The 288,358-nt window shown below is 42.5% G+C and overlaps 2 protein-coding genes and 2 pseudogenes across 3 annotated transcripts in view; 2 read left to right on the plus strand and 2 right to left on the minus strand.

The window, feature by feature from the left end:
- Positions 1–2,325: 2,325 nt before the first annotated feature.
- On the minus strand, positions 2,326–140,907 carry PITPNC1 (phosphatidylinositol transfer protein cytoplasmic 1). The gene is made up of 9 exons (XM_068977498.1): positions 140,806–140,907; positions 132,837–132,985; positions 114,982–115,070; positions 113,854–113,861; positions 88,292–88,363; positions 45,666–45,761; positions 19,331–19,486; positions 16,017–16,080; positions 2,326–3,288 (listed from the first exon to the last, which is right to left on the minus strand). The coding sequence occupies exons 1-9, from the start codon at positions 140,905–140,907 to the stop codon at positions 2,972–2,974; spliced, it is 1,053 nt and encodes a 350-aa protein (XP_068833599.1). The 3' UTR covers positions 2,326–2,971.
- A 67,029-nt stretch (positions 140,908–207,936) lies between these two features.
- On the minus strand, positions 207,937–254,238 carry LOC138083673 (RNA-binding protein 4B pseudogene; annotated as a pseudogene).
- On the plus strand, positions 235,942–236,059 carry LOC138084813 (5S ribosomal RNA; annotated as a pseudogene).
- Positions 254,239–271,763: 17,525 nt separating the features above from the next.
- PSMD12 (proteasome 26S subunit, non-ATPase 12) overlaps positions 271,764–288,358 on the plus strand; it is a 22,008-nt gene continuing 5,413 nt past the window's right edge. Inside the window, exons 1-8 of one of the 2 annotated variants that reach the window (XM_068976389.1) lie at positions 271,764–271,916; positions 279,892–279,951; positions 280,039–280,167; positions 281,477–281,584; positions 283,267–283,371; positions 286,270–286,419; positions 286,503–286,637; positions 287,658–287,770. In XM_068976389.1, the coding sequence (XP_068832490.1) occupies positions 271,809–271,916; positions 279,892–279,951; positions 280,039–280,167; positions 281,477–281,584; positions 283,267–283,371; positions 286,270–286,419; positions 286,503–286,637; positions 287,658–287,770 (908 nt within the window). In that variant the 5' untranslated portion in view covers positions 271,764–271,808. The remainder of the gene's footprint in view (positions 271,917–279,891; positions 279,952–280,038; positions 280,168–281,476; positions 281,585–283,266; positions 283,372–286,269; positions 286,420–286,502; positions 286,638–287,657; positions 287,771–288,358) is intronic. The other variant, XM_068976390.1, reaches the window with a different exon arrangement.

Consider the following 288,358-nt stretch of genomic DNA (forward strand, 5'->3'; position numbering starts at 1 on the left):
TGAAAGGTCTTCAGAGCTGACTTCTGACAAAGTTTATGCAGTAAAAACACTGAGGCCTTCTTGTCCTGGAAAAGCACAGCTAAAGCAATGATCTGTTCGACAGGCAATGAAAAGCACAGGGACATTTTGTAATTTGAAGTCCATCCAAAGTAATGAAATTTATGTTCATTTTGATGGTCTCCACTATCATGAGAGACAAAGATGGGGTGAACATAAATGCTATTCTGTGGAATTATTTTAATTTGGCTACCAGAGACTTAAAACTATGGTGTTGGATTTACCATATTATATTTATATATATACAGGTATAATACAATTTTGGTGAACAAAGTTGAAGGTTTCCACATTGCAGACAGAGGCACTGAGTTAAGATTCTATTTTTTCCCCAAAACATGCTTAATTAATTCAAGTTTCTGTTTTTTTTTTTCTTCTAAGTTTCCATCATGCAGCCATTTAATTTCTATCCTTATAGGAATTAGTAATGTTCTATATACACATTCACTGCAGGCTTGTACCCCACAAAAAACAAATCCATGTATGAAGACTGTGAAATGACACTTGAAAATCAAGATAGGTAAAATATTGAAGCCATTTATGCCTTGTGATGACTGGATTAAATATTCAAAGCAGCTAAAAGAATATTTGCACCCCTCCCCCCTTTGAAAATGTACATGAACCACGTGTAGACAGAAAATCTGAACATACTCTAAGACCACACATATTTGTTGGCTAAGAATCACACTATCAGTGGTAGTTTTGCAAGTAATGTCTGTGGTATTGTACTGGCTATAAGAGAAAGAAAATTCACAGTAGGAAACCAGGAATTAGCTTTCTAGAGCATATAGAATTGTTGACCTTGATAGAGGAAGCTACTTTACAAAAATGGAAAATGAGCAATGGCCATCGACAGAAAAACTAGGTGTCAGATGTGTTAACAACGTGCTCAAAACAAATCCATTCCATGCGAATATCATGATCCCACCCTATCTGATTTCAGCTTGCAAATGTTAAGCAGATACATATACTATGCAAGTGTCTTCTGAAAGGAGAATTTTGCTTCCTAAAGCCAGACATTCTTGTTGAGTACTACTGTGTTGAAAGGGAGCCATTGAGAAGTCCAAGAGGTCTGGATAAATGATCGAGTTTTCCCACAAGCAAAAATCATGCTACCATACCATGCAAAGAGGGCGTCTTACTGCGGTACTATCATTCTTAGGGAAGAGATGCACTGTTGATTTAAGCTATTTGCAATGGGTTTCCTTTGAGCTCTGGGTTTATTTATATATTTATTAAGCTAAATGTCAACCTACAGGTTAAGAAATGATCTTGACAACCTGACATATGACTTAGAACACTTGGTGCTGGGCTCCTGGGGCCAGCACTTGCACCGTGGGAGAGTTTGTCAACTTGAAGGACACTACGCAGAGTGCTGGGCACGAGAGAGAGAAGCAGGCAGGGTCCACTGGCTGAGAGCCCATGTAAGAGGAAGAGGACACGCTCCTTGGCCTCTGTGGTCTCCTTTGGAATCTGTGTTTGGGGAAAGTCCCTTTCCTGAGGTTGGAGGTTATGGTCAGGAAGGCTAGCTGGGGCCTTGGAGTTGCCCAATTACCTTGTTCTCTTCCTCCGTTGGAGGACAAATGCTAGATTCTGTTTACTCCTCCTTCTGTGTTTAAAGGCAGTGAGGTGCAAAGGTGGCAGATTTTTCTCTTTAGATCAAAAGAGAGCTCGATTTCTGCCACTTTGGTGAATGATCTCATCTCCCGTCAACCTGGAGTCTAATCCTGCATTACTAAGACCCTCAGAAAAGAAAGCTGGCCAGAGGGGCATCTTTTATAATTTCTTTTTACTCTATAAATAAGAGTTAGCCGTTCTGCTCACTTTCTCCTCCCACTTGATGGTGTTGATGCAACTTTTGCGATATTCCTGATATTTGGATTTCAAGTCAGGAACAAGAGAATGACAATCTTTTCTAAGGTCCAGTGATGGGCAATGTATTCCAGGGAGGTCCAGATATTATTAAGAGTATCCCTGTCCCATTAAAGGGATGGAGACAGTCTGACAGTGTTGAAGTCCAGGCAGCTTACTTTACCCTGAACTTCTCTGAGTGAGCAGAGTCAATGAATTCTACTCAATTAACTGCAAATTCTGAGAATCTTAACAAATGACGTAAGGCTCGTTGATACCTGTAGGGAAAAAAAAAAGACATTTGCCTCACCTGGGTCTCTTGGTTCCTAAACCAAACCATTCAATATCAGTCTGTTACGGTCATATGTATTCATGTAATTCTTAAAGATTTCTGAGGCCACAAGGGCACAAAGGGGAAGTTATTAAAAGACAGACAGAAGTGGCATTTTTATTAAATTCTGCGAAAGGTATCAATAAGTTATTGTTAATTGCACTTGGAGCCTCTACAGGTTGATAATTAAAATTTCCAAAAAATTTAAAGAGTTAATTAGGCCCCAAATCCTGAGTCAGACTAACCAAAATAGGAATCTTAGTAACTCCTGGTATTCAAGTATTGGTAAGGAGCAGTTCAAAATTTAACAATTAGGTGTGTTATGCCTGAGAAAATTTTTGAGAATTCCACGTTTGATGGGAGGAAACTAACTTCATTATTTTACTATACCTTGTAACACAGTGGTGTAAAGTTTTCATTTATTTACTCTTGAAGTCCACGCCAACCTCATCAAATGCCCCATAAACAAGGCTTCCTCCCTGGTGACCAGCTGCGGCCACCGAAGACCTCTTCTGCCCTTCGCGAGTCTCGCATTTTACATCTAACGTGACACTGCGTCGCAGACTCAGGGAGTCATATTCTGTGTGAAATTACTTAACCACATGCACACTCAAGAGATCAAAGGGACATGTCTGAGTGACAAAGCAGTCTTTTTCTAGATCAGAAGATCCTTAAAAACAAACAAACAAGACCCCAAACCGAAAATATAAAACCCCATGAAATATTCATATGAAGTTACTCTGATTTGGGCCGACATGGCTTATCTGAAGAGTGGATGCCAGGTAAATTCAGGGTGGCTTTTTTCTCAGGGTCTGGAAGTGTGAGAGTTTCTGGGGCAGACTTTTTCCGGGGTCGATCTTTGGGAACCGACAGGAATTCTGGTGCATCAGTGGAGAGAGGAGTGGATGGAGCGCTCGAAGGGGCACTGCGGACTGAAGAAGGCAGCAGGGGGGTGCTGGAGATAGAAATGGCAGGGGGGAAAACGCCAATTTTCTTGTTGGTGGCTTCCTGAGTGGCTCGTTCAAACTCTCGGACTTCATCCATTGTCATGTCTTAAAGGCAAAAAATAGAAAGAAAAAAAAAGTGAGCAAGTATTCGGAAGAGACAGAAATGGATTCATCTCTCTGTTTAAAGGAGCTATTAGAATCTTATGAGTAAGGGGTCTCTCCAGATTATGAGCCCAAATTAGCATTGAAATGCTAAACCCTGAATTTTTTCTTTTTACTGAGGCTGACCTCTGAAAAATTATTCTTTTATGACTATCCATCCAAGATTTTCCAAAGCACTTTCAATGAGTACTTTAAGTATTCCGAAGAAGAGTTTATCAGGCGAGCACAGAACCACACCAACTTGTGTGTGTCTGTACATCCGCGTGCTGTGGATAAGGTGTGGTATATGGAGCTATTATTAGACCTGGCCATCTTTTCTACAAAAGCAAGGTAATTAAAGCAATCAGTGGCCCCAAATGATACATATTAACAACTACTTTAGATCATGAAAAGACAAGTTTACCTTTACAGGGTAAATAGGCAGATTATCAGAATTTCTCAACATGTTATCCTCTTGTTCAATAAATATACTTTTTTCATTCTAGGAGTTACTTGTTTCCTAACTATGTATCCATCCTGAGATCTTTTCAGATGAAAAAACAAGTAAGATGGGACACCAACAACAAACTTTGCTAATTATCCCCAAACCAAGGTAACAAAACAATTTCTCAAGGAAACATAAAAAGAAAAAGAGCAGAGAAGAAAAAGAGAGGATCACAAAATCAGTGCGAATTTCATTTAAAAGAAAAAAAGAACATTCTTTGGCACCCAAGAAATAAATTCAGTGACGCCTTATTTAACGGGCATTGTCAGATGATACAGACTTGCCAAATGTCTGAAATGTTCTTATGTGAGAAAGTTAAAAAAAATTCTTTTAAAGGCAAAGCCTTCCCTAATGTAAATACATTAAATAATGTATTATGCACACTTACTACCAATTAGACATAATATATGGGAAGAATATCACTGTGCTCCAATACAGTGGTGACTCATTTCTTAGGACTGATTTGCTTTATAGAGTGTGGTTTTTCTTCTCTCATTCTCAGGAACTCTATTATTACTCTCAGTCTGGCTGTCCCTGGTATCCTTTGGCAATTTTGTTACTGGTAACTGGGAAAATAGGTAAGTGGTCTAATTAAAGACGCTCTGAGTGAAGGCCGACAAGCTTGTCCTGGTGTAGAAGGTGAAACCTGCTGGCCATGGACTTCTTTACCTGTTTTATCTTCCCAGAGACCCCTGTTTTCACTTGGGTCCTTTCCCGTGGACTTAGGTGGTGAGCCTTCGTTGGATGACACTACATAAACCAGTATGAAACATACAGACACTTTGGGAATATTAACTATGGAGTGAATATTCATAACATAATATTTGTCATTAAGATATATGATCTATAGTCGTATCATAGCATACAAGCAAACCAGAAATATGTTAAAAAAAAATCCTTAGGAGTATTTCTTGGGAACAATTATTAAAATCTTCTGGAAGGGAGACGTTTTTACAAAGGAAATAAAAAATTATGCCCATGTTGATAGAATATAAAATTCAGAATACAGCAAGAACTGTATCTGTAAAGTTACCACTTAGAACACTAAGGCTATTAGATAAGCTAAGAAATAAGATTAAGTTCTTTAAAGACAGGTATTTCAAAATAAAATTGAGACTCAGAAAAGTTTCAGTGAATTTCAGCAAAGTTTATCTTTGAAAAATCAGGTTTTCTTTACAAGTGGCTGAATGGTGCGCTACTCCATACATCCAGCAGGGGGCAGAAATTACCCAAAGTACAGAATTTTGATTCTACACTCCCGTTCAGTCTCTTAGTTCTCTTCCTTGAAACGTGTTGAAACAGCTCAGTTGAAAAGGAGACTGTTATTTCCTTATTGCTGGGGCCATGGATGTTCATTTTGCCCAGTTTCAATACAGTTTGTCTCTGCTCAGGAAGTAGATCCAAATTTATTGAGCACCCATGTAATTTTTGTGATCAACAGCAGTCTCTTGATTTCAACTTTTTCATTATGATAGAGAAGAAAAATACAGAAAAATCAATGACCCTTCCCAATTTGATGGAATTTCAAAGAATAAGGCACGTGTGGTATGCATTTAAAGATCACCACATCGTGTAACTTCTGAGGAGATGGGCATTTCTGACACTGAAGTTACGGGAAGGGCTCTGAGTTGCAGCCAGATGCACGGGCTTTCCCACGGGGAGACCCATTCCAGGTGTCACCGTCTAAATGGCAAACTGACTTTCCAACAGTAATAATCAGAGTAAAATGGAAAGAAAACCAAACTAAGGGTCTTAAGCTGTAAGCTATAAGAACTTAGACTGAGGGAAGCGCTGTGTAGTGTCCCTCGCTACGTGGCATCTTCCCCCCTCCTCTGGTTTCCCTTGTCTTGTCATGCGTATATAGGGGAGCAGCTTTCAGACAGCAGCTGAGAGGGGACAGGTATCAACATTCCTAAAGAAAAGGTAACCGAGAGTGATGGAAATTTAAGGATGGTTTCCTGATGAGCACTTCTAACTTTAGAACGGGGAGAGAGAAAGTTCCTATAGGAACTGGCCAGCGCCTCCAGAGGAATACTTCAGTTAAGTCTGATCCAAATAGCTTCCGCAAATCCAATCACTGCATGCAAGAAGGGTTAGGGCCATTTCAACCTCAAGGGCTGCCACATGCACCCAGTAGCAGCACATAATGCCTCACAGGGCACATTCCCAAGACATGCTCTCAGTTCACTCGACTTTTCCAAGGTGCAACCAGAGGTCTTCACAAAGCATTCACAACAAGAGCCATCTCTCAACTTCCTAAAACTACACTGTCGATTTCTTACATAGCTAATATGCATTATTCTGGGGCTGACAGACATGCAGGCTCAAGCTGGCACCCAAAGAGACCACAGCTCTGGCCAAAGATACATGAAAATGACCTGGTGATTACATTTTCTTTGTTATCTGTAATTCTTCCTCATAAGCACGGATGACTTACAGAACTATATTTAAGATGCTGGCACGTAGGCAGCACACTGTCGGCTCTCAGTCACCAACGTGCCATTAAATAACCTTAGGCTCTCCGAGGCTTAAGTCCCAGCTAGACCTAGCTCACCCCACCTTCACTGCTCAGCCAGTGTGTATGCATGGACAGAAGCCCCATCTGGACAGGAACCTAAGTAAAAAGGAACCAAGGGTAAGACAGCCATAAAGAGCCATGGAAAGCATTTCAAAGCAAATGCAGAGAAACTGAAAATACCAGATGAGCCAATAGCCCTCCCTGAAACGAATGACTGAACGTTAACTATGTCTTTAAAAGTTACTGGCGCTGATGTTCTAGCTTTCGTGTGACATCCGGTTCTACCCCTCTGTTCTTCTGTGGTGCAGGCCACAAAATGTTTCCATTCTCTATGCTCTTGGTTTTATGACCAAGACAACGTAACCTCCGAGTCAAGCGGCTTTAAAGAATAGAAATGTCTGGAAGCAAGAGTTAATACCGTCCAGTTAAGACCCAGCTCAGGTTCTTCACCGACAGCCTCTGGGCTATGACGTTTTTTTTGTGGAAGTTTGAGAACTGATGCGTTTGAAGTCATTTCAAAGATGGGTTTATGGGTACGTTTGGTAAAGAGTGGGCAACATGTTTTAAAAATTCTACATACACTTGTTTGGGCCTGGCTCTCTATGTCATCCACAGTGGAGGAATGCTGATTGCAAACTTTTATGTTGGTTTGTTCATGCATGTTTTTCTCGTATTCCCGAACATCATCCATTGTCATATCTGAAAGAAGGTCAAGACGTTGGCAACTTCCGTTATTAAAGGCGAACTTTCAATGGGGGAGACTTTAGGGGACGACGGCAGCTTAGCAGAAGCCAAAGAGAGGAGTGAAAAAGCGGGGAACTCACTAACTTTATGAAGAGTTAATCATAAAGTTAGCTAAACCAGCCAAAGGCAGAGTGAATACAAGGGAGTTAAGTCAAAACAGTCTTAGAGCTGAGAAGAATGGAGATTATTTAGGGGTGATTCTTGTACAGTGAGTTAGGCGGGTAGGAAGTATTAGCTCGTGGACAGGGCTATAGCTTGAGATCTCCTAAAAGCATGGTTAGAAGATCCCTGTAAGGGACACGGTCAGGTTTGTGTGGTGTAATACTTACCTTTCATATACCTTTCAAAGTAGATTTGGAGATTCTTTACAGCAATGCATTCAACAGAAAGGACACTTTCATTGCTATTGTATGAGACATGGCATTGAGGGCAGAGAAATGATGCCCACTGCTCCTGGTGAGATTTGGGGGCAATGCTCACACAGAGGTGTATTTTTGCACAGAACACATGGTGTCAGAGAGTGCAGGGCGACCCTGAACGTCAAGTCCAGCCTAACAGCATGAAGAGGGCTGCTGCTACTTCCACCCACACAGTTCTAGAAATGAAATGGCAAAGGACATTACGATTTTTTGGCCTGATTCTACAGATTTTTCAGGATTTCAGAATAATAATTTCTTAAATCCTGTGGTTCTAAACAGGGGGACGGTTCTGTGACACTTGTGGTTGTCACGACAGAGGTGGAGGTGCTACTGGCACGTGGCCGGGAGGTGCCAGGGCTGTGATAGCACAGGCCTCCTCCCTCCCCAACAAAGAATTATCTGGCCCAGAATGTCCGTGGTGCCGAGGTTGAGAAAACTTGTCTAAATCCAAGGGATAAAAAACTTCAAATAAGAACCTGTTATCTTTGATATGTGCAATGCATACAAATAATAATTAGTCTCACTTTAAATGTTTCTGTTGCTTTATCCTGCACTCCCCACTCCACTCCTTGGATATTTTACAACAATTCATTAGCAGTTTCCCCAGATGGGGATTCCTCTGCCACTCTCCTGGCAGAATTTAACTTCATGCCTCTTTACAATGAATGGTACATGCTCAACAACTGGTTAATCAAGCTACCACCTTGATCACTAATTAGCTTGGTGGGGATTTAGAGCGAGTATTTACAGTTGGAATTTTTCCATTAGTATTTTCTGCATCATGTGGTCTGGTGTCTTTTTATATGAGTCCTTGTGTGTCACGTGAGAGTCTCTTCAATTCCAAAGGGCAGACTTGTGAGAAGTTTATGAATTAATTCAGTGTGGTCTGGGGCCAAGATGGAGGGCAGCTGTAAATCCAGACCTGGGTGATATTATTTAGCTGGTGACACCCCGACACCCTGAAACCGTTAATCAAAAATGCCATCCATAAGCAATGTAGGTATCAAGAATGCTAAGCAACAGTCTGGCCAAGCGAAGAGCATGCTTTTCTTTTAGAAAATCAAGGTAACTGCAAAGCAGTAAAGAGATGCTGCTTTGTGAATAGAACAAAGGCATCTTTGTTAACAATAATAACATCCTTTCAATACAACCACTTTAATTTCAATGGCCGGTTATCAAAAGTTCTTAAACACAAATATACCTGGAATGAATACTGAGGTCATTTAAAGTTAAAAGTTTAAAATTAAAGAAATTTCTTTATACATACGTTCATCAGACATGTTATTTCCCCCCTAACTGGCATGCTAGTAATTTTAAAAACAAAAACAAAGGAGGCTTCATTTCTTTGTTCTAGTGAATCTCAACGGAAATCATTCTTTATCTTTAATTAGCTCAATGTTAACAGAGGGGCTTAAACTGTGTGACTAGGGGCTTTCAAAGAGTTTTATGGATGTGAAGAAAGATTTAATAATGAAGATACTCATTATTAGCTTGTTCATAATAGTGAAAAATTGAAAACAACTCTGGGGCCTGATAGTATTATGCAGCAATTAAAAATGATGCATAAGAATATTGAACACTATAAAGAAATGGCTTTGGTATATTGTTAAATAAAATATTGGAGGTAAAAGAAATCATTTTTGCCAGAAAAAAACAAAAGGATACACTTCTAAATGTTAACAGTGATTGTTTTGAGGAGTTGAAATTTTAATTTTCTCCTTTTGGTTATCTATCTTTTCTAAATTTTCTACATCAAATCTGAATTATTTCTGTAAGAAAGAAAGAGAATGTTATTTCAAAATCAATTATTTGGGGTCATTAGAAGATGGATACCATCAATTTGCGCTTGTATAAGAAGATACACTTTAGAAAAGAGTTATTTGCCGATTTTAGAATCATGATCCCCTCCTTTTTAAAATGAAGAGTTAAGAAACAGTTGCAGAAAACTTCATCTTAAAGAAAAAAAAAATCTCTCAATTAGACCACATAATAATGAACATTTCTAGGGAGTTCCCTGGTGATCTAGTGGTTAGGATTCAGTGTTTTCACTGCCGTGAACAGACAAAAAACAGAAAAAAGAATGAGCCTTCTAGCACAGGGAGTTCTGTAAAAGATAACGATAATTTGGTCCCAGCCAATGCTGAAGGAAAATATGTTTGTCTAAATCGTGAACTCTCCTCTCATACCATACACGCTTGTGGAAATGATGTCAGTATTCCTCAGTAATTTATGGAAAGCCTAATCAAGTGAAAATGTTCTTATTCAGATTATCTGATAGAATGCACTACATCTTGCTTCAGCAAAGTGTATTACCTTGAAATCTATAAATGAGTCAATTTTTCAGTAAATTCAATTACATATGCCCAATGATGGATTACACTTTTGGAGTCGATTCATCTTCATTACTAATTGATTTTCAATGATCAGAGCGACTTCTCACAGTTTAGGTTCAGATCTCTTTGTCCCCAGCGAAACCGTGCTTATGTATGTCAGATAAACTCTTAAAGGAATCCTAGGTCAATTATTTTGCAAATAACTGAATTTAATTATCCCTTAATTTACAGATCTGAAAGGCCATAATGTACTTTTTTCAAGTAGAGTTTCTTAAATGAAGTCTTCTTAAACAAGTAACACTGGCCTAATGGCCTGATTTAAGAGACTACTGGAACTAGCACCAGAGTCCTTCTGGTAAGGAAGCTGTATCCCAGTATCTTTGACACTCGGCCATTAGAGGGTGACTGATCATCTGGCGGCATAAATATTCTCTTCGTTGCAAGATTTCCTGCCTTTGTCCTCTGGCAGGATCGTTTCTGTCCTTCTTCTTCTCACCCTCTTTCAGGTGAGAGAGTAAGCAGACCGCAGTCTTCTATTCCAGCACGTGAAAGTCGCACTAAACGGGCCTGGGTAGAACCCTCACCTCTACCACCAGCCCAGCTTTATTAAAGAAGCTCTGGACTCAGGATTTGTTAAGAAGCCCCTTCAATTTCTTAAACCAGGAACTAAGCAAAATATACCTCTGTATGAATCTTGGTCTGCTTCAACTATTTTCTGCTTTGTTATAAAATGTGGATTTCAATTATTATTTACTTACTGAATCACACAACTAATGTGTGAATTATGGTCCACAGAAATAATTCAAAGAGTACTGGATTATACAGAAAAAGAGTTTGATTTCTTTTAACTTCCCGTATCAATCCGATTCCTTCTGGAGGTAACCACTGACAGGTTTTTTTCCTATGAATTTGCATGTATTACACATGCACATTACACACGCACACACAGTCTCATTTATTTTCACATTGATGGAATCATACTACAGTATACTCTATGATACAAGTTGCTCTGGCTTACTTTTTCCACTAATGGAAAGTGAACATATCTCCATACCAGTGCACACAGAACTACCTTATTCTTTTTAACACACAATATTTGTCATATGAGTGGTATCATAATTTGCTTGACCATATTTCTGTTGAAGGACATTTACATGGAGACTGGATTTTAGCTCTTTTAAGCAACACTACCCTGAATAGCTTTGTATAATGGGAATCTAGAGGTGGGATTACTGGGCCACAGATTATCTGTATTTCCCATCATCAGTTTTTATAGAAACTGTTAGTGTGTTCTCCCACCTAGCCAAAACTGGATTATTATCACTCGTTTTAAATTTTGCTATCAGATGGGCAAATGTCCTATCTTCTTGCCGTTTTCGATTCATTTCTTGTGATTAGCAGAGAAGCGATTGGTTATTTGCATTCCTTCTTCCACGGTTTACCTATTCCGGTTGCTAACCTTTTTTCTACTGCGTGTTGGATTTTTGATTTATAGGGCCTCTTTACATATTGTGGGTATTAGTCCTCTGTTGGCTACATTTATTGCAAATAGCTTCTCTTAATCTTTCAGCTTTGTTTATGGTGGCAACTTTCTTTCAATCATTTTATTAAAGATTTCACTGGAAGTGGAGGCAAGACTGTATATTTGAAAGGCCTTTAGGGTAGAAGTCAGCTGAATGTACAGAGACACTACAAATGCCACCAAACAAAATGTCTGCAGTTAGGAATTTTCCTTCATTAAAGTTTTAATGAAGAGTCATATAGCTTAATTCCATGACCTATCCAACGGCATATTTTATTTCCTTCCACAAATATTTTCTCTCCATTTCCGGGCCTGTCAGCCTAAACGGAAGTAACTTTTTCTTTTGTTGTTGTTCTAAGTCAAAATGGAACTCTTAAACAAGTGGCTGGGTCAGAGGAAGGTCCAGCAATCAAGAATTAGGTCTGACACCCCTTTGACTTCAACAAAATGATGGCCCATCCTTTGGGAAGTGCCTTTTTTTTTTTTTTTTTTAAAGGCTATAAATTCAACAGGTGCTTATTACGAATAGTTTACTTTTTTTTTCTGTAGTGAAAGTAGCTAATCCTCAAGGCTTGGTGTATACCCTTTCCTTGTAATTCAGATCACAAGATCTAGAATTGTAATCTACGGTTATGATTTTTTCTACAGTTCTTAATTTGGGGAGGTGGAGAGCAGAGTCAAGATCCCTTTGAAAATGTGATGGAGTGCAATGGGTTCTTTCCAGAAAAATGAATGTAAGCAGACACACATAAAATGCTGCATAAGAGACATGGAACTTATATTCATGATTCAGGAAACCTGCAGCCATTGGAAAATGCTGGCTTGGTGAAATCAACCAGCTAATGCTAACCTTTGAGTCAGCTTCTTTCTCCAACTTCAGCTTGATTCTTTTGTTATTAGACTGCTCTTGGGACTCCAGAATGATCTCTAAGTCATTTTTGTGAGGGAGTTTCATCTATACTAGCCAGAACAACCCCCTATTTTTTGGAAGGGTCAGGATTCATGAAATTCCACTCAATCACAGCCTCCCTTGGGCAACCCACTGTGTTCTTCTCAAAATGCTGTCAGATTTGTGAAGCAAAACCAAGCTTTGGTGAAGCTGGGTTGCCTATTTTTATTCACCTCTTCTTTTACCCCATCTTCTAAAATACGCAGTTGTTTTTTCTGACTAGTGTTCCAGTCATGCAGGGGACACTCAAGGCTCATGGATAAAGACCAACCAAGGCTTTGAAAACCAAACTCAACTACTCCAACAGTAGAAAGCAGTTGTACTTTAGGATAAACAAGAGCAGAATAAAATCTGTTTAGGGAAATAGTTATTGTGACAGTCAAATGCTAAAATTCAGGAAGGATACAAAATTAATCCTTGGGGAAGAAATGATTACTATCATTTATAGTGTCCTTTTTAAAAAAAACAAAACAAAATAAAACTCAGTTAAGCACTGGAGGTGGTGAGTCTAATTAGGGAGAAAGACATCATACAGGGCTGCCAGTGTATAAAGGTATATACACTTTGGGCACTGTAGGAGCACAGCGCAGGGTCAATGGAACTAAAATTCAGCCCTCAGCCGACAGCACCCGCTGAATCTGCTTGGAAGGGGTGCCTTTTTGTAGCGCTTACAAGGCACCAGAGTTTAGCAGTTGGCCCTGAAGACATCTACCATTTTCTAGTCTAATTAAATTTGGACTGAATTAATTAAACTGTGCTTTCAATCTAATCTGATTTAAAGTTGTTCTTAAAACTTTTGGGACTTCCCTGGCGGTCCAGTGGTTAAGACTGCGTTTCCAATGCAGGGGGCTCGGGCTCAATGCCTGATTGGAGAACTAAGATCCCACATGTCTTGCGCCGTGGCCAAAAAATGAAAACAAAAACCAAAAAACATAAAAACCTTTAGGATTCACCTAGAGGGCTTGTTAAAACACAAGGGGGTGTGCTAGGCTACAGCCCCAGAATATCAGATTCAGCAGGTTTGGGGTGGAGTCTGAGAATCTGAAACAAGTACCCCAGGGATGCTGAGGTTGCAGGCCCAGGACCTCACTGGGAGAATAAGTGCCATAAGCTATAGGAAAGGGTTTCTTTACTTTGAACCCTTCCCATGTTTACTAGTGAAGGCCTCACTGAGCCTGTACAGACCAAAGAAAAATAAACAACTTCAGGTACCCAAAACTGAAGGGCTGTTCTGGTGGGCGATGACACACCCATTTACCTGAAAGGCTTGCGGTACACAGCATTACCTTGAATAAGGAAGGGCTTGTGGGCAGGGTTCTTAGCATTTAGTTAATTGAGTATCTGTGTGATGAAGGAGCTACCACTTTGGCTCAGTTGGGGACAACTATGCCAGTAATTTACATGAAATTGATGGGGTAGGTCTCAGACCCCTTTGCTGAGTGAAAAGGCTGCTTGTTTTGGCTGGGGCTAGGACTGTATACATAGCGGGTGGAGGCCTTCCTGGGGAGTACACGGTGCCCTGATGATCTACATCCAGTAAACCACACGCTGTTTTTCTGCACTCAGATACAGAAAGGGCTTTTTGTCAGTAGGCTCCTTGAGTTAATTCCTGTCTCCACCTCTCCATCTTAAGTAGGTGTTCTCTTTTTAAAGGCCTTCCTTTGATGCGTTATGTTAGCTTTGGGTCCTTGTAATAGTCTGAGATTTTTTTTTTTTTTGGACTAAAAGTCTTTAAGTCTCTTGGTTGCTGAGGGCTTGGTTGAGATGGAAAAAAAATGGGCCCTTGTCCCCTGCACTCCAGCCATTCCTCTACTAGACGCCCACCCACTTTTTCTCGTCCTTTACCCTGCCTTGACCCAGAGTCTCTTTTCTGGTCCACAGGCTTGCAGTGTTTCGTCTTCTTAGTTAGGATGCAGCTTCCCTTTTTCATGTTGCCTTTTCTGAAAAGTCCTCGAAGGCCTCATGGTATTCCAGAGAAACCTATTACGTTGTCCTGTCTCCTGGTCTTCGAGACGGTTGAGTTTTGGCTCTTCAGGCTTCAGTTCACTGACCAAACTTCTCACCAGTTTAAGCCTATTATTCTTTGACTATCCTTTTGAAATTCCCTTAGGATGTCAGGAAGTGTGGATGTCAGCAAGTTGGGGGAGACCAGCAGTTGTTAACTTTTGGGGTGTCCCTCTAAGAATCTGTGAAAAGCTCCCCAGAAAAAACAACCAGAAAGATCTGTTTAATGATCTGGGGAAGTAATCACAGGAGACTCTCCTTCCTCCCATCTCACAACAGACAACCACAAAGAAGTGTTGGGGAGACTTGTGATAGTGTGGCCAGTCGGTGTAGTGCTGCCTGAAAAAAGCATCCCGGGTCCTGGGGGTGTGTGATTATTGTTGTTCTTTGGTTGCTGAGTCGTGTCCAACTCTTTGTGACCCAATGGACTGTAGCCCGCCAGGCTCATCTGTCCATAGGATTTCCAAGGAAGAATACTGGAGGGGGTTGCCATTTCCTTCTCCAGGGGATCTTTCCAACCCAGGAATTGAACCCAAGTCTCCTGCATTGGCAGGCGGATTCTTTACCACTGAGTCACTAGGGAAGCCCAGGGGCATGTGATTAAGAGAAAGCAAATGGTGATTTTTCGAAAGCATCTCTTCTAGAGGTCTGCATTTGGGCAAACCAAGGAAGAGGCAAAGATGTATTTGCTTTTCAGAAGATGTGGATCTGGGAAAACTGTGCAAAAAAAAGAAAAAGAAAAAAAAAAGCACACCCATAGCCTACAAAACCTTATTTTGAAAAATATGGTTCAGAAACAGCTAACAGTCACTGTCTTTGTCTGTTCAGTCCACTGTAACTTTTCACTTTAAACTTGATGCCTTCAGCTAAGAAGAGAGAGGGCACTGGTGAAACAGTGATACAGAGGCACCAAAATGCAATCGAGGTTATGCTGAGAACAAATTCAATGTGACTTAGGAAAAGGCCAAAGAGAAGAGCATTTTCATTAGGCAATCAGATCTGACCCAAGTCACCAACTGGGTGTGTTTGTTTCTTTTTATAGTCAAGGACTCAAGCCTCTGATGACTGATTCTGGGAATGTAGGGGATTCACGTGGACAAAATGATAGCACTGCAGATATGGGAAGTGTGGTTCATCCATCATGGGATGAAACAAACCTTGTTTCTTTTCCCTTACTGGAAATATAGAGAACTGGTTTAATTCTTCTTGAACCGTTTTTTAAAAAGCTAGAACAACAGTCTCGGTTAGAATTAAGGGGTCACCAATTTCTTTGCCCTTGAATCCTTGCAGAGTCCTTATGTTTTTGGTGAGGGAGTGTTTCAAAGGACTGCGTTCACCTGATATGATGCTTAACGACAAGATCAAGGCAGCATTGATCTTGAGGTCTGGAATAAATCAGAGGGGTCTGAAGCCAGTCCAACAAGGATTATAGAACCGTGCACTATCAAGCATGCAAACATCAAACATGCCGAGGTCCTCCTTAGCCAATAGTTAAGCGCTGTGGTTATTTTAGACCAAGCTTCTGCCATTACATCCTTCTTCACTATGTCCCACGGACAATGCTACTTTCAATCCAGGAAGCAATAGCTCTGCCTTCGTTGTTGTCTTTCTAGGTAGCAGGTGAAGCCAGAAGGACTGAAAGTCCAAGCCAATGTGCTATGAAGTTGTTCTATAACTGATTTTGGGGAGTTGACTTACCATACCACTCATCAACCCAAGCAAAAGCCTGTCTATGTCCAATCAGAAGAATATCTCGAACCACCTAAAAAAGCAAAAGAAGGAAGTTGACAGAATACCAGGTTTGATTGAAATGATCTGGGAAAGGAATGGTTTCCAATTCTAGGAAACCTGACAGTTACAAATTTCTCCAGCCCTCTGTCCATATGGGATGACAATTAGAGGGAGGCATACTTACTCTCAGCCCTTTCCCATGGTGTACATACACTCGCTGTAAATTAATCTCTTTATCTTATTTGAAAGTTAGGCTGGAAGCTGTTCAAAATAATGACAACGACTTGGCAGTCACACAACAGTGACTGGAATGAGTCTCCAGGGCTGATCACCCTTGGATTTTTCTCTTCATTTATCTTTACCGAAAACAGGTTCTACTTTCCATTTGTGGAAGGGTGCATCTCACAGAAGCCAGGAGGTCATAAATGTTGGAAATCAAGCACATTTGTTTGGATAGAAAATCACTTCTAAGACCAAAGCACTTAAAACTCTCTCTTCTCTAGTGAAGTATCCTATATATTGGTAATTGAAAAAAAAAATAATTGAAGGTGTGGGATTCAAGATAAGTAGATATCTTTCTAAGCTTGGCTTTCATGTATTAGAAGTCACAGGAGGGAGCAGTTTAGTCAGCTGTTATGTTAACTATTATTGAAAGTCATGAAATAAGAGACCTGAATCAGAGTAGAACATAATGGGAATGATGAACTTGATTGGAGATGAAAGGAATGAAATTATTTCTTATGGTGACACATAACGGCAATAGAAGATTAAGAAAAGTAATTGCCAAGAGCCTGTGTGTTATACCATTTATGTGCTTTTATTTCATGGCATTCTTTTTTTGGCCTTCTATCGCTATAAATACAGCATACCTTTTTACCTTTCTTAGATACTCAGTACTCTCCTTCCAACATTTCTTTCCTCCTGATAAACAAATCTAGCAATTGTCAAAAACCTCTTGTAGAAGGTTCGAGCGTGTTTCAAGAAACGAAGGATTTTAATTCAGTGAATTTGCAGAAACAAGGGAAGCCTTCATAATGAAGTGTTTATTATTCCAGGCCTATGGATATCTAGTGAGGCTTTTATGATTTGGAAGGAGGAAACATATAATGAAACTAAGAAACAACATGAAGCCATGCACACTTGAGTGCTGAGTGTGTCAAATTCATGGAATTAAAAGAACAGCATTGAGGCGTCAGTAAATACGCCCTATTGCATTAAGCACAACACAGCTGTCTGCTGGAAACAAGAATCCAATAATGTGCTAATGGCTCGCTTTCGAACATTTTTTTCCCGTTAACTGTGAATAGATTCTTCAAAAACAAAAGGTGTTTAGAGAAAGGCATCCCTGGCACTTGAAACCCACGCAAAGAAGAGCCTCAGATTCTCATTAGTGGCTCATGCGCCACAGCAGGTGTGTTTTGGGGGTGTTGATGACACTTCGTTATATTTGGAAATGGGCAATGGGAATGCCTATTGCTAGAGTGTAATTCTTACAGGTATTTTAAAGAAACGGATTCTCAAAACTAGAAAAGAAACACAGTGACCCATGTGGCAATCTAAATATGTTTTGTGAGAAGGTGAGATAATGAAACATACTATGGTAGGGGCCCCAGTAAGAGGAGATCATTTGTTTCTTTTTTAAAAAAAGGTGGGATGTTGTAGGAAGTCAAGAATATACTACCAGAGACAGACACAGAGCTAAGGCTGGAAAATATTTACTCTGGGAGCCTGGACTTTCTTCCATCTTAATAACTGGGACACAGCAGGAAAACAGCAGGTCCCAGAACTTGATTTCTATGCGTGCCACTTGGCTCTCACCCCTGGCTGGGCAAAAACGGATTCTAGAGCTCAGCAGATTAGTACATTTCTCTGTCTCAAATTTGCTCCAGGCCCTGCTATTATCAGGAAAGCAAGTTCAATCTATTTCTTGGACCCAAATTCAAGATTTACACATTTTACTATCAATTGGCTCCCCAAGCTCAGTAGACAAATCCATCTAAGTAACAAACAGCTCAGTGCATTAAGGTTAATTCCAGTGCCCCCAAAAGAATTTCAGAAAGCTATTCTTTATCAGTTTTTAAATGGAAAAATAAACAGATATCCAGCCTATCTGGAATGTAGAGACAACTTGGATAGTACTTATTCTCATGAAAATAGGAGTTACAAAGGGCAGTGCTCAGCACTGCATTTCCAATTAATTTCCATGAGGATAAGAGTTATGTTCAGTTCAGTTCAGTTGCTCAGTTGTGTCTGGCTCTGCGACCCCATGAACTGTAGCACGCCAGGCCTCTCTGTCCATCACCAACTCCTGGAGTTTACCCAAACTCATATCCATAGAGTTGGTGATACCATCCAACCATCTCATCCTCTGTCATCCCCTTCTCCTCCTGTGCTCAATCTTTCCCAGCATCAGGGTTTTTTCAAATGAGTCAGCTCTTCCCATCAGGTGGCCAAAGTATTGGAGTTTCAGCATCAACATCAGTCCTTCCAATGAACAACTGATCTCCTTTAGGATGGACTGGTTGGATCTCCTTGCAGTCCAAAGGGACTCTCAAGAGTCTTCTCCAACACCACTGTTCAAAAGCATCAATTCTTCTGTGGTCAGCTTTCTTTATAGTCCAACCCTCACATCCATACATGACTACTGGAAGAGTTATGTTAGAAGCACCCAATAAACTTAAATCATCACTAAATGGGTTCCTGCTACAAAATTAACATGTTTAGCCAAAGGAGGTATACAACTAAAACCTGTGTTTTGAGCTTGCCCATAATTCTTTGGTAACAGAGTTATTAAAAGGGCAGAAATGCTGGGGTACGTCATCTAAGGGGACCCCTGGGGTTTCTTCTGCCTCTTGGGGCATCTTTTACTTCAGGTGTCTACATTTGTAGGACCTTTTGAGCGAGAACTATCCTTGGGGGGCAGGGCACACAAATAAACCCTGTGCCTCTGCCTGGAACCTGAGTGCCCAAGTACCAAGTATAAGAACCTCTCTTTGGAACTAGGATAGCCCGAGAGAACCATACTTTGAAAGCCCAACTTTCTGAGTATACTCACCCAATAGACATGGAAGTCACAAAATGAGAGATGAAGTGTAAAATATCTGTTAGCAGAAGAAAGTTAAACAGTAGGCAAAATTCATTTTCATGGAAACAGGGTTTTCTAGATGCAGGTAACTTGTGTTGGTTCAGTGCTTATACATCTGTTGGGCACTGGGCACTCCGGCTCACAACAAAGACAGTTACTGTGCCCACAGCCCAGGAACTGCCAACCATTCACTTACCTTGTGTACAAATTGTTCCACTCTGGTTTGAAGCCCCCAGACCTCAAACTTCACAGTCACCAGCTTGTAGGAACACATGATGGGCTGATGACTGTCTCTCCAGCCTTCCCTTAACTGTCCTCGTCCTGTCTTCTCTGACTTGAAGTGTTTAGGATCCTGGAGGAAAAAATAGATCAAAGAAATGATAACTTAAAAGTTCAACCATCATTTTTATGAAATAAATGAATACAGAAAGCTAAGTGAAAGAAATCAGTCACCATAATAAGTACCTCAAGGAAATGAGTGCTTCTGGGGAGGGAAGGGGTGGTGATCTCGAGTGTGGCTATGTAGCATTTTTGAATCTTCAGTACCAACTATGCCATGCTATCACCTGAACCAACCCAGGAACTGCCATTGAAATTATAGGTATAGACCTGGGAAGATTATGGTGATAACGTCATATATGAAAAAGGCATAAGCATAGAGTTTGGTCCATAGCAAGTGCTCAGCTGATGTTGGCCATTATTGTCCTTCCCAAGGCAGTCAGTGAAGCCTCTGATGCTCAGCCCTACAGTCCAGGGAAGAGACAGCAATGCCTTTCCAAAGCACCCTGGAATTGCTGGTAAAAGATCTGATGTTTAAGACGATGGGACTATTTCCTGCCTGACTTGTGTTCTTATAGCACAAAATGCCAGCAGGACCAAAGAGAGGAGACCAATAAATCAAGAGAATAGCACGAGATTATAGGAGATAATCTCCAAAGATGGCCCTCATTCACCCCCTTCCTCACTGTGCCTGCGTGTTTGTTGTTTCTCTCACCAAGCTGTGGAGGCTACTTCCCCTCCTCATGAATCTAGACTGGTCTGTGACTTGCTTTGACCAAAAGAATGTGGCAGAAGAGGCACTGTGTCAGTTTGGGTCTTTAAGAGAAGCTGGAAACCAGAAGTCTGCCACAATGCAAAATGTCTTGTTTGATTATCCTGAGACCATCATGGAGTGAGGAAGCCCAAGCCAAGCCTGCCACACGGAGGGCCACGTGGAGAGAGGCTCACTCATTCTGGCTGAGAAGCCAGGCACACGAGCGATAAAGGCATCTTTAATATTTCAGCTCAAGCCTATACCATGAGGAACAGGAGATCCTGTCCAGCTAAGCCCAGTTGAGATGGCAGAATTGTGAGAACTACCACACTGTTGTTTTAAATCACTAAATTCTGTTTTCCTAAATGGCCAGTCAGTCATCCTATTACTGGCTTATATATTCCTTCTTTTTTTTCTCCACACCATGCCGCTTGTGAGATCTTAATTCCCCAACCAGAGATTGAACCCAGGCAGTGAAAGCACAGAGGCCTAACCACTGGACCGCCAGGGAATTCCCATAAGCTGCTAAATTCTGGAACGAACTGTTACTTAGCAAAAGAACAAAACAGAAACATCATGCGGATTCCAAGCAGATGTAATAACTGGATCTCCAAAGACAAAAGGGAAGGAATGCTGCTTTTGTTCTTTGCCAGCACTCTCCAAAAGTTCGTACCATTAGCTACATCCACAAAAACTACACACGAGGAAATGCACAGCTGCCAGGCCATTCCTGCAACTTAAAATACAAAAGCTGGAGTTAAACAGGGGAAGCTGGTTCCTTTCCCCATCTGACTTTCCCACAAGAGGGACATGATGGTGAATAATGAGCTCACCAACAACTATCTTAAGGCTCAAAAGACATGGCTGCCACACTGTGGCTGGTCAGAATATACAAAGACAGACCCTCATGAACCTGAGTGACGGTTGTCCTACTCCAGGTAGCAACTGGGTAAACAAAGGATAGTTGCAGAGCCAGCAAGCAGTTGAAAGCAAGAGGCCAAAGCTCCTGGCAACCCAGACATGTAAGGGACAAAGGACCCAGCAAACAAAGCAAGTGTGGCTGTGGCCTGAGCTGCCTTCATCTGTCTCAGGTCCTATGCAGCGGGCCTGAGAAAGGCCTGCAGACGGAGGCCCCTGGGTCAGCTGGGTGCACTCCACACTCGCCTTCCTAGCACTAGTACCTGATTCATGGACCAGCCCCAGCTTGTTCCTTCCGCTGACCACTGCGGAACTTGAAACGATACCTATTGTAGAATCTTCGCGTAGATTCCAGACATCTCAAGAATGAAATAAGGTTCTGCAATATTAAATATGAAACACTGGTAGACTGCATTTCCAAAGTCCTTAAAACTTGTGGGGCCTCACGGCAAACTTCGGATCTGAGAAAGACTAGAAAAGTACTGCCTGCAGTGAAAACTATGGAGACGCTTACATTTGTGTGTGGTTCCTTTTCCTCATGGAACTACAAAAGTGTAAAATGATATCAGGCTATCATGAAATAAAGCTTTGAGAAAAGGTTAGAAGAGTGTATTGTATTTTCAAGAGGCAGAATGGGATTTTTCAGTTGGAAGTGGTAATTTGACTTCATACCCTTGGTTTTATGGATAAGGATACTGAGGTCTCAAAGAAAGAAATGTTTTTTGTCCTCAAACCATAGGCACTTGGTAACAGGTTTGGGACAAGGATACTAGCCTCCTCTAGTTCTAAGCCCAATGTTCTTTCCACTACATTTAGTTTTAATATTAAACAGAAAAAGGGTGTTTTTGTTATAGCCAGATGCCAAAGAAGCAATTAACAATTGGGCTTTTTATGGCAACAGTGTGTTGATTTTTTGAGAGTCTGGTGTCATATCCACAGCTGCTGATTTCATCTAGTAAATCTCATACATGGCCTATAATTAGGGATTCACTTTCAAAGAGCTAGAGGGAAGTAAGGGAGAAGGATTTACCAAAGGACTCCATTAATTCAAAACTCAAGATCAGAAATGAACATCCAGCTGAATGCCTCTGGATGACAATAAGCAAAATAAATAAATATACAAATAAAAAATTTTAAAATCCAACCCAACCACTAGGTCTTATTTGAAGTATTCTGATCACTTCAAATATCCCCCTTTACACAGTCTACCCCTTCCCCTCTATTCATTTTCCCTACCTTGTCCCAAGTACTCATTTCTCTTGAAATCATTACCTTCAAATCTCATTCTCTCACTTGGGTTTGTGAACATAAATATCTAAACTGTCCCATTCATACAGCAGTTGACCTTCCTTACAACTTAAAAATTTTATTTTAAAAATTTCTAGTTTGTTTCTTTCTTTGGCTATAGTATTTTGTATTCTGATTGTATTTCGTATCATATAGTATAGTATTTCATATAGTATTTTGATTCTGATTCAAGCTCAGTTATATTATTTATTTTTAATAAAGTAACTGGATTGTTTTATGTTTTAAACTTTGATTTCCAGGTTTTCTTATTTTAAAATAAAATTTATAAACCTCTGACTTCATCTTGATGCTGAAAAGTTGGCCTCTGTGCAATGGTGCTGAATCAAATTTTGCAGACCGTTTTGGGTGAAGTAGAAGAGAACAGCTTTATTGCTTTGCTAGGCAGAGGGGAGCATAGTGGCCTTGTGCCTCAAAAATTGTGAGTTTCCAACCTGGGAGGATTTGGTAACGAGTTTTATAGCAATGCTTTAAGGGTGGAGTTGCAGTAAGGATGGGGTGTATGCAGAGCCCACAGTCCTTTAATCTGACCTTAGATGGTCTCCTGATGAGTTTCTTTGGGTCCCTTAGTCTGGCCTCAGGCGGTCTCCTCCCTGTTGCTGCATCCCCTCCCTTCCCTGACTGTAGCTGTTCAGTTGCTCAGTCGTGTCCGACTCTTTGCGACCCCATGGTCTGCAGCACGCCAGGCTTCCCTGTCGGTCACCATCTCCTGGAGCTTGCTCAAATTCATGGTCACTGAGTCGGTTGATGTGCCCCAACCATCCTGTCCACTGTCGTCTCCTTCTCCTGGCTTCAGTCTTGCCCAGGATCAGGGTCTTTTCCAGTGAGTCGGCTCTTCACACCAGGTGGCCAAAAATGTATGGAGCTTCAGCTTCAGCATTAGTCCTTCCAATGAATATTCAGGATTGATTTCCTTTAGGATTGACTGCTTCCCCATCTATTGGCCATGAAGTGATAGGACTAGATACAATCATCTTAGTTTTTTTGAATGATTTGCAATGGTTAGAATCTTCCCTTTGGGACTCAGGGAAAGTCATGGAGGTTGAAGTCTATTCCTTACACACAAGAAAAGGGGACAGGAAAAGGCCCCCCAAACCACGGATCTCCTGGAGCCAAGAGAAGCTAGAAGAGGCAAGAAAGGATTTTCCCCTAGAGCCTCACTGTCACTAAGAACTTCTATTGTCCAGAACTGTGAGACAAACCTTGGAGGATGAGGAGTAAGGTTAAATCCCCACTGCCTCTGATCAAATTTGTCTTGGGTGGGGTCTCTGCATCTAGCATTTCAGAAGCTTCCCAGGTGCCGAGTTTAACCACTACTCTAAAGTACAAGTGTCATCTCTGTGCTCCAAACGAGGAGCCTGAAGTTCAGAGATAACAGCTGACGTATCCACAGTCTAGGACTCAAGCTCAGGTCAAACCGACTCCCAGACCTGGGCTCCCTGCACTTAGACTATGAAGATTCTCATCTGAAATTCTGGCACAATCTGTCAGAGGGGAGCTGGGGTCTCCTCATCGGCATGAAGGTGTTAATACTAACTCCGCTGTGGGACTGCTGTGGACTGCTGCGCTGTGGGCTTAAGAGGGATAATGTTGGGAAGTCCACAGCCCAGTACCCAACCAGTGACATATGAGACACAGGGGATGTCCCAGAGTGATAAGAAGCATATGACACTGAAACATCCTTGAGGGATACCACAACTCAATTTCCTCAAATCTCAGGAAGCTCCTCAGAAGAAAGGAGGCAGGAATATCTGAAGCGCTGTACGACTACTTCATTCTTATCCTGTGGTTGAGTGTATAGAAAAATGATTGCCAAAAAACATGGCTGCCCACCATCATGCTGGTGTCTTTGTGCCAGTGAGAGGCAGTTGGGCATTTCCATTTTCTGGAAGCTGTTGCCCACCAGTGTCTGTAACGATGGTGGTGAAAGAAATCCCAAGAAAAGAGTTTTTGCTTATTGAATGCTTATGACTAGGTTTTGGGCCAAGGACAAATGAGTCTTCAATATTAGACTCATTTCCTTTCCCTCCTTCTCTTATGTTTCAGGAACAAAGTTGACAAAGCAGAGAGCAAGGCAGATTGCCCCACTGTAGGCTGCTCCCTTAGAGGAAGGGATTGTACTGATGACACCAGGTTCTGAAACTACATGAGGGCACACACAGGAGATGGTCTATCCAAGCTGGGAGCTTCCCTGGCAGGTGGACACCCTCGGCGGCTATCTCCCCATGTCGGGACGGGCCAGCCTTGCATCAGACAATCTGAGCATCCTCGGGGTTATTAATAGCTTTCCTCCTGAAGAGCTGAGAGCTACACAGAAATAAATGAATCCTTTCCTTTCAGTAATCTTCCCAGCTAGGGTGGAGCATGTTTCCCTAACGGGGAACCCAGTTGTATGTAAGTTTGCTAAGGTGGCCATTCAAAGTACCATAAATGGGCTGGCTTGAACAGCAGAAATGTACTCTCTCAGGATTCTGGAGGCCAGAGGTCTGAGATAAAGGTGCTGGTGAGGTCGGTTCCCACTGGGGGCTGTGAAGAGGAATCTGTCTTGCCCCTCTGCGCTAGCTCTGGTGGTTTGGTTTGCCGAGAATTTTGGTGCTTCTTGACTTGCAGGTGTATATTCCGGTCACATGGTGCTCACTCCGTGCGTCTCCACATCATCTTCCTTCTGTGCACGTCTGTCTCTGCATCTAAACTGCCCCCTTTCCTAAGGACACAGTCATACTGGATCAGGCACACCGAACCTCACTTTCACTTGATTACCTCTGTAAAGACCCTATTTCCACATAAGGTCACACTCTCAGGTATTGAGGGTCAGGACTTCAACATATCTCTTTTGGGGGGCACCCAGGTCAACCTCTAACACCAAGTCAGAGAGGTTTTCACAAGGGAAACCTAGGTTCCCCTCTGACTCCTCCATAGCGTGTTCGTCCACTCGGTCAATGCTCCTGCTTTGAGGGCCCCGCCCTGCAGTTGGCTAGCTGGGAAGGCGCCAGTCTGCAAGTTCCTCTGGCTGGGGGCTTCTAAATTCATCCACAGCAAGAGCCCTGGCTCTGAATCTCATCAGTGCTCCCTAGGCCTGGCAGATGGCAAATTGGACGCTTGTTGTTAAAGCCCATCTGTATGGAGGGAGCTGAGCTGGTGCCAGGGCTTCTCCCTAGGGCCAGATGGACCATACTGGCCACCCTTCCTTTGGCGCGGGCGGATCTTCTTTAGAAGGCTTCCTCCTTCCTCACTCCGGAGGTCGGTCACACCTTCAGGTTTCATCTATCTCACACTTGGACAAAGCAGAACAAAAATGACGCTAAGGGCTTTGATTAGTGCAGCCAACGTGAAACTGTGTCCCTGCATTTGTCAGGATCTGTCTCATACCTGGGAGGTGCAAGGAGAAACCCGCAGGAGGTCTCAGCCTAGATGGAGCACAGCTTGCATCTCCAAGGCGATATTATTGGCCGACATTCACTGAGATATAAAGTCTCTGTGATTAATTACTCTTTCAATCTGAACCACAAAGGACTATAGCCAACAGGGGCTTGCCCTGTTAATTGAAATTAGAAGTCTTTGATAAATGTTAAATGAAAAAGGGCTAAGCAGTCACTGGCTAGGAAATACTACATTATGTAACTACAATGCTCAGCCCTCAAGTAAGGATGAACTAACCCATCTGAAAGACATCATATTTTTTTCGTGCATTTGGGAACTTTTCTTGAAGACTCCAAGGTGGTATTATTTTCATTCCCCTTTAATGAATGGCCCTTTCGATCAGGTTAAGATTTAGCCCCTAATTTGGACCAACGTTTCTTTTGCACAGCTTGCAGGATCTTAGTTCCCCAACCAGGGATTGAACCCCGGGCTCCTGGTAGTGAAAGCGTTGAGTTCTAACCACTGGACTGCCAGGGGATTCCCTGGACCAACATTTCTTGAACTTGAATCTTAAAAGGGATGCACAGAAAAATTAAAGAGATTTCAAAGAAGTTAGCCCCCAAAGACCACATAGTAAAGGATTCTATTCATGTGAAGTGTCCAGAACTGGGAAATCCAGAGACAGGAAAACTAGTGACTGCCTAGGGCTGGGTTGGGATTGAGGGTAAAAGAGTAGGGGGTGTGATAGCTACAGCATACAGGGTTTCTTTATTGGGCTGGTGAACATGTTTACAATTCGATTGTGATGATGGTTACCCACATCAGTGAATAGACTAAAATCCACTGAATTCTGTACTTTAAATGGGTGAATTGTATGGTACATGAGCTGGATCTCATAAAGGTATTTAAAAAAAAAACCCAAAAAACCCGACAGAACTAAGGAGCTTTCAGTGCACTTGAAAATTGACCAAAAACTTCACTGAAAGGTCACCTGCTATGCATCAGTTTAAAAAAATAAAACCCTAAATGCAAATTGTGGCCAGAAGCAGCCACTTCTTGCTTTGTTAGCAGTTAATACCTAAAGTGCTATTTTTAAAGCATCTGCTCTTGGCACTAGCGTGTACAGCACACACACAGTGGTTTGTGCTAGTCCTCTGCAGAGCGACTCTCTTAAAGGAACTTGACTCAGAAGGTGTGTCTGACATGCAGAAAGGCAGAGAAAAAGGTGGCTGTGGTGGTGGGGGGAGTGTTTTGGTGGGTGTTCTGAGCCCTTCTCGGTTCTAATTCAGGGCCAGAAAAACTCAAGACTCTACTTGAAGAAGAGGAAGTGTGAGAATGGAAAATTTGAGCGAACTGCAAAACCACTGAGTAGTCAAAGGCCTCTAGCCTTGAGGGTGATGCCTTCTAGGGCTATGGAAAAGATGAAGGCAAAAGAGAACCCTAAGAGAGGTGGTCAGGAGAAAGTGGAGGATGGAAGGAGGGAAAAGTCACGAAACTAGTTAATGCTTGTCAAATACTTGCTGGGAACCAGACTCTGGATCCAGCACTTTGGGTACACTCTTATTTAATCTTTGTGATAGAAGAAATATATGTGAGGTGACTCAGAGTGCAGTCCCTAGATGCCTCAGGATAGGGCTGGGTCTCAGAAAGATTGTTTAGTCGGCTCTCCTCTGGGGTGGGGAGAAGAGAGAGGCTGGAGACTGAAATATACAAACGCTTGACAATGAGATCTGGAGAGCTTCCGGGCTGGTGAACACATCTCTGCGCTGGGGCCGCGGGTGGCAGGGGGCATGCCTGGAGAGGGCATGCAAGCTTGTACCCCTCTCCCTTATACTTGCTCTATGCATTTTACCCATGTGGCTGCTCCTGAACTGTACTCTTTCTGAAAAAAATGAGTAATTGTAGATCAACTGTTTTCCTAAGTTCTGTGAGCCTTCCCAGCAAATTCTTGAATGTGAGGATGATGCTGTGGGAGGAAGGGAAAAATAACCATAGTGTGGTGGCCTTGGGCTTCTGACTGGCATCTGAAGTGCAAGTAGTCTTGTAGGACTGGTTCCTTGAACTTGTGCTATATGATGCTAAAGAAGGGAAGTGTCAGAACTGAATTATTGACACCTGGTTGGTATCAGAGAATTGGAGAATTTGTGGGTCTTGGAGCAAACACAAATTCCCTCACTACAAAACCTCTCAAGTAGTATGCTATTATCTTCATTTTGTATAATGTCCAAAAGAATGCCCCCTTCCTATTTCCAGACTCTCTCCACAGCTCTAACTCAGCATCCTTGCCACAGGCTCCTTCCACAAGCCTCCTCCTTCAGAAATCTCCAGATGGGAAGCAGGCACCAATCAGTCTCTACATTCCCCTACGAACTTCTAGGGCCACTCTGCAGCCTTGCCCCAGACTCACGAGATGGCAGAGTTGTGTGCGGATCTGCAGGTCCCCAGCTTGGCAAATAGCCTTTTTTTTTTTTTTTTCCACCAGATACTCCATGGGGTCGCAAAGAGTCAGACATGACTAAGTGACTTTCACTTTCACTTCAATTTCTGTAATTAATTCTCTTGGAATACTCCCTTCACATGGCTTTGGGGTTGGGCAAGGGTCAGGATGACTCTGAGAATTCCCCTCACCCATCTCCAAACATGGACTGGGAATGGAGGAGAGATGGAAGACAGGCGCCATGGCAAGAGCGCCAGCTGAGCCACCTGGGCCAGTCCTGGGGTACCTGACCTCACTGATGAGCAGCTGCTGGGGAATGTGGAATTACAACTTCTCCTTGTCCCCAGCTTTGGGTCTGGTTCCCAATTCCAGAGCAACAAGAGATGGCTCCCTATTATCCTGTTATACAAAGCTAATCTGCTCCTTCAGGCAGAGATGACTTTTTATGTATAAGATCACCTCTAATCAAAACCAGTAAAGTTATTCAAGGGCGCACCAGGAGAGGATCCCCTGCCTTACTACATGTGACAGTGAGAGGCCAGGCACCAGCTCTCCTAATAGCCTGGAAGCCAAGCTCTTCCCAGAAAGGAGTGCCACTAGGACCTGGCTCTGCTGGCAGACTTTGAGCTGGGACTGCGTGTTGTGGACTGTCCGCACTCACTCTGATCTTAGCTGTGCTTTTTGGACACTTGGCATGAAACATGACTAAGCCTATCATCTATCCATACTGAGGATATACAATTTGGCCCACAGATAGCGTTAAGTTCCTGAAATCAAAAGCTGATAATAGACTAACAAATATTCTTGATATTGCAACATAGCAGCAGTGATCAGCACTGGATTCACTGTCCCTGAATCTAAGCTTGCTCCTCATATACAGTATTATTTTGGGAAACCTGGACCTCCAACTTGTTGAACAGAAACGGGGGTAGAGACAGTCAATAAGCTCTGTATTTGGAGGCAATAAAAGATTCCCATTTTTAAAGCTGGAATAGATTTCAAACTTATTTTAGCTTTGGAACTCATTTTGTTTTTCAAAATATATTATTTAGGGGACTGCCCTAGTGGTCCAGGGGTTAAGAATATGCCTTCCAATGCAGGGGATGTGGGTTTGATCCCTGGTTGGGGAACTAATATCCCACATGTTGTGGGGCAACTAAGCTCGTACACTACAACTACAGAGCCCATGGGCTCTGGAGCCCACACACGACAACTAGTGAGATGCCCACATGCTCCAACTCAGACCGGAGGCAACCAAAACTAATTAACTAAATAAAAAACTGCAAGCTGCAGCTTATAAAAAACACTATTTGGAATCCCAATATATAAAGCAGGTAAAAATGAAGAGTGGATTCTTTGTACTATTTCAACCTTCATTATTTGAATTCCCTGGTGGCTCAGATGGTAAAGAATCTGCCTGGAATGCAGGAGACCCAGATTCGACCCCTGGGTCGGGAAGATCCCCAGGAGAAGGGAATGGCAACCCACTCCAGTATTCTTGCCTGGAGAATCCTATGGATAGCGGAGCCTGGCGGGCTACAGTCCAGAAGGTCACAGAGCTGGACACGACTGAGTGCCCCCCACGTTCACTTTCTTGTCATTGCTTACTGGGCTCAAGAAGCACCTCTGTGGGGCCCTAGGTTCTGTGGAGCAGAACTGAATGGGGGACCACAAGAGCTGTGGAATGAGACACCCATGGGGGAATTTCTGATTCAGCAACTACTACCTGTGTGTACCTGGGCAAATTATTTAACTACAGGACTGCTGTGGGGATGATAAAAATAGGAGGAATGCTGCCCAAATTGGAAGTTGGTGGATGTTTGCTTTAGGGGCTGTGACTTTTATTTTGCCTTTAATGGGCTCCTGTATTATTCAACTGTGGGATGGCCAGGTTTTGTTTTTTCCCAGACAAGGTTTGCTTCAATCACTATTATTTACCTATAAGATGGGGAGTCAACTTTCATGAGATCATTAAAGCTAAGGAGGGGGCCTTCTGTGGAGGTCCAGTGGCTAAGACTCCATGTTCCCAATGCAGGGGGCCCAGGTTTGACCCCTTGTCAGGGAAATTGATCCCATATGCCACAACTAAAGATCTCGAGTGATGCAATCAAAACCCTGCATAGCCAAAATAAATAAATACATATTAAAAAAAAAAAGTTACAGAGGGTAACCAAGGGACTGGAAAGGCCTTTCCTCTTACTTACTCTGTCTTTCCCAGCGATTCCCCATTCACTGGGTCGTTGAGATTCGGGGTTAGCGAATTACATTTCAGAAGGAAACAAATATCTAGAGTGTTTTTTAAAGACAGACAACAGTGTCTGTACCTTCAGCTTTGCCTGAAGGAGCCAGCTTGATGGGGCAGGAGAAGCACAATCTGTGAACTTTGAATCAAGGCTTCCTGAAACACTGGCAAGCTACTGAGACTTTCTGAGCCTCAGTTTCCCTATCTGTAAAATGGAAACAATATCTATTCTATTTTGTAGTTAGCATTAAAGGATATAAGTCAATAAAATAACTTAGCAAGGACTTTTCTTTTTCTCGAAAGTTAGTTCCTGTCCTTCTGAAGTCAGGTTTAGCAATTCGGTGAGAAATCTATTAAAATTTCTAAGGCCCAAGTTAATGAGCTGGTAACTGTATGTCTTTCTTTGGGTCCCTTAACAATAAAAGATGAAGACAAGCAACTTAATAGCACCTATTCTTTCCTGGATATTTTTGGAGCAGAAGCTGAACAGTTAGTTGTACTTGGAGTCTGCCAAAAAATTTGAAGTGGAGGAGGCAATCACTGGGTCAGGTCTTATTTCTCAAGGGGAAAAAATACCACTTCCATCATCCCAGTCACAGCTCTAGATTCTTAGAGCTAGCTGGGAAATGGCTTGGGCTAGACCTAGCCAGAGGACCTGATGGACACTGACTATTGTTTTTAATTAAAGAAAATAGATTTGGATGATCTGAAGACGGCCCCCAACTCAGAAGCAACTTAGGAGAAAACTGCACAAATGTATATTATAAAAACACTACTGGCTGGCAAGGAAGGCATTGAGTATGACTCTACAGATGACAGATGGGATCAGATTCTCAACAGATGGAATGAACTTCAAAGGTACTGACCCCTCCCTCGGTAGGGGAATGGGCAGTCTTCCAGGCTTACGTTGCTGTTTCCTTTTGCCTCTACAAAATTAAGTAACAATAAAATGCTTTTAAAATGTGACCATGGTAAATGCTTCTCTTCTAGGCAGAATTTCCTTGCCTTGAATGGATAACAGATGTGACAAGGTACTGGTTCCCTTGGTCCCTGGGTGAGAAGACTGGGCTTCCTGACCCTGCGGGTGGTCCTCTGTGGTGAGGAGCTCCCTGACACGCCAGTCAAAACTGATCATTTTCTATGTGCACTATGCCATGAAAAAGGCTGGGATGCTCTGCTTGGAGGCTTTCTTCCCCCCTAAACCTGGCACATTTATCCTTGTTTCCCATCTTACTACATCTGGTTAGGTAGGTCCAGAGAGGGTTCTGGGTATCTACATTTTTTGGAAGCTCCTAAGGGGATTTAAATCTGATTTGGGAACTCTGCTCTAAGAGTCAAGAAGTTCTGGTGTTTTAATAAGACAAAAAAATAGCAGGGGCTGATGTAGGTGACCCAAGTTCTGAGCAAGGTGTGGATTTAATGTCTGCTTTCTTGAAAGTACACAGGGGAGGTTCTCCATGAGATGGGACTGAGGAAGAGCTTGGTTGCATCTTTCACTTTTGGTTGAAAGCCTTGGGCCCTTTGGACCCTGCTTCCTTCTTTTAAAGTCTTAACTCTTAATCTTCTAAAATATACTTGGGGACTTCCCTGGTGGTTCAGTGGTTAAGAACCCACCTGCCAATGCAGGGGGCATGGGTTTGATCTCTAGTCCAGGAAGATTCCACATGCTGCAACTACTGAAGACTTCACACCTTAGAATCCATGTTCTGCAACAAGAGAGGCCACCACAATGAGAAGCCCACACACTGCGACTACAGAGAGTGGCCCCTGGTCGCTGCAGCTAGAGAAAGCTCACGTGCAGCAACAGAGACCTAGTGCAGCCATAATTAATTAATTAAAACATTAAGTAAAATACACCTGGTAAAAGGCTTATGGAAATCAGTTGATAAAATGCTCAAACTGCCTTGGGAAGCATCCTGGACCCCAGGGCCACAGAGTGTCCTAATTTGGCACAACAAACAGTAAATGTAACCTCTAAAGTTTCTTAGGGGGTGAACTATCAGAGGCACATGCCAGTCTGAATTCAGGTTAAACAATAACAAAAGTAATAATAACACATTTTTAAAAAAGTCTCAGCTGTACAAATGGCTCTGTTTTCTGAAGGATCTTGCTACACATGCAGCAAACTCTGTCACCTTGTGAACTGGAGTGACTGACATCAACTCTCTGCTTCTTTTCTCCATTCATGCCAACAGGTAAAAAGCAACACGCAAACTTAGCCCCACTCACGGCAGCCACTTTCCAAAGACACTTGGTTTCTGCTGAGCAACCACACCAGCAACACATCTGCAGCTCTCAACGCCAGCATCAAAACAGGGAGAAGGGAACATTTATTAAATGTTAACTATGTGCCAGGACTGGGCATGTTAATGCCTTGCCTTTCACATCATCTCACTGCATCTCATCTCATCTCTCCATCCATCCACTCATTTGAATGGAAGAAGAGATTCAAAATGGTGAATCAGTGGTGCTGATGAAGCCCAATGGCTGTAATCACCTGGGAGGCCTCCCTAAGTGCATACCCGCTGATACAACAATTTCACTTTTAGAAAGTATTCTACATAAATATGAAAACTATACCAAAAAAATACAGCATGAGGATGTTGCTGCAGTACTGTAACAGTGAAAGAATGGAAACATTCTGAATGTCCATCAAACAGAGTATGGCATAATTATATACTGGCACCTTATACAGTTGTTACAAAGCCTTCCAGGGAGATGTGTGCTGCCCCAGAAAGACAGAAAGCTTATATCATTATTGAGAAAATGAATGTTGCAAAGTTGCATCCTATGAGCTCAATTTTATAAAACAGTGTTATGTTTAAGTATGAACACCACAAATACCAACTTCAACAACATCTAACTCTGTGATTAGGACACAGGACATTTGCTTTTCTGATGTTACACATTTATGTCATGTTGGGCTTTTTTTTTTTCCGGCCGCACCCTGCAACCTGTGGGATTTTAGTTCCCCGACCAGGGATCGAAACTGTGCCCCCTGCACTGGAAGCACGGAGTCTTAACTGGACTGTCAAGAAAATCCTGGACTTTTTTTTTTTTAAACAAGGATCATGAATTATTTTGTGAACAGATAAACAATAAGAGTAGACATTGTTTAAAGGCCCAGTTCAGATTTCATTACTCCTACAAAGTCCCCCTTGACCACTTCTGTTTGTAGGGATGCCCCCTTCTTAATTCATGCAGTAATGGCAGAGCAGAGGGATTTTCAGGGAGTGAATCCCACAGGGTGAGAAGGCCTTTCTCCTGCTGCCCGAGGCTAGGCTGTCATTTAGCCTATGCTGTCAGCCTTTATCCTCCCAACCAGATCACGGGCTTCTTAAAGGTGAGGGTGTCCTACTTTTCATTGATTGTGTCAACACCCAAGGTCTCACATTGTGTCTTCACAGAGGATACGTTCTCGAAGATCATGGGAATGGCAGACTTCTCTGCAGCCTTGCTGGGACCAAGCCTTCCTGGCTAAGGTGATGGGATCACCATTCCCACACACAAAGGGAGCCACTCAAATATTATCGCAGCCTCCCACTGGGTGGGATAACCATTGCTTTTCCAGTGCCATCCACCTAGATTAATGAACAGGACATCATCCAAGTTGCAAAAGGGAGGGCAGGGGGAAGGAAAGCCAGTTGCCCAGGAGACGACTCACTGTCCTGCACGATCAGCAGGGTCTTTGTAATGACAATATGGTCAACACGTTGTTCTCCTCCTGGGACCACTGGAGGCATTTGTGTTGTCACCTAGGCTTTGGAGGAAGCAGGCTAAAAGAAGCTCCACTGACGAATGTTCTTTTTCCCAGGGCTTTCCTTCTCATCTACTGCTCTGGCCATGTTCAGAGGCCTCCACAAGCTTCCGTCTCTAACGGAACTGGCCTTATGGAGACCCTGTGATGCAGCAGGTCTGGGGGACCCTTCTCCGACCCTCTCCTTGCAGACTTCCTGCCCCGGCTTTGGTGGCTGTCATCAGGGAGCACTTTGGTGGCAGGGGCTTTGCCCCACACCAGCGAGGGCAGCCAGCTCTTATTCTCCCAGAGGGGCCCAGAACTGGTAAATTGGAGCCCATCACCAAACAGCTGTGTTATAGTCTCAGAAAGAAACAGATGGACAGAGGGAAAAGGGAAAAAATGATAATAACAACACAACAACAAACTGAACTGCACCATGCACCCCAGCGGGAGGCAGCTGTGTTAAATCTGGCCATTTGGAGATAACTGAAAATTCTGACCACCCTCAACCGCCAAGATATAGACTGACATGAAAGTATTTTTAATTTGAGGGAGCACAGTTATTTGAAAGAAGCACTTTGTACTGAAGGGTACAGCTATGTATGACAATATTTGCTCATTTCATCTCTTTGTTCACTTTCTGGGGGTCCGTTGTGCTCAGCAAAAAGCATTTAATGTCTCACCCTTGACAGTTATTGGAAAAGTTAGACACATCTCTGTTCCCTTCTCTCTCCCTTAGGAGACAACCCAGCAGGTATTTACATCGGTGAGACCAATGAACTGGCTGCCAAGGATTTCTTACTTTAGAAAAACTCTAACCCAGGGGCCTGGAGTCTGAGTTCCAAAGAGTCCCCCAGTTAACCAACTCAAAGGGAAAGCTCTAAATCAAATCCTGCCTAAGACTTCCTGTACCCTCCTACCTCCAATTATACCAGGGCTGCTTGCTTCTCAGATGGTCTCACATTCTCCAAGTTTAGAACACTGTGAGTTCCTTTAATTTCTCCATTAGAACTATTGTGCTCTTTATCACTGGTAAAATGGAGACTTCTTTTACATCTTCCAAAAGGAAGGAGAAATTTCCTTTTTCTATTAAAAAAAAAAGATCAAGTTCAAACGGTGGTGGAGACTGGTGAGATTACGGCCTTTGTAACCTCAGTGCCTAGCACAGAACGTGGCACACAGTAAGCACTTAATAAATGCAAATGAGGGACTTCCCTGATGGTCCAGTGGTTAGGGCTCTGCGCTCCCCATGCATGGGGCTGGGATTTGACCTCAAGTTGGGGGAAACTAAGATTCCTGCATGCCATGGGACAAGGCCAAAAAAATAAAAAATCAAATCAAATCAAACTAAAAACGACTGCAGTGAATCGAGGAGCAAGAGGGTTGGATTTGAGCCAACACAAAAGCCTCTGAGTCAGAGCTCCCTAAGCCTGATTTTTGGAGATTGTCTAGGCTCGACCAATCCTGGAGGCTGGTTGTCGAGATTTGCTTCCTCATCCCAAAGGCCAGCTCAGCTTAGCAGGTGTGGGCTCACTGACCGTGTCCTCTGAGCACGTGCTATGACTTATAGTCTCCAGTTCCTCCTTCCTGGGCTGGGATCTTCACCTTGAAATCTTGGCAGAGCATCAAAGGGATGGACATCTTGGCAGAGGAAAGAACCCACGTGTCAACCACATAACAAGTACAACCTGCTCAGATGTTGGCTTCACTTTGTCTTTGCTGCTTGGGTGGTGCGGAAGTGACTTGATCCAAAGAGTTTTATGATTCTAATGGGCTCAGGGCCTTGGCGGGGCTGCGTGGAGACTCATGGAGGTGCCTTCTGTGCCTGAGAAGTCACACTGATTTTTTTAACAATGCAGCGCTGGCCTGCAAAGTCCTGCTATGTGTAGGAGAGCAAAAAACTTGAGATTGAGAGGCTCTTGGGAGCTGCAGCTCAGGCCCCTGATGTGGCTGGGAAACAGTGGCAAAATGAAAATAAAGACAGTACTGGGCTGGGCTCTCAGCAGATTCTGAGTCTCGAGTTCTGCTAAAACTCTGGTCAGTGTGGGCTCTTATGCCACCAGACAGAGGGCACCCCACGGAAAATTTCCAGCTCCGGTCACCTTAATGAGAGAGGCATTCCTGCCTCTCATGTGGTTTGGAGGTTTCCAGGGACAAATGGAAAAAGAAAAGAAAATAGTTCAACCCCCTGCTTAGTCCTGGGTGGCAGTGTGTGTGTGTGTGAGAGAGAGGGACACACGGGAGCTGAGTGGTGACCCAGATAACCCTGGTCTGAATGGATAAACCTCAAAAATCTCAGAACAAATTGAGTCCACCAGCATTTCAGCCTTCTCTGCAGAAAATGTGTTTCCTATTTATGATGCTGACATAGTCAACGTATAAAGATGGATTGAAAGAAAAAGCTCATAAAGCCGCAGACCTCAGATTAAAATACATACATATATATATATATATATGGAACGGATGCACAACTGTTAGCTTAATGGCTACAAATGCATTTTCTTTGATAGCACTCATTCTGAGATTGTCACTGCTAGAAGAAAAAAAATAAAGCCCATGGCTTTCACTCATCCATTCAACAACTGTTCTGTGAGCAGCTGCTATGCGCTGGTGCTATCCTATCTGCTGGGGTACAGTGATAAAGAAGACAGCCCTTGTTTTTGCAGCTAGCATTATCTAGAAACCACAGACCAAAGCTCTTGCTCCAATGGGTAGGGAGTGGGGTGCCCAGGAAGCCCACAGAGCAGAAGCTACGTTTGATGGAACTCTAAACATTAATGACTAGAAGATTTCCAATTGAGAGGCACAGAGGTGGTGAGGGTCAGAAAGGGGAGAAGGCAGAGGTCCATACTAAGGGATGGAGCTTTTAGGCAGAAAATGACCAGGTTTGATTTCATTTTAAAAGGAAACTCTTGTGGCGGGAAGAAGGATGTTATTTATTTACAGTGTACAGAGGAGAAATTTGTTTGGATATGGTTTGACTTCTAAACTGGTTGTTTCCCTCATTCTCAGTTCAGTTCAGTTGCTCAGTCGTGTCCGACTCTTTGCGACCTCATGGACTGCAGCACGCCAGGCTTCCCTGTCCATCACCAACTCCCGGAGCTTGCTCAAACTCATGTCCATTGAGTCGGTGATGCTATCCAATCATCTCATCCTCTGTCATCCCCTTCTCCTCCCGCCTTCAATCTTTCCCAGAATCAGGGTCTATTCCAATCAGTCAGTTCTTCGCATCAGGTGGCCAAAGTATTGGAGTTTCAGCTTCAGCATCAGTCCTTCCAATGAATATTCAGGACTGATTTCCTTTAGACTTGACTGGTATGATTTCCTTGCAGTCCAAGGGACTCTCAAGAGTCTTCTCCAACACCACAGTTCAAAAGCATCAGTTCTTTGGTGCTCAGCTTTCCTTATAGTCCCACTCTCACATCCATACATGACTACTGGGAAAACCATAGCTTTGACTAGACGGACCTTTGTTGGCAAAGTAATGTCTCTGCTTTTAAATATGCTGTCTAGGATGGTCACAGCTTTTCTTCCAAGGAGAAAGAGTCTTTTAATTTCATGGCTGCAGTCACCATCTGCAGTGATTTTGGAGCCCAAGAAAATAAAGTCTGTCACTGTTTCCATTGTTTCCCCATCTATTTGCCGGAAGTGATGGGACCAGATGCCATGATTTTAGTTTTCTGAATGTTGAGTTTTAAGCCAACTTTCACAGGCTCTTGAGTTCTTCTTTGCTTTCTGCCATAGTTCTTCTTCATCATATGCATATCTGAGGTTACTGATATTTCTCCTGGCAGTTTTGATCCCAGCTTGTGCTTCATCCTGCTTGGCATTTCACATGATGCATTCTGAATAGAAGTTAAATAAGTATGTTGATAATATACAGCCTTGACGTACTCCCTTCCCAATTTGGAACCAGTCTGTTGTTCCATGTCCAGTTCTAACTGTTGCTTCCTGACCTGCATACAGATTTCTCAGGAGGCAGGTAAGGTGGTCTGGTATTCCCATCTCCTGAAGAATTTTCCACAGTTGTGATCCACACAGTCAAAGGCTTTGGTATAGTCAATAAAGCAGAAATAGATCTTTTTCTGGAACTCTCTTGCTTTTTCAATGATCCAATGGATGCTGGCAATTTAATCTCTGGTTCCCCTGCCTTTTCTAAAACCAGCTTGAACATCTGGAAGTTCTTGGTTCATGTACTGTTGAAGCCTCGCTTGGAGAGTTTTGAGCATTACTTTGCTAGCATGTGAGATGAGTGCAACTGTGCGGTAGTTTGAGCATTCTTTGACATTCCCTTTCTTTGGGATTGGAATGAAAACTGACCTTTTCCAGTCCTGTGGCCACTGCTGAGTTTCCCAAATTTGTTGGCACACTGAGTGCATCACTTTAACAGCATCATCTTTTAGGATTTGAAATAGCTCAACTGGAATTCAATCACCTCTGCTAGCTTTATTTGTAGTGATGCTTCCTAAGGTCAACTTGACTTCACATTCCAGGATGTCTGGCTCTAGGTGAGTGATCACACCACTCTGGGTCATGAGATCTTTTTTGTATAGTTCTTCTGTGTATTCTTGCCACCTCTTCTTAATATCTTCTGCTTCTATTAGGTCCATGCCATTTCTTTCTTTTATTGTGTCCATCTTTGCATGAAATGTTCCCTTGGTATCTCTATCCCTCATTCTCAGTCCCTGGCTAATGACACACAACCCAGACAGCCTTGGAAACTCACTCTCTCCCTTCTGGTTGGTTCATACAGCAATCTGGATTCTACAAGTTGAATGATGGTGGGTTTGGGTCACAAGGGAATCCCACGGAACACAGTTTTCCTATAGTTTTATTGCAATTCCCAATTATGCTCTTTCTTTTGTGGTCTAACTGCCAGAGAGAGTGAGAACAAATTCTACGTGTAATGTAGGTTGGTGATCGTTTGGGAAGCAGTGCTTGATAGAATGTGCAGGGTTGAGCCTTCTGGGGCCCCTTTCTCCCACATCCATTAAGTAACCCTAAGATTCCAGGACAGGCAGCGGTGGCTCTAGGTATGAGAGCAAAATCCAGATCACCAATGAATGAATGAATGAATGAATGAGTGAAATCGAGACCTCCAATGAATGAGATCCAATTAATCTCCAATGACCTTTACTTTCAGGGCAGGATTTTCCAGCCTTTGCACGCTGAGGGTTGGGATTCTCTGGTGGCTCAGAGGTAAAGAATCTGGTTGCCTGCAGTGCAGGAGACTCGGGTTCGATCCTTGGGTTGGGAGGATTCCCTGGAGAAGGAAATGGCAACCTATTCCAGTATTCTTGCCTGGAAAATTACATGGACAGAGGAGTCTGGCGGGCTACAGACCATGGGGTCAGAAAAAAGTTGGACACAACTTAGCGACTAAACAACTCTTGTTGTGGGGGCTGTCCTGTTCATTCTAGAATGTGGTTAGTGGTTGGTAGCACTCCCAAGCTGTGACAACCAAAAATGTCTCTAGACATTGTAAGCATCCTTGTGGGGTAAGGATGCTTTCAGTTTAGAGCCACTGCTCTTGGAGACAGTTTTCCCTTCTTATCTTATTTGATTTCTCAGCAGCACTAAGCATAACCATTTGCTCTCTTCTCTTGAAACTTGCATTCCTTGGTGCTCTCTTCTTTTTTTCCATCTAATTCCCTGCCCAGTTCTTTGCAGATTACTGAGGCCTCTCCATCCTTTCCCTGATCTCCAAATACTACTGTCCTAATGTGATACTAGGACCTGAACTCCCTTCCCATTATACTTTATGCTTGTTCACTCTCATTATCCTCAGGACTTTAAATTCTTCTATTTCCAAGTTCAGTTCAGTCGCTCAGTCATGTCCGACTCTTTGTGACCCCATGAATCGCAGCACGCCAGGCCTCCCTGTCCATCACCGCCTCCCGGAGTTCACTCAGACTCACGTCCATCGAGTCGGTCATGCCATCCAGCCATCTCATCCTCGGTCATCCCCTTTTCCTCTTGTCCCCAATCCCTCCCAGCATCAGAGTCTTTTCCAATGAGTCAGCTCTTCGCATGAGGGGGCCAAAGTACTGGAGTTTCAGCTTTAGTATCATTCCTTCCAAAGAAATCCCAGGACTGATCTCCTTTAGAATGGACTGGTTGGATCTCCTTGCAGTCCAAGGGACTCTCAAGAGTCTTCTCCAACACCACAGTTCAAAAGCATCCATTCTTTGGCGCTCAGCTTTCTTCACAATCCAACTCTCACATCCATACATGACCACAGGAAAAACCATAGCCTTGACTAGACGGACCTTTGTTGGCTAAGTAATGTCTCTGCTTTTCAATATGCTATCTATGTTGGTCATAACTTTCCTTCCAAGGAGTAAGCGTCTTTTAATTTCTTGGCTGCAGTCACCATCTGCAGTGATTTTGGAGCCCCCCAAAATAAAGTCTGACACTGTTTCCACTGTTTCCCCATCTATTTCCCATGAAGTGATGGGACTGGATGCCATGATCTTCGTTTTCTGAATGTTGAGCTTAAAGCCAACTTTTTCACTCTCCTCTTTCACTTTCATCAAGAGGCTTTTCAGTTCCTCTTCACTTTCTGCCATAAGGGCGGTGTCATCTGCATATCTGAAGTTATTGATATTTCTCCCGGCAATCTTGATTCCAGCTTGTGCTTCTTCCAGCCCAGTGTTCCTGTACTCTGCATATAAGTTAAATAAGCAAGGTGACAATATACAGCCTTGACATACTCCTTTCCCAATTTGGAACCAGTCTGTTGTTCCATGTCCAGTTCTAACTGTTGCTTCCTGACCTGCATACAGGTTTCTCAAGAGGCAGGTCAGGTGGTCTGGTATTCCCATCTCTTTCAGAATTTTCCACAATTTATTGTGATCCACACAGTCAAAGGCTTTGGTATAGTCAATAAAGCAGAAATAGATGTTTTTCTGGAACTCTCTTGCTTTTTCGATGATCCAGTGGATGTTGGCAATTTGATCTCTGGTTACCCTGCCTCTTCTAAAACCAGCTTGAACATCTGGAAGTTCATGGTTCACGTATTGCTGAAGCTTGGCTTGGAAAATTTTGAGCATTACTTTACTAGCATGTGAGATTAGTGCAATTCTGCAGTAGTTTGAGCATTCTTTGGCATTGCCTTTCTTTGGGATTGGAATGAAAACTGACCTTTTCAGGTCCTGTGGCCACTGCTGAGTTTTCCAAATTTGCTGGCATATTGAGTGCAGCACTTTCACAGCATCATCTTTCAGGATTTGAAACAGCTCAACTGGAATTCCATCAGCTCCACTAGCTTTGTTCGTAGTGATGCTTTCTATGGCCAACTTGACTTCACATTCCAGGATGTCTGGCTCTAGGTGAGTGATCACACCATCGTGATTATCTGGGTCATGAAGATCTTTTTTGTACAGTTCTTTTGTGTATTCTTGCCACCTCTTCTTAATATTTTCTGCTTCTCTTAGGTTCAGACCATTTCTGTCCTTTATCGAGCCCGTCTTTGCATGAAACGTTCCCTTGGTATCTCTAATTTTCTTGAAGAGATCTCTAGTTTTTCCCATTCTATTGTTTTCCTCTATTTCTTTGCACTGATTCCTGAGGAAAGCTTTCTTATCTCTCCTTGCTATTCTTGGAACTCTGCATTCAGATGCTTAAATCTTTCCTTTTCTCCTTTGCTTTTTGCCTCTCTTCTTTTCACTGCTATTTGTAAGGCCTCCCCAGACAGCCATTTTGCTTTTTCGCATTTCTTTTCCATTGGGATAGTCTTGATCCCTGTCTCCTGTACAATATCACGAACTTCAGTCCATAGTTCATCAGGCACTCTATCTATTAGATCTAGTCCCTGAAATCTATTTCTCACTTCCACTGTATAATCATAAGGGATTTGATTTAGGTCATATTTGAATGGTCTAGTGGTTTTCCCTACTTTCTTCAATTTAAGTCTGAATTTGGCAATAATGTGCTCATGATCTGAGCCACAGTCAGCTCCCAGTCCTGTTTTTGCTGACTGTATAGAGCTTCTCCATCTTTGGCTGCAAAGAATATAATCAATCTGATTTCAGTGTTGACCATCTGGTGATGTCCATGTGTAGAGTCTTCTCTTGTGTTGTTGGAAGAGGGTGTGTGCTATGACCAGTGCGTTCTCTTGGCAAAACTCTATTAGCCTTTGCCCTGCTTCATTCTGTATTCCAAGGCCAAATTTGCCTGTTACTCCAGGTGTTTCTTGACTTCCTACTTTTGCATTCCAGTCCCCTATAATGAAAAGGACATCTTTTTTGGGTGTTAGTTCTAAAATGTCTTGTAGGTCTTCATAGAACCGTTCAACTTCAGCTTCTTCAGCGTTACTGGTTGGGGCATAGACTTGGATTACTGTGATACTGAATGGTTTGCCTTGGAAACGAACAGAGATCATTCTGTCATTTTTGAGATTGCATCCAAGTACTGCATTTCGGACTCTTTTGTGGACCATGATGGCTACTCCATTTCTTCTGAGGGATTCCTGCCCACAGTAGTAGATATAATGGTCATCTGAGTTAAATTCACCCATTCCAGTCCATTTTGGTTGGCTGATTCCTAGAATGTTGATGTTCACTCTTGCCATCTCCTGTTTGACCACTTCCAATTTGCCGTGATTCATGGACCTGACATTCCAGGTCCCTATGCAATATTGCCCTTTACAGCATCGGACCTTGCTTCTACCACCAGTCACATCCACAACTGCCTGTTGTTTTTGCTTTGGCTCCATCCCTTCATTCTTTCTGGATTTATTTCTCCACTGACCTCCAGTAGCATATTGGGTACCTACTGACCTGGGGAGTTCCTCTTTCAGTATCCTATCATTTTGCCTTTTCATACTGTTCATGGGGTTCTCAAGGCAAGAATACTGAAGTGGTTTGCCATTCCCTTCTCCCGTAGACCACATTCTGTCATTCTATTTCCAAAGTACTCCCCAATTTGTCTCCAGCCCAGATCTCTTATCTAAGCTTATTTCTGTTTGTTCTAGATGTCTCACTGGCATCACAATATCTATTCGTCTTTCTCCAAAACCCATTTCTTTTCTTTTCTCACCCCCATCTATCTGTTGTCCACACAGTAAACCTTAAGGTCATCCTGCCTCTTCCTTTTCTCTTATCTTCACACTCAGTTTATGATCAATCCCTATCAATTCTATCTTCAATAGATACCTCAAAACCCTCTGTTCCCAGCCCTCCAGCTCAAGTTACCATATAACCTAAATAAACAACATAGTAGATAATTCCAATGACCTCAGTGGATTCCTGACTTCCACTCTGCTCCTGGACAGCCCATTCTCCACCCAGAGCAAACTTTTAAAAGCATAAATCAGAGCACATGATGCCCCAGCTTTAATTTCTTCAGAGGCATTCTACTGCAGGCAAATAAAATCTAAGCATCTTAACGTGGCCTCATCCTCTTTCCCAACCTCCTGTCCTGCCATTCTTCCTTCTGTTGCTGCTGCCACACTGGTCTCTTTTGCTTCCTCACAGGTGTCACCTCCACTTGGAGCACTGATGCCCGCTCTTTCATTCCTGCAGGTCATGTCTTCCTGAGCATCTTTCCCGATCCCGTCATCTTATGTTCAGTTTCCTTATCATGGGCTCTCCCTGCAAACTTCCTTAACTCCACATGTTTATTATGGAATTAGTTCTTTATTGTCTGGCTCCCGTGCTAGACTGGAAGTGTTGTAAGGCAAGAGACCCTCTGTGTCTCTTCTGTTCATTCGTTGCCATGTCCCCATCTAAACATTGTCTGTGACACACAGTGAGTACTCAGTACATAGTTACTGGATGAATGTCTATTCCTCTCTCATTTCCTTGGTCAAACTGTATCTCGAAAAGAATACTTTATGGCCTGGGAAAATGAATGACAGTGAAGCATGAAAAAAAGTTCCTCGAATATCTGTGTGGTGGTTCTTGGGAGCACAAAGCACAGGGAGATGAGTCAGGCACTGGCTGACTAGCAGGGAGTCTTGTTGATTTTGTCGTTAGTATTCTGTATCTGTGCTAAGACTTTCCACTGAATCAGGGGATCCCCGATGCCAGGCAGGACCACACTGAAGCCATCTGAGAGGAAGCGCTGAAATCAGTTCAGAGTGTTCTGGCAACACTGCCTTTCTAGAAGGCTTGAGCTACCAAAGGGACCAGGATGTTCAGGTAAGGCAACAGCCGCCCAGGCTCAAGAAGCCACAGAGGCGACAAGGCAGCAGCGTCACCCAGTGCACTGCCTGGCGCGTTCCCCGTCACTGAAGCCCCGTAAGTACTGGGGGCCTTGAGAGGAAACCACAGAAAAGGAAGACAAGGGGAGGCCAAATTTCTCTTCTTGAGCAGGTCCACAGTTATGCAGAGAGCATTTTGCTTGGTTTTTCTGACATTTCATGAGTGTGGCTGGCTGCAATGTATAATGTAAATGGATGACGTTCAAAGGCTCAGCCTTTGAGTCCCACCAAGAGTCATTCCCATCAGCCTCTCCCAAGATCTGAAGGGACAGCAGCTGCAGAGCACATGCCTGCAATTAGGCAGCTAAGCATTCACTAAGACTGGGTTAGACCCTGACATCCAAATGAATCCCAAAAGGTGCAGGCAAAAAAAATGTGAACCACACTCAGAGCCCAGCGTCTGTCACGGTGGAATTCATTCTTACCGGGTTTATTTATTACATCTTAAATCAGCCTTAATGAAGCCGAGGAAAGAGTTTCAAGGTCCATGTGTTACAGCTCAAGGACGAGAAGAGGGCCACGAGTCCAAACATACTGTGATTGGTTGCATGTTGCTAAACAACAAAAATAGCCCAGCATCTGTTGTTGCAGGGCTGGGACGTTATTTACAAGGGGGTCACCCAAGTTCCATCAGCAGCCATTAATAAAAATACTAACAGGCCATAAGTGGGGACCTATACTAACAGGATAAAAGTTTGCAATGAGGCAAACAGTGGATTCTGGTAGGTGGAAATCATATAGAAAGATATTCTCTTAAATTTATTCTCAGTCAAGATTAAAAAAAGGAGAGGGCTTTATGAAGGTCCTTTCAGTTTTGAGACAAAGTTTCTGTGCAAACACAAGCTGCCCAAGTTTCAAAATTTACTCAGGGAGGACTCATTGAGCCTTATCTTTGTGTTAGACCCCACAGATATAAATAAAACACAGCCCCTGCAGAGGGGGAGACAGGCTGGCCCCAGGCCTGGCCAAACAGGAAGCCAGAGGTGGCCGCTGTGTTTTATAGGCCAGCTATCAGTTGGGCGGTTCAGCCTTGCGAGTTATTTTGCTGCCCGGAATGACGGCAGAGCTGGGGAGACAGAAGACCTCACTGAAACTGAGTGGCAGCTGGGGTCAATGATGGGCCTCAAGAAGTAGGAACTCCACTCGGAGAATCGCAGTCAAGAATTCAGTAAGATGTAACAGCAAATTGAATCAACACAAAGACAGACGGACGTGCCCTGGGTCAGGGTGGACTTAATAAGAGTTTGCTGAAAGAATAACTCTCTTCCACATGACACCCTGTCTATTGCTCACCTCAGATTCTTTGTAGTAACGTTCTGGAATTTCATCACAGGCAATATCGATAAAGCAAACTTCTCTCTCCAGATCTTTGGCTTCGTTGTCAAAAATCTGAAAGAGCAGAGCAACAAATCAAAGGTTAGTGACGGTAGGTGAGATCCTCAAGGTGCCCGCAGGTTGGCCCAATGGTGCGTGAGGCAGAATAACTCCCCACAGAGCATCTTCACATGGCTCAGTGCCCCTGGTGAGAGCTCTCCGCTGCCTCAGAATGTGCAAGAATCATGAGAAGCTTTTATTCATCGCTTACATTTTGTCACTTCAGAGGCAGGTGTAGCATCAATCACTGCTTGGTGAGGGGAAGAAGATAAAACAAGCTGTTTTTAGAAGTTCAAGAGTGAAGAAATAAATCTCTTCCAAAAGTCTCTTCCAAAAAGGAAGTCTGCTGATTTTTGGCAGTTAATCTAAACAGGGAGAGGGAAGAGGCTAAAAAGGTTCTGGGTAGATAGGAGACAAAAAGCTATGATACAGCCTGAGATTTAGAGAAGAAAAATAAGGTGTTTTTTTTTCATTGAAGTGTTTACATATATTTAATTTTGGAAATAACATACACTCACTGCAGGAAATACAGATAAACAAAAAGAAGTAAATAAAGACTGTCCACAATCCCATTACCCAGTGTGTTATTCTTGATCATTTAAAAGCACGATTTCTTTGGTACACATAGGGGTATGAAGGTGGAGCTTGAAAAAGTATTGAGATGCCTTATTGTCAATCTAGGCTTGGTTCTCCTGGCCCAGAATGCCCAATACTTGCAAAGAAATATGTAAGTGAGACACGTATACAGATATACACTCTGGTGGGAAGACTAAGTTCCTCTACTTTTCCCCACTGCCAATTTTTTTCTGACCTTACAGGGATATCTTCTCATCACTTCTGGAGGATAATAAAAAGATTAAGTTCGCAAATCACTTCACTCTTGGAGAAAGTCTTATCCCTATCTCACTGTTTAGCTAATTCCTACAAGGGAATCATCTGCTAACACTAATTAAATCTCACTCTCCAGAAGAGAACGAAATATTTTGGAAGAAGAAGGTGGTTGATGCCTAAGAACACTGTCTTGACACAAATTTGGAGCCTATTAATAACATGTTCTCCTCCAGGATAGCATCTGGAGGGCGCTTTACAAGTTGAAACTGCTAGTCCTTTCCAAATGCTTTCTGAATAATATTTGTGCTGGTAATTATCTGCCCAGGCTGCTGTTTGCTCTGTCACCAATTTCCTTCTATAATGGTTAGATACTGGACTCTTCAGGTCTGTTCAAGGAGACTGACTCCCCGGTCTGAACTGAGGAGGCCATTACATTTTCCTAAAGGCAGAGGAAGACTGGTTCCTGGATCAGCTCTGATTCCGACCATGGCCACGTGAAGTCAAGTGCTTGGAGACACTCCCAAAGTGTTTGGGAGGGATAGGTAGATTGCTTTGAAATGAAATGGAGAAATGGTGGGAAAATAAGTTCGAGTGGAGAAATGAAACACGAAATGAAACACCGGGTCTCAGGGTGTTTGTGTGTTTCACTCTCTCTCTTTTCGCTTGAGTCTCTTTTAAGTGTGTGCCAGAGAAGACATGTGCCTCATTAAGAAAACAAAACAGAACGGAACACCCCAGAGGCAAATGAGCTGCTAGAGAGTAAATTACAAGAGAAGTTAGAGAGCTTTGACATTTATTGGTGGTAAAATTTATGGGACTGAAAGAAGGGGAAATGAACAGGGGTTAAGGGAGTTATTGACAGATTAGGTGGCGTTTCCTAATTTAATTCACATAGTTTTGGATCACCCATTATCACATTATTACATTATTGCCCTTCTGCTCCAAATTCACCCTTTAGTCTCTGCTCCAACAGACCAGACCCTGTAAGCACTTCTTGACAGTGAGTATGACAGTAAGCCATGTATTAGAGGAACCCTGCAGGAAGAAGGGGGCTTCTCTTCCTGGCGTGAATCTTATTACCGCTATACAATCTGTTGGGGGGAGAGGGGAACGAAGTGCTGCTCTGTCCCAGTTACATGTCCAGAGTGCACAGCTACTTGGTGACTTTGGAGTCCTGGCCTTCATTGTAGCCCTTCTGATGTAGGCACCCCTCTGCTCCAGCCGCACATCGCCAGTGGTGCCCTGACTCTACATTCTTGCCCACCAGTTTCATCTCACTTGTACCCAAAGGGAACTTTTCTGCCACCCAGCAACTGTGGACCACTTCTGGTCCACCTCTGGTCCAGGAAACCCAGCAAACTTTTCTGCTATCCAGTGGGCTATGATCACAATCTCTGCAAGGAGGTCAAGCTCCAGCCATGGAGATGGGCCCCTTCTGAGTTTGTTCTTCCTAGTGTCCACTTCCTCAGCCTTAGGTACGCTTTAGATTTCTCTTTACATCTTTATAATTACTCCTATCAAAGTTTCAGTTCAGTTGTTGCTCAGTTGTGTCCAACTCTTTATGACCCCATGAACTGCAGCATGCCAGACCTCCCTGTCCATCACCAACTCCTGGAGTTTACTCAAACTCATGTCCATCGCGTCAGTGATGCCATCCAACCATTCATCCTCTGTCATCCCCTTCTCCTCCCAACTTCAATCTTTTCCAGCATGAGGGTCTTTTCCAATCAGTCAATTCTTCGCATCAGGTGGTCAAAGTATTGGCATTTCAGCTTTAGCATCAGTCCTTCCAATGAATATTCAGTACTGATTTCCTTTAGGATGGACTGGTTCGATCACCTTGCAGTCCAAGGGACTCTCAAGAGTCTTCTCCAACACCACAGTTGAGAAGCATCAATTCTTTGGCACTCAGCTTTCTTTATAGTCCAACTCTCACATCCATACACGACTACTGGAAAAACCATAGCTTTGACTAGACGGACCTTTGTTGGCAAAGTAATGTCTTTGATTTTTAATATGCTGTCTAGGTTGGTCATAACTTTTCTTCCAGGGAGAAAGCATCTTTTAATTTCATGGCTGCAGTCACCATCTGCAGCGATTTTGGAGCCCAAGAAAATAAAGTCTGTCATTGTTTCCATTGCTTTCCCATCTATTTACCATGAAGTGATGAGACTGGATGCCATGATCTTAGTTTTCTGAATGTTGAGTTTTAAGCCAACTTTTTCACTCTCCTCATTCACTTTCATCAAGAGGCTCTTTAGTTCTTCTTCGCTTTCTGCCATAAGGGTGGTGTCATCTGCATGTCTGAGGTTATTGACATTTCTCCTGGCAATCTTGATTCCAGCTTGTGCTTCATCCAGCCCAGCCTTTCTCATGATGTACATATAAGTTAAATAAGCAGGGTGACAATATACAGCCTTGATGTACTCCTTTTCCAATTTGGAACCAGTCTGTTGTTCCACGTCCAGTTCTAACTGTTGCTTCCTGACCTGCATACAGATTTCTCAGGAGGCAGGTAATGTGGTCTGGTATTCCCATCTCTTGAAGAATTTTCCAGAGTTTGTTGTGATCCACACAGTCAAAGGCTTTGCATAGTCAATAAAGCAGAAGTAATTTTTCTGGAACTCTCTTGCTTTTTCGATAATCCAACAGATGTTAGCAATTTGATCTGTGGTTTCTCTGCCTTTTCTAAATCCAGCTTGAACATCTGGAAGTTCTTGGTTCACATACTGTTAAAGCCTCACTTAGATAATTTTGAGCATTACTTTGCTAGTGTGTGAGATGAGTGCAATTGTGTGGTAGTTTGAACATTCTTTGGCATTGCCTTTCTTTGGGATTGGAATGAAAACTGCCCTTTTCCAGTCCTGTAGCTGCTGCTGAGTTTTCCAAATTTGCTGGTATACTGAGTGCATCACTTTAACAGCATCATCTTTTAGGATTTGAAATAGCTCAGCTGGAATTCCATCACCTCCACTAGCTTTGTTCATAGTGATGCTTCCTAAGGCCCACTTGACTTCACATTCCAAGATGTCTGGCTCTAGGTGAGTGATCACACCATCGTGATTATCTTGGTTGTGAAGATCTTTTTTGTACAGTTCTTCTGTGTATTCTTGCCACCTCTTCTTAATATCTTCTGCTTCTGTTAGGTCCATACCATTTCTGTCCTTTATTGTGCCCATCTTTGCATGAAACGTTCCCTTGGTATCTCTAATTTTCTTGAAGAGACCTCTAGTCTTTCCCATTCTATTGTTTTCCTCTATTTCTTTGCATTGATCCCTGGGGAAGGCTTTCTTATCTCTTCTTGCTATTCTTTGGAACTCTACATTCAAATGGGTATATCTTTCCTTTTCTCCTTTGTCTTTCATTTCTCTTCTTTTCACAGCTATTTGTAAGGCCTCCTCAGACAGCCATTTTACCTTTTTGCATTTCTTTTTCTTGGGGATGGTCTTGATCCCTGCCTCCTGTACAGTGTCACAAACCTCTGTCCATAGTTCTCCAGGCACTCTGTCTATCAGATCTAATCCCTTGAATCTATTTCTCACTTCCACTGTACAGTCATAAGGGATTTGATTTAGGTCATACCTGAATGGTCTAGTGGTTTTCTACTTTCTTCAATTTAAGTCTGAATTTGGCAATAAGGAGTTCATGATTTGAGCCACAGTCAGCTCCCGGTTTTGTTTTTGCTGACTGTATAGAGCTTCTCCATCTTTGGACGCAAAGAATATAATCAATCTGATTTTGGTGTTGACCATCTGGTGACGTCCATGTGTAGAGTCTTCTCTTGTGTTGCTATGACCAGTGCTATGACCATGCTCAGTAAATCTTTAATCCAGTTTTCTGTTGATGGGTGGGGCCCGGTTCCCTCCCTGTTCTTTACCTGGGGCCAAACTATGGTGGAGTAATGAAGATAATGGCAACCTTCTTCAAAAGGTCCCATGCATGCACTGCTACCTTCAGTGCCCCCAGCCCTGCTGCAGGCCACCACCGACCCAGGCCTCTGCTGGAGACTTCGGGACACTCACGGCAAGTCTGGGTCAGTCTCTTGTGGGGTCACTGCTCCTTTCTCCTGAGTCCTGGTGTGCACAAGGTTCTGTTTGTGCCCTCTAAGAGTCTGTTTCCCCAGTCCTGTGCAAGTCTGGTGGCTCTGTGGTGGGGTTAGTGACCACCTCCTCCAAGACGGCTTATGCCATACCCAGGTCTGCTGCACCGAAAGCCCCTGCCCCTGTGGCAGTCCACTGCTGACCGTACCTCCCCATACCTCCACAGGAGACACTCAAACACAGTTCTGTCTCAGTCTCTGTGGGGTCTCTGGGTCCTGGTGCGCACAAGGTTTGTCTGAGCCCTCTGAGCGTCTCTGGCGGGTATGGGGTTTGATTCTAAACACGATTTCGTCCTTCCTACCATCTTACTGGGGCTTCTCCTTTGCCCTTGGACATGTCCTCAAAGTTGCTCCAGCACTGTACAGCTGCCGCTCCAGCACCCATCAAATAATTCTAATTAATAATTAGAATAAATAATTCCTTATATTACACTCTTCCTGTTCAAATTTTTTGTGGTTTAGGCCTCCTAATGAGGCCCTGACTTATACACTCAATTGCATATGAAATACTGCTCTTGGCTTTGAGGGCTGCAAAGATAAGGGCTGAGTTCCTGCTCTTCACAAGTTATCATCTAGTGAGAGAGACAGACTGGGAAGCTATTCCCCAAAACACAAGGTGAATGAAATATTCGTTACAAAAGAAAGAACAGACTGTCAGGCCAGAAGAGGAGTCATTTATGTTGACTCCACAACTGCATGGTCAGGATAGTATTATTATTTCTACTTTTCAGATGAGAAAACTAAGGCTCAGGAGACGCAGGAGATGTGGGTTCCATCCCTGGTTGGGAAGATCCCAACCTGGAGGAGGAAAGATCCTCCTGGAGGAGGAAATGGCAACCCATTCCAGTACTGTTGCCTGGAGAATCCCATGGGCAGAGGAGCCTAGCGGACTACAGTCCATGGGGTCATGAAGAGTTGGACACGTCTGAATGACTGAGCACGCATGCGCCAGAAGTAAAGTGCCTTGCCCGAGGTCACACTGCCTGTTGGCAGAGAAGCTCAGATTCAGGGCACGCCTCCAGGCTTCACGATCAGACTCCTCCAGCGATAAAAAGGCTGCCTCTTGGCACCCAACTGAGAAGATAAATATCAGTCAAAAGTGCTTCCTATTTCTTTCCAGAAAGATGAAATTAGAATCTGATTCTCCTCCTGTTACTGAAAAATGTATGTCCTGAGTAACTGTTATGGGAACTCCCCAACGACTTGGAGCTTTTCTGTTGAGACTGCAGTAGAATCTACTCAGGTAGTTTTTAAGTTCCAACTCTGGACTCTTTCTTTAATATGACACTTATTCTCACATCCAAGTCCATGAAATAACAAACACTTCTGAAGTCAGTGTTTCAGGGTGGGGTTCTCACCACCTGAACAAAGCTACAAAAAAAAAATCACTTTGAGGACCTCAACATTCTCTTCAGGCTTGAGATTACAAAGCATCTTAATTTCCAATAAATGATTAATCTCCCAGTGATTAGAGCTTTTAGAAGATGCTCATAGGTGCTCAATACATGCTGCTGAATGACTGACTGGAAGACATTAGCTTCTATCTTCCAGAGAAGAATCTATGGCAGGAATATTGCTTAGTAATTGATGTTAGGTTCTTTTCATGAGTCCCAGTTCTATCTGCTGGTAAGCACCCTAACTTTCCATAATTCCCAATACAGACCTCAGTGGAGAGGGGAAACCTCACAGTATTGGCTGATGGGTCCCACAGTGGAAATCAGGAGAGCTGAGTCTGAATTCAGTTATCTCCTCTGTGTGACCCTGGGCAAGACCCTGCACCTCCTTTAGGCCTCATCTGCAGAATAAAAGGCAATATCTGGATGGATGGGTATTTGGGGACTGTGAAATATCCTGGAGCTGTATCTAACATCTGGGGAGATGCTTTCTTTCTGGCAACAGAGTTTGGCCACTTTCACCTGATTTCAGAGAGATCTGTGGCCCTAATGAGGTTGAAGGCAAGTGACCTAGATGACCACTAGAGTTCTTTCCAGTTAAAATGTCAGTGATATTGAGTGACTTCCGGGTTTTGTTAGGTTCCTACATCCTGTTCTTTGCTCCTTCACCCCATATCCAGCTGACTTGGGTGGTGCACAGAGGGGCTGCAACGGGGAAGCAGGAAGTGGCCATGACATAATGTAATCAGAGGCTATGGCAGGGGTGAAACAGTCTCATCTTCATGCTTAGCTTAGGGCACCATCCAGAATTAAGCCAACGTTGTTGCAAACAGAGGCTTAGCAAGGCCTCAAAGCAAAACAGCAAGAGTAACTATTCACTGGGGCTTCCTCAGTGGCAGCCGCAGCAGCAGAAGCTGTCAGAACTCTGGTCCAACCACCAGCTCTTTGAGGTGGAATAAGAGCTCTGCTGAGATAGCTTAGGAACGACATACATCCTAATGTTGGTGTGCCTGTGTGCTAAGTCGCTTCAGCTGTATCCGACTCTTTGTGACCCAATGAATGTAGCCACCAGGATCCTCTGTCCATGGGATTCTCCAGGCAAGAATACTGGAGTGGGTTGCCATGCCCTCTTCCAGCGGCTCTCTCTGACCCAGGGATGGAACCTGCATCTCTGAGGTCTCCTGTATTGGCAGGTGGGTTCTTTACCATTAGCACCAACTGGGAAGAAGCCCCTTAATGTTGGCACACTAAGCCAAAGCTCCACCAGGCTGTCATCTGACACAGATGCTGAGCGCCTTCACGTCCTTGGGCGCTTCTTGGTCAGCATTTGTCCCTTTCTGAGATGGGAGTGGGTTTGGGACTCAAATGTGGTCCCTTCTCTATACCTCCAATAATAATGCTCCCCTCTGTGGTTACTTAGCAGACATATCCACTCACAAGTCATCTGTAGTGGGTTTCAGCACCAATCTGACTGACTCTTCTGACCTCTGCCCCCTTCCTCCCCCAACTAGGCAATGAATACTCAATAAACTCCTTCTTTTAATCTGAACTAAGCAATATTACACCTAGAAAGCAAATTTCCTGAGTAAATACTATCTTATAGTTTCCAAAATGAAAAGGGGGTAACTTTCTCTTTTCTGTAAAGCCTTATGAACATTAAATACCAAGATTTTTAAAGTCTTCACATACTTTGATCTGGTAAACTTAAGCTTTGAGAATCCATCTTAAGGATCTTAACTAAATGAAAAGTTTAACGCACAAAGATTTTCATTGCAACATTAATGTAATGGCAAGAAAAAACAGAGGGAAAGAGGGAGAAAAAAAAGCAAACAGCCAAATTATTCCAGTATGGGAGAATGGCCAAGGAAATTATGATAAATCCATTTGATGAACCATTATGTGGCCATTAATAACTCCATTCTTAAAAAAGATTTTCCCAGGAGGGTAAACATGGGCGTGGGTGGGATGGAGAAGGGGAGATGCCCCATATTTAATATGGACAGATGCTGAGTCATGTGTTCATAACTCACACAACTCAGAAGGGAAAGGTACACTGATAAATGTGGAATGTGTTTTAAGGACGCACTAGATTTCTTCCTTGAACTGCAGTGTCTTTCTGGATTTAATTATTTCTCATTTTGCTTTTAGACGTTTCTAGATTTTGTGATCTCTCTTGTGATTGTCCAGCCAGGGAGAGCACTGTGTACAGCAGCTTTTCAGAAATCCATGGTCCTGAGAATCATGGGTTTGTAGCCCCTTTCTCTGTAACAGTAAGCTCTGTGGTTTATGATCCAAGTTTAGATGGGAACTGTCTGAACTTTCTGCACAGTTTTTCCATAAACTTAAAACTGCTTTAAAAAATAAAGCATAATATTTTTAAAAAATTGAGGTTGGGGGGGGGCAATCCAAGCTTCTTCCTGCCATCTGTCCAAGCTACCAAGGATGGAAGATAGAGGTGGCTGATCAGTCATCCTGTTTTATGCTTCACGTATGATTTAAGGGACGAAGAATCCCAGTTAAGCCACTGTTCTGCTCTTTCTTCGATGTACTTGGGAGGTTTCAGGGGGAGGCAATTGACTAAGACACACTAACAAAGAATAGGTTCAGTAAGGAAGAACACTGGAAGCAGAATTATTGTTTTAACATTGCTTTCATTTCAATGCTCTGGATTTGCAAAGTGGCCAGTTGGTTTGGTGCAGAGGATGGGGCTAGAATTGGTTCGTGGTTTTTTATTGATTATTCTCTAATGGCAGCATACCTGTAGGAAGAGCCTGAAAAACACTTACGGCCAGAAAAAAAAATAGTCCAAGTTATTGATGAAGACAACCATCATTTCATTACCCTATCTCTACTTGTATTCCTACTAAGAACATTTTCATGCCCACACAATTCAGTGGTGACCATTTCATGAATGTGTAAGCTAGATGATCCAACCCCAGAATATGCAACTTGTCTTCCCCATTGCCATTAACACAGAGATTTAAAAAAAGGATGGTTTTCTTCCATCTCTTTAAAAACATTTCTGCTTCTTTCCAACTCTCAGAATAAAGAGCTGTTATTTATTCTATTTCATTATAGCGGAAAAAATAAGTGCTGAAGGTGGACATACTTAACAACAGTTCTCTGAAGAGAAGAGACTAGGCTTCAGCAATCAATAAATCAGCAAATAATTATTAAGCATCTGCTATGTGGTCAACAGGGCTTCCCTGGTGGTTCAAAGGGTAAAGAATCTGTCTGCAATTCAGGAGACTTGGGTTTGATTCCTGGGTTGGGAAGATCCTCAGAGAAGGAAATGGCAACCCACTCCAGTATTCTTGCCTGGAAAATTCCATGGACAGAGAAGCCTGGCAGGCTACAGTCCATGGGGTTCCAAAGAGCTGGACATGACTGAGCAACTAACAAACATGTGGTCAACACTGTGCCTCTTAAAATTTGTGAGATAAGGTCCACTCTCAAGGAGGCTTATGATTTTGCAGCGAAGACTCGATTCGCTGCAAGATTTAATTAACAGCATCATGAAAGTGAAAGAAAAAGTGAAAGTGAAGTCGCGCAGTCGTGTCCAACTCTTTGAGACCCCCTGGACTGTAGCCTACCATGCTCTTCCATCCACGGGATTTTCCAGGCAAGAGTACTGGAGTGGGTTGCCATTTCCTTTTCCAGAGGACCTTCCTGACCCAGGGATCGAACCCGGGTCTCCCACATTGTAGGCAGACGCTTTATCGTCTGAGCCACCAGGGAAGCCTTAACAGCATCATATAATAAAATATTATATCTGTTACTAAGTAATAAGTACTAAAAGCTATGTATCAGACAAGAAGTACTTTACTCTGAATCCAGCAAGGGAGAATGTACGTATATATTTGTGTGTGTGTGCGTGTGACATTCTTTCTCAGATTCTTTTCCATTATGGGTTGTTACGGGATATTCGATATACACTGTTTCCTGTGCTACGTAGCAGGTCTTTCTCGGTTATCTGTTTTATATATAGTAGTGTGTATATGTTAATCCCAAACTCCCAGTTTATCCCTCTCTCCCCTTTTCCTCTGGTAACCATAAGTTTTTTTTTTTTTTTCTATGAGGAGAGACAAAATTTTAAAAATAAACCTTATAGAAAAGCTAGAGCTCCCCTGGTGGCTCTGACAGTAAAGAATCTGCCTGCAATGCAGGAGACCCAGGTTCAGTCTCTGGGTTGGGAAGATTTCCCTGGAGAAGGGAATGGCAACCCACACCAGTAATCTTGCCTGGAAAATTCTATGGATAGAGGAGCCTGGCGGGCTATAGTCCATGGGAACACAGAAAGTCGGATACGACTGAGCAACTAACATTTCATTTCATTTCAGGGCCATCTCGTCATTCACACACACAGATACACACACACGAAGACAACTCAGCACCTTTAGTGAGATGTTGATCCTTGTTTCTTCAGACTCCCTGCCCTTGAAACAATCTTTTTTTAAATTGATTTCTGGGGGAATGTATAGTTCTATGAATTTTAACATGTGTATAGATTCTTGCAACCACCACTCCAATTAAGACTCAGATCAGTTTCACCACCCCAAGAAACTAATTTATCATCACAATCTCCCTACACCCCAACTTCAGGCAACCACTCCTGTGTTCTCCAACACTACAGTTTTCGTCTTTTCAACAATGTCATACAAACGGAATCATGTAGGTTTTAACCCTGTGAGACTAGGTCTTTTCACTCAGGACAGTGCCTTTGACATTTATCCTGTGGCTGTGGAATCAAAGCGCATTCCTTTTTCTTGCTAAGTAGTATTCCACTGTATGAATGCATAGCAATTTGTTAATTCCCCCGTTTATAGTTTGGGAGAATTATGACAAGAGCTGTTAAAAGTATTTGTGGAAACATTTTTGTGTAAATACAAGTTTTCACTTCTTTAGGGTACATATTCAGGAGTGGGATGGCTGGGTTATAGGATGTTATGTTAATTTTTCTTTATGAGCAGATGAATCAATACTCCTGAAACGAATTGACTAGTATCTCCCCCCAATTCATGCCCACCCCAAACCTCAGAATGTGACCTTATTTGGAAATAGGTTCTTTGCAGATGTTGTTAGTTAAAGATTGCTATTGACTTAATGTTTGTATCTCCCTGTCCCAAATCGGTTGAAAACTAATGTCCAGTGTGACATTATCAGGAGATGCAGCCTTTGGGAGAATGATTAGGTCATGAGGGTAGAGCTCTCATAATGGGATTAGCACTCTATAAAAAAGATCCCTCAGAAAAAAAGACTCCATAGAGGTCCCCAGTGGAAAAGGAAATGGCAACTTACTCCAGGTACTCTTGCCTGGGAAATCCCATGGACAGAGGAGCCTGGCGGGCTACAGTCCATGGGGTCGCAAAGAGTCGGACGTGACTGCGCCACTAAACAGCGGTAGCACAGAAGTGCCTAGACCCTTCTTCCATGTGAGGACACAGGGAGAAGTTGCGGCCTGCAACCCAGAACCCAACCATGCCAACACCCTGAAGTCAGCCTGTCTTCACCACATGTCATAAACAACTGTTTTTTTTTAAACATTGACCACTGGTGGAGATTTGTCCTTTTCCTTTCTCCACCCACCTCAAAGGTTGCAGAAAATTCAAAACCAACAGGCAGAAACCTGATGACAACAGTGGAAATGAACGAAAGGGTAATGTAGGACACTGCTCATCAGTGAAGTTCAAAACCAAAAGCTGCTGATAAACTCACTTGAGGCTGAGAACACAGAGAGATGTAAGAGGAAAGGGTGCCTGGGGAAGGGGCAGGGCAGAGACCTAAGGGTCAAAGGACACAACACAGTGGACATGAACTCACAGTGTGCTCCCTTTGAATAAAAGAATGCTTCTTTCTATCCTAGGACATGTATCTAGAAACAGCGCCAGCAAAACTAGTAGAGAGTTGAGAGCCATTTGGTGCTGTGACCTGAAGTCCCACGCAGGAAACAATGGTGACCCCTGGTTCATCTGGGTGAGATAAAGGGTGAAGAAAGTTCAAGAGACAGTAATCAAAGTGACATGGTGACTGCTGAGAAAAAGATTCGGACTGGCAAAACAGTGTTCTCATAAGGTGCTCTGATCACGGTAACTAATTAAGAAAGGAACAAAAAAGTACATTAAAACAACCCAGAAGGGTCACAAATGCTATGACTCAATTCATTTGCTGAAAAGGCTTTAATGGCACAAAAACGCTTCTAAGTTACGGTTCCCAGGGCAGCTGTAACAAGGCTCTTTTTATAAGCTCCTTCTGATTTCAGCACAGAACAGGCTCAACCTGAATTCTTTCTGTGGCCACAGCCCCCTTTGGACCCATAGGCTGTGTCATGAGATCAAACCAATACTTCACATGGGCACATGTGGATACTGGCTCCTGGTAGCTGAGAACACACATGGTTTCCCTGCAGTATGATCAATAATGCTTCCTAAAATAAGTCCCAGAAGCCGAGCTTAAAATAGTTTCAATTTCTCCTTGTTCCTTCCAATTTTAATTCACAAGGTGGTCTCCGGGAACTAGAACCGCTGGTTTTCCCGCAAGTTGAAGTATGGCTATTTCATCTGGAAACACTCTGGGGCTCAAGATGGGCCAGCCCTCACTAGCCTCAGTGTTTGTCAAGGTGATGTTGATTCTGTCCTTCTTGAAACCTTTCTGAGCCAAACAATGTATCCTTTGCACAGAGAGGTAACATTGCTGACATGCAACCACCTGTACTTTTTTTCTTTCACTGAGAAGCTACTAACTCAGCCTGGAGGGAAGGGACCGAAATGCTGAGTTAGATGGCTTGCTGAGGCCTGTGCCTGGTCTGGCAGCCACACCTGGAAGTCAAAAACAATGCCGAGAGTCCCAAGAAGGCTGCCAGCAGTCTTACTCTCTAGAGGCCAGTTTCCTTCTCTTGTTCCCAAAATGAGTGTCCTGAGGTACTTCAGGACCTTGTGTCTCTTTCTAGCTCATTCCTGGCATGCCTTTTTGGAGGCACAATGAAATGGGCACCAGCCCAAACCCACTTAGGAATCCTGATAGATCGCATCTACTGTCAGAAGAAACAAAATCGAGGAACAGACGGTTACATTTTCCTGGTAGGTTGTATTGTGTTTGGTTTTTCCTTTTGCCTGGGCTGGTGTTAAACACCTCCCCCAAGGCAAAGTTGGGGTACTAGGCAAGGCTTCTGGCCGAGCTCCACAGACTTGCCCTGGGCAGCTGACCAGAAGGCTCCAGAAGGAGCTCACGAGGCGTAGGCAAGGCAGCAGACAGGGGCCAGCAGAGGGCAGGGGGCTGCTTCCTGAGAGCCGTTCCAGCTCATGGCGTAATTAGACCAGAGGCCCTCGACAGGGCCTGTCGTTCCTGTGTGCATCTTTATCATGGAATACAGAACCAGAAAATTGTGGCGAGAGAAAATACAGTGCAGTGGTGGTGAGCCCAGACTCCAGAGTCGGCAGACTGGGCTCCGTGGCTTGGCTGGGCAACCTGGGGTCGCTGCTGAGGGTGACCTGACCTTACTCTCCTCGACTGTGAAGGAAGGGCAATACTGGCTCCTGCCTCACCTGGCAGCAGCAAGGACACGATGACATAAAGCAGTGATGACAAATGGAAATTAAAATGGAATAACCGCAGTTTAGGCGGAAAAAATGGGGCCCGGTGGCCATGGAGAATCCGGTCTCAGACATGTCTCTGCACCACTGAGAACTTGAACTTTCTTTGAACTGTACCTGACCCAAGGACACTGCCAGCCATACTCAAAACAACACCTGCCAGCTGCAACCTTATGGTCTCAAGGTCTCCCTTTCCACCCATGCAACAATTCAGATCTCAACCAATCTGTCCTTACCAAACATGCTTACGCCTTGCTGGCTCCAATTACAATTCTTGAGAAACAATTCATGTAAACTCACTGTAACCTTGCAGCTTTTTGCTTTCATAAGCCTTCCCCATTTTGTAGTCTGGCGGAATACAATTCAAATACTTCTTTGAATCTGTGACTCCCAGGACGAAGTCCAATACATACCTTTTTATTTCAATCCGGTCTCTATTTCTGGAATTTTGGTTAATGGCAGGTAACACCCACTTTACTTTGACCTGGTGGTAAGCACCCTGGTGGTGTTAGATGTTAGTATCACTAAGAGGGGAAAAAAAAATCACAAGGCTAGCACTCATTTTTAAGATATGAATCACTTTTCATTATGCAGCTGTAGCATAAATGAACCACTTTCCACTATTAAGTGTTTAAGACGTTTCCTTTTTTGTCTTTTCTCTTTTTTTCACACTGTTTATATTACAGTAAACACTTGTAATAAAATGTTAACCTTTGATTGTTAATGACCTAACAAATCTCTTGCATACCCCAGACACTATTCCTGAGATCCAGACCTTTGGTATCAACTGACTATTGGATACCAGTCTCTGGTTTTACTCAAAATTAATATACTCAAGACTATGGACTTATGGTTACCAAAACTCCAGGAGATAGTTCAGGACAGAGAAGCATGGCGTGCTGCAGTCCACAAGGTCACAAAGAGTCAGATGTGACTTAGTGACTAAACAACAACAATGGTTACCAAAGACGAAATGTGTGTGTGTGTGTGTGTGTGTGTGTGTAGGATAAATCAGGAACTTGGGGTGAACATGCACATGCTGCTATCACTACTATTTATATATATCACTTATATATATATATATATATCACTACTATATATAAGATTGATAACCAACAAGAACTTACTATGTAGCACAGGGAATTCAACTCAACATTTTTGGATAACTTATATGAGAGAAGAATCTAAAAAAGAATGAATATATATATATATGCTGCTAAGTAGCTTCAGTCGTGTCCGACTCTGTGCAACCCCATAGACGGCAGCCCACCAGGCTCCCCCATCCCTGGGATTCTCCATGCAAGAACACTGGAGTGGGCTGCCATCGCCTTCTCCAATGCATGAAAGTGAAAAGTGAAAGTGAAGTTGCTCAGTCATGTCTGACTCTTTAGCGACCCCATGGACTGCAGCCCATGAGGCTCCTCCGTCCATGGGATTTTCCAAGCAACAGTACTGGAGTGGGGTGCCATTGCCTTCTCCATATATATATATAATTGAATCACTTTGCTATACACCTGAAACTAACCACATTGTAAATCGACCATATGCCAATAAAATTAAAATTACCAAAATATTAATGCATTCAAAGTTACACTTATTGTCTTCATCACTAACCCCTTGGCTCCAAGATTTGAATCTGCCCTTCCTCTCTTCCTCTTATGGTCCTTGAATCATCCAAGGTAAAAACTTGGGTGCCATCCTAGGCTCTTCTTTCTTTTGTATTCTTGCATGTAGTCAGGTAGTAAGTTCTCAGAATTTTTCTGTATCTGCCTGCATAACTCACCAATCCATCTCCCTGACAGACCTTTGTTCTCTATCTCACCTAGACAACTGCAGAATCCCTAATATCCTTTCTCTTGAGAGTCAGGTTTCCATCATCCATCCATCTATGTATATCTACCCTTGAGTTTTCTTCCCACTATGCTAGCATGGTTTCTTTGTTGCTCCTGGAACATATCAGTTTATTGTGGGAAGGGCAGACCCTAAGAATCAAAATATCTGGGTCTAATCCTGGTTTCATGAGTTGTGTCAGCCCAGAAGCTCTTTCAGACCTCCATTTCGTCATCCAGAAGTGAGCATTCTATGTGTCCTGCCCCTTCACTGAGCAGTCAGCACCAGTTAAGATAAACAGGCATGAAAGTACTTTGCAAACTCCAAAATGTTACACAAATGTATGGAATTGGTATACCTGCCTCAACCTGTCAACTCATGTTGTCTGGTATTCCTCCTTTCTCTCATCTTTGCTCGAAGCGTGCCCCACTCACCCCTCTGAGTGTCAAACTTCCTAACAACTCACTATTTCAACTTTCCACACCCTGGCTTTTGCTCATCTTTTTGCCCTAAAGGCTCTTCCCCACCCTATCTGCCTGACTCACATCAACTCATCTTTCAAGGTCATGCCAAGCCATACCAAGCATTTCTTGATAATATTTTAGTAAAGCAATCACATGTATAATTCACTAATCTGCATAACATTTGGATATGGTTAAATTCTAGGGCTCCCAGAAATCACGATGCATATCTCCCTGACGGACCTATCAGGGGAAACACTACTTCTAGTAAGTGGTTTGTCTCAGCTGTTGCTACTTTGGTTAAATTAGAAGCTCATAAGTCATTAACACTCAAGGTTGAACAATTATCTTTCAGCTTTTGAAATCTCTCCAAGGAAAGTGAAATCAAGCAAGTGGCAACAGACTCATTGTGATTTTTGTTTTAAAAAACCATTAAATTGGAGAATCCGGAGGAATGTCCTGGCTGCACTGTTTTAGATAGCTGTCTGGACATGGAAGATAAAATAAACTTGACAGGTGAACTAGCAAAAGGCTTTTATTTCACTGAATTCTACAAATAAGGATAGGTAGCACTCCAAAGACTCTAGTCCCTCTAACTGTCCCAGCACTGTGAACCTATGTGGTCCCCAAGTGGGCAAAAGACTACAGCAAACTGTATCTCATTCATCAGCGCATCCCTCAACCTTTCAATGTCTCATATAATCAAAGCTCAACAGTTACGTTTTTTCTTATTATTTTCTCCTGTTGTGGAACTGAACTGTTGGTCTAAATACCACAAACGTTGAGTTTTAACGTTAGCATTTGTTTGCCGGTAGTTGGTTCATTTTGTTGACCGGTAGCAGATCATATCATGTTAACCAACAAGTAGCAGCAGATGTCAAAGTTTAGAAAAGAAAAATTGTGCGAGGAAAAAGAAAAATTGAGAAAAAGCCCATCCATGAAATTTCCTTCTTGCTTGCAAATTGGAAAAAAATAATTGCAAAATTTAATTTTTAGACACTGAATCCCTTGATGAAAGAACAGTTTGAGACTCAAGCCTCAAAACCAACAACAGCAAGAACCTGAGGGGCAAGGTAAGATCTTTCCAGCATATTCTAAATAGCACTTCCTAATGTGCATGTAAATTACCCGGGGAAACTTGCTAAAATGCAGGTCTGGTTCAGAAGGTCTGGGGTAGGGCCTGAGGTTCTAACAAACTCCCAGGCGATGCTGAAGATTCTATAGACACCTGATGCCTGGGAGATAGTTTGAGGCAGGGAGTATGAAATTAAGAACCTGTAGAGGGAAGGAGTGGTGAGATGGGACTCATCCTGGCAGTGGAGGCCACTGCGACATGATCACATTTGGGGCCTGAATGGATCTTCCCTCAGGCAGCTTTGTGGGAGATGGCTTTAGTGAGAGACTCTTCTAGAAAGAGGTAAGAAGCTAAGCTAGGGTAACAGCAGGTAAAAAGGAGAAGATAGGGTGGACATTCTATTTAGGAAGAAAAGCATCCAAATGGAATTCTCCAGCTCAGCAGCTTGGGTACAAAAGACAAATGGAGGGAAAGAATTTGGCCTCTGTTCCCTCAAATCCCATCAGATCCACTTCTGCTCTGAAGGAGACTGTTAGGGCTTCATCAGCAGTTTGCAGGAAGTTAGAGGTCAGCTCAGAAGTCCCTTGTTGCCCCTGCTTTGGGATCTTTCCTGCTCTCTCTCTCGGGTCAGGCAGCCACAATTTCTTCTCCAGTCCTAGAAGACATTAGCCTGAGCCTTGGCCAGTGAAGACCCCACACAGTGGGCCCCCAACTCCAGCTCTGTGATAAATACAGCCTGGAAAACTGAAGGAGGCCACAGTCTCCTCAACGGCCAGAAAATAAAACAGGAAAATCACACATGTCAGGGAAGGACATTTGAAAGCCCACCAAGACCCAATGTTGCTTCTATAGAATTTCTGAAAATCCAAATCCAAATTTAAGCATGAGATCACAACTGGGAAAACCCAAGAAAGAAGGACATCCCCTAAAATGGCCTGTGTTTTTTCAAGATGCCAATGTCATGAAAGACAAAGAAAAGTAGAGAAATTGCTCCAGATTAAAGAAGTCCAGAGAAAATAACAACTAAACGTAATGGGTGTGCCTGAATGAAAACACAAATCATGAAGGTTTTCTATGGCTGTTCACTATAAAACACATGAACAGGACAACTGGCAGAATTGATGCTTTTGAGCTGTGGTGTTGGGAGTCCCTTGGACTGCAAGGAGATCAAACCAGTCAATCCTAAAGGAAATAAACCCTGAATATTCATCAGAAGGACTGATACTGAAGCTGAAGCTCCAATGCTTTGCTCACCTGATGCAAAGAGCCAACTCATTAGAAAAGACCCTGATGTTGGGAAAGACTGAAGGCAGGAGAGGAAGGGGACGACAGAGGAGGAGATGGTTGGATGGCATCACTGACTCAATGGACATGAGTTTGAACAAGCTCTGGGAGATGGTGAAGGACAGGGAAGCCTGGTGTGCTACAGTCCATGGGGTTGGAAAGAGTCAGACACAACTGAGCAACTGAACAACAACAAAACCATGACTCAATATCAGATAATAGTATTGCATCAATGCTAAATTTCCAGAATTTACTGCAGAGTGACCATGTAAGAGAAGGTCCCTGTTCTTAGGACATGCACACTGAAGTCCTTAAAGGTGAGTGATGTTTGCAATTTAATCTCAGAGAATTATGGAAAAAATAATAATAATGTGTTAATATTTAGGGAGAGAGACAAAGCAGATGTAGAAAAGCTTAACCATGGGTGAATATCTAGAATCGTTGTGCTATTCTTGCAACTTCTCTGCAGATCTGACATTTTTTAAAATAAAAAGTTTAAAAGAAAGTCATAACCAATCAATCATTTTGCTAGTTTGGAGAAAGCTGCTAAAATGCCAGAAGCAACTGCCAACAGGAAAACTGAGCACAGCACCCACTCTCAAGAGTTACTGTACTTGCAAAAGAGAACACCGGCCTGCCTGTCCGCATGCCCTGGATGGGGCTGGCCAGTCCCAAGGATCTCTTAGAAAACGCTACCTCAACTCTGCGGCATCATGAAACCCCAGGGCTGGCTCCATCTCCTAAAATCTCAAAAGGCAGCACCCCACAGGAAGCAGCTTGTTTGAAAAAAAGCTGTCTTACAAGAGGTCTCACTGGGCCCCATGATTTAGGCTCATCCTTCTGGGGAGTCGCTTCCATCTCCTGCACATTTCTTACTTAGAGCTCTGCAGGGCAAGAAGGTAGCAACTCTGAATTTTTGCTCAAATGGAGCTTCCTCCAGCTCCAAGTGGAAAGTGGACCTTGCTGACCACTACTTCCCTCTGTTGAAGATAACACACCCCATCCTGCACATGGGCCAACCGAGGACAGCCGAGGGGGGCTGGTTGGAAGGGTTTCCGCCAAGACCATTTTAAGGTCAAGCAACTGCCGAATTTTCAAACAAGATAATGGTTTGTTTTTATGCTTATCTGGATACTGCAGGAGAACCACCTGAGAAAGGGTTGCTAAACAAGAATTCTCTTGTATCTTTCCTCTTTTTTTTTTTTTTGGTTTTTCTCTTTTTATTACTATTTGTTCAATGAAAAAAAAAAAACAAAAAACAAAAAACAAAACCTCTCCTGGCTCAGAGCCTAAAATCTCTTACTTGAGATGCTAATCTCTCCTCCCTGGCTCCAAGCCACTGCTGCTGGCTGGGTGCCTGTTTAATATCGTGGTTGCTGATAGCAGGTTGTGTCAGCGTTTCCATTATGAAGCTCAGCTTCAAAAATATTTCTGAAATGGACATATAGTCTTCCAGGCAAAGGGTCCTTATTCTACACCTGGTCTTCCAAGTGTGGGCCAGGCACCTCCAGCCTGCATTTATATACCTTTTCTCTTCATGGCCACTTGGCAAAATACAACGGCGCTTCGTTGAGCTTTTTAGAAAAGATGGTTTTCAATGCAATGCTTCATTCTTTAAACATCTCTTTGAAGGCATTTAAATTTGGGTATAAAAGGGTCACTTGTCTTAGCAATTAGAAAAGGAGACAGAGAAATACCAAGTTGGGTGTTTGAGGATAGAGTGTTTTTCTCCAAGGCTTGATAAAGAAAACATTTTTATCTCTTTACTCTCTTCTCTCATTTCTCTCAATCCTATTTTTCATGACTTACGTAAGATCTGTTTACATATTGAAGACTTTTTAAACCAGTTACTGAATAATTCCCTCATTTATCCCCCATCGTTCTTTGTTCTATTAATTCAGAGGAGCCTGCTCAGGGCAGAAAGCTTCCATCTGATGCTTTCCCACTGAGGTCCACTCTGGCCCTAGGATTTGCTTCTTGCCAGCTGAGGTGGAGTGTGGAAAGAGCAAAGAACACACAATCTAAAGACTCGGGGGGACCTCAGTTTTGTCGGTTATTAATTGTGCGGCCTTGAGCAATTTATTTAAACTTCTCTCGGCAGCAGTGCCTTCATCTGCAAACTGATTATAACCATACCTACCCTTGAGATGTTGTGAATGTTCACTGAGATAATACCCTTTAAATGTCAGGTACCATGCCTGGGTGCTGGTACCTAATAGGAGCCCTATGAATGCCAACTGAACTCACTTGATTTCCTGGTAACTGCCAAAGCCATTTTTCCGTCTAGTGCTGGAGGAGTTTTCTGATCTGGTTTTAAGCGCTGTTTTCCTGCCCATTACTTACTGTTTTATTGTCCATCATGACTCCCAGGCACAACCCAAAACAAACACAAGGACTTACTGTACTACCTTCATAACCATTAACATAATAGAGAAGGAATGGCAGAAATACATGAGCCCACTAATGCAATTTCTCCTAACTAAAATCTTCATTAAGAAAAGACTGGGAGGTTTTCAGGATGAATATGCAAAATAGGGGAAAGTCACAATAAACCCAATGAAGACTCTCCAGCCTGGAGGGCAAGGTCTGTCCCCAGGCTGGAAGGCGGCTGCCAGTTGGCAGGCGGCATATATCCAAAGTATTGCACAGACCATGGAAAATCCATAAACAATTCGGGACAAAGGCTTTTGCAGAGCGGTCTCTCTCTCCATGTGATGAATATGCTGAGTAGGTTTGGCTGTGGGTATTTTGAGATGTCCTTTGGCACTTGATCTCAGCTGAGAAAGGCACGTGACTAAGGTAGGGAAAATAAACTGTTCAGACACTGGGCTCTAGGAATAGAGTTCTTGGTTCGACTGTGCTCCTTCAAGCAGCCCTTGGGTTTATCTTTAACTGATTTCCTTTTGCCTTTGTCTCTGGGGCCGGTCTCTTTCCCACCTACATCTTCTTTTTCTCAGAATCTAGTCATTTGTATCCCTTTCTGTATGTGCCGCCAGCATCCTTCTAGTGGCTGAACATCCTGACCTTCTAATCCCAACGTAACTGATTGGCATGGCCCCTTCACAAGGATAACATGCAAATTAGTGAAGCATTCCATAATTATTTTGGAGAAGGAAATGGCAACCCACTCCAGTACTCTTGCTGGGAAAATCCCATGGACAGAAGAACCTGGTAGGCTACAATCCGTGGAGTTACACAGAGTAGGACATGACTGAGCATGTGCGCACATCTGACTGGAGCCAGATTCGAGATGACCCAGCTCTGTCCCAGCACTCATATTAGAATATATTTTATACAAAAACTGAAGATAGCGTTGGAAAGCAATCTCTCTGTCTATCCCAGCTGATAAACATGCCTTATTAGGCTCTAAACCTCTGAGAAATTCCTACTAATAGAGTTTTTTAAAAAACTGAGATGACTAAGGATATCATTAACACGACGATTCCTTTCAGGAAAATATACTGTTCTGAAAAACTTGGAAAGAGAAAAAAAATTGTCTTTGGACACTGCTTCTGTAACATGGGAAGGACTATTTCCCTTTCCTCATGGTGAAAATTTAAACCTTTAACCAGGCTTTAAAAACTCAGGCAGCAGATTCCACACACACAGTCTCATAACTCTTATTTTTAGAGCCAAAGAGAGTATATTCATTATATGAGAGCTTTGAGACTAAACCAACCTAGAATCAAGTTCCAGGTTCGACACTTGCTAGCTCTTACCGTGTGCAGACCACTTGCTCTCACGAAGCCTAAGTTCTCAGCTGTAAAATGGGGATAATAACACTTTTGAGGATTTAATAAGATCATGGGAGGTATCCCAGGTGTCTCAGTGGTAAAGAATCTGCTTGCCAATGTAGGACACACAGGCGATATGGTTTTGATCCCTGATTTGGGAAGATCCCCTGGAGGAGGAAATGGCAACCCACCCTAGTATTCTTGCCTGGAAAATCCCAGGGATAAAGGAGCCTGGAATGTTGAAGTCCATGTGGTCACAAAGTCAGACATGACTGGCTGAGCACGCACACAGGCGTCAGGACTCCTGGTCCAGTGCTCCCTTGACAGTAGGCCCTCTGCCTGAAGAATCTGCATGAAGAACTATGGATGGAGGATTGTGCTATTGTACAGGAGGCAGTAATCAAGACCACCCCCAAGAAAAAGAAAGGCAAAAAGGCAAAATGGTTGTCTGAGGACACTTTACAAATAGCTGAGAAAAGAAGCGAAGCTAAAGGCAAAGGAGAAAAGGAAAGACAGTATCCATTTGAATGCAGAATTCCAAAGAACAACGAGAGATAAGAAAGGTTTCCTAAGTGATCAATGCAAAGAAATAGAGGAAAACAATCGAATAAGAAAGACTAGAGATCTCTTCAAGAAAATTAGAGATACCAAGGGAACATTTCATACAAAGTTGGGCACAATAAAGGGCATAAACGATATGGACCTAACAGAAGCAGAAGATATTAAGAAGAGGTGGCAAGAATACACAGAACTATACAAAAAAGATCTTCATGACCCAGATAACCACAATGGTGTGATCACTCACCTAGAGCCAGACATCCTGGAGTCCAAAGTCAAATGGGCCTTAGGAAGCATCACTATGAACAAAGTTAGTGAAGTTAGAAATTCCAGCTAAGCTATTTCAAGTCCTAAAAGATGATGCTGTGAAAGTGCTGCACTCAATATGCCAGCAAATTTGGAAAACTCAGCAGTGGCCACAGGACTGGAAAAGGCAGTTTTCATTCCAATCCCAAAGAAAGGCAATGCCAAAGAATATCAAACTACCACAACTGCATCTCACATGCTAGCAAAGTAATGCTCAAAATTCTCCAAGCAAGGCTTCAACAGTACATGAACCGAGAACTTCCAGATGCTCGAGCTGGATTTAGAAAAGGCAGAGGAACCAGAGATCAAATTGCTAACATCCACTGGATCATAGAAAAAGCAAGAAAATTCCAGAAAAAATCTACTTCTGCCTTATTGACTATGCCAAAACCTTTATGTGGATCACAATAAAATGTGGAAAATTCTTTAAGAGATGGGAATACCAGACCACCTTACCTGCCTCCTGAGAAATTTGTATGCAGGTCAAAAAGCAACAGTTAGAACCAGACCAGGAACAACAGACTGGTTCCAAATTGGGAAAGGAGTATGCCAAGGCTGTATATTTAACTTTTCATTTAACTTATATGCAGAGTACCTCATGCAAAATGCCGGGCTGGATGAAGCACAAGCTGGATCAAGACTGCTGGGAGAAATATCAATAACCTCAGACATGCAGATGACACCACCCTTATGACAAGAAAGTGAAGAGGAACTAAAGAGCCTCTTGATGAAGGTGAAAGAGGTGAGTGAAAAAGCTAGCTTAAAACTCAACATTCAAAAAACTAAGATCATGGCATCCAGTCCCATCACTTCATGGCAAATAGATGGGCAAACAATGGAAATAGTGACAGGCTTTATTTTCTTAGGCTGCAAAATCACTGCAGATGGTGACTGCAGCCATGAAATAAAAGATGCTTGCTCCTTGGAAGAAAAGCTATGATCAACCTAGACAGAATATTAAAAAGCAGAGACATTATTTTGCCGACAAGGGTCCGTCTAGGCAAAGCTATGGTTTTCCCAGTAGTCATGTATGGACGTGAGAGCTGGACCATCAGGAAAGCTGAACGCAGAAGAATTGATACTTTTGAACTGTGGTGTTGGAGAAGACTCTTGAGAGTCCCTTGGACTGCAAGGAGATCCAACCAGTCAATGCTAAAGGAAACAGTCCTGGGTATTCATTGGAAAGACTGATGCTGAAGCTGAAGCTCCAATACTTTGGCCACCTGATGCAAAGAACTGACTCATTGGAAAAGACCCTGATGCTGGGCAAGACTGAAGGCCAGAGGAGAAGGGGACAACAAAGGATGAGATGGTTGGATGGCATCACCGACTTGATGGACATGAGTTTAAGCAAGCTCTGGGAGTTGGTGATGGACAGGGAAGCCTGGCGTGCAGTAATCCACGGGGTCACAAACAGTCGGACATGACTGAGTGACTGAACAGAACTGAGTAAGATCATGGTTATAACAGGTTAGCAGGATGCTAGGTTCGTGCTCAGTAAATATTCCTGAGAACATCCACAGAACTATCATTATCATCTTCATCATCACTAGCCATTATCCACATGACTTACCTCACGATGATGAAGGTGACAATGATTACTATTACCACTGTGGCCATTCATTCTTGAAGAAGTTATTTCCTGGTTGGGGTCTGCTGGTTAACCCTCCACCCTCTTTGCCTTCCTTTTGCTGGGTAAAGGGGCATCAAAGAGCTGCTTTGTTCCACCTGTACTGCTTTGTTCCACGGGCCATTAGGTGGGGCCCTCCCATCACCCCCCAAGTCAGCAAGTGGCTCTGACTCTAGACTTTGGAGCCTGAGGAAAAGGTTGAGAGGACTACTGAATTCTGTGATTACTGCTTAGATTGGCCAAAGGAACCCACAGGCTCTGGTGGCTCAGACAGTAAAGAATCAGCCCGCAATATGGGAGATCTGGGTTCATTCAGTCCCTGGGTTGGGAAGAGTCCCTGGAGGAGGGCATGGCAACCCACTCCAGTATTCTTGCCTGGAGAATCTCCATGGACAGAGGAGGCTGGTGGGCTACAGTCCACGGAGACTTAAAGAGTCAGACATGGCTGAGTGACTAAGCACAGCACAGTACAGGGTCTATCACCCAGCAAACACCACAGCCCCTGTGGGCTGGCACATGTCTATAATAAGATGGGTCACTAGCCTGAAGTACAAGAGATGTGCGCCTGCAGAATACAGAGCTCAGTACTGAAGAGGCAGTGTATTTAGAATTGTTAATACAGCCACTTTCGGAAGATGCTTGAGGGAAAAGTCTAAAGCACATTAAAATTTCTAGAGATTATAGTGGTCATTTGTAGAAGGATTGGTGCTTTGTGTGTGGGGGTCCCCTCCTCCTTTCTAGCCACATGGTCATGCTGACCGGTATTAGTTACAGACCACTGATCTGAACACCCCAGGCCCCTCACATCAGAGAACACCATGGCCCACATTCCAGGTTCTGCTTTACCCCAACTCATGCCCACATCTCTGATCTCAGTGTCCACATGGGCGACCCATGCAACACCACAGGCTCAGCCTCCTAATTCCTCTTCCACTTCTCCTCCAACGACCTTTACCTCCGTTCGGTCTCCTCCCCCACTTCCTCTCTCTCCCCTAGTCCCACTCTGGACTTGAATCTTCTGGAATTAGTCCACTTCTGAAATCTGAAAACTCTAGGTACTGTTTTCTTAAACTCAGACTCAATCTTTTCATTCCCGGGACCCTTCCTTCTTGACCTGGTTTAGTTCTCTGATCCCCGAGAGCCTCCACTGGACTCACGGCTCACAGTGACCTTCGCTTTCTCACTCCACTTTTCCATACCCTGCTGAACCCTCCCTGAAAGCAAACCTTGAGTCAATTTCACCATTTCCTCTGCCCTGACATGCAGGCTGCAAAGCACAGCTGGGAAAATAACACCAATACTTAGGCTGGTGGCACAGCTTACTCAGAATTTCCCAAAATCACCAGACTGCCAAACTTTCAAGTGGTCCTTTTTCTCTTCTGGGGTTGGTTCCTTTATCCATTTCCCTTTCAGGTTATCTTTGACCTTTATCCTCTTCCCTAAGTCCTTTTCCCTGTCTCCTTCCCTTTCAGTAGATGACCTTTCTTCTCACATTACTGGAAACTGGAGCCCATCAAGGGTGAGACCAGTGACTTTCCCTTCCCTGTAGACATAGCCTTGCCTGCCCTTTACCTGCCCTGCTCTCTGCCCTCTGATTTTCATTTTCTTTTTAGGGGCTCACGAAGACCATTCACCCTCTGACTTCTGGGAACAGGCCCTTCCTCTTCTACTTCTAAACTCTTATTCACCTTCTGGCTCCTTCCTCTCAGTATCTGACAGTCAAGAGTTAATTTACAATATTTTATCAATATTGTTCTGCATAGTGATTGTACTGTTAGCTATTTATTTTTTAGAACTCTTTTATGTTTCTGTGCTATAAACTAGGTTGTATCCCTAAATACCATCTTCTAATTTATACTAATTATGTCTTTAGTTGTGTCTAGAGTTTATGTTTATCTATGGAGTCTTTCATTTCAGGAATTGAGTTCCTAAATTTCTAATTGCTTCTTTTTCAAATCTTCATTTCTTTTTTGGTAAGTTTTGTTTCTTAATTTCTCTTTTATTTTTCTTGTTTTTGGCCACAACATGGATTGCTTGTGGAATCTTAGTTCCCCAACCAGGGGTTGAACCCAGGCCCTTGGCAGTGAATGCAGAGTTCTAATCACTGAACTGCCAGGGAATTCCCTCATCCTTTTAAAATGGACATTAACTCCTTATTTTCTTCTTTGAGCAGCACAAACATATTATTTTAATCAGAGCCATCTAAAAAGTTTTAAAATTTGCACTCAATTCGTGTTTTTATTGATTATAGTGGCTATCTTCCTTTTTAAAAAAAATATAGATGCATATTTCTTAAAAAAAATTTATTTGGCTGCGCTGGGTCTTCATTGTGGCATGCGGGATCTTGGAGTCTTTAATTGTGCTTTAATAGCACGTGGGATCTGGTTCCCTGAAGAGGGATTGAGCCGGAGCCTCCAGCATTAGGATCCCAGAATCTTAGCCACTGGACCAACAGGGAAGTCTCTGGCTATCTTTCTTAACAGTTGGTTTGGGGGTCTTTTTGAGTGGGAAGCTTCTTTTCTTCTTCTTCTTTTTTTTTGGTTGGTGCTATCTTTCTCCATCTCCAACTCATCTCCTACTCTTCACATCAGTTGTTAGGTTTTCCCATTGCCTTCCAAGAGCAAAACCAGTACTTTTAAGCTGTGGCTCAGGAAGCAATCATAGAAGATGCTTTCAGCCTCCCTTTTACCAAGAGAGATGCTTTAATCCTCTTCAAACCCTGAATGTGGCTCTCATCCCTTGTTTGTATGAAGCACTTTTCATCCCACTGTCTTATACAACCCACAAACACCTGCCCCTAGACTCACAGTCCAGCCACTCCATGCATTTCAACCCTCCTGAATTTCTGTCCTGTTTCCATGACTCTAGCTATATCATTTTGGTTTTCTTTTTTAAAAATTTTATTTGTTATTCCTAAGTGTTTAGAACAGAGGAGAGGCATTTGCACATGAACATGACTTTCCACCCAGACGGGAAGTCTTCCATAGGCTTCTCCCCTCAATCCTGAGTCTCATTCTGATTTAATTTCTTTTCTTCTTTCCACAGCCAACCATTTCAGAATTCCTCTTTGGTACAATGCAAGCTGGGTTCCGCTGCTACCATTTCACTCATTTTCATAAAGGTCACTAATGACCGTCTTATTTCTCAAAAGACCTTTAAATTCTATCTTCCTGAACTCTGTTGCTACTATCATCGATGACACTTTCTTTCCTTACCCCTCACATATTCTTTGGGTAATATTCTCTGTTTCTATGGTTTTGAACTACCTTTGCTTTATGACTTTTAAATCTATACCTCGAGGTCTCAGCTTTGATTTACAGGTCCAATTTCTTTATATATATATATATATATATATATTTTTTTTTGTGGGGGGGTGCTGCTCTGGGTCTTCGTTGCTGCCCTTGGGCTTTCTCTAGTCGTGGTGAGCAGGGGCTACTCCCTAGTTGCAGTGCTTTGGGCTTCTGACTGTGGCGGCTTCACTTGATGGGGAGCATGGGCTCTGAGCATGTGGGCTTCAGGAGCTGCAGCACATGGGCTCAGTAAATGCAGCTCTTGGGCTTAGATCCCCAAAGCATGTGGAATCCTCCCAAACCAGGGACTGAACCTGTGTCCCCTACACATTGGCAAGCAGATTCCTAACCAGTGAACCATCAGGGAAGTCCTAGGTCCAATTTCTTACCAGTTATTTTCACTAAATTTTCCATAAGCCCTTTAGACTCAACTGGACCAAAACTGAACTAACCAACCTCTCCCAAACCACTTAAAACAATCCCTTGTCTTAGTTGGTGATACCACCACTGATCCATGACAAAACCTTGAATCATGCCAGACCCCAGAGCCAGCTGTCCCCAACCCATTCCCAAATCCAGTTAGGCACTGATGTTTCTCCCTCTTCCTAATTAATCCTCTCCTATTTCTTCTGCCAGTGCTTTAAATTTGGGGCTGCATTCTCTCTCATTTGACCTACTGCAAATCTCCTGTTTTCTCAACTAGTCCCTCCTGGCATGACGATCCTGCCTTTCTTTTCAGTCTCATCCTCCACCCTGTGTTCTCTGGAGCACCTATCACATCACGAGGCTGTGACAGTCTTTGTCTCCCCAGACTGACAACTCCTGGTACAAAATAGATGCTCGATAAATGTTTCTTGCATGATGAATTAATGCGCTATTGAGATCATCCTCTCCTTTCAATGCAAAATAAAGGTCATCTCAGGTTCCTGCTGGGAGGTTACGACGAAAGGATGGAGGAAGAGAATTGGTATTTACTAAACATCTATTACCTGAAGGAACTGGGATAGGTGGCTTATGTCAAGTATTTGGTTCAGAACATTGTCTTTCTTAAAATTGTTCCAAGGGAATAAGGAAAAGCCAAGTGCAAGAATCTTTAAAACATAAGAATTTACTAGACCTCTAGGGAATAAGGAACACCCAAGGGAACAGTCTTTAAACCAGAAGACTACATATCCTTGTCAGTTTAGAATAATGACTGGGAACAACGAGAGTAAATCTAGCTCTGTTGAAAACGGCCACAGCTCCTCTATCTCTCAAGGCTGTTGCTGATTGTCCTTGAGACTCTTCAAGTTCATTACCCCACCTGTGCAGCAGGAAAAACCTGTTGAAGTCTCTGAATGTTTTGACTCAAGAATCACTTTTTGACTTTGTCCAGTGTTACTCAACAGCTGTTATCGGTAGGGCAATGGCTTGGTATGAGATAAAGCAAACAGTTGGAAATGTGCTTTATGGTGGACATTCCTTTTTGTACACTGAGTAACGATACGTGGCACCCATTGTACATTCTGCCCCTCAACACCCCATGGTGCAAACTTACCAAGTGGGTACTAGAAGGCTGTCTTCAGGGCAGCTAGAGAACAAATCCAGCATAAAAACATAACTCTCCAAAATCTATACCCAAAAGGAGTCACTAATTAATTTTTATCCTTAATTGAATGAGAGAATATTTTTCCCAATAGTAAGATTTTTTTTGAATAAAATGTTAGAAACTTTAGAAACAAGAAGCAATGGAATGATATGAACTCTTAGCCAAAACAGAATATTAAAGTTATCCTAGATATCACATGAAACTACTCTTTTTTTTTTTTTTAAGAAAAGCAGTGTTTTCTATTTCAAACTGTTACAAAAAGTCTCAACAAAAGCACCATGTGTGCAACTGGTGTAGCTGGTTTAACATCATCTATTTCAAGAGACCCAGATGGTTCTAAGCAAATTTAGCTGGGTGCTGAAAACAAGGCTTCACCCATAGATCAAAATTAAGTTACTAGAAAAATCAATCTTTCCCGTGTCCTTCATTGCTGAGGTCCTTCCCTAATATGTTTCATATTTCATTTCAATATTTCACTCTGGTTTTGACATGCCAAGCAAGGTGAAGTTGAGTTAATAACAAACTCAAACTCATGACAGATTTCTGATTTCCTCTGAACTTAGGTGTACCTGAGTGATAATAAAAGAATTCAGCACCAAAAAGTCAATTATTTGGTTCCACTCCCGAGTATCTACCCCATGATATGGCCTTTAGTTGATGCTTTTCAACATCTACTTATTAATAATCTGATGGGCATAGCCAAAGAAGATTAAAATTACTTCATTTAATGGTCTGCATTTTCCAAAGGTATTTATGACTGTCTCCTTAAAGGGCTGGAAATGAGATTAAAGATTTTCAGATGCAGCTCCATGAAGTTTTTATTTACTAAGTTTATGTCCCAAATGGCTATAAAGCCTGATGGACTATAAACAAGTCTTCAATAGGTATTAGTGGGGAAATGTGATTTAAATTTAACAGCTTAGTATTGTTCAGACAGAAGTACTATCAGTCTCAGAAGATCAAGGACAGAATTTGGTGGGCAACAGCTGACACACTGCTTGATTCAAATGCAGAGTCTGTGTACAAGCAGAGGAGCAGATGGAAGCAATGCTTCTGCTGCATCAAAAGGAAAAAACTGCTTTGAAATCATGTCCATTGGAAATCATTAACTTCTTTTCTATAAGGTCAGCTCCTATCATCATCTCCTTGCAACACTATTTTTTCCCCTAAAGACTAAAATACTAGTGGAGATTTAGTTCTAGAAGGTATTTATCTAGATAGATGACATCCAGGGATTTTAGAGAGAAATCTATTTTATAAAGATGATGGCTCTGAACCTAAAAGTGGGAAGATTCAAGTGCTCCTTTTTTGGGTCTCTATCAAGTCCTTCACATCATAAAGAAGCAGATTGGAGCCCTGGAAAAAGTTAACAAACAACCTTCCAGGCCTGGATGACTGAAGAGCTTATTTATTCAATGACTTTTCTTTGGCAGAATCTGGTACTGTGTTCACACTTTACATGCAAACACTCTTCATGGCTTAACTTCGCTAACCAGACATATCAACATCCTGTGTAAGAGGAGGTCTCACGCTGAATTCGTTGATTCTAAGAAACAACCAGTTATATTTCCAAAAAAGAAAACTGCTGCCGCTGATCATTGTATGATGCCGTTGACTATTACATGTTTCATTTATAGAGTTGTTAAAACATAAACAATAATGGCCACCTCGGAGTTGATGAAATATGGCAATATCAGTTAACAATAACACACTGAGTAGGACTGGGTGGACTAAAGCACTGTTTTGAGTGCTTTTGAAGATTAATATATTCAATCTTCACAAGTACCCAATGAGTAAGGACTATTTTTATATCCATTTACAGGGGCACGAAGAGCTGAGGAACATGCTGAACTAGCTGCTAAGTGGCTGGCCCAGGAATCAAACGCAACAAGTCTGACTCCAGTGCCTGCAGCCTTCATCTCTTCACCACTGTGCCTCTATCACCTCTTGGGGCCAAGATGTGCCCATCAGGATTCCTTTAGGTGAGTAAGAGCCAAGGAAGGATGGTTTCTGAAACAAGAACTCCCAGGCAGGAGGCCAATTGGTGGAGGGTCCTGAGCTCCAGCCAGTGATGGCCCCTCCAAAGTAAATCAAAAGCTACCAGAAACATGTGATTTCCCAACTTATGTCTGAGGATGCCCCATTCCTGGATGATGGGAAAGGAGTAAAAACTACAGGCTTTGGAAACGAGAGCTTAGCACCTTCCTTCCAAAAGAACTCCCCTGATTAACCTCCCCACTTGCAGATCTTGCACTTACAAGCATCTAACTCTTAAGTGGTCTCCACAAAGCATAACCGAAGTTAAAGAGAAGAACGACTGTTAAGGAGTATTTGACATGCACCATCTCAATGAATTCTCCCAATCATCCACTGAATGGGCATTGTTCTCCATTTCACTGTCGGGAGGGAATTCAGAACGATGAAGTCCTATTATCATTGAACTCCCAAGTTCTGCTTTGGACCCTGTTTGGTCTGAGGCTGCTGAGTTCTCTGAATTCAGCACATCATCCTGCTAAATGGGCCTGGCCAGCTGCAAGCTTTTGGCAGGTTCCTAAGGTGTCCTCATTCAAACGGCTCCAAGATCCAAATGTTGGTCATCATCTGTTGTGAGCAATCCATTCTCTAAGGTACCAAAACTGGGCTCAACAAATGTCAACACAAAACTCTAGGTAAATAAATAGGAAAGCTGTGCCTTTTTTTTTTTTTTTTTAAGTGAAATACATGGTTTTCCCACAGTAATTAGGTATCTTATGAGGGGGAAGAAAAGCCAAACATTTAGGAAACAATTGCAAAGTGACATGAACTGAGGATGGATTACAAAAAAGAGAAGAGGTTTGAGTCTCACAGAATAGAAGAGTTGGATGATATTCTATGATAAACCATAATGTAAAAGAATACGAAAAAGAATATACATGTATAACTGAATCAACTTGCACAGCAGAAATTAACACCACATTGTACATGTATCCTGGGCTCTAACTCTTTGGAGGATTGTGCACTTAGAAATCTAGTCTGAATCATGTCCATCTGCCTTTTCAAAACTTCACAATACAACCCAGAGTGTGAAATTACAAGAGAGAAACTAGGGTTTCTGCAATTCAAAAAGTCTCCTCTTTCTAAACATCTTTTGGGTGAATGGACTCAGCATTGATGCTGACATGGTGACAATCTTTATGACTAGGCTATTTCACTAATGAAATCAGGATACTACCAAAAGAGAGAGAAAGGACTGAAAGCTTCTGCTTCATGACTACAAAAACACAACAACAACACAACTCATTGTGTAACTTTGAAGTAAGTTATTGGACATCTCATTGCAACATGTGAATAGTTTCTTAATTTTATAAGACTTTTTAAAAGAAGGAAAAACATACACATATAAATATCTTTTTTGGCTGAACCATATGAGAGTTAGAGTACATTGCGTGGTACTTCATTCCTAAATATGTCAGCATGCATCTCCTAAAAACAAGGAGATTCTCCTACGTATGTGCAATATAATGATCGCAGGCAGGAAATTTAATACTGACTCAATACTACACGGCACTAGTATCGAATGTATGGTCCAGAGTAAAACGTCCCCAACTGTCCTATCTTTTCTGTGTCCTGCACAAGCCTACCTCTTTCCTTAATCCAGAATCTAAGCAAGGATTAGGTGTTAAATGTACTTGTCAAATTACTTTAGTCTCCTTTAATCTAGCACAGCCCCCCAGGTTTTTGTTTTGTTTTGGTCTTTGGTGACATTCTTCTGTGAAGAATTTTGGCTGGTTGCTTTGTGGAGTGTCCCTCGATTTGGATTTGTCTGATTGCTTTCTTTCCTGGTGGCTCAGACGGTAAAGCATCTGCCTGCAATGCAGGAGACCTGGGTTCGATCCCTGGGTCAGGAAGATCCCCTGGAGAAGGAAATGGCAACCCATTTCAGTACTCTTGCCTGGAAAATCCCATGGATGGAGAAGCCTGGTGGGCTACAGTCCATGGGGTCGCAAAGAGTCGCTGGACATGACTAAATGACTTCACTTTCTTTTCTCCTGATTGGATTCCAGTTAAATATTTTTGGACGGATGATCCATATCATGATTTGTGATGTTGCATCCTCAGTACGTCACAAAGGGAAGCACAGGATGTCATCTGTAAAACTTTCTACTGCTTGTAATTAGTACATCATCTCTGCAGTGACACTTTTAGGCAGTGTGAATTCCTGTTTCCCTAATACTGTTTCACACTCAATGGTTTGGGCATCCACTGATGACTCCTACTTGAGTGAACTGTTACTCAGGTACCTATGAAATGGTCATTTAGATCTTGCTTTTCCGGCTCTGCCCACTGGTTTCTTAACCATGGGATTCAGCCTTGTCCCTTTGATTATGCTGCTTTTGACCAGTTTGGCTAACTGTCTTCCGAAACCATTAGTACCGACGGGTCAGCACAGCCTGGCTGTTTTTAGATATACCACAGCACCAATGAGCCAGGCCTAGACAGAAAGCAAATACTACTTTAAGCTATATCTATTAATAATAATGATTCTTACCAATTAGCTCTAGCTTTCCAGAATGTAGATAACCTGCATTGTGACTCTCCTCAACCTGAAAGCTAGTCCTCATGCTGGATAGACGCTCTTCTTATCCACTCCCCCACACCCCCACATCCAACCCTCAGATGGCAAACTGTACTACAAAGAGCAAAGACAACATCTTAAGGAATCAAATATGATCTGTTTTCCATTGTCCTCAAAATGATACCATTAGACCCAGATTGAGTAAGGACATTGAATTTCCATTTCATGGACCACCTTGGATAATAATCCTTTAAAACTGCAAATGGGGGTGCTTTGTGCAAACTTCTTAGCATTACTGACTATTTATTAGAGAAAATTGCAGATTTTGTACGTGGCTGGTTGTAACAATCTTAAGGTTAAAAACGGAACAGTATATCAGACATGTCTAAAAATAAAGCAAATGCTTTTTTCTTTCTATAATCCTCAATTAGAAACCATTTAAAGAAAGGATAATCAGCTTGAGAGGCTTGTAAATATGGATTCTACAGTTCTCACTGGCACCCCTGCTTTACAAATTAATTTTAGTACATTTCAAAATGTGTAAATAAATTATTTTATTCTACATCTACCCATATTGCCCTCTTGATGTTCAAAATACTAATACCGCTAATGAAACGAACTTCATGATGACTATAGCAATAACAAATCCTCAATAAATAGAGCTCTCCTTAGATGGTAAAATTCCCTCTTTGTTGGTTGTTGGTTGGTAACATCCAGTGGGAACTATTTGTGGTCAGGAGAACTCCTGGCCATGTCTCCAAGGCAATGCAAGTTGAGACAAGTGAAAATACTGAAATTTTTACTCAATTCATCCGAAGAAGGCACCTATCCAGAGGAAGAAGTTGACTAAAAGATATAATCTAACTCCCTAAAACCAAGCACAACTCAGTGATTGAAAGTGACTTGGTCTTAACCAAGGTGATAAAAAAATAATCAGAAGCTAGATTGAAAGCCATGGGAAGGTCCTTCTCAAGACCAGGGTGCTCTCCATCCTGGAGCAACCAGAACTTTCTTTTCCCTCTCATTCCTCTTCATAGATAACTTCACTTATTTCCGTCTCTGAACGATGACTTTACACCTCTCCCTGAATGCCAGAGTCATATACGCAACTCCTTACCTACCATCCGCTTGGAAGTCTCCCTGGCACCTCGAACTGACTGTGCCCTAAGGGGGCTCTCGACTTCTTCTTTCTCCTGTACTATTCCCCACTCCCCACTAGGGTCCATGGACAAGTCTAGAAAGCCTGCTGCTCCCTGCTAAGCTGCTTCAGTCATGTCCGACTCTTTGCACCTCTATGGACTATAGCCTGCTGGGCTCCTCTTTCCATGGGATTCTCCAGGCAAGAATTCTGGAGTCGGTTGCCATGCTCTCCTCCAGGGGATCTTCCTGACCCAGGGATCATCTGGATCCATCTCTTACATCTCCCACATTTGCAGGTGGGCTCTTTACCGCTAGCACCACCGGGGAAGCCCAGAAATCCTGAGGTCCAGGACATCCTCACTTTGCTCCCATCTAATGCATCAGTTGGAGAAGGCGATGGCATCCCACTCCAGTACTCTTGCCTGGAAAATTCCATGGGTGGAGGAGCCTGGTAGGCTGCAGTCCACGGGGTCGCTAAGAGTCAGATACGACTGAGAGACTTCACTTTCACTTTCACGCACTGGAGAAGGAAATGGCAACCCACTCCAGTGTTCTTGCCTGGAGAATCCCAGGGACGGGGGAGCCTGGTGGGCTGCCGTCTATGGGGTCGCACAGAGTCGGACACGACTGAAGTGACTTAGCAGCAATGCATCAATACCTAGTCAGTGTGTTTCCAAAATACACTGATCTTTATCCGTTGCCCTCTCTCCAGATAAAGCCACCATCATCTGTGATCTGGATTCTTGCCCTTGTAGCCAGCTGGAATACCTGCTTCTATTCCTTCTGTCCTCTCATCACTCTTGACAGAGTGGCCAGAGCAAACACTGAGAAACATAAATCACCCAGTGTAATGTGGTATCCTAAACTGGACGCTGGGGGACTTCTCTTCCCAGTCCAGTGGCTGGGACTCTATGCTCTCAGTGAAGAGGGCCTGGGTTTGATCCCTGGTCAGGGAACTAGATCCCATATGTTGCAACTAAAGATCCCACATACCACAACGAAGCTGGAAGATCCCTGTGTGCCACAACTAAGACCTGGCACAAAAAAAAAAAATTTTTTTTAAGTGGTAAACTGAATGCTTCCCTGGTGGCTCAGAGGTTAAAGCATCTGCCTGCAATGCGGGAGACCCAGGTTCGATTCCTGGGTCAGGAAGATCCCCTGGAGAAGGAAATGGCAACCCACTCCAGTGTTCTTGCCTGGAGAATCCCATGGATGGGGGAGACTGGTGGGCTACAGTCCACGGGGTCGCAAAGAGTTGGACACGACTGAGTGACTTCACTTCACTTCACTTCAAACTGAATGCTGGAACAGAAAAAGGATTTTGGTCATCCTCATGTGGTTTGTTCTCTGTGAGTGCATATCCCTTCCTAGTTTTGGGTATTCAAATTTTCTCTTCTTTGAGGGATACCAATCATCTTAGATTTGGCTCCACCTTCACAGCCTCCTTTTAACTTGGCGGTTTAGTCGCTAATCATGTCTGACTCTTGCAACCCCACAGACTGTAGCCCACCAGGCTCCTTTGTCCATGGGATTCTCCAGGCAAGAATACTGGAATGGGTTGCCATTTCCTTCTCAAGGGGATCTTCCCCACCCAGGAATTGAACCCTGGTCTCTTGCATTGTAGGCAGATTCTTTACTGATGAAGCTATAACAGACTCCCCTTTTAACTTAATCACCTCTTTAAAAGCCTTATCTTCAAACATAGCTATAGTCTCAGGTACTCCAACATATGAATTTTGGGGGATACAACTAAGCTTACAACAGGCCCCTTGCCTGGACAACCCTTCAGAGGGTCGGCTCCTTCCCAGCCTCAGGTCTCACCAGATTCGTCACCTCTTGTGAGAGGCCTTCCATAAGGCTTCTAGCTGAGCTCTCCTCCACCCTATTTACTGCCTTTTCAGCACTTCCCACAGCTGGAACTCCTTGTTTTCTTTCTTATTATGTGCTTTCCCCCATTCCATGAGTAGTGGGGACTTGCCTATCTGGTTGCTGCATCCTCACTGCCTCTTGCATTGCCTGGCACATAGTAGGTACTCAAACTTTGCTGACAAGAAATGGTTTATTGACAATTCAGACAAAAGGAGAGTCTCATTAGAAAATCACTCATAATGCAGTTAACCCCAAGGTAGGGCTGTAACTGAAGCAAAACCTAAAATTTGTATAGCACTTACAGTTTATTAGCGCTTCCAGGTTGTGAATTAACCTGGATGAATCCTCCACACTGTGATCCAGACATTATTTACTCTGTTTTCTTGATAGAGAAGCCAAGACTCCATTGCTTAAGTCATAGAGCTGGAGATTCAATATGAAGCTTTTCATTTCACAAAGAACAACTCTGTGTTTTCCCACTATAACATAACTGAACTAGAAACTAAATAAATGATCAATACTTCTTCTAGGTAACTTCGAAGGAGAGTTCTGTGAAGAACAGAGCCTCGCTCTTCCAGGAACTAAACTGGACATTCTTTCCATCTGATCAGAGAAGTTTTGTTGCTGAGGAATAATGGCTAATGAGAAGAAATATGGTTTCCTCAGGGGCCTTCATTGTGTGTGGGGGGTGGGGGTGGTGGTTATAAATATGCTTTTTTGTAAACTTTTATGTTTTCAGGGGTATGAAGAAATGAAGAAATTTGGAGAACCGGATTTCCTAAGGGTTCACTTGGTTTAGTTTTAAATAGCACTTCATATTCCCTTTAAATCTGTAGTTCTCAGCCTTAATGGCTCTTAGGTTACCCTGAGGAAGTGCAACAAATCCCAGTGACTGGACCCCCATCCCAGACAAATGAAATCAGAATCCCGCAGAGGGGGATAGTGGCATCAGGGAATCTAAAGCTTCCCAGGTGACCTTACTATGCAGGCAGGACTGAGAACCAGTGGCCTAGATCCTCAAGTGGGGCGGGGATGGCCTATCTTCTACCCTCCAAAGAGAATGAATCAGGTTTGACCAGAGGGTAGACCCTACAAGTCCTCACACTTGTGACTGGCAAACTCTGTACTCCTAGAGACTCAGTGTAGGAAGCACTGCCCTAGACCAGTCTGCACCCAGGACCAATTAAATCAGAATCCCAGGGTGGGCAGAAACCAGGCAGGAGCTCGGGTTAGAGTTCCTGAGTCCCACATGCAGCCGAGCCTGAGCACCACTGCTTTAAGTGGTGCCTGCTTTGTTTGGAGGAGGAAGTGAAGGCAGGCCTCCCCCCCACCCCCCCATTAACTGCAGTGAGTGACAGTAACCTGGCAGAAGCCGACACTCGAATGATAAGCGCCGACTCTCCCAGATCTAGATTTATGGCCTTGGACAAACAACAGAGCCTTACTTTGGCATGGTGCCGTCCTCCCTGCACTAATTAAGGCCTAAATAGTTCTCATCAGCATGTGCATAAAATAAATGGGCCTCAATTTAAGACAACTTCCCCATTGTGTCCTGGTTAATGTAATCACGGTTTATAGGTTTTCACATTCATAAATATACTAGCTTTATTTTAACAAGGAGAAAATGTTTAAATCTAGATACACTGATTTCTATTTTTTTACATGCAGTATTGGGTCACGTAAAAAGATGACATAGGTGGCGATTGATAAGAGGATAACAGCATGGACTCTATTCAATCAGTAATCAATATGATTATCAGTAGTGTTTTTCAATTTAATTATTGCTTCTTATCGTCATCCATTTCATTAAAGTTCTGGCAGGTAGGGAGAGAAACAGGATGCAGATAGCAGTATGAAGGATGGTAGCTGAAAGATAAGAGTATACACCCAGAAAATGCAAAGAAATGGCCTGAGTTTATTAAATAATTTGGCAAAGCAGTGAGACAAGAGAAACATCCACCACTGCACTGCTTTCTTTAGCAATTCTGCCTCCCACCAGAAACTCTATCCTCATCTCTGGACAGAAAAGAGCATGCCAGAACATGCCATCTGCTTAAGGCTCTAGTTTTGAACCCCTGGACAAAGCGATCTTTTAATAAAGTATTATTACATAAATACATATTCCTCATGTTCTGATTTGGAAACATTAACAAGTGTGAATGAAAACCAATGAAGTCCTCCTTTTCTGCCTCCAGGGACCAAGCTTGAACCAGCTGGGTGACCAACAGCTGCTGCTAAATATGGAAATTAGAAGGCAGCAAACTGGCAAAGAAGTCTAATTGAGCTGGAGCTGGCTTGTTTGGTCCAATAGCTCAGAAGCGAGACCTGGGGATGTATGGATCAGAGCCAGGCCGAGGCCGGGCAAAAACACTTCGTGAACTTGGACTTGGGCAAGGTGGGTGCCATGACAGTGAGATACAGAGCTGGCTGCGTGGGCAGTCTCAGAGTCAGCAAGTTGGGGAGAAGGAGGCAACACAGGATACAATAGCTGGCATTTCTCCCAGAGGAAGCACACTGTGTTGACAAGGACTGCTCACAAGTGCTCTGGGGCTCACTGCTTTTCTTGCAGGCTGGCCTAAGTCTCAGAGAGAACTGGCCTTTGGCTTGGGTAGAGAATGCTGGCTCCAGGCATCGCTCCTGACTTTAGGATGGCTCACTCGGTATTTTAAATTCCTAAGAGAGTAGTGACAAAGCTAAATTCCTAGGAGAGTAGTAAAAAAAGACCTTAGCGCCTGCCAAAAATGGGACACAAGACAATAAATGATAACCATGTGATTTTTTTTTTTTTAGATTAGACTTGAGCAGAGGATAAACCAGAAGATTACACTGGTCCTACCAACCTATCAGGCTCATGGTGGGGCCACACATCCATTCCAAACCTCTACAAAGGAAGTGAGTTATAACTATCTGTGAAGACAGGACAGCGCCATAGAGAAAAAGAGAAAGCAAAATAATCTGTCTGGAAAGACTAAAAGATGTTTTAACCCCTATTGCTTCCCTCAACCCCATGTTTTTTAGATTGTGCCAAGAAAAGCAATTAAGGCATGTTTGATCTTTTCTTGATGATCTACAGATACATCAAAATGGTCATACCCACTCCCATATGACTGGCAATTGTTTAAAGAAATACATTTAAGTAGGGAATGCAGGGTAGCTATTAAAAATTACTGGGAAGGATATTTTGTGACATGTTAAAAACAGGATGTTGTATGATTCAATTTTAGGGAAATTGGTTGAAAAGTAAATTCATTAATATTTTGCAGGATGAACCAAAATGCTAACAGGAGTCATCTCTGAAGCATGAGATTACTACTGGTTTTGCTTTACTTCTTCCCCCCCCCCAAAGTTTTAAGAATCATGTGTTAATTTTCCAATCAGAAAGAGTCATTACTTTACAAGAGTTCAAGTTACACTGTGCAACACTACTTTAGACCACAAGACTTTGCTGGAGTTGGCCCCAGTGAAACTGAAAATCGCTTAGTTGTGTCCGACTCTTTGCGACCCCATGGACTATACATAGTCCATGGAATTCTCCAAGCTAGAATACTGGAGTGGGTAACCTTTTCCTTCTCCAGGGGAATCTTCCCAACTCAGGGATCAAACCCAGGTCTCCCGCATTGCAGGCGGATTCTTTACCAGCTGAGCCACAAGGGAAGCCCAAGAATACTGGAGTGGGTAGCCTATTCCTTCTCTAGGGGATCTTCCAGACCCAGGAATTGAACTGGGGTCTCCTGCATTGCAGGTGGATTCTTTACCAGCTGAGCCATCAGGGAAGCCTGATTTCAGGCTATATACAGGGAGATGGGACTGAACGTTTCCTCTGAAGTCACCCATCACCAAGGGATGCTACCCACTGAGGCTCCTGAACTCACGGGGGGACAAGCACCCTTGAGGGTAGCAGTCTTTTGTTCTCTGGATAGTTTCAGGAACCCTGGAGTTGGCATTCACCTGGGACAGATCTAACAAGTGGCCAAATTTGGAGACACAGTGGGTGCTGTTCTGATCTGAGTCTCTCTAACCAGGCAGGGGTTAGAAAACTTTTTGTCTGTAAAGGGCCAGGTAGTAAATACTCTAGGCTTTGTGAACCACATGAGTTCACAAAGTTCACTTAAAACCAATGAGTTTTAAGTACTCATTCTGCCACAAACGAATGAATGTAGCTGTGCTCCAAAATACTGAGTGGATTAACCAGTGTCCTCTTTCCCACACTGGTGTGAATTGTATCAGTAGTTGTTGGGTGACCCCTCCTGGGAACCACTCAAGCTCTGTTCCAGCAGACTCCACCCTGATTGGGACCCTTTGAGTGCTGCACAAATGCACCCATGTCTTCTAGAAGAATCTGTTCCTGCCAAGGGGAGGAACCTTCTGGAAGATGTTTCTAGAAGCTGTTAACATGATGAAACACAAAGCAAGCCTGGCCAAAGCTGTAAACTGACAATGTCTATGAGACCTTTAGATATTTCTTTCTGGCACTTAGGCCCCTCCAAAACCTCCTGCATCTTGTTTTGTATTTCCTTAGCTCAGTGACGGCATCAAAGGGGTCACTTTGTCTGGAGAGCCTCTCTCGTTCATTTTGATACAGCCTCAATTTTCATCATTCTCCACAAATGTAAAACATGTAATTGAGGCAGAGATAAACAGGTGAAGCCTTGCAGCTTCTAGATACAGAGTTTTCCCTCATGGGTCCTGATGGAACCCACAGCTCAAGGTCAGGGTGAGGTTGTTGTAGGTCAAATAATCCATTCATAAAGGGAAGGGAATTTAGAAATGCATTGCTCTGACAGAAAGAGGTGGGGGTAAAAGCCAGGTCAGAAGAGACGTTTAAGCAATACTAAGAAACAAACTTCTTGACTGAAATTTAGTGACAGTCAGAATGCTTCATGTGGAAAACATCTTGCAGGAGGGTTACACTGATTTTTACGGTGGGATTCGTGGGCAAGTACGAGTGTGTGTATGTGAACATATGCAGAGCCCAGAAAATATATACAGTATGCACATAACGTATCTGCTCATATTCATCCTTCTAAGTAAATGTCAATTGTCACGGAGAAAATGTGTGTTCAATCCCATGACCAGAAATCAAATTCTAAGCTCCGAGGTCCCCCTCATCCCTCTTGATCCCTGACAACAATCACTCCAGGTGACAGAGATTTCTGCAGAGAGGCCCAGAGAAAGTACATAAAAATGAGAAGAAAAGCCAGAGGTTCTCTGAGGTCCCAGGCACAGATGGTGGGGCTGGCTCTGTCCACGAGGGGAGAACACAGTGTGGACTGGGGCGAGGGTCGGGTGGGGAGAGCAAGGGGGCTACTCACGCTGTCGTTGCTTCCTTTGTTGTCCTCATACTTGGTTTCTATATGAATGGAGAATTTCGGCAGAAAGGAGCACTATGGGAAAAGAGAAAGGTTTCATCAGCATACCAGTTTTTTCTCTCTTCACATCTTCAGCTTAGCCTCTGGATGCTCTCCTGGCCTTCTGGTTGTGACCACTGTCCATAACCAGAGATGTTAAGACATTAAGTCCAAAGCTACCTTTGGCGACGTGAACACAATTTCACCCAGGAGTCAGGCCAGAGAAAATAACTAGGCAATGAGATAAGTTGGCTGGAGAAGGCAATGGCAACCCACTCCAGTACTCCTGCCTGGAAAATCCCATGGATGGAGAAGCCTGGTAGGCTGCAGTCCATGGGGTCACGAAGAGTCGGACTCGGCTGAGAGACTTCACTTTCACTTTTCACTTTCATGCACTGGAGAAGGAAAATGCAACCCACACCAGTGTTCTTGCCTGGAGAATCCCAGGGACGGGGGAGCCTGGTGGGCTGCCATCTATGGGGTCGCACAGAGTCAGACATGACTAAACTGACTTAGCAGCAGCAGCAAGAGAAGTTGGTGAAGAGGACATTTCCCAAAGGAGTATATTCTGTGAGTCCAACCACAGGCTTTATAGAAAACCAACCCCCTGAAACAGAGACAGTGCCAGTTCCAGGGTGCTTCCCTTTAGGGAGCAGCTACCACGGCTGGATACCTGGGGGCCAGCCTTAACCATTATATAAGTATTCATAATAAGCTGGAGGTGGTAAGAGTAGAGCTTTACGGTTATAAATTATTGAAGTCAGACAGACCTGGCTTTTAGTTTGGGATTTATCACTTGATAGCCATGTGACTTTGGACAAGTCATTGAACTTACCTGAACCCCAGCAATACTGAAACAGAGACAGCAATGATTACTTAACAGTGACATTGTGAGGGTTAAATGAAACCATGTGCGTAAAACATATCAGTGCTAGGTGTCGAGCAAACATTTAACAAATCAGTATAAGGCTGCATGTGAACTTGACATGAAAGACAGCCTCTTTCTGCTGGCATGGGGGAGAAAAACCCCAAAGGCACATCACCCTGACACCCTCATCTCACTGAGCCCGTTCCATGTATTCAGTAGATGAAGGGTTAGCATAGCTTGAGAAGAAGATTCTGATGGAGGTCGATGTGGCCTTCCTCCTGCTTGCACTGGCCCTGAGCTAGGCATTAACCTTCCTGACCTCCAGAGATAGGATCGCAGACTACAGGCTAAAAGGACCCAGCAACTCCACTGGGAGCTGCAGGTATTGGAGGAGTGAGGCTTGGGTCCACATGCTCCCAGTTCCAAGAAGTTGCCTTTTTAATTTATCCAAAGTACGTAGACCTGGCCCTGGTCTCAGTGCTTCCAAGTTCTAATTCATTTATTCCTTCTAACTATCCCATGAAACAGGAACTATTATCATTATCCTTTTTTAAAAAAAATTGGAATATAATTGCTTTACAATGTTGTTTGGGTTTCTGCTGTACAACAATGCAAGTCAGCCATAATTATATGTATATCCCCTCCTTCCTGAACCTCCTTCACCCCTCCCATCCCACCCCTCTAGGCCATCATCGCAGAGCACCAAGCTGAGCTCCCTGTGCCGTGCAGTAGCTTCCTGTTAGCTCTCGATTTTACATATGGTAGGATACATACGTTAATGCAACTCTCTCAATTCAATCTCCCAGCTATGTCCACAAGTCTGTTCTCCATGTTTGCACCTCTATTCCTGCCCTGCAAACAGGTTCATCAATGCCATTTTACTAGATTTCATATATATGTTTTAATATATATTTGTTTTTCTCTAACTTCCTTCATTCTGTATTGACAGGCTCAACTTTCATCCACCTCACTACAACTGATTTAACTCCATTCTTTTTATGGCTGAGTAATAGTCCATTGTATACACGTACCACCTCTTCTTTATCCATTCGTCTGTCAATGGACATCTAGGCTGCTTCCATGTCCTGGCTACTGGTTAAGTACATGGCCCATGACCACACAGCTAGTAAAAAGTAAAGTTGTGCTTGAAAGTCTGGTGGCCTGATCAGTGTCCATGCTCTTGATGAAGACCCCACTGGTTTTCAGCATGAGATTGCTGAACCTGTAGCAGAAGTACCCTGGAACTTCTAAGAAAGGCAAATTTCTGGGCACAGTGCCAGACCCACTGAATCTCAGCGGATGGGGCTCAAGCATTTTTCTTTGTCAAGCCTTGCAGCATGCTAATGCAGGTGTAAGCTGGGAAACCACACCACTATACCATGTATGGGAAGGAAAGAGAGAATACGCATTATCTAAAATCCCATGGTCCACCATACACACCCTTGCCCCACTTGGTCATCTCATGGTGGCTGTGATCCCCTTTCAGCTCCACTGAGATCCCCCAAGTGGCATCTGTGCAAGAAAGGAGAGGCCTTCGATGTACCATTGATAATTCTCCTGACATCACACATCTGTGTGCATTCAGCCTTCATCTGTCTTAATCCGAGTAAAACAAGCAAGCTGAACCGTGACTAAGGAAACATGGTAACAATCAATCCCAGTAATTGCCTTTATGGAGGACGAAGCCCTGCGATCATTCATTAACACCTTCTTTGCTGTCTCCTCTCAAACCTCTCACTGCACAACTGCTGCCCTCACACCCAGACCCAGGGCGTTCCAAGGAGGGGCCGCCTGTCATGAATCAAGAGCCCCACCACAGAGCTCTCAATAGCCTTGTGAACTTGAGAACATGAACCTGCAAAGACTTCAAAATAACAAGCTTCAGGTGAACTGATTTGTCCTTTTTTAACCCATAATTTGGCTTCTCTGGTGGCTCAGCCAGGGAAAGAATCCGCCTGCAACACAGGCGACATGGGTTTGATCCCTGGGTCAGGAAGATTTCCTGGAGGAGGGCATGGCAACTCACTCTAGTATTCTTGCCTGGAGAATCCCACGGGCAGAAAAGCCTGGCAGGCCACAGTCCATAGGGTCCCAAAGAGTTGGACACGACTGAAGTGACTTAGCACGCATGCAACCCGTAATTCATGAGGCTCAATCCAACGTGTGCACAGTACCAAGTAGCAAAAGAACAGAGCAGTCCAGGGTGGGGAGGTGGGTCTAGGTGAGTCAGAGTGGAACCCGTCAAGAGTTTTTAATCGGCTGAATCTCTAAACCACTTAACTAAGGTCAAACAAGTGAATTTTAGCATTTGGATATTAAATACAAAATACGAAATGCAAACTCTTATGCAAATTAACAGATGTTGTTATTTCTGAGTCAGGGACTTAGGTTATTTTCATGTCAGAATGGCAATCCTGCAAGAGGCTTGAAGGGTACTTGGTTTTGGCAAGGCAATGGGAAGACACGGACAGGCCAGCCCCAGGCTGCTCAGCTCTATCTCTTTCAGCAGTGGTTTGGGACTGATAATCCCCTCAGGATATCAATGGATGATTCTCAGAGCCCTGTAGTATACATTGCTTCATGTTAAAATCTGAAGTGTCTCTGGCTTGGGGCATTTTTGACACTATCACTAAAATCTTTCCAACTAGATGTCCATCTTGAGATCAACTCCTGCTTCTCCCAAGTAAGTTAGCTTCCCTAAAAATCCAGTCCTCTAATCCTCAGTCAGTCAGTTCAGTCACTCAGTCATGTCTGACTCTTTGTGACCCCACGGACTGTAGCATGCCAGGCTTCCCTGTCCATCACCAAATCCCAGAGCTTGCTCAAACTCATGTCCATTGAGTTGGTGATGCCATCCAACCATCTCATCCTCTGTCATCCCCTTCTCCTCCTGCCTTCAATCTTGCCCAGCATCAGGGTCTTTTCCAATCAGTCAGTTCTTTGCATCAGGTAGCCAAAGAATTGGAGTTTCAGCTTTAGCATCAGTCCTTCCAATGACTATCAAGGGTTGATTTCCTTTAGGATAGACTGGCTGGATCTCCTTGCAGTCCAAGGGACTCTCAAGAGTCTTCTCCAACACCACAGTTCAAAAGCATCAATTCTTCGGCGCTCAACTTTCTTTATAGTCCAACTCTCACATCCACACATGACTACTGGAAAAACCATAGCTCTGACTAGACAGACCTTTGTCAGCAAAGTAATGTCTCTGCTTTTTAATTCACTATCTAGGTTGGTCACAGCTTTTCTTCCAAGGAGCAAGTGTCTTTAAATTTCATGGCTGCAGTCCCCATCCACAGTGATTTTGGAGCCCCCCCCCCAAAAATAAGTCTCTCATTGTTTCCATTGTTTCCCCATCTATTGGCCATGAAGTGATGGGACCAGATGCCATGATCTTAGTTTTTTGAATGTTGAGTTTTAAGCCAATTTTTTCACTCTCCACTTTCACTTTCATCAAGAGGTTCTTTAGTTCTTCTTTGCTTTCTGCCATAAGAGTGGTGTCATCTGCTTATCTGAGGTTATTGATATTTCTCCCAGCAATCTTGATTCCAGCTTGTGCTTCATCCAGCCTGGCATTTCGCATGATGTGCTCTGCATAGACGTTAAATAAGCAGGGTGACAATATACAGCCTTGACATACTCCTTCCCCGATTTGGAACCAGTCTGTTGTTCCTCTAATCCTAATCGAGTTTAAACTGTTGAGTAAGGCTTTCTTTCCTTTCTCCCTAGCTGGCTCCCTATTGTATGTCACCACTGAGGTTATCTTAAACCCCTTCCCTTTTCAAGACCCGTGCTTGGCTTCACTCTCCCTTCCTTGCAGTTGATAATTTTGGTTCATAGTTTAACAATGACACAGATCACGTGACAGAAACACCTACTTTTCCCTCCCTCCACTGTCACAAACCTGCTTCTTTATGCTGCTTCCTATTCTTTGTGAATCAGAGAAAGATGCTGCCTTCTTTATCCCAATGGGAAAGAAAAATAATATAATGATCAGAACTGAGACACAGAGGAGTCATCAGACCTGAGATGTATTGACTTGGGCAAATTATTTTCCCATCCCCAGTGGGGACAATTTTTTTCTACTCTGTAGGCGTGCTGAGAAGATCAGTGAGGATCATTCAGGTAAACCCAGCACAGTACCTGGCACAGAGTAGGTGCATGGTTAAATATATTTGCAAGTTTCTTCTCTGGAAACTTGTTTCATTGATTATTTGCATCCTCTCCCTGCTTCCTTCCTACTGCCTAAAAATATAATGAAAAGGGTCATACTCTTAAAAAACAAAACAAACAAGCATCAAATAACCTCAGTTATGTTTCTTCTGATCTACAACCAACCCCACTTCTCCTGTCTTCACAACCAAACTCAACTAAAAGAATAGTTGATGCTTGCTTGCTCTACTTTTCCACCTCCTATCTTTTTTCTCAAGCAGCGCAATATGGTATGGAAAGGACTGATTATCAGAGAATTTTCAAAGCAGCACTGCTTCTCCATCTACACCCCGTAGGCCTCCCTAAACTGTTCTGTTTGTGTGTGTGTGTGTGTGTGTGTGTGTGTGTGTGAAGGTGCTTCAGTCATGTCTGACTCTTTGTGACCCCATGGACTATAACACTTCAGGCTCTTCTGTCCACAGGATTCTCCAGGCAAGAATACTGGACTGCCATTTCCTCCTCCAAGGGATCTTCCTGACCCAGGGAACGAATTCGTGTTTCTTATGTCTCCTGCACTGGCAGGCGGGTTCTTTACCACCAGTGCCACCTGAGAAGCCCACTCTTTCATACGACTAAGCAATTCCTCCAGCGACAGCAGCTCTCTTCCCTCCTCTGGTCCTTCAATGAAAGTGGTCCCTCCGGTTCCGCCCTCCACCCTATTTACTTGCTCCAATTGAGCTCATCTGTTTCTGACTTTTCCATGACTTATTTTTATGAATCCTCCCAAACTGACATGTCTCACTCGGCTGCCCTTCTCACAGGTCCAGATGCCCACTGGCTGTCCCCAACAAGGGTCCTCTAGGCACATCAAACTGGAAACATCCATACTGAATCTGAATGTTCTGCACTGTACGAGTTTCCCAGAGCTGTCAAATTACCTCGAATCTGGCGGCTTAAAACAACAGAAATGTATCTTCTCATGATCCTAGAGCCCCTAAGCCTGAAATCAAGATGTTGGCAATGTCGTTCGTGCTCCCTCTGAAGGCTCTAGGCTTCCAGTGGCCTAGCTTCTCCTACCTCTCCCAGCTTCCAGTGGCCCCAGGGGCTCCTTGATCTGTGGCAGCAACTCCCATTTCTGCCTCTGTCTCCACATCACCTCCTTCCCTCCATATGTCCCTCTGTCCTCTTCTTATAAGACAACAGTTACTGGATTTATCCCACCTTAAATCTAGTGTGATTTCATCTCTCATCTCAAGGTGCTTAACTAATAACACAAAGACCCTACTTCCAAATAAGGTCACACTTGAGGTTTTGGTGGACATGAATATTGAGAGGGATGTTATTCCACCTACTATTTGATACACTCACCCATCACAAACAGTGAACTGCTGGGTCCTGCTGACTCAGTTTCTCTCCTTAAGGGGAAGACCTGGAGTCTTCTGCTTCTGACCTGAATCTTCTTTTCTGGCTTTGCCTGGTATTTATCCCATAGCCAGTCACAGAAGATCACTTCCCATTAACACTTCTGGCTGCCATGTTTTTTGCCCACAATGCCCTTAGCTTGATATTTCTTTCCTAAATCTTATCATTTCAAACACCACTTCAGAATGATTATCTGGTGTATACAGGTAGCATCCTGTTTGTATTTCTGTCACAGCATTTAATTTATCTCCTTTTCCATCATCACACTGAGCTGTCTGTTTGTCCGGCTCACCAACCAGAAGATAAGCGCCAATGCTATTCCAGTAGAAGGATCCCTCGCCTACAACCCGCTGCCATTAGGAATGGTGTGAGTCCCTGTCTCCCCAGTTATTCAGGCATCAAAGCATCTATTTTACCTCCAGGTTGCCTGAGTCTGCTTTCTATGACAAAGGGCTTTGCTCCAGCTGGGAAGATACCACTTAACCTAGTCATTCTCAAATATCTAGGGGGTGGAAAGGAAGCACCCCATCTTCCAACCATGGACTTTCTCAAAATACATGCTATCCCCTAGGGATTTGGACACATTTCCTAGAGAGGGGGATTCCATATCACTGAGGGAACTGTCAGAAGTGTGGCAGCGGAAAAAAAGTTGGGAATCCTGACATAACCAAACTTGCATGATGCAAGAAGAGAGATGATCAGGAGTGTCACTCATTGGCTAAAACTGTCTCAGGGATTCAGAATACTCCTATGTTCTCCATGTCACTTGCTTGGCCCAGAACAACATGGTGGTTGTTCAGTTGCTAAGTCGTGTCTGACTCTGTGACTCCATGGACTACATGTAGCACGCCAGGCTTCCCTGTCCTTCACTATCTTCCAGAGTTTGCTCAGATTCATGTCTAGTGAGTTGGTGATGCTATGGAACCATCTCATCCTGTCACCCGATTCTCCTTTCACCTTCAATCTTTCCTAGCATCATGGAGGAAAGACTAAAATACTCATGGTAGACAGAGTTCTAAGATGGTCTCCAAGATTCCCAGCCCGTAGTATAATCCCTGGTATAACTGCACATCTTGCATAATCCCTCCCCTTAAGTGTAGATGAGACCCATGAATAGAGACTTCCCTGGTGGCTCAGACAGTAAAGAATCTGCCTCCAACAGGGGAGATCTGGGTTTGATCCCTGGGTCAGGAAGATCCCCTGGAGAAGGGAATGGAAACCCACTCCAGTATTCTTGCCTGGAGAATTCCATGGATGGGGTAGCCTGGCTGATTACAGTCCATTGGATCCCAAAGAGTTGGACATGACTGAGCGACTAACACTTTCACTACTCTTCTGAATAGATAACCATGGGGATCAGAGACTGTGGAGTGGAAGTCGCTCAGTCGTGTCTGACTCTTTGAGACCCCCTGGACTATAGAGTCCATGGAATTCTCCGGGCCAGAATACTGGAGTGGGTAGCCATTCCCTTCTCCATGGGATTTTTCCAACCCAGGGATCGAACCCAGGTCTCCCACAATGCAGGCAGGTTCTTTACCAGCCGAGCCACCAGGGAAGACCCTGGGGATCAGATAATGTTCCATTATATAAGACTTCATTTCAGAAGCAGATTTCTTCTTTTATTCTTTTTTGCTATTCTGGGTCTTCATTGCTGTGCATGGCTTTCGCTAGCTGAGGCGAGGGGGGTCCCTCTTCATGGTGGTGTGCAGTCTCCTCTTGTGGAGCACAGGCTCTAGGGCGGTCGAGCTTCAGCAGTTGCAGCCCGCAGGCTTAGTTGCTCCATAGCACGTGGTGGAATCTTCTTGGACCAGGCATCGAACCCACAACTTCCGCATTGGCAGGTGGACTCTTATCCACTGTACCACCAGGGAAGTCCAAAGCAAGTTGGGTTTTGAGGAAGTAAGCTGCTATGTCTTAGAGTGCCATGTGGCTAGAACCTGAGGGAAGTGTCTAAAGCCAAGAGTGACGCCTGGAGGCCAGCCAACTAGAAAACCAGACTTCAGTCCTACACCTACAAGAAACGGAATTCTGCCGAAAACCAGTAAGCTTGGAAGAGGACCTTGAGAGTCAGATGACATTGCAACTATGGCTGAGATTTTGATTTCGGCCTGATGAGACTCTGAACCAAGGACTCAGCTAACCTGAGCCCCACCAGCTGAGAAAATAAATTTGTGAAGTTTTAAGTCACCGCATTTGTGGGGCATTTATTATACAGCAATAGAAAAGCAATATAACACCCAACCGCAAGAATACAACCACTGCTTCCCTTCCAAATCACTCATTTGGCTCTCATCTGAGCAAAGCATCACTGACTTTGAGATTTGAACATATCTAGGAAAATGGGATGGGGAATTTGTACTCTCTCTAACTTAGTTCCATCTGTAATGCCATCCCCTCTGTCAATGGCCACTGCTAACTGCCCAGGGTGATAGTTACTAGAAACTGATGCCATGAAACTTGCCACTGATTGTTGTCCAGAGGCAGCAGTGTGCACCTAGCCCACAGGGAGCAAGTGCGGCTGCTCAGTAGAAAGAATACAGGTTTGGGAGTGAAACAACCTTTAATTCAAACTCTGGCTTCTTTTCACACAAACTGAGACCTTGGGCGAATTCCTTAATCACTCTGAGCTTAAGTTTTCTCGTCTGTAAAATGGATACGATACCGATCTCTTAGCTGTGGAGTGAGATAAGAAATGTCCAAGGCCAGTCCAAGGTCTGGCTGAACAAATACTACAGAAACGTTGGTATGCCTCATTGTACTCCTCTGCACGAAATCCCACAGCCCAGATGGGGACTAAACAGAGACTGCATGTGTGTAGGGAGACCCCTCCACTGTGTGTGTGTAAGGATGCCTTGGGAGGCTGTGAATTTGCTGAAGCGGCAGCAACAGGAGAACAGCTGATTGGTCCTTCCTGTGACATGGATGGCAGCTAAGCCATGGAGCAGGCTTGAGTCCTTCCAGCCTTGCTCTGACCCCTAACTTGTTGTATTTGGAGGACACGTCCTCACATCTTCCAGGTCCATCCTCTTTACTGTCTTCCTTTTCCTAAAGCAGCTCCTCTTTCTGCACAGGGGCCCTTTCCTTTCACCTATCTCAGATTTCCTTGACCCCTTTGCCAATTTCACACAGGGAAAAAAGAATACAACCAGACCTTCCACAAGTTTTCTTCTTTCCTAGATCTAAAGGCTTTATGCCTGCCGGTTCACTTAGCCTTATTTTAAAAAAGTGAGGCTCAGAGAAGCTAAGAAATAGCATCAAAAGACAGCATTTGGGAGCCCCAGAGGGTCACATGAGATGAGCCTGCTTATAGGCAGAGGGTTGGGGCAGCGACTGGAGAGCAGCACAATGAAGCAGAGAGAGGGGCCATGAAACAGCCTCATCCCTCAGAGCCTAGGGGGCGTTAAGGAGTTCATTTCAGCCCCTCCTCTGCCCTCTTCCTCCCCTGGGCCCATTCAAGATCTAGAACCTTCTCCCTCATGAAAAAATCTCTTTCTTTCTCTTGTTGACTAGTAAAGCAACTTGGCCAGAAGATTGTTAACAAATATCCCCTTTATTAGATCCAGGGTTTATTTTGCCTCTAACCCCCTAAAAATAACACAGGTATTATGGAGAAATTGGGGAAAGGAGGAAAAAAAAAACAAAACTCTTGTCAGCTGCTCTTTCATTTTCTAGCTTAAAGCCAGAAGACTCTTACTAGTGTTGCTCTCATCTGCTCCCTGCCGGGACTAACTTCCTTTGTACCCAGCATCTGAGTGTCATTAACTTGCCTTCCAAACAGAATGTGATCCAGTGGAATGAACCTCTTATTGGAAAGTGATCATCAGGTAGCTGTGAAATCTCCAGCATCTGAAACTGAATGTGCAGGAAAGTGATGTTCCCTGCTAACATTAAAAACATGTACTTGTATCTCTTGGAAGTGATAGAGGGGAATCTGCAGTCAGGAAGAAGAAATCCAGGAAAGATGAGTGAAGTACCTGGGCTCCTTGCAAGAATAATTTCCGGACACAGACACACCCCAGTTCAGTGTCAGGAAAGGAAAGCAGCATGTGCAAAACGGACGGCAGAGCTCGATTTTCTATTCACTACAGACATGCTTTGGAAAAAAAAAAAAAATGAAAGAGCTATTTTTAGTCCAGTGATTGATTAGGGTTGCTATGGCAATAAGAATCACTTACGAGAAGGAAAGTGAATGTAAGCGAGTCTTAAAGTGAAAGAGGCAAGTGCACTGGAAATTTTATAGTCGGTTTCTGGGTGGTGCTGGGAGCCTGGCTGAATTGTCCACACCTGCCGAGGGAGAGAAGGGATGGTGGCTGTAGAGAACAGGCCAGGGGGACAAGTCTCAGGCTCTCTGGGGGCTCCATACTTCAAAAACATGCAGAGGTGAAACTTCTGGAAGACCTGCATTATCCACTTTGAGATCATCATTATTGTCATACTATACCCCCCACGTTGCCCAGTGCATGGTGGAAACTGCAAGCTAAAGGGTACTGCTGCTGCTGCTGCTGCTAAGTCGCTTCAGTCGTGTCCGACTCTGTGCGACCCCATAGATGGCAGCCCACCAGGCTCTGCCGTCCCTGGGATTCTCCAGGCAAGAACACTGGGGTGGGTTGCCATTTCCTTCTCCAATGCATGAAAGTGAAAAGTAAAAGTGAAGTCGCTCAGTCGTGTCTGACTCTTCGCGACCCCATGGACTGAAGACTACCAGGCTCCTCCGTCCATGGGATTTTCCAGACAAGAGTACTAGAGTGGGTTGCCATTGCCTTCTCCAAAGGGTACTAATCCCTCCCATACCAAGCAAAAATCGTATTCTAAAAGTATGTTTCTAAAACTTAACCTCATCTGGTGGAGCTGTTAAAAACAGATCCCAGACTCCTTTCCTAATGACTTGCTTTCGGAAAGTTGGGAGTCCCAGAGCCCAGACTGGAACCTAGAACTTGATTTTTCTTTTTAAAAATAGCTTTATTCACTCCCATATTATTCTCTCATTTCAAGTGTACAGATCAGTGATTCGTATTCATAGAGGTGTGCAACCATAACTACCATCTAATCTTAGACTACTTCATCACCCTAAACAGAAGCCCCGTACCCATGAGCAGTCACTCCAGCCTCCTCCCCTACCTCATGCCTAAAGCAACCACTAATCTACTTTCTGTCTCTGACTTGTCTATTCTGGACATTTCATATAAACGGAATAACATAGTATGTGGTCTTTTGTGTTTGGATTCTCTCGGCATCCTTTTTATGGCAGAATAATATTCCATTGTATGGACACACCACTCTAAATGTACCCATTCATCAGGTGATGTGTACTTGTGTCTACTTTTTGGTTATTACAAATAATGTCCAATGCCATGGATATTCTTGTAGGTGCTTTGTGTGAACATGTCTTTTTGTTTCTCTTGGGTATATACTTAAGAGTGGAACTGTCCGTCATATGGTTATGGTTAACTTTTGGAGGACCTGCCAGATGGTTTTCCAAGTGGGTGCACCATTTTGCACTCCCACCAGTCGTGTCCGAGAGTGCCAGGCTCTCCATAACCTTGTCAGCACTTGCAATTGCCCAGTGTTTCTCAACCCCAGGAAGTTCTGGAATAACTTTGGGTCAAAATGATGAACCAAGGTAACCATTCCTCAGTCCAATCTAAGACACACAGACATGACTCAACACTGAGGTAATAATGACAAAACTATGGATACTGTACTATTATCAGGCACTGTCTCAAGTATTTGGTATATAAGAACTCATTTATTCACTCCTTAACCCTCTCATACAACTCTGTGAGGGTCATTTTACAGACAAGAAAACAAAGGCAGGGAAAGGTTGACTAGTATGCCCCAAATCATACATTTACATGATGGCTCTGGAATGGATTCACTCAGGCTGTCTGGCTCTGAGTTCAAGCTCATGACTCCGCATCCTGCTGCCTGTTGAGTATTAGGAAGGCACATGAGTGTTTCTGTTGGAGTTTAAGTGATCAGCTGGGGGTGAGGGTGGTTAAGGTCCCTCAGTATGTCCTGTGGCCAATGACAGCAGATAAAACACGTGTCTGTGTGCATCCATCTAATGATCAGTTCAGTTCAGTTGCTCAGTCATTCTGACTCTTTGTGATCCCGTGGACTGCAGCATGCCAGGCTTCCCTGGCCATCACCAACTCGTGGAGCTAGCTCAAACTCATGTCCATAGAGCCAGTGATGCCATCTAACCATCTAATGATAGATGTGCTTACTTTAAATAAGCCCAAGAGGCTTATTCAAATAGGAGGCACCCAAAAGATATATTGGGGAAATAATGAGTAATTTAAGAAATTTATAGTGGTACTCCTTTAAAATGCCAAAATATCCTAGTACCTTTAAAATATACAATCATTTTCAAAAATTCAAATGTCAATATGATGACTTAAGATAACTCCTACTGTGGAAGTGCTCTTATTTTAAAAAATTCTTTTTTGGCCATGTGGCTTGCAGGATCTTAGCTCCCTGACGAGGGACTGAACCCGGGCCATGACAGTGAACACACCAAGTCCTAACCACTGGACCTCCATGGAACTCCCCTGGAAGTACTTCAAAAGTACTTGCCCAGAACCAGGAAGGGAATGAATCCTCAGGTGTGAAAAAAATATTACAAGTGAACAAATGTTCATTACTATACTGTTGGTCCTATAAAGGACAGGGAAACAACCCCAAAGTCCACCGGTAGAACGTTGGTTAAGTACACTGTCGTGAACTCTAAAGGTTTTTAAAAAGCAAAGTGCAAAACAGAACAACTTCATTTTTGCAAAAAGAGGGGGAAAAAAGCATGTTAGCATATGCACAGAAAAAACAGAGGACTAGATATGAAAATATTTTCATAGAGGAGAAAAGTTAAATTATGGGGCCTTTTAATTTTCGGTGATACAGTTTCTTGTAGTACTTGAATTTTATAATAAATATCGACTTTTTCAGTAAGCAGAAAAAATTCAAATCCAATTTAAAAAGTACATAAACACATCCATGATATCCCAAAGTGACTATATTATCTCTAACAGAAGTCACAAGATGACTAAAAACTTTCTCTGTCTCAAGTGGTTCCTGTATCACACTTTTATGGAGTCTTAGAACGAGGTGGATCTGAGAGGTGATACAGTTCGGTAGTTCAAAGCACTTTTTAAATGGCATCCGACTTCTTTCTTCAAATAATACGTTAGGTAAGTATCTGGTGGCTAGTGAGGCATGTTCACGGAACTTCCTGGACCAAAAGAAAAGTTTGAAAATCGCTGACTGAGCCCAGTAATACAATGCTTTATTTCTGGTTACCAGCCGAAATTCTTCCATGTCTGAGAGCCAGCATTTTACAAGGAGGCTTGCAGTCAAGAAAATTAAATGTAAGAGTTGAGACTCTGGCTTGGGGCAGATAAAGTACTTATAGGCTTTTAAAAGATCATTTCCTTTTAGCGTTTATCTGGAATTCAATGCATTCCTCTCTGACCATCTTGTTCTGAAACTCTATCAGACTTGATCTTCTCTCTAATGGAACCCCCATGAAGACATTGATTCTCTGGTACTATATTCTGTATTATCATATTAAATATACTCCAAGGCCATAAAGGGAATTTCAGCTTGAGATGGGATCATTCATAAAACTGAACTTGCAAATGCCTTGTCCTTTCACTAACAGGAGACTTACGTTCAGATTGTTCCAGTGAACCTAGTGAAATAATGGTTGAGATTTATTATCTTCTAGGAATTCAGAGCTGGAGCCTGTGCTATTTGTAAAACAGCAGACTGTGGGTGGCGAATCTGTATGTAGAGGCAGGAGACGACTTAGATTTTAAAGTACCTTTCAACTTTTAAAATTCTTCATCGGAAAATTTTTATCCTTCCATTTTGACTGAAGATTTGTCCCATAGTTGGAAGGTAATATAAACTCTTTTGTGCATAGAAAATCTTTAATAGACACAACAGTTTCAAGAAGGTGTATGTCTGGCTGTACCACATCTATTCAGAATCTCAGTCATCCTGCAGGGACTGATGTAAATAAAATAAGGGAGATATTTGAGCTTTCTTGGCTGTTCTGGGTTCCCAGGGTCATGTATGACTATACAATCTAGGTGGGTGGCCCTAATGACAGAGTAGTTAGAAAAAAAAAAAAAACTGCAAAGAAGATAGGACCAGAAAAATGAGAAGGGGAACCCAAGCAGAGAAAAAAGGAGAAGAATTTTAAAGAAAAGAGAAGGCAAAGAGGAACAGTATATAAGTAATACAGATGAGGATGAATTGGAGAGTGGTTTCCCCAGTATAGGCTGCATCAGAAGAAAAATGTGGCCAAGAGGAGCAGTGGGACCTGAAAGAGAAGTGGGGGAAGGTGAGAGAGAAAGGGGCTGTGTGGAAGGCAGAGCATGGAAGTACAGCAGGAAAACAGCTGTTCGTATTCCGGCCCACAGTCAGGAAATGCACACCAGCCTCTCCGCTGCTTTTCACTAGCCTGTACCCGACACTGAGGCTTCCATTCATTCATCAGTTCTTCCACTGATGGAGCCTCGTCTGTCTTCTGATATGCTGAGTAACAGACACTCACTGGAGAAGCAAGGGCAAGAGGGAGAGGGAGCAAATGCATGAATGAAAGAAAGGTTTCTCAATGGGGAATGGTTGGCTACTGGTGCTTCTATGAAATTGAGGAGGGAAACTAAATTCAGGCTCATTCAATCTACAGTTGGACCTGCCAAGGCAGAAATAAGCAGAGGATGATGGGGAATACCAACAGCTACCCGTGATAAAGGCAGGGCAAGGAGTTAAGGAGCAGATGGAAAGAAACTGCGTGTAAATGAAAAAGAACTGTATGTAAATAAGAGATTGGAACAAATCAGTGGTTCCCCATATACAGGTTGGCATATGGCCAGGTAGGAAACTTTCATATTACAAGCCTTCCCAGTTAAAAATGGTTAACAATCACCCCCTCTTAACCAACTGGGCAAATTCCTCACCTAAATCCATACTGTAGTTCAGAGTATCTTAGTGATTAGAAAGGTTGAAAGATGTGGGGACAATTTTGATTCACTTTATTTAATCACTGAAATGTACTATTTCAGTGTATCCATATTTACACATGTTTAATTTTATTTTTGCAGAAAGAAATCTGCCCACAAAATCTTCCCGGCTGTATTATTCTGATCACACCAACTTGAACTGAACACAACTCCATAGACATCAGTAAATTGTATTAGAAGAGAAATCCAATTTTCAGTACAAGTAGAAAATAGAAAAGAAGGAAGAGTATTTTTTAGGGAAACCTTCTTTGGAAAATGCCTTTCAACAAATATTTTTTCCTTTGGTGATTGTCCTCTGTTAAGTCATTCTTATGGACCTAGAGATTACCATGCTAAGTAAAGTCAGTCAGAGAAAGATAAATATCATATGATACCGCTTACATGCATAATCTAAAACAAAAACAAAAACAAATTTATTTACAAAACAGACTCACAGACACAGAAAACAAAATTATGAGGACTTCCCTGGAGGTGCGGTGGATTACAACACACCTGCCAATGCAGAGGACACTGGTTCAGTCCCCGGTCTGGGAAGATTCCACACGTCGAGGAGCAGCTAACCCCGAGTGCCAAACTACTGGGCCTCCGCTCTAGAGTTCGTGAGCCCCAACTACTGAGCCTGCATGATGCAACTGCTGAAGCCTGAGAGCCTAGAGCCTCTGCTCTGCAACAAGAGAAGCCACCAAAATAAGAAGCCCATGAGCCGCAATGAAAAGTAGCCTCCATTCACTGCAACTAGAGAAAGCCCACACAAAAGCAACGAAGACCCAGAGCACTCAAAAGTAAAATAATAAATAAAAATTAAAAAAGAAAACAAAATTATGGTTACCAAAGGGGAAAGGGTAACAGATATACAATAGTACATGTAAAATAGATTAACAACAAGGTTCTACTGTATGGCACAGGGAGCTATATTCAATACCTTATAACAACCTATAATGGAAAAGAAACTGAAAAAGAATATATATATATACACATATATATCTGAATCATTTTGCTGTACACCTGAAAGTAACACAACATTGTAAATGAACTATACTTCAATTTTTAAAAAATGCAAGTAACTTTAAAACACTACCTTATGGTAAAGAAGCATATTTTAGCTTCTGCTCTCCCCCCACCGCCCCACACCCAAAAGTCGCTGAATCAATTTTTGTACAAAGAAGAGACTGGGAGAGCTGGAGTAAATGGAAATGGGATAAATTGGACAAACAACGCTGGTTGTCCCAAGGTTCCTGCTTCCCCAGGCACCAACTGATTGGGTTGCTGAGATGTGGAGACAAGCGTGAACCCTGAGCAAGGACTCTGGCACATTTGCGAATAAAGCTGGTTTGTAACGGGGTCACTCGTACAACCAGCTCATTTTCTAAACTGAAATAAATCAGAATGCATAAACTCCCTGTCATCCCCACCTACTGCTGCCTTGGCTGTTTGGTCTAACAGAATTGATTTTGCTTGAAAAGGAAACTTGCAGGTTCTGTATCACTTAATTCAAAAATCCATTACAGTTGGGAGCTCTTAAAAAAAACTCTGGTGTTTTAGTCACAGTAATCTTTAGACAACATATTAACTAAAATTTAAGAGAAAAGTAACATTTACTGAAATAGAATTAATCCACTAGTCTATTTCAGTTCAGTTCAGTTCAGTCACTTAGTCGTGTCTGACTCTTTGCGACTAGTCTATTCAGTGGGCACATAATAGCTCTGACCCTGAGGGAAGCTTCTGGAGCACCTCTAAGTTTTAGAAGACTGGCTTTGCAAAATCCAAGGTCCTATGGACAAATAAAGTGTGGGAAGTATTATATACTACGGCTCCCTTTTGGAGATTCATAATGTAGCTATTCTGCAATGACATGATCTACTAAAATCTGTATAACCAGGTGTTTCCCTTACTTAACTGGCTATGAACCTTCTTAGTGGTGGTTATGAATGGTTCTAGACTGTATACTGCTAAGCTGAAGCTCCAATACTTTGACCACCTGATGTGAAGAGCCGACTCATTGGAAAAGTACTTGATGCTGGGAATATTGAAGGCAAAAGGAGAAGGGGGCAGCAGAGGATGAGATGGTTAGACAGCATCACTCATTGAAAGGACATGAATTTGAGCAAAGTCTGGGAGATAGCGAAGGATAGAGGAGCCTGGCATGCTGCCGTCCAAGAGGCTGCAGAGTCGGACACAACTTAGCGACTGAACAACAATAACAATTCTATCTTAGCTTACACAGTAGCTTAGATGGCCAGATTGTCTTCCAATTGCCTTCCAAACAAGACCAATCCCAGGGTTCAGGTATAATAACGTATCTTCCTTTTGACTTGCTACTATTTCCTAGTTATGTAATTTTGGGGTTTCTAGTACCCTTGGCTGGGACTCAGTGAAGGGTGGGAGAGGAGAAGCTTAAGATGGATGAGAGAGCTTGAGAAGAATGTACACACAGCAGCCATCAGCTCTTTCATTCACTGGGGAAACTGATGAGGTCAAGAGAGAAAGTGAAACTCCTATCCAAGACAGTTTGCTGCTTTCAGAAAAACACCTGTCTCCCTCGTGCTACCCCTGGGAAGAAAACCTGAGTTCATCCTGGGTGACTGATGACCCAATTACGAGTAGCCCAACTCTCTTCCCGGGCTGGACTAACCCAGACCTGAGCAACTCCATCTCTCATTGTGGCTCGGTACTATTGGAGGTTCTCATGCAAGAGCCACTTCCTACTCCCTGGTCTGTTATAGTTGCCTTTTTTCCTACCTCTTCAACTAAATAATTAAAATGTTGGGTAGCACTGGACAGCCCATTACTATCTTTGGGGAACAGTCAGTCCTTCCAACTAAGAGAAAAGGTGCTTTCCATTTGTCATCACCTCTTCTTCAGATTCTTATTAAAAGATGTTTTGGTGGAGTGGGTGGTCACAGTAGCAAAATATATACAGCAACTGTATATTCCAGGTCACGGCTATTGACTTACTATAGGCTTGAGTTTTCAATTTCTTACAAATGAGAAGAAAATCCCTTTTCCTCCCCTGCTTCATTACTACCAAGGTTGAACTGATGCTGCTGAGCTATGTTCATACTCTAGAGCGGCCTTTTTTTAGCCCTAGAAAAACAAAATCGGCCACTTTGGAAAGCAGCCAGTCTCCTCGGGCACCTTCCTCTGTGACTTTATAAACTTCAGAAGAACCGGCAGGTTTTGAAGAACTGGTTAGATGATCCGTCCTCTGGAAAATTGTCGTCATGTCATTCTTTGTTTACTGTATAATTAAGATTTCTTTTTCCTATAACTGAGCTAAAGATATTTTTTTCCACTTCCTGTGCAAACTGCATTTTCACATAATCCTAAACACATAGAGTCACTCATAGTGATGAAAAAGCTTTTACGTCTTGATAACCATGATAATACTAAGGCCCGAGATGACCCGAAAGAGAAAGTTCTCTTGGCTGGATTTCTCACAAATGAGGGCACCGTGAGCTCTCAATAATAGGTTGGACAGTCAGAAATAAGACCCAGGGGATCCTAGGAATAGACATACACTGCTCTGGACTAATCCTATGAGGAAAGACACCTGTCCGGAGTATTATGAAGAGCCCCTCTGCCTCCCTGAGCAAAAGTGGAGTGTGGTGACCCCAGCTGGGAATTTGGCTTTGGGGTAGTTTTGTTTTGGGGCATAGACAGGAAATATGGGACTTGGAATGACATCAAGAAGAGATATTCAGGATTAAAAGATCAGGGGATAAAGAGCCCACCGAAAACACATTTAAAACAGGGGAAAAGATGAAGACAACTAAAAGCATCTGTCCTAAATCCTGGGAGCAGACCCTGTCGTTAGAAAGAAGAGTAGGCTCTTCCTCCCAGGCAGAGAGCGTGAGAACATGGCTGAGTCTTAGTCAGGAGGAGGGAGGCAGCTTCAAAATCAGAACTGCGGGCCTAAAAGTATGCACCTGCAGCCAGAGAGGAAAAAAGCCAGAGATCCTCACTGGGGAGATGGAAAGAAAAGCTGTGCTATATTTGGGATGGAAAATAAAAGTGGACTAGCCGGGAACAATGTTGCTTCCCTATGGAGAACTAAACCCAGACCTTGCCCTGAGACTCAAAGCTACCATGACCTGCCCTCCATGTGTCTGGGCAGCTAGGATCCAGAAAGATCACTTGCCCACTGCGCCTGGAATGACCAGGTGGTGGACTGAATGTTTTTGCCTTCCCTATATATGTTGAAGCCCTAATCCCCGAATGTGATGGTGTTTGGAGGTGGGGCCTTTGGGAGGTAATGAGATTTAGATGAAGTCATAAGGGTGGGGCCCTAACGATGGGATTAGTGTCCTTATAAGAAGGGACCAAAGAGCTTGCTTTCACTCTCTCTCTGGCGTTTAAGGACACAGCAAGATGCCTGTCAGCAAATCAGGAAGAGAACTCTCATCAGGAAATGAACCAGGTGATATCTTGATAATGAACTTCCCAGTCTCCAGATCTATGTAAAATAAATGTCTGTTGTTTCAGGCACCCAGTATATGGTGTTCTGTGATGCAGCTCAGGCAGACTAAGAGCAGGTATCTGCAGGTGGGAGTTCCACTCTCCCCATGGTCCAGCTCAAACTCCGCCTGCTCCAATAAATCTTCCCACCTTTCTCCCAGGCAGAATTTCTCTCTTTTTTGCACAACTCTCTGTTTGCACTTAGCCCTAGTCTTCTAGACTCCTAGACTCTAACACTAAGCCCTAGTCTTCCCTGAAATACTGACAGCTATGTATTAATTTGCTCTCATCTTATTTTCCCCTGCTCAAGTCGCTTCAGTCGTGTCTGATTCTTTGTGACCCCATGGACTGCAGCCTGCCAGGCTCCTCTGACCATGGGATTTTCCAGGCAAGAACACTGGAGTAGGTTGCCATTTCCTTCTCCAGGGGATCTTCCTGACTCAGGGATCGAACCTGTGTCTCCCGCAGCTCCTACTCTGCACCATTCAGTCCATTTCACTCCCTGAGCCAATCCTACTGAGGCAGGAAGTACTAATGTTGTCCTCAAGTGTCACTTGATTGGCCCTAACAGGAACGTGGCATGTCAGCTGCAGGACAGCTTCCCGGGTTTCAGAATTCTCTCTCCTTTCTTTTCCTTGGTTTACCAATGTTCCTCTGTTCTTATAACCTGACTTTTGTATATTAGTTTCTGAGACCACTTCTGCCCCACTGTCAGCCCCTCCCCATAAGAGGTCTGCCAGATAAAATATGAGATAAGCCCTCTTTTAATATAAAGTATAGCCCATGCAATATCTGAGACATACCAAAAATTTACTTGCTGTTAATCTGAAAATTCAAACAACTGGATATTCTGTACTTTTCCTTGCTAAGCTAGCAACTTTCTTACCCTAGTAGCTCATGACCAAGTAACCTATGTAAGAGGGGAATGTTGTCTTCTTGCCTGTACGTCTTCCTGAGGACCACAGTCCTGTCTATGAAGCTTATGGCCCCACCCCAGGGGCCAGGACTCTCCTTTTCACACTGTAGTTGCTTGTCTGGCTGGATCCCAGGGCCATTCATTCTGCCTATTGGTCTGAACCTCTGCTGTGACCCCGTTCAGAGCTCATCCAGGTCTGAGAGTCAGTCCTGTCCTCTGAGCTGTTGTGCTGGCCTGTCCCATTTTGCCTCCAGAAAACTCCATGACTTGCAGATGATTCCCAGGATTTAACTGGAATATCTATTTCCCACCAGACTGACTCCCCAAAGGGGCAGGGATTACTGTTTAATAAAACCTAGCATATAGCATGATGCTTTACATATTGTTGGTGCTTCATCATAAATTATTGTTAATCTAAAGTTAAAAAATGGTGATATGGATTAAATTGTGTCCCCCCTAAATATATGTTATATTCCTAAACCCCAGTTCCTCAAAATGTGATCTTATTGAGAATTAGAGTTGTAGCACATGTAATTAGTTAAGATGAGGGCAAACTGCCATAAGGCAGGTCCTTAATCCAATATGACTGATTCCAAAGAAGAAAGACTTCCCTGGTGGTACAGAAGATAGGAGTCCATCTGTCAATGCAGCGAACACAGGTTCGATCCCTGGTCCAGGAAGATTCCACGTGCCACAGAGCAGCTAAGCCCGTGGGCCACAACTACTGAGCCCGTGCACCTACAGCCCGTGCTCTGCAACAAGAGAAGCCACCACAGTGAGAAGCCAGCACACTGCAACAAGGAGAAGCCCCCGCCCAGCTCAACTAGACAGAGCCCACACACAGCAACAAAGACCCAGTGCAACCAACAGCAGAGAAATACAATTATAAAAAAGAAGAGAGACACACAGTGAAGAGGATGCTAGCCAAGGAAGACACGATCACACAGAGGGAAGACAGCTGTGTGAAAATGGAGGCAGAGATTGGGGTGGTGCTTCCGCAAGCCGAGGAATGCCAGAGGCCACCAGAAGTTAACAAGAGACAAAGGAGGACTCCTTCCCTACAGGTTGGAGAGGGAGCACTGCCTTGCTGACAACTTGATCTAGACCTCCAGTCTTCAGAACTGGTATAAATTTCTGTTGTTTTAAGTGACCCAATTTGTGATACTTTGCTACGACAGCTCTAGGGAACTACCTTAAGGATTACATTATTGACCCTAAAAAATGAGAGTCTAGAAGAAATCAAATAATACTTGAGAGTTAGAAGGGGCTGACTATGAGATTATACAACTATAACTTATTTATGCTTTGTCTCCAAATTTCCTCAAATAGAAACATCATAATTTGTGTTCCTTTAAAAATCTGAACCGTATGATTAGAACTGCATGAATACTGTGGGTCAGAGGCTGGGCAGAAGTAAAGGCTATGAGTCCCTTAGAAATCCTCTGTGGTCTGCACAGAGGTGGGCACAAGAGACCAAGATCCCATGGTGAGAGAAACTGGCAAGAAAGGTTTGGGAGGTACATCCCTGTGGGGTGACTTTGTCAGGAACCATGGTTTCCATTCTGTTGCCTTCTGTTTTCAGAACCTCAGTACTTTAACATACACACTTAAAAAATGAAGACAATATCACTAAACATTTTTCAGACTTCATTTCTCCATTAATTATTCCCACATTTCATTAGTAGTGTCATGAGTTTATGAAGAATAAGTGCTACTGGTTTGGGTCAAGCCAGAGTGACCCATTTCTAAGGCAGCAAATAACTATCTTTGCGTAGTTACAGGGACAAGAATTCTCTTGGCCATGCAACTACAGATTACATTTCAAATGAGAGGTCCATGCACAAGCTTTTGGAGATGTAGGAAGTGGGATAACATCAGCTACCAATTAAATCAAATCAAATCTTAGACAATCCTAATGAGCCCAGTCTGCACTGAGACACACCAAGATATATTCCAATTTATTTGTCCATAGAACTTCCATTGCACTTTCATTCTAGCACTGTATGATATATGATAATTTGTGCATCTTCAGTCATGTCCAACTCTTTGCAACCCTATGAACTGCAGCCTGCCAGGCTCCTCTGTCCATGGGATTTTCTAGGCAAGAATACTGGAGTGGGTTATCATTTCCTACTCCAAGGGATCTTCCTGACCCAGGGACTGAACCCACATCTCCTGCATTGGTAGGCAGGTTATTTACCACTGCGTCACCTGGGAAGCCCCATGATATATAATAATAATGAATGTTTATTGAGTATTCACCATGCACCAAGGACTAGGCTGAGAGTTCATACGGATTATTTGATAAAATCTTCCTATCACCCTCATGAGACAGGAAATAGAGACTTAAAAGGAATTAATCTGCATAACTGTTAAAAGGAGGCAGAACTGAAAAGTTTCCAAAGTCTTCCTCTTGAAGACTGTACAATTGATGGGGCTGGGAGTGCTGTTGGCGGGGAACCATTCAATTTCCTGCTCTTACAGGCAATATGCTAACAGTCTTCCATCCGCTAGATCAGGGGTTGATAAACTATAGCCTGGGGACCAAATGTGGCCTGCTGCCTGGGCAAATATGCCCATGCCTATATGTCTACATATAGCCTCTGGCTGCTTTCTCAAGGACAGAGACTGTTCAGCCCACAGACAGAAAGTATTTACTATATGACTCTTTACAGAAAAAGTCTTCTGATCCCTGTGTTAGATCATTGAATTGTTTTATTAATACTAACAGATCTATTAAAAGGGGATTATCTCAGTTTTAGAGATGAAGAAACTTAGGTTCACAGAAGTTAAGCTCTTGTTCTAGAACAGTGTTTCTCTGATTTCCAATACATAAATGTTGTACTTTGCCATAGAATTGCCTTTTTTCTTCCAAAGATTGGAGATGGTGCTAAATGTATATTCCTTCATTTCATGAAAGAAAAGAATGAGCATTCTCATTACCAACAGTCCTTTAAGTGGAATAAATTTAATTTTATGAAAAGCTTTTTCTCACTCCATTTTGTAACGGGTGAGTGAGAGTGCAGTCATGGAGCAGCATGAGTTCAAGAACTGGCAATTGAGGGTCACTTCCTTAAGAAATTCATCTGGTAAGTGGCAGAGCCAGAGGTCTCAAAACAGGTGACACTTTCATATCTGTTGGGACTATCCATCTACTGCTGACCCATGCATTTCTTCTGTCATTCACTAGTGCAGGGAACCATGCTCATGCCAAGGAAATCATGAATCATTTGTCTCCACGTCTTTCTTACCCTCTCTCTTTCCTCTGGCTGTTTTTTTGTTTGTTTTCGTTTTTGGCTGTACTACACTGCATGTAAGATCTTAGTCCCCCATCCAGAATGTGTGGAAGTGTAGGGCCTTAACCATTGGATTGTCAGGGAAATCCCAACCTTTCTTTGGCTGTTTTGCTTAAAACTAAACACTCAGGACTTCCCTGGTGGTCTAGTGGTTAAGAATTCTCCTGCCACTGCAAGGGACGTGGATTTGATCCCTGGTCCAGGAAGATTCCCACATGCCTGGGAGCGACTAAGCCCCTGTGCCACAACTACCAAAGCCTTTGCCCTGGAGCCCGTGCTCCACAAGAGAAGCCGCCACAGTGAGAAGCCTGTGCACCGCAACTAGAGAGTAGCCCTCACTCTCCGCAGCTAAAGAAAGCCTGCAAAAAAGAAAAAAAAAAAGAAAGCCTGCAAGCGGCCCAGCCGAAAATCAAATGAGTAAGAACACATGGATCTTTAACAAAGACTCAGCCTGTTCAAAATTAAAGTCCAAAGTACTCAGTCTTTTTTCTTTAAGAACAAATAAAAAATAACCCCCTGTTTATTTTTTACCTTGCTTTCCCCCGCTTTTTAAACTTTTTATTTTGTATTGAGGTATGACCGATTAACAATGTTACAGTTTCAGGTGAACAGTGAAGGGACTCAGCCCTCCATACACATGGATCCATTCTCCCCTAAACTCCCATCCCACCCAGGCTGCCACATAACATTGAGGAGAGCTCCATGTGCTACACAGGAGGTCCTTGTTGGTTATCCGTTTTAAATATAGCAGTGTGAACACTCTTAAGCCTGACTGAGCTCAGTTAACCATTTTCTTCTTATGACAAGTTTGATCTGTTCGCCATTGAGGAAAATGATCCGTATGAAAATACCAATACAATGACATTATAGACTTCTTTTTTAGTGTAAGTCACAATGCTAGAGGCTCTTAGGACAGGAAGAAATTAAATGACTTTATCAAGCCACTGAGACTGTCCAATCTGAGTAAAACAGTTTGAAGGTATGTCTTTCAAGTGTCAAGGTCTTTCTATAAGGGATCAGATCACAGACTATAAGGAAAAGCCTCTCCCTCCATTGATAATTAGCATCATCTCTTTAATACCACATTGCTAGAAATTGTTCTATTATAGTGAACTACCACAAATAGAGCAGTCAAGCTATTTAAAAATACAAGCAAAAGTTAATAATGTAAAGTGACTACGAAGGCATTTTAAATTACATTCATATTCTTGAACAAATGAGAACATTCAAATTATTGCACTGTATATAACTATATAATGGCATATATTTAAATATTTCTGATTCTGAATTATTCCTCTTTTTCTAAATTACATTAATAAGATGAGAAGTACAAGGGAAGTTCCAATTACTCCTCTGATCTTACGCTGAATATTTTTAAATGATTAAATGAAACTTACTGTGTATTCTGGTCCCAGATGTTCATTTGGGCAAGAGGGAAAAGAAAAAAGAGAAAATGATGATTAAGACCACACTTATATGCAATATAAATCCACAGAACTAACAAATATTGCTGAATTATAATTATTAAAAATGTGGCAAAGAAACCTTCTGAGAATTAAACTTTCATAAATACTAAGTGTCTCCATGTTTGTTCTTGAAACTCTTTCATATGATACTTTTGCGGTTGGGTAGATAAGGAGTGTAAGACAAGATTCAATTAGCCTATAGGTTTGTGGCTAATTAAAAACTAAAGAGTTGGCCTTAGAAAAGCAGAATAAAAGGCTAATAATTCCAGTAGAGCATTTCATTAACCACAAAGGAAATCTTTTAAGTGGAAAAGCAGCTTTTAAAACCAATAAAAAGAGCTTGTTAGGCTGATATTCAAACAGGACCTTGAATTTTCATGTGTTTGAGGTCAGGAACCAAACCTTTAAAATTTTTGGGCCAGTTTCTAGCTCAGTATCAACATTTTGAGTGTGGTTATCACTCCACTACAAGTTGAGGAGGAAACTGATTTTCATATTATCTGATTGCAAAGGAAGTGGTTTGGAGCAGAGAGACCCAACGGAACCTTTTATATAAATTATAAAAATAGTCAAGTTTTGCTCTGTGTGTGTTGGGGGGAGGGTGTCTGTTAAGCAAAGAAGTCAAAATAAACAACTTGATTATGAACAAACCACACCTTAAAATAACTTAGGGATTATTGAGAAAAGAAGGAGAAATAAGGATAATGAATTACTTTACAATTAGCCTCCAATTAAAATAAATAAATTTATATTAAAAATTTTTTTATTAAAAGGATAATGAAACCTCTAGAAATGTCACTAAGTAGAGCTTCCTTTTTCTTCTCTATATGCTATTTACAATGATCATTTCAAGAAGGAAGATAGAATAGTTTAGCTTAACCCCTACAACCTCCTGCTAGGAAGAGTGTTGACTTAAAAGTATGGAGACAAAGGGTCAGGGAGGTGTCACAGGGCTCCTGTGAGTCCCTGCTGGGATAACCCACGCTCAATCAGTGAAATCTGAATCCCCCTATGTCCTAGCAGGGATGCTTGTGACATACTGGGTGTACAAGGACTTACCTGTAATTGTGTAGGGATAATAGTTCCATGCCTTCTCTGTTACATAAAATATTTTGGGAACAACAGCTCTAGCCCAACTAGGCAGTTTGCTAAGAGGAGAGAAAGAAAACGACAATTAGAGTCTGTCCAGTGCCTCACCCTGCTACCACATCTGTTCAGAGAAACTGACTGCTAGAGAAGTCAGAGGACTTCTACTTCTGCTCTTCTCTCCGCAGCAACTTGGTCTCTATCTCCCTGGTCTTCATCACGGTTAAACTGTCCCCTGTTCGTATTAGTATTTAGGACACGTAGGATGACCACGGACAACAGAAGGCAGGAAAGAGGTTCAGAACAGATTGGTTCCCCAGAAGGAACCAACACTGCCAATACCTTGATTTCAGACTTCTGACCTCCATCCTGGGAGAGGATTAACGTGTGTTGTCTTAAAGCCATCCAGTTCACCGCAATTTGTTACTGCAGCCCCAGGAAACTAAGGCAACGACAGAGCCATTTCTCTGGAACAGGGACCCGGGCAGCCATTTGCAAAAAACATTCTCCAAACAAGGAAAACCCAAGGGCACAGGTCCCAAGACCGTTAGTAACCAAGGACTAATTAAGTTTTGCTTTGCTTCATTCTGTTTTCCTTCTGAGGCAAACTTCACAGCGCTCTGCAGGCCCAGAAAATTCCTTATATATTCCTGTAATCTGTTTGCATGATTTCATTTCCCCCCACACTCTACTCTGGGGCTTTCTGTTTTTCCGGTTGCTACTATCTTGTTTCTTTCCTGTGCTGGTGCCTACAGCTAAGTGTCTGGGACACCAACGTCTAGCAGTACATCAGACCCAGAGACAGGACGCAGACTCTCGGCAGTTGGCAATAAAAAACATCAAGAAGCAGTTGTGAATTGCAAGCTGATCTAGCTAAGACAGTGGGGACACCAAGGTAATAAACCCCAAATCCCCCTCTTGGACACAGGGTTTAAATGACATCCAGAGCCAGTAAAACACCATGTTCCTTTTATGTCTTCCCAAATTGCTTCTCTTCTTTCTGACAGTATCCAGGATCTGCTTTTAAAAACACAAATACGTATTTTTGATGGTTGGCCAGACCTAACTCAAAGAAAGCTCTGGGCCATTTATCACAGCTAAAATAAATGGGGAAATCAGAGTCCCCCCTGAAGCCAGGTGGGCATCAGATAAGGACACTGTTCATAGGTGCACTGTGAGGGGCATGCAGAGCAGTATTATAATTCACAGAACAGTTCTTTTTGCTGCTGTAATGCAGAATGTCTCACTCTCATAAAATCGTTTCTGCAGTAACTGCTCATTTACCTTCCCTTTGCTCCACTAGGAAGGAAGAAGCTTGCTTCCCAACAGAGGATTTTACAGCTTTCGCCTAGGATTTATTCCTTCAGTCACTGAAGCTGGAGGGTAACTGGGATTGACATTGAGAGTGGGAAGGCAGTGCTGGGCTGGCTTGTGGGAAGTGGTCACGATCACCAGGTCCCCCGGGTCCCCTCCTGCTTGTCCCCACACCCCAGCGTGATATGCCATTGTGTCAGTCAAGGAGATGTTGATTCTACTCATAGGCAAATTGGTTTCTCATGCTTTCAATGGATTGAAATGGGATTGTAGAAGCTCCCCAAGGTAAGCTAGGCATTGTTCAGCTTAGACCAAGTACTTTTTGTCTCCCTTCAAGCGTTAGAAACCATTCCCCACTGTTCCGTCTACACTGCACAACCCCCACACCCCAGACTCACCAGCCTCTTGATAGTACTTTGGGGTCCAAGTCTTCCTCCCTTCATAACTCATTCCCTGTATCATTTAAAAAGCCTCCCAGCAGAACCATATTCCTAAGCAACAAGCATTTTCTGGAAGGAAGATGACAAACACCAGTCATTTTCCATTCATGTTGAGACTTGTCCTATTTGTAAATGATCAGGACTACAGGCTCTAGAATCTTTACCTTAGCTGTCTCATTTGCCAACATACGCAGAATATGCCACACTATCATCAAATACCTTTTCCAAGGCACCCTAAAATGACATTTAGCCAAGATGGCTGATGTGATTTTATGTGACTCTTATACATAGTCTGGGAAGCAGGCCCTTCTGGTATAAGCCTTTTATTAGGCCAGGCACAGGAGCCATTGGAACAAATTCCATGATATGCCATTTAAATATTTTTAAGCCTACTACAGACCTTCTCTTAGCCCCTGACTTCCCCAGAGCACATCATTACTCAAATAGCTTTTGTCTGAGAAAGTAAAATTCATTTTTCCCTGCAGCAATGATTTATCAGGGCTGCAAAGGAAATGAAATTAGACTCCACTGCTGCTGTCACTTTCATGATGTATACTGCCACACAGCCTACCATTCCAAGGAGAAGCCTGCCACTCAAACTTGCTACCTGGCGTCAAACAAGACTCTCTCTGCTGGAAAGATGGCACGACTTGAATCATGGTCTACCGGCAGAGATCAAACCTCCCCAAATCATCTCACCGTGGCTCAGGCTTTAGAGACACTGAGTAAAAAGACAAAACTCTAAAATACCGCGTTTCTCTAAAACCTTTGTCCATGTCTCCCAAGGACAGACTTTTTATATTGTTTCATTTCTTATATCTTTACTTTGTATGAAATAGTTGCCCCAGGTTACATGGGACTGTCCTGGTTTTAGCAGTGAAAGGTCCTACATGCTAAATTCCTTGATTATGAGCAAAATGGGAAGCTGGTCATTCTAGAGCAGCGGTTCTCATTTCAACAGGAAAGAGGTGAGGGAACTTCCCCCTCCAGGGGCTATCTGGCAAAGCCTGGAGGCATCTTCAGTCATGAGAGCTGGGGGGTGGCGATGGGGAGGGATGCTGGTCTGGCATTTAGTAGGAAGAGGCCAAGGATGCCCCAAGGCAGGCATAATCTGAATTTGCCTCAGGTTAAGAATGTTTATCTACTTCATAAAGAGTTTTTGGAACTGAATCCTAAACCATCTCTCCCTTCTATGGCTTTACAATCCAGATTATCACCAAATTCTCTAGCATATCTAACCTCATTTTGCAATTTATGTCCATTTGGGAATATTTTTTGGCTTCAGGGGTTCTTGAACATCATCAGGCCAAATGTGGTCCAAATGGAGTCTAATTTCATTTTCTCAACAGGGGTCAGAATATGACAGTCTCAACTAGACACTTTGAACTTAAACATTCCAGGCAGGGAGTCCTTCTAAGTTCACAAAATAACAGTACTTTGGGAAGAATTTCCTGGGGTCCAGTGGTTGGGATTCAGCATGTTCACTGCGAGGCCTGGGTTCAATCCTTGGTTGGAGAACTAAGATCTTGAAAGTCATGCGGTGTGGCCAAAACCCCCACCCCAAAACCAACCGACACACAAACAAAAAAACAGTGCGTCACACAAGATTTTCTGCCAAACTGCGTATCTGAAACTAGTCACTATGTACGCTAAGATTAGGCTCAAAGAACTGGAGCTCATTTAAGTGATTTTTAAAAAATAATTTTATTTCTTTATTTATGGTTGCACTGGGCCTTCACTGCCGCGTGCGGGCTTTCTCTAGTTGCAGTGAGCCGGGGCTACTCTTCATTGCAGCGCACGGCTTCTCATTGTGGTGCCTTCTCTTGTGGAGCACAGGCACTGGGCTCGCTGACTTCAGCAGTTGTGATGCGCCAGCTTGGCTGTTCTGCGGCATGTGGATTCTTCTTGGACCAGCAGTCGAACCCGCGTCCCCTGCGTTGGCACGTGGATTCTTATCTACTCTACCATCAGGGAAGTCCCATTTAAGTGTTTCTTAAAAGGTCTTAGCTACCTTCATATCTCCATTTCCCAGTGGTCCAGGATGGATATTCTGATCTTTTCTTTTTTGTGCCCAAATCTGACATTTGACAGTCGTTTGATAATAATCAATTGTCCCTCTCCAGTTGTGTGTACAGTGATTTCTGAGGTCTTTAAATTTCTTTTCTGCTGCTATGGCTTACTCATTTACTCCTTAATGCATTGTCTTTTGGCTGGTCTTTTCGTCCTGATCTTAATGTAATTCTTTATACTGCAGCAAAGAGATGAACTGAGTTTCTGGACTATAGCCATTTCCTGTGGGAGATAAGGCTGCTGGGGCATCACCCACAGAAATTCCTGGAACTTGGACACTGCTGCCACTCTTTCTATAAAAGGACAGTATGTTCTGGATTCTGGAAAAAGAAGCCTACCTTTTGTCAGTTCTTGGAAGGCTCCGTGTGTGGACAGTGGGAGGGTAATGTGGCAGGGGTGCTGGGGAGCATCTAGGGGAGTCGACCACATGTGTCAGCATCACTGGGTAGGAGCGTGGCGGAATCAAGGTGGAAACTGCTTGACAGAATGACCCTGAAGACCCCAACCAGGCCGAGACATCCTGCTTCTGTGGTTTTTCCATGGGAGTAGTCAAAGGGACAGAAGGCATGGGGCCCAGCAGCATGAGAATGCCTGATGTGTTCTTAAGGATTGAGATGGGGACCAAATGATGAGCGTGGACTGAAAGGTACGTCTGAAAGAGGGCCATTACATGTTCTATTTTTTCTAATATATATTAAAAATACTATTTATTTCATATTATATTCAATAGACATGAATTCAATATTTTTTAGGATATATGACTAAACATTCTAAAATACATAATGTCCTTATACAGATGGCTATTGTGTATTGCCTGTTACCCATAGCTAGAATGTGAGTCACACCAGGGTACAGACCTTTGTCCTCTTCACTGCTGCTCCCCAGTCACACCTAAAATGATGACTGGCACACAGCAGGCGCTTAATAAATATTTTCTGAATGAATGAAGATCACCTCTGGATATTCAGAAATCAATAATAACTATAAGGAGTCTTTCAAAATAGCGCGGAAATAAGCTCTTAGGTCAGAACCTCTGGGTCCAACACTTCCTCTATGACCTGTTGCCTGGGCAGTGGGCTCTCCCACTGCCACATAAACTGTGGCTCTAGGCTCTTACTTTGGGGTAAGATCTGGGAGAGCAGGAAGAAAAAATGAGAAAAAAAGACCCAAGCCACAGCATCAAGGCTCTACCAATGAGCTGGTAGGTAAAGTGACTGTCTGGTGGCTTTGCTTATCCAGTTAAACAAGATTCATGGCTTAGGGAAGCTGCCCCCTCTCCCACCCAGAGCCACTAGAAGCCAGGAGAGGTTGCTCTGGAAGGCAAGAGCCATGTAGTGGGAGAAAGGTCTTCACCATGCAAATCATTTCAGGCATTAGGCGGAATCACCGTTAGAAGCTGGCAACCCTCCCTGACTGGCAGCTGCCAGCACAGCCTAATTAATCCAGCAGCCATAGTGAAGAAGAACATGACACTTCATGACTGATAAACAAGCCAAAAATAGGCTCCATCTTTTCTCCAATTCCCCTCCGCCCCCATCTGCTTCTCTCCTCTCATGAGTTTCAGTGAGAGGGGACTGGAGTGAAGCTAGGAATGAGGTAAAAATGAAAGGGGACAAAAGAAAAGCTCCATCCTCATATGATTCTGGACGACAGGTTTTATTTAGAATCACTATTTCAGATTAGTATCTTGACTCTTTTCCCCAGATGCCAGTTGAAATCAGGATTTTTGCAGATAAGCCAAGAAACACCACTTATTTGGTTGACTGAACTGGACTGAAGGCCCAAGGACAATCACCAAATGTACTAATGTATTAGTACTAATGTAATGTTCTAAATGCATTAGGGCAGCCACCCAAATGTACTGCACACAACAGTGTATCAGACACTATAGGAAGGGCCAGAGAATGGAGTAACCCCGCAATCCAGGGAGCTAAGCGACAAGAACTAAAACGATAAATGGCACTTGAAGAAGACACTATACTCAAGTTAAAAATGGGCAAAGGATTTCAATAGACATGTCTTCGAAGAAGACATATAAATGGCTAATGAGCACATGAAAAGATGCTCAATATCATTAGCCATTAGGAAAATGCCAATCAAAACCCAAACAAGATACCACTTCAAACCCACTAGGATGACTGTAATCAAAAAGACAAACAATAACAAGTGTTGGTGATTATGCAGAGAAACTGGAACTCCCATACATTGCTGGAGGGAGTGTAAAATAGTACAGTCACTTTGGAAACCAGTCTGGAAGTCCCTCTCCCACTCACTAGCAGCCAGGCTTGACCTGGGAACTCAATGGGATGTTTATGCCTGGAATTTTATTTTATTTGGCCATATTGTGCATCTTGTCGGTGAAGGCAATGGCACCCCACTCCAGTACTCTTGCCCGGAGAATCCCAAGGATGGGGGAGCCTGGTGGGCTGCCACCTATGGGGTCACACAGAGTCGGACACGACTAAAGTGACTTAGCAGCAGCAGCAGTGCATCTTGTGGGATCTCAGTTCACCAACCAGGGATTGAACCTGGTCCATGGCAGTGAAAGCCTGGAATCCTAACCATTAGACCACCAGAGTTATTCCCTATGTTTGGTATTTTAGAACAAAGGCTAGAAAGAAAAAATGGACAGTTCAGGCCTACCCCTGGCAGCCATGATGGTAATGGCAAAATGAAAAGGTCAGTTTCACTAAAGATCGTTGTCATCATTGTTGTTCTTGGCTTCTTGGAGCTGCCCTGACCTGATAGCTATCCAATCTCAAGCCTCCAGATAATTCTGTGGACCACTAACATCCTTCCATGAAATGTCCTTTCTGATCAAGAGAGACCCAGAAAGGAGGCCCTGATGATACAGACACTAAGTACTTCCAGTGCTCCAAACAGTTGCTCTGGGTAATAAGTTGATAAAGCAGTTTCTGAATGTGGTTTGTCTTGCCATACAAATTGATGTAAAGAAGGGAATCCATTCCTTTTGCCAGATCATGAATTCAGGTCCATAGGACACTGGTATTTCTCTGAATAAGTTATCAAGTGAGCACTGGAACAACTTAGTAACTTCCAGTCCAACTTTTAGAGCCTACTTACCTGTGGTCAGTGAGAAGGTTCACAATATGCTACAGTGACATCAGGATTATTTTGAGCTGAAGACATTTGAGAATCCAACAGTTGCAGGAAGACATTTTTTCTGAATTCTGCTTATCCTCATAAAAACAGAGCCTCCCAAAAGAATTCAACTGTCATAAATCCCCTCTCCAGGAGTTTTGCAACCAGAGAAGACTGACTCCTATCACCAGAGACAAGAAGTAAGCACCAGGACAAGAAAGCGCCTAAATAGACATTGTCACAAAGCTATCTTCTCTCTCATCTGTTCTCCTGAGGCCCCATTTATTTTTCATACAAGACATTTCTTTTCCCCTAAGTCCCTTTTCTCTCCCTCCCCTATTAAAATGGTATATAAGCCCTAAATTCTAACCACTCCTTTGAGTCATGTTTTTCTGGATGTTCTTGCCTATGTACATGGTTAAAAACTTGTCTTTTCTCCTGTTAATCTATCAGTTTCAGTTTAATTTGCAGGACCCAAATCATCAATACTAAATAAATTACAAACAGCTGAGAAAAGAGAATTGAAAGGCAAAGGAGAAAAGGAAAGATACATCCATTTGAATGCACAGTTCCAAAGAATAGCAAGGAGAGATAAGGAAGTCTTTCTAAGTGAACAATGCAAAGAAATAGAGGAAAACAATAGAATGGGAAAGACTAGAGATCTCTTCAAGAAAATTAGAGATAACAAGGGAACATTTCATGCAAAGATAGGCACAATAAAGGAAAGAAATGGTATGGACCTAAAAGAAGCAGAAGATATTAAGAAGAGGTGGCAAGAATACACAGAAGAACTGTACAAAAAAAGGTCTTAATGACCCAGATAATCATGATGGTGTGATCACTCACTGAGAGTCAGACATCCTGGAATGCATCCTGGAAGTCAAGTGGGCCTTAGGAAGCATCACTACAAACAAAGCTAGCAGAGGTGATGGAATTCCAGCTGAGCTATTTCAAATCATAAAAGACGATGCTGTTAAAGTGCTGTAGAAGAAGGGAAGGGCAATCCACTCTGGTGTTCTTGCCTGGAGAATCCCACGGATGGAGCGGCCTGGAGGGCTATTGTCCATGGGGTTGCACACAGTCAGAAACGACTGAAGTGACCTAGCACAATATGCCAGCAAATTTGGAAAACTCAGCAGTGGCTACAGGATTGGAAAAGGTCAGTTTTCATTCCAATCCCAAAGAATGTTCAAACTACTGCACAACTGTACTCATTCCACGTGCTAGCAAGGTCATGCTCAAAATCCTCCAAGCTACGTTTCAATAGTACATGAACTGAGAACCTCCAAATGTACAACCTGGATTTAGAAAAGGCAGAGGAACCAGAGATCCAATTGTCAACATCCATTAGATCATAGAAAAAGCAAGAGAATTCCAGAAAAACATCTACTTTTGCTTCATTGACTATGCTAAAGCCTTTGACTGTGTGGATCACAACAAGCTGTGGCAAATTCTGAAAGAGATGGGAATACCATACCACCTTACCTGCCTCCTGAGGTAATCTGTATGCAGGTCAAGAAGCATCAGTTAGAAACAGACATGGAACAACAGATTGGTTCAAAATTGGGAAAGGAGTACATCAAGGCTGTGCATTGTCACCCTGTTTATTTAACTTATATGCAGAGTATATCAAGCAAAATGCCAGGCTGGATGAAGCAAAAGCTGGAATCAAGATTGCTGGGAGAAATATCAATAACCTCAGATATGCAGATGCCACCACCCTTATGGCAGAAAGTGAAGAGGAAATAAAAAGCCTCTTGAGGAAGGTGAAAGAGAAGAGTGGAAAAGTTGGCTTAAAACTCAACATTTAAAAACTAAGATCAAGGCATCTGGTCTCATCACTTCATGGCATATAGATGGGGAAACAATGCAAACAGTGACAGATTTTATTTTCTTGGGCTCCAAAATCACTGCAGATGGTGACTGAAGCCATGAAATTAAAAGACGCTTGCTCCTTGGAAGAAAAGCTATGACAGACCTAGACAGCATATTAAAAAGCAGAGACATTACTTTGCTGACAAAGGTTCGTCTAGTCAAAGCTATGGTTTTTCCAATAGTCATGTATGGACGTGAGAGCTGGACCATAAAGAAAGCTTAGCGTCCAAGAACTGATGCCTTTGAACTGTGGTGTTGGAGAAGACTCTTGAGTCCCTTGGACTGCAAGGAGATTGAACCAGTCAATCCTAAAGAAATCAACCCTTAATATTCATTGGAAGGACTGATGCTGAAGCTGAAGCTCCAATACTTTGGCCACCTGATTTGAAGAACGAACTCACTGGAAAATACCCTGATGCTGGGAAAGATTTAAGGCAGGAGAAGAGGACAACAGTGGATGAGATGTTTGGATGGCATCACCAACTCAACTGACATTAGTCTGAGCAAGCTCCAGGAGATGGTGAAGAACAGGCAAGCCTGGTGTGCTGCAGTCCATGGGGTCGCAAGGAGTCAGACATGACTGAGAGACTGAACAACAAAAAGTGGATGGAAGAAAAGTTTTTCCTCCTTGATACCACTCATAAGATGGACAGCTGGACTTACAAATAATGAAATCAGTTGACCTAGGCCCTACTTTGATCAGAATACAAGGACCATGCCTTACTTATTAAGAGATTCTCAACACCAGAACAATTTGTTACACATTGTCAATGTCAATAGATATTCAATTAATGAATTACAATTATAAAGCAGCCTCACTAGACTGAGAGTCCCATGACCTCTGCATGCAGGACATGTGTTAGCTTGAGGTGGGTTAACTCTAGTTTGTAACTACAAAGTAGTGAAAAGTGTTCATCGTTCAGTCATGTCCTATTCTTTGAGACCCCGTGGACTGTAGCCCACCAGGCTCCTCTGTCCGTGGGATTTCCCAGGCAAGAATACTGGAGTGGGTTGCCATTTACTCCTCCAGGGGATCTTCCCCACCCAGGGATCAAACTTGGCTCTCCTCCATTGCACATGGATTCTTTACAGTCTGAGCCACCAGGGAAGACAGTTTACTTTTATGATTACGAACATATGTATTTCATAGTTATGTCACATATCAATTTTTTTCTTTTTGTTACTAAAGCATAATCTTCCTGGTTCTGAGATAAAATAATGGACTTACTTAGGTTTGTGCAAAAGGAGCGAAAAGTACTCTTTCTCCTGTGCCTTGTTGGTTACTCATTTATGTACGCTGGAGGAGAGTTGGAGTAATGTCTGAACCATACTTCAAGTGTAGAAAGTTAGGATTCAAAAGGATCTAAAATGCTATTTTAACCACCTACTTGATGTCTGAATTTGCCTGAGAAGTGCGTATTCTACCTATGCTCAACGCCTCCCCACCAGCAATAGCATAATGTACTATATAAATAACCCTACTATATTTGCTGATGGCTTGAATACTTAGATTTTTTCCTTAAACTGAGCCTAAATCTATCTCCTGGCATTCTCACCCACTGGCCTTAGTCTAATTGGTCCTCTTGAGGTCATATAGAATACACGGGCCTAATTATTCTTTCACCTGATCACACTGTTATATGCCCTAGTTAAATGTCCTTGGCTTCGTCCAGTATTCTTCACATCACTGGGGTTTCTAATTCTAAGATTCATATGAAGAATTTTGGAAAAGTTCAGTAAGTAGGAGAGACTTACTACCAGACATCAAGACTATTTATAAAGCTATAGTAATTGGGAATATTAGGATTATATCCTTAAAGTCTATCTAAAAGCAACCTTGTTGGCATTTTAATTAGATCTACCTTAAATTTATAAGGGACCTGAAAATTGATTGAAACTTCAAAATGCAGCATGTCCCATTCATGAATACTCTCATTTGTCCAGGTTTTTAAAAAATGTCCTGTTAATTGTTCATATTTTCTCCAAAAAGATTTTGTGTATCTGTAGATTTTTTTACTGGGTACCTTAAGTTTCCTTTTCTCTTATAAATGGAATTTTTTAAAGTTACTTTTTTCCATTTATTGCTCCCAAAAATAGTGCTAGTGATTTTTCTATTATGAAGTTTATACCCAGCAATCTTGTCAAATTCTCATATTAATGAACAAAAATCTGATCAAGTCATGAATTATTATTATTATACTCTGAAGTATTTGATTTGCTAAAGTTTCATATAAGATATTCATGTCTACATTCTTAATTGAAATTGATTTGTAAGCTTCCCTTTGTAATGTTATTGCTCAGTTTTGTTATCAAGATTCATGTAGTAGGCACTATTTGTTACCTTCTCATCCCCTTTCTTAGAATCACCTTGAATATCTTACCCTTTTTAATCATGGAGGAAAATCTCACATCTCATTGGCTGGAACTAGGTTATATGCCATCCCTAGCTGCAAAGGTGGCTGGGAAATTAAGTATCTTATCTGACATTTTCAACCCATTAAATGCTTAGAAATGTTTATATTGCTATATGTTGTGGAAGTTCACTTATTGTTTTTAGTTCAGTTCAGTTGCTCAGTCGTGTCTGACTCTTTGAGACCCCATGAACTGCAGCATGCCAGGCCTCCCTTTCCATCACCAATTCCCAGAGTCCACCCAAACCCATGTCCATCGCGTCAATGATGCCATCCAACCATCTCATCCTCTGTCGTCCCCCTCTCCTCCTGCCCTCAAACCTTCCCAGCATCAGGGTCTTTTCCAATGAGTCAGCTCTTCTCATCAGGTGGTCAAAGTACTGGAGTTTCAGCTTTAATATCAGTCCTTTCAGTGAACACCCAGGACCGATCTCCCTTAGGATGGACTGGTTGGACCTCCTTGCAGTCCAAGGGACACTCAAGAGTCTTATCCAACACTACAGTTCAAAAGCATCAATTCTTCAGCACTCAGCTTTCTTTATAGTCCAACTCTCACATCCATACATGACCACTGGAAAAACCATAGCTTTGACTAGATGGACCTTTGTTGGCAAAGTAATATCTCTGCTTTTCAATATGCTGTCTAGATTGGCCATAACTTTCCTTCCAAGGAGAAGCGTCTTTTAATTTCATTGCTGCAATCAACATCTGCAGTGATTCTGGAGCCCCCCAAAATAAAGTCAGCCACTGTTTCCACATCTATCTGCCATGAAGTGATGGGACCGGATGCCATGATCTTAGTTTTCTGAATGTTGAGCTTTAAGCCAACTTTTTCACTCTCCTCTTCCACTTTCATCATGAGGCTCTTTAGTTCTTCTTCCCTTTCTGCCATAATGGTGGTGTCATCTGCATATGTGAGGTTATTGATATTTCTCCCGGCAATCTTGATTCCAGCTTGTGCTTCATCCAGCCCAGCGTTTCTCATGATGTACTCTGCATGTAAGTTAAATAAGCAGGGTGACAGTATACAGCCTTGACATACTCCTTTCCCTATTTGGAACCAGTCTACTGTTCCATGTCCAGTTCTAAGTGTTGCTTCCTGACCTGCATACAGGTTTCTCAAGAGGCAGGTCAGGTGGTCTGGTATTCCCATCTCTCTCAGAATTTTCCACAATTTATTGTGATCCACACAGTCAAAGGCTTTGGCATAGTCAATAAAGCAGAAATAGATGTTTTTCTGGAACTCTCTTGCTTTTTCCATGATCCAGCAGATACTGGCAATTTGATCTCTGGTTCCTCTGCCTTTTCTAAAACCAGCTTGAACATCTGGAAGTTCACCGTTCATGTATTACTGAAGCCTGGCTTGGTGAGATAAGTGCAATTGTGTGGTAGTTTGAGCATTCTTTGGCATTGCCTTTCTTTGGGACTAGGATGAAAACTGACCTTTTCCAGTTCTGCGGCCACTGCTGAGTTTTCCATATTTGCTGGCATATTGAGTGCAGCACTTTCACAGCATCATCTTTCAGGATCTGAAATAGCTCAGCTGGCATTCCATCACCTCCACTAGCTTTGTTTGTAGTAATGTTTCCTAAGGCTCACTTGACTTCACATTCCAGCATGTCTGGCTCTAGGTGAGTGATCACATCATCGTGATTATCTGGGTCATGAAGATCTTTTTTGTACAGTACTTCTGTGTATTCTTGTCACTTCTTCTTAATATCTTCTGCTTCTGTTAGGTCCCTACCATTTCTGTCCTTTACTTAGCCCATCTTTGCATGAAATGTTCCCTTGGTATTTCTAATTTTCTTGAAGAGATCTCTAGTCTTTCCCATTCTATTGTTTTCCTCTGCTTCTTTGCATTGATCCCTGAGGAAGGCTTTCTTATCTCTCCTTGCTATTCTTTGGAACCCTGCATTCAAATGGGTATAACTTTCCTTTTCTCCTTTGCTTTTTGCTTCCCGTCTTTTCACAGCTATTTGTAAGGCCTCCTCAGACAGCCATTTTGCCTTTTTGAATTTGTTTTTCTTGGGGGGATGGTCTTGATTGCTGTTTCCTGTACAGTGTCATGAACCTCCATCTATAGTTCATCAGGCACTCTGTCTACGAGATCTAGTCCCTTAAATCTATTTCTCACTTCCACTGTATAGTCATAAGGGATTTGATTTAGGTCATACACTTATTGTTTTAGCAATTTCTTATTGTCATGCTTTGAAATCAGCCAATAGGACCTACACGATATCAATTTTCTAGTATTTGAGACTGGTTTCTGGCCTACTTTGTATTCAGTTTTTATATACTTTCATGTGCATTTGAAAGGCATGTTGGTTCCACGGTCTATTAATATCCACTAGGTCAAGCTTGTAATTCAGTTGTTTATATCTTCTTTATGCTTGTTATTAATAAGTTGTCTACTTGCTCTATCAGTTTATTAAAGAAGTAGGTTAAAATCCCCATTATAACTTCAGGACACATGTAATTTTGTCAGTGTTGCCATATTTTTGTTGAGCGAGGTTCAGGTTTAGGATATAATACATCATTGTGATCAGTGATACATTTTGATTTATCATCTGACAAACACAACTTATGTTTTCTATTTACCATATTTTTTTGTAGATTTCTCTTTGTTCTTCCTCTGCCTTCAACTGGATTGGTCACGCTTTTCAAAACCGTGTATGACCAAAACATACTATTTTACTATTCTTTTAGAGGTTACTTTTACATTTTGAATAGGCATACTTGCTTTAAATTTTTAAAATTAATAAGCATGTCTTTCCTCTTTCTAGATAATATTAGCAACTTACAGCATTTCTTTTTTACCACCCCTACCCACTCAATGGACATGAGTATGAGTAAACTCCAGGAGCTGGTTATGGACAGGGAGGCCTGGCATGCTGCAGTCCATGGGGTCTCAAAGAGTTGGAGATGACTGAGCAACTGAACTGATCTGAACTGAACTGTATATTTTCTGTTATTGTTATCTGAATTGTTTAAATTCCATGAGTCTATTTCCAATTACTCACTGTTCATATATTTGCAACATTCTATGCTTATTCAGATTTGTCCAGATATTTACTACGGAAGAAGGAATTCATAGGGCCTGGACTCCATCTTAGGCCTGTTCATGCTGATCATGCTCGGCCACCTTTCCAATGGACTCTGAACTCTGTGTTTAGTGCCTATGAAAAAAACAACCGAAAGATAAGACCCCCTCCAGACAGGGGAACCTTGAAGATCGTATCTAGATTACTCATCGCCTAAGAGAAAACATACACTAATCACCCCTTCCTCCAGGCAGGCCATAAATTTTTCTGTATCAATCGGAGTGTAACCTCAGGTTTATTGATTATTGGCTAATTGTTTGACTGTTTGAGCACATGAGCACATAGCATGTGAATCATGGGGTTATTGGGATTGTATTTTCCTTGGTTTATGTAAGTCTCAAGGAATTTGGAGTGGTGGGTTCAGACACGTAAACATGGGGTATAAAAGATTTTCACAAATGCTGCTCGGGGTCCTTGGCTAAGAGGAGACTCTGCCTTGGGCCTGCCGGTGTAATAAACTGCTCTCCACTATCTGCATTGTCCTTCTGAGTGAGTTTGTTTCCTGGAATGCGTGGCTACAACACTATCTCTTCTAGAGTCCCTCCTCATTATTCTTGGTTTCAACTCCCTTTTACTTAAAAATACAGCCTTTATTAGGACTTTTTGTGGCCACACTGGGTCTTCACTGCGGTGCTCAGGCTTTCTCTAGTTGTAGGACGCAGGCGCTGCTCTTCCCTGTGGTGTGTGGGCTTCCCATTGCAGTAGCTTCTCTTGTTGTAGAGCACAGCCTCTAGGACACACCAGCTCACTAGCTGCAGCTTGAGGGCTCAGTAGTTGCAACTCGCTGGCTCTAGAGCACAGATGGCCTCAGTAGTTGTGGCGCACGGGCTTAGTTGCTCCGCAGCATGTGGAATCTTCATGGACCGGAGATTGAACCTGTGTCCCCCGCATTAGAAGGCTGATTCTTATCCACCGTACCACTATGGAAGTCCAGTAGTACTTTTAATTACTTATTTGGTTTCAGTATGCAGAATCTTTGCTCTTCATTGAAGCATGTGGGATCTAGTTTTCTGACCAGAAATTGAGCCTGGGCCCCCTGCACTGGGAGCAGAGACTCAGCCACTGGACCACCAGGGAAGCCCTAGTTCTTTCAGTGTGCACCTCTGAGAGGTAAGTTTTCTCAGTCTTTGTCAAAAACTTTTTTTTTTTTTGCATGATTCTTAATCACAATGCCCCATTTACAAGTACTGAGGCCTCATTTCCTGTCCCTTTATGGGAGGTAAAGGATCTGCCTGCAATGTGGGAGACCCGGGCTCAATCCTTGGGTCAGGAAGATCCCCAGAGAAGGGAATGGCTACCCACTCTACTATTCTTGCCTGGGAAATCCTATGGACAGAGGAGCCTGGTGGGCTACAGTCCATGGGGTCACAAAGAGCTGGATATGACTAAGCAGCTAACACTATGAGCATGACACCCCAACCCCTGGATGGCAGGGCCCACACTCAGTTCTGACATCCCCCAGCTTCCCTAGCTCATGCGCTTTCCACTCCTGTTAGAGTCTCCTCTTTATTTCTAGTAACTGAGGATTTCCCTTTCTTTGGTTTGAATTCATTTTTATATTGTTATATTTCATCCTGTGTTTGTCATACGAGGTGCAGGGGGAAGGTCTATATTAATCTTTTTAGTTATTATTACTGGAAGTCCAGATATTCTATTTATAACAAGTTTCCCTCCTACTAATGCTTATGATTCTCCTTTAAAATAAATGTCATATATTTTGATAGAGAAAACAGACATGACAGAGACAGCTGGACACCTCTTGTTCTGTTTCAGGAAAAGTTATAAAGTTTTCTAATTTCTTAAATTTGGTACATAGGGAACATTCCCCAGGCAATAACTTGGGAAAATGCAATTGTTTGCTGAGAAATGGAATTTTCTGTGGGTTTCTATCTATTTTCTCGCACTCTCCTCACTTCTCTTTGCTCTACAGAGGTGAGTAATGCTCAATATTTTATTTACACCCTTAGCACTAAGAATGTCAAAGCAGTATATTGAGAAACCTCTCTGTGAAGGAAGCCATCCTCAGACCAGACTTGGAGCTCAGATACTCCTGCAAATCAACAGCTGATTGCAGGCTGAACTGGTTCCAAATCCTGGCAATTCACAGCTACTAATAGGTGAACAGGATCGATCTCATTTGCATTTCATCATGACTCAGGAATTCCCTGGTACTGCATCCTTGGGTTTAATCAGCCCAAGGCCTTCAGTGTCAGGATACTGGCCTGAGAGATTTCCAAACACACTGGTGACAGAACACAAACACTCCCATCAAGAAGAAATAGTCCCCTTCAGCCTGTTGGAGGGTGGAGGTCATGCAAGAATGAGAGACTCCAAAAATGGCTCTCTCAGGAACATCTGTTTGTGGTTAAAGCACTGAGAATGGAGAAATATTCACAAGTGTCAGTGGATAAAATGGGGACACAGTCCAACTATTATGTTGGTAGTGCTTTCTGAATAATGAGAAATGGGCCAATAAGGGAGGCCACAGATGGTAGTAGAGTATTCATGGAGAGGATAGCAAAGACCAGAATGGTCACACACTGGTTCACTAACATAGACTGTTAGTTTTAAGAAAATACACCCCATATGGCACGCGACTACAAATGTTCTGACCCAGAAAAGGTAAAGGAAGAAAATGACCTAGAGGGGAGTGTAAGGTAGGGAGAAGATCAGACAAGCCCCAGGAATCAATTATGTCATTAGTGATAAGAAAACAGAAAAGATTTTAAAAAATGTATTTTGCAAAGCAGAAATGGCAGTCCTGATCAGTGCTGGCTGATCATCCTTGAATTTTTACCCTTCCAAAGGAGAGATGACATTCTTTACCTTGGGAAGAATGGAATTATTACTGAAAGTCCAGATATCCTATTTATAACAAATTTCCCTCTTACTAATGTTTATTACTCTCCATTAAGATAAATATGAATATTTTGATAGAGAAAACAGACATGACTGAGACAGCTGGCCACTTCTTGTTCTGCTGCAGGAAAAGTTATACAGTTTCTCAAGTGGTTTAGAGATAGAAACCACCTGCATACTGTATCTCACTTTGGTCACAGGTGACTGTTAGTTTTGTCAATTCCCTCTGGGGACACTTCCACCTGACAGGAAGTGGAAATCTTACTGAGTTAAGACCCCAATGGTACACGACTATCTTCAGCACTTACTTCTCTACAATTTACAGGCAAAGCTGCCTCTTTCCTTCTGCTAATCCCAGAACCAAGGAAGAAGACAAAGTCCTTTAATCCTTAAGATCAGATTTCATCCTAACATCTGGTGGAAGGGTTGCGAATGGTAAGAGGAAAGCTCCTGTTGAAAATGCATTTGAGGACTATTTTGCAGAATGCGGGGGAAGCAACTTGACTGGTGGTTTTGGAGGGTGGATATAAAGACTTTCTAACTCACCTTTTCATCCCAGACAGTCACCGCCTCTACTGGGTGCCGTGAGGCCAGGTGGGAGGGATTCCTGGGCAGGGAGGGCGCCTGGAGGTGGAACGCCAGCTGCCAGGACTTACCTGTTGAGATATACCCGCTTCTCTGTGAACTGTCCATTGCCATGGTGAGGGTCCTCGAAGGGTTCATTCTGGACAACCTCCACCCCTTCTCCTCGGTCACTCTGTTCGTGGCTGTGCTTGCTGATCATGTACAGCTGTCCGATTCTGTACTACAAAACACACGGATGCAGACAGGTCAGCCCCACCACTCACTTTTAAAGACAACCCCTCCCAACTACGGTGCCGCAAGCAACTCATGGCATCAGCACTTCCTGTTGAGAAAAGAAAGCAGGCACGTGGGCCTGATGTTAGTTTTCCTCAAGAATAAGGAAGAGAACTAACTGTGATTAGAATGCAGAAACGGCTTGTTCCTGTGAACATTTTGCATCACCTTGGCAAATGTTCACTAGGGGGCTGATGGTCTTCAAGGTTTGGCAGCCAATCAACCAACCAATGGTAAGCAGCAGGGAGGTGGGCATGCTGGAATCTCCCTTTTCACACTGGCCTTACAGGGTTAAGTGGAGCTAAATTCCTGTTTTGCTTGGCATAAGACAGACCAGGGTGTGTTATTTCTGTCCATTCTTTTTGCCTAATTAACTGCATTGCTGGGCACAGAGGATTAGATGTCAACTGTTTCTTTCGTTGCCTCTCTCAAAGTGTTAAAACTCTCCTGGAGGTCTCTGTCCTCTAGAATAGTGGTTCTCAAAGTTGGATGGACATTAGAATGACCTGGAAGCTTAAAAAAAAAACTCTAGATGCCCAGACTCCCCCTTGAGTGGAAACTGTGAACCCACCATTAGGCTGGTCCACAAGGGAGAAAATCTATACAGTATAAATCCTTTTCAACCAATTCCACTAACAGTGTGTGGCCTTCTAGCCTGAGGGCCCTGAAGCCACATGTGCTTACATGAAAATGATAAAATAGAATAACACGTAATGTGAATATTTTCCATGCTGTCTGCTGTTTTGAGCTGTTCCAGTCTCTTTCTTGCCTCTCTGAAAACCCTGGAGCCAGCATGCATCTCTTCACCCAGTGAACTTCCGAAGTGACAAAAACTAATTTAATGGAGGGGAAAAGAAGAGAAAGAGAGAGAGGCGAAGGGGGGGAGTAAAACAACTTTTGCATGAAGTCTGCTCAGAATCAGAAGGCAGGGTGATGAGACACTGCTGTGGTCCTTCCTGCAGATTCGGTGTGAGACAACACAGTGTCAGCATCATCGAGGCCCACGGGATAGGGGGAAGGGACCCGAGTCTGCAGCTAGCTCATGATGGCTCTGGGTTATCCCCAAAGAGCCAAGGTCAGCAGGGATGCAGCTCTCTTGTCTAGGTGCGCAAGAGAAATAGATTTTAAATTAAAGGGGCAAGGTGAAATGTACAAATCAACAGTGCAGTCAGTTCTAAAGCTGAGAGGACTCACATGTCTGAATGTCCCTGTTTTATTCTGAGGCAGGTGCAGGGAGGGGAGTGTGAAGAGAATGGGAAAGGCTCTGGTGTGAGGTCAGCCCAAGGGACCAGGCCCAGTCACCATGACAATGGAAAGAGCAGTCAGAGCCTGGCTCTTCTCAAAGGGCAGAGCTTCCTGTGCCACACTCCTCCCCAGAAGGGTCTGCATTTAAAACGCTTTTAATGTATCTCTGTCTGTGCTGAGGATGAAGGGAGTGAGAGGAGAAAGGAAATCAAAGATAAAATTTATTTGTAAACACATTTTGGGATTAGAAGCTTATCTTGGCTTCCCTTTAGTAAGTCCTCTTTCCTTTGTTCATAAAGACTAACTAACCCTCTTTCCAGGAGGAAGACAGTGAGAAAAAGGTTACAGGCTGGAGATCTCTGAGATACACCTGTCAGATCAACACTCCACCTTATGTGGATAGGCACACAAGCCTAGAACAGAATGCCCAGCTGCCCAGGGGATGGAGATTTCACTAGAAGTTGCTTTGTACTTGGTGTTCAAAGAAAATATGTTTACTTTCAAAGGAATATTACTCTGCCATAAAAAGGAAGGAAGTACTGATACTGATACTTCTTCATGGGTGTGAATCAGTTGAATAGTGTTTCCCAAAAGTCAAATGTAAGTCCCAATACCTCAAATATGACCTTATTTGGAGACAGGCTCCTCACAGAGGCAATCAAATTAAAATGAGGTCATTGGGATGGGCGCTAATCCAACAGGGCTGGTTTCCTTATGTGCGTGCTAAGTTGCTTCGGTCGTGTCTGACCCTTCGTGACCCTATGGACTGTAGCCTGGCAGGCTCCACTGTCCATGGGATTCTCCAGACAAAGAGTACTGGAGTGGGCTGCTATTTCCTCCTTCAGGGGATCTTCCTGACCCAGGGACTGAACCCAGGTCTCTTATGTTTCTGCACTGGCAGATGGGTTCTTTATCACTAGTGCCACTTGGGAAGCCCCCAAGGGGCAAGATGGACAAAGAGACACTCAGGGAAGAAGATGTGGTGAAGTGATGCAGGAAGATGGCCACTTACAAGCCAAGGATTGACCCAGAAGAGATCCTTCCCTTCCAGCCTTCCCAGAGGGAACCAGCCCTGACTACTGACACTTGATCTTTGATTTCCACCATCCAGAACTGTCAGCCCTTACAATGCTGGTTGGTTAAGCCACCCATCCTGTGGTGTTTGCTATGGCAGCCCAAGCCAACCAATTCAGTGAGTACGAGGTCTCCATCTGGGGTGATGAAAGGTCTGGATCTGGTCAGAGGTGGTGGTCGTACAAGGTGGTGAATGTACTAGATGCTGCTGAATTGACTTTAAAATGGTTAATTCTGTTTTCGACCTTGTAGAATGAGAATGTTGCTGCCATTACAGTAAACAAAGAGTATTTGCTTGCCATCATGCCATCAGCCACTGTAGCCTCTTGACTCCAACCCACAACAAGCCTCAGTGTTAAGCCCTGAGCAGAATTCAGGATGGAGAAAAACAGATAACATTCTGTGCTTTGGGCACTGGCCCTGATGCATACCTAAGGAAACATTTCAGAGAACCTAGACTCACGCACCTTCCCATTCATGGATAAAAAAAGCACTAAAATCATTACCTTGAGATGTATGGTTTTATTGTGTGTGATTAGCATATCATTTACTGCTACATGGTATTTTTTTTAACTGTTTGACTGTGTGGTGTTTTTTCCCCCAGTCCTATATATCCTGGCTCCTCCCTTCTCAGAGCTCTCTCTAGTTCTCAGTAAGCTCCACAAATACAATTTAACACATCTTTTGGGTTGCGAATTTTTCTTGAGTTGACAACTTCAATTTTTTTTAAAGTGTTGACCCCACTTCTGAAGCAGATACACTTAAACCAAAATGCTGTCCAGGGCTTTAGTCAGGGGTGGGGATGCAGAAGGGATATCTATTCCTGGACCATCTCCAGGAGCTCCTACCCACTCATGCATGGAAATGCATGGGACCAAGGACAACGCATGACACAGAAAAGCCATTAGCCGGACTCGAGTCAGTCTGGCTGCGCTCAGCTCAAGTGCTTCCTGCTCTGTGTTGAAAGCAAAGGGCCAAGGCAGCCAGAGGCTGATTCACCAGCAGCCAGAGGAGGGCCTGGCTGCCCAGCCTCATTGATCATTCCAGCAGCTCCTGAATGAGCCATCGCAGGGCAGACACCAGGGTTAGCTCACTAAGATAGCGTCAGCCTGTGGGCGACAACAGACGCTGGATTCAGTCACGTGGGTGACAGTGCTGGGGGTGGTGGGAAACTCAAGCCCAGACACCAAGATGATCAAGGGCTCTGCAGCTGTCACTTTCTTTGCTCTCAAGCAAATCAGGCCTGTTCTGCCTGTTGTGGCCATCCGAGCTGGGCCATCCAGAAGTAGAGGTTTTAAAACACAAATTCACTCAAAGACACATGCATCCAGAAGTTTCTCAACTGGAGGGGACAGGACAAAACAGAGAGTCTTTGAACCATGTCTCAAAATCACCAGAGATGCTCCTAAAAATGCTAAATCCTGGGTCAATTCCAGCCCATGTTACACTCACACTGTGAGATACAGGGAGTTTGGGATTTTACTTAAACACAAGCTAAAAGCTGAGAACCACTTCAGCAGAGGGTGAGGAAGGTATTCATTCACTTGCTCAGTACCAGATGGAGCCAAGACCAGAATGTTCCATCTTTAGAGGGCCTGTTTCTTCTTTCCTCTTTAACACTAATTTCTCATAAAGCTTCATCCCTAAATTAGATGAAGATCACCAGCTTCAAACTAACTTTTATGTAAAGTGAAGCGCTGCAAAATCCATAGACTCAGAAGGACTGTGAAGATGTTATAGCCTGAGAATCAATAACAGGATTGATGATGGTGGTGAAGGCGACGACAATGATGGTGGTGGTGAAAATGCTTCACTGATTGCCTGTCGGTGTGAGGCACCAATTAGGTGCTTTATATTCATTTCTAAGACTCACAATGATTCAGCCAGGTAGGTGTTTACAGATGAGGGATCTGAGTCTCTGAGAGGCTAGAGACTTTCTCCTGCCATGTGGTTTCCAGGTGGCAGAACTGGGATGTGAACAACACAGGCCTGTACTCTTTCTTCTCCACCCAAGTTCAGCCCTTATTTCTCTAACAGGTGAACTACTTTAATAAACCTGACCTCACTATGAAGAACAAAGAGGGATGGTTTGGAGCCACTGCCTTTGAACTTCACTATTTCAGAAGATGAAGAACAAAAGTCTGATATCATTCAAAAGATCAAAGACGTTTAAACTGTGTTCACATATGGAACGGCAGAGTAATTATGCTCTAACTTTGTAAAATCTATTGTTATAATTCCAGAGTTTGGGGTAATCATCATTACAGGCAATCACGATTAGAGACAGCTCCGCGCTGCAGGGCTGAGGCTCCGTGTGAGCCATCATCAGAACAGCTACCCCAAATAATTATCTCTGTAGTCAAAAAAAAAAAAAAACCATCATGGGGATGCAGATCTTTCCCACTTGCACGCAGCACTGAACATTTAATAGAGCTGCAGAACTTGAGGGAAGGCAGAGTTGCATAATGTGCCTGGAAAAACCAAGCATCTTCATCACCTTGTACTTTGCAAATGTGACCACTCATGATCAAGATACTTAATTCAGTTCAGCCTCAAACCCTGATTTTAGAAAAGGTGACCTCCAAGTCAAAACTGCTGAGTATGTTAAGGGATTATTAAATGACCACCACCACCACCTGAATATCATTCTTGCTGGAGAAAGTTTTGGACCTGAAGAGTTAGGTTCAATAGAACCCCAAGCCATGACTGATTTTCACTTAACTGCCCCCTTCCCCTAGTTGCTGAGCTTCAGAGATCCCTGCAAGGCCAGACTCCTATATTTCCCCCTCCCTAAAGAACCATGGGGTGTTATCTTTCTTCCAATCCCTCCCTTCCTGTCCCCTTTCTCTTCTCCATTAGTACCAGTACCATTTCCAAACATCATGATGTGAAAGGTGGGGACCATTGCTTTGCAATAAATATTACCTAGTCTGGATGGATTTATTTCCTGATGATATGACTACTTCTGCCTTTAACATCACAATGGATGCAAGCCACATAATATCATAACCATGGAGAAATATCCGTCCCTCTGATTTAACGTGATTATTGTGTATGTTTTCATCTGTGAAGTGGGCATGATTCCTGCCTCTCTCTGGCTGTGTGGAGAGAGCAAAGAGTAGAGGGTGGTATACCCTGGTGTTCCTGGGAGTTTCACACATTATTCACATAACCCATAATGCTTTTATTGGCTTTTTACCGCAAGTTTCTCTATTCTCAATACACAGACCTCAAAGCACTGTGAAACAATTTCCTCCCTATGCACAAGGAGAGTGTGTCTGAAAGATGAAAAATCATCCAGGACTCCGGTGCATTGCAGTCTTCACACCAAGTGGTGCCAAAATTGTAATTACACCCTGGAAAGGGGATACGATGGGGCCGGGTTTTAACAACCTCATCTCAGAAAACAACCTCTTCTCACTCTCACAGCATGGGTGAAGCAGCAGAACAAATGCCCTAGCCCAACAGTGGGCAAACTATGTGGTCTGGGGCTTGTTTCGTAAAATAAAGTTTTATCGGAACAGTCATACTCATTCACTCTGCAGCTGCTCTCATGATATCAGAGTAGAATTGGGTAGTTTCAACAGGTACCATGTGGTTTGCAGAGGTGAAAATATTTGCTATCTGGCCTTTTAGGGAAAAGGCTGCTGACCCGTGTCTAGTCCAGGACTGCTGGGTCCAGTCTAGAGCGGCCTTAGCTGCTCACCTAACCAGTGCTGTCCAGTGTGGTGGCCACTCGCCACATGTAGCTTGTGAGCATTTGAAATGTGGCCTGTGCAATGGAGGGACTGAATTTTAAATTTCCCTTCTTTTTAATTAAATTTTAAAACTGATACTCAATTCAGCTATAAGAAAACTTTTCCATATATGTGAGACACCTTCAGCAACATTAATCTACTGTTTCAACTGGAAATTTTTATGAAATCTCAATTCACATCAGGTACCTCTGATAAAATTTTAGCATCTGGCTTGAGATTGCTTAAAAGTGTAAAATGGGTACTTAGTAACAACAACAAAAAACTTGACAATAACAAAAAAGTAATATAGCTCATTAATAATTTTTAAACTGATTGCATATTGAAACAATTTGGAGATATGAGGTTAACTAAAATGTTTTTTTTGGTTTTTTTTTGGCTGCACCCCCATGGCATGTAAAATCTTTGTTCCCTAACTAGGGATTGAACCCAAACCCACTGCATTGGAAATGTGGAGTCTTAACCCACCAGACTGCCAGGGAAGTCCCTAAAATGTATTCTTCAGTAACTTCACCTGTTTCTTTTACATATGTGGCTTGCACTTGTGGCTCACATATTTCTACTGGATAGTGCTGGACTAAGCCATCAGTGACAGAGAGTCAGGCCTTCAGTTCACATCAAAACTCTGGAGGCTGGTTTGTCAGGTCAAGGGTTTCCATGTGTTTCCAAGCTAGTGAGGGAGAGCACGGATAATCAGGGATACATTTGGAGGAGCCTTCCTTTCCTGAGGGCTGGCATTGCGTGGACCTCCAGAGAGGTGATAATTGTTCACAGTGTGTTATGGTGGAAGGCACTGCACTTTTAAAATTGAAAACTGGCGGCCAAAGTCCCAATTCTGCTGTTGATGAGTTTTGTAGCCCTAGACAATTTGAACTGAGCCACAGTTTCTCATCATTAAAATGGGACTAAGCAAATACCTGAGAGGACATGGTGAGAATCAAGTGAGGAAAAAACTTACAAATTAATATGCTTCATTAAAATGTAAAACTACACTAAGTAGTTATGGCTCCTGTTTGGCAACACATCTGACTGGGAGGTGAAGATCTGTTTCATTTGTTTCCATTTGGCTATAGTTCTATGAAGGCTAAAAGAACAAAGCATCCGCCATACACACCGCTATGATGCAAAAATCAGGAAAACCTGACAATCAGCCCAAGACCATCGTTTCCTCCTCTAAAATTTTTCTTGGAAGTCAGATCAAATATTTCCCAAAATATTACAAAAAGCTTGGGAATGTCCACTTATATGACCTCCCTAGTCAAATTCACAGAGCCCGAAAGTAGAATGGTGGCTGCCAGGGGCAGGGAGTTAGCGCTCAGCAGGACAGAGTTTCCCTTTGGGATGATGAAAAAGTTCTGGGGATGGATGGATGGTGCTGATGGTTGCATAACAATGTGAATGCACTCAATGCCACTGAACAGGACACTTAAAAATGGTTAGAATGGTCAATTTTATGTGATGTATATTTCATCACAATTCTTTAAAAACCCTGGAACATGTCATTTTGTCCTGAGTGTGGCTTGCTTACTTCATACCTCAAGGTGACCATCTATCAGTGATTTTTATGATTATGCAAAAGTTTTTTCTTTCTTTCTTTTTTTTTTAAAGGCCAGGGACTTTTATATTTGCTGGATCTTTGGTTTAGAAGGTTATTTGAAGGTGTTAAGCCCAGGGGACAGAATTATAAAATGACTTCCTCCAGAGACAATGCTCTACAAGATGCCTGATTCCTGCCACGCAGGAAGAAATGTCTGGCTCGCTCTGCCCTAAACTTAAATGTCTTTAACATTAGCATTCTGGAGGATTCTTGTTGCTGATGTTCCCAAGCAACGCAGTAGTGACAAAGACCCTGACAGAAGGGAAAGAGTGATTAACCGAATACAAACTCACTCTAATCCTGCCGACCTTAACGCAGGTCACTGAGAACACCAGCTTCTTATTGAACAGGACTGTCACAGTTCAGAGCCCAACTCCTCTGTTTGCCTGGGGGCGACTCTGCAACAAGCCCAATTCCAGTTCCTTTTTTCCCTTGGGAAGGTGAGGTGTGTATTTTTACTTTTGAGGGCTGAATCTGATTTGGGCTCTGCAAAGACATGACTGGCTGGCCCCATCGGTCTTTCTGGCTCTGTGATTCAATGTTCAGATTTCTCCATGCAGACAGAGAGGTTTAAAAAAAAAAGGTGTAAAGTTCTTCGGTGTTTCGTCAGCTCTCTCCCTGCCAGGTCAATAAAGCACGAAAACCAATATCCGATGCCACAAAGAAAATACAAACCTGCAGCTCATATTTCAGGATATCAGTGCATCATCACATATTTATCTTTTCTCCCGGATCTTTATAAGCAGCCCTCAAAGGTGCCTTGTTTACGTAATACCTGTGTCATTATGCCAGGGTGTAGGAATGAAAAAGCTGATAAAAAGAGTTAAGAAGGAGCTGGGTTATCGACATTTAATTCAAAAATCCCCTTTTCATGACAAACTAATATAAACAGCATCATATGCTGGTGCTTAACCCATCCTGAGTTTTGGACTGAACTGGATAGAAATACAGCAACTTAATGCCAGGCGAAGGGCTCAGGGTATACTTTGTGCTGGTGCAAGCAGAAGGCTATGCTTATAACTGTGCAAAACCGCAAATCGTTTCCAGTACACGGGGAGGTCCAGGAGCATAATCCACTTGACTGAGTACAGGCGAGTATAGTATACGAAAAATAAGAGCGCATACTTTAACTGCTCCTTCCAACACAGATTTATCCTTGGGGGAGGTATTCTAGCCCTGAGAACTCACTTAATGCACAGATTTAAAAGCCAAAATGATAACTATCAGCACATAGAGGCTATTTTATAAGCATTAGCTCAGGTGAGAGGTGTCATTCCCCAGTATTGATAAATGAGAAGCTGAACACATTAGCTTTTAGAGAGCAGCATGTGAAACCACAGAGAGCAAAGACAAGAACTGCCAGGACTCAGTTCAAAACCACAAGGGTAGTCTGTCCTTGGGGCAGAACATGGGATTTCTCCAGACATGGGTTGGGGGACACTCTGGGTGTAGAGTCCAGTTCCTTCTGGTCCGTGCATTGAACTAACAGAGTACACTAGGCCCTGTAGACACGGGAGGCGGAGCTATCAACAAGGTTGACCCGGTCTCCAGCAAAGAGGAGCGTTTCCTGAGTTCCATCTCAAAGACACAAGGCCTATAAGCCCAAGGAACTTGAGGCTGACATCACAGCCATTGAACCATTTTTCAACAAGTGTGAAATCAAATGCAACTCAAGTAAATGGAGAGGTTTGGTGACAGGGCTGACCTTTACAAAGCAATCAAGTCTCTGTGTTTACTACCAAGCAGAAACCCACAGCCAATCACAAGACCAAACAGGAAGAAAACTAAGATAGTACTTTCCTGGGAATTGTATCCTGTGCCATCTTCTTGCCACACCCCCTGTGTCACTGCTCACCTCCTTAATCTTGGCCTCTCCGGAAGTGATTCTGGGAGAGAGGTCTATCCGTATGGAGGTAACAGGCTCTTTCCAGAACTGGAAAAGCCCCTGTTTCTGAAGCCTATTGCACCCACCCGGTGGCATGAAAGGATGCTATTGTTTTGGCTAAAGCTAGAAATACACTTGTAGGAATGATAGCAATTAGTTTCAGTGTCTTTGAGACCTTCTGTGAACAGAAGGGCACGCTGAATGCAAAGAGAAGCCCTTATTGCTTCATGTACAACTGAACAATGAACAACTTAATGTTTTGAAAGAATTATTCAAGCCACTTCAAGCCTAGAACAACAAGATCTCAATAATATTTGAAGGTCACTGAACCTCTTTGCTTGCTTAAGTGCTAGCTGGCACGGCAAGTGGTTTCAGCACTCTGCTAACTATCTAACAATGAGGAGAGAGAGTTATGGCCAAATTAGATATGTGAATCAAAGTTGGAAAAATTCTAGCATCTGTCTTCACCCCACTTTGGGGGACTGGCCCCAGGTTTCACTTGCCTGCAATGGTGCCTGTAGCCCACAGATGCTCATAGGATATGTGGCTGGCTGCAGGGAAGGTACCATTTTCCTAAGCAATAGCATCCTATAGGTGTTTCCTCCGGTAAAAGGAAGCAGATGGAGAAAAGTATATGGTCATTTACTCCTGCTCTCTAGAGAAAGTTAGTGAAGAGGGGCAAAATAGAGTAAATTGGATATGTTTCCAGAAATCACTACATTTAAAAACCTGTCATTCTGAGATACATGCACCCCAATGTTCACAGCATCACTATTCACAATAGCCAAGACACAGAAGCAACCTAAATGCCCATCGACAGATGATTAGATAAGGATACAGTATACACACAGACACACACACACAAATACTACTCAGCCATAAAGATTGCCAGGAGAAATATCAACAACCTCAGATATGCAGATGACACCACCCTTATGGGAAAGTAAGGAGGAACTAAAGAGACTCTTGATGAAGGTGAAAGAGTAGAGTGAAAAAGCTGGCTTAAAACTCAACATTCAAAAAATTAAGATCATCGGTCCCATCACTTCATCGCATATAGATGGAGAAACAATGGAAACAGTGACAGATTTTATTTTCTTGGGCCCAAAAATCACTGCAGATGGTGACTGCAGCCATGAAATTAAAAGATGCTTGCTCCTTAGAAGAAAAGCTATGACAAACCTAGACAGCATATTAAAAAGCACAGACGCTACTTTGCTGACAAAGGTCCATCTAGTCAAAGCTATGGTTTCTCCAGTAGTCAGGTATGGATGTGAGAGTTGGACCATAAAGAAGGCTGAATGCCGAAGAATTGGTGCTTTTGAGCTGTGATGTTAGAGAAGACTCTTGAGAGTCCCTCGGACTGCAAGGAGATCAAACCAGTCAATCCTAAAGGAAATCAACCCTGAATATTCACTGGAAGGACTGATGCTGAAGCTGAAGCTCCAATACTTTGGCCACCTGATGTGAAGAGCCGACTCATTGGAAAAGACCCTGGGAAAGATTGAAGGCAGGAGGAGAAGGGGATGACAGAGGAACGAGATGGTTGGATGGCATCACAGACTTGAAGGACATGAGTCTGAGCAAGCTCCAGGAGATGGTGAAGGACAGGGAAGCCTGGCGTGCTGCAGGCCCCGGGGTCGCAAAGAGTCAGACATGATTGAGTGACTGGACGACGACAACAAATAAAGACTGAAATGATGCCATGATCATACTAAGTGAAGTAAGTCAGAAAGAGAAAGACTTTAAAGAGAAAGACTCTATTTGCCTTTCTCAAATATATATTGCTTATGAGATCCATGAAACTGAAACAGACTCACGGACGGAGAACAGACTTGTGGTTGCCAAGGGGGACAGTGTTAGAGGAGGGATGGACTGGGAGTTTGGGATTAGCCACCGCAAACTCTTATATTTAGAATGGATTAAAACACAAGGCCCTACTGTATAGCATAGAGAACTACATTCAATATCCTGTAATAAACTATAATGGAAAAAGAATATGAAAAAAAATGTATGTGTGTGTGTAACTGAATTACTTTGCTGTACATCAGAAACTAACAGAACATTATAAATCAACTACACTGCAATAAAATTATAAATAAATAAATAACTTTCTGACACATCTCAGGCTTATTCTAGTGACCTGGAGAGAGATTCTATCAACTGGTATTTTAAGGCCGAGTGGTGGCCCTGTTCTTGCTCTATAACCAGTTGGTAATCCTTTCATCTCTGTGCATATCCTGCTAAGGGAGGCAATGCCACGATAAAATATAGTTCACCATGTATTCAGATAGTGGGGAGAAAAAAGGACATAGAGACAAAATGAAGAACCAGAACGTTGTTCTTCACAGGATTCTTTTTTTCATCTTTTTAAATTGTGGTATATAAATATACTTAACAGAATTTACCATTTTAGCCATTTTTACATGTACAATTCAGGGGCAGTAAGTGTATTCATAATGTTTGTGCAACCATCACTATCGTCCCCTTCTGAACTCTTTCATCATTTCAAAAAGAAACTCCATCCCTATTAGATACCAAGTTTCATTCTCCACCCAGTCCCTAGTCAACTCTAATCTACTTCCTGTCTATGAATGTGTCTATTCTAGACACCTCATATAAATGAAACCATACAATGGGCGTCCTTTTTTGACTGGTTTACTTCACTTTAGCATCATGTTTTCAAGGCTCATCTATGTTGTAGCATGTGTCAGAATGTCATTCATTTTTAAGGCTGACAAACATTCCATTGTATGTGTATACCATAGTTATTTCTTCATTCATCTTTGCTTCCACCCTCTGGCTATTATTGTGACTAACGCTGCTATGAACAGTGCTGTACAGGTATCTGAGTCCCCGCTTTCAATTCTTTTGAGTTCACACCTAAAAGGGGAATTGCTGGATCATATGATAATTCTATGTTTAACTTTTTAAGGAACCGCAAAACTGTTTTCCACAGCAGCTGCACCATTTTATTTCCAGCAGCAATGCACAAGGATTCCAATTTCTCTGCATCCTTGCCAACACTGGTCACTTTGTTTTTTTATTTTGTTTGTTTGTTTTTCAATAATAGCCATCCTAATGGGTGTGATGTGGTCACATGACATTTTAAAGTCAATGCTAATTTCTTTCTTGGATCTCAGTCTTGAAAGGTTCATTTTAAGTGGTGCTTGGGCATGTCAAATCAGTCTTCCAAAAAAAGTACTGAGCCAGCCCTGGGAGAGATTTCAACTCTACGATTTATTTAAGTCAGAAGACCTTTCTGATAAAGCACTGGTGAACTGAGATGGTTATTTTTCAGGGGGTTGGAGGGTGTCCCTTTGAAATGCTCTGTCTGCAAACAGAAGATGAAAATGCAACAAATCCCTTTAAGTCAAAAAGGCCCCAACATATTCACAATAGTTACATCACTCTGTAAGGGCACCACAGAGAAGCAGCTATGAATTATTACCTTAGGAAGTCTGGGTGTGGGGGGTGGTGGGCATGACCTGAAAAGGCACTTCTATTTCTGTTATAGAAGCTGCATATAGCATTATTTAGATGGCCCAGCCAGGAATGCAGCAAATTACAGAATCACAATGTAGAAAGCAGCAAATAGTCCTGTGGAACTTACTTAGGAATCAGATGTGTATGACTTATATTCAAAGATTTGAGGCAAAAAAAAAAAAGCCATTCTTGGTAATTTGCCTTTTTTGTGTTTTTTTCTGACAGTTTAAGTCACTCTTTATTCTATTTCAGGTGACAGCTACTCTTGAAAAAGTAATCTTGGAAATGACTTTAAACTCTGCAGTAGATTTAAGTAGTTTTGCGTACTTGCTAGTTTTTTTTTTTTTAAGTACACAATTCAGTAGTTTTTAGTCTATTCACAAGATTGTGCAACCATCGCCACTATCTAATTCCAGAATATTTTCATCATCCCCAAAAGAAACTCCACACCCATTAGCGCTAACTTCCCATCCTCCCCTCCTCTCAGCTCCTGCAACCTCTAATCTACTTTTGGTCACTACAGACATATCCATTCTGGACAGTTCATATAAATGGAATCATACAGTATGTGTGACCTTTTGTGACTGACTTCTTTCACTTAGCATACACTTTCTTTCTAAACTGAAGTATAGTTGATTTGGGCTTCCCCCGTGGCTCAGCGGTAAAGAATCCCCCTGCAATGCAGGAGACACAGGAAACAGTGGGTTCGATCCTTTGGCCAGGAAGATCCCCTGGAGGAGGGCATGGCAGCCCACTCCAGCATTCTTGCCTAGAGAATCCCATGGACAGAAGAGCCTGGTGGGCTACAGTCTATAGGGTTGCAAAGAGTTGTATACAACTGAAGCAACTAAGTACACACAAGCACATAGTTGATTTACAACACTGTGTCGATTTCTGGTGTACAGCAAAGTGATTCAATTATAAGTATATTAATATATTCTTTTTCATATACTTTCCTTTATGGTTTATCACAGGATATTGAATATAGTTCCCTGTGCTATACAGTCGGACCTTGCTGTTTATCCATGCTATATAGAATAGTTTGCATCTGCTAATCCCAAACTCCCAATCCATCCTTCCTTCACCTTCCTGCCTCCACAACCACAAGTCTGTTCTCTATGTCTGCCAGTCTATTTGTTTCGTAGATATTTGTGCCATATTTTATAGCCCGCATATTTGTCTTTCTCTTTCTGACTTACTTCATTTGGTATGATAATCTCTAGGTTTGTCCATGTTGCTGCAAATGGCATCATTTCATTCCATTTTATAGCTGAGTAGTATTCCATACATAACACATCTGCTTTATCCACGCATCTGTCAATGGACATTGAGGCTGTTTCCATGACTTGGCTATTGTAAACAGTGCTGGCATAATGCTTTTGAGATTCATCCATGTTGTAGCATGTATCAGTACTTCCTTCCTAACTACCAAATAATATTCCACATGTGTTCATTTATCAGTTGATAGACATTTGGGTTATTTCCACTTTTGGGCTATTGACGAGTAATGCTGCAATGAGTGTATGTGTACGAGTCTTTGTGTGGACTTGTTTCCATGTGTCTTGGGTAGATACCTAGGGGTGGACTTGCTTGGCCATATCTGTGTTTAACCTTTTGAGGAACTGCCAGACATCCAAAGCAGGTGCATCATTTTACATTCTCACCAATAATGTCTCATACTTACTTTAGATTATTTTAAGTTACTTGTGGAAATAAGAAAATCAAACAGTTGACTTCAAAAACCAAGAGTAAATTATGGGACAAGTATGGCCTTGCTTGCTCATGTCACCACATTTGACACTTGGGCACACTCAATCAACAGATACCCTGGGCAACTACCCAGCCTCATGGTGTCTTTTCATCACTCGGGTGGGACAACAAAGAGCTAAGCATGACACTACAGACAATTAGGAGCTAAGACAACAGATCCAAAGTACTAATTATATGACACATGGAAAGCGTGTGAGGGTTAGAAAGGGAGGGGCATGGGCTATAGATATCCAGGAGGGCGTCACATAGAAACTGAGGCTTGACTGGTATATGGAGAGACACTAGCCTGTTAAGAAGGAAGCAGGAGGAAGTCACAGCCTGCAAATAAATTCTGGACATTTACATACCACAGAAAAATAAATCTAATTAAAAAGATACATGCACCTCTATGTTCATAGTAGCACTATTTACAATAGCCAAGACATGGAAACAACCTAACTGTCCATTAACAGATGAATGGATAAAGATGTGGTGTGCGCGCACACACACACACACACACACACACACACACACACACACACACACACACAGAGGAATACTACTCAGCCATGAAAAAGAATGAAATGCCATTCGTAGCAACATGAATGAACCTAGAGATTATCATACTAATTGAGGAAAATCAGACAAAGACAAATATCATATGATATATGTGGAATCTAAAAAATGATACAAATGAACTTATTGATGAAACAGAAATAAACTCACATAGAAAACACACTTGTGGTTACCAAAGGGGAAAGGTGGGGGATGAATTAGGAGTTTGGGATTAACAGATACACAGTTAATATATATAAAATAACTAAGCAACAAGGATTTACTAGTGTAGCACAGGGAACTATATATTCAATATCACGTAATAACCTATAAGAAAGAATCGGAAAAAACCAAATCACAGAAATGAACACAACATTGCAAATCAATTAAAAAGGTGGTTGTTTGGAAAAAAAGAAAAAAAAATGCTGCTACACAGTGCTAACTTTTCTAGGGTCAGCATGGTCCTAAAGCATTCCGTCCTTATCTAATCTGCATAGCAACTCTATAAGGTAGGCACTAGCTAAATCCCTATTTTACAAATGAAGAAATTGGTGCACAGAGAGGTTAAGTAACTTGCCCAACATCACCCAGCTAGAAAGCAGCAGTGCAGAGATTTGAACCCAGGGAGTCAAGCTCCAGGATTTACCATACTTTGGCATTAATCTCCTAAGCCATTTGCTTGACATCCCAATAAAAGGCTATTTATGTATAAGGCTGGGTAAAAGGACCCTGGGAAGTAAAGTGACTTTCCTCACTCTTTCATGCTGCTGACAGTTTTAGGTAGATATTAGGAGGTTTTTTGTTGTTGTTTTTTTTTTCCAAAGAGGTGGGAGATAGCAGTCCCAACAAGAGCAAGCAGAGACGAGGTCGCAGGGGAAGCTACCAGGGGATACAAAATTAGAAGCTAAGAGCACAGTGGTTTTCACTCTACTCCTGGAAACTCTTCCTCCTACACAAATTCTGACACATGGCAATTAAAGGAAGCACACGCTCCCATACAAGTCCTTAAGGGTTTAACGTAAAAATTAATGAGTCCATCTAATTTGGACTCAGAAAACACGTGGGTGGAAGAAATTCCTGCAGCTGACAGCTGATGTGACAGTTATTTCATGAAAAGGAGAAGAACTTCCCTGCCTGCCTTTGGATTTGAATGTTTCCAAAAGTGATTCTAAACCTTAGCCTGAAACAATATACAGGACAGGCGCTGAATATAGATATTCTGTGGAGAAAATCCCTTCAGCTTCCCCAGTGAAGAAGATGTGAGGGAAAATGACATGAAATATCCCCTTCTCTTCAACCTTCTTGAGAGCCCAAGGAAAGCAGCAGGCTCCTTCTCTGCTCAGGCACTCTTATCAATTGAAATTAGATTTCTAAAGGCATTGTGGAAAACAAGAATCACATCCTGAAAGGTTTCATTAAGCTATTGCAATTATCTGAATCTAAATACACTAAAGTAATAAATGCTACCCTACCTTGTTGGCTCCCTCCCTGCCCAAGAAATGCAAAATTGAAGACCTCCACGTATAACCCTAGTGGTCTACCTTAAAGGACAGTCCATAAGGCAAACCACAAACTCCTGTGCTCCCTCCTAGAGTGAGGTAGACTGTAACATTGAAAAATTGCATCTTCTCTGGTTTTCCTCCTCTCTGGAGAGCCTCCTCTCCATTCCCAGAGGAAGACATTTCCAGAACTGCTGACAACCCCTAGAGGAGGAAGGCCTTCCTTCCTCTTGGGCAGATGGTATTTGCATACTGACATATTGTAAATCTGGTCACCCAGGTAACCGGCTCCAGTTAGCAACAGCGCAATGAAGGTCAGCTTGATTCCTTCTAAAATTAGAAGTCAGACCAATTGGATTTTTAACTGTTCAAGGTAGGATGCCCAGTTAGATGTCAAATCCAATTCTGAAAGTGAAATTTTCAATTGGGAGATTCAGCACTAGTTAATAAAGGTAAGCTGGGGGAGGGATTGGGATAAAAGGCAAGTTGGAGCATTTCAACATGATAACAACACAGGCTTTGACATGTAGAAGATTTCAGTTCTGCGATTTTGCTGTTTCTGTGAATAATTCTTCTGACTCCAGACTCTGTTAGTAGAGTTGTTTGTGGCCTTGGATCTCCCTTAACCTTCAAAGGCAATTGGTCATTAAGAACTGGTAATTCCATGCCTGCCCTCTCAGGCCTTCTACAGTTGGCTGCCACCAACTGCACTGTGGTCCCTTCTCTCTCTGCCCTATCTGTCCTTCCTTCAAAGTCAAACTGCTGGGCACTCAACCCTTTTTTCCCCAATCTCTTTTGTTTCTGGATCCCTCCTACCCGGGATTTGCCCCATTCTCTTCTTTTGCTCCCTTCTCTTCAACAGTATGTGAACCGAGAACTTCCAGATGTTCAAGCTAGATTTAGAAAAGGCAGAGGAACCAGAGATCAAATTGCCAACATGCACTGGATCATCAAAAAAGCAAGAGAGTTCCAGAAAAACATCTACTTCTTCGTTATTGACTATGCCAAAGCCTTTGACTGTATGGATCACAACAAACTGGAAAATTCTGAAAGAGATGGGAATACCAGACCACCTTACCTGCCTCCTGAGAAATCTGTATGCAGGTCAAGAAGCAACAGTTAGAACCTAACATGGAACAACGGATTGGTTCCAAATTGGGAAAGGAGTACATCAAGGCTGTATATTGTCACCCTGCTTATTTAACACCTATGCAGAGTACATCATGCGAAATACTGGGCTGAATGAAGCAAAGCTGAAATCAAGATTGCCTGGAGAAATATCAATAACCTCAGATATGTTGATGACACCACCCTTAGGGCAGAAAGCAAAGAGGAACTGAAGAGCCTCTTGATGAAAGTGAAAGAAGAGAGTGAAAAAGTTGGCTTAAAACTCAACATTCAGAAAACTACGATCATGGCATCTGGTCCCATCACTTCATGGCAAATAGATGGGGAAACAATACAAACAGTGAGACTTTATTTTTTGGGGTTCCAAAAGCACTGCAGATGGTGACTGCAGCCATGAAATTAAAAGACGCTTGCTCCTTGGAAGAAAAGCTATGACAACTTAGACAGCATATTGAAAAGCAGAGACATTACTCTTCCAACAAAGATCCATCTAGTCAAAGCTATGGTTTTTCCTGTAATTATGTATGGATATGAGAGTTGGACCATAAAGAAAGCTGAGCGCTGAAGAATTAATGCTTTTGAACTGTGGTGTTGGAGAAGACTCTTGAGAGTCCCTTGGACTACAAGGAGATTAAACCAGTCAACCCTAAAGGAAATCAACCCTGAATATTCACTGGAAGGACTGATGCTGAAGCTGAAGCTCCAATACTTTGGACACCTGATGGGAAGAACTAACTCATTGGAAAAGATCCTGATGCTAGGAAAGACTGAAGGCAGGAGGAGAAGGGGACAACAGAGGATGAGATGGTTGGATGGCATCACCGACTTGATGGACAAGAGTTTGAGCAAGCTCCGGGAGTTGGTGATGGACAGGGAGGTCTGACATGCTGCAGTCCACGGGGTCACAAAGAGTTGGACACCACTGAGCAACTGAACTGAACTGACCATGGAGAGGGGTGCTGGATGGGCTTCAAGGAATGCATGAAGTGTGCACAATTTTTCCCACTCCCACTGTTAACTTCTCAAAAGATCCACATCTCCTAAAATGTTAAGAGTCACTAGCTACCTAATTACAGATGGTGGGAATTCCCTGGTGGTCCAGGGGTTAAGACTCTGCACTTTTATGTGCAAGCAGGTACAAAGTCAATCCCAGGTCAGAGAAGTAAGATCCAACATTCTGTGTGGCGAGGCAAAAAAATAGTAATAATAATTACAGATGGTATCTACATCAGTATTTCCCAGAATGACTTCAAGGAATGTCAGTTCTATAGGATGTTAAACAGTGGGGAGAAAAAGAGTTTCACACTCACATAAGCTTGGGAAACACTAGGCCAAGCAAAGTCGAACAGGTGTTTCTAACACGGGCTTTCTTTGCACCTTAGCTGTACTGATGTGTACTGTGAACCGCTGATTTCATAGGAAACTCCTTCTCAGCAGACACTTCTCAATGCCCCCTTGGTAGACCCCAGGAAACCTGGGCTTTTCTTCTAATCACAACTACTAAGTCATGCACTGCTTTGTGTTGGTTCTTTCATTACTATTTTGAGCTATTTATTTTTTATTCCATGTTTTTAACAATTTTTAGAAATCCTATCACTGTACTTATCACCTCATGCTGGGCTCACTTTATATCATTTTATATCCATCTCTCCTTAACTGAAAGCCACCTGAGAGCGGAGTACACACCTGGATATCATATCCCCAATGCCAAGCTCCAGACTTAGACCCTCACTATATGTCAAATGACTGACTGATGAATGAATGACTGATTGAGCTTATCTGCCCAACTGGATAACAAGCTCCTTCAGAATATAAACCACACTTTAGACCTTCCCGTGTTGCATTTAGAAGACAACTTTTCATATGGCAAAAGAGTCAATAAAATTATGAAAATTTAAATCCATTCGAGAATATTTATCAAACTTATGCCCTGGGCACCAAGGATATGAAAGTGATAAAGTACAGCCCCTGCAATCAAGGCACTTACATTCTGGTAAGGGAAATAGATATATAAACAAAAAATGATGATAAAATATAAATACTCAAAAAGGAAGTGCAAGCTGCCTGGGAACACAGGATGGAGCCCTCAGATACATGTCGGGCTGTGGGAAGCCGGGAAGGGTCAGCACTGTGATGAGGAATCTGTCATCAGGGCCTGACCACCCAGGTCCTTGTCTGGTCATTTTGGGGGGAAATTGGCCAAGAGGCTGCTCAAGCTGAGGTAGTGTTCACCCTAGCTATGATCTCAAGTACAAGAGGGGTTCCAACTCGCCTCCTCGATTGAAACTGGTGGGCCCTGTTGCCCAGGGAGAGCTGTACGAGAGCCAGGCAGGCAGTCTGTCTCCACTGCCTGCAACTCCACAATCCATCAGGGTCTTTTCCAATGAGCCAGCTCTTCGCGTCAGGTGGCCAAAGTACTAGAGCTTCAGCTTCAGCATCAGTCCTTCTAATGAATATTCAGGGTTGATTTCCTTTAGGACTGACTGGTTTGATCTCCTTGCAGTCCAAGGGACTCTCAAGAGTCTGCTCCAGCACCATAGCTTGAAAGCATCAGTTCTTCAGCACTCAGCCTTCTTTATGGTCCAACTCTCACATCCGTACACGACTAATGGAAAAAACAGAGCTTTGACTGTATGGACTTTTGTTGGCTTTTTAATATGCTGTCCAGGTATGTCACAGTTTTCCTTCCAAGGAGCAAGCGTCTTTTAATTTCATGGCTGCAGTCATTGTCCGCACTGATTTTGGAGCCCAAGAAAATAAAATCTGTCACTGTTTCTACTTTTTCCTCTTCTATTTGCCATAAAGTGATGGGACTGGATGCCATGATCTTAGCATTTTTAATGTTGAGTTTAAGCCAGCCTTTTCATTCTCTCTTTCATCCTCGTAAGAGGTTTTTTAGCTCTTCTTCACTTTCTGTTACTAGAGAGGTACTATCTGCATATCTGAGATTGTTGTTATTTCTCCAGGTAATCTTGACTCCAGCTTGTGATTCATCCAGCCCAGCATTTCTCATGATATACCCTGCATATAAGTTAAATAAGTAGGGTGACAATATACAGCCTTGATGTGTTCCTTTGCCAATTTGGAACCAGTCCGTTGTTTGATGCCCAGTTCTGCTGATTCCTGACCTACATACAGATTTCTCAGGTAACAGGTAAGGTGGTCTGGTATTCTTATCTCTTTCCCACAGTTTGTTGTAATCCACACAGTCAAAGACCATGGACTGCAGTCCACCAGACTCGTCTGTTCATGGAATTCTCCAGGCAAGAATACTGGAGTGGGTAGCCATTCCTTTCTCCAAGGAATCTGCCAGACCCAGGGATAGAACCTGGGTCTCCCGTACTGCAGGCACATTCTTTACCGTATGAGCCACCAGGGAGGGCCAGATGCCTGTTAACATTTCCATTTCTCAAGAAAAGCTGGAAATCTAGATTTTTATGTTAACATCCTAACTTCTAAATGCTGGCTGAAATAAAAAAAACAACAACCCACAACACTCTATAAATATGAGAAATTGAAATATTTATCCACATTAGGTTGTAACCTCTGATTATGTGTAACTCAGTTACAATAAAGAGAGAAAACAGATGTGCAAAGAATAATATTGGAAAGTGTTATCTTCAGAGCCAAGCTGTCTCATTCATGTTTGAGCCCCAGGACAATTATGGCAATAGAGAAGTATAAGAACACAGTAAATGTTTTAGCATAGCTCCATTTTCAAAGGCTTTCTCCATATCCTTCACCATCTCAGTAGTGATACTGGCCAGAAAGCACAAATCAGAAAACAATGAGTACACTTTATTAGAGCAATAATAATACTAGTTAGTGTTTCCTGAATGTTTAGACTAAGAGCTTTACATAACTATACCATTTAATCCTGAAGGCAACCCTTTGCTGCAGACAATTTTACTATCTCAGTTTTCAAATGAGGAATCTGGGGCATAGAGAAGTTAGGAAAATAACCAGAAGTCACACAAATACGTGGAGCAATTGGGAGTCACCCCAGGTCTTTGCCACCAAGAGTCCTGGGCTGGGGCTCACTCTCTAACTCTGAGGCAGGAAGTGGTGGTCAGCACAGGGTCTGGAGGAAAGCAACAGATTTTCCATCCTGGCAGGTAGAGCACAGAAATGAGGAATTAAAGTGCACAACCAAGTAGAAACCTGGGAAAGAATTCAAAGAAACACAAATGGCTGATAAACAAGTGGAAAATGTGCAACCGCAAGTATTCGGTATGACTCCAGAATTTCGCAATGGGAAGACAGGTAAAAAAAAATTATTTTTCATACAACTAATATATTTCACCTATTAGACTAGTAAAGATGAAAAAGGCTTGCCAGTGTTGGTGAGATGGAGGGGACAGATCCTTGACCACACTGGTGGGAAAGCAAAGGGAGAAGATGATTTTGTCTGTTAAATTTTAAGGTGTTTGTTATCATTTCACCTAGTTACTCTATCTAGGAATATATCCTAGAGAAACTCTTTTGCATTTGTGCAAAGATTTACATGCTTCAGATTATTCATTGCTCCATTTATGCAATAGCACAAAGCTGGAAAAACGCCAATTGTCTATCAATGGGACCAGTTAGATAAATCAAGGCAGATCCAAATAGTGAAATACAATATAGCCATTAAATCATGAAATAGATCTCTATTTGCCAAAATGGAAAGAGGCCCCAGATGCACACTTAAGTGAAGAAAAAAACAAAGTGAGCTGCAAACAGTAGGTAAAGCAGGAGTTTCAGTAAAATGCACATGCATGTACTAGTATATGAATTGTTAAGAAAAATTTAAAAAATTATCTGTCCGTTGTTAATGATAATTACCCAAGATGGGATTGTGGGAAATGTACTTCTGGTAAGGTTTGAAGTTTTTATAAAAAAGCATGTCTTTTTCAATTAAAGAAATAAGTTAGTATGGAAAGGGTGACCCTATGTTCAAATTTTGAGGCAGGATTCCAATTCCTGGGGTGGACAATAGAAAAAGGAAGCGACTTGAGGGTGTTTCTGGGAAAGGGCAGCTGCACAGGTTGTGCACTGCACAAGAACACCGTCTTTTGAGTTGCACAGGGCTTGGACCTTTAGATAGGTTCTTAGTGGCTCAGATGGCAAGGAGTCTGCCTACAATGCAGGAGACCCGAGTTCAGTCTCTGTGTGAGGAAGATCCCCTGGAGAAGGGAATGGCAACCCACTCTAGTATTCTTGCCTGGAGAATTCCATGGACAGAGAAGCCCGGTGGGCCACACTCCATGGGGTCGCAAAGAGTTGGACATGACTGAGCGACTAACTGTTAACTGAAATGAGAACTGAGAAAGGTAACCAAAGCAAAAGTCTTGGTATCTATGCAGGACAGGTAAAAGGCGGCCCAGAGAGGGTACAAGTTGCCCAAAATAGGCAGAACCTCCAATATTTTCAAAGTAATTTGCAAAGCTCTGCATAAAGTGTGACTGTGTCTTATTGAAGTAAATCTGCCTTCAATTTGAGTGGATTGGGTTCTAGAATTTCCTTTTCAGGCTAAAGTGTTTTAAAGCTCCTATAGAAATAATGTCACTAGATCAGGCTGGGAAAGACTAACTGATCCATACTTTTCCTAAATAAAAGCCCAACCACCATTCTAATAATGTTTTTTAAAGAAATGTACTGAGTTCCAACAGGGTGTGAGGAAATGAGGTACTTAATTCCTCTTCCCTGACCCCAGGTAAGTGTGAATGTTCCCCAAAGTATGTTCTTCTTACAACTAAAGGATGTGAATATATGTTCTACTTCCAAATATTTTTTCTTTTCATCAGAGAGCTCCATAATCAAACAAGTCTGGGAAAAATTGGTTCAAACCAAGTTGAATAGGTTTTATTTACATTTTTTAGTTTTTAATTGTGGTAAAATATTCATCACAGAAATGCATTTCCTGCATTGGCTGGCGGATTCCTTAACCAACGCGCCACCTGGGAAGCCCATGTGTCATTCTTTCTGTATATCTATGGATATTTTGCCCTCCGTTCAAGGCCCCACTTCCATTCCACATTTTCTGGGAGGTGAAAATAGATCCTTGAAATAGGGATGATTGGGTTCATCCCCTAGAATCCTACAGAGCTGGGCTATATCCTTAAAAAAACAACAAAATCATATTATCATCTAGTTATTAAGTTGATTTGTTTTCCCTATAGAAAAATTAGAATATGTAAAACTTTTTTTTTTTAAACTCATCTAGAAATAAACAATAGTAACATTTAGGGACATATTCTTTTTAGTCTTTTGAAATCTTTTTAAGCTAAATTAAAATTAAATTGAATATATCACTCTGTAAAGTGCTTTTCCTAACTTAATATATTGTTGTCAACATTTCCTACATCTTTAAATATTCTTCAAAATATTTTTGGAGAAGGAAATGGCAACCCACTCCAGTATTCTTGCCTGGAAAATCCCAGGCAGGCTACAGTCCACATGGTCACAAAAACACAACTGAGCACAGCATGCATTCTCCAAAAATTATTAATGGCTGCATAAGGGAGCCCCTTGTATGGACATAATTTAATGAATTCCCAACTATCAAAAAAGAATTAAAAAATTTTTTGTTTACTCCAGTGCATTGCACATAGTAAGTATTCAGAAGGTATTTGTTGAATTGAATTTTATCATCACTAGCAATAGCCAATTCCTCTGAATTTACTCCAGCATTCAAATAGCAAATAAATTATTTATTTATTGGCCACAATGTGAAAGCTTGTAGTCCTAACCACTGGGCAATCAGTGGTTCTGAAAATAAATTAAGTGGAAAAACGTTGCTTTCAGCTTCTTGGATAACACGGACTCACAGAATTTATAAGCGTTAGTCTGAAAAGCAAATTAGAACTGAAGAGCGCATTGCTTTCCCCAGCCTATGATGGCCACCACATCTTCTTCCAAAGACTGAAACCCATAAGGAAGGCAGCGATGTGAACAAAACCAACCATATGGTAAACCTACAGAGAGACTGCATGTTCAGGAAACTTTATAGATCTTCAGTATCGTCTAATCTAGAAATTTGTGAAAATCTTACTTCATCTTTTTCATTTATCCTTTCTTCAGTATATCTCATCACATTAAAATATACTGACCTTTTTCAGTTAGTAAAAGCTTCAGGAAAGGGGCTTCAAGGATAGGGTAACAAAAGAGGGCCAACGACTGGACAAGGCCAAGGGCCAAAAAGCCTTGAAGGAAGCCCCAGTGCTAATTAGGCAAAGAAGTCGCATTGCTGGCCAGAATAAAAAGAAACAGCAAACAAATCTGGGAAGAAACGTTACTCCACAAGTTTGCACATGGCCCAGATGATATTTGTGTGAAAAGGTACATATGCAGAGGTTCCACCATATCCTTTTCTCAGAAACTACTATTTGAAGATCTCCTCTAGAAGCCTAAGAAGTATCAAAATTATGAGCTCAAAATAGGATAAATCAAGGTAGAAAAGATATAATGGTGTACATGGAAACCACCAAAATAGTTATGTCTAAATAATGGAAGTACAAAATACTGACTGAAAATAAAAATTGTAATATACAATGCCAAAAATACTAATAATTTTCTGAGCGCTACATATCATAGTAGGTGACAGTGGCTTGAGAAAACACAAATGAAGACGGGGAGGGAAGAAAAAACATATTGCTCCATGTACTGATTACACTGACTTTGGTAATCAGAAAAAGCAAAGGTTGAGAATGCTTTTGCAAAATTGAAAGGCAGAATTAAAACAGGATGTGAATTTTCAAGTCACTAGAGAAAACACAGTGCATAGAGCAAATAGCAAATGTTAAAGGATAAGTAAAAATAAAATAAGATGAAATAAGATCATACTATTCGTTTTAAGAAGATACTATACTTCCATATTTAAAGGAAATAACTTTCATACTGGGTTGAAGAAATATAATCCAGTGACACTTTGCTTATAAGAGACAGGACTAAAACAAAATGAGACAGAAATGGTCACAATAAAAGGATGATCAAAGATTTGGCAGACGACAAACAAAATGAACTGACTTCCATTCATGATAACAGAGGCTATATTTTCTTTTCATGTGCTCATGGAACCATATAGTAAACCACAATAAAACCTAAATAAATTCCAAATGGAACTATATTGGACTCACTGTCACACCTTCCCTCATCCTCTAAAAAACTCACTTGGAACAGCAGAAGTCTAAATCAAAACCATAACTCTTGGAAACTTAAAGAAATCCTTTTTGATAAACTTTTGGTTATGGTAGAAATCAAAACTACAGCTACGAACAATTAAAAAATAGAAAATAACAACAGGAATACTACATATTAAATATTAGGTGATACAGGAAAAGTTGTTATCAGAGGCAAGATAAGCAATGGGAACGTGACTATTATCTAACTCTTAGGTTGCTTAAAGCAACCTAAATCCAAATTCAGATGCCATTTAAATACTGTATGTACATATAAACATATACACATTAGTGAGAGAGGGGAAGGAAGGAAGGAAGGGAGGGAGGAGGAAGAAAAGACTCCAGAATATTGAGTGAAAAAAAATTTAAAGAGTAGCTATCTCTGGGTTGTGGAATTTCTTTCTTTCTGAGTTTTCTAAATATTCTCAATGAGAATATATCACCTTTATAATCAGAACAAAATTAAACAAAAGCACAACAGAACACAATTTACAATCATCGGAGGGTAGGAACAAAACAAAACATCTTGCAAAATAATCAAGGCAATTAAAATTATCTCCTTTTCTTTGACTTTTAAGCACTAGCCTGTTGATGGTTATTACTAGCCTGGTTTTATTGTTTCAGCACAATTCCATCCTCCGGTCTTGTGCCTGAACATCGGGTATGGTGTGCACAGGTTGACAACTCCTAACCACTGCTGCCTATTTAAGGAAAGTCAAGAGTTCAGAAAAGTGGGGAACCACAGACAGTTCAGTGACTGCTATGTTTTAAGGTTAACAGTGTGATAGGACAGAGTCTGCATTACAGAATTGATGGGAAAAAAATAAATGGCTGAAGAGAGAACTTCCTCTTTTGCTGTGTGTTGTTTTGGGGTTTTTTGTTTGCTTGTTTGTTTTAAAAAACAAACAGGTGGGAGTTAATATAAATGACACTTCAAATATCAGAAGCAACCCCAGGCAGCAATTCAAATCCACATAAAAAAAGTGTCGGTAAAGGTAATAATGTAATTTTAAAAATAGTACAAACATATATTTCTTCTTTCTTAACTGATTTAGTACGGATATAGATACAGGTGTAGTTATAGATATCTTCCCAGGTGGCAGAGTGGTATAGAATCTGCCTGCCAATGCAGAAGACACAAGAGACCCAGGTTTGATCCCTGGGCCAAGAAGATCCCCTGAAAAAGGAAATGGCAACCCACTCTAGTACTCTTGTCTGGAAAATTCCATGGACAGAGGAAACTGGTGAGCTACAGTCCTTGGGATCTCAAAAAGATGCACACAACTGAGCAAACACTCATGTATAGATATATACATACATACAGACAGAGAGACAGATAAAAGATAGATGTGTGTGAGCTCAGAAGTATCCAACCCACTGCAACCCTCTGGACTGTAGCCTGCTAGGCTCCTCTGTCGTTAGGATTTTCCTGGCAAGAATCCTGGAGTGGGTTGCCACTCTTTCTTCCAGGGGATCCTCCCAATCCAGGGATCAAACCCATCCTGCATCTCCTGCACTGCAGGCAGATTCTTTACCACTGAGCCACCAGGGAAGCTGCGTGTGTGTGTGTGTGTGTGTGTGTGTGTGTGTGTGGTGTGTGTGTGGTGTATGTGTGTGTGTGTGTGTGTAACAGATTCACTTTGCTGTATTCAGAGAAAAGCAGTAGTAGAAAACAGTATGTCTAGAAGTGTGCTGTTGGTCTATAACAGAAATGCAGTGTATTTGACAATAAGTGCACAGAGGAGATGAGTATGAACAAAGCTATATGAGAGCAACGAAATGGTACCAGATGGTAACTCATATCCAAGACACCAATGAAGAGAGCTATAGTCAACTATAAAAATGTTTTTACTGAAGAATGGTTTATTTACAATATTGTGTTAGTTTCTGCTGGACAACAAAGTGAATCAGTTATATATATTTAAATATCCATTCTTTTTTTTTAAGATTTTTTTTCCCATATAGGTCATTACAGAGTACTGAGTAGAGTTCCCTGTGCTATACAGTAGGTTCTTACTTTATATGTTAATGTGAATACATCTATTTTATATAGTAGCATGCATATGTCAACCCCAATCTCCCAATTTATCCCCCCACACTTCCCCCTGATAACCATGCTTGTCTTCTGCACCTGTGACTCTATCTCTGCTTTGTGGGAAGTTCACTTGTATCACTTTTTAGATTTCACATATAAATGATATCATCTGATATTTGTCTTTGTCAGAATTACTTCACTTATACGATCATCTCTATGTCCATCCATGTTGCTGCAAATGGCATTATTTCAATCTTTTTTATGGCTGAGTAACATTCCATCATATATAAGAACCATATCTTTATCCATTCATCCGTCAATGGACATTTTGGTTTCTTGCAAGTCTTGCTTATTGTAAATACTGCTGCTATGAATACTGGAGTGCATGTATCTTTTCGAATTAAAGTTTTTTCCACTTATACGCCCAGAAGTGGGATTGCTGGATCATATGGCAGTTCTAGTTATAGTTTTTTAAAGGAACCTCCATACAGTTACCCATAATGATTGCACCAATTTACATTCCCACCAACAGTGTAGGAGGCCTTTTTCTCCACACAAAGAGGGACAATTTATAATGATAAAAGGGCCAACTTCTCAGGAACATACAATTATAAATATGTATGCACCTAAAAGAGCTCTGAAATACATAAAGCAAAAATTAATGGGAGAAATAGATTAATATTTGGAGACTTCAAAACTCCATCTCAATAATGGGCAGAATTGTTAGGCAGAAGTTCAGCGAGGAAACAAAAGACTTGAACACCAAAAAACAACCAGACCTAACATAACCACAGAACATTCCACCCAACACAGCAGAATACATTCTTTTCAGTGCAGAAGGAACAGTCTCCAGAAAAGACCAAATGGTAGACCACAAAACAAGCTTCAGTAAATTTAAAAGGACTGAATTCATTCAAAGCATGTTCTCTGACAACAATGGAATGAAATTAGAAATTTGAGAAATTCACAAATAGGTATGACTAAAACAACTCACTCTTAAGCAACCAATGGGTCAAAGAAGAAATCACAAGGAAAATTAGAAATAAAAATTAAGACAAAACATATCAAGAAGTATGAGATGCAGCTAAAACAGAGAAAAGCAGGTGCTTTGAAAAGATCAACAAAATTGACAATCTTTTAGCTAGACTGACTGAGAAAACAGATGACTCAAATTACGAATATCATTAAACACTGCTTTGCTAGAATATGTTTTCCAGGTCCTTTTGCCCCAGGGTGGAGAATGAGTTTTGGAAAGATTTTTAGCCATCTCCTTATAACTTTTTAGCAGAAGCTTAAAATTGTGTTCTTCAATAGTTCTGTACATGTAGCTGCCAGCTCCTGGAACAGCAAAACAATTACTACCTCTGGGCCTTTTTAGTTGCTTTAGAAAAGACCTGTTTGGCACCAACCTCAGAAAACAGGAAGATACAAGTGACTTTTTTGTGCTTCATTTATACGGTGTTGTCATGTTTTAATTTGCTGTAAACTTCCAGGCAGATAAAAAGTGAAATAAAAACAACTTATGTTCAATAGAGTGGTCAAGTGGTCCTATTCCTTGGGGGATGGATGCTCCACAGACTCCTAGAAGGTTGAAGAAAATACCAGGGTTGTAAAAAAGTTACCCAGAAACCCTTTTCCTTTCAAATCAGAGTCCATTCTCTTTGCCAAGCTTTCGTACACTCATGAGTGAGAGGAAGTGGTTCAGTGTATGATAATTTCTCCCAGTTCCTGCCACCTTTTGTCCAGTTCTACAAATGGGAAATCCAAGGCGTCATCCTTTATGCCTCCCTACTCCACCCCCCAGCATATCCCGGAGATTTCCTTCTCAATAACTCTCACCTCCACTGATTCTCTTCATCCCACAGCTGTCGCCCTGGTCAAAGATACAACCATTTCTGGACCCCATAATAGCTTCCAGAAAGGAGTGCTTGAATCCACTCCTGTCCCTCTCCATCTCTTTCTCCTCACTATAAATCCGTTTCTTTAAAAAAAAAAAATTATTTAATTGGAGGCTATTACTTCACAATATTGTAGTGGTTTTTGCCTTACATTGACATGAATCAGCCATGGGTATACATGTGTTCCCCATCCTGAACCCCCCTCCCACCTCCCTCTCCGCCCCATCCCTCAGGGTCATCCCAGTGTTGCTTCCCAAGACTAAATCCTTCAATTGCTCTTGGAATCAATCCCCAGGCTTCAGCATGGCCCATGACAGATGCCCACCCTGATGCGCTGGGTACCTCCTCTAACTGGAGCGTGTACCCTCCTCTCCTTTACAGTTTTGTGTTTCAGATACACTGGCTTACTCCCCTCCTCCTAGGAGCTTCTGAATGCGTGGTTCTCTCAATCTCCTTCCCTTCGCATGGTTAACGTTATCTGACTGAGCTCACAAAACGTCTCCTTGAGTACCCAAGACTAGATCCATTCTCCCAGTCAGAGCCTCCTTATAACCTATTGTCCCTTCCTTCTTGAGAAAAGGTTAAGGTGGGACTAGGATTGACAAACGCCCCAACTCTCCAGTGGCAGACATCACTTACTTGTCAACAGCCTAACTGCCCCCAGAATCCTCTTCAATGGCCCCTACAGATTGACCAGGCTGATGGTTTTATGTTTTAGTGCTTTTGTATCTGAGCCAATCTACTCCTTAAATATTCAATGTCCTAAATTTTTCAAACTCCTTAAGTAGTTTGCATTGTTACTCTCTCAAGCTACTTTCATACATTTAAACCAAATTTGCATTACAACTTAAAGCCATTTCCTGGAAAAGGTTGTACTTTACTAAATTCCAGAGAGCTGAGAACAGCCTAGTGACTCTTAAAAAAAAAAAAACAAACCACAAGTAAATCCTACAACACTGATTATGAGTTCATAAAAAAAGAGAAGAAAAACACTAAGGAATAACTATTAATAATTCATAAGCCTATGATGCAGCTATGGTAATAGGATTATTTACTTAATCACACAAACTTTCATCTTATTACTTTACTGTTAGTCCACACAGTGTTTTCAGAGTGCTGAACGCTATGGCTCATCTAAGGGCTTCAATTACAACATTAAGGGCTAATGTTTACTGAACAAATTTCTTAACGTGCCAAAGGCTGTCTAACAGCTTTCTGCACACTAATTCATTTAATCCTCATTAATAACTCTGAGACAGGTGCAATTATGATCACCCCTACTGCACAGATGAGAGAACTGAGGCACAGGCAAGGCAGAAGACCAAAATTAAGATATTTTTAGACATGCTAGGATTCAAAAAGTTTCTCTCTCTTACACATTTTCTTATGAGGAACTTCCAAGAGGATATACCTGTTAGAGGAAGCACACTGACTGAAACTGCCCACCCTGGCCAGGCACCATAGTAACTATTTGCATGAGTTGTTTTACGACAGGAGATCCTGGTAAGGAACACGGAACTAATAAGCCACCACCAACCTGAAGAGTTCAGGAAAGGTCAAAAGGAGATACTACATGTGCGACCACCGCCCAGAATCCTTCTTGCTGGCATCCATCTTGGCTGAACAAGGCGTGCACCACCAGGAAGGACTCTGAGTCAGAATGATTGGCTAAAGAAAACCTGGAAACTAATCCCATCACCATAAAACCCAAGACTGCGAGCCAGTGGCAGAGCTATTCTTCTGGGTTCCTTTACCCTACTGCTCTCCACCCTGGTGCCCTTTCCCAGTAAAATCTCTTGCTTTGTCAGCACATGTGTCTCTCCGACAATTCATTTCTGAGTGTTAGGCAAGAGCCCAGTTTCGGGCTCTGGAAGGGGTCCGTCTTCCTGCAACACACCCATTCAAGAAGCTGCAAAACAAGTGAATGGAACAAAAAGAGGACAAGAAATTCAGTAAAATGAAGAGCCAAGGCAGCGAAATGATAAGGACATTGACTAGTGACTTGGGACAAACTGATGACGACTCTGGGAAGTAAGGGGATGTCCTCTAATCACATTATGTGATGGAAATACATTATTTTTTGCCCACATGAAAAAGAAAGATAAGTAGAAACTCCAGGAAAACAAAAAACCTGTAGTGGATAGTACAGAAAAGAGAATTCATTTGGACCCTGATACATGAATACTGATTTTTTAGGTGGTCAGTGGGTTGTGTTTTTAATGTCATAGAGAAAATAATATAGCCCTTGTGCCTGGATCTGCAGTGAAAATGTTTACACAGAAATAATCATATAAATGTTGCTTACTGGTATTCAAGTTTTAGAAACAACCTAAAGGTATTAGGATTCGAATGGCATGTAACTGTTAAGAATTCTTTAACTGAGACAGAATTCACAGATCATAAAACTAACTCTGCCCCCTCCCGCCACCAGCTTGAGGGATCTTAGTTCCCTGACCAGGGACTGAACCCAAGAACCGCGACAGTGAAAGTGCAGCATCCTAACCACTGGACCAGCAGGGAATTCCCAAAACTAACTCCTTTAAAATATTACTTTCCCTAGTTTTGAATATACACACACAATGTTGTATAAGCATGACCCCTATCTAATTTCAGAACATTCTCATCGCTCCCAAAAGAAGTCCCACATCCATGAGGACTTCATTCCCATTCTCCCTAGTCTACGGAAACCAGTAATCAGTTCTCTGTCTCTGGATGTGTCTGTTCTAGACATTTCATATTAATGGAATCACACAGTGTGTGACCTTTTTTTAAAACATCTGGCCTTTTGGGTCTGTTTTCTTACACTTAGCATGATATTTTCAAGTTTTTTTCCATCTTGGAGCATGTATCAGTACTTCGTATGTTTTCATGGCCAAATAATATTTCATTGTATAGATATGCCATATTTATTCAGAATGTCAGCAGGTAAAAATGTGAGAAAAGGTACTCAATATTATTAATCAGGAAAATGAAAATCAAAATCACAATGAGACATCATCTCACACCCTCAGGATGGTTACTATCAAAAACACAGAAAGTGACAAGTATTGATAAGGATGTGAAGAAACTGGAATCCTTGTGGTGGGAATGTAAAATGGTACAGCTGCTATGGGAAACAGCATAGAAGAGAGGTTCCTCAAAAAATTAAAACAACCATATTCAGAAGCAATCTCACTTCTAGGCATATATCTAAGAGAACTGAAAATAGAATCTCAAAGGAAAAAAAAAATTATTTTGGCTGTGCTGTGTGGCTTGCGGGATATTAGTTCCCCAAGCAGGGGTCAAAGCTGGGCCCTCTGCAGTAGAAGTGCAGAGCCTTAACCACTGGACTGCTAGGGAATTCCTTCAAAGAAATATTTTACACCAGTTCACTGAAGCATGATTCACAACAGTCAAGACATGGAAGCATCCATCCAGCAATCCGTGGATGAAGAAAATGTGTGAATATACAATGGAGTAAGGTTGAATAGATTCAGCCCTAAAAAAGAAATTCTGCCATATGCTATAATATGGATGAATCTGAGGACATTATGTTAAGTCAAATAAACCAATCACCAACTAGATAAATACTACATAATTCCACTTAAATAAGGTATGTGAAGTAATCAAACTCATAGAAGCAGAAAGTAGAATGGTGGTCACCAGGGTTACCAGAAAATTAGTTGTTGTTGTTTAGTAGCGCAGTCGTGTCCAACTCTTCTGTGACCCATAGACTGTAGCCTGCCAGGTTCCTCTGTCCACGGGATTTCCCATGGATCTTCTCTAAGGAATCTTCCCGACCCAGGGATCTGGGATCTGGGTCTATATCTCCAACATTGGCAGGTAGATTCTTTACCACTGAACCAACCACCAGGAAAGCCCACCCAAGAATGAGTACACAGTTTTAACCATGCAAGATAAAAAAAATTCTAGAATTGTTGCACAACAATGTGCATAAAGTTAGTAATAGTATGCTGCTGCTGCTGCTAAGTCACTTCAGTCATGTCAGACTCTGTGCGACCCCATAGACGGCAGCCCACCAGGCTCCCCGTCCCTGGGATTCTCCAGGCAAGAATACTGGAGTGGGTTGCCATTTCCTTCTCCAGTGCATGAAAGTGAAAAGTGAAAGTGAAGTTGCTCAGTAGTGCCAAACTCTTAGAGACCCCATGGACTGCAGCCTAACAGGCTCCTCTGTCCATGGGATTTTTCCAGGCAAGAGTACTGGAACGGATTGCCATTGCCGTCTCCGTAGTAATAGTATACTATATACTTAAAAAAAAAAAAAAAAAAAAAAACCTTCTTAAGAGGGTAAATTCAGGTTATGTGCTTTTTTACCACAATTTAAAAAAAAAAGCTGACTGAGGGGCGGACATATAGGGCTGAAGCAGGCATGGCTGTTAGTGGTGGGGAAACGGGCCTAGTGCTCAGCAGTGGGGGCAGATCTTGAAGGAAAAGGCTAATCTTTATAAGGAGAGATTAGGATCTTGTCAAAAGGATCCTTCTGGAAGCAGTAAGGAAAACAGAGTTTCCCAACAGTCGTTCTCAATCACTAGAAGGTAAGTTCCTTGAGGAGCAAGTGAGGTCTTGTCTCTGGTATTACCTAAGCTGGAGTTGTCAGGTTCAATGAAGAAAAATACCAGACATCCAATTAAATCTGAGCTTCAGACAAACAACATAAATTTGTTTAGTATCAGTACCTCCCATGCAATACTTGGGGCATATTTTTACTAAAAAATTATTTTTTCTCTGTAACTCAAATTTAACTGGGCATCCTATGCTTTATCTGACAAATCTATGGAGAGCCAGTACATATGGCGAATGAAAGAGAAGGAAACAGAAACAACGGGGAAAAAACAGATCATGGAGCACTGCTGGGAGGACTACGAGGTGATAAGTCTTCTGGGAGGGCACGAAGGCAGTGTCTCCCCAAACTGAAGATATGCATATTTTGGAACAGCAATTCCACGTTAGGAATCCATCCTGGGAAAATGTTCACATCTGCACCAAAGACGTAAAGAAACACACAAATGAGTTTATGGAAATAGAGATTTATCTTATTTGCAATAAGCAAAAAACCGAAACTTTTAAAATGTCTATCATTAAGGGAATAGTTACATTTTGTCATCTACCTGATGAACTGTTGTGAAAAATAAAGTGGCCGATAAAAGTGTACCTGCAAAAAGACTTCCATTATAAATAAAGTTTTTTAAAAAAACAAGTTTATCACAATGTGTCTTATGTGGACATTTACATAAAAAAAAAAAAAAACCTAAATAAGTCATTATTCCAAAGTTTGTAAATGCACAGAATAAAGTCTGAAAGGATAAACAGCACATTTTTGAAGTCGATAAACTCTGCAGAGAGGGACAGAATTGGTAAGATTGAAAGAAGACTTTAAATATACATGGGCTATTTGTGTTTCACTTTCAAATTAAAAAAAAAAAACCCCACTCATCCACTTTTGACATTATCACCCTCAACCTTCTCTTCTTTGTTCTAAACAGAAATAATTCTGCTAATCTCCTATGAAACACAAACTCTTTCAATCACTATGTATGAGTCTGGGTTAAAATCACTCAAGAAGTCTAACAGAAGTGAAAATGTTTTTTCTAGAATGAACTGCACCTAACACTTTCAGGAGGGCTCAACCAGAGGGGAACAGTGAGTACTTTCCAAGTATCTTAGTGAACTGGAATTCAAAGGCTGACTCAGAAATTCCACAGTAAACTGGGGGAGATTAAGGCTCAATTTTGGGGTAAGACTAGTCACGAATGGACCCAATCTATCTTGGTTTTTGCAAAAACAAGCAATAACCTTTATATGACTCAACTCAAAGAAAGCAAGGAATGGGACTTAGACGCCTCATGGAACTAGTTAAAAACTGACATATTTGATTATGTACTTAGAGGACTGAAAATATTTTTTTGTATAATTTTCATGGGGAAATTACCACATGCAAAAATCTGTAGTTCAATAGTAGGAAGAAATAGAGAAGAGAAATAATGGGGAAGGAGAAAGGTCTCCCTCAGAAAAGCATTTGTTAGAGGGGTGGTATTTTGAAAATTTGTTTTTTTTCTCCCCCAATTTAAGTTGTGTGCTTTGGTATTTTTTTCTCCATGCTTGGCAGGACTCCAAAAATGCTCTCTATAATTCCTGCAATGTTTTCTTCTCAGAATTCAACTCTCCCACAACACCAACAATTCATTTGCATTTCAGAATTTCCAAATCTGAAGCATAATAATTAAATGAAAGATGGTCAATACACCAATAGGCATATGAAAAGATGCTCAATCATTAATTATTAGAGAAATGCAAATCAAAAATACAATGAAGTACCATCTCATACTGGTTAAAATGACCATCAGTTAAAAGTCTGCAAATAATGAATGCTGGAGATGATGTGGAGAAAAGGGAACCCTCCTATGAAGTCGGTGGGTCTGTAAATTGGTGCAGCCCCTATGGACAATAGTATAGAAGTTTCTCAAAAAACTAAAAGTAGTGTTGCCATATGATTCAGCAATCCTACTCCTAGGCGTATATCTAGAAAAGACAAAACCCCTAACTTGAGAAGATACATGCACCCCAACATTCATAGCAGCACTGTTTACAAAAGCCAAGACATGGAATCCATCAACAGATGAATGGATAAAGAAGATGTGGTGTATGTATTCAATAGAACACTCAGTTCAGTTCAGTTCAGTCGCTCAGTCGTGTCCAGCTCTTTGCGATCCCATGAATTGCAGCACGCCAGGCCTCTCTGTCCTTCACCAACTCCCGGAGTTCACCCAAACCCACGTCCATCGAGTTGGTGATGTCATCCAGCCATCTCATCCTCTGCTGTCCCCTTTTCCTCCTGCCCTCAATCCCTCCCAGCATCAGAGTCTTTTCCAATGAGTCAACTCTTCACATGAGGTGGCCAAAGTACTGGAGTTTCAGCTTTAGCATCATTCCTTCCAAAGAACACCCAGGACTGATCTCCTTTAGAATGGATTGGTTGGATCTCCTTGCAGTCCATGGGACTCTCAAGAGTCTTCTCCAACACCACAGTTCAAAAGCATCAATTCTTCGGTGCTCAGCCTTCTTCACAGTCCAACTCTCACATCCATACGTGACCACTGGAAAAACCATAGCCTTGACTAGATGGATCTTTGTTGGCAAAGTAATGTCTCTGCTCTTTAATATGCTGTCTAGGTTGGTCATAACTTTTCTTCCAAGGAGTAAGCGTCTTTTAATTTCATGGCTGCAGTCACCATCTGCAGTGATTTTAGAGCCCAAAACAATAAAGTCTGACACTGTTTCCACTGTTTCTGCATCTATTTCCCATGAAGTGATGGGACCAGATGCCATGATCTTCATTTTCTGAATGTTGAGCTTTAAGCCAACTTTTTCACTCTCCTCTTTCACTTTCATCAAGAGGCTTTTTAGTTCCTCTTCACTTTCTGCCATAAGGATGGTGTCATCTGCATATCTGAGGTTATTGATATTTCTCCCAGCAATCTTGATTCCAGCTTGTGCTTCTTCAGCCCAGCGTTTCTCATGATGTACTCTGCATATAAGTTAAATAAGCAGGGTGACAATATACAGCCTTGACGTACTCCTTTTCCTATTTGGAACCAGTCTGTTGTTCCATGTCCTACTCAACCATAAAAAAAAGTGAAATAATGTCATTTGCAGCAACGTTGATGGGCCTAGAGATTATTATAGTAAGTGGAGCAAGTAAGACAGAGGAAGACAAATACCATGCGTATCAGTTGCACGTGGAATCTAAAATATGACACAAATGAACTGACTAATGAAGCAGAAGCGGGCTCGTGGACACAGAAAACAAACACGGTCACTAAAGAGGTAAGGGGGTGGGGGAAGGACAAATTAGGAGTTTGGCATTAGCAGATACAAATTACTCCATAAAAAATAGATAAATGACAAGGTCCTATGGTACAGCACAGGAAACTATATTCAATATTCTGTAATAAATCATAACAGAGAATAATAGGTATATACACGTAAATTTCAATTTAAAAACAAGATGGCTGATACAGAAAAAACTATCCCATATCCAAAGACATTTATTTCTAAATGCTGATTATATGTGTCCAGTTTTTTAAAATACCAACAAAAACTCTACGTCAATGTCACTTTGACAACATGATAGAATTAGCGAGAAGGGGTCTCCCTGAAGGTTGCTGTATGTTACGCCTACAGCTGCATCTGTCAGGGTTGGTCTGTAACCTGACTGACCAAGTCAGGGTTGTCTGTAAGCCTGTGGTAACAAAGAATCCTAAGATCTCCACGGCTCAAAACAGCCAACGTTTACTTCTTGCTCAAGAAGGTCAACAAGGGTGCTCTGATCCTTCTCATCACCAGGACAGAGCAGTCACCTCCTTGAACTTTGCTGGTCACCATACAAAAGGGAAACAGAGAACTCTTCAAGCGCCCACACCAGTAAGGAAACATGGAATGTGACACTATGTCGCTCCTGTTATAGCTCATTGTTCAGAATGAGTCACATCGCCTCACTCAGCCACAAAAGACCAGGAATACGGTTCTCTTCTATGTCCAGAAAGAGAGTACTAGAAATATTTGAAGAATAGCAACAAACAATAACTGATAGATTTTCAAAAACGCTAAAAACAAGACTATAAAATAGGCTGGGATTTTTTTGTTTTTGTTTTTTTTTTTAAATGTAATTGTGTTGTCAAAGTGGATATAATGTTCTGGAATTCCATCTGGGTGACAATACCAAGATGTCAGCCTCTGGGCTGAGAAAGCTTTATCCCCATCAAGGTTGTCTTTACAAGTTCAGGTCTGCAGCCCAGCTTCATATATCATTCTACCTTTTATAAGCATTTCTTGAGGCCTAAGAAGGAAAAAACATAAACTTTCACTATTTGATTTTTGATAGAGGTTTGCTTTTTAAGAAGGAAATATGACTAATTATTAGGATCTGCTGCATTAGTAATAGTGCCAACCTTTTCCTGTTTCATCTCATTATTTTGGCACAACAGGATATCAAGCCAGAGAAATGTCTAGCTTTTCAGGTTATCTAAAACAATCTGAGCTAAAATCCAGATGCATTTAGCCATTAATTTTTTTAAAATCAGAAATGTGATTTGCCAGTTCAATCAAATGTCTAAATGGAAAGCAGGCAGCTGTTGCCTGCTGTTATCTAAGATATCATTCTGGCTTTCTTAAGACAGAGTTTATGTTGATTAATATATAGTTACAAACTGCTAGCTCACATTTAATTACGTATCAGTGTATGCAATGTACAGTTCCCCAAGTCATTGGTCAAGACAGTCACTAAAAACAAGTCATATCATTCTAGACTTGAGTTCCCTCATGTTGGAAGAATTCTATAGATAGATGTCATTAGATTGTCTTCTCTTTTTTTTATCTGTCTTTATCAGCTAAATGACAGGACCAGTCATCTATCTGACTAATCACTAGGAGTAAAAGTCAAGGTCATAGCTTTGATTCTGACATGGGCTAGTGCTTAACACGTGTTCTCCCCAGTAGTCGATAATGAAATAAGAACTCAAGTGCAAGCAATGTATTTGGGAGGTGAAAAGAATGGAAAAGTGATATATGGAAGGGAAGATATAAGATAAACAGTGTGTTTCAAGCCAATTACCACCCTGGGCAACTGAGTTGAACCTCACTGGCAGAACCTCCAAAAACTACGTAGATGCACACCTTAGACTTACCCACTCCAAAGGGTGAGGGAGCTGGGCTATCTATATACCAGTCCCTGTCCGTCATTGGGCTGCTCCTGGGAAGCAAGTACTGCTTCAGGGGCAGCAAAGTGATCTATAGGCCAGAAAAACCCTCAGGCCAAGAAATGCAAGTTCTGTAATTCAGAAGTCAGGCCAATGAGCACTGAAGTGGTAAAGATGAAAGAATACGGGCAAGGTACCAATCACATCTGCGATAGGCTGCAGTCCATGGGGTAGCTACGAGTCGGACAGGACTGAGCAACTTCACTTTCACTTTCCACTTTCATGCACTGGAGAAGGAAATGGCAACCCACTCCAGTGTTCTTTCCTGGAGAATCCCAGGGATGGTGGGAGCCTGGTGGGCTGCCGTCTATGGGGTCACAGAGAGTTGGACACGACTGAGGCGACTTGGCAGCAACAGCATAGGACAGTATTAACCCATCAGGCAGTGGCCACCAGCTCTGAGTCTAACTCTAGGCAAATGCCTTGTTATTGGTCACTAGAAGCATCAGTATTGAGTCATACATGCCTGCATTTCCAAAGGTCAACTTGTAATGTTAAAATAGTGGCAGTCCAAGATGAAGATATTTTTAATACACTTCGTAGTAATAAAATTAATGGTGAGCCATCAAGAAGGGCTTCCCAGGTGGCTCAGCAGTAGAGGATCCAAATGCCAATGCAGGAGGATCCCTGGGTCAGGAAATGGCACCCCACTCCAGTATTCTTGCCCGGGAAATCCCATGAACAGAGGAGCCTGGTGGGCTATAGTCCACGGGTTCCCAAAAGAGTCAGACACAACTTTGCAACTAAACAACAACAGCAAGAAAAAGTTAAAATGCACAAAACCACAGCTTTATATCAAAAGCAACATTTCTCAAAGGGAAAACACTCAAACCCCACTCTATCACATCATCTTGTTTTACTATATTTTCAGCTTTTATCACTATCAGAAATTACTTAGTCAGTTATTTCATGTATGGATTTACTTGTTTGCAGTTGTTTCAACCACTTAGATGTGAAAACAGAGGCCTTGTCTGTCCTGTTCACTAGTGTAATTCTGGCATCAACCAGCATGTGTATGTATATGTGTGTTAGTCGTGTTCAACTCTTTGCAACTTCATGGACTGTAGCCTGCCAGGCTTCTCTGTTCATGGAATTCTCCAGGCAAGAAAACTCTAGTGGGTAGTCATTTCCTTCTCCAGGGGATTTTCCTGACCCAGGAAATTGAACCCGGGTCTCCTGGATTGCAGGCAGATTCTTTACCTTCTGAGCCACCAGGGAAGTCCTGGACGCTCAATAAACAGTAGTTAAATGAATAAAAGATTACCCTTCCAGAGAGATCCCAAAGCCCACGGGCATAGCATAGGCTCTGAAAAGTTCTTTATCATAGGACATAGTTATTTAGCCTACCACATCTCAAATTTATTTAACCATGGAACTTTTAATTTATTTTTTTGGCCACACTGCACAACTTGTGGGATCTTAGTTCCCTGACCATGGATTGAACTTGTGCTCTCACAGTGAAAGTGCAGAGCCTTAACCACTGGACCACCAATTCCCAACCATGGAACCCTTTTATCCTGGAAATTAATTTTCCCTGGGAATAATGATAAATGCTAGTCAAGAGATGACAAAGCCAGCAAGACTTGAGAATAACTTTAGTGAGTGTGACATGGTTAATAAACTGAGGGATACACTAGAAATATTCACTAAGGGAATTCAATAGACTGAAGGAAGTAAAGGCCACTCCTTAAGAAATAGAAAAAATTCACAATATATGTAAGTCAAATCATTATACTACTCACCTTAAATGTACACAGTGTTGTATGTCAATTATAGCTCAATCAAATTGGAAAAACAAATAAATAAGCAAGAGTCTGGTCTTCCACCAAACAAAGAAAATATCTCACATGGCTACCAATGGGGGCTTCCCTGGTAGCTTAGCTGGTAAACAATCTGTCCGCAAGCAAATTGCGCCTAGAGATAGAGCAGGCTGACTGACTACTGATAACAGCAGACTTCTTACCGGCAGACGTTTAGTTCGGGTTTTTTCCATTGATAAATCTACAGAAGTTATACCAGAATATCTGATACCACAGAAAGAGGTTAAAAGTACAGTTTAGTGGAAGAAAGCAGCTGATAATAAATGTGTGCCGTATGATCTCATTTAAGTATTCAGTATTGTATATATAATCTCCCTGGAACGTCAGCTCCATGCAGACAGGGGCTTTTGTCTGTTTATGCTCTATCCCTAGGGATGGCACATGGCAGGCACTCAATAAATATTTGTTAACTTCAGAAATAGATGTTTGCATACAATGGAAGGTTTATACGTGCAGTGTATATGCAAACACATTGAACAGTGGTTAACTCTGGGTATCAAGTCTGTGGGTACTCTCTATTAGACCTGTATTTTTCTCATTCTTACAAGGAAGATACATTGCTTTTGGAGTCAGAAAACAAAGACACTTTTTACAGTGATGGCTTGATTGCTGCTACCACATCTTCCTCCCCTTTTCAAGCCCCATTTCAGCACTTTAAGGTCACGCCCACCCTCTCCTAGCTCCACGGAGTCTAGAAGCATCAGGCAAATGAGAAGCTGCCTCCACTTTAGGTGGGTGTGGACCTGCATTTTAATCTAGCGCATCCCACTACACCAGTACTCACTCTACAGACTTATCAAAGCAGGATATTTAGAAATTCTGCATATCATTTAATCAATCTCTAAGTTATAGAGCACAGAACTACATTTGAAAGCTGTAAAGGTGACTTAAAACTTGAGCTCTTAGGAGACTGCACATTCGCTGCTGGGACTCAAGCGGAAGGCACCAACGTTGCACTATTCATCTTTCCACTGACGGGTGAAGAGCGTTTCGAATTCACAGTCAGCAGCTTTGCACCTTCTCTGATTCTCAAAAACTGGGGCTCTAACACTTGCCCACTTGTGATGGGGTCTTCTGACACATGGAGTATTCCTCCTTGAGAATGCAGAGCTCCCACCTAAGGAAGAGGGTCCTTGTTCCTAGAAAATCCTAAGTCCAACACTTGGATCTTACAAAACATCCACATTAAAGAACAGCTATTGAATTCCTCACTGGGTTCTCTTTTAACAAAAGGATTCCAAATATGATTGGATATTTTAAAAATGAACTGTAAAACTGGCAATATCTACTAAAGCTGAACATACAACATTTCAACTCCTGAGAATATCACCAACAAAATACACAATATGTTCCCTAAAGGCACTACTTGTAATAACTCCAAACAGGAAGCTACTCAAAGTCCCCAGAAGAAGAATAAATAAATTGTGGCATCTTCACACCATGAAAGACTACACAGCAATGGGAATGATCAAACATACAATAGGACATGTCTCACAAACACAGTGCTGAGTGGAAGAAGCCCACTACGGAAGATCACGTACATATGATTCCATTTAATTAGGTTCTCAGGGCATAAATTCCATCTACAGTGTTGGAAGTCAGGACAGTGGTTATCCTGGGGTGATGAGAAGACAGGAATGAGGCATGAGGATCCTATTTCTTGAGCTGGGTGTTGGTTATTGTTTTAGTTTCCGTATCAAATTGCTACAAACTTGGTGGCTTAACCCAACACAGATTTATTCTCTCAGTTCTGGAAGCCAGAAGTCAGAAAACAAGATGTCTGCAGGGTCAGGCTCCCTCTGAAGGCTCTTCGGGGCCATCTGTTCCTTGCCTTTGCTAGCTCCTGGCGACTCCAGCTGTTTCCTGTGGCTGTATCTTTCAAATCTCCGTCTCGATCACCACGTGGTCTTCTCTCCCGAGGCCTCTTCTCCTCTTCTGTCTCTTGTAAGGACACTGGTCATTGGATTTAGGGGGCACCCAGGATGATCTCAAGAGGCTTAATTTAATCTCAAAGACCCTTTTCCAAATAAGATCACATTCACAGGTTCAGGAGGACATCTCTTCCTGGGAGCCACCATTCAACCACTACAGTTACTTGGGTGTGAAATTTTACCCAGTGATGCATACATGTACTTTTCTGATTGTATTTTATATACCCACATGAACACAGCTTTTAAAGACAGCTCACAACTTCTCAGAAATACAGTTGTTATTCACCATGAGGCATACTGCACACATCTAAGGAAAAAAGACCACAATCCCTGACATTTCATTGGCCACAATGCCTGCAGAATTTTTGGCTTTGTACAACCTCCCATCCCACTTCTGGTTCTTATAAGAATGTACAGAAACCTCACAGCAACTTCCACGTATGTTTTTATTAACTGACTTCCCCCCATCCTCCACTACCTAAAGTGGTGAAATCTTTTAACAAATTATAAGCCAGGGGCCATCAGAAGGTCTGGATTCTGCACCGTGTTATCTCAGGGAACCAGGCTGTTATTTTAGACAGATGTTCATAAACTTGGGGACTCCTGGTGTGTGGACTTGGGTGCCTCCAACCCCAGATGGCAGGGGAAGCAGCCAGTGTTCCCTGCCCAGATGACCCAGAAAATGTTCTTAATGAACCGTCCAGCGTGACTCACATTGGCTCCCACATCTGGCAGATCTGGGTTACATCACTCTTAGTCCTCAGCGTCCTACGGGTTCCTGGGAACGCACTGCCCAGAGTCAAGTGCACCAGCTGCAGCAGCTGGCTGCGTTCACACGCCTCTCTGCGTCATCCTGACGGCCACACACTATGGGGCTGGCTCCAGCTCCCTGTTCCAGAGGCTGAGTCGGCTGCCCCCCAGGAGGCCGCCTCCTCTCACTTTCCCATGGGCCTAAGAAGTCACCATGGAAGTAAAATTCCATGCCAGAGGTGTCCAGGGGAGGACTACATTCTTTGCTTTTCTACACTAATAGCTCCTGGCACTGTAATTCAACATTAGCTGTGTTAATCTGGAGAAAGGAAAAAACCAAACATAAAAAACCAAGCCATTCACATTTCTCAAATAGGATTAGAGGAGAGAAATAAGTATAAACTTTGAAAGAATTTCCAAGAAGAAATACTGATTTAAACAGCATGTAGCACAAGGTGGATGCTAGCAAAGAGGTGACAGTTTTCATGGAGATGGGGGCTTCTGAGTCCTGCTACGTTCTCTCCATCATTTAAAAAGCCCCAAGACTCTCTCACAGTCTACCTAGCAAGACATTCCTGCTTTCTGATTAACTACAGAGCTTTTGAGATCTTTATTTTGTATCCTTTTAGTAACTGATCAGAACTGCCCTGAGGCTGCTTCTGGGACAGAACTCACAGCAGCACTCTGTGGGGAGGTTCTTTATCCTCTTGCTCATTATGCCTAGAATATGATGTAATTCACACTTATGGAACTACAGTCCAAGCCTGTCTCACTCCCCATCAATTCCACCTATTCATTTAGAGTCATGGCTTGTTAGAGCTAGAGAGGACTTTTTTTTTTTTAACAAAATCTTTAATTTCATTCTTCTAACTGATTTGTGAAGCCATATTCTAATTTTAAAGCCAAAACACAAGAAACCTGTGATCCTGACAAGTTAAGTAATTCATCAGCCCTGTTTAGATAATGTCAAACACAATGTACAACCCAGGTCTCCTCACTCCTGGTTTCAAAATTACATCATGAAGCCTCATTAAAAAAAAAAAGTCTATTAAAAGACTCAAATTTGGGTTGAGATTTACAAATCTGCAGAGGTGTTCTAAAGAAATAACTAAGAAGAAGACAAAAAGAAAAGGATGGAGAAAATATTCATTTAGATTCAGTCATTTACCTGAGGCTTCAGAATCCTGGCTGCCCAGCAGACTCGCCTGGGGGCTTTCCCAAACCCCCAAGTCCAGGTCAGGCTTCAAACAAATTAAATCAGAATCTCTGGATGTGGGGTTTGGATGGCAGTAGCAACCAGGTGACTCCAATGTATAGCCAACTTGGAGTGCCACTGATTTACTGGAGGTTAGACCAAGTATGGATGTGAGAGCTGAACTATAAAGAAAGTTGAGAACTAAAAGAATTGATGCTCTTGAACTGCGGTGTTGGAGAAGATTCTTGAGAGTCCCTTGGACTGCAGGAGATCAAACCAGTCAATCCTAAAGGAAATCAGTTCTGAATATTCATTGGAACGACTGATGCTGAAGCTGAAACTCCAATACTTTGGCCACCTGATGTGAAGAACTGACTTACTGGAAAAGACCCTGATGCTGGGAAAGATTGAAGGCAGGAGGAGAAGGGGACGACAGAGGATGAGATGGTTGGATGGCATCACCAACTCACTGGACATGAGTTTGAGTAGGCTCTGGGAGTTGGTGATGGACAGGGAAGCCTGGCATGCTACAGTCCATGAGGTTACCAAGAGTCGGACATGACTGAGCAACTGAACTGAACTGAACTGAGACCAAAACAGCTATGTAGAGACCAAAATCATAAAATCATAGTTTTCAAAAGAAGAAAGAGGAAAGAAAAGAAAAAGGAATGGAGAGAGGGGTCGTTTATATGATATGATCTTCAATTTACTTTGTCATCCTCTGTGCTTCAGAAGGCTAATTGGATGTGTGGCCAAACCGAGAAGATTTACATCCGTGATCTCAGCCTGGGACAAGGTCACTTTTCCCCACCACGCCTGTGGCTATAGAAGCATGAAGGCTACAACTGGAGAAAAGGGAGACACAGCAAGCAATCAGGTCCTGCACTCCTCACAGGTTCTCATGATACCTCTCCTCTTTAAAAAGGGCACCAATTACCATATGGTCCAGCAATTCCACACTTTGATATATACCTAAAAGACTAAAGTGCAGGGAATCAAACAAATGTCTGTACACTCAAGTTCAGAGCAGCCAAAAGGTAGAAGCAATCCATCCATCTATCAACAGAGGAATGGATAACGAAAACGAGTTCTCTACAGATAATGGAACATTACTGAACCTGAAAAAGGAAGGGGCATTCTGACATAGGCTACAACGTGGATGAAACTTGAGGACGTTATACCAAATGAAATAAGCCAGTCACAGTACAAATTCTGTATGATCCCACTTTTATGAAGCCCCTAATCAAATCATAGAGACAGAAAGTTGAATGATGGTTGCTGGGGGTAGGGAGGACACGGAGTATTATTGTTTAACAGGCACAGAGTGTCCGTTTTGCGAGATGAAAACTTGCAGGGATGGTGGTGATAGTAGCGTAACAATGTGACTGTGCTCCAGGCAACTCAATTGGTTAAAATGCTTCATATGGTTAGAGACAGCACTGGCAGCCCACTCCAGTACTCTTGCCTGGAAACTCCCATGGACGGAGGAGCCTGGTAGGCTGCAGTTCATGGGGTCGTGAAGAGTCGGACACGACTGAGCAACTTCACTCTCCCTTTTCATTTTCATGCATTGAAGAAGGAAATGGCAACCCACTCCAGTGTTCTTGCCTGGAGAATCCCAGGGACAAGAGAGCCTGGTGGGCTGCCGTCTATGGGGTCGCACAGAGTTGGACATGACTGACGTGACTTAGCAGCAGCAGAAGCTTCAGTTCAGTTCAGTTCAGTCGCTCAGTCGTGTCCAACTCTTTGCGACCCCATGAATCGCAGCACGCCAAGCCTCCCTGTCCATCACCATCTTCCGGAGTTCACTCAGACTCACGTTCATCGAGTCAGTGATGCCATCCAGCCATCTCATCCTTGGTCGTCCCCTTCTTCTCCTGCCCCCAATCCCTCCCAGCATCAAAGTCTTTTCCAATGAGTCAACTCTTCGCATGAGGTGGCCAAAGTACTGGAGTTTCAGCTTTAGCATCATTCCTTCCAAAGAAATCCCAGAGTTGATCTCCTTCAGAATGGACTGGTTGGATCTCCTGGCAGTCCAAGGGACCCTCAAGAGTCTTCTCCAACACCACAGTTCAAAAGCATCAATTCTTCGGCGCTCAGCCTTCTTCACAGTCCAACTCTCACACCCATACATGACCACAGGAAAAACCATAGCCTTGACTAGATGGACCTTAGTCGGCAAAGTAATGTCTCTGCTTTTGAATATGCTATCTAGGTTGGTCATAACTTTTCTTCCAAGGAGTAAGCGTCTTTTAATTTCATGGCTTAAGATGGTATATTTTTTAGCAAGTAGGGGGGCACCCAATGAGTGCCTCTCATTTTCTTCTCTCGGGTGTTGGCAAAGGTTATTGAGGACAAAATCACAAAGGTAGACATGTCATCTCTGAGGTTCATGCCCAACATACCCCAGGCCGCTGAAATCTGTTTGGCAGGACTAACTGCCTCAAGAAAGAGTTAGAGAGCCTCATGACTCCTCCGGGGACACACTGAGTATTATATAATCACCAAGTTGCCAGTTTCCAAACAAGACGAGGTGAATTCTGATGTGCTCTGTGTCTATGAGGTGTCAATTGATGGTTAATTCCCAAATAACTTTATCAAGGAGCCTTTTTCTAATTCCCAATTGCAGTAATGCCATTTATTTGTTAGTTGAGAAATCTCTTGTTTCCTCTTTGGCGGGTTGACTCAAATGTATTGTGAAAGAGGGACTTATTTTTCATCTTTTCCTGCCTTCTGGCTTGGTATTCTAGGGGCAAAGAACATATTCAACAAGGAGAAAATTCCATTGCCAATGGCTCTTTTTTTGAGCTGCTCTTTAATCCACAGCTTTCAAGTGAGTAAGCTTTCTCCTTGACTAACATCACTGCGGCAGGCAGAGAAGGAAAAATGTGCATCTCTTTTCTGATCAGTGGTCCTAACCCTTTCCTTCAGCCTGTGATGATTCTATACAGAGAAAGACTTGTGAAGACATTTTCTAGGGGAAGTCACCTGGGCCCTAGAGACTGGTCCCTACGCCAACGTGTTTGAGCTCTGGCCAGGCATCTGAAAAAGCTTGTCATGCTTCCCCAGCCTCGGACCGGCAGCCCCAGAGCACCACTCACACTTGACCCAGAAAGTCTGTCCCAGTGATTCATCAGGAAGCCCAAAGTTTGGCAGCTGAAAAAATGTAAACTTTCTGCTTTAAGAGTTTGCAAATTAACAGTTCTACCAGAAGTCCACTCAAAGGAGTTGGATTAAGTACTTGGACATCCTTCTACTGAGCTCAAGACACAGTGAAACACTGACTTGTTTCTTTGGCACAAGGTTTTGCAAGACAAAATAAATTTCCCTACATCTGAGCAATAACAGAAAAGGGGAGAGGTTCTTGTCCATGGAGGGAAAAGGAAATCTAACTTAAACAATATGACTTATTTGTGATAAGTTCTAACCAGTGTCCATATTTTTATGGGTTCTTTTCATATTGATATTTATGAATCACTTCCACAATACTCCATAATATAAGACATGCCATCTTGGGGACTCCAGGAGACAGCCTGAAGAGCAAAACGGAAGCCGCTTTATGAGGTGCTCCTAATGCATAGACAGTTTTCAACTATATTCCTCATTACATATCTGAATTCAGACACATAAAACGTAACCTTCCTGCCTCCCGCAATCCCACCTCAGGTTTGCCCCATGAATGCTTTGAAGGGAGAAGATCCCCCTTGCTTAGACAGAAAGAAAACAACTCCCTTGCTTATAACTGCCACGGGTGCTTCATGATTTCCACAAGGCTCTCTGGAGTCGACAGAACTCTGGAACTATGAAGTGGTCCACGGAGCATGTGGACAGCAGCATCCCAGCCATACATACCACCCCAGATCAATGTCATCTTCTCAGGTCTCTGTGTGCAGACATAAGGCTAGCAAATAGTTCAAAACTATTACACATATTGACATGGGAGGAGGAAGAAAAGGTGTATTTTTCCACCGTTACTCCTTAAAAAGCGCCCTAAGCACTGTATGTTAACTTAACAGCCTATTCCTTTATTTGCCCAAAAGAGAGAATTCAGTTCATGAAATACCACCATCAATTGATACTGAGTGTTCATTATACATACAGCCCAACAGTGAGATAATATACTGTGTTCCAAAACACTGTTAAGGCTCTCAGTACATTCTTTGGCTCATTGAAATAGTGGAATGACCATCAATTGTGTAAAAGGAGAAATTTCCTTGTACATTCCAGAATAAATGAAATAAAACCTCTACCAGCAAAATTTAGTGCTTAATAACTTGCATACTGAAGTTTCCATTTAATCAACTGTGACTTTTGTTATTTTATTTAATATATCTAGAAAGAATCACCAGAAGAGGAATTTTAATATCACTTCTAAATTCAATTAGAGTGGTTATGTTTTTATGGTAGAGTAACATTCACAGGGCCATTCTTTAATACACAAGTTATTAAATCCCACAGTCCCTTAATCCACACTGCAGACTAATCTAATACATTTAAGCTGCCCTTGAGAAGCCATCTCAAAGCACAGGGCTCACAGAGTGTGATCGCTTTCACTTTTCTGACCCAAGAAGTAATTTTTTTCCCCTCTTGACATCTTACGAGTCATCTTCAATAATGTTTTTTCTGTAGTTCTAATGTCTCTCAACTCCTGACATGCCAGACTGACTTGGCAAGTCTGTTCTTCTCCTCCAGAAACATCCATCAACTGCAGCTATTGCTGACTCCCAGGCACATGGTCTGGCAGATACCCTGTTATGAAATAAACCCACAAATCCAGATGAAAAGCCAGACGCTTTCTGGCATGCTCCACACACTTCCCACTCTGCCTGTGACAGATGCTCTCAGTAGCCTGAGGACAAGGAAACTCACATACACACAGACACACAGAATCTGGCCAAGTAGGTGGAAGTAGGTAAGTCACCATGTCACTTTGAGCCTCTCTTCTTCCCCTATTTGTAAGATGGGAATACTGATTGTATCTACCTTCGTTAACGCGATGACCAACAATCAAAAGACGCTCTGGTACTTAGGGTGGCATGTGAAGTTTTTATCAAAATCTTTAGTCTGATTTCTTAGGGAACTGGACTAATTTTTTCAGGTCCAGACAAATAGGCAAGGCAAGCACCAGCAAGTTCTAAATCAGGGTTCTACTGCTTTAAATATTTTCTTCAGAACAAGGTCAGATGTAAATTAACAATGACAGCAGCCCCTAGAGGATTAAGCCAGTTTATGTGGTAACTGAACTAAAGATGAATTCTTTAATACAAAGTCAAAATGGTCCCAATTTAGAATGACAAGATAGTTCAACAAAGGCTTATGCTTTTAATCTGGAAAAAATTGACTATAAATGATCTCAACCTTAACAGAAATCGAATTAGGCGAAGCTAGACAGTGAGAACTAACGCAAGCATCTACCACATACACACTTTCTGAGCTAGGTATTATGCCATATTTTAAGCAAGGAAACTGAATAAAGAAAAGGTTTAATAGGGATAAAGGGAAAATGGCTATTTGATGACAATCAACAATGTTGGCTACATTACATTACTCTTCTGTTACTAAGAGAGCTATATTTTGAAAATTAAGATCTATATGCTATTCAAGTAGAAAAATCAAAGTATAAAGTACTAAGTCTGCACAGGTTACCCACCAATTCAAGCTGTTGGTACTTCCCTGCAAACTTTCCATTCTGCCCTCAGACGAATAGGTAGGTGATGGACAGATGGACAGATGGACAGATGACAGATGGATTTATGGTCTTTGAAATCAAACCTATACATCATAAAACATTTTCCATAACATTTGTACCAATTAAACCAGAATCACACCCCCAAAGACACAATTCATCTTACTATTGATCAAAAAATAAAATTATTTTTAAAGATGGAATAGCTTTTTAGCTTTTTGACCACTTTACAACAAGAAGAAAATCTTTTATTTTCATAGTCATGGTGAGATTTTAACTCTCAGTGCTCAACTTTGAAATTTTTTATGTGTTGGGCAATGAAACTTCTTTTTAGAAGAGCTACAATTGAATGGAACTCTTAACAATAATTTATCAGTTATTTTAAAAATAAACTTTAAAAATTAGAGTTTTAACGTTTTACGACATGGTTATCTGGAATAGGGTATTTCCAGATTTGTGTGGAAATATACTATAGATAAAGAGGGCTTTTTTCTCCTTTGGATCTATGTGTTGGCAATGAAACTTCTTACAAAATTGGCTGCAAGTCTGACTTCTGCCCCAAATGTGTTCATTTAGTACTATGAACCCAGAACATCTCTGCAGATGTTCAGTAGACAAAGCATCAAGAAAGGGGCAGGGAGAGCTGGGGTATAAACATGGTGCCCTCACTCCCACTTCATCCTGATGCCAACCCATCAGTCCCATGGGTCAGGAGCTGTAAAATTATTGCCCTCTCTTCACTGGAGTTTCTATCTGAGGCTTTTGTCACTGGTGGAAAGCAAGCTGGCAAACCACAGAGGCATAAGATACAGAGACATGGCATGGTGTGGGACACCGTGACTTGAGGACAGAAAGTCAAAGCCATGGTTATGAATTTTGCCATAAATGAATGATGTGACCTCAGTAAGTGAGTTGAAACTGTTTGCATCTCAGTTCCTCATCTGCAAAATAAGACAAGTAGATCACCAAATTTTTAAAATTCTTTCCAACTGTAGAAATCTTTATTACAAGGATAAGCACAATTTACAACCAGCAATTTTCAAATCTGGGCCTCATTTGCAACAATTCTTCCCTATGGGGCTTCTGCATCCTGAATTTCCTGAAGCCAAACAAAACAAAAAACCCCAAAGTACCAAATGATTCTTAATGTCTTCCTTCAAACATTTTGTTGCATCTCATGAACTATCAGGGAAGTATTAATGCCAAGTCACAGGCATTTGGATTCCAGTATGTCTTAAGGGGCCATATTTGGGGTGGATTAAAGAAGAGACTAACAGTAAGGACCTACTATATAGCACAGGCAACTATATTCAGAATCTTGTGATACTCCATAATGTGAATATAAATCACTTTGCTGTACACCTGAAACCAACACAACATTATAAATCTTCTATACTTTAAAAAGGAAAACAAGAGACTAAAACCCATCATTTGACTTTCGGAAGTTTAATATGTAAAACCAGAACATTTTTTCAGTTTTTTTAGCCTAAATGAAACAAACTTGAAAAATCTGATGCTAGGTAAAAGATATGCAAAATCTGATCCTGTTGTGAAGGAGGTAATGTATCTTTGATTACTAAAAATATAACAAAGATAGAAAATTCTCAAACCAAGGGAGAAAAAAAACCACAACTCTTTATAGTATACTTCTGGTTTGCCTTCCACACAAGTCTAGAAATATTCTACTCCAGATAACCATATTTTAAAACTCTAAAACTATTTTTTATTTTTAAAATAAATGATAAATTATTGCTGAGTTCTGTTCAAATTGTAGCCCTTCTAAAATATTCTATGTTAAAGATCACTACAGATTTAACAAAGACTTACAATAAACAACAGCTAACTGATGGTCAATCAGGACCTTATTGTTAGGTCAGTAGGAAATCATGATTCAGATCCTCTAAGGTGAAAAGGGGGAGTCACAGTACTGTAAAATGTCACAAAACACAAATAGTTTTACTTCTTCCAAAGGTACAGGTAATCCTTGTAGTTCAATGAAGCAGAATTGCAAACTTTTCAATTCACCCTAAGCCTTATTCCAAGATCCTAGCCAATTTTCTCCTCTGCATTGATCTGGCTCCTCTTTTGGCCCTTTGCATATAAGTCTTTAAATTGTTATTGGCCTAGTTACTGTATACAGTAACTGTAAATCCCTTGAAGGCGGTATCCAAACTTCATACTTTCTTGGTAAAGTTTAACTCCTAAATGAATTGCCCTCTGAAGACACCTAATTCAAAGTTTTATTCCTTTAGGAAAAAATTATATTTTCTTATACAGGTAATACCTTTAGCAGAGACTGAAAACTTTCCAGCAAAATTCATTTTCTCCTTCCTCCATAGATTAGCACTATCACTGGCCACTTAGATACCTATCAGGATTTTGTTCCCTGCCTGCCTTGTGGTTGGCAGCTGGGTGTAGCTGTGTGACTGTTTCTCTGGTAAGGGGTGTGAGCTGAAGTGATATGTGCCACTCTGGGAGCAGAGTCTCTTCCACTTCCCTTCTTCCTTCTTGTGACAGCACCCAGCCTTGACCATGTACAAGAGGACAGGCCCTGGGGAAAGGAGGAGAAACAGGATAGAAGGAACCCAAGTTTGTGAATATCTGAATGGAACAGAACCCCCTTACATATCTGGATTACCTATGTCAAACTGCTAAATGAGAGAGAAATTCACTGTATCCATACTGTGGACTTCTGAGCAGTCTGGATTTTTACTCTAACTAATATATGTCAAAGATGGCGAAGCTCTATACAGTCAGCAAAAACAAGACTGGGACCTGACTGTGGCTCAGATCATGAATTCCTTATTGCCAAATTCAGACATAAATTGAGGAAAGTAGGGAAAACCACTAGATCATTCAGGTATGACCTAAATCAAATCCCTTATGACTATACAGTGGAAGTTACAATAGATTCAAAGTATTAGATCTGATAGAGTCCCTGAAGAACTTTGGACAGAGGTTTGTGACATTGTACAGGAGGCAGTAATCAAGACCTTCCCCCCCCAAAAAAAATGCAAAAAGGCAAAATGGTTGTCTGAGGCGGCCTTACAAATACCTGAGAAAAGAAGAGAAGCTAAAGGCAAAGGAGAAAAGGAATGATATACTCATTTGAATGCAGAGTTCCAAAGAATAGCAAGGAGAGATAAAAAAGACTTCTTAGTGATCAGTACAAAGAAATAGAGGAAAACAACAGAATGGGAAAGACTAGAGATTTCTTCAAGATAATTAGAGTTACCAAGGGAACATTTCCTGCAAAGATGGGCACAATAAAGGACAGACATGGTATGGAACTAACAGAAGCAGAAGATACTAAGAAGAGGTGGCAAGAATACACAGAAGAACTGTACAAAAAAGATCTTCATGACCCAGATAACCACGATGATGTGATCACTCACCCAGAGCCAGACATCCTGGAATGCGAAGTCTAGTGGGCCTTTGGAAGCATCGCTAAGAACAAAGCTGGTGGAGGTGATGGAATTTCAGTTGAGTTATTTCAAATCCTAAAAGATGATGCTGTTAAAGTACTGTACTCAATATGCCAGCAAATTTGGAAAACTCAGCAGTGGCCACAGGACTGGAAAAGGGCAGTTTTCATTCCAATCCCAAACAAAGGCAATGCCAAAGAATGCTCAAACTACTGCACAGTTGCACTCATCTCCCAGGCTAGCAATGTAATGCTCAAGATTCCCCAAGCCAGGCTTCAATAGTACGTGAACCATGAACTTCCAGATGTTCAAGCTGGATTTAGAAAAGGCAGAGGAACCAGAGATCAAATTGTCAACATCCGTTGGGTCAATGAAAAAGCAAGAGAGTTCCAGAAAAACATCTACTTCTTCTTTATTGACTACACCAAACCCTTTGACTTTGTGGATCACAACAAACTGTGAAAAATTCTTCAAGAGATGGGAATACCAGACCACCTTATCTGCCTCTTGAGAAACCTGTATGCAGGTCAGGAAGCGACAGTTAGAACTGGACATGGAACAACAGACTGGTTCCAAATACGGAAGGGAATATGTCAAGGGTGTATATTGTCACCCTGCTTATTAAATGTCTATGCAGAGTACATCATGCGAAATGCCGGGCTGGAAGAAGCACAAGCTGGAATCAAGATTGCCGGGAGAAATATCAATAACCTCAAATATGCAGATGACACCACCCTTACGGCAGAAAGTGAAGAAGAACTAAAGAGCCTCTTGATGAAAGTGAAAGAGGAGAGTGATAAAGTTGGCTTAAAACTCAACATTCAGAAAACTAAGATCATGGCATCTGGCCCCATCACTTCATGGCAAATAGAAGGGGAAACAATGTACACAGTGAGAGACTTTATTTGGGGGCTCCAAAATCACTGCAGATGGTAACTGGAGCCATGAAATTAAAAGACGCTTGCTCCTTGGAAGAAAAGTTATGACAAACCTAGATGGCATATTAAAAACCAGAGACATGACTTTGCCAACAAAGGTCTGTCTAGTCAAAGCTATGGTTTTTCCAGTAGTCATGTATGGATGTGAGAGTTGGACTATAAAGAAAGCTGAGCGCTGAAGAACTGATGCTTTTGAACTCTGGTGTTGGAGAAGACTATTGAGAGTCCCTTGGACTGCAAGGAGATCCAACCAGTCAATCCTAAAGGAAATCAACCCTGAATATTCATTGGAAGGACTGATGCTGAAGCTGAAACTCCAATCCTTTGGCCACCTGATGCAGAGAACTGATCCATTGGAAAAGACCCTGATGCTGGGAAAGACTGAAGGCAAGAGGAGAAGGGGATGGCAGAGGATGAGATGGTTGGATGGCATCACCGACTCAATGGAGAAGAGTTTGAGCAAGCTCTGGGAGTGGATAAAGGACAGGGAAGCCTGTTGTACTGCAGTCTATGAGGTCGCAAAGAGCAACTGAACTGAACTGAATACATGTGTATTTATAGTGGAAAGGATGAGAAAATACGAGAAGCAGGAGAAAAGCCACCTGGACCCTACACCACCTAATAATTATTAACCTCTTGACTTCTCTCTGTATCTACAGAAGAGCCACATACATGTATTTTTCTACAGAAACAGAGCCTCTCTTACTTCATATCATCTTCTATGTATTAATATTTTTCTTTGTTTTTGGCTGCGCCTTGCAGCTTGCAGGATCTTAGTTCCCTGACCAGGGATCGAACCCAGGGCCTCGGCAATGAAGGTGCGAATCCTAACCACTGAACCACCAGGGAATTTCCTAATATTTTTCAGTATCAAAAATATATACATTTAATCTTTTTTAAAAAACTTACTTTGTATTAGGGTATAGCCAGTTAACAAACAATGTGATAGTTTCAGGCAAACAGCGGAAAGACTCAGCCATACATACACAAGTATAAATTTTCCCCCAAACTCCCCTCCTATCCAACTGAGCAGAGTTCCATGTGCTATACAGTAGGTCCTTTTTGGTTATCCATTTTAAATATAGCAGAACATACATTTAATCTTAATGGCTATATAATATTCTACTGCTTGGATTTATCAAAATAAACTCAGCTAACTTTTCATTGTTGGCCACTTGCATTTTTTCCTCTTAAAAATTCTGTTATAAACAACACTGCAGAGAACATTTTTGCACACAAACCTCATCAAGTTCTTTTCCCCCTAGGTCTCTCTATTCTCAGCATAAATCTGCAAAGGTGTTCCCTCTTTCTCAGGGCCTGCATTAAATCATATGTCTGATAAGTATTTATAAGGCTGCCTTCATTCATTATATTTTTGAAAAAACTCCTATTTATGTTTTGCCAACCAGAAAAACCAAACAAGGTCCAGCTCCCACTCGGCACCTGGAATGAATAATTGACTCCCTACACATGTAAGACAAACTGTCCCTGTACAATGTAGTCCTGCCTAGTAACATGCACAAAAAGGAAAGCAGTAGTAGACCTTGTTTCCTGTTGACAAACCTTGATCTACATCTGTGTTGCCAATTACTTGTTCAACAAACCTGTTACTTTTTTGGAAATAATAAATAATTCAGAGAAAGTCGTTTTGAATCCTCTGACATCTGTTGCTTGTATGACTCTGAATTATTCATCAGTGAGCATAAACAGCATTAATTAAAGAAAAGGACTGAGGCAAACCAGGGAAATAGAAAAACGAGCACTGCAGAAGAAAATGCCTTTACTTAACCCATACTTCACTTGTCATGGACAAATATCCAAAGAGCCCGCCAGTTCTTGTAATTTAAAGGAACTGGTACACGTAAGATACCAGAAGGCAGGATCTAAATGAGGAACGCTATTTCATGTTTCATGCTTTTTTCCCTCCTTCAGAAAAATCACCTTCTTTGATTTAGTCTCTTTCAGCACTCTACCTGCTCGTTCTCTGGGTCTGAAAGAGTGTTGTGGTATTCAAAGGGAAAGGAAATTTACTAATTGAGGTGCAAAAGAATTGCAAGAAGTGTCCCAGATCAAGTCATCCTATTCTCATTTGTAGACCAAGATTTAGAAATATTAATGGAAGAGGTCCCCCAAATTAAGAGCAGCTCAATTCATCTGGCTGCCACCACCTGATCATTTATTTCCATGACGACATTGGCACTTCCTCTCAACAAAGCGCTTTCTTGTGGTAAAGAGCAAAAGAAAAACCTTACAGTCTGGCTGCCTATTCCACCCGGGTGGCCCTGGGCTAATACTTCCCCCAGTCTCTCTCTCTGCATCGGGAGAGTGATATTAGATTCAGTAACACCCTCCACTGTAGAAAAGCCTACGGACTCTGTGTGTGGAGGGAATGTGTGAGCAGACAAGAAACGTGTTAGGGTTTACACAGCACTGTTGGTAAACACATACCTCCAGAGGTGGGGCCTTGGGTGTCTCAGCAACTGGTTTCTCAGGGACCAGAAGAAATAGGCCTCTCTGGAAATGCAAGGTGGCGGTTGGGGGGAGCTGCAGAGGCTGGTTTGAGTCAGAAATTTTCAGAGAAACCTATTCTTTTGTCTGGCTCTGGTGACTTGCTCAGTGAGGATTTCTTGACTCCAAGGTAACCTGGCCTCCTGCTCCCCTCGCTCTGGTACCAACTGCTGGGGTTGTTGTGGGCAACAGAGGAGAAACACTAAGCAGAGAACAGAGCGGCCGGAGAAGGAAGGGGGGGCCGGGGAACAACTAGACTGAAGAAAGTCACAAGCCTGTTTAGGGTCTTTTCAAAACCTCTGAATTCAGAGGCATGACAAGCAATTGGCAAGGTCTTCTTGGTGGTAGCCACTAATGAACGGTTTCTGTGCAGAAATGACCACTCCAGCCTCTCCAGATTGGGTGCACAGAGACCTCCCAAGGCTTCCAGAAAAAGAGAGACACAGAAACCCTCCATGCACTTTTGAATCCTCTTTCAGTAACACCCTTTCAAAGGATGTCACAAATGGGGACAAACCTCCCTTGTTTTTTCCCAGTTTAGTTTGTTGTTGTTTTGTTCCGGCGAGGAGGAAGGTTGGAAGAGGAAAAGGAGATGGTGGAGGGGAGTGTAGAAGAGGGGAGAAACTGCTGGCTCTGCCTGGCTCGGAATGGCCCTTCATCAAAGGGGGCTTGTTCTTAAAAACGGCAGCGGACGGCTGGAAAAGAAGCCAAGATGTTCAGTTTCCCAAAAAGAGTCTGAACAGGGACTTCTGTGTCTCTTTCAGGCACTACCCAAAATGCAACTACGGATTTAGAAAAGATCACTTATATAGCACTGGATTTGAAGAAATGAACTTAAAAAAGATCTCTTTTAGAAAGACAATAGATGGATTTGCTGGGTAAGAGGTCCTTCCACCAAAATCCAAGTCCAGTTAGGATGGATGAAGCCTGTTTGTAATGTCAAGAAGTGTCCCAGATGCCCACATAGGGTTTATTTCATTCAAATATTCAAACAACAAACGCTGACCCAGAGTACTTTCTCTTTTGGAAGGGGGGGGAAAAAAAAGGGCGCTACCTCCTTCCTTTCTAATCCAAGCAGGCTTTAAGCTAGACGTGAAGTGAGAGTCTTAGGGATGAATACCAGGTGATGGTTTCATCACAGCCGGATGCCACAGCTCTTAACAGGAAGAGCCTGGGGGCACCCAGACTGAAGGCTTGGTTTGGTGATGATACTATGATGCACCTAGAAATTGGGAGTTGTGAAAACACTCTACATGCAAGTGCTGAGAAAGATTTTAAGGGGGAGGAAGGGAGCACCAGGGTTCTCCATCTAGGAGAACCCACAGTGCAGAGGGAAGCCAGGTCACCCAATCCTTGAATGCTATCTGAATGGTAAAAATAACACCTGGAGTCACCAGTGGAGATACCAATGGGCAGCTCAGGAAACCTTGCCTCAGAGGCAAAACCCAGTGTTTCTAAACTTTACCTGGGAATCTTGTTATATTGCAGATTCTGACTCAGAAGTTCTGGGATGGGGCCCGAGATCCTGCATTTCTAACAAGCTTCCAAATGATGCTCTGCTGCTGGTCTACAGACCATACTCTGAGTTGTAACAGTTCAACCCAGGCAACACATTAGAATCACTGTAATTCTGAAAGAGAAACCCCTGACCCAGTCCTTCCCATGACCAATTAAATCAGTATATGTGGCAGTGAGGCCAACCACTGGGATTTTTTTTTTTAAGTTTCCCAGGTGAGTTTTACATGCAAGCAGGGTTGGGGACCCACTAGCTGGACTATTCTGACTCTCCTTATCAACTAGGTATGTGGACCCAGGAAACTTAATCTCTAGGAATCTCAGTTTGATATCAGAAAAAGGGGATATGCTGGCAGAAATGGATTGGTATAGAAACAAGCATTTCTGAAAGCACTTTGAAAGAAGATAAAATACAATAGTTACTTTATTTGAGTTCTTACCTTCCTTGATTGGAATGAGTTCATAGTCCCTGACTAATCAGATTTCACAAGTATCAGCTGCGTGCTAATTCTATGGAATAGAATGGTTTTTAGCTGAGATCTCCCTGTTGTTCTGTTAATGCCCCAAAGCTCAGTGCGTTGGGATTCTTTCTTAAATGACAATCCCGAGCTCCCTGGGTGCAAGAAAGGTCTCCTGCTAACAATTTTGGACTTTCTGTGCAATAAACAAAGCGTGGAAGGCCATCAGTTCTGCCAGCCACCAACAGATGGCATCAGCGGTCGTGCAAGGTCCTTTCAGCTTCGGCCTTGGCCTTGTTCCTTAATCTCTGTCACACTTGCTGTCTATGAAATGTAGTGTCTTGTTAAAAACTAACTGAAAGTTAAAAAAGAGAAAAAGTCAAAATGCAAGTGTCTCTGGATAATAAAACAAGAGTTATAAAGGAGTAAGAGACCTTGACATCACTAACTCACTAAGAAAACAATTTTACCAGCAACAGGTACACAAGCGAAGACTAGCGTCATTTTGGATTTAGAACAAACAGGCCTACAGAACCCCATCAGTGAGAAGAGCCTCTTGTCCCTAGCTGATATCACACTGAAGTTGCTTCTCAAATCCACACAGAAAACAAAACAACCCACCACCACAAGGCAAGGCTATAACCTCAGCAACACTCACCAGAACAAAGACCCTCTGAGAACCAGAGCTCCGTTTCCTCTGTGAGCCGAGAATACCATCAGCTGTTCCTAAGAACCTCCCACCCCTTATCAGCCGTGGGTACACTGATGTCCACATCAGGGCAGCTGAGCTCTCTGTGCAGGAACTAGAATGAATGCCATCGTCTTAGTCTTTCAAAAGCAACACTCAGGAACCCTGTGCATGGCCAGAATGGTGTATGTTATTCAAGATCAGTGGTTCTCAGCCAAGGGTGATTTTATTCTCCAGAGGACATCTGGTGGCATTGCTTCCACTTGGCGGCACAGGAGACATTCTGGCGGTCACACTGGGCAAAGAAGGGAAGACGCTACTGGCATCTGGTGGGCGGAGGCCAAGGATGCTGCTAAGCGCTCTACAAAGGACAGGGCAGCCCCTCACAATGAAGAATGAGCCAATGTCAACGGTGCTGTGGTTCAAGAAAGCCTCCTCTAGAGGCCAGGAATTTCAGCCAAGAAAATTTAAATTCCAAAAGTCAATTTCCTACTGTCGTCACCAAAAACATCCTGACTGGGAAGACAAAAGCTAATTAATGGGAACTCCCTCCTGGAGACAAAAATCAGCCCTCCCAAGCTTTCTTTGTCCCTGTTTTTGAGTACAGGGTGTTCCTTGTTTTTGCCAACCTCCCCCCTTCTGGACCTCATTCTCACCGGTCTTCTCAGGAACTCTGCTCCCTCCGCCATGACCTACTCTCCTTCACCACCTCCCTCTATCTGGTTCAGAGAGGCTGTTTCCCCCTCTTACCTAGAGAATGAAATAAACAGGATTCAAATACCTGTTGAGCTCATACTGATACAGACAAGTAATTGGATAAATAAATAAATGGAAGAGAAGGAACAAAACATCCTCACAGAAGAATTCCAAGTAATAAATATAGCAAAGAATGAAAAAAGAAAGAAAATCACTAGCAGAGCACAATGGTAATAACGGCTGCTCGTGAGATCCACTGGTGAAAGCTCAAAGGTTTTAAAGGAGAAACAAGATACTGCACAGCCTCAAAACATCTCTCCAAAAGCATTTATCCATCACTTTTGGGCTTTTAGCACCTGTGAACAACCTTGTTTTCATACTCCTCTCTCTACTGGGTAGAGCTTTCATTCCCCTCCCCTAGAATACAGGCTGGATTCAGTGACTCACTACTACTGAATGGAGTAGGTCCCAGGGACAGCTTTCTAGAATTATCACGATGACTTCTGGCAGTTTTATTCTTAGAGGTCGAGATATCTGGACACAATATCCAAATGCATCACCCACCTGGGTGTGGCTGGCAGGTGGCTTTGGTGCCCAGATAGCATAGCATTCACCCTGAGTGACATTAATTTGCAGAGCAAATCTGGCTGGGGCGCAGGCAAAGTGAACCTTATAACATGCCTGAAGTGACAGGTTGGTGTAGCGGAAGAACAATAGCTGGTTCCCAAAGTCAGAATTGTTTTAACAGCCATTCACTTACTGACCACAACCATTTCAAAAGCCTTGCTGACAACATCTATTAAATTAATACCCCAGTCACTCTGCTTCAGAGTAAATATGAAACAGGTGCAACCGAAACCTCTCCCACCAGTCCACACCTCCCTCCCCCCATCTTGTATCTGGAAATCTGAGGTCAGGGGAAAAAACTGGATGCCTCAGAATTCTTTTCACCTAAAATACAAACAAGAGCAGGTTCAAGAAGCAATCAAATGAACCTTAGCACAAGAATGCCAGCTTGTTATTTTGCAAACAGTAGGGTCAAAGCCCTGTTAATAGGAGGAAAATTATTGGGGGCAGAAAACTAATATTCATTGCTGAGTCCTATTTGCCATGAGTTGACTGGAAGCAAGCATTTGAAAGATGGGTCAGGATGAAAGCATTATCATCTCCCATTCTACCAACTCCAGGGGCCACCACTCCTCCCAGAGCCAGGGAACCCCTAGTGGGGTCCAACTCAAGGCACAGCTACCAGAAGGCATGGGCATCTGATTCGTCTTTCTGGTGTCCAGGAGTAGGTTTTCCAAGGGAGCAGGCTGAGGACACTGTATTTGGAAGGTCAAATGGGTGCTTTGAAGAGGGACACTTGGAAGAGTGGTGAATCATGTTAAAGTGTAAGAGTAAGAAAAGGCGGATGCCTGGCCCTATTCTCTGCTGAGTAAGGCCAGAGTGCCCTGCATGTGTGCCTTTACCGGGTAAGGGTTGCTGTAAGTTGACTGCTAATGGTTCCCATCTGGTCCCCTAGTCTGCAAAATGGCCTTTGGCCTACAGGAGTATCTCCACCTGGAAGGTTATACCTACCCTGAGGGAGGCCCAGAACCAATCAATGGCTGATCTGGGAGAGGGGAGCAAAAAGCTGACCCTTGGGCAAGGGGAGACAGAGCTCCTCAACAACCCAGCTAAAACTCACCTTTCCCCCACTGCCCCGCCACTCTGTACAGGGCCTAGTGGCTCAGTCATGCCCAGCTCTTTGCAACCCCATGGCCTGAAACCCGCCAGGCTCTCTGTCCATGGGGATTTTCCAGGTAAGAATAATGAAATGGGCTGCCCTGCCCTCCTCCAGGGAATCTTCCCAACCAAGAGATCAAACCCAGGTTTCTGGCATTGCAGACGGATTCTTTACTGTCTGAGCCACCAGGGAAGTCCCTGCCACTCTGCCCACCCCCAACCCCTAGGCTAACACATTATCTCCATGCAAATCCCTTGACTTCTAGAGAACCTGACCCAAGATACTGGGAATTAAGCTTCCTTGAAGTCTTGGGGCGGGGGGAGGTTTGGTAGATCCTGGGAAGAGAATTTCCAGTTCAAGGACTCCAGCGCTCCCTTGAGGACAACTAGGCAGAGAAGACTAAGACCCAAGCCCACTGATGCCCCAAACACTAGAGAGAAAGCTCATGTCCTGGTGCTTCCTTATTGCGATTGGACAAAGGATATCAGAAGGAGATGCATCCGCTATATCTGGGTGACAGAGCCATGTCCTAAAAAGATCCTACCACAAAAGGCTGATTTTGCTGGTTACTGGACACCATGTACCCAAGCTGGGAAAAACTAACTACTGGCAAATCCAATCTCACAGATCACTTATAAGGCAAAAAAGAGTTATGTCAGCTATCAAGTCTTTTTCAACAAGGTATTTAAAATGAGATTTCGCACTGGTGCTAGAATCGCAGCACAGATGATCTTTCCTTGGTGTTTTCCAAGGATGTTTCCTCTTTCCAGGATCAGCAGGGACCCTTCTCCTTTGCAGACACTCCCCACTGCCTTCCCTCCTTCACCTTTCTTCCTGCCCTGTGCTCCTCTTGGGGCTTCCTAGGATTACTTCCCCAGTTCTCATCTTAGGGCTGACCCTGGGGACCACTCTAGGACAGTGTACATCCAGCAATGTAAAATCTTAAAATCTTAGTTCCAGAGCTCATACTCTAAGTGAACAGCCCAAGAATGTAACCTAACTAGTTGTAACTTGTAAAGTACTTGATTCTTGGGCAAAGTAGTTAAAAGCCAGAGAATTGCAAAAGAGTGGTCTCAAACAACCTAAGAATTTTTTACAACTCAAAACAATGTGCTTCTTTGGTGCAATTTTAAATTAGCTTTTAAAATTAGCTTTCATAAATCTTGCCTGCTCCATTATATTTCACATGTTGAATTTAGGACAGTGTTCAAAGATTTTTATGGGGCCAGTTCATGGTTCCAATTCCAATTTACCATTAATCCTTTACTGACTTTCTTTGGGAGTTCTCCAGCATATGGGTCCTTAAGGACTAAAGAAACCAATGGTTTAATCAAAGGGAAAATGTTCTGTTTCCTCTAGTTAGAAATTCATTGAAGTAAAGATGAAGTCCATCCTGAACAGCAGGACGTTCTGAGAAAGCCATCAGTCTAAATGCCTTTATGAATAACTATTATGTTAGAAACTCAAAAGATCTTACATCTCAGCCAGATGAATAATCAGGCCACTAGGGAACCCAGGGAAGAGAATTAATATAACGTGGGTCTACACATTTTTTTTCTCTGCTTGTCTGAACACATGAAATATCTCTCTACTTTTACTACCAAATACATATTCAGGTAGCTTCTCTTGCTATCAGTGATGCTTCTCAACTCTAAGTTAAGGACTTCTGAAGGCTGAATTTGCTTCCTCCAACCTCCAAAGCACTATGAGCATGCGTGTGTGCTAAGTTGCTTCAGTCACGGCAGACTGTGCGACCCTATGTATGGTAGCTCGCCAGGTTCCTCCATCCACGGGATTCTCCAAGCAAAAATATTGGAGTGGGTTGTCACACCATCCTCCAGGGGATCTTCCTGACCCAGGGGTCAAACCTGTGTCTCTTATGCCTCCTGTATTGGCAGCTGTGTTGTGTGTTCTTTACCACTAGCACCATCTGGGAAGTCCCCAAAGCACTCTATGAAGTATGGAATTATTATAGCATGAATACAACATCCTGCTTAACTTGTAAGAACTGATGGTATGGGCTCAGGGAAAGCTGAATCAATATTGCCATAAATGCACATTAAGGAAATACATGCCACAAATTCAATTAAGAAAGTGATTAAACATTATTGTAACTAAGTATTGAAAAAACACAAAATTAACCCAAATCCAGCTTTCAGTTCTCTCTACCTACCTGTCAATCAGAGGTGCAAAGAGAAAAACAGGATGAGTGTTTATCTCTCTTTAGCTACTATAAACTGTCACTTGCTATGCAAAGGCATTTATGAGTCCAAATTACTACAGGATGCTTATCATCTTAAAAAACACAAATGCTAAATACAAGTTCTACATTACGTTATATACGTGTGTGTATATATATATAACTACAATCTATGTATTTGACTATAATTATTCAGTGACAGGGAAGCCTGGCGTGCTACAGTCCATGGGGTCACAAACGGTCTGACCCGACTGAGTGACTGAACTGACCGACAGATTAGGTGATCCAACTAGTGTTTTTTTTCCTGTAACATGCTATTTAGAATACACTATTACATCATGTAAATAATTTCCCTGGCTCCACCCCAACTGCATAAAAGCAGTCAATGGCAACCCACTCCAGTATTCATACTGGAAAAATCCCATGGACAGAGGAGCCTGGCAGGCTACAGTCCAAAGTGCTGCAAAGAGTCGGACACAACTGAGCAACTAAAGCACAGCACAAGCACAGCAGTCTTTTTTCCAGCACAATGTGTGTTTGGAAAGTGCCTGCTATGTGGTGTTCTTGTCCACATCACCACATTTAAGCATGCAACAGAAAAAAAAGGAAAAAACAAAATTGTAGCTAAGCTCCCTCCTCCCAACTCATAATCAACAAAACACTTTCTTGTCAAAGGACCAAACACATGAACTTCAACGATGAGAGCTGACAACAACACAGTGATCTTCAAATTCAAGCAGTACACTGTGAAAGCACATGGAATGTTACCCAGTGAGAAGTGGAAGAGAAACTCCCCAGGGACAGCGATGGGCAGGAAATCCAAGGACCAGGTTGAGGGTTGATTGTGTTAACTGACTAGTTCTGTGATGATGAGCAAGTTATAACATACTTTGTGGCTTCATATTCTTCATCTACAGTTAAAACACTTGATTAAATGGTCTAAGGTCCATGGCAGTTGAAAATTCTAAGATTTTTAAGGCTATTTCTTTAATACCTAGGCATTGATAAGACTCCACGCCACTGATCCTGACTCCCAAGGCTGCACTGTGGTTGCTGGAGAGATTTTGCTTGTCATTCTCCAACACAATGGGATAGGTTTGGAGAAAATCAGGAAAGACATGTCCTGAATGACATGTGTGTGGTCCCCTTAAGTGAAAAAAATTTCCTATTTCATATGTTCCCAAAGGGTATGGAGTATCTTTCTTCTAAGACAGAACAGACTAACTCAGGCACTGCCCTGATAGCTGCATGCTATCCTGTGTTATTCTACTGATACCTCTTATCTATTTGACTCAAGTAGGAAAATTTTAGAAGCATTTTCAAAATGAGAATACAGAATATGTTTTACCTCTAATTTGAGTAATTTGAGGTATCCATGGGATTTGCTCTTATACACACAGTTTTAGGCAAGAGAATGAAAGAGTTCTAGGCCCTAGGACACAAATAAAGGCTAACCCCTGCAGCAGGGTGCTGAGGCTGGAAAACACCCTGGCACCTTAAACTCCTCACCCACCTCTTACAAACAATGGCAATGCAGAGGCTGCCAGAGAAAGTGCGGAAAATCAATGAGTGCTCACTTTGACAGACAATTCTGGGGGCAGAATACCTGCCACAGGTAATAAATCACTTCATTTAAGTTTATCTTTTTAGCAGTGCACAGTGGATTATACCCTTTGGCCTCTCTTTTCTGCCCTGTTGACAAAGGACAAGTTGAGAAGGATGGTGGGAAAACTGGGAGGAAAACAGAAGAGCTCTGTCCCTTGGCCTGCACAGTATAAGAAATGATGATGATGGTGGTGGCGATGTGCAGTGCCACTGTTTTCTAAGCATCAGCTCCATCTGTAAAATCTTACAGCACTTTCTGGATGTACCAGTGAAGTGACTATGGGTTGGAAAATAAAGTTAGCTTTCTTCCCAAATCCCTTAGCACACACTGTATATCTACAGTCTCAACAGGATCACAAGCACTTGGCTTTTCTAACAATGGGTGAGTTTATGGGTTATACCAATGACCCTGTTAGGAAACTGGTATCCTGAGAAGCACTGCAGCACAGAACTGAATATGGTAACTAGGACTTTCTGGTGCAGCATTACGGTGGCAAATTAAGACAATGTGGAAAGAAATTTCTCACTAAAAATATTTAAGAACTGGGTAAAATATGAAAAAGGAAAAAGCCAAGTGAGAGCGTATGAGTGGATTCTGAGACTGCTTTGGTAACTTACAGACTTGCATTTTAAAACCCAAGTGGATAAAGGAGTAAAACCGTGAGCTGCCATGAGGCAGAGTTGAAACTAAAACTCTTTAGGAGAGGCAGGACCCTCAATGGGTGGCTTCCTCAATGAAGACTGGGGGAAAAGCTCACCCCCTAGAAAAGGGATCCAACAGGACAAGCCTGTATGTCCCTGAACTCTGAGTGAAAAAGAAAAACCAAAAAACCAAAAAACCTCTCCTCTGAAATACGGATATCCAGACCTGAGCCTTGAACAAAATAATCCAGAAAGTTCCAAAGTAAAAATTAGCAGAAATATTGGCCCCCAACCAGTGATATTCCTGAGAGCTCTAGAATAAGCGATGCAAATTGTTCTGGAGGGGCTCTGTTATCAGGCCACATGATATCCCCACAACAAAAAGTAATCCCCACTCAAGATCAGTTTATAAGAAAAAGGTAAAATTACAGTATACCATAAGCAGAAAACAGCAACCACAACAAACAAAACTGTTAGAATGCCAGGAACTTGGGATCATAACATTCAAATCTGAAAAAGAGAATACAAAATACAAAATAAATGTGTCTAAAACTATAAAAGACATAAAAGTAGGGAATAAAACCCTGAGGGGGGAAAAATATGAAGAACATTCAGATGTAAAAATAAGCCAAATAGAGCTTCTAGAAATGAATATTATAATCACTGAAATTAAAGTCAACAGATTAGGTTAAACAGATTAGACACAAATAAAGAGAAAATTAAGTAAAATGGAAGACAGATTTGAGGAAATTGCCAAGGTGGATCACAGACGTAAAAAGGGCATGAAAGAATAGCTTGATTCCAAAAGCATTTAATGTAAGATTCAGATGATGCAAATAGAGAGACTGTGTCAGTTTGGACCCTCTAATAAGCAGATGCCAAGAAAACATGTTGGCAAGAGAGGGATAGACAAAGAGAAGCCTCAGACCATAATGCAGGTGGGACCTGTGAAAGGAAAGGGAGAAAGAAGCGGTGCTGGATAGGATGAGATGCAGAGTAAATCTCAGTTCTAAGAAAATTCTGGTCATGCAGTGGAGAGATCTTGAGCCAAAGTCCTGCACTGGCAGAGTCCTACATCCTGAACGAATGGGCTAGCCCTAGCACCCATGCCTTACTGAGCCAGCAACTGGGAACAGCCCAGCGCCAGTGTGGCTTCTGAGTAAATCTTGAGACACAGTATCTGGGGTCTCTCAACTATGCTTCCCAAAGCAGAAGATCTGGGAGGCATATTTTCATAGTTGCCAAAGTGAAGGGGAGCGATATTTTAAGAGATAATAGTTAAGGATTTTCTGGAATTGTAAAAGCCATATATCCTCCATGTAGAGAATAATAGCAAGTTCAGAGCAGAATAAATCAAAGCAAATCTACACATGAGGTAATTAAATGGTAGAACATCAAAGGCTATAAAATGCCAAAGACAAGGAGAAATTTGAACTAAATGAAAAGAAAATAAATTGGTAGGTAGGATAATTGGAGTTAATTTCAGACTGCTTTCTAAGAACACAAATTTAAGGATAACAAATTCAGCAGAAGGAAAAAGGGAGGAATTGATAAAACTCAATCCAGTAAGAGACAGGAAAGGAGAAAAAGAAAGTAAAGGAAAACTATGGGAAATAGAGAACATGAAGTAAGAGAAATAATTTAAAATATCTACAGTTACTATAAATGCGAACAGATTAAAATAGCTGCTTAAAATTTAGCCATATGCTATTTACAAGAGGTTCTTATAAATAAAAACCTCTTACTTTACCACTAAGTAAAACCAATTACTGGTTCTTACACAAGACTTATTGATCTCATCAATGAGATGAGATCCTATTCTCATCTGTAAAATGGTATGATAATGATAAAGACTTATTTTTGAGTCTAAAATACATTTTTCTTAAAATAACACAAAGAAGTGAAATGAAAATGTTAATCACTCAGTCATGTCTGACGCTTTGCAACCCCATGGACTGTAGTCCCCTGTAGCCCCCCAGGCTCCTCTGTCCATGGAATTCTCCAGGCAAGAATACTGGAGTAGGTTACCATTCCCTTCTCCAGGGGATCTTCCCAACACAGGGAATGAACCTAGGTCTCCTGCATTGCAGGCAGATTCTTTATCATCTGAGCCACCAGCAACACAGCAAAATGTTAACATTTGTGTGATCTTTCTGGTGGGTACATAGGTGCAAGTTTCATTATTGTCTGTATATTTTAATCTATTTGAATTGTTTCAAAAATAAGTGTTGGCAGTCCAGTGGTTAGGGCTCCGAGCTCCCACTGCAGGAGGCATAGGTTCAAGTGCTGCTGGGGGAACTAAAATTCTGCATGCCATGCGGCATGGCCAAAAAAGAAAATTTTTTTAAACTGTTTAAGTCCAATAATCAAGTAAAAATATAAGACCACAGTAAATGACAATGTTTTTATACACCATTTGGGAAGGTATGAACTATACACCTTTCCTAGGAAACAATTTAAAAATGTAGATACTCTTTAGCCCAGTGATTCAATTCTTGTAATTTATCCCAAGGAATTAATCAGAGGTGTGTACAAAACATGTATGTATTAGTTTATAACTGAGTTACATGCAATGGTGAAAAATTCAAACAACTTTAATGTTGTTGGGAACGGCTTCACTAAACTGTAATGCATCTGTGTAACAGAATAGTATGCAATCATTAAAATTCAGGTTAAGGTTATAAAAGATTGCTAATGACAAGTATATATTAATACGTGAAAAAAGAAACAAAGCATTATCATAGAATGAGCTTGTTTTAATTAAAAAACATATGTGTATGTACGTAAACAGACAAAGGACCACCAGTGAAGCACTTCTGGATGGTAGAGATTCCGAATGACTTTTTTCATTGGCCTTTCCTCTGTTTTCCAAATTGTCTGCAGTGAGCATATGGTGCTTTGCAGTTAGTGGGGGTGGAGGGGCGGAAACAATCATTATTTCTAAAGTAAGTGGCAATAATTTCAGTTTTCACTTTAATGCAGGGATCCACAAACTATATTCTGCAGGCCAGATCCAGCCTGCCACCCTGCCTGTGAGTTAAGAATGGTTTTATATTTTTAAATCCTTGAAAAAAATCAAAAGCAGAATAATATTTATAATCCGTCATTCTAATATTTGTATTCAGTCTTTACAACAACACTGTGAACTTGGTACTATAGCCTGTTTTATAGATAAAGGAACAGAAGCTTCAAGACTGGTCCGGTAAGTAGTCAAAGATCTCATAGTTACCAAATCTTTGCAGAAATTCAAACCCAAGGAGTCTTACCCCAGACTTTACCTAACTTGCTTCCTCCATGTGAAAAATCCTCCACCACTGTGAGGGCAGATCTGCATAGGTGAATATCACGGTGGAAGACCACACTGTTTCCGGGAAGCTTCATTTGAGAATGGGCCCTGTTTCTACCATGATAATGTGCTGTGTTCAGTTGCTTTCTTCGTGTCCAACTCTTTGTGATGCTATGGATTGTAGCCTGCCAGGCTCCTCTGTCTATGGGATTCTCCAGGCAAGAATACTGGAATGGGTTGCCATGCCCTCCTCCAGGGGATCTTCCTGACCCTGGGGTTGAATTCACATCTCATATCTCCTGCAATGGCAGGCAGGGGTTCCTTACCACTAATGCCACCTGGAAAGCTCATGATGACAGGAAACACAAACTCAATTAACCAAAATGTCATCCTCCTCAAAAGAATTACAGGGCAAAAAAAAAAAAGAATTCAGGAACTTCTCTGGTGGCCGAATGTTAAGAAAACACCTGCCAAGGCAGGGTACACGGGTTTAATCCCTGATCCAGGAAGACCCCACAGGCTATCGAGCAGCTCAGCCCACGCACCACAACTACAGAGCCCGCACTCCCGGAGCCTGTGCTACGCAACAAGAGAAGCCACCACAGTAAGAAGCCAGCTCACTGCAACAAAGAGGAGCCCCCGCTCACCACAGCAAGAGAAAACCCCCATGCAGCAGTGAAGACCCACCACAGACTAAAAATTAAATAAACTAAAAAAAATTTTTCCATTTTTTCATAACTAGACCTGCATTATACAAAATTGTACACTTTCATTATTATTATTCTGTTTTCACTTTCATCAATAAAAAGTTGTGGAAGTTTATTTAGTCTCATCATGTAAGGGCGTGGCAACCCACTCCAGTATTCTTGCCTGGAGAATCCCCACGGACAGAGGGGCCCGGGGGCGGGGGGGTGGGGGGGGGGCTACAGCCCATGGCGTCACAAAAAGTTGGACATGACTGAGCAACTAAGCACACGCACACCTGGAACCACAGAGAAACCAAGAACCTTAATGGTTCCCTCTTTCCAGCTATTCTACAGCTCTTTCTACTGCGATTTCTCTCTATATATATTTATCCATTACCTCCCATCAAAGGGTGCACTAAAAAAAGAAAGTAAAATTTAGTACAGTCAAGGTTATTGCTTCTAGCAAAAATTTGTTCAAGGGAAAAGATTGACTTTTATGTCATTTCTGAAGTTAACTTATCAGTGTTTTTTTGTTACCAGAATAACTGAGAATTTGGCCCATCCTGGGTTTGTTCATTCATTCACTTAACAAACCCTAACATAGCTTACAGATCAGAAGATAGATATCAATACAATAAAACACATTTTATAATAGAAAGCGGTTTTAAATGACTACAGGAAATACAAATTAAAACCACAGTGAGACATCACCACACCCATGAAAGTATCTATAATCAAAAGGACAGATAGTACTAAGTATTGGCAAGGATGTGGAGAAAGCAAAACCCTCATACAGTGCTAGTTAGAATGTAAAAACATAAAATGCAACAGTCACCTTGGAAAATGGCCTGGTAGTTTCTTTGAAAGTTAAACATAATGATTCAAAAATTCAACTCCTAAGTATCTACCCAAGAGGAGTGGAAACATGCATCCATACCAAGATTGCTATACAGATGATCACAGCAGTATTTTCATAATAGTTCCAAACTGGAAAGAACTAAAATGTCCATCAACTGGTAACTGGATAAACAAAATGTGGTATATCCACACAATGGAACACTACTTAGCAATAAAAAAGGACCAACTATGATACACTCAACAGCATGGATGAACTCAAAAACAGCATGCTGAGGGAGAGAAGCAAGTCTCAAAAGACTGTATATTGTATGTTTTTAAAAGGTATTTCTAGAAAAGACAAACTATAGAGACAGAAGCAAATCAGTGGTTACCCAGGATTGGGGTGAGAGCAAGGACTATCTATAAACAGGCAAAAGGGAACTTTGCAGGGTGATGGAAAGTTCTACAACTGAATTGCGGTTGTGACTGCAAACATGTATGGATATACCAAAATTCATCAGTACACTCATGGGTGGACTTATAGCATGCAAATGAGGCTTCAATAAAGCTGTTTAAAATAAAACTACAGGAGCAAAGGGGCAGCTATCTGCTTGAACTGGAAGAAAATGTAGGAAAGCTTCAGAAGAAATTGTAAGGTAATATTCTGATAATGGACATTTAACTGAAACAGGGATTTAACAGTGTGCAGAGGCTGGAACTGGAAGGCATGAAAACTTAAGTAGGATTTAGGGAAAGAAAAGAAAGAGGTGATACTAAAAGTTAGGCTAAACTTAGGTAAGTGAGAAAATAGAAAGGTGGTAAGAAGTTGGTACTTCGTCTCACAGGTCATGGGAAGTCATTAAGGAATTTTGGATTGGGGGTGAGTGACTTATCACATCTGAGTTTTAGAAAGCTAACTCTGAAGGAAATGTAAAAGGGAAAAAAGCAACAGGCAATGTCCAGGTTAAAGACATAGAACCAACTACTTAGTTTCCAATGAGGTGGTGGGAAAGAAGACAATTTCTAGGTGTCACTAAAACAAATAAGGATGAGTGCTGAGTGCTCAGTTGCTTCAGTCGTGTCCAACTCTTTGTGACCCCATGGACTATAGCCCGCCAGGCTCCTCTGTCCATGAGATTCTCCAGGCAAGAATACTGGAGTGGGTTTCCATGTCCTCCTCCAGGGGATCTTCCCAACCCAGGGATCAAACCTGTGTCTAGGTGCATCTCCTGCATTACAGGTGGAATCTTTACCACTGAGCCACCAGAGAAGCCCATGATAGGAGCAAAAGCAGGTTTGGGGGAAAGAGGCGACATAAATATTGTCTTAGGTTGCCTGTGCAATGCTGGCAAGATATTCAAGTACAAATATCCAGCATACAATCATGCAGAAATGGAAAGACTGGAGGTGATGCTGTGGCTTGGAGAAACCTTAGCAAAGAAATAGTCATGGAAACCACTGAATTAAGATTCCTATGGACTCAGACAAACAGCAAGAAGTTATGGCTCAAAATCAAAAAGGCTAATTACAGAGAACTCCTTGGTGGTCCAGTGGTTAGGCCTCCACACTTTCACCTTTGACGGCCTGGGTTTGATACCTAGTGGGGGAACTAAGATCCTCACAAGCATGAGGGCCAAAAAAAGGCTAACTATAGCATCTACTCTGTCCTACTTGCAAAGATATTAAGAAAATGCTTTTCCTTCTCTATTTTTTTTTAAGGGTTAGAAACATTCATTTGTCAAAATATCTTTTAGAAATATGGGAAGAGTGGAGTAAAACAAGGCTAAGTTTCAGCTAATGCTGTTCCATGACCATAGGTCAGACATAAAACAACACAACAACCCAAACTCCAGTGGTCCTAGTAATTTCAGAAGATTAGCTTCAATGTTAGAGTCCAGAGCTAACAGAGCAAAGTAAAAGGTTGCTTGCCCTCTCACAGTCATTTTAAAAGGAAAGGAGAGGAGTTCCCTGGTGGTCCCCTTGGTTAGAACTAGGTAGTTCCCAGTGGTTAGGACTCTGCTTTCACTGCTGGGGGTCAGGTTCCATCCCTGGTCAGGGAACTAAGATTCCTGCATGCCATGCGCAGGAGCCAAATGAAAAAAATTTTTTCATTTCAAATTTTAAATAAATAAAAATAAAGGGAAATGGACATGTTGCGGGTAGACAGGGAGGAGAGTTCAACTCCTAAGAAGAGCAAGATGAAAGGGATTCCACTGCACAGGAAAAATGGGATGGCCAGCATCATCCTTACCTAGGGCAGCTCAGTGGCTGAGAATATACAGAATGGATCAAAAGGCTATAGAGACTAGTATCAGGAGGAAAGAAAAGAACGTAGAAAAATTAAATTAAGAAAGAAAACATAGTTGGTCACAGACCCCCCCTTTTTTTTTCAGACCCCTTTTTTTAACCTAAACATGAAGGAATGGAACCATATCAGCAAAAGGCCATATGGAGCAAGTTCTCCTACAGGACTGCGGCCCGAAGGCTCAGTCTGCCATTGTCCTACCTCCAGTTTGTAAAAGGCTGAGTACCACTCCTCGGTCCACATCCTGCTCCTGCTCATATCGGGCCACATCATACCAAAAATTCCCCGCAGCTGGTGAAGCCTGAGGCAGCGCACCCTCCGCCCATTACAAAGCCCTCTCCAGCTGTGGGAGCACAGCTGCGGCAGGAACGGGGGAGGCGGGCATCCTGTCTCTTTCATAATAGAATCTAGTGGTGGCAGTGGCAACAGTCATAGCACCTGAGGTGGCAGCAGGGTTTGAGTTTGGCTATGGGGGGTGCGGGGTGGGGTGTCTGTCCAGGGATCAACAGGAGTGGAGGGACTTCCCCGCTGGTCCACTTGGTAGGATCCTGCACTTCCACTGCAGGGGACACAAATTTGATCCCCGGAGAAGCAACTAAGATCTCGTATGCGGTGCAGTCCAAACAAACAAAAAACCCTGGAGTTGAGGTGACTGGTCACAGCTGTGCTCTGATCTTAAGGCACATGGGACACGTAGCTGTACAAGGAAGCTGCTGCCGCCATTGCCTCCTGAAAGCGGGCTCCATATGGGCTTAGCCTAGTCAGTAGCCGAGTGCTCCCAATGCATCCTTCTCATACATGGATTCCCTATAGCGCATGGGGTCCGCTCCATATTTCTCATTGTACTACTCAGTAAAAGTCAGCCATGACATCCCTTTGATCTCTTTTGACCAGTGCTCCTCTTTTCCACAACCAAGAGCAGCCACCCTGGTCTTCTCCCACACCAGGGGCGGTTGGAAGCTGGCTCGTGTACGCCACGCGCATTCATTTGCCTTGAAACTCCGTGAGTCAAGGTCCTCTGCCCGTTCCACATGTAGGAAGGCATAATCGTTCACGACGTCACATTTCATTCCACCACTGGTCCATACTCCTCAAACTTGACCCAAAGCTATCGTTTGGTACAAATAGGACACATAATGCCTATAGGCAGCTTGGTTGATGCTTTGTTCCTATTCTTGCCGGCTTCCTCATTGATGTTCACTCCCTGCAGCTTTTACGGGCGCAGGTTGCATACGGCACATTCAGCTACATCTTTTTCTCTATGTGCACAAAGAGGGTTTTGTTTGGTTGCTGTAGTTTTGTTTTGTTGTTCTGGAGGGGCTTGTGGGATCTAAGTTCCCTGACCAGGGATGGAACCCGGCCCGTGACGGTTTGCTGGCCCCTCACTGAGGGTGCAGGCGCAGCGCCCTTCCTACCCACAGGACCCACGGCCAGCGCATTCCCAAAGACAGTACTTAACGATGTCACATTCTAGCACCTTCCCATGCTGCTCAAAGAGTGAGTGGATCTCTTGCTCTTCCTCCCAGAGCAGGTTTCCGATGAACAGCGTTACCACCCTGACAAAAGCCTCACGGACGCAGCAGTAGCGGCGGTTCCTTCGTCAGAGAAAACTCTACAAAATGGCGCCCGGGGCTTGCGCCTCAGTGGCGCGACGTGCACGTCTTACGCGCCAACTCACGTATGCGCAACTGGCGCCCCTCACCCTTGCAAGAGCCGTGTTGCTGTTCTGCAGTTTACATCTAGCGGACCGCCAACCGATTTTTGCAGTTAGAGACCACAAAACAAACAAAGCCCAAGTGAGGACAGATGTATAGATTGGAGAGCAGAATGCTGAACATATCAGAGGCAATCTGGACCATATAGAATCTGCTATCTAGAAAGCAAGGTGCATGCTTTCGTTGTCTTTGAAACTCTCTTACTGTGACTATGAGTACTAATCTGCTCTTTCAAGTTAAGGGTAGGTGGGTCAGTCCATCTATTGCCCTAAGCTCATCTACACCAACCAAATGCACATCATTTCTGCTGTCTTGTCAATAATATATTGTGCAGGTTGGTACCTTGGAGATCTACTTGAACTTCCCAATGCTCCCGAATGGCTAACACATGGAGAGGACAAAAAATTTCACAGATTGTTGAATACAGGGTACTAGGAAATATAGACAAAAGAAAAGTAGGCTAAATGCGAGAAGATCCCGATTTTATATTTTTCCAACATGGACAAGTTAATTTTATTCTTTTTATGTACAAGGGGGAATAGGATGCACAGATCAAATTTTGAAAATGTGTTTCATAATACACAGTAATACTGCTTGAAAGTTAGTCATTACCACACACAACCTCCTGTCTATTTAGGGGCCAAAGGAGTTAAAGCTGTGCTCTATTATTTTAGGAGAGAGGTGTCTTTGATGATAAACCTTGAAAATAATTTACAAGAAGTCGTGCCTAGAGGTGGACTACTGCAATATAACAGATTCTCCTTCTACACATGACCTGCTCACATATATTTCTAGCCTTTTGGGTAAGAGAACTTAGAACATGACCTGGAGGACTTCATTCCTCAGGCCCCCACCCACAGTGGATGTGGGTCTTCTCCAGCACTGAGTCACCCTCTTCCCCATGCCTTCTGCTTGGGTGGCAGCCCACCAAGCCTGAAACCCAGTTTCCTGGTCTGTCTACCTGGCCAGACAAAAAGTTCTCTGCATGCAGGGTAGAGCTCATTTGTCCCTGTCTTCTCAGCACATGGCATCATGCAGGGTTCAAAAAATGATCCCCAAGTGAAAGAATAGCAGGAAATTAGGAGAAAAGATGCCAAATGGCACATCTTAAAAATAATGTTTATACTATCCTATTTTTTAAAATAATAATTGTATACACTTGGGAATTCCGTGGCAGTCCAATGGACAGGACTCTGCTTCCACTGTAGGGACCCAGGTTCAATCCCTGGTTACGGAATTCAGATCACACACACACACACACACACACACACACACACACACACACAAACTTAGGGTGTATGAGGTGATGATTTGGGATACATATACATAGTGAAATTATTACTATAGTCAAGCTCATTAACATATTTCCTCTTGGGGTTACCTTTTTGTGTATGTGTGTGATGAAAGGAAAAATTAAATTTTAAAAGGCTCCTGTGCATTAAGTCACAGATAAGTGGATACACAGCATGTGGTACCTGCATACAAGGAAATATTATCCAGCCTTCCAAAGGAAGGAAATTCTGACAGATGCTACCACATGGATGCAACTAGGAAGCATTACGCTTGGTGAAATAATCCAGACAAATTATTCCACTTGTACAAATAGCTTGAATAGTCAAATTCTAGAAACGGAAAGTAGAACGGTGGTGTGAGGGAATATGGGGGGTTAGTGTTTATGGGGTACAGAGCTTCTGTATGGGTTGACAAAAAAGTTCTGGAGATGAGTAGTGGTGATGGTTACACAGCATTATGAATGTACTTAATGCCACTGAACTATACACTTAAAAAAGGTCAAAATATAGATTTTATGACACATATTGTTATGCCCAGAGTCCGAGTCCCCAAAACTGAGAGAATAAGACGTCCACAGCAATGCAAAAGCATAAAGGGGTTTATTGCTAGCTCGAGTTAGGGCCCAGGTCTCATCCAGCACAGTGGAATCCGACAAGAGCCCCGAGCTCTGAATCACATCTACTTTTATACAGACGGTTCTTTGTTTCTGTAATAGCATAGCTGATTGGTTAAACCACGCATCTCTATCTGGATTGGCTTGGGTCTGGCGTGGGTGGGGGGCTACGGGGATTTTTCTGATTGGTCTAGCTACATTGCCTGTGGGAGTTTCCAGTGCCTCAGCTTTTCTAGAGACTAAACCTCAGACCTAGCCTGCCCCTTAGAGCCTGTCCTGGCTCCAGTTTGGTCCTAACAATATAACCACAACATTTTTAAGACTCCTATGCAGTATTCTAACGAAAAATAGAGGACTGTGGCCTTTGGCCCATTTTTAGATGGTTATTTCTTCATAAGTTGCATTCTTAAATATCTAATTGATAGCAAAAGGAAGAAAACACATTAGGCATTCACACACCTCAGTGTCCAAAGGTCCAAAGTCATTAATCTGGAAACATACCACAAAATTCATGAAACTGATTCAAAATTTACTTCTAAACCGTGAGAGCAAAAAAAGAAGTGTGATTTTAATTTGGTTTTCTGGGCATGCAAGTGTTGTCTTGGTTGACTTGTTATTTTAATTGTTGGTAATCCCTGGTTAACAGTACTAACCTCACTGCCAGAAAGATAAACATTTAAGCAATTAAAACATTCAAAACCTGAACTAGCAGGGAAAAAAAGTTTATGTTTCTAACACTTTCCTTTTAGCATCAGTTGTGATTCATATATCAAAAGACTAACCTTTTAAAAGGAGATGAATTAGCTTTCATATTTGACTATTTTGGTAACCAGCTGTATAGAAAACTATTTTATCATCCCCTTTCCCCACGCCCAGACAGAGAAATTTGTTGAGCTTGAGATTTCTAGATTATAATGCTGAAGTTCTTGATGTTAGATATCTTGTCAAGGTAAAAACAGAAGATTTTTTCCTTTGATATCTGTCAAGAAAATATAAAGGTATGGTTATTACTTTCTTTAAAAAGTTCTTTTCCCCTTAAAGGAAAGTGTGTTTATTCCAATGGTGGTTTAACAAATAATCACATGTCCTCAGCAAGCCTTCAAAACGAGTGATCAGAATGTAAGAAGCTGACAGACTCCAAATTAAATCGACACTACCCAGTCTAAGGCGTCAAAAGGTGTGTATCAGCATCGTCCAAAGCAAGTCTTTGGGGGTCACTTTTAACTTCTTCCAAACACCAAGTCTTTCCAAAATCAAACATGGCAGCAGAGAAAAGGCAAGAGAAGGGGCTTTGCTGTGTCAGTGTGGACATTCCTTAGGAGGTCAGTGCAAATCAAAGAAATACAACCAAATGGTTTTAATCGTGTGGGTGACAAGGGACAGGTGACAGGCGGGAAAGGGCGAAGAGATAGAAGTGTTAAGCGCTTAAAACAGGTGATGCACCCACCTGTGCAGTTCAGTAAACACAGACTAATGGTAATTTTTGTCTTTGGGTGGTGAGACAGGACCGCACCAGAAGATCTTATCCCTTGGGAAGGACAAGAATCACAGAGTCACAAAAAAGGGGAGAATGACCCTGTGGTTCTAGACAGATCCAGTGGAAGGGAGAAACAGAGGTAACATGAAGATGTGAATAAAGCATGCAGGAAGCGCCTACAAAGGGCAGCTTCCTGGGTCCTGGAGAAGCCTGGTACCCTCTTACGCATGTTGGGGTAGCCTCCCCCCCATACTGGAAGCATCTGGTTCTGGAAGAGAAAATGACTTCAATCTAGGTGGAAGAACCACAAACAGACACAGTCAGGGACACACAAAGACCAAGGTGATAAAAAGAAAATACCCAGGTTAAGCCCATAAATCATTTTCAATAAGCCTTTCTAGAAAAACATTGTGGTGAGATAGGTAAGTCCTGGGGATGCAACATACTGGCATGGAGAGTGCGGATAACAATATGCTATTGTACATTTGAAAGTGGCTAAGACAGTAGATCTTTAAAGTTCTCATAAGAAAAAAAACCAAACATAAAAAAAACAAAGACAGCCATGTGTTTCCAGATCCCAGGTGAAAATTTCAGAAAATAGACACCCTCAAAAAAAATGAGACTTCTCTCTGTGGTTTTGAAGACAGAGTTTCACAGCCACTACTCCAAAGACCCAGAAAGACTTATTGTGCTGGGCAACTGGAGTGTGCAAGCTTTGAGACTTACACAAATAATCAACCCTCCTTTAGAGATCCTGAAGTATCTTTTTAAGAGATTCTATGCTTCTATTTCTCCTGCTGCTGCTGCTGCTAAGTCGCTTCAGTCGTGTCCAACTCCTGCGACCCCATAGACGGCAGCCCACCAGGCTCCCCCGTCCCTGGGATTCTCTAGGCAAGAACACTGGAGTGGGTTGCCATTTCCTTCTCCAATGCATGAAAGTGAAAAGTGAAAGTGAAGTCGCTCAGTCGTGTCTGACTCTTCGCAACCCCATGGACTGCAGCCCACCAGGCTCCTCCGTCCATGGGATTTTCCAGGCAAGAGTACTGGAGTGGGGTGCCATTGCCTTCTCCGTCTATTTCTCCTAGTTTTTTTTTTTTTTTTTTTTTTAAATCTTAATCGGAAACGAACTTATTTCTTTACCAAAGACTCCAATTCTGTGTGATATCCTGCTTAAGCTTGCTCATTTTTTTCTCCATTCTATTTTTTGGAACTCGGAAGAATTTCCTCTTTCTCTAAGCTGAAAAGCCTCCAGAAAAAGGGTTGGTTGTGCCCTAGTTTTAGAAGGTGATGAAAAGGCAAGTCGTTAAAGCAACATGGAGAAAACTACTACTTGTGGCCTCAGGGAGGAAAGAAAAAAAAAAAAAAAAAAAGTCAGTCAAACAAAGATACCTGAAGTCTGATTGGAAATTCTGGGGCAATCTAAGCCTCATCTCCAAATGCCTAAACAATAGCCTCTATTTATGCACAGTTCAAAGGGACTCATTTCATCAGAAGGCATCTTGCGAATAAGAGTGCAGCTAATTCTCCCAGCAGTAGAAATCCACTCCCATGAATAACAAAGCTTCGCTCTGTTACTCATAATAAGGATTAAGCTCAGTGGGATAAAATACACAGTTGCCAGGTCATCTTGGCATAGGGCTGAGTGTGGAAAACCAAGTTCCCATTTCTTCTCCATAAAGCCTGGTGGTTGGTACAGGAACCAGTTCTTTAAATGTTCTGTGACAATTTCTTTCGCTGTTTAAGGAGAAATCAGTTAACAAAGAAAGTGCTTTGAGAGACAATTGAAGGGCACTAAATCAATATTACTACTATCCTCAGACCCGGGTCACAACTGTGAGCACAGACCTCCAAAGGAACACACTGCTACCTAAAACGAAAAGACCCCACAGTCCATCCCCTCACCTACAGGGCTACCTCTAAAGCATCAAGGGCCTGGTCCCCTATCTGTTCCACACCTAGGTTTTCCTTCTTATTTCCTCTCCCTGCCCTGACCCCTGTTTCAGCAAAATCTATATGCTGACACCTTGTGCACACATGACTTACAGCTTCCCACTTAACAACTTTATTTGCCAAAATCTATATTCATCCTTCAAGGCTTGCTTTACAAGGGCTTTCCCATGACCCCAACCCACTGGCAGCTCTTCCTTGCATGTGGATGATGCTGAGTTTGCACTCAATTAAAAGTTTAATGTTCTTGTTGAAGTAATTCTATGTGGAATAATATGTGATCTGGGATTTGCTTCTAAAAAAAAAAATCCAAGAATAGGAGTGGAGGGTGGGGTATTACAAGATTCTAGATTAGCTTAAGCTGACTGTTGTAGTTGCGGGCTGGGCCCATGTGGGTTCATCAGAGGGGTCTCTCTACTTTTGCTTCTGTTTGAAAGTTTCCATTGTAAAACTCTGAAAATATTTAGTGTCACAAAGCTAGCTAATGACAACTGACATTCGAAACACAGGATCGCCTTATGTTAAGGGCTGCTAAGAGCAGAGCCTCTTGACTGTGCTATTGTTTTTCATGAATTATTTCATAGTTGCTGTTACTGCTTTTGTTACTGCTTTCACTGTATCCAATTGTATTCATTATTCACCTGACATGAAAAGCCCTGCTGCTCTCCTCAAGGAGAGCTGGCAGTGTAACCGGGGACACAGGTAAACAGATAAATCACAGTGGAATCCTAAGTGAAACAGCCAGGACAGAAATCGAGTGGAAACAAACAGGTTTCTATGGGAAAACAGCAAGTAAGCCTGCTTTAGGGAGCTCAAAAACGCAGTGCAGCCAGGAGGTGGAACTCAAGAGCTAAGCAGGGACGTCCAAGGTGAATAAGTCTGGGGCCAGGAGTACAACTCTGAACAGAAGATATGGCCTGGACAAAGACGCAGTTCTCAGGGTCAGATGCGGAAGATGCCCTAGCAGGCTAAGTGGGGGACCAGACTGTGAAGACTTCCCTGGTGACTCAGATGATAAAGGATGTGCCTGCAATGTAGGAGACCTGGGTTTGATCCCTGGGTGGGGAAGATCCCCTGGAGGAGGACATGGCAACCCACTCCAGTATTCTTGCCTGGAGGATCCCATGGACAGAGGAGCCTGGCGGGCTACAGTCCACCGGGTGGCAAAGAGTCGGACACGACTAAGCGACTAACATGCATGAAGACCAGAAGGGGCTTGTAGCCAAGCCAATGGGGCCAGATTTCACCTCTTAGACAATCAGGGACAAATGCGGAAGTAACATGATCGTTGTTGGTCTATTGGGAAGGTCACTGTCAGCTGTGTGCCTAACAGGCTGGCATGAGCTTTCGCAACAGACCAGAGCCAGGCTTAGGGTGATCGAGTGAGGTACAAAATTTACGGGGACACCAAAGAATTCAGGGATTATTGATTTATTTTAATTATTATATAATTATTTAAATTATTATTTAATATTTATTTTAATTATTATTTTAAAATTGCATTATTTTAATGCAATCTTCTTTTTCAGAAATCAAAATTAAAGCAAAAAAAAAAAAATCCACGAGGGAAAACAAAATCCAAATTGTAGGTAAAGACAGAATGTTGCCGTTCGTTTTACCACCTTGCCTTATTTGTAATGGAAAACACCACCCCATCTCTACAAGCCCCACTCTCCACCATGCTGGGTGGGTTTACAAAGGCGGACAGTGATACAGGAACAGACTGGATAACGCGAGGCTTTATATATAGTTGTATTTTTTTTGTCATTGTTGTGGAGTTTTATTAACTTTTTCTGCTCGGTTCCCAATATGGGAGGATATTTTGATAAGTGGACATGGGGTGCACAGTTTCTTTGCCTGAAGGCGCCTGTAAGAGCTTGGCAGGGCTCTGCCATAGACTGGGTAATAAATGAGGACGGGCAGCCCTGAAGCAAGAACAAATGCCCAGAGGGTGAAAGAGGAAGAGGCCGGATTCAAGCAACGTTTCTAGGGGAGAAATGAGAGAATGTACCAACACAGCAGGAATATAAGCCTAAAGGCTCAGCTGGAGTATAATTTATTCTCCCCAACTACATCATAGACACTTCAGGGGCAAAAATTCCATTCTCCTAGCTTTTTGTATCATATTGTGCCCAACTCAATAAATTCCTATTAACTAATTAAGTGGAAAAGAAGAGCTTAAGTCCAAAGCACACACCACTGAGTGTGTGGTACTGTTTCGCAAACTGCCTCTCGCTGAAGTGCAGGGCGCAGTGATGAATCCCCATTCATGATAACTAAGACCCCCAAAGTCTAATAAGCTCTTTGAATGACACTCTCCTGTCATTCTCCCATCTCATTTTGTATCCTTAGGACTAAAGAGAAGAGTAACTGAAATGAGGGCTCTGCTTTGTTATCTCTGCAGCTACGATCAGATTAGAAGGCTGAAAAAATGGTTGGTTACACCTGGCTGGGACAATGGGAGAGAATGGATGGGGGGAGGGAGCTTTACAGTTTTGTATCAGATAGTAACCAGATTCCCTCTCCAACCTTCCTGCCCATGTGATTTCTACTTGCCCCATATTAGCTTCAGTCCTATGTTATGGAATATGGCCTCTTCTCTGTGGAGCAAATCAGAGGCCGTTCAGGATCATGGACACGTTATCCAGATAAATCACTAGGCGTGGAAATGTGCTCAAGAGAGACTCAATGATGGAGGAGGTTTTAATAAATAGAAAGCTGCTATGAGACTTTCCTGGTGGTCCAGCGGTTGAGACTGTACTTCCACACCTGAGCGAGCGGCTTTGATCACTGGTGGAAGAATCCCACAGGCCCAGAGCAGCCAGAAAAAAAGCTGCTGTCAAATCTAACTTCTGGATGGTTTTGGAAGGCTGACTTGCTCTGAGAGGGAAGTACAGAGATATCAACTTGCTCCCCATGTCCCAGCCCAGGCAAACAGCTATGACTAAACAGGAAACTGGTCACTTAGCTGTTAAACGGATGTATGAGCGTTCAAAGCGCAGGCACCGGGCAACACTCTGAGACATCCTATAAAGCGAAAGCACAGCTGTGTTAACCCTGACAGATGTGTAAAAGACTCGTGTAAGAGGCAGAACCTACTTGGGTCGCCTGAAGAACTGAATTCTCTGTGAATAACTATGAATTATTTCAAGCCATGGTTTAATGGCCATCTACCGTGCACCCAGTAGCCTCACAGGTATAACTTTAAGCCATCCCAAAGTCCTGCAAAGGAAAGCACTATTTTTTTTTTTTTTTCCTAAAAAAGGAAGCTCTGAGAGGTTGAGTCATGAGCCTGAGGTCACAAAGCTGGTCCTAAAGGAACCAGAATTTAAACCCAGAGCAAAGCGGGCTTAGAGCAAGGACAAACTTTTCCTTTTAAGCTCCCGGTAACTTACTTTCAGTTAGTGGGAGGTGAATGAGTTCACCAGGGCAGGGTCAGGTCCTGCACTCAACATTTGGACATTTTATTCAGCAGAGGATATTTTATATTAACGATGTTTGGTTTTTTTTACAATATATCAGATTTAAAATATTATTCATCGTGATTATTGAGTTTGGGGGCTTCCCCCTCAATTTGGGGTCCCAGGGGCATGTATCACTAGCCTCATCCTAGCTTTGGCTGCCGTCCAGGCTACAGGTGACCTGTGATAACCTGAATGCAGCCTACAGACAGCTCTCATTTTAAGCAGACATATCCCTCTTCTCCAGCCTGCCTGATAAGTTTTACATTCAAAAGTATTGCCTACTGTGAAAGAGGTTTTCAGTGTTGTATGTTTTTTGGTTTGTTTGTTTTTTTTCACTTACTTGTTTCCGTCGTTTTTTTCCCTGTTCGTTTTACTTTTTCCCTTTACCTCCTTCCTCTATTCACCACTGACACTGACTGGGATACTTACAACCAAGAAATGTGGCAAAAGGTGATAAACTGGATAACAGGATGCAAAAAATTCTACACAACCCATGAACATATTCAAATGTACTCAAAAAGGAAGCATCCTAGAATAATGGCCTGTCCAAGGCCTCAGAGTATATTTATCTGTACAAGAAATTAGCTTCCATAAGGATCAGCTCTTCACACATCTGCCTCACAGAATTGTCTCTGAGCCCTATTACCAGATACAAAATCAAATAAATATTATGAGCTGAGGCTGTGGGTGGTAGTGGTAACTGGAGAGAGAAAAGTCATCCTTATTCTTTCTAAACTTTTGTTTCTACAATGTGGTACTGTTGTGACATAACACGAATATGAGGAGGATAAAGGCCACGCCAACAGCAAACACAGCTGTTTTGAATCCTAGTCTGTATTTTTTTAATTAACTAAATACAGTGCTTGGTGGTTGTTTTTTTTTTTTTTAATCAACATTAGGAAGCTCATCAATTACACAGAAGAGAAACTGTCATAGAAACTGACACTGTCCAGGTATTCATGCCTAACCAGTTTTGCATTTCAGCCCTGGTTTAAGTTAAAGAAGCACTCATTCAGGACCTGCTGTGTGTTCAGACAGGACCAGGAATTTGTATCACGAAGACAAAGGGCCAGGTTTCCTGGGAGAGGCTGATGCTCGGCCAGGGCATCACTACTTGGATCTGTGTTTTATGGAAGAGAGGCCAGTCCATTAGTTTAATTAAGAAAAAAAAAAAAGCTTGATTGATGTCCATGCACACTTTCTACAGGACCGGCCAAGAGAAATTTATCGGAGCAGAGCGGGTAGGCCTCTGGCAGGATTACAATAAAATCAAATGTTTGTGTCCTGGACTTTCCTCTCCTTTTTCAGCACTTTCAACCTCTTAACAAAACAAAACAAAAACAAATAGTAGCAGTAAACCATCAGCGGGACTGCTTTTTGTTGCTGGGGTGGAGGATTATATTTTTGGATAGCTTCTCCAGTTCTCCCAACTTGACCCAGCTAATAAACATTTAAAAGGGAGTAAGGGAAAATACCGCTCAGCTCAGAAAATCAATGTTAAGGGTCCAGATTCTAAAATCCACACAGTCTATGCATTAGAGAGGTACTTAGGCCCTCACTCAGGAACTCGGTCCTCCCCATCCATATTCTAACACAGATTTTTAATTAATCTGGTATTTCAACCTGCAGGAGCTTAGAAGGCACAAAGCAAAGGAGCACCCACACACTGTCCATGGTTGCTTACAATTATGACGACGGAGGCTATTTAATGACCTTCAGGGCAGACAAGGCCCTATTCGTTCACAGACAGACCTATTCATTCACTGTCTCTTTCATTCATTGATTCAACCAGCCCTGCCTCCTCAGGGCTACTAATGCTCATTCAAGTTCTTGGTAATACCACCCTCCCTGATGTTAAGGGAGGTTTACAGAGCTGCCAATGTTCCTGTAAGACTCCCACTCTCTACCCAAGTGAAACCTCCTAAGAGATCAAAGAGTCTTAGGAACAGCATTAGTTTCCTGTAGCAGCAATGAGACAGTACTACCAACCATGTCACTTCAAGCAATAGAAATGTTACTCTCTCACGGCTGTTGCTTCCCTTGTGGCTCAGGAGGTAAAGAATCTGCCTGCAATGCAGGAGACCTGGGTTGGGAAGATTCCCTGGAGAAGGGAAAGGCTCCCACTCCAGTATTCTGGCCTGGAGAATTCCATGGACTGTATAGTCCATGGGGTCGAAAAGAGTCAGACACAAGTGAGCGACTTTCACTTTCACTTTCTTTCATGACTCTGCAAGTAGAAGTCCAAAATCAAGGTGTCAGCAGGGCTACACTCCCCCTGAAAGCCCTAAAGAAGAATCCTTCTCTACCTCTTCCAGCTTCCAGGAGATCCCTGTGGCTGCATATCCCCAATTTCCGCCTCCACTTTCACAAGGCCATTTTTGTGTCTGTGTCCTCTTTTCTTATAAGGACCCCGGTCATTCTATATCCAGAATGATTCCATCTCAAGCTTCTTAACTTCTTAACTGACTACATCTGCAAAACCCCTATTTCCAAATAAGGTCACATTCTGAGGATCCGGACAAACATGAATCTTGAGGAGACTACTGGACCCCCACAGAAGGCTATCACTAAACTGATAACTGAGCATCCCACCTCCCCTGAAAGGCCATCATCATGAATCCCTGAACCTCAACATCCCTGAAGTCCAAGGATTCCTGGTTCCCTTTTATCCCCACTCCTTCTCTTGCCTTGACTTTCCACACATCAGAAAAGTGTTAATTGCTTAGTCGTGTCTGACTCTTTGCAACCCCATGCACTGTAGCCCACCAGGCTCCTAGGTCTGTGGGATTCTCCAGGTAAGAATATTGGAGTGGGTAGCCATTCCCTTCTCCAGGGCATTTTCCCAACCCAAGGATTGAACCCCGGTCTCCTGCATTGCAGACAGATTCTTTACAACTGAACCACCAGGGAAGCCCTCCACACATCAGAGACAAAAATCAAATCATGTCACTCTTATAACTCTCAGTGGCTTCCGCACTAAGAAGGCAACATCCCAAACTCCTGGCCAGACACCCAAAGCCGTATATGACTTGCCCTCTGCCTTGGTCTGCTCCATCTCCTCGGAGAACCAGGTTCTGTTCTGAGCCCCAGTAGCAGTGCCACCTGTGGTCTTGGCCCCTCTGCCCCATGCTGACAACACCCATGTCCAGCCTGTGGTGTTCTGCTGGCTGTCAGACTCCTCTTTGGGAGCATCTTCTCCCATAGCTAGGTGGTCCCATCGCCCATGGCTGGCTGGCATTCTGATGATGCATCTGCCTGCAAGCTTGGTGGATCATAGCAGCCACCACACTCTCCCATGTGATGTCACCCACGTGTCCAGACCTGCTTCCGCAGCTGGAGCTAAGTCCTTTGCCTTCCCTACTGCACACTTGTCGTTCTGTCTCCTCTCTAGATCTGGCTTCCGTTGGTCTGGCTCAAGCAAGGAGGAGACAGGAAGACTATAAAAAGCAGGAGAGGGAGAACCATTTAATGCAGAAGCAACTGGCTCTTTTGCCAAATATCTTCGAGGCTTCTTCCCGTGATTCATGCAGGTCTCTGCTCAGATATCTCATCAAAGGCCTTCCCCATCACTTTTCCCATCGCCGCTCCCTGCTTCTTTATCCTGCCTTTTTAAAGTCTCTACCTGACATTATATTTGTATGTTTATACATTATCATCCAAAGAGCCGACTCATTGGAAAAGGCCCTGATGCTGGGAAAGTTTGAAGGCAAAAGAAGGGGGTGGCAGAGGATGACATGATTGGTTACATAGCATCACCGATTCAACGGACATGAATCAGAGCAAACTCCAGGAGATCATGGAAGACACAGGTGCCTGGCGTGCTGTAGTCCACAGGGTTGCAAAAAGTCGGACACAACTTAGCAACTGAACAACAACATTATTATCTGGGTCCTCCCATGCAGAAGGCAGGAAGTTTCTAGCGGTGCCAGGCATTCTGAGACTTGTGGCTGCACATCCCCAGCGCCCAGAGTGGTATCTGACACATAATAACTACTCAGTAAATAGTGGTAAACTAAATGAGAACAGTAGTACCACAGAACTGAAATCCATAGGATACACTGTAACTGCTGACCTTTACAACAGACCTCTCAAGCAATCAAGGCAGAAAAGTATTTATTTTTTTTTCTTCCGATTAAATGAGATGTTCCGGAAGCCTTTAACAAAGTTTCTAGAACATAACAAGCCCAGCAAAATGTTAGCTATTATGATAGAAAATATTCTAGAAAAATGTACATGATTTTGTTAAACCTTCCTTATCAGGCACACCCAGCTTGTTTCCTGAGAGTTTCAGACAGCTAGAACTTTCCTGGAGGGTTAATCCACTGGGGAAATACGGGGGTGTGGTTGGTACCACCAGAAACTGAAAATATCTGAGCCAAACAGAGGGCATTTTAAATATAGGTATTGCTGATGAAATAAACATACAGCCCCTTGTCCAAAAAAAGTCACCACTTTAAAAGATAAATGAAGAAAAGGTTTCAGACTGATTCACGTGGAGCCTTTGAAGACATAAAATGTGTGGAAATGTGTGAATTATGCATTTCTCGGGATATATGCTTTTAAGATTAGTAAGGGACAAATCTATATTAGTATTCAAGGCCACAGAAACAAGTCTGTTTTACAAATTACCATGTAATTAAACAGAAGGCTCACAAGATCTATTTTAAGCACATCCTTCCCTTAGTCTTAGTATTCTGCTCACCATCTAAGTCCCCTCTAGCCAAAACCACAACTTAAAAACTGCAAGCTCATGGCACTGTCAAGGAATATTTTCTAACTGTCCCCTAAAACTGCCAGACGAGCCGTGTTCCCGTCATGAATAAGGGTATCAAGAGGTTGACAGGAGGTTAAAAGATGGGGAAAAATATAGTAAGAAGGGTAAAGCTTGAGGGTGAGACAAGACAGGAAACGTAAAAAAAAAAAAGTGTTATTTATATTTATGATAGTTAAAGGGGCAGTTCATCATAAAGTAGAAACATCTAATGAATGTCTTTAAACCTTCCAAGTTTTTTTATAGTACAAAGCAGCAGAAAGAGTTAACGGTCCTGAGATGTTACCATTTATAAACTCCCCTGCATCTGAAACTGTCTTAAACTCTATATAAATCATATCTTTACACCTGTGAAAGGTACTCCTTTTACAGGTGAGCAGAATGGGGTTCAGATCAGAAAAGTTAAGTGATTTGCTCCCAAGTAGTGGGGATGCGGAGCTGCAACTGTGTTTGTTCCAAAGTGGGACTCTTTCGGCTGCACTGATAATTCCTCAATGATTCTCAAGCGCTCTTGCGTCACCACGTTTGCACAGGTTCAATGCCAAACGGAAAAAAACAAAGCCAGTGTAGTCTGTTCTCATAAGGCTAAATTTACTCACTGTTTAAATGCTGAAATCGTTTCATGTTCAAACATACTTCCATAAAATGAAGCATATTTCAACATGAAAATTTCCCCCAATCATAAAAAACAAATTTTAACATGAAAAATTAATGAAAAGAATAGCAGAAGTTTTTAAAATAGCCTTACTCTGCCACATAAAAAGTTGATCTTGCATCAAGTGCCAAAATTTCTTTTGAAATTTTACTGACCCATGAAATAAAAGACTGGCACTATTGCACAATAGTCAGTATTTTTCAATTTACCCATCAGGGGTTTATGAGGTCATTTTAGTTGGTCATTGTCTGCACTCTTTCTATGTCAATAAAATAGAATAAAAAATTGAAAACACCAGGAAATAACGACAGGTAGTCCAAAGGGTAATGAATGCTTCATGAAATGCTTGTTTTAATTGTTTACATAAATGCATGCTTGTACTGAGTTAGGATGTAAATTTTACTTCTTCCTGGGGGTCACAGTCAAAAAAACTTTAAAGCCTTTGTACTGTTTTTCTTAGAGTAATGCATATTCTTTATTGACCATTTGTAAAACAGAAAAATTGTATAAGAAGAAAGTTTAAAATCATCTATAATTCCATCACTTGCAAATGACTATAATTAATAGCTTTATCTCCTAAGCATGTTTTTATATTACACAAACACTAGCTGGACACACAAACACTAAATATTCCTAAGTCCTCTAACATGGCACCATGATTTAAATAGAAGCCTGATCCTCAGTGGCTTTGTGCCACAAATGAGGGAGAACACACATTTTTTGTTTTTATTTTGGCTGCAACATGTGACTTGTGGGATCATAAGTTCCCCAACCAGGGATTGAACTAGGCTCCATAGCAGTGAAAGCAGCCAGTCCTAACCACTGGAGCACCAGGGAATTCTGGAGAGAGGGGAAATACTCTTAAACAAGATGAACTAGTGTGACTTTGGATGCTGAGGCTGAGGCATCTGTCAGTCTCTGCGATTACATCAATTGATAAGGGGGAATTGATTTCTATCTACCTGCTCACAGAAGGAATGCAATCTTCCACCTTAAGTGAAAGTCACTCAGTAGTGTCTGACTCTGCAACCCCATGGACTCTCCAGGCCAGAATACTGGAGTGGGTAGCCATTCCCTTCTCCAGGGGATCTTCCCAACCCAGGGATCAAACCCAGATCTCCTGCATTGCAGGAGGATTCTTCTTCATCTGAGCCACCAGGGAAGCCCAAGAATACTGGAATGGGTAGCCTATCCCTTCTCCAGTGGATCTTCTGGACCCAGGAATCAAACTGGGGTCTCCCGCATTGCAGGCAGATTCTTTACCAACGGAGCTATCCAGGGTGATCTTCCACCTTAAAAGTCAACATTTGACTCCTCCATGAACATTTTCAACAAGGATTCAATCAAAGCAGATTATACATTTGCTTGGAATTTTGCTTCCAAGTGTTAAATATGGTATATTTTTAGCCTTGGGAGTGATGGAATTTGTGTTAACAGGTCGTGGTGAGAAGAATCAGTTCACAGTCAAGCTCCGGGTGCAGGCAGTGTTCACGTGCAATAGAGGATGACTTTGAAACTCTGGCAAACCTGGCTCACGTGATCTTGTGAGAGAAATCGGAGGTTTTAATACTGAGAGACTGTAAATTGTGGGAAAGCAGTAACGTAGCCAAGATCTCACAGTGCCACAAAGCCTTACGGATTAATGTGAACTATGACCAGAAGAATTTCTCCTGGCAGGAATCGAGACTAGGAGAGTGGTCTGGTATGGCACCTCCAGAGTGGACCCCATGCTTGCATTTGCTACAAAGAAGAGACACCCCGAACAGGGTGCTGAAAACATCACTGGCAAGTAAAAGTGAACTTCACCATGAATAGGAATTCCAACATTATCAATTAATTTGTTTCCTATCAAACATGGGTGTCCTTACCAAGCAATGAAAATGAGGAATCCAATTTTGAGGCAATAAATGTGGAATGTTTAAATAAAAACTAAGTAAGCTGTAAGAAAATGTTGTGATACATCAATAAGGAAACTCTAAACACAAATTTATATTCAAATGAGTTTTTTACTCCAAAGTGTAATTTTCACACTCGCAAGGTTACAGAAGTTTATGATGATCTATCCAGATGTCAGCGAATCAGGCAGGCCAATGGCCTATTTGGTAAATAAAGTTTTATTAAAACACAGTCAGACTCATCCCTCTCACCTACTGTTTATGGCTACTTTTGAGCTATGAAAGCAGCATTGAAGGATTGTGCCAGAGACCTTGTGGCCTGCAAAGCCAAAAAAAAGTTATTCACTGGCCCTTTAAGAAGAAGTTTGCCTAATGTCAGAAATTCTGGTGAAGCAATGCAGGTTTTGAATAAGCTGTGGCCAGTTGTGAGGGCTTGATCCTCCTGCACAATGAACTAGTGATCCTTCTTTCTCTCCAGAGGTCATTTATTAAAGGCCATATAAATAGCTGTAAAACATAACAGGAACACCAGTGGGGTTTGGATTGGTGTTAAAACCAGTTTCAGAGAAGTGTGACTTTCAGCATTGGAAGGAACCTACTCAAAAGCTCTTCTGTGAAACTGATCCGGATGTTCAGCCCAGAGTCCAAATAAGGACCAAGAGACTCAAGAAGGAACATTGCGACTCTGCATGTGAGACTCTGACAATATCTTCCTTCCAGGCTGGAGGATACCAATCTGGAGCCTGCTTTTGAAGGCACTATGGAAACATTCTTCGCTTAACAACTTTCTTTCATTTGTCCTTAATCCCAGAACCACAGGATGGAAACCCACAGAGATACAGTCAGGCACACACTCATCTTGTTCAGTGCAGGTAAACCACATAACCCTATAAGTTGAAAGTACTAGTGACCATATTTCACCAGCTCTCTATATCAAACCCATATGCTCACCTTTAGAAAAGAAAGGCATGCCCGCTGATTGGGGTCAGGGTTCTCCAGGGGAATATTACCTTCCCCAGGCAAAGCCCTACAAGCTGATGGAGAGTATTTCCGCAATCCATCATGGTTCTTCAATCTGTCAGAAGAAAGACCTTTATTCAAGTTGTATTGCTTGATCTGAAAGCCAAACTCAAAATCTCAATGCCGTCCTGACAATATTTCTATTAAATAAAATCCTCCCGTGTTGTTGGGGGCTTTTAAATCAATCTGCCACAAAAAGCTTCTGAACAAGTTAATAACACAGACGCTGACTCACACTCTCCAGCAGGCACTCCTCCACAAAGAATCAATGGACTCTGTTCAATCTATCAAAACAGTTAGCAGTTGAGCAGTAAAACAATTAAAATGCAGCTCTTCTTTGTATTCTTTCTCATTAAAAAAAAAAAGGCAAGGATGCTTTAGTCTTGGGAGCAACAGAATTAAGAGCTGCTGAGTTCAAATCAGAGCTTCATTCCTTAGAGCAGAGCTCACGCTTACTAAGTGCTCAGGACACAGAAGGCACTGAGGCACGTCCACACGATCACTCTTTCTCAGTCCACTTTTTTATTTATATTTATTTATTTGTGTTTATTATGAAAGCTGAGTTGATTTACAGTGTTCAGGTGTTAATTTCAGGTGCACAGAAAAGTGACTGCATTATATATATATATAATAGATATATATTCTTTTTCAGATTTTTTTTCCATTATAGGTTATTACAAGATAATGAATATAGTTCCTTGTCTCAGCCCACCTTTTTGAAATTTTTTAATTTTTAAAAAATTTTATTGAAGTGTACTTGATTTACAATGTTGTGTTAGTTTCAAGTGTACAGCGAAGTGAATCAGTTATACATGTATCAACTCTTTCTAAGATTATTTTCTCATATAAGTCATTAAAAAGTATCAAGTAAAGTTCCCTGTTGCCCACTTTTAAAGATGAGCACACTGAAGCTCAGAGGGTTGAAGGGACTTGTCCAAGGTCAAGCACCTAATAAGTGGCAGAATTGGGATTTAAACTCAGTCTATCTCTGAAGCCTTATTTTTTGTTTTGTTTGTTTGTTTTGGCCTCACCACATGGAGTGCAGGCTCTTAGTTCCCCGACCAGGGATAGAACCCTCACTCTCTCTACTGGAAGTGCGAATGCTTAACTATTGGACCTCCAGAGAAATCTCCTTATTTTGTTTTGTTTTCTCCTCCCAACTATATGAAATGGTAGCTGGACAATGTCAAAGGTCTATGAGCTCCTCTCTTCCCAGGACAGGCCAGGGGACATGCTGTTTTGTTTTTTTCTCTGCCTTTCGAAGCGTACATCGGTACAGCCTTTCTTCAGATGGTCTGCTTTAAGCCTTCTTCATTACATTCACAAGTGAGTCATACTTCCTGCAAGTTACACCAGCTCACCTTTCTGGGTTCCAAGCATTCACAGATATTAAGCTCATCTCTTATCCTGTGAATCTTAACTTCAATTTGAGGTCATTTCCTGTTGGCCTCGTGTATCATCGATATGTGGAATTCACCACTCGATATTATCTCTGAAAGGTCTCTAATTGCCTTGGCTCTACTAGACTGTGATTCCCATCAAGGAAAAATTTGCTGGCTCACTCACCTCTGTATTTCCAGACCTTGATAAATACTGACTAGATCAATGGACAATGTAACTTTGCCACACTTCAAGGCAGTAGGGAAACTAAGGCACAGGAAGATTAAGATAGCTTCTCTAAGGTCACAAAAAGAGTGGGACTTCACATAAGGCGATTTAAGAACCGCCATAACCTGGATGAGGTGTCATCTGTTAGAGCAAGCTGGTTTTTCATCTGTTAGAGCAAGCTGGTTTTTCCCCTAATATCACACTACACAAAGAGGTTAGGAATAACATAAACGGATTTTGAAAGCTACCATCCTCTTTTCCCAAGTCTTTGGCACCAAGATAAAAAGGCTTTCGATCTTATATACAGGCTGTATGTGTGACTGTATCCAACACAGGGTGAAAAACTAACAGTTCTTTTGCCACCTGCCAAGTCTTCACAGTGCCATGAAGAAGAAAGCCCACGCTCAACCTGCCTGGAAGGGGAGAAGCCAAGGAGGGGTGTGCAGAGGTATCCCAAAGCTCCGTCTTCCCCTTCGTATCCAGAAAGACCTTAAAAGAGCCCCAGCCAAAGAGACTGGAGCTGAGTATGTTCTAGTTAACATCATGGATAATGCATTATTCATGGATGATAAAATTCTAATCATTGGGATAAGAATGGGCACCCACATGAGGCAGTTTTGATCTTCCTTCAACTACATACAGACTATGGAAGTGAAGGATTATTGACTTTTTTCCCTGCAGGCATGTGTGATGCTAGTTCCCCCACCAGGGATTGAACCCATACCCCCTGTATTGGAAGCAGAGTCTTAACCACTGGACTAACAGGGAAGCCCCAAGGACTACTGATTTGATTAGAAGAAATATTGGAAAATATGTCTGAGTATTAAGGCACTAAGTGCTTCTCTGGGGAGAAAATATATTAAATGTCAGGAAATGCAATGGGAATAAAAACACAAGTAGAAAATTGAATGGATTCATGTTGTGGGTCTCCAAGAATTTAAAAATCTGGCTACACATTGAGATTTCTTTTTTTTTTTTTTTTTGCTCCGTTGCTCCTGGCTGCATTCAGAGGCATGCCGACAGGCCTAGACTTAACAATTCCTGAGAATTTTCCTTTGAAGGTTTTCAAATAGCATTTAAAACAAAGCATGCCATTAAAAAAGACTCACTGATCACTGATCAATACAATATATTCCTTTCCACGGAGTGCCTTTTTATAGCTCCAATGTGAAAAGCATTGCTTTCCTGCTACCCTCTTGGGGATCAAAGGCAGACTGATGTCAAGCGCTCAGAGCACAAAGGGAAAAAAGGTCTCCGATAACTTTGTGCTTTATGTACAGCCAGAGGTGGATCATTCTGGTATAAAAGGTTTTTTTTTTTTTTTAATGAACCCATTGACTCTGTAATGCAGGAAAAAAGAGGGTCTTCCCTTTCTCAGAATTCTCCTGATCCCATTATTTAAGGTCAAAACTAGAAAGCATCCCAAATAAGGATGAAAGATTGGCTTCACTCTTAGCTCTAAAGCATGTACTGAATCCGCAAGACTTGAGACAAGGACTCAGAGAAGGATCCACGAGTCTGGCACGGCAACTAGAGATGATGTTTGCTGGATATAAATCTGTCTTTCCTAGGAAATACACCCTATCTACGCTCTAAGAATTAGGAAACTTCTAGAATCTATGCCAGTGAAGCAGAGCTGACCGACCAAGTCGGAGAAGCGTCTACTTCTCCACCACACGTAGCTATCTTCTCCCTCACACTTTGCACCTGCTGCCTGTTTTTTCCCACCTCCTGTTGCCAACTTTCTTTTTAAACAAATATTTATTTATTTTTATTTGTTTATTTAGCTACACCAGATCTTAGTTGTGACATGTGGAATCTTCAGATGTGCACACAAACTCTCAGTTACAGCATAGGACTTCCCTGACTAGGGATCAAACCCAGGCACCCTGCACTGGGAGCATGGAGGCTAAGCCACACGAGAAGATCCTGACAACTTTCTTGCGTCCACCTTTTTCCTCTCCTTTTCTCCTTCTTCCTCAAAGCAAGGTTTTACTCGTGGTTACAAGCCACAGTAGAGTCTCTGCTTTACTTTACTGACTTATCAATCTAGTGTTAATCTGGGCAAAGAGGGTGCAGTCCTCTGCTCCTTACCGATCAGCTGGCATAAAAAGAAAGGGTTACTCAGTAATGCCAAGCTAGACGCAAGTAGCATGAAGTTCTCACAGGCTGACAGACCTCCGAATGCAACCCAGGGCATCAGTCATGCCTGTTCTCTCTGGTCAAAGGTATTCATTTTCATCATGCTTATATTAAGCAGAGTCCCTAAAATGACTGCCATCCCCAGTTGCGAATGTCTTTCATTTTTGCTTCCTCCTCCTCCAGCAAGACTGTTTCAGGGAACGTGCAGAAATCTGCCTACCTAGCCAAAGAATGAAAAATGTGATGCTCTAGTGATAGGAACTTTTTTCATGAAACACTGAAATCCCATTTCCCTGCATTGTAATTTCTAGGTCATTACTTACTAGGCAAAGTTAGAATATTCCATTTAAATGTAAAATTGTCTTCTCCTAGGAACAGCAGGGCAGCGCTGCCATAAACAAACGAATTGAACGAGTTAGAAATTTAGTCTCTAATCAAAATAGGTTTGGGCTTCCCTTGGTGGCTCAGACAGTAAAGAATCCGCCTGCAATGCTGGAGACCTGGGTTCGATCCCTGGGTTGGGAAGATCCCCTGGAGAAGGGAATGGCTACCCCCTCCAGTATTCTTGCCTGGAGAATTCCGTGGACAGAGGAGCCTGATGGGCTAGTCCATGAGGGTGCAAAATAGGTATGGGGGGCTTTATAACAGTCTACAAGGTAATAAGCAGACCTTAATCTACTACCCAATCATCTCCTGATAATGAGGTTATGTGCTTGGTAGCTTTAAGAGTCAAATCATCTCTTGGTGAGATCTATCATACATACTTCCCAAGGGAAGAATACCCTAATATGTTGGCTCTTTCCACTGACTAAAGCTGTCGGAACCTTCATGTCTACAGGAAACCAGAGAGAACTTCTCACAGTACCAAGTACAAAAGTATGCTCTCAGCAGGACAGTTGATGAGAAGTTATTTTGAAAGTGTACAAATGGGTTTCCCTGGTGGTTCAGTGGTTACGAATCCACCCTGCGATGCAGGGGACACAGGTTCAATCCCTGGTCCCGGAAGATCTCACATGCTGCAGAGCAACTAAGCCTGTGACCACAACTGCTAAGCCAGTGCTATAGAGCCAGTGAGCTGAAACTCCTGAGCCCGTGTGCCACAACCACTAAAGCCCGAGTGCCCTAGAGCTTGCGCTCTGCAACAAGAGCAGCCACCTCAGTGAGAAGCCTGCGCATCGCAACTGGAGAGCAGCCCCCACTCACCGCAACTAGAGGAAGCGCACACAGCAATGAAGACCCAGCGCAGCCATAAACAATTAAAATTTTAAAAGAGTGTGGTGCAGCAAAAACGGAACTTTTCACATAGTCATGCTCATGTTAGTCGCTCAGTCACGTCTGACTCTTTGCGACCCCCTGGACTGTAGCCCACAAGGCTCCTCTGTCCATCGAATTCTCCAGGCAAGAATTCTGGAGTGGGTAGCCATGCCTTTCTCCAGGGGATTTTCCCGATTCAGGGGTCAAACCCAGGTCTCCTGCATTGCAGGCAGATTCTTCACTAGCTAAGCCATTTTCAAATATGGTAGGACCCCATCCAGGTATATCAGCATCCCGGTACTGAGAAGCAGGGGGCTGAAGAATCTAGGCAGAAATATACTGTATCTCGCCCAGTTCCCCACGACTGTTTTGTTTTCCCTAGGTTTAAGTTATCTATAGCTGCAATCATAGGTTCTTAATCTGGCAGTGGCTGAAATTATACGAAATTTCACTGTAAATAAAATAGCATTCATATGAACAATGAAAAGGGGTGCACACTTACAGAAAAGGACAAAGCATTTTTTGGAAAGTTAAATGAGTTTTTTAGAGTTAGTACCTGTGTTCCTAAGAGTCCAGTCACTGTCATGCTATTTTACATATTAAACATACATGACACTGATATCGGCATGCCTTCAATTCTGCAGTCACTCTTCAACACACAAATGAGAGCAAAGAATAGCAGCACATTTTTACACATAAGTATAAAAAACATTCAGGCTTGTTTTTCAGGCGAGAGTCATTTTTAAAAGTCAGTGTTTTCCTTCCAAAAGACGTGACTATTGCGTATTTATCCTATCTAAGTTGGGACTTTATCATTTTCAACCAAAGTTCCTGGCAAATCATTCAGAAGAAAGAAGAGGACAACATGATCTTCAAAAAATGTTATAAATCTTCAAAGAGAATAAAGTTTGAATGAGTTTCTGGGTTCCAAAAGATGTAACATTTTAGATTTCATTTATTAAGGGCCTTGTAAGGCCATTACATAACCATGTTCATAGAACTGTAATAGCCAACATTTCATTAGCTCTGATTTTTCAAGAGAGCCAAGGCAATAAAAAGAGATATTAAAAGTTAGCTACATAGTACATTGGAAAACCATAATTAGTTTGATTTGGTCAAAGGATAGGACAGGGGCAAAAGATGAGGCTGGGAGAAGTCTGCCCTGGAGGACTTTAAATGTCATGTAAAAAGACTTAAACTCACTGTAAAAGAGGGTGTATTGACCATAGGGATTTGGAGTAGAATGAGATGTGAGTCTTGGTATTAAGAAACTTCATATCTAATGGAAGTGACACCCAGAGAGGTTCCTGAGCTAAAGAAAAGCAAGAGATGGAAATCCCCTGGTGGTCCAGTGGTTAACACTCCGCGCTTCCAATACAAGGCCTGTAGGTGCAATCCCTGGTCAGGGAATTAAGATTCCCACGTTCCCAGCAGCCAAAAGAAAAAAAAAAGAAACAGAAAGGCAGGAGAGAAATGAATTACGGCTGAGGAGACAGGAAACCTTCTCTGAGAATGTAGCATCCCATCTGACCCCTGAGCTGCTGCTGCTGCTGCTAAGTCGCTTCAGTCGTGTCCGACTCTGTGGAGGGGAAGGTAACATTTTGATAGCAGTGAATGGTAACAAAAAAGCGTAGTAGATGGAGAGGCCGGGCAAAGACTGGGAGTCAGAAACACACAGAGGAGAGCTAGAAAACGATGAGAATTTCAATTCGGCTGTACACGCAGATGCACGGGGAGCACCCTGCAGAAAGAGGTTCCCCTCTGCCTGCAGTTCTCTATGGCACAGCATTCCTCGTGACCATGTCATTATTCCTAGCCATTTGTGTTTCTTTTCTGTGGTTGGCTGCCTGTTTCTAACTCTAGGCCAGGGGGTGTTAAACCTAAAGAACAAGATAGCAAATATTTTAGCATGCAGACGCTGTCATGACTATTATACTCTGCCACTGTAGTAAGAAAGTGGCTATAGACAGTGTGCTAGCAAAGCAATGAGACTGTGTTCCCATAAAACTTTATTGCTTAAAAAAAAAAAAAAAACTGACCCACAGAATGTAGTTTGCAGACCTCTGCTCTGAACTGCACGGCAACTGCCAAGGGCTGGGGCAGTCTATATACACAGCCTGGTGTGGCAGGCAATGAATGTCTGAAAGCAGAAGACACCTAATAGGGCTGAAAAGCTGAGTTGAGAGTCCATCTGACAAGGATATGTGCTAGGGAGTTTGGGCTTATTATTCAAATTAGTGGGACAACCTTCAAGGTGGTCTGGGTTTATTTATTTGGCTGCGCCAGGTCTTAGTTGTAGCATATGGGATCTAGCTCCCTGAACAAGGATTGAACCCAGGCCCCCTGTATTGACAGCTTGGAGTCTGAGCCACTGGGTCACCAGGGAAGTCCCTGGGGGGTCTCTTTTATAAGCATGCTAATCCCATTCATGACACAAATCTACCCTTACGACCTAATCACCTCTCAAAAACCCCATTTCTACCATCACATTAGGGATTAGGTTTCAACATATGAATTTGGGAGGGACATAATCATTCAGTTTATGACACTAGGCATAACATCAACTTATTCCTGAGATCAAGTTGCCTCCTTGTATTCGAGTTTCAGTTTCTGGAATACAAGGCCTGAGTGCCCTTAGGGTTGGGGCATCTTACCAATCTCCTCTTCCCTCACTCCTGCTTTGTAACTGACATCCTGTCCCTGAGTCCCACTCTGACTTGGAGCACTTTCCCACATGTTTCTCTGATGCTGCCAGGCAAGCTGCCTGCATCTCCCATCTGTCTCCCTTCCAAAGGCCTTTCTTCACCTTTTACATGGCCATCCCTGTTGACGCCCATCTACCTGGACCACACTTGTGGTCCAGTATAGAGCCTGTTGTGTTTTCCAGGTGTAACTCCCTGTAATCACAAGCAGAGAACACTTTTATCTCCTTCAAGGTTCTAGGTATCACCTAACTCAACTTTGTCAGTCAACTTTTGCATAATGCTATAGGATGAGATAGGGTATGTTTCTCATCACCATGGACACAATTTGGTCTTAGCATAGCTATTCTGCACTAATATGTGGGCTCCAAGAAAGGGAAGCCTCCCCCCTGTACTCTTGGTGCCCTGATTCTGCCAACTGCTACACTATAGTAGCTCCAGACCCTATATAAGAGAGTAATAATAGGTTGGTGTGATGTTGCTTCGGAGAAGGCAATCGCACCCCACTCCAGTACTCTTGCCTGGAAAATCCCATGGCAGAGGAGCCTGGTAGTCTGCAGTCCACGGGGTCGCTAAGAGTCAGACACAACTGAGCGACTTCACTTTCACTTTTCACTTTCATTCATTGGAGAAGGAAATGGCAACCCACTCCAGTGTTCTTGCCTGGAGAATCCCAGGGATGGGGGAGCCTGGTAGGCTGCCGTCCATGGGGTCGCACAGAGTCGGACATGACTGAAGCGACTTAGCAGTGATGTTGCTTTAGTGAACAAACATACACCCTTATTTACTACTAGCAAAAGCTTCATCATCTCAACCAGCTAAAGATCTGTTTAAGCCTCACACTAATATTTACAAATTTACAGAGATACTAATTGGATACTCGGTTCTCCAGCTATTGGCCTTTTGCTTGTTTAGAACAATTCTTGCTAATAAAATATCAGAAGCCTAAGGGGCAAATTCCACTTGCAAATTTTTTTACTACTTCTTTCCTTTAGGTAATGACTTTTCAAAGAGACACTAAACAAATAGAATATCTAAAACTGAATTTTCCCAAATGTAAACTCTTCTACATTGCTCATAGGAACATAAATATTACAATTACTTTGGGGAAACATGTGCATAACTCTACACTCCTAAGCATATTCCCCAGAAAGACTCTCACACGTGGGAAGTAAAACACATGCTCAAGTATGTTACCAGCCACAGTGTTCAGAAAAGCAAAACTCTGGAAACAACCCACTGTGCATGGATCGAAGAATGAATTAAATACAGTATGGCAGATTCATATGAAGGATACTATACAGCCATAAGGGCTTAGCTTCCCAGGTGACTCAGTGGTAAAGAATCAACCTGCCAGTGCAGTGACACGGGTTTGATCCTTGGGTCAGGAAGATCCCTGGGAGACGGAAATGGCAAACCACTCCAGTATTCTTGCCTGGAGAATCCCATGCGCAGGGGAGCCTGGCGGGCTACGGTCCATGAGGTATAGCAGCAGCAGCAGCAGCATACAGCCATAAAAAATGAATGAATCAGGGCCATGTGTTTCAATCTCAGGATCAAAATGTTGAGTAAAATAGATTGAGTTCTGCAATATAAGGGGGAAAATAGTCTTTTTCAAAAATGATGCTGAGTCTTTGGTCATACCACCCTGTATACACTCAATCTCATCTGATCATGGAAGTGAAGCAGGATCAGGCCTGGGAAGTACTTGGATGGGAGACCACCTGGGAATACTGGTGCTATAGGCTTTTAAAAAATGATGCTGGGACAAAATGGGTATTCACATGCAAAAGAATGAATTTGGATCATTCCTCTATATCACATTCAAACATCTGGCTCAGATGGTAAAGAATCTGCCCGCAATGCAGGAGACCCAGGTCTGACCCATGAGTCGGGAAGACCCCCTGGAGAAGGGAATGACTACTCTCTCCAGTATTCTTGCCTGGAGAATTCCATGGACAGAGGAGCCTGGTGGGCTACATCCATGGAATCGCAAAGAGTCAGACATGACTGAGCGACTAACACTTTCAATTCACTTCACTTCATATTCAAAAATCCACTCAAAATGGACCAAAGACCTGAATATAAGAGCTTAAATGATAAAACTCTTAGAAGAAAACGTAAGTATAAATCTTCGTGATATTGGATTAGGGAATGATTTCTTAAATATTACACCAAAAGCACAAGAAATCAAAGAAAAAGTAGATACCTTGAACTTAATAAAAATTTAAAATTTTTGGCCTTCAAAGGACATTATCAAGAAAGTGGAAAAGCAACCCACAGAATGTGAGAATATTTTTGCAAATCATGTTACCTGATAAGGGTCTAACATCCAGAATATAGAAAGAACTCTGAGAACCCAACAATAAAAGGACAACGTAACCTGAATAGAAATGTGTCCAAAGATATGCAAATAGCCAATAGGCCCAAGAAAAGATGTCCAGTATTACTCATCATTCAGTTCAGTTCAGTTCAGTCACTCAGTCGTGTCCGACTCTTTGCAACCCCATGAATTGCAGCATGCCAGGCCTCCCTGTCCATCACCAACTCCCAGAGTTCATTCAAACTTATGTCCATTGAGTCGGTGATGCCATCCAGCCATCTCATCCTCTGTCGTCCCCTTCTCCTCCTGCCCCCAACCCCTCCCAGCATCAGAGTCTTTTCCAATGAGTCAACTCTTCGCATGAGGTGGCCAAAGGATTGGAGTTTCAGTTTCAGCATCAGTCCTTCCAATGAACACCCAGGACTGATTTCCTTTAGAATGGACTGGTTGGATCTCCTTGCAGTCCAAGGAACTCTCAAGAGTCTTCTCCAACACCACAGTTCAAAAGCATCAGTTCTTCGGTGCTCAGCTTTCTTCACAGTCCAACTCTCACATCCATACATGACCACTGGAAAAACCATAGCCTTGACTAGACGGATTACTCGTCATTCAGTTCAGTTCAGTTCAGTCACTCAGTCGTGTCTGACTCTTTGCGACCCCATGAATCGCAGCACACCAGGCCTCCCTGTCCATCACCATCTCCCGGAGTTCACTCAAACTCACATCCATCGAGTCGGTGATGCCATCCAGCCATCTCATCCTCAAAACCACACTGAGCTCCAACTGCACACCCACTAAGGATGACTAGAATAAAATAGACAGAAAGGAGGACCTTCCCTAGTGGTCCAGTGGTCAAGAATTCACCTTGCAATGCAGGGGACATGGGTTCCATCGCTGTTTGAGGAAATAAGATCCCACTTCCATGGAACAACTAAGCCTCTATGGTGCAACTACTGAGCTGGAACACCACAACTAAAGTTCATGAGCCCCAACAAAAGAGCCCACATGCAGCAAGCAAGACCCTACACAGCCAAAGAAATAAATACTTTTAAAAGTTATTTTTAAAAAAAGAAAGTAACAAGTGTTGGCTAGGATTCAGAGAATCTAGAACACTCATACACCACTGGTGGGAATGTAAAACAGTGCATCAACTGTGGAAAACACTCTGGCAGTTCCTCAATAAGTTAAACAGACTTTCCACAAGACCCAGCAATTCCACCTCTAGGTGTATCTATCCAGCAGAACTGAAACTGTAGGAACAATCCAAAGGTCCATCAACTGATAACTGTAAAAACAAAATGTGATATATCCCTACAATAAAGTAATATTTAGCTATAAAAAAGAATGAAGTACTGACTCACACGACATGAAGGAATCATGAAAACGCCATGCTAAGGCAAAGAGAGCCATGTATTGCATGATCCCATCTATATGAAATGTCTGAAACAGGCAAATCTGTAAAGATAGAAAGTAGATCAGTGGTTGCCAAGGGCTGGGGAGGCGATTACCAGTGGGTACAGAGTTGCTTTTTGAATGGTAGAAATGTTCTGGAATAAGAGTGGTGATGGCTACACAATTTTGTGAATACACTAAAACTGCTGATCTGTACACTTATTATAAGACTGAAGTCTATGTTATATGAATTATATTTCAAGACAAAAAGTTAATAGAGAAAAACCCCAGCAAGCTGTTAAAGACTACCTCCTCTGGGATGCCATGTGTATAGACAGCCTGGGATCAGTTGGGGTCACATAGAGGGCTAAATGAACTTGTTATCATTCTACTTATTAAACTGGGCAAATGAGTAGATGGGTGTATTGCTTCATAAGTATTCAATAGAAAATAAAACATTTAAAAGAGCAATTAATATACCCTTTTCCTGTTTTTCAAACCACAATCAACACAAAAATTGGATCTGAATTTATTTTATTTTTTAACTGATGGATAATTGCTTTACAATATTGTGTTGGCTTCTGCCATACAACAGCATGAATCAGCCATGGGTACACACATGTCCCCTCTCTCTTGAACCTCCTTCCCTCCTCCCAGTCCATCCCATCCCTCTAGGTTGTCACAGAGCACCAGATTTGAGCTCCCTGCATTATACAACAAATTCCCACTGGTTATCCATTTTATGTATGGTAAAGTATATGTTTAAATGCTACTCTCCCAATTCATCCCACCATCGGCAGATGAATGGATAAAGAAGCTGTGGTACATACATCCACTGGAATATTACTCAGCCATGAAAAGGAACACATTTGAACCAGTTCTGATGAGGTGGATGACTCCAGAGCCTATTATACACAGTGAAGTAAGAAAGAGAAAAGCAAATATCGTATTAACACATATATATGGAATCTAGAAGGGTCGTACTGATGAGCCTACTTGCAGGGCAGCAATGAAGATGCTTCCCCAGTGGCTGAGATGGTAAAGAATCTGCCTGCAGTGTGGGAGACCTGGGTTCTGTCACTGGGTTGGGAAGATCCCCTGGAGGAGGGCATGGCAACCCCTTACAGTATTCTTGCCTGGAGAATCCCCATGGACAGGGGAGCCTGGTGGGCTACGTCCATGGGGTCACAAAGAGTCAGACATGACTGAGCAACTAAGCACACACAATGGAGATACAGACACAGAGAACAGACTTGTGATCTTAAGTTAAATGACCATAAATTCATAGTCAACCTTAACTAAGAAACCACAGTGTGCAAAACACCATTAAAAAGAAAGAAAAAGAGGCAGCATTTTTTAGAAAGAGGCATGACAATCACCATCCTCCAAAGAGCTTATAACCTAAAGCATGAGTGGCCACCAGCTCCGGAGAGCCAAAAAACCAGCTTCCTCATGGAATAACCTCAGCAAGGGTTTTGTCATTCCCAGCACCAGCTATAATTAAAGAATCAATTTCACACAATTAAAATATCAATACTTTTAGAGTTTCAAATTTGTATCCTGAGAAGTTGTTTCATCTCCCTTTTATAAATCTGCTTTTAAGGACTCAGGCTAAGGAATTAAAAGCACATGGAATTGTAAAGAACTTGTTTCCAAGACTTGTTTTTCACTTGAAGTAATGTATTTTTAAGCCCCAACATAAATGATATCTATAGATTATCGCATATTTTTATCTAGGTTCTATTAGTTTCTGAATATTCATATAATGACATCTTGAAATGCCTTTTTTACAAGGTACAGTCTAGATAAACACAGAAGCTTTCTAAAAACAATTAAGGCTTCCTTCAAGATTTATGTCACTGTAAGGTTATTGAAAATTGATTCTAGTTTCCAGTTTTACCTAAGATCGGCAAATGCCGGTTACAACTTGAACATACTCTTTCCACTAAGAAGGTCAATATTTTTATTTTATATCACAGTTTCTACAGATATACACTCCAGAAATATATCATTCCAGGAACATATATCCCTTTTAGGATCGACTATCTAAATTAACACAAATAACTTGATAAAGAATGAGGGGCAACTTCTCTTTGGCTGTGGAAAGCAAATGGAAATTTGTAGCCAAAGTGCTGTGCATCAGAAGCCAGCTCTGCCACTGATTCTCTGGGTGACTTTGGCAAATCCAGTGAGCCTCAGTTTCGACATCTATAAAATGGAGATAAAAGCATCCACTTTGAAAGATCTTGGAGAAGGAAATGGCAACCCACTCCAGTATTCTTGCCTGGAGAATTCCATGGAGAGAGGAGCCTGGCGGGCTGCAGTCCATGGGGTAAAAAAAGCCGGACAAGACCGAGCGACTAATGCTTTGCAGGATAACTGCAAAGATGAAATGAGGTAATAAACACAGTGGTCCTGGCATACTAGAAAGTTCCGTAAATGTTGGTCCTCTCTGTTTCCCCTTCTCTTGTGAAAAACCAAAGCCTTGCTAAGTAAATATTCCCATAGACAGATATATGATTTTAATTAAATATTTGTACACTTTTTTTTTAAGGGCTTTACCATTTACTAAATTTTCTCCTCTGCATGGTAAATTATAATTGTAGTTAAACTGTTTCACAAAATATCTCATGAGAACCTTATTTAAAAAAAATTAAAACTAATAAGGAAGCAGTGAATAATCCATTCTTAATCTTATTAATATAATTGAGGGCTTCATCTCTATACCCAAGTGCTTACTGGTTTCTGCAACCAAGGTAAGCAGCGATGACCTATATTTTAGGATTTGGATGTGACTGAAAAGTCGCTGCGCTGTTGGATCAAGACAGAAAGCTATGCTTATCACACCTGGCACTAAGTGAAGAGGACTAGCTAACACAGTAAATAACAGAAACATGAACCAAAAACATTTTGTCAAACTTGAAATCAGCAGATGCTGATCATCACATTTACATTTCAAAGTCCTACGATAATGGCTGTTGTTGCTATCAGGCTGCTTGTTTTTGTAGATTTCAAACAAAAATCTGGATGCAGAGACAGCATTGCCAGGAGGTCACGTGGTTAAGACCAGGGTGAACCGATCACCTCATCAGTCAAAACTGATGCCGCTTCCAAAACTGACGATGCTAATGCTCAAGCATCAACAGAGCATAGGGTGATGAAGTAACTACTTCCCATATTTTCAGCACTGCTCCTCCAATATCTTGAGCCCAAGCCAGCCCACACCTGTTTTTTTTTTTTTAATATTTATTATTTATTTATTTAGCTGCACTGGGTCTTGGCTGCAGCACGTGGGATCCTTTTTTTTTTTTTCACCTGTGGCATGCGCGATCTACTTCCCCAACCAGGGACTGAACCTGGGGCCCCTTGTATTGGGAGCATGGGGTCTTAACCACTGGACTAGGGAAGACACCCAACACCTGTTTTTATATGGCCCATGAGCTATGCATGGGGTGAAAAAGAGCAAGAGAAAAATATTCCATGACATGTGAAAATTACATGAAATTCAGATTTCAGGGTCCATAAATAAAATTTTATCAGAACACAGCCATACCCATTCATGTACGTACTGTCTCCACCTGCTTTCATGTAGCAGGGTCAGAGTTTAGCCATTGCAACCTTACAGCCTGCAACTCTAAAATATTTCTATCTGGCCTTCTACAGAAAAAGTTTACTGACCCTTGCTCTAGAGTACCGTGTTCAGTATTTTTGAAAGGTCAGTAACAGAGGAAGTCCACAGGATTGGGGAGGAAGTCTGTGTATAAAAATATGTGTGTATATACGTATATGTGTATGTATTAACATATATATATATATCAATGGCATATTAAAAAGAGGTTTATTTAAATAAAGAGCACATCAGCTATAAAAAGAATCAGATTTAAAAAAAGAAGGATTATTTTTAGGAGGAGGGTTCCAATTACACAAAATAAGGAAGGACAGCCACGGCTAAATAAAATGAGCTGAAATCTTGCCTTGGGTTACTACAGGAAATCCACTTGGTGCTGCTTGATAAAGGGGAAAGGTTATATATGAAACGGAAAGAGGAAAATGTGTTGCAACAACAACAAAAAAGAATGTTCTAAAATACAAAATACAGTAAAGGGCACAGTTGCGTGATTTACTCTCATTGGACTTCAGAAAATAGTTTTACAAACAACATCACAAAGCACAGCCACCTGTTAAAGCGGTTATTTTGGCCCATCTATTTCCAATGACAATCTTGACAACCCAAGTAAGAGACACACCACCATAGCAACATAAACATCACGATGTTGGAAAATAAAAATTTAGGAAGCAATTTATAGCCTCTGCAGGGCTGGAAATAAACTAATCCTGAAGCATTTGTTACTATGACATAACGTTTCCACAGGACAAACTTGGATCCCCCTGGACACCTCGGGATTCTTTCCCACAGGCCATTTGGAAAGTACAGACTCCCAAAGTGAGTATTGTACTAGATGGATTTCTAAAATAAAGGCATTTAAAGGTAATGAGATCATGTCATTTCATGCACAGCTCAGGGAACGCATGATCACCAGGTGTTCAGACAGCACCCACACGTGGACAATGATTGCTGTCTCTTACACTGACCAGATGGGCTTATATGTCATGTGATCAGACCCTCGTGGAGGCAAAAAGACAGGTATGGGAATACTATTGAGCCATAAAAAAGAACAAAATCTTGCCATTTGCAGCAATGTGGATGGACTTCGGGGGCACTATGCTAACTGAAAGAAGGCAAAGACAAATACTGTATGATATTGCTCACGTGTGGAATCTATAAAATACAACAAACTGGTGAACAAAAAAAGAAGCAGACTCACAGACACAGAGAACAAACTAGTGGTTACCAGTGGAGAGGGGCAACATAGCAGTGGGGAAGTGGGAGGAACGAACCAGGGGGTATAAGTTAGGCTTAAGGATGTATTGTACAACAGGGGGTATATAGCCAATACTTTGTAATAACCATAAAGAACTGTAACCTTTAAAATTATATGAGAACGAAAAAATTTTAAAAGAGGGGTATTGAAAATTGAGGAAACTGAGGCACAAAAAAATCCAGTCTTCTTAAATCAATTCATGACAATCAAACAGCAAACTAGTCCTTCTAACTCCACACCATACCACAACACCCGAAGCCAGAAACCCCAACTTAGGGCAACAGGACTCTGGCTCCAGGAGATAAATGCAAAGTGAAGGGCAGCAGAAAATGAAAGAAAAATCACATTTGGAAGTGATGCCTCATTTTAGCAATGTTACTCATTGTGAGAGGTGGAGCAATTACCAGGACTTAAAACATGAACTCTGTAAGGTATGGCTGAGCTGCCATTCAGAAAGACCCAGACACAGGGAGAGAAAGCTGATCTTCCAGTTTGAAGATGAGACACACCCAAAAGGTATGTCATGGGGCTCAGGGTGGCAGCAAAGAGCATCTCCATCAGGGTGAACAGGTTCTACCCCAACCTGGAGATCTGAGAGATACCCAAGGTGGACGCTGAACCCAGTGATCAAAATACTGGCCTGGCTTCCATCCTGGAACCACAATGCATTAGCCCTGGCCATCACTCCTAACTCTTTTTTTTCCTTTGCTCTTAAGCATTCTCAAAGAAAGATGCCTGCAAGGCACATGGGCTGTGCCTTCTCCAGATCCACAGAAGAGACTGTCCAGAGGCGAGGACGACACTGGATGTAGCCGTTCTGCAGATGAAAAATAGATGACTCTAGGATGAACTTCTGGCTGCTTTTGACATGAGAACCATTCCTGAGCCCCTTTGGGGGCTTCCCAGGTGGTGCTAGCGGCAAAGAACCTGCCTGCCCATGCAGGAGACGTAAGAGGTGCAGGTTTGATCCCCGGGTCGGGAAGATCCCCTGGAGGAGGGAATGGCAACCCATTCCAGTATTCTTGCCTGGAGAACCCCATGGACAGGGGGGCCTGGCAGGCTACAGTCCATAGGATTGAAAAGAGCTGGACACGACTGAAGCAACTTAGCATGCATATACCTGAATCCCTTTAAAATAGAAAATGGTTTCTGACAGACATAACCAACATTTAAAAAAAAAAAAAGCTGATTAAAAGAGCTTAGGCAGAAGGCTGAACACTATGTAAATAATGGCTGGTTTTAAATATATTTGACCTTTTTGGAAGTGTGTTTCTTGAAAAGGCTTAAGGAGGATTATTCCATTTGGACAACTAATAGCCTAATAACTATTTTTTAAGAAAACAACAACCAAACTCCTTTTCAGCCAATCTTGGCAAGAAATCTTTAAGAAACACCCATCTCTGCAGTACTATAAGTCATACTGCTGAAAAACATAATTACACTCAGCTGCATCCAAGTTTCCATCAGACACAGTCCAAAAGAGGTGAACTATTGAATCCTGAATCTAAAGGTTTTTCATTTGGGGCACAATGCCTTTTTAAGAACAGGAAAAACTTAACATCAAAAAAAGGTATTCATCATAACCTTCAATAGTCCAAGATTTGGGTCTCCAGTGTACACAGCACAGTCTCTACCCCAGTGATTAAATACAATTCTAGCTACCAAACTCTTTGCACTTGGGGGGATTAAATAACTCTATTTCATATCTTTAAACTTGTTGAGCAAAAGTACGGTCTATTTTCAGGTATTGAGAACACCACTTTTATCCCCCATGTCACTTTTATGGAGGCTGAAATAGTCCAGAATGATGAGAAATGTTAGGTGACGTGAATGGCTTTGTCTTTTCAGCTCCAGCATCATCATCATCATTATTTTAGACCAGGGTAAGTTCAGCAAAATGTTCCTGATGTAGGCACAAGTCACAAGGTTACACACCATAGGGAACTTAACACGTTTCAGAAGACATGTCCAGGGGACTCAAGTACAAACTTTAGACTTTAATGATAACCCCTGTTCCCGGAAGTACCTGTCCACATAAGCAGGTATTACAAGTCTTGTTTTCTCAAGCATCTATCACGTTGTTTTCTTATTTGGCTAAACTGCTAATTACTACTTTAACAAGAGTTATTTTCTGGGTTTTCAGTGCATTAGAGATTAAACAGACATCTGGAAGGTGTCCCAGGCACACTGCAAAATTCTCAGACTGAAGACCAAAATTTTTATACCCACCATTACTTTATTTTTTTTTTTAAGTTTTGGTCACACTTCATGGCATGGAGGATCGCAGTTCCCTGACCAGGGATCAAACCCTCACCCACTGCAGTGGAAATACGGAGTCCTAACCACAGGATGACCAGGGGAAGTCCCAACGTCCCACTCCTTTCTTGGACAGTCCAACACACAAACTGCTCCTTGAGAGTAGCAGGACCATAATCTTTTAAAATCTAATGAAATCCAGGTTGTTGGCTAGTGATTTTGACATCACTACGTGGATGGACAACAATGAAAATGTTATAAAGTTAACTTACTGATAAGCTGTCATAATGACAATTTTTTTTTCTCCTGAATTAAACATCATCTTTTTTAAAAAAAAGAAGCTAACATTTTACCTATACTTCTTTATTTAGAAAAAGTGTCCAATTCAGGTCTGTTTCTACCTGGTATAGGAATAAAGCATTATTATTAGTCAACTATTCTATCTTCTATTTTAATAGAACACTTGTCAGTGCCAACTCTGTTGCAAGTACTTCTAAAATATGCCAGTACTTTTTCCTTCCATAGCAAGTATTTCAAACAAAAAATGTGATTTCTCTGTTAAGTTACAGTATAGGAGGACTCCTGAATTAAAACTGTCAAGCACTTCAGATGTCGCTGCAAAGGTATAGGTCACTAATCAAATCATTAATGCCACCCCAAATAGGGACACAGGTCCATTTGTCATTTTCCTCCTTTCCTCCTTAGAAAGCAGAATTCCAAACAAATTCTAGTTAGCTTCCGTTAATTCAAGTTTTACTGAGTTTGTTTCAGGAAATGATATGTGAGTTTAATGACAAAGTAATATAACCAATGCTTTAAAGGAAAGAAAAAAAAAAAATGCTGACCCAATCCCTAGAGTAGTGAGCGCATAAACAGAAAGAAGAAAGGTGGTTGCCATGGGCTGGGAAGAGGTGGACAGAGAGTTACTGTTTATAGGTACAGAGTGTCAGTTTTGCAAGATGAACAGTTCTGAAGATGAATGGTGGTGATGGTTGGCCTACAGGGTGACTGCACTTAATGCCATCACACTCTACACTTAAATAAAATGGTCAAAGATGGCAAATTTTATGTAATGCATGTTATACCATAATTTTAAAAAAAATTATTTTGAAAAGATTGACCTGAGTGTACACATCCGATTAAGTGGTGCCATGCTGTGCTGAGTCACTGAGTTGTGTCCGACTCTTTGTGACCCCATGGACTGCAGCCCGGCAGGCTCCTCTGTCCATGCGGGTTTTCCAGGCAAGAATACTGGAGTGGGTTGCCATGCCCTCCTCCAGGGGATCTTCCCAACCCAGGGATTTAACCCGGGTCTCCTGCATTGCAGGTGGATTCTTTACCATCTGAGCCATTGGGGAACCAAAGAATACTGGAGTGGGCAGCCTATCCCTTCTCCACAGGATTTTCGAAAACCGGGGTCTCCTGCATTGCTGGCAGATTCTTAACCTGCTGACCTACCAGGGAAGCCCCCAATTAAGTAGGGTCCCCTTCAAATGGTTCATTTTAGGGCATTCCATGTTCATTTCCCTGGTGTTGATATAGAGTGAAACATCCTTGAATCTCTGCTGTGGAACATAGGCCTGTTTGCTTTTTTTTTTTTTTTTTTCATTACTTTGATGATGGTAAGTGTCTCTGGAGGACAATTTTTAATTTTGAAAAGAATATTTTAGAGCTCCTTTGTCAAAAAAAAACAATCTTCTCAAGTTAGAAAATTCATTTGAGCCCCCACAGGAGGTGTGACACTAGAGTAACAATATGAATTTGTGTGTGTGTGGTTTGTAAACTGCCTCCGAGGCAATGCTGGCGAAGGCGAGACACAAGTGTCCAAGGAGCAGCCATCTCAGCAGCAAGGGAAAGTATACCAAACAACACATTTCGATCATTTTTCATACTCCCTGATTTGGTTACCTCCATGTGAAGGGTTGTAGGTGTTCGACGAAATGTGCCCAAAGCATGGCTCTTGTCTGTTGCCACTGTTATTTCCAGACACTAATTTTGAGAAACTCACAGGAGCCAGCCCATCAGTGAACATCTCTGCTGCTGCTGTCTATGAAAAGCCAAAGGGTGTCACTGCCATCAAAAGGAATAATTTCTGAAAGTGTAGGGGTGGTTCTCTTTTTAGAGCATGAACTATAAAAGTTATTTTCAAAGAGGAGTATGATTCATTTATCAAAGTTAAACTGGGGAATGTTGCTTGGTTTAATACTTGGGTAAAGTTGATCGTTCAATAGGAGATAAAACTTACGGATCACTCTGTTAGCTCACCTGGAACAAGAAAACTACCTTACCCCAATTATTTCCTTTGATAATCCTGAACAAGTTATTTAATCTTTAAGAAATGTGTGTGTGTGTGTGTGTGTGTGTGTGTGTATGTGTGCTTACTGGGATAGAACTAAATAACCTCCAATGCTCCTTCCAGCTTTGGGATTCTAGAAAAGGCAGAACTGGGAGGGCAAAGACTCTGGGCTCTGCAGTCTGACCAGCATGGGCGTGGATCCAGGTCTGCCACTGACTAGCCATGCAAGCATCCACTATCCACATCTGTAAAATGGGATGATAATATCCAACTCACAGGACCATTACGAGGACTAAAGAAATAAGCGCTTGTTAATGTAGTTTCTCTCTTTGCCTCCTTTGCATGTGGAATGTGACTGTGAGCAATCCAAGCATACAAAACTGAAACTGACTTTTTAAACCTCTTACTTTCCACACGAAAGGTTTCATGGGATATGCATTGCCAAGGCACAGAGTGCTATTTTATTACGTACATAAAAGCAAGGTGACTGCCAAGCCACATTCAGCCGAGATCTTGTGGCACAGAGTGACAGCCCAGCTCCTCACTGCTGCGATTGAGAGGTCAGGACGAGCAACTTTCACAATCTGTCTAAGATACGAAGACGGAGATGGCTCAGATAGGCAAAGTGAACAGTGCAGTTCTGCGCTGTCTAGGGACTCTTCAGTCCTCCATGACACTTTTCAGGAAGCATAGGCACAATATTCATGAAGAGGCCCTGCCACCATCTCTATAAACCGTCTACACCAGTTGGAAACACTCCCGTAGGAGTCAAAAGATAAGTGAAACTTGGCCATTTTAAGAATAGGTAAATCTTATTAAATCCCATCATGATGGTTAAAACTAGAAAATATTGGAGAGCTTTGGAGAACTCTAGATAATCCAGCAAATAAGACCCCAAAGCATTTGAAGGCTTCAATAACTTAATTACGCGTCTGTGCTAAGTTGCTTCAGTTGTGTCTGACTCTTTGCAACCCCACGGACTGTAGCCCACCAGTCTCCTCTGTCCATGGGATTCTCCAGGCAAGAATACTAGAGTGGGTTGCCATTCTCTCCTCCAAAGGATCTCCCCATTCCAGGGATTGAACCTGTGTCGAGTCTTTACGCCCAATGCCACCTGGGAAGCCCCACCTTAATTATATTAGCATACAAGTTTATGGTGACTTCTCTTTCCCTAGTTGGTACATTTACTTCTGAATAAATACACAGATCAGTTAACTGGAGTGTAAAAATACACAAACTAATGCCCAGAAACACCTGGATCTGACCTTAATACAGCAAGTATAATCAGACCTAATCTCTGTATGTGTGCGTGTGTGTGTGTGTGTGCGTGTGTGTGTGTGTGTGCGCGCGCGCATGTGTAGGTGACATGGGGTGGGGAGCAGCCTTTGGAGATTAATTGCTTAAATTAAGTGCTTAAACGGCATTCTTACAGGTTGTCATTTGTTTGGCCAATCTTACTTCTCTAGATGATTCATTCTGGGAAAGAAACAACACCCTGAAGATTGTCAGATTAATTCTAAATAAATTAAAGGATGATGATATTTTCCCTTTGCTCAGGAACAACAGGAATTCTAGAAGGCCATGCTTCACCCAAACTTAAAAGAAACACACAAAAAATTATTTTTTTAAAGTGAAGAACTCTTAGATAAATCTGATCAAGAACTTATGTCAACTAACTTGTTGAGATGGATGAGTCGACTTCCACTAAAGTCTAAAAAGGAGTTTTAAGAGATGGCCTCTTTTGTCAGAGTGCTGGGAAATAAAAGAATGACTCACTTCATACTTGATGTCAAAGTCCTGGTGAGCTCTGGCTTTCGTGTTTCTGAATCAACAAACAGTCCTGTATAATGTTGCTCAGACCATTACCCAGGAAGTGGCCGGTGACCCTCGACTCCTTTCTCTGTCATGGGTAAAGCTAGTGTGTCCTGGGCAGAAAGGGGCTCCTTCTAACTCTCTGTCATCTTGAGAGACTTGCCCAGCCTCACGTGGCACGACAGAGACTACTGACAAGCACAGTTTAAACAGCCATTTAGCCTGTTTTATAATGAAGCCCAGGATGGAAAGTCTTAAGGACATCTGCCTGAGAGGAATAAAGCAGAGGACTCAACTCCCATCTAGAACCATCTCTTCCAGATTCATTCCGCCAACACGTCACTTTCCACCCAACATGCAGAGAAAGTAGAGGAATGCACTTGGAGCCACAGCCCAAGAGGCCACCAGCTACTTACTGCTCCTTCCATTCATGATAGCCGATGCCAGCCTCTGTCCCCCTTTAGAGGCAGAGTGGCTGTTCCTGAAGATCATGAAGTATGCCGATGATTAGCCCTCGGTACCCTAACGACCTCTGCTACTCAAGTCGTGATAACTATTTTTTCCCATAAGAAGAAAATTCTGACCTAAATTGTGGTCATTCTAGTCCACACCTGGCAGCTTTTCCCCCCACCCTGCTGCAGAAGAGAACGGTCTCCTTTGCAAAGCTGTCTAAATTCAGGATAACCAGAGTCATCTTCTTGCGGACAGGGACCATAACTTTTCACTGTACACATTCAAAATTCAATTTCCGTGCTATCAATGTCTCTCTCTCTCTGAACATAGATGTCTATTCTGCTGGGAAAATCCATAGATATCTCTTTTAAAAAAACAGCTTTATTGAGACATATTTTATGTACCAAACTCAATGGTTTTAATGTATTTAATATTCACACAGAGTTGTGCAACCATCGCCAATATCTATTTTAAGATGGCGAGGAAACCTCTCCAGTGTTCTCTGGACTATAAGCTCTAAGAGGGTAGGGATCGTGTCTGCTTTGCTTGCTCCTCTATCCTGGGCACCTGGTCTGACATCTGGCCAAGCACCTGGCAGAGCAGGAGTTCAGTAAGTGTTTGTGATAGCAACACTTTTATGCTGCCCCAGTGCCAACCTGAACCTTCCAGATTTCTAAGTTTCCCAGGTATGAAAAATAGCTACTTTTCCTCCAACAGAAACTATTTTTTAAACTTTTTATTTCATATTGGAGTATGACTGATGAAGGGTTCCCTGGTGGCTCAGCGGTATAGAATCTGCCTGCAAAGAGGAGCCGCAGGAGATGCAGGTTTGATCCCTGGGTCAGGAAGATCCTGTGGAGAAAGGTGTGGCAATCCACTCCAGTAATCCTGCCCCGAGAATCCCATGGTCAGAGGAGCCTAGTGCGCTACAGTCCATAGGTCGTAGAATCAGACATAACTGAAGACACAGCATGCACGCATGGCTGATTAGAATGCTGTTTCAGGGGTCAGCAAAAGAATTCAGCCATACATACGCATGTATCCATTCTCTCCCAAACTCCCGTCCCATCCAGGCTGCCAAGTAACATTGAGTAGAGTTCCCTGTGTGTACAGTAGGTCCTTCTTGGTTATCCATTTAAAAAATAACAGTGTGTACCTGTCCATCCCAAACTCCCTAACTATCCCTTATGCCAATCCTTCCCCCAACTCCAGCAAGCATAAATTCATTCTCTAAGTCTGTGAATCTGCCAACAGAAACTTTTAATTCAGCTCATTTCCCTATGGTAGGCAGAATGGTCCCTAAGGTTCCTACTCCTTGGTGTATACACCCTGTATATGCACAATTCCTTCCCCATTGAATGGGGGTGGGTCTGACCTTATCAGGCCAGTTTTTTTGAAAAAGAGTAGATGTCAGAGACAAGAAGTCAGAGATTCAAAGTTGCAGTAAATACTGTCCTGTTGGCCTTGAAGGGGCAGACAGCCACATTGTGGAGGGGGTCCCATGGCAGGAAATAGCAGGTGGCCTTCAAGAGCTGGCTCCTAGCTGATGGGCAGCAAGAAAGTGAGGACTTAGTCCTACTGTCACAAGGAACTGAATTCTGCCAACTACCACGTGAACTTGGAAGAGTACTCCAGGTTCCAGGAGAAAATGCAGCTTGATATCAACCCTGTGAGACCCTCAGCAGAGAATCCAGTCACAGGGTCTTCTGATCCACAAAGACTGTGAGATAATAAGCGGGTATTGTTGGAAGCCACAAAGTTTGTGAAAATTTGTTGCACAGCAATAGATACTGAGTATACACTCCTCCAAGAATTAGGAGGAAGGCAGACAGATTACATTAACTCCCAGGAATGACCAGCCTCAAATTTTGAAGAGGCATTGCTGTGGAATTTTAAAATGAGGAGGCTTCTTAATAAAAAGGAATCTCTAGTTTGCAACATTTCAAGAGGTATAAAGCTGAAGTGGAAAAAAAAAAAAGTGTGAAGGTAAACATCGAGGGTCAGATTTCCTAAAAGGTTCCTATTTTTCTCAGCTTCTTTCATCTATGCATGCAGCAAGCATTTGCTGTGTGCCAGATCCAAGATTTAAGCACCAGCGTTGCCCTATCCAATATGCCAGCCACCAGCTATATATGGCCTTTGAGAACTATGAAGTGGCTAGTGGGAACTGAAATGTGCTGCAAATGGAAAACATACACCAGATTTCAAAGACTTTACATGGAAGAAAAATTAGTTAAGAGATTTCCCTGGTGGTCCAGTGGCTAAGACTCTACACTCCCAAAGCAAGGGGCCTGAGTTCAATCCCTGGTCAGGGAACTAGATCCCACATGCTGCAACTAAAGACTCCACATGCCGCAACAAAGATCGAAGATCCTGAGTGTTGCCACTAAGAGCCAGCACAGCCCAATAAATAAATAAATAAAATAATTAAATATTTTTAAAATTTTAAAGAAAAATAAGTTAAAAGATCTTGTCAGTATTTTCTTCTGTGGATCACATGTTGAAAAGACAGTGATGGAGATGGATGGCAAAGAAGTAAAGAAACAAGTACAGATTAAGATAAATGTAAAAGCCAAAAAGATAAATACTACAAAGGAAATACGTGTGACGATAGCGCATGAAAGGGGAAAACTATTTTATATGGAGTGGACAGGAAAGACATCTCTAAGGAGGTAACATGCCCACCTGTAAACCTGCAAGACCACCATAACCTCTCAAGTGTTAACACATGACAGCAACAGGGTCTGAGGAGCTTGAGAGGACTAACAGAGGGAGCCGGTCAGCTGCAGGGCCATCACATGGCACTATACCCATTAGCTTCCGTGGAAAGTGCGCCCCCTGCAGGTGTGCGCCCCTAAGCTCCCGTTTGTATAAATTGTTAATACTTTTTTTGTCAGGCTTCCCTGGTGGCTCAGATGGTAAAGAATCCGCTTGCAATGCAAGAGACCTGGGTTCAGTCCCTGGGTTGGGAAGATCCCCTGGAGGAGGGAACAGCTACTCACTCCAGTATTCTGGCCTGGAGAATTCCATGGACAGAGGAGCCTGGCAGGCTACAGTCCATGGGGTTGCAAACAGTCAGACACGACTGAGCGACTTTCTTTTCAAGTTGTTCTAAGTTGGAGGGGTGTGTATGTGCTCAGTCGCTGAGTTGTGTCTGACTCTTTGTGAACCCATGGATGGTAGCCCTCCAGGCTCCTCTGTCCATGGGATTATCCAGGCAAGAATACTGGACTGGGTTGCCATTTCCTCCTCCAGGGCATCTTCCCTACCCTGGGATCGAACTCAGATCTCCTGGGGTTCCCGCATTAGCAGGTGGATTCTTTACCACCGAACCACCTGGGAAGCCTAAGTTGGAGGGTAGACAGTATGAAAAATCAAGCTTCCAAGATAATTTTTTCAAACTTTAAGTTTTCCAGATACAAAACTGTCTTCCAGTTTTAATAGCTACAGCACACTTGGACTCCGTCTGCCCTGTAGCCTACAAAAAATCTCCACTTAGGAATACAACATAATTTCTGATTTCAAGCACGAGACACAAAGGGCAGACAGTCGGCCATCTGCAATCTGAAATTCATTTTTTTTCATCTCCCAGTGAGCTGAATTTGCTAAAGATTTGTAAAACCTTCGTGACTTCCTGCTACGAATCAGCTGTTTTCTGTATCTGTCTTTTTCTCTGAACAGAGGCAGAAGTGTTAGATAGTTTTCAAAAAAATGTTCTGAGTTACTTGACTACACAGACCTCCAGGCAACAGAAAGCAGGGCAGAGCCAAGAGAGGCTGGCCAGGGCACCTGTGTCCTCACTCAGGTGCCTAAAGCAATGAAGCTCGACTACTTTTCCAGTAATTGCCGCCCCTGAAAAACACATTTACTGCCTGTCACTGTGCACACACTTTTATATTTTTTTAAAAAACCATCTTTGTGAGCCCTCCACCCAACACACATACACACACACACACACACACGTGTACACATACACATGTGTACACAAACACTTCCCTGATTGACACTCTGGAGCAAGAAAGTGTTGAAAATAGACTTTTTTTAAAAACTACTTATAAAAAACAGTATTCTCCATTCACCTGAAATGAGAGGCTTCTGAAATGAAGATGCCTCCCTTTCTCTTAGTACCAGTTATACTCAATCAGACACAGGGTTCTGAAGTCGATTTTTAAGAGCCTTCGGAACTCGTCCCATGCCTTTGTAACGAACAGTAAAAGTTAATTACCACCCACTTTTAAATAGAGTTTTGTTAACAATAGCATGCTATCTTTTTTTCTTTCAAGGCCCAGAATCTGTTTCATAGGAGGCATTCACGCTCAAATCACAGTGAAAATGCAGTGCTCTTTCTCCAGAAAATCACTTTCACTGACCAACCAGGAAGAGAGCATCTGCTCCGGTCGCCTATTCCATTAGTGGTGAAAGGTTTGCACTGATCCATTAACCACTCCCCCCCACTTCCTGGGTGGCCCTCACGACCAAGAAGGGAGCTTCAGGAGACAGCTGGGCCGCCATGGTAGCTCAGACGGTAAAGAATCTGCCTGCTAATGCAGGAGATGGGTTCGATCCCAGGGTACGGGAAATCCCCTGGAGAAGGAAATGGCTAGCCACTCCAGTATTCTTGTCTGCAGAATCCCATGGACAGAGGAGGAGCCTGGTGGGTTACAGTCCATGGGGTCACAAAGAGTCAGACACAAGTGAGCGACTAAGTATGCACCCACGGGAAGCCACTAGCAACACAATTCCCGAACTGTGATCAGGCAAGAGAAGCTACCAAGATAGCCCAGAAATTGACCCTGGCCTGAGACCCTCCCAATGAAGCTAACAGGGGGAAAAAAAAAAAAGTCAAAATAGTGCTCATTCTTAAAAAAAATTTTTTCCCAAAATTATGTTTATGAGGAACCTTGGAGAAGGTCTATGAGATTAATCCAGGGGGATTTTCTCCTTTACACTTCAGGGTACCACCTTGTACAGAAGACAAAGTGTCGATGAAAATATCGTACTTAAAACCTCTTTTCTTAAAGAATTTCTGCCCCAATAGGTTTGCAGATGCATTTCACGACAATCCTTTAAAACGGAGCGGAAGGAGCACTGATGGTCATTTTGGCATCTTCATTTATGTCATTCCAGAGACAGCACCACCCGGATCCCAAATCTGTTCTCAGAAATGTACGCAAGAAGATTCTCCAGGGACTTGGGGGAGCCTGGATAAAGTGCACTGGCTCCCTGCCAGGACAAAGAACACAATGATATTCTGTTAAAAAGCTGAGTGCTTTTTTTCCCCTCTCTCTCTTTCTTCTTTCTTGGAGGGGTTGTTGTTGTTGAGTCTCACTAAGTCGTGTCCGACTCTTTGCAACCCCATGGACTGCAACAGGCCAGGCTTCCCTGTCCTCCACTATCTCCCAGAGTTTGCTCAAACTCATGGAGGGGGAGTTTTTCATTGTGCATCAAATCCCTGACGACCACAAATAAATCCCAGACATTAACGCTGATGCAGTCAGAACAGGAAGTGTTAACACCAAAATGAGCAATGAACTTGAAAAGATTCCCGCCTTAGATCATACTGGGATGTGCTTAGCTCTTGGAAGATGCTTATCTTACTGATAAGGACCTGTCAGAGAGGAGTGATCAGACTGTGTTCCACCGAGTCCTGAAGATGCATTTGGGGATCCATGTCAGATGCTGGGATCAGTGGCAGCATCCAGGAGTGGCTTGGGAGGGAAGGCCTTGAACTCCACCATAATCTCCATCAAGTCACACATTCAAATAAAAATACAATCTAAGGAAAACCAGTGGGCTTATTATACAAAAGCAGCTTCAAAGAGAGCTGCTGGACCCTTTTCCAGGCAGCTGACAAACTCCTAAAATTCCCCTAATGAGACAATGTCTGAGTCTCCAACCCACCTTTCCCACTACAGACTAATTCACACATCCAGTTTAGGGATATTTCCTTCCAACAAGGAATCCCAGAGGGGGAAGTGAGAGAATCCCTGGCTTGTAACAAAAAGAGCTTTGCTCCGAGTTCTGGCCTGGACCTTGACCTTGGCTATGAGACGGGCAACTGACTGTACCTTCTAAAGCGCTAGTCTTCTTTTCCACAAAATGAAATGGGTCAACTCTAGACCATCTGTAATAGCCCTTCCAAGTCTAAAATTCTACAATTTCTATCACCAAATGTTTCAAATAAACACAAAGACAACTGTCTCTTTACAGGCAACTATTGGCCCCTAGGGACCTCTGCTGTTTAGAACTTTCCAACAGGCTTATATTTAGTTCAGAGACAACACCACTGAACATAAATGAGGAGAATACTCCAATGAAGTGGGTTTTTTAAGTTAAAATGAATCTATGGGATGTTACTTCTTATAGTTCTTTACTCTGAATATGAATGTCTAAAACAGAAAACACCAACACTCTGAGCTAGACGGTAATTCAGCTTTATTTGCTTGATCTCTTAGAGCTATTCTTCTTTCCTGGAACTAGGGAACATTTTATGAGTCAAAATAAGGTGAGTGAAACATTAGAAACCAGTATTCTCTATACTCGTTCAGAAGGCCTTTGGTTTTTCATTTAGTTGACAGTGCTAATTTTCAAGAAATTTTTGTTTTCTTTTTGCTGGATTAAATATGAGTAACAGACAAAAAGCTGAGTAAGGAGAAACAAATACTAATGGTTTTTGGCTTTTTTTAAATCATGGTCTGGTTTTAGTTTGGCTAGTAACTAGCTGTGTGGCCTGGCACACATTACTTAGCCTTTCTGAACCATGGTTCACTCATCTGTAAAATGTGGACAACACACCAGTCCACCTTCTGCTCCCTTCTGCTAGGAGTTAAATGAGATAAGGCCAGGGAAAAAGAACAGACATACAGTGTTGGTTCTTTTGATGACTTTCCAAAACACGGACATTTGCCTAATTTTTTAAAGTATGGACATTGCTACTAATTAATGTGGTGGTTAGAACACAGACAAGTCCTAAAACATACGCTGAATCGGCCCAAAGCAAATCAAGAGTTGTAGCAAGGGGACTTCCCTGGCAGTCCAATGGTTAAGATTCTCCCCATCTGATGCAAAGGGCACAGGTTCAATTCCTGGTCAGGGAACAAAGGTCCCATGGCATGTGAGATGAGGCCAAAATTGTTTTTTTAAAAAAAGAAAAGAGAAAAAAAATAAATAAATAAAAAGAAAAGAAAAAAGAAAAAAAGAAAAGAGTTGTAGCAAAAGTGAGGCTTCCAAAAGTCTATTAAGCTAGTGGCAATTTTCTTCTTCTTTTTTTTTTTAAATATATTTACTCATTTATTTTTGGCTGCACTAGGTCCTCATTGCTGCAGGTGGGCTTTCTCTAATTGCGGAGAGTGGGGGGCTACTCTTTGCTGAGGTGTGTGGGCTTCTCTTTGCGATGGCTTCTCTTGTTGCAAAACACTGGCTCTAGGCGAGCCAGCTTCAGTAGTTGAGGCTTGTGGGCTCTAGAGAGCTGACTCAGTAGTTGTGGCGCATGGGCTTAGATGCATGTGGGATCTTCCCGGACCAGGGATTGAACCTGTATCCCCTGCATTGGCAGGTGGATACTTCACCACTGGCCCACCAGAAAAACCCCAACAATTGTCTTCTTTGAAGACACATCAGTTGCTTCCCCAGTTTTCCGTGTTAAGGTTAGGAAGACATAGTGCTAAGGTGGATGGTGGAGATTGTGGGGTTCACTACTGGTCAGACCTTAGAAGTCTAACCTCTGGTAAGCTGGGCCTCCTGTCCTCACGCATCATGATTTGATTAATCTGAATTCTTCCACTTGGAAACCTCTCAACCTAAACCGCCCTTCTGTTTCTCTAACAAAGAAGAAAACTACTTTGGAATATGACCTTTCAGATACTGAATCACGCTTTGGTCCAAATGGATGATACATTAAGTAAGCTATAATTATACATTATGTTATAGGCCTGGCCTCATTTCATTTGCCCACTAAGGAAAGGAGGGCCTCCACCTATACCACTCAAATAAGATTACTTCACACCAAAACTGTGTTATTTCAGTACCAAAAAAAAAAAAGTGTACAAAGAGTGGTGGTGCCTGAGGATTCAAGGCAAAGTCTGAAAAGGGAACCAACCAGAATAAAGAGACGTCGCAGGTGGTACAGATGATTCTAGAGTTGGTTACTTTCTTGACTATCACCTGCCTTGCTGGGTATTTCATGCCATACCAGCATTGCCCGGAGATCCCAAACTCCTCTCAATAAAAAAAGTCATTAGGAGGAGATGGAGGGGAGGGAGGCAGACATACCTCCAAGCTGAACTACTCCAGCTTAGCGAACTACTCCAGCTTAGCGACTCAGGGGTTGGGAAGATCTCAACAATTCCTAAAATTGCTTTGGTTAACCAGTTTCATTCATTCCCCGCCCCACTGTCCACAGAGCTGGGCGCTGCTTCTCCACAGGATGTACACGGTCTGCCTACCCACATGGCATCCATCCTTCAAGAACCTTGCTCAAATGCTGTCTCCTCCAAAGTCACAGAACCGCGCTGCTCGGGTGTTCACTGGATGGGGGGGGCTGATCTCTTTTTGGCAGTCAGCCTCCCTCGGATACATTTTGCAAACGCGGAGCTACTTTGATCTTGCCTTGGATTGTACTGTGGGTCTTAACACTTGCTCCAGATGACACATGCAGACAAGTCCCTTGGGAGCACACCACGTTCTTAGTTAAAAATCTTTTTCTCTCCCAAAGCACCTTGCCCCTTCCCCAAAGCAGTGAGAGATTAAGGGCACTGTATTTAAACATAAATACGGTGTGGGTCGCCGGTATCACGTGTGTTGTCACACCAAACCACATTAGTTAAGTTTCAAATTGCCCTGATTGGCTTCAAGCTCCCTCGCAGTCCCCGGACAGGCGCTAAGCAATTGTGAAATCACCGAAAAGGTAGGGAGGCAGAGAGGGAATAAAGGGAAGCCGGGCCTGAATAATCCTCACTGAGTCATCGTTTCCTGAATGATAGAGCTTGCCGCTTCGCGGGGACGAGGTGTGCGGATCCGGGGAAAGCAACCTGAGCGGCCGGTGGAGGACGAGCCCAGGAAGAGTCCCCCGCCCCTAGCCCTACAGCTGGGGGACCCGAGAGCCGGGGGGCCCGGCCGGCACCCGCGTGCTACAGCGCCCCTCTGTGGCCGCGCCGCAGTCCCCGCCGCTCCCCGCTCGCCCGCAGACCGCTCTCCCCGCGGCCCAAGAAACAAGACACGCACAAAGTTTCCCAGCCAGGCGGTTAGAGAAAGGTCGAGGCGAGGCCAGGTTCCCGAGCCTCGAAGCACGGGCGTGGCTGGAGCGGCGCCCAGGCTGGCGGCGATGGCAAGGGGTCTGAGTCCAAATGGACTCCTCCCTCCCCTAGGATTCCGAGGTGCCCCCAAGCGGGACCCGGGCCCTCCAAATCCCAAGGGCGAAGGACTGCTCCCTTACCCCAACCTTCTAGTGGTGGGCGGGAGGGGAACCCGGGTCCACGACGGGAACGGGACGCACACCCCCCAGGGTTGCGCTACCAGGGTGTGCTTGGAGCTCTTGGGTTTGCTTTTTTTCATTTTCTTAATTGGAGGGAGGGGACGACCAGCTCCCTTTGGCGCATTCTGATCCTCAGCGATCCGAATTCTGGATGCCCCCAAAGAACCCACCTGCAGTCCACCGCCCCACCCAACGTTACTCTCCTTGCTGGGGTGACAAGTGGAAGCAGCAAGTCCCCTCCTCCTCCCCCTCCAGCCTCCGGATTTGGGAGGCAATGTTCCACCAGGGTTTTCCCCGCCGTCCGCAGTGGACCCGCCGGCGGGAGGCGGCGGCGGGAAGCGGCGCCCCGGAGCCGGGGACCGGGAGCGGGCGAGGCCAGGCCCGGCGCGGCGCTTACCTCGTCCACGGTGAGCGGCATGCAGATCCGGTACTCCTTCAGCAGCATGATCCTGCCGGCCACGGACCTCCGAGGCAGGAAGCGGGCGGGGCAGGGGTGGGGGCGCCCCCAGATCAACAAGGCTGCCGCCCAGGCGCAGAGCTGAGCGCCGGGAGCCCCGTGCTTGGAGCCGGTCGGCGAGGCAGCCCCCCGGGCGGTGCGCTCAGTTCCTGGCTTCCTCCTCTCCGCCCGAGAGCATGTCAAGGTTTGGGTCCGGGTGTTCGTGGCTCCCCCGCCTCCTTCCTAGCCGAGGTCGACCCGCCTGGAACGCGGTGTTGCAAAGTCAGGGAGGGAGGGAGACCGACCCACTGGAAACCAATCTGATCGGCAGCCCCGGGCAGCAGGAGCGGAAGCCAGATCAGGACATGCCCGTCGGCAGGCGAGGGGGGTGGGGGGGGAACAACAACAAACCACGAGGTCTCCAAAAATTACACGGAATACACAAAAGTCACCCTCTCGATCCGCCTCTGAAACCAGATCTTAACCTGGCGACTTCCCCCCACCCCCTTTTCCGGCCGGTCTTCCCAAGGCGAATGTCACCGAGCACACGTTGCAGCCAGAGCCAGAGATGCTGACTTTTCAGACAAAGGCTCGAACGGCTGTGCTCCCCGGCGGTAAACAAGATTTCCTTCTCTTTTTAAGGCCGGTCGCCGAGGCGCTCCAGGGTCTCGCTGGGTGAGAAAAGGGAAGCCTCCGCCGCCGCGGCCGCTCGGCTTCTGCGGGGCTGGGGCTCCGGGTTCCTCCGACCTCGGCTCGCGCCTGCGAGGGGCGGGCGGGCGGGAGGAAGCTGGCGCCTTCCGCGCGCGTTCCCTCCCCCGAGTCCGGCTCCCCGAGCGCCGTGCGTGCCCGCGAGTTTGCAGCCACCTCGCCGGGGCCGGAGAGTCGGCGCCGAGCTGCGGTGTGCCTTGGGCTGGGGAGGTGGGTGCGGGAGGAGCGAGCGCAGCTGACATCAGCAGCCGTCGCGGCGGGGAGGGTAGCCCCATCCGGCCAATGGGGAAATGGCAAAGAATGTGGAGGATTTAAACAAAACAGCATGTCTCTCCCGGGCTGCTGCCAGACGGCGGGGCTGCCCCGGAGAGCCGAGGCCGGCCGGCGCTGGGAAGGATCGGAAAAGAGGGGGCTCCTGTCGGCTCCTTGAAACCCTTTGAGTCTTGTTCTCAGATGTACCCCGGGTGCCACGGTGCTCTGTCCAGCCACCCTGGGTAGCTTCTGGGTCCAAGGTACAGGAGTGTGTCCCTTGACTTTTAGAAACGGTTTTTGTGGGGGGGTTTTTTTGTTTGTTTGTTTTTTTAACAAATGCCCACCCGAGTGCGTTTTCACTTTGGTCCAGTAAACAAGTCCAGCGCTGGAGAGGCAACGGGATTTGGGAGCAAAAGAGCAAACCTGTGCCTGGTTTCCTAACTGGTTTCAGAGCAGGAATGCAGAAACAGCAAAGTGCAACACGGTAAATGAAAATGAAATCCACAAGGAAAGACGCACAACCAGGGGGAACGTGAACGGGGACATAGCCTTTTACCTCTCCTGGCCCTGCTCTGCAGTCTGACTGCAGGCTTCGCAGAGCAGCAAGAATAGGTTTTCCTGTCAGCACTCCCAAGTTCAAAAAGTCACAGTGAAATGTCAATGAAAATGCCTGGAGTGTTGGTATTTCATCCATATTAAACAGATCCCTCATTTTAACCACAAGAGGCACATTCTTCAGTTTCTCTGGAAGCTGCATGTAACTGCTGAAGTCTGTTTTTCATTTGCCTGGTATTTTTAAGCTTGTTTTTCTGAAAAGTGCTGGATGAAAAATGCATCAGTTGCCTCTTTGCAGAATAACCTGCAAGCATCATCTTTTCTTGGAAAAGAAAAAAAAGTGCTCTAAGATCCTGCAGGATCTATAGATCCTCCTCACAGGGCTTTGGATGGCAATGCAGATGGCCTCCATATTACAGTATTTAAAATTATGAGCAATAAGTAATTAATTGCTATGGTGGGCTGTGGCTAAAATCATCCAGATGGCTGAAGAGAATTTCTGTGTGAACATGATAACAAAAGCTGATAGAAAAATGACATCCTCTATACAGCTTATATTCTAGGGAAAAACTATTTTCTAGATAAATGCTTCCCAGTATTGGCTCAGAAAGATTCACAGCAACTAATTAAAGCTAAACCAAATTCCTCGAGGTGGAAAAATCTAAATCTGATGCTGTACTGCTGAATAATAACACATGAAAGCCTGCGATACGCAGAGGAAGCTCAAGCTGTTATTCTTTTTCCTGCTTCTTACTAAAACAAGTGTAGTGTCTTCACTTATGGCAGCTAAAACTCTGCCCGGAGGCAGCTAGGGGATGTAGTGGCTAGCCACATACACATACGCACACAGGACATCAGCATACTTGGACATATTCCTGGCTTCCCAGCCGTTCCTGAACCAATTCTATAACTAAGTATTTCACTGATGAATATTATGGTTGAAGAATTACTTCTCTGCCTCCGTTGTTCAGTCGCTCAGCGGTGTCTGACTCTCCGGTGTCGATGGACTGCAGCACACCAGGCTTCCCTTTCCTTCACCATCTCCCGGAGTTTGCTCAAACTCATGTCCATTGAGTTGGTGATGCCATCCAACCATCTCATCCTCTGTCCCCCCCTTCTCCTCCTGCCCTCAATCTTTCCCAGCATCAGGGTCTTTTCCAGTGAGTCGGCTCTTTGCATCAGGTGGCCAAAATATTGGAGCTTCAGCTTCAGTCCTTCCAATGAATATTCAGGGTTGATTTCCTTTAGGATTGACTGGTTGGATCTCCTTGCTGTCCAAGGGACTCTCAAGAGTCTTCTCCAGCACCTGGCAGACTGTAAATAACCCCAGATATGCTTCTGCCCTTTCCTTCTCTGTTAAGCTCCCTTCTCCCCTGAACTCTTCCTTTTCACTCAGTTCGCATGCCTGGTCACATTACCCTTGTTCAAGCACAGCTGTAATCCTACCACCATCAAAACCTTAGTGACTCTCTGGTCTAACTGAACAAGCTGAAATTCCTTGGCGGGAGGATCAAGGCTCTGAATCTATCATTCCTATGGAGCCTCACCATCCTTTTCCAGCCCTACTCCAGCCAAATGAAAAACATCTCTTGTCTGGAGAAGGGCTCCACTTACCTGGATCCGTCTGCTCCTGCCACTGCCTTCACAGAGCCTCTCCTACCCGCTCCCTCAGGACCCCAGCAGGCAGCAGCGCACTGACAATGTGTGTTTTTGGAAAGTGACTCTGATGGCAGTGTGTTGGATGGCTTAGAACAGGATATTAGACAGAGGCCAGAGGTTATTGCATTACTGTAATTCTAAAGCAGACAAATGGAGAGAGCCTGAATTAGCGGATGAAGAAGAAAAGATGATGGATTTAAAAGATTCAGGCAGTACTTGGAAACCGAAGGGTTTTCGCTCCAACGGCGCTTGGGGGAGGGGAGGGCAAAGGGAGCGCGTATTCATTCATAACTCACTCACATAAAAGGAGGAGGGCGCCATCTACTGGTCAGACACCTTGCTTTAAAATGTTTCAAGTCATCAGCAACATTCTGGCGAAAATTGTGTTTGAACCAATGGAGTCTGCAAGGTTCATTTCCAAAGAACCTTGAAGGTGTTGCTACCATCGCTAAGGATGGTAGCGATGTTCCACTAACAACGTACACTACAGTTTACGGGATCATCACATATTAAAACGTGTGGATGGGGACTCCCTGGTGGTCTAGTGGTTAGGACTCTGTGCTCCTAATGCAGGGGGGCGCACATGCTGCAACTAAGACCCAGTGTAGCCAAATAAAAAATTTATAATCTTTTTTAAAAGTGTGGATGGGGTGCAAAGGGCAAAAAGAGGAACCGAGAGTAAAGTTACCAGTGGCGAATGATACTACCAAAAGGAAAAAAATATAAGCCTACGCATGTCTATGACAGCATACAGTCTCAAGGCGGTGACACCCTCTGAAGACAAGGGATTTCAGATGCAAGAAGGGGGAGGTGTGCATCTCAGGCATCTGAGGAGCTGTTCAATCCACTGTCTTCACCAGAATTCTGTTGACTCACACCTTCTGGACATTGAAACCTCTTATCAGTTCAGTTCAGTTCAGTCGCTCAGTCATGTCTGACTCTTTGTGACCCCATGGACTGCAGCACGCCAGGCCTCCCTGTCTATCACCAACTCCAGGAGTTTACTCAAACTCATGTCCATTGAGTCAGTGATGCCATCCAACCATCTCATCCTCTGTGGTCCCCTTCTCCTCTTGCCCTTAATCTTTCCCAGCATCAGGATCTTTTCAAATGAGTCAGTTCTTCACATCAGGTGGCCAGAGTACTGGAGTTTCAGCTTCAGTATCAGTCCTTCCAATGAATATTCAAGACTGATTTCCTTTAGTTTCCTTATCACTTCATGTGAGAAAAAAAAAAAATCTGTAGGGTTCTGATCCACGTCTGTAAATAGGATCTGAAAGAAGAGTGTATCAACAGAGTTTGTGACTCTTCATGTTTTATTCCAAGAATATCCCTGGTACTTCTAATAAAATGCTGTGGTTCTTTCCACCTTCCTACTCACTAGATCTAAGGTCTGAGGCTGCTTTAAGGTCCTGTCTCCTAGACAGCCATTCTAGACTCTTTATAGACAACCCTGGACTATTCATTTTTGTTCTTGTTTGTTTGCCAGGGTGGCCTTTCCATACAAAATATCATATTCTGTAACTGAAGTGCTTCTCTTGTTCTCCAATTCCCTAACACAATGATGAGCTTCCTGAGGAGACAGACCATGTCCTGTTGTGTCTTCCAGAAAGTGTAGCCTGGTGTGAGGGATATTGTGGGTACCCAACAGTGGACTAGCAGATGTATGTATATGAGTTCAGAGTTCTTGACCTTGGCACTACCCACATCTGGTGGCAGATCATTCCTTATGGGGGGCAATCACTGTAGGACTTAGCAGCATCCCTGGTCTTTACACACCGGTTATCAGTGGCAACACCGCCCATGCACCCACCCACACACATTGCCAAATATGGAGATGGGTCTGGAGGGGGAAACTCCTCCAGTGGAGAACGACTGTATTAGTGTAACACTCATTGTGCTTGTGTGCTTGTGATTGTGCTAAGTCACTTCAGTTATGTCCGACTCTTTACAACCCCACGGACGGTAGCCCGCCAGGGTCCTCTGCCCATGGGGTTCTCCAGGCAAGAATACTGGAGTGGGTTGCCATGCCCTCCTCCAGGGGATCTCCTGACCCAGGGATTGAACTCCTATCACTCAGGTCTCCTGCCTTGGCAGGCAGGTTCTTTACCACTAACGCCACCTGGGAAGCCCCATAGTATTCATTAATCTTATCTAAATGTGTAGATACTCCAAAGAAGCTTTTAAAGAGATGGACTTTCAATTTGTTTTAAAGCTAAGGAGAGAAGGAACAGAACAAAACTGTTACATCATGGTGCTATAAAGCTGTCCCCTTCTCATCCCCGTGCTCTGATTTCTATTAGTACAGTAGCCCTTGGTAAAGGCCTTGACTTTCACCTTGATCGTTTGATTAAGGTGATGTCAGCCAAGTTTTTCCATTGTAAAGTGACTAGTTTTTTTTCTTTCCATACTCTATCCTTTGGAAGGTAGTCATTAAGAACAATCATGGCACAGTGGTAAAGAATCTGCCTGGGGACAGAGACGCAGGTTCTATCTCTGGGTCGGGAAGATCCCCTGGCAACCCACTCCAGTATTCTTGCCTGAAAAATTCCATGGACAAAGGAGCCTGGCAGGCTACAGTCCATGGGGTCACAAAGAGTCCAACAGGACTGAGCACGCACGCACGCACACACACAGACACACACACGCTCAAGGGAGCAGAGCTAAGCCCCACCTCCTTGAGGGAAGGGTATTGTGGCAACCTGCAAGATGCGTCTTTTGCCCCTCATTTGTGTGTTCATTCAAGCATTTATCCATATCTGTGTGGACTCGAGAATATTCCTTCCCTTCTTTATAATTCAATATGTTATTTTTGTTGTTCAGACTGTTCCAGTTTTGGCCATTGGTAGCTCTTGCAGAATCATTCTTGTGTCCTTTTGACATGCTCTCCTCCCCTTTAAGGGCAATTTTTGAAAACCAAAGTTATACTTTGCAATTAATTTTTGTTTTACTAAACATTATTTAATTCCAGCTAAGACTATGTCTATATATTCCTCTTTATGCATCTGTGTGTATGGGTCTGTGTGTCCGTGTGTGTGAGTCTGTGTATGTGTGTGCGTTTTAAACACTCGTATGCTGATCTTGTTAGCTTCTAAGCAAATGTTAAATTCTTTCTTAATAAAACTACACAAAGCAAGTTCCAGAGCAATTCTTATGTGTAGACCCATTTATCAGGCTTCTATTAAATACGGAAAATGCCTTTGATGTGGAATTGCTTATAGCCGTGCAGTAAATGCTCATAAAATAAAAATTAATTGAGAGTGATGTGCTACAAATTGCTTCACATAGGGAAAAAACTTGGAGGTTCCATGGCCAAACGTATGGCTTTATCTTTTTTTTTTAATATTCATTTATTCGGCTGCTTTGGCGGCACACGGGATGTTTTAGCTGTGGCATGTAGGATCTAGTTCCTGGACCAGGGATAGAACCTGGGCACCCTGCATTGGCAGCATGCAGTCTTAGCCACTGACCACCAGAGAAGTCCCTATCTTATTTTTTTAATAAATAAGCTAGTAATAAATTTTATGAAGTTTTCATTTTTTATTACATTACTTGTTTTTACAGAAGTTGGCAAGACACTGGAATATTTTGAGATGAATTATGAGAGGATCTGTAACCTAAACTCACTGGAGAGAAATTTTAGTGATGAAAGAAGATGCTGTCCTTGATCCTGAGTGTCCTTTAAAGGGAGGTAAATGCAACCATAACTTATGGGAGCTCTCTAATGCCAAGTATACTTGACCTAGTATCATCAGATGATGTCAACACAGATCCAGAAATAGGATTTCTTAGCTATGTGGTGCCACAGAGACGTCATGGAATTTGACTTTTTGTGGAACATTTTAAATGTCCCCAGAGAGAAGAAGGAATTGTGGTTGCTATTAAGAGTATGTAATCATTTATATCAAAACCTCAGTTTAGAAATTGCTTAGGTGACTATTGGAGAAGGAAATGGCAGCCCACTCCAGGATTCTTGCCTGGAGAATCCCATGGACGGAGGAGCCTGGCAAGCCACAGTCCATGAGGTCGCAGAGTCAGACACGACTGAGGGACTAAGCATAGGTGACTATAGTGAGGCTGAATAATAGCCCTCAAAGATATTAGGTCCTAAGCCCTGGAGCCTGAAAATGTCACCACATTGGAAAAAGGATCTTAAAAAAAAAAGAAAAGAAAAGAAAAAAAGATCTTGGCAGGTTTGATTAAGTTAAGGACTTTGAGATGAGCCTATCCTGGATTATCTGGGTGTCCCTAAATATAGTCACAACTATCTATATAAGATACTCATATTCAGGGTATTTCAGATACTTATATACCCTGAATATTCACTGGAAGGACTGATGCTGAAGCTGAAGTTCCAGTACTTTGGCCATCTGATGCGATGAGCTGACTCACTGGAAAAGACCCTGATTCTGGGAAAGATTGAAGGCAGGAGGAGAAGGGGATGACACAGGATGAGATGGTTGGATGGCATCACCGACTCAACGGACATGAGTTTGAACAAACTCCAGGAGATGGTGAAGGACATGGAAGCCTGGGGTGCTGCAGTCTGTGGGGTAACAGAGAGTTGGATACAACTGAGCAACTGAACAACAACATCTATATAAGAGGGGCTTCCCAGGTGGTACTAGTGGTAAGGAATTCACCTGCCAAAGCAGGAGACAGAAGAGACTCGGGTTTGATCCCTGAATTGGGAAGATCCCCTGGAGGAGGGCAGGGCAATCCACTCCAGTACTCTTGCCTGGAGAATTCCATGGACAGAGGAGCTGGGCGGGCTATAGTCTATGGGGTTGAAAAGAGGAGGACACGACTGAAGTGACTTAGCACGCATGCATCTGTATAAAGAAAGGCAGGTGGACATCTGACAGAGGAGAGGAGAAAGCAATGTGAGCATGGAGGCAGAGATGGGAGAGATGAGACCACAAGCCTATGGATGCCCACAGCCACCAGAAGCTGGACGAGGCACGGAACAGAGTCTCCAGGGAGGGCGTGGCCCTGCCATACCTCATTTCTGCCCACAATGACGCTGAGTTCAGACTCTAGATTATAAGAGCATTAATTGTTTTTGTTTTAAACCAGCAAATTTATGGTTATTTGTTACAGCAGCAAGAGTAAATGAATACAGTGACTTAGGTGTGCTTTTACTCACCTGATATAACGGCGCTTGACAGGAAGTAATTCTAACCCAGGACCAAGAGGTTTACTCAAAAGATAAAACACAGCATATTTTTCTTGATCAAGTGCTTCGCAACAGACTTGAAAACATCAAGTTCTCCCATTGTCTTTCTTTCTTTTTTGACATAGGATGGCATATGGGATCTTATTTCCCTGACCAGATACCAAATCTTCAACCCCTGCAATGGAAGTGTGGAGGACCACGCTGGACTACTATGGAAGCCCCTCCCATTGTCTTTAAAATAAGCAATTTATAAAAACAAATATTGGGGGAATTCGCTGGCAGTCCAGTGGTTAGGACGGGGTGCTTTCACTGCCAGGGCCAGGGTTCAATCTGTGGTCAAAAAATAAATAAAAACAAATATTTTACACACAGGTCAGGAAGTGTTTTATAAACTAAGCCCCATGACTTTCAATACCATCAGTATGTTATTGCCTCCTAACTTAAATCTCTAGCCCTAATGACTCCCTTTAATTTGACACTTGAATATCCATTTGCCTTCTCATCATTGTCACTTGGATATCCAACAGCCATCGCAAACGTAACATATCCGAAAGTGACGCCTGTCCTTTTTTCTCTAGCTTGCTTGTCCCTAGTCTGCTCGATCTTGGTAAGTGGCAACTCCATCCTTTCAGAGCTTGATGCAGACATGCTTCACCCTCCCCGCAACAACCAACCACAAATGCTACCTTGGCTGTGTTTTCAGATTATATCCGGGACCACGCCACTTCTTACCCCTTCTACTGCCTCCACTCTCATTTTTCTCCCAGATTATTGCTGAAACTTTCTAACTCGTCCCCCAGCTTCTGCCCAACAGAAGACACCTTCTGCTCCACAGGAAACAAGAGTGATTCTTTAATTATACTATACAAATTAACACTTGTCCATTCTGTTGCCCCAAACTCCATTGGCTTCCCACCTTACACAAATTAAAAACCAAATCCTGAGACTTCCCCAGCAGTCTGGTGGTTAAGACTGCCTTCCAAGGCAGGGGGCACGAATTCGATCCCTGGTTGGGGAACTAAGGCCCCACATGCTGCTAGGTGTGGCCCAAAAGTGAAAAACAAAATAAACAAAAAAAACCCCAAGCCCTTCTAATGGTCACTGCCCTAAATCTCATCTCCTAAAACTCTCACCCTCACTCATTCTGGTTTGCAAACAAGCCAGGCATGATCTGATTGCTCTCAGCTCAGGGTCCCTGCTGTTGCCTCTGGCTGGAATCTCCATGCCTCAGCAACCTGCGAGACTTCCTGACTTACTTCTGGTCTTGGCTCACTGGCCATGCCCTCCTCAACCACCTCCCAAGCACTGTCACACCCAGCATGTATTTACGTGTCGGTTTTCTGTCTTCCTCCCCGTTAGAGTGTTTGTTCACTTCACAAAGGCAGGAACTTTGGGTCAGATAAGTGCACAGACAATAAGCTGAAAGTGCCAGAAATGCCAGATATGAAAACAGACATACCAATGCAGTAATTAATATTAAGCACATTATTTTCAATAATTAGTATCACAATATGCATTACTGTGATTCTTTCTGAACGAACGTTTTTTTCCAGTCTGTATTTCTCTCTCCATTTTAAGTACCTTAGTCTTCCATTGCCAATTTTTCTCTTCTGAAACCAAATTCTTTCTTACAAAGCCACAAATTTAATCTCAGACTCACTCAAATAATAGATTTATAGTCTGTCTATAATACAGTACTTTTATCTATTTTCTCTGCCCATTACTCAGACTTTTATTGATTTCTTTCTTTAATATTTATTGATTTATTTGGCCGCGCTGGGTCTTAGTCATGGCATGTGGGATCTTTAGTTTTGGTATGGAAACTCTTAGCTGTGGCATGTGGGATCTAGTTACCTAAACAGGGATCGAACTCGGGCACCCTGCATTAGGATCGTGGAGTCCCAGCCACTGGACCATCAGGGGAGTCCCCCAGTTTCCTTCATTTACTTCACTTGAATTGTTTGGCTTCCTTTGCCAGCTTTTCCTTAGATTTCAACTTGCTTTTTTGTTTTCACTACCTCCAAGCCTAGCAAGGAAGGGCTTCAGTTTGGTGTGGAGCCAACTAGACTTTTTTCCACCTATTTGGCTTCTCCACACTATTTTTTGAGTTCTGTGAACTATAAATCTCTTTAGTCCACCACACTTTTGTTACTTTTTGTCTTTTCAAGCAAAGGACGGACCTCCAAATCCTTTTGTCTACTCTAGTCAAACCAACTGCCCCCCAAATGCAGAACCACAAAACATCTTACCCTAGTGTGTCTCAGTGGGCGTTAGAGTGTGGTTTAGAAATCTGCAAGGGAATTTGGGGTTGCCACAATCGTTGGGGAGGAGGAAGATATCAACATGGAATTGTGATGCTGAACAACCTCGATGCAACCAACCTACACAATAGAATACAATCCCACATTTCGTCAGACTTTTTGACATCCTGCCAGACACTTCCTTATGTATCTGAGGCGTAAACTCTCAACTCCATTATATATATGTCAAGCTATTTTTCATTTTGAAGTTTTAACACCCACTAAAAAATTTCAGACTTCTATGTGGAAAACAATGTAAGATTATACTTTGATATAGACAGAACTTTACCGAGACGTTGTACACTAGGTTGGAAAAATCATGCTTGAGGAACCAACAGAATACACCTGTGGCAGCTCTAACGTTTGCATTTAGTTATTGTGTTGTATATGTGTACAAGCAAATGGCTGCTTCTTTGTATTTCTACTGTAAACATGTTTTAGCCTTTATATTTAGAAATATATCATTATCTTGCTATTTTGCAATGTTTCTCCTTTACAGCTAGGATGTCTTCTTGATTTTTTTATAGTTATGTGTGTAGATGGGTTACATTATCCATAATTTTCATTATAGAACAGTAGGGGGAGAAAGGTCTATTCAGCATATATAAAGAGAGGTTGGTGCTGATGACACTGAGAATCACTAACATAACTGTTGACCACTCAAAAGATTTCCCATTTGCTTCCCAGGCTACTGTTGACACTTGGACCATACCACACAGAACCTCATTCTCACTTTCAAGGATCTTAAGCTTTTTTTTTTTTTTAAGGGATCCAGATGGTGTGGATGATAATAAAGAAAACTAGTATGCTCCTTAAGAACTGGAAATCGACTCGTGTTTATAAAAGAGATCTCATTTGATGCTCAGAAGTGGGAAAGAGAAAGCAAATAAAATGTCTTTCTAAAGATTCTTCTTACCAACATAATATTTACGGATACTACCGAGTCACTCCCATACCTTCTCTTATGAGCTTTAAGAGATTCCACAGATTAAGTCACCAAGATTTTCAACCAGATGAAACCTGATAATTTTTTTTCTTCAGGGTTTATTTCAGCTTGCTCTTGTAAGACAGGAGAAAAACGAGATCCAAGAAAACGTTGAGTGACTTGCCCATGGCTCTGAGAAACCATATTTCAAAAGGGAAGTGCAAGAATATGTATCATTAAAAAAAAAAGAATATGTATCATAGTCTATTCGGTTATACTAGCTTTTTTCACCGCGAACTGTAGATGAAAAGTCTGCCACCAAAGGCAAAACCAGACGGGGGCGGGGGGTGGTGGGTGTGGGTGTGTGTGTATGTGTATGTGCGCGCGCGTGCACGCTCGAGCCACGCCCCCCCCGCTCCGCCCACCACCCCGGGGCTGTCCGCGGCGGTGCCTGACTGGCGGCCAGCGCAGGGGGCCTCGCGGGGTCCTTCGCGCGGGCTGCCGACGCACTGCCTGAGCGGGTGCGCCGGCGGCTTCCGGTGTGGGTGACGAGTGGTGGCCGAAGCAGGGGGACATCAAGGGACGCTCAGGCGGGGACCATGGCGGACGGTGGCTCGGAGCGGGCTGATGGGCGCATTGTCAAGATGGAGGTGGACTATAGCGCCACGGTGGATCAGCGACTGCCCGAGTGCGAGAAGCTGGCCAAGGTGAGGGGAGGCCGGCTGACTGTTGGCGGGCGCCAGGGGCTGAGTCACGGCGCCAAGCTTGCTTAGGCCTCAGGGGGCCTCCGGGCTGGAGCGCGCATCCCGCTGTTGTCTGTCCGGCCCGAGTTAGGCCTGCATAACCGGGACATCCCAGGTCTGCCCGACCAGGGAGACCCCGCAACGGGAGTACCGTAGTACTTCCAGCTTCCCAGACCCTCCCCAGGACAGATGGTCACTTCATTCCCGTAGAAGTTGGGACTCCAGTAGTATTTTTTGCCTTTTCGTGGATACCGTTTCAAGTTTTCTTCAGTAGTTCCTCAGGGTTTAAGGCGGCTTCAGCATTCACGGTAGATCAGAGAGTTTATTTCTTGCTCTTGCCGAATCAGTTTCTCTTGTTAAGTTGCGGACGGATCGTGGCGATGTGCTTGGCCCTTGGCCAGAAGAAGGGACGGGAAAGTGATAGTACGAAGGGGATTAATTCAGGACCCCTGTCCTTAAGGAGGAGTTCGTGTACACAACGAATTAGACGAGTCTCATATGCTAGTGAGTGCCATACGAATATGAAAGTGTTACTGAAAAACAGAAGGAAGCTGTTCGTTCTTACTGGTGGTTTAAAGAAGGATTTTTCAGAGAAGCTGACGTTTGTATTAGATCTTGAAGAATGAGTAATATTGGAATGGGGAGGAGTCATCCTAGGAGCGGGAACTTCGCGAGTAAAAACAAATGAGAATACCATGATTAGCAGAGGTCTTGAACTGTAGTTTAAGCCCAACTGCTTATCTCCCATGAAATAGAAATTTTACTTGATCCAAGCATTTATCATGTCCCCACTGCTGTGTGTCAGGCAACTTTGTGTATGTGTGTAAAGAAACCAAGGCTCAGAGTTGTCTGTCGATGGTTACAGTGAGTAATAGGTGGAACCAGGGATTTAAACCTAGGTTTGCCTGACTAGGGCTTTCCTTGTGGCTCAGCTGGTAAAGAATCCGCCTGCAATGCAGGAGACCTGGGTTCGATCCCTGGGTTGGGAAGATCCCCTGGAGAAGGGAAAGGCTACCCACTCCAATATTCTGGCCTGGAGAGTGGGACACGACTGAGTGACTTTCACTTTGCCTGACTAGGGTTTGGATGGTGGTTGCATCAGTTCCATTATAGGAGGTTGTTAAGGATTATGCTCAGGCCTCCTTAAATTCTTTGATCAATCTATCCACAGTCATTTATCACAGTTCATCTGGGATGCATTCACTAATAGAGTTGTTTTTGTTTATTATGGAGCTTTCTATCTAAGTACATTAAAACAATTCAGGGGCAGGAGGAGTGTCAATACTTCACCTTTAGTTTTTAGAAAGAACCCTTTTAATGCTTCCCTTATTCCCAGAAAAAGAATGTAGTGGGGCTTTAGTAAAGTCAGGGATAGGAAAAGATGATGAAGTTGATAGACCTGTATTTCTTAGGTTCAGTACCCTAAGGGGAAGGGAACCGTAGATTCATCTCTGAGCTTTCTAGCTGCTAGTGTAAACAAACCAGTTACATAGAGGTTGGAAAACTGAAGACACCTCCAGAGCCGGGCAGATAATCGCTAACATTTATTGATTGCTTTCTGCAGTGCTAGGTACTCTTCTTAGTGTTTGTTTACACGTATTAACTCATTTGACCCTCAGCATAGCCCTGTGAGGTCCACATTATTATCATTTGTATTTCACAGACAGGAAAACGGTCTAGGGGAAGTTAAGTCACACGATCCAGAGTCATAGCGATAGTAAAGTGATGGATCCAGGGTACAGACCCAGGCACACTGACTCTAGAGTTTCTGCTCCCACTGAGCTGTCCTGCCCAGTGAGCAAAGTGTGGTGAAAAGCTGAACTTCTGAGCACCTGGACTGGGAAAGGGGGCAGGAACTCTGCATCTTAGGTTCAGCTTTGCCAATGGAGGATGAAGGCCAAGCCTTGTCAACTCTTCTTATTTGTGGGAGTGACCAGAATATGGGTTTTTGTATGAATTGCCTCTGTATTTAGAAACTGGACACTAAACTGCTTTGAAGCACTGTTTGAGGCAGTACCACATAGATCAAACAAAACATATGTTCAGTCCAGAGTCAGCCCCAGAACCACCTCTTTGGAATTAATAGATTTAGTAGTGTCCATAAAGAAGCAGCTAATTGCTTTAAAGGAGTACAGCTATTCCTAGAACTAAGATGACGGTAAAAGAAAACCTTCCCCTTAGCAGTCTCTTCTAACAGCCTACTGTGTGCAAGACCCAGTCAGTGCTGGACATTGTGGAGAGTATAAAGATGAGTGGATAAAACTCTTGCTCTCTAATCGCTTAGAAGCCAGTAAGGAAAAAATAATGTTGCTGCTACAGTTGTTTTAGTGGTCAGTGTATGGCATTTATTTACAACATTGTGGTTATGTTCAAGATAGTTGAATGGATTTGCAAACTCAAAGGCCAACTGATTTTTTTTAGGTATCAAGTTGATGGAAATGTTTGAAGCCAGGAACGTTGGGACCTGTTAAACTTATTTTGGTTTTTCTTTTAAGGTGCTGTGCCTGTTGAACACAACAAGGTGTAGATGTGAATTTTCTTTGTGGGGAGGTGGGGCCGGGGAAGAGGGCTGGGGCATGGAGGGTAGAAGGTTTTTTTTAATACAGACCACAGTTTTCAACTTTTGGATAAGATAGTTGTCTTAGTTTTTTTTAGGGTATGTTTCTGTTTTGCTTTTTATTCATCATTTTATATTCTAAGCATTCTGCTAATCATGAAAAAATGCTTAAAACACTGCATTTCTACATTGGAATGCATGGAATATTTTAACATACATTCTTTAATATAATTTTATTTATTTGTATATTTTTTTGGCTGTGCTGGGTCTTCGTAGCTGTGCGGGCTTTTCTTTTAGTTGCAGAGAGCAGCAGGTACTCTCTAGCTGCAGTGTGCCGACTTCTCACCGCGGGGGCTTCTCTTGTTGCCCATTGTGGGCTGTAGAGCCCATGGGCTTCAGTGGCTGCAGCTCCCGGGCTCTGGAGCACAGGCTCAGCAGTAGCGGCTCATCGGCTTAGCTGCTCTGCGGCACGTGGGATCTGCCCAGATCAGGGATCGAAGCGATGTCTGCTGCATTGGCAGGTGGATTCTTGACCACAGAGCCACCAGGCAAGCCCTAGCATACATGCTTTTGTTTTTCATTTTGAACCCATCAAGAAAACTGAAGCAAGTTTTCTTATCTTCACTTCTGAGAAAACTAAGGTTCAGGTAGATTCAGCGGTTATCCAAGGTCTAGAGAAGAGTCAGGTTGAGCTGAGGTCTCCTGGCAACAGGTAGCAAGTGTTCTTTTTGCTATGTCCCGTGGCTTCGTTAAGAGACTGTCACTTCTGTGTTTAAGACATTTTATAAATATGGAAGGCAATTTAAGGTAAAAGATTATGTGTGTCGAGAATAAGAATGTATCAGGTGAGAAAACCACATATAGCAGAAGCCTTGGAAAGTCCAACTGAAGTCTAAACCCAGGTGGTAAAATTGCCAAATCTAGGCCTTTTGTATCTCTTACAGTTGTGACCTAGTACAGTTCTGTTTCTGTGTCCTAACACTCAGCAAGTAACAACAGTAACTAATAATGTTAGCTGTTATGCTGATTGTAACATACATACATTTGAACATTCAGGCATACCTTCCTAGGTATTGCTTTAATCCTTACACCGACTCTGCGGTAGGAACTATTATTACGCTCATATCACTGAAGAGAAAATTGAGGGTCAGAGAGGGTCAGTGTCTTGCCTGAAGTAAGACAGTGGTAGATCTGGAATTTCGACTCAAGGAGACTGGCTGCAGAGCCTGCCCGGGTTTTTTGTTTGTTTTTGTTTTGTATTTTGGCCACTCAGGATCTTAGTCCCCCTGGATTGAACCCCTGCCCCCTGCAGTGGAAGCATGGAGCCCTAACCACTGGACTGCCAGGGAAGCCCCTGCAGAGCCTGTTTTAAACATTACATTCTGCTGCTTCTGTGATTGGTGTTTGAGGGCCCTGTATCAGATTGGTGAGGTAATGAAAGTGACGCTAGTTTGTGATAATCATTGTTTCACTCTTGCATTCAGGACTTAACCATTAGTTTGGGAAGGCCTTTTCTGAACTGTGGAGATACAGTGTTTAACAGTTCTGGCTGCAGAAGCTTCCCCTCCTACCCCGCCCCCATCCCCCACAACCCCCCCACCCCCTGCTTTTGGATCACCAGTATTTGACACATGGGTGTTTAGGGACTACTTGCATTCCTTAATTAAATATATCCTTTGTTTCTCCCTCCTCTTAAAGTCTTTTCATTTCTTTTGGTCACCTGCAACTTCTTCTCTTCTTCTAATACTAAAAATAAAGAGGAGGTGAAATGAGAAACAGTTTACTTGATTGTCCATGGCTTGGACAAAAGACCCCTTCAAGAAATAGGTCATTTAAAAGTATTGGATTGGCATTTCACTTCAGTTAATTGTGGTTAGCATTTTATTAGCCTTTTCTTATTTAGGTTGTTTAAGGAGGTCATTGAAAGATCAGGTCATTTAGGAGTTAAAGGACACAAACATATAGAACATGCAGATCCCCAGCATGTATTGATGTTGAACAAACTCCTTAGTCATTGACCTCACTGACAAGGATTATTTTAATGAGAAGAAGGAGTCACAAGAGTCACATGTTCTAACAAGTTGGTTTTGGTAGCTCTAACCATCTTGTTTCTCTGCCCTGAAAGGCAGCGTCGAGGACGTAGGACTGCAAGGATGAGACAGGAAGAGGAGGAAGGTGTTTAGCCATAGGCTTGAACGTGGAAGACTGGATGAAAAGTGGGATGGTTTGAGAATTGGGAGTTGCATTTAATGAAACTGATGATCGTGTCCCTCAGCACTGAATTGTCAGCTATATAATTTGTTACATTCTACTTACTGTAATAGTAAGAATCAGGAATTGTAAGCCAAGATCAAATGAATAGTTCAGGTCAACGTCAGTTCATTCGACACATGCTATGTGCAAGTTGCTGCAAGGGATACAGTCAAACAATGGTATATGTGTCCAACTCTTTAAGACCCCCGCCAGGTTCCTCTGTCCATGGGGTTTTCCAAGCTGGAGTGGGTTGCCATTTGCTTCTCTAGGGGGTTTTCCTGTCCAGGGATTGAACCTGAGTCTCCCGTGTTTCCTGCATTGGCAGGCAAATTCTTCACCACTGAGCCACCTGGGAAGCCCCAATCAGACAGGTGTTAGTCATTGAGTCCTGTCCGACTCTTTGCAACCCCATGGACTGTAGCCCACCAGGCTCCTCTGTCCATGGAATTCTCCAGGCAAGAATACTGGAATGGGTTGCCATTTCCTTCTCCAGGGGATCTTTCCAACCCAGGAATGGAACCCAGGTCTCCTGCTTTACAGACAGGTTCTTTACCGGCTGAGCCACCAGGGAAGCCCCAATCAAACAAGGTCTAGCCCTAAAGGAACTTACAAAACACTTTGGAGACCTGTATATTAATAACTACAGTACAAGGTATAAAGGGATGTAAGTTTGGGCAGGTGCAGAGCACTGAGTTACAGTGGGCAACAGTACAGACACAGCCCCCTGCTCTTACTGCGTACATTCTAGTGAAATTAGAAAGACGGTGAACATGAAGATGGAAAGGAGTTTGGGGTTATCAGCTGAAAAAAAATGCACAACCTTTAAGCTGAGAATTATGTCTTAATTTGCAGCATTCCTGAGGACTGTCGCCCAGGAAGGCAGCCACTGAGATATCTCTGAGAGCCTGTTCCAAAAAGTTAAGGGAGGAACCAGAATGTATAGGAGTTTTGGCCGGGGAAAAAAAGAAAAACATGTAGTTGAACATCAAATGATTATTTCTAATCACCAAAACAGACAGCTCAATTAATGATTTTAGAGTTTTTCTCTGTAGGGGAAGATGCAGGAATCTGAGCTTATTGAAATCATTCTTTTGATACGTTATCTTATCTAGGGCCAGTATCCTTTAGTTCAGGTAGTGCCGGTCTTTGTCCACAGAGTCGTTGGAGACCGGAAACTCAGTGGGCTGGAGTGTTAAGGGGGTGCTGAGTGACTGTTGACTTTAGAGAGCAGTATCAAAGAGTGCCCTTCTGAGACGGTGATGGTGACATTTAATGTCCTATTGATACCGGTAGACCCCAGCCCTAGAGTGGTGTGTGATTCCTTCCTATATATGGTACCGTTCTTTAAAACCCATATTTCTGAATTAAAATACCACTTGTAGTAAACTATTTTCTGTGGGTCAGTCATGTGACTAATGGTAATTACAAAAGCAACAAGAGGGTACCATTAGTCAACAGTATTTTGCATTTTAGCGATTCTTGCACTATGTTTTGTTGCCACATAGTAACCATTTTCCTGTGGAAACTACAGTTGACCCTTGAACAACACAGGTTTAGATTCTTTGATTTTTATGATTTATTGGCCTTTAGCTTTGGAGAATTTATAGCCCTATTCTTTGTTCTGCTCTGATGGACAGAAGCATTTAGGCAGCATTTATTGTGTACAATAAATGTACGTGAGCCTATATAGCTTTCAGAACTGGTGCTCCCCTTTGCATAGGAAACTGTTAAAATGTTAGTAATTGTATATGTTTCAGATTGAATTAATAAATTCATACAGTGGCTATACAGTACACTTTCTGTGCTGCATGGAAAATTCATATGGAAAATATGGAAACAGTATTTTGAAAAGTTTAAACATTACTTGTGCGCTTAATTCAGAAGTTGTTTAGTTTCTTTCATCAGTAAAAAAGTAGTACTCTGGCTTCCCTGGTGGCTTAGAGGTAAAGAATCCATGAGACGTGGTTTCCATCTCTGATCCAGGAAGACTGGAATCTTCTGGACAGAGCAACTAAGCCAGTGGACCACACCCCCTTGAGCCTGTGCTTTAGCGCCTAGGAACCGCGTGCTGCAGCTACTGAAGTTCGAGCACTCTAGAGCCCCTGCTCCAAGACAGGGGAAGCCACTGCAGTGAGAAGCCTGCACAGCAGCCAAGACCCAGCACAGCCAGTAAAAGAGGAAAAGGGGATGGTACTCACGGATCATCTGGGAATGTCATTAACGTACAAATAAAGTTCCTTACGGTTAGAAAAGCAGTTTATAAATGAAACCCTCCTCATTACTTCTAGTTTATTCACTGTTATTAATATCATTACCTTAAATAAATGCAGTCTCTGTGTTGTGGGTTGGTCTTGTTTTTACCAAAATGTGTGTTTCCTAATATGGTGGCTTATTTTAGTCCTGGTGTGTGATTATCTAGGTTTATATTATTTGAGTTTTGTTGTTCTCATTTCTTAATGTATGCCCCAGGGAGAATGTTTTGTTTTTCCATGTGGGATAGAGGTTCTGTCAGTTCATGACTTGGTATAGCATGCATGCCAAGTGGGTATTGCTTGCTTTGGTGTTACTTGGTTTGGCATGCATGCCAAGCGGTAATCTCAGGTGGGCTTCATCTTCTTTAAGCACAGTTACTTTATTCCTAAAGTCATTGAAAAATTAAACCAAGGTTTCCTATCTTTTTACCAGCAAATATCCTTTTTGTTTCTCCTCAGAACTCTGTGTTTTAAAGTTTTTTTCACGAATTTAAGGCTCAGGTGAGGAGTCTCTGTTCAGAACAAGATAAACAGGTGTTACCGCTCTGAAGCGATGAATTAGAATCCAAAACAAAGACTTGTTTTCCTTGGGTGTTAAATCATTGTTTTACTAGATTCCATTTCTCCTAGGCATTTTGAAATGTTAAAAATAGCTTGTAGGCCCCACGTTGGGAACCACTGACTTCTGGAGCCCTCCAGAGAAGCAGGCAGTATCTTGAAAGGGAGAAAAACACAGCAGTTGTGCAGGTGGCCTCTGTTCTCTAAAACAGACTGTTGATTTTGTCTTTACTGTTTCAGAAACGCCTCATGTCAGACTAAATTATTTGGCTTTGCGTCGGTGGTGGTGTTTTTATTGTTCATTTACCTTTTGTTTTAGGAAGGAAGACTTCAAGAAGTCATTGAAACCCTTCTCTCTTTGGAAAAACAGACCCGAACTGTGAGTAGATTATAATGAAAACCTCAATTGCCATCAATTTCATTTGACATTGTTCCATTAACTTTAAGTGTATTTTCATTCTGACAGGCTTCTGATATGGTGTCCACATCCCGTATCTTGGTTGCAATAGTGAAGATGTGCTATGAGGCTAAAGAATGGGATTTACTTAATGAAAATATTATGCTTTTGTCAAAAAGACGGAGTCAATTAAAACAAGTGAGTTCAAGATTGGTCAAAAACAAATACATTCAAATTTGAATAAGGACTTTTAGAAAAAGAAAACCTTTCTATGAATCTATTTTAAATCTAATAATGTTAAGTCAACATTACAGCATTTAGAGAGTTTTTAAAAATTCTGTCCATATTCTCATGACAACTGCTTTTATTTTTCTTCTAGTCTTTATGTAGTTGCATATTTTTTACAAAATTGCTGTGAGAGTGTTGATGCAGCTTTTTTCTAGTTCCATGTAGCTCCTTCATAGTTGTGATTTTAAATTGCTGCATTATAATCCATCAAGTTGATTAATTATAATTTAGTTAATCATGTCTTTTATTAGACACTTAGTATTTATCTTACTTTTGAGGCAAGATATTCTGTTTACTTTTCTGCTATCTTTAAATATGCTGAATATAACATTTTCCTGATGACAGGAGTCCTGATTAGTGTTATCAGTGGTTATGCTGTGCCATTTAGGATCTAGACAGGGGTTGGCAAACTATGGACCAAGGACCAAATTGTCCCTGCCACCTTTGTAAATAAGTTTTGGGGGCCAGAGCCACACCTGTCTGTCATGTGTCTATGGAGTTACAAGTCAGAGCAGAATTGTTGCTACAGAGACGCTTTGGCCCATAAAGTCTAAAATACTTACTGTGTAAATATTAATAAAAATATACAGAAGAGGTTAGCTGACCCCTGACCTAGATCATAGACTGTTAGAGCTGGAAAAAATATCGTCCAGCCTGCTTGTATTACTTGTCTGGGAACTGTGGGCAAGCGATGCTGTGCTTCTCAGTGTCACATTTTATTGGGGTGAGCATGGCTGGCTGTGGCTCCTTCTCTCCACCCAGATGACGGAACTGTTGTTTAATTTCTGCTTCTGCCACTGACTCTTTTTCTTGGCTTCATTGCTATCACGGCTACTGTTAAATTGTGCTTTTCTCTTCCCCACACCTTTAGTCTGCTGCCACTTCTTCCATACTTTTCTTCTCGGCTGCAAGAAAACTAACCAGCCAGCCTTCTGCCAGACTTTGCCAGACATGCCTCTCTTACCTGTCCTTTTGTGTGATCTCACCAGTTGTAAAGGAGGGTGAAGTCTTTGTGACTGAGGTTTTCCTTTCCTTTATTGATTTGTTACTGAGTATTCAGTACTTCTTAGCTAAGGGAGGGTTTTTTTTTTTTATATAGGCATTTCAATATATAGTTTTTTGGGAGACCAGATTTGACCACAGCACTTCCATAAATAAAATAGTTCCTTTTCCTGTGTGAGGAATGAATTTAACTTGTGAATGGATTTTATTATTTTAGGCTGTTGCAAAAATGGTTCAACAGTGCTGTACTTACGTTGAAGAAATCACAGACCTTCCCATCAAACTTCGATTAATTGATACTCTACGAATGGTTACAGAAGGAAAGGTGAGTTTTCTATTAGTATAACTCACAGTGAGATAAGTACTGGCTTACCTGTATTCAGAGATACATAGGTATTTAAACATTTTATTTAAGTACATATGTATGTATTTTTGAGATCAAATACACAAAATGTCATCACTTTAATTTAACCCATATCTTTGTACATCTAGTGTCTTCTCACATGCCAGTGAATATAAATAGTGACAATCTTAGTATATCCAGATTTTTCTAAAAATTAGTCATCTTATCCCAGTTTTACATTTGCTGATATTAAACATGAGGTTATTTCTTCACGTCAGCTAGCTCTGCTTGAGAAATCTTTCTTTGGTGTAGCAGAGGTTTCATATAGTGTTGCAGTGTGAGGTTAGCTTTCAAAATTTCACTCTTTTCAAAATGCATCTGTATTTTTTTGGATGCCTCCCACCCCCGCAACCCAGTCTGTGTTTCTCTAAAAAGGGCAAGTATGAAATGGTGACTGTGGTAGATACATTTCTTTCTAGGTAGATTTTTGTGGTTTGAAGACAAAAACTTAGTTTTATATCTAACTTATTACCTCTCTGACAGTTTAGTTCATTAAATGTTTATTGAGCACCTGGCTGTATTGTGCGAGGTCCAAAATGGGCAGGGCACTATTTTTAACGTCAAAAGAAGTCAGTCATAGAAATAGTTACTGTGCTGGTCACGACAGTAGCAGAGTGCCCCTGCAGCACAGAGGTGAGGATTGACTGGCTGAGGACCTCAGGAAAGCCTCAAAGAGTTGATGGTGGCTCACCTGGCTTTTTGAGAGTGAATACTAATTCTGGGACTTCCGTGGTGTCCAGTGGTTAAGACTCCATGCTTCCACTGCAAGGGGCTCAAGTTCAATCCCTTGTCAGGGAACTAAGATCATCCTACATGCTGTGAAGTGGCATCCAAAAAAGAATGAAGACAAGTAATACTGGGCCCGGATGTAGGGAGATGGACATTTTAGATATAGGGGAAATTATATGCAGAGATAGCAAGTGAGAAATGCTTAATACATTTAGGAAACCGTAAGCCATGTTGTTATCATTTGAGATAAGGTTTTGGGAGTAAGTGGGGAAAGCGGTTGTTGCAGAGGAAAGGCTAAGCAGGTCAACAAGCACAAGCATGAAAGTTAGTCCCCTAGACTCTGTTAGGCTACAGTTATATTTTTAATGCTTCATTTGTTGGAAATTATTAACTGAACATTAGCTATAGCTATGAAAAATGCTAGTAACTTTTAATAGTTTACAAGATCAGATATTTTTAGAGAAAGTAGCCTTGCATTTAAACAAGTCAGAATGAGAGTATTGGTTGTATTACAGTTATTGGACTGCCTGTGCTCTTTGCAGAGTGTTATTTTTCAAATAATCAATTCTTTTAAAGGTGCTTTCTGTGGCTGTGCCATTCTGTGGCACTGTCTTTGCTGTTTGGCCCTGTTATTTGTTAAGCACAGTGATTTCCTACTTAGGTTCTCAAATGGAAGCTGCAAAATATGGATAATGTTTTATAGAGATGTCTTCTTTAAAATTATGTGAGTGTGAAATGTAAAATGTTTATATGAGGAAGACAAGTACATGACAGCTGCAGAGAAATACCTTGTTTGATGATAGTTCAGTTTTGCCTTTTCAATTTTAACATGTTTCTGTAGGAATTTGGATAATATGAATTTCTTGTATTTGTAGATTTATGTTGAAATTGAGCGTGCTCGGCTGACAAAAACGTTAGCCACAATAAAAGAACAAAACGGTGACGTCAAAGAGGCAGCCTCCATTTTACAAGAGTTACAGGTAAGGAGCTGCATTTTAGGGTATGTAAAATTTTCTATTCAATCAGCAGTATTTTCTTATAATTGCTTTTTTGGGCACCTTATTGCTTTTTTCTGAACCACCAAGATTAAGAGTTGAGTACTGTGGTGTGTGAGGTTATTCAAGCAGCTGGAAATAGTGTAATTATGGCCCCAACTACATTTAACTGTTTAAAAAGTTTTGAAAACTAAAATCAACAAATTAGTCTTAACTCTATGCTATTTTTTGAACATTTTAATTCTCTTTAGAACTTAAACCAGTAATTCATGTATATCTCTCTGTGCCTTAGGAATTTACTGTTAATCATTGGCCTCATTTTTAATGAGTATCTGATTGGTGGGCAGTTTCTAGGCTACTGAGTCAAAGGAGTTAAGTAACTATAGTCACTGTCCAGAAGTGGTTGAGTTTGGATTCACACTAATTCTGTTTGACTTCAAGTCACCCACCCCCGCCAACACATGTTTTTCTTTTCAATTAAAAGACTATTTTTAAAAGCAGTTTTAGGTTCACAGCAAAACTGAGTGGGAAATACAGAGATTCCCCATGTATCCACTGCCTCACACCACACACAACCTCTGCCACTATCAGCATCCCAAATCAGAGTGGTGCCTTAGTTACAGTCATTGACCCTGCACTGATACATCGTTATCACCCAGAGAGCATAGTTTTACATTAGGGTTTACTCTTGGTGTCGTACACTCTATAGATTTGACAAACATGACATGTCTCCACCATCATATCGGTAGTGGCACACAGAATAGTTTCACTGCTTGTGAAAACCCTCTGCTCTGCCTGTTTATCCCTTCCTTTCCCTAACCCTTGGCAACCACCAATCTTTTTATTCTCTGCATAGTTTTGTCTTCAAACTCTTGTTTTCCAAGCAGGAGAATTATATGCCTCATGATTTAACATCCCTTGTGAAGTATTTGTGCCCCCAAAATTAACCTCAATTATACAAAGGTTTAACTACCAGTTTTTAAGGTATACCTGGGACAGAGGAGCCAGTTAAATGATACCACAGGAATGCACTCCACAAACTCCAGACTCTAGGGAACTATAGGATGATTGACTTGATTTCTTCAATAAATAAATTGCAAGGAAAAAGACATAAGAAACATATGTACAGATTGCAAAGTATGAGTCTTATTTGGATTCTGAGTTGATTAAAAAATGAATGAGACTACTGTAGAGTGACTAGATATTTAATGATACAAAGAATTTTTATGTAAGAATTTTTTCAGGGTTTATCTTTTAGACATACCATATTGAAATATTTATTTTTAATGTCTTGTCTGAGATTTGCTTCAAAGCAATTGACAGAGAGAGAGTGAGTGAAGATGTAGAAAGGAAACATTAATGGTTCACTGTGTGTGTGTGTGTTTATTTTCCTTAAGAAATTACAAAGGAGAATTAGTGTATGTAGAGTGCTTGGCACAGTGTTGAATAACTAGTTTTAAAATTTACACAGGAGAAGCAGTGAAATAAAAAATTTTTAGGCCAAATTATAGTAATAACAATAGCCTTACTTCAGTCTACTTTGTAAAAGTGTCATTCTAGATTTTATAAATCATTTATAGTGTATGTGTGCCAGGTATTATATTAGGAACTTTTTCATAGTACTTGATAGAATTCTCTTGTATCGTGTATATCTACTTCTACATCCATAAGGGGTCACATCAGACCTGTTATCTGAATTTTAAAAAGACTGATGCCTCTATTTTATGTAATACTTTCAACTATTATATAGTTAGCTTACAACTGACCTCTTTTTCATATTTACAATTGTCATTTCTTCATTAGCCATTAGGAAAATGCAAATTAAAACCAGGATGAGATACCACTACATGCCTATTCAGTTCAGTTCAGTAGCATCTGACTCTTTGCAACCCCATGGACTGCAGCACGCCAGGCCTCCCTGTCCATCACCAACTCCCCGTTTACTCAAACTCACGTCCATTGCGTCAGTGATGCCATCCAACCATCTCATCCTCTGTTGTCCCCTTCTCCTCCCGCCTTCAATCTTTCCCAGCATCAGTGTCTATTAGAATAGCTAAAATTAAAAAAAAAACTGACAGTACCAAGAGCTGGTGGCAATGCAAAGCAATTGGAATTCTCACAGATTGCTGGTAAGAATGCAAAATGGTGCAGCCACTCTGGAAAACAGGGTGGAGGTTTCTTATAAAGTTAAACATATGTTTATTGTATAACCTAGCAAACCTATCCTTGGGTACCCAAGAAAAAGAAAAACTTACGTTCACAAAACTCTTTCACTAATGTTCAAGCTTTACTTACGATAGGCCAAAGATGGAATCAGCCCAGATGTTTTTCAGCAGGGGAATGGGTAAACTGGGGTTCATCTATGCAGTGGAATACTATTTAGTCATAGAAAGGAATGAACCGTTTGATTTACACAACAGCTTGAATGAATCTTATTTAAAGCATTATGCTGAGTAAACAAAGATAGTCTCAAAAGGTTGCATATTTGACATTCTTGAAAGGACAACTCTGTGTTAGAGGACAGATCATTGGTTGTTGGGGGTTATGAGTAGGGGCAGTGTGTGACTGAAGGGGGTACATCAGAGTTATTCAGGTGATGGAACTGTTCTAGGTTTTGATTGTAATGGTTACGGCAGAAATCTGTACATGTGTTAAAATTTATAGAACTTTACACAGAGGAAAACATCCATTTTACAGTATAATAATTTTTAAAAAATTTTAATTTCCTAAAGGAAACTAGCTTTTTATATCATTAGCAGCACTCTCCCAATATGCATGAAGTTTCTTATTATTTATCAAGTGTGAATTTTTAATGTCTGTTTAACTTTGTTGCAATTGTAAACTATTACTAAGCATTATAAACTTGGGGATTTACTCTGGTAGGTGGAAACCTATGGGTCAATGGAAAAGAAAGAGCGAGTGGAGTTTATTTTGGAGCAAATGCGGCTCTGCCTAGCGGTGAAGGATTACATTCGTACACAAATCATCAGCAAAAAAATTAACACCAAATTTTTCCAGGAAGAAAATACAGAGGTAAGCCTATCTCTTACTGTAAGTTTACTTTGAAAATGTTTGGGAAAAAAATCCATAAACCCCATTTTGTCAATATTTTACAGAAATTAAAGTTAAAATACTATAACTTAATGATTCAGCTGGATCAACATGAAGGATCTTATTTATCTATTTGTAAGCACTACAGAGCAATCTATGATACACCCTGTATACAGGCAGAAAGTGAAAAGTGGCAACAGGTAAGAATATATATATATATATTTTTTAAGATAGAGTCTTAAACTTGATGTTGAAACTTATCAGAAAGAATTTGCATTTTTTTTATTTTGAAATAATTTTAACTTCACTAATTACATGCAGTTGTGTGGTGCAGCTTTCTGTTCATTGTGTTGATAGTTCACTTTAACATTACTGATTCAGATGAATTGTGGCAATACTCTATTGATGACCTTTGAAGAAATGTAGGCCTACTATTTAAGACATATACAGCAGTTACCTTCTAACTGAAGTCACAGATAAAAGATCCAGCATTACTTTGGAAAACTATCTTGCAAAACTTGTGAATAGTGTACATGTGGATTCCACCGTTTTACTGCTAACTTGTTATAAAGACTTTTTCTTTTATACATTTGTTTTAAAAAATGTTTGCGGGAGGGATAATTTAGGAATATGAGATTAACAGATACAACCACTATATATAAAATAAGTAAGGATATATCATATAGCATAGAGAACTATATTCAATATCTTGTAATAACCTACAATGGGAAGGAAACTGAAAAACAACATGTATATTATATATGTAACTGAATCACTTTGCTCTGTAACAGAAATCGTGCTCAGGCACTCAGTTATGTCCAACTCTGTGACCCCATGTATTGTATCCCGCTTAGCTCCTCTGTCACGGGATTTTCCAGGCAAGAACACTGGCGTGTGTTACCATTTCCTTCTCGAGTACCTGAAACAAACACTAACTAAATCACTATACTTCAATTTCAAAAAAAAAAAAAAGCCAACCCAGGTAGTAATTCACATTACAAAGATTGATTGTATTTGTTTTATAATAGTTTTATGAAAAGTAAATATTACCAAAAAGCCCTATGAAAAGATCAGTCTGATAAGATTTTTCCCCTAAGACTTTTGAATACGCTGTTAAAGATGAATGTGCACAATTATTCCATGAATTTTCACTTTCTGCCAGAGTTTTCATTTTGTTTCTAATCTTGCCTACATTCTGTTGAATTGCACAACTTTTTTAGGCCCTGAAAAGTGTTGTCCTTTATGTTATCTTGGCTCCTTTTGACAATGAACAGTCAGACTTGGTTCACCGGATAAGCGGTGACAAGAAGTTAGAAGAAATCCCTAAATACAAGTAAGTACTTTTATAATTAGTATAGTGTGTCTCAGTAGAAGTACCGTTTTGAAAGACTGATTAACCTAAGTGTATGCTTCCTAATTGATTGCTGATAGATCGTATTAGAGAATAAACTCAGAGAAAATAAAGTGGTTTTTTTTGTTGTTGGTGTTGTTAGGACTACATTAGAAATTAACACAATGAGATTATAACATACTCCATTCTAAGCCACTTATCAAGAAGTTTTTATTTCAAGCTCACTTGGGCAGATCTTGTTTAACTATTCAGTCAGTTTTATCACTAGTAAATGTTTGGGGCTTTGTGATTTTCAGAAGTACATGCTTCTGAAAATCTGTTATGTAAAGCAGACATGGGCTTTATGCTCTTCTTCTTTTACCTGTTTCATTAGTAAGTTTATAGTCAGTTAGTCCAGCAATTGGCAAATATAATACAGGAGAGAACAGAATGATAAGTAGGAGAGGCACTTTCAGAATTACTGTGGGAAAAATGGTAACAAAGTTGGTAAATAATAATCACCTCGTGTCTTGTTCTACAAACAAAGCTTTCTAAAAATTCATCTTTGATGTTTTAAAATTTGCTATTAGA

Source organism: Capricornis sumatraensis, chromosome 8, assembly GCF_032405125.1.
Source record: "Capricornis sumatraensis isolate serow.1 chromosome 8, serow.2, whole genome shotgun sequence".
NCBI lineage: Eukaryota > Metazoa > Chordata > Mammalia > Artiodactyla > Bovidae > Capricornis > Capricornis sumatraensis.

Coding starts and splice junctions, on each gene's coding strand:
- PITPNC1 (XM_068977498.1), bottom strand. CDS start 140,907: ATGCTAATGTTAAAGACATTTAAGTTTAGGGCAGAGCGAGCCAGACAT. Junction 19,487..45,665: donor GTTACTACAAAGAATCTGAG/GTGAGCAATAGA, acceptor TTTTTCCTCCAG/GATCCTAAACACTTCAAGTC. Junction 16,081..19,330: donor TGGAACAATTTGTACACAAG/GTAAGTGAATGG, acceptor TTGCTTTTTTAG/GTGGTTCGAGATATTCTTCT.